This window comes from Eupeodes corollae, chromosome 3 (assembly GCF_945859685.1).
Source record: "Eupeodes corollae chromosome 3, idEupCoro1.1, whole genome shotgun sequence".
Lineage (NCBI taxonomy): Eukaryota > Metazoa > Arthropoda > Insecta > Diptera > Syrphidae > Eupeodes > Eupeodes corollae.
Genome location: NC_079149.1, coordinates 85,496,869 through 85,785,226, shown reverse-complemented (window position 1 = coordinate 85,785,226; position 288,358 = coordinate 85,496,869). Strand labels below are relative to the sequence as shown.

Sequence of the window (288,358 nt, the reverse complement as noted above, 5' to 3'; positions counted from 1 at the left end):
ATTTTATACTGAACTTGTGCATCGATATAAGGCCATGGAAGATATTGCATTAGTTTTCACAGCTCTTCAACCAAAAATATTTCTGTTTGAAACAGAAAAAGAATTGCGGGCTGTTTTTCCAATGCTTACCTCGACATTTATAGAACTTACAGACAACAGTATCATATTGGAAATCCAGCGAATTCGGCGTCACATGGTAGCTTCATAGATAAATTTAAAAGATGCAGAAATTTGGACAGCCTTTGAATTTTTAAGTTTCATTGTTAAGTGGGATTTTTCAGACTCTTCACAGAGTATTTAACAATTTGCGTCTCAGTGGCATCGTGTGGACGAAACCTTTCCAAATTAAAATTAATAAAGACTTCTCTAAGATCAACAATGAGCCAAAATAAGTTGACTAATTTGGCTATACTTTCAATCGAAACGGAGCACACAAAAAATAAAGATTTTAATGATATAATCGAAACATTCAGTGGAATAAAAGCTCGTAAGCACATTTAAATAAAATCTTTGTTCGTGTTTTTTTCTTAAATTTTTCAAGGGGTGTAAGCTTGCTCTACCGCCTCGGGTGTCACTGCCTCTTAGTCCGCCACTGTATACCAACCATCTATTTATCGGTTATAAAGCCGCGTTATAGAGCATCCATAGAGAAGAACTTTGCAGAGCAAAGTTCTGGCAACCCTGTCAAACTTTGTGCAGAATGACGATGAAGATGCAAGCTACTCTTTCAAGGTCGGAAAAGATCTCACTGAACGCTTTTGATGTCAAAAAAGGTTTTAGGCAAGGCGACTTCTTGAACATCGTTCTGGGAAGAATTGTGCAAAACTCAACCGTTGACACTAGAGACAAAATCTTGTAAAGGTCCATCCAATTATTTGGATACGCAGATGATATTGAGTAGTACCCGTGGCATGATGGTTAGTGCGTTGGACTGTCATGCAAGGGGTCTTGGGTTCAATCCCTGCCTGTGCCACCAAATTAATTTTCGCGGGTACTGCCTCTTGCGAGGAATTGACAAATCCTTCAAGAGTAATTCTTGTCATGAAAAAGTGCTTTCTCAAATCTAGCCGTTCGGAATCGGCCTAAAATTGTAGGTCCCTTCCATTCCTGACAACAGTACTCGCACACAGGAATGGTTGAGAGTTGTAAGTCACTAGGCCCTGGTTCACAACGGACTGTTGCGCCACCCCATTTAATTTTTTTAGGTGATATTGACGTAATTGGAAGATCTTATCGGGATATTATTAGCACGTTTTTGAGCGTTGCGACGGAAGGGAAGGGTATATTGGTCAATGAGGGCAAGACCAAGTCTATGCTGTCATCAAAGAAAGGCATTGAACAATGACTACTCGAACGAAAAATCAGCAATAACTTTAAGGTAGCTAAGGACTCTCTATATCTAGGCCCCGTTATAAATAAATAAATTCAAACGGCACTAGCGCTGAAGTTAGAAGGCAATTGATAAGTAAAGTCCTCTCTCGAGCATCTAAAGTCACTATTTAAAAGACACTCAGGGTCCCGGTTCTCATTTATGGCGCTAAGGCCTGGACGCTGTCAAAGAAAGATGAGGGCATGTTAGGATGCTTCGAGAGAAAAATTCTTCGGGTGATGTTTGGTCCCGTGAGAGTCTATGAGAAGTTACAACTACGAAGTGTACAAGCTGTACAATGACACTGATGGCTGAATCACAAACACGCTTCAGGTTCGGCTTCACCTGACGTTTACGAGTTCAGCCATAGGAATTCAATGCATGCTATCACAATGGAGCTTCGAATTCACGTTTCGTTTGACAATCGTAAGGAAAACAACGTAATGTAACGTAATATGACTCCAAACGGAAGCTCTAGTTCAATTTTCTGAACATTTGTTTGGCTGATAGCTCAACAGCTGTAAAAATGTCATCAAACAAAATATTTGCTCTTTGAAGGGATGAAATAATAGAAATGTCATTCAAAGCAACCTCGAAGCATGCCCACCGTTACGCAGCCGAAGCTAAAGCGTGTTTGTGATTCAGCCATGATATATTCAGAAGAATAAAAGTCCAACGACTTAGATGGCTTGGTCATGTAAAGCGAAAGAAATGGTCTTTGTATCCAATTTCGAGTGACGGTGCAGTAGAGAAAGACCGAATCTCAGTTGTCTTGCGAATACGGTGAGCAGGCTGGAGACGAATGTTGGTTGGAACCAGTTCCGTCCTGGTTTGTAGTAAGTAATTCCTCCTCTATTTCAACTCAACCATAATGAATAAAATAAATTGGGTGGCGCAACAGTCCGTTGGGAACCAGGGTCTAGTGACTTACAACTGTGTGCGAGTACTGTTGTCAGGAATGGAAGGGACCTACAATTTCACGCCGAATCCGAACGTCTTATTTTAGAAAGCACTTTTTCATGACAAGAATTACTCTTGAAGAACTTGTCAATTCCTCGCAAGAGGCAGTATCCGCGAAAATATTTTTTTTTTAAATTAAGGTGGCACAGGCAGGGATTGAACCCAAGTCCCCTTGCATGACCGCCAAACGCACTAACCATCATGCCACGGGTACTGTAATGAATATTTATAATTATTTTCTATCCCCGACCCGTACTTTTAAGTGCAGAAATTCGTTCTACTTCCGAACTCTCAAATGCAGAGATTCGTTCTGTTACCGTACTAAGTGAATGTGTAATGCCACACTTTATCTTTCGTTGTCAGTCCAAGAATATTACATTAAATTTTAAATTTAAATTTAAGAATCTAATATTTAAAACCTCAATAATTAGGTAAAATACCATAAAAGATTATATTATTGTTCAACCCGTTTAGGAAATAACCCACAATCATTAAAATATAGAATGGATCAGACCACACAATTGAATCTATCAGCAAACTCTCAAGTGTTTCCCTACCCGTGAAGGACGCAAACAATACAAATTATGTAAGTAGGTATAAGTACACATTTCAATTGGTGTTTTAAACTTATCGCACGTGCTGCTCGTTTCCGAAAACGCCGCCCAACTCTGAGTTGTTTAACTTGGAGCTCTTGACTTTTGAGTGTCATCCAAATTTAAGTCATTATAATAATTCTCTTTTCTATAAGACCGCAACCGCAACTTTATCTCCATGTGTGAAGATGAAGAGGTCGTCATCGTTCATTTCTAGAAATGAAAATCAAATCAAACATAAATAATCCGCTGCATTTTTTGAATACTCAAGTCATTGTTCGTATTCGTTCATCATCCTCATCATCATCTTCATGCTTCTTCATCATCATCGGCGGCGTCAACATCGTCATCGTCATCGACCGGCTAGATGAGGGTCAAAATTCTGCTCTGGGTTATGTGAAGAAACCACGGTGTGACGTGTGAGCTGTGTTTACAAAAAACCTAAAGTTGAATAGAAGTCTAAAGAGTTCATAGATCTATTAAAAACCCAAAGGTAGGTATCCAAATTTTAAGTCGTAGTCATTCAATCGCTAGAAAAACAAAAACCAGCTACAGCTCTACAATGACGACCGAACGCGAAGACGACGAGCGAACACTCGACTCAAGAGGTGGCAGCACACACATAATTAATCAATCAAAAATTTTTAACCGAAATGTTTGACAGTGGTTGACATGGTCATGTCAAATGTTGACATGATAACTAATCATAAGCAAGTGTCAGCCTTTTGTGTTTGACGTTTGTTGCATTTGAGATTTTGTTTGTGGCGGTCTCTGTTGTTTTTTTTTTTAGTTTATAAGAATGCGACTTCTGAGTAGATTCAATAGTGGCAGGGCAGGGTGCGCGCATCGCATAGCGTATCTGGTATGCCTGTTGCTTGTGCGTGCTTATGAATGGTCTGTGGATGGCGCCAGTGTCAGAGCAACCTACATATGCATAGCCAGGTTTGAAGGACAGTAATAATGGGATTATGTTATTAATTATAGGTAAGATGAACTTAATATTAACAATCAGCTTGAGACTGGATAACTGTGGGTTAAGAGATTATTTTCAACTTAATTGCAGTGATATAAGGTTGGATACTTCGGAAGCCTTGTAGAAAAACACATTCTTTGTTATCAGAGGTTAGACAATATCTTTTGTTTCAAATTTGTATTTGAAATATTACGATAAACTAAATTTGGTATTTTGTGGCTTTTTAACTTGTTCTTCTTCTTATTAGCGCTCTGCAAGTTCTTCAGACTTTTAATGAGAGGGGGGAGGTCAGACACTTAATATAAACACAAGTTTTTACACACCACTTAACAGTGTTGTGTTCTTTAATGCTCTGTTAAAAAGGCTGACAAAATTGAAATACCATAATTTTAATGCATCTTAACTTTATATTTATTATTTCAAGGGCTTAAGTCAAAATGTTAGTTATTAGATTTATTGAGAACACTGTTGGAAGAGGCCCCATTCTTGCACCTACCCCAAACCCTACAGTGTGCTCAAGCAGTGGGCAGAGTTACCCACCGTAATGCATAATCTTTGATAAATTAGTTTGTCACGTAACAAGCTTAGGTATACAATATTTTTTTTACCGATCTCTTATTGAAGATTTTTTCTCAAGAACCTTAATATTTGTTCTTTCTCTTGGAAGAGAATTAATGAAAATAATTTTAGGCATTACATAGGTTTTTCCAGATTTTAAATTTTGCAAAAAGCTTTAGATTATTTGAAAGACTTAATTTTTGACAGAAAACCGTTTTTTTTTGTTAATATCGTTGAATAACTAACAAATATGTAGATAAATCTTTGCTTTTAAATTAAACTAAATGAGATTTATGGCTCATATGACCCCCTAGATACCCCATTACTTAAAATTTGATGGATTTGTACTGACGCCATTGGAATAGGGCTCGATTTCGAATTCGTATTGTTTTTTTGGTCTAGTCGTCAGTTAAAAGTAGCACTTTTTGGAACAAAGTGGAAGGCACCTAAATACAAATTTTATTTTTATATACTTATACAAAATAAATAATTTTCTGTCTGACCTGTTAAGTCCGTTGGGAACCCCTTAAAGGGCATAGGGCCTCTTGCCTAGTGACACTGATTCAGCCCCGACTGTCCTGCGCCATGTGCTTCTCAGTCTTCCAGCTCTTCTTCCTTCTTGTGTGAGCGGATTCCACTGCATTGCTTGACCTGCAATGCAGTCGTTACGTTTTCGAAGCGTATGTCCAATCCATTGCCACTTACGTCTTCGTATTATAGATTCTATAGGTTCCTGACCTATCCTTCTATGAAGTACCTCATTTGATATCCGGTGCGACCAGAAAATCCTTAGCATGTTACGAACACATCTATTCACGAATGTTTGCAGCTTTCTTGTTATGGCTAAAGTAACCTTCAAAATGCTGCATACATAAAGAAGCACAGATTCGGCATTTGTGCGAAACAGTCGTAGCTTTGTTCTTAAGCTGATAGAGTTATTCATCCAAATTTTTTACAGCATACCGAACGCCGCTTTTGCTTTGCCGATGCTACAGATGACGTCTAGTTCGGTTTCGCTTTCGATGGAAACGATGCTTTCAAGGTATTAAAAGCTCTCCACTTTTTCCACCGGTTGCAAGAAAATATCTATTTGAGAGGATGGTCGGGTTCCGAGGCTGATAATTTTTGTTTTTTTGGAACTAATTTCAGCCCCACAACTTTTGCTTCCCTCTCCACACCTCTTGTCATTTGATGGAGATCCATGATCCTTTGAGAGAGTAAGTAAACATCGTCCGCGTATTCCAAGTGCTTTAAATGGGATGTCAAAATCCATTGGATCCCTCCGCTATCTGACAGAGCTGAGCGCAGTACATCGCTTATCACCAACAAAAAACTTATTGGCGACAGATCGTGCAGAAAGTGACACTTGGATTCATTATATGTTGCTTTAATAATAGCAATTAGTTTTTCTGGGGTGTCTCTCCTCCGCAAAGCTAACCAGATATACTCGCTGTTTACGCTATCAAAGGCCTTCTCCAATTCGATGAACAGCAGGTGTAGTAGTGATCGATATTCAACGCACTGTTCAATAATGATCCGCAGGGTGTTAATGTGATCAATACAGGAGGATCCAGTGCGGTATCCTGCTTGCACGGTACGAGTGTGGCCTCAAGGTGTTCTTTGGTGCGTTCCAGTATGGCTTTTGCTACTATTTTGGCAACGGCAGGTAGAACGCAAATTCCTCTCCAGTTTTCGCACTGTGTAAGATGTCCTTTTTTTTGGAGCTTGACGATAATTCCCTTCTTCAACTCATGGAGCAAGCTTTCGGTGGTCCAGGCTTCTTTTAGGAGTGGACGAAGCAGTTCGATTGATGACGTTGGCGCTGCTTGTAAAAGCTCTGCTGGAATTCCATCAAGTCCCACCGCTTTGTTGTTCTTAAGTGCTTTAGTTGAGGCAACGATCTCATCTTTACTGGGAGGTGCGGTGCAGTGCGGCTTCGGGGGTTAGTTTCTTCAGGAGCTTCAGAAGGTATCGGCTGCATGTTTTTTGCAAACACTCGGTTTTTAAACCGAGGAAAAGTGTGCTTTTCACCTTCTTACTTGCTCATCCAACGAACCTAACACAGGTTACTTCTTTTACCAGGTGTTTTTTGAGCTGTGTGCACCGGTCAAACCTTTAGTTATTCTATAAACGGTCCTGCTGTCGGACCTGTTTGCAGCATCTTTTGTTTCTGGCGCAAATGCGTTGATGTAGTTACGCTTGTCGCGTTCAGGAAATGGTTGGAGAAATCATTTTTGATCTGATAATTGTAACATATTTTTTTTTTGAATTTTCAGCTTCCAGACTTCTAACTTTGGGAGCGTTTTTTTTTCAACTTAATTTTTTAAACTTTAAAGCTTAAGCTTATTTGGTTATTTACAGCTACAGTACTAAATAGTAGTTCACAAATACTTTAGATTTTATTGGAAAAAGTCCTATACTTTGACAAATTGCCAAGAACCAACGCACGCCACGCGTCACCTTGAAGCATATCTCAATTTAGCCATTTAAAAAGATTGCCGAACCTCATCTACATACATATGAATTCGCACATACAACTTCTCACATATTTACGAAAAAATTAATAAATTTATAATATGGAAAAATAATTCAAAATCAAAAGCTTTTTGTTAATCACTCGGTTACACGTTACAGTTCCTTTAATTTCTCACATCTCAGTTAGAAGCAAGAATACACAAGATGGTTGTGAGGTCTTTAACCTTATTTACATTTTGGAAATCTTAACACATCGCAGTTGATGATTAATGGCAAAACGTAACGACTAATTTTGTTTGCAGTTTTGTGTTTTTTTTTTTTTGGAATGGACAATCAAACATAATAAAAAGTTATGACTTTTTTTCAATATCTTTACGATCTTTGGGTTGGGTACCTACTTCTTTTGTTTTGGACTTTAAAAAAGCTTAAGATCTTGTGAGGTCAATAGATGATCACGGATTAAAATTATAACACTCTTTATCTATGTATTTACACGAGCTTTGTTAAGTTATTGGTACAGAAGTCTAGCAGAAATGTGGAAAACAAAATATCTTTTAATTTTAATTTTTCACTTGTTTGTCACGACACTAAATAAAGTTTCTGTGTTTGTAATTCGTTGGTTAAATAATAATTTAAAAATATCCACTTATTGAAAACTGGTTCCCTGAAAGTTATTTAATTACTAATTACTGAATACATTAAATGTGAATATGAATATATCAGCGAAATATTTTTATTTTATTATTTTACCATACTATTAAAAACATTTAAAATGAAATAATAATATAATAAATGGCTATTAAAATTAAAGCTTTCATGTTGGATAAACACTCTTTGTTTAATTAAACATTGCAGTGTTGGAATAAGTTTATATACAAATAAAAGAATATCAACATTTTATTTTTGTCATATACTATAGGCTCATGTATGGAAAAAGCGGAAGGAACACATTTTATTCAGTCCATCATGGTTTTTGCTGTGCTTATTTTGTTTATAGTGACAGTTAAATAATAAATCAAGCTGGCAAAAATGTACATCCTTTTTATTGTTTGAGCTGTGGCACCCTTGATTACAGTAGCAGTAGAGTACTGTACTTGAATTTGGCTTATTGAAAAAAAAACTTTATTGAATAATATTTTAAGAGGCCTTATGTTGAATAGCACAGCTGACACTTCTGTCATCTTTTGAAATTTGCAAAAAACGGAAAAAAATAGCCGCTTGAACGACTCATTGAAAACGGTTGATAAAAAAATGTATTTATAACTGCGAAAGTACGAAAATCTCGTTGCACAAATTCAGAAACTGTTAAGTAGTGGAAAATACAATGAGGGCATATGAGCCACAAAGCTCGTACTGATTAGTTGCATAAGCAAAGATTCCATCTGCAGATTTTTTTTTGTAATTTAAAGGTATTCACCAAAAAAGCGCTTTGTCTACCAAAAACAACTTAAATATCACAAAATTTAAAAGTTACAATAACTCATCTTCAATTCCATCTTTTTTTGACGCACAAAAAGAGTGTAATAGGCTTTTCACACCAAATTATCGGGTTTCGCCGAAAACCTTCATCAAAACTCAAGTTTTCCCATACCTTTTTGGTAAACCACAAGTTTTATATAAAACCTGTCGAAAACTAGTAGAAATTCAAAGTTGAACTAAACAAACAAACCTTTCCCGAAAAAAACAAACAGCCCCGGTTACCATTTGTAGCACTGGCGGTTCTTTTATGATCCTCCAGAGTTTCAAACGCTCTTTTTTAACCGAGGAACCAGAATTCACTATAGATACTGGCGCGACGACCCCAAGGACGTGGAAGACTTGCTCATAGTTCGTAAAGACGTTTCCAAGGGATGCGTTTTTCTTCGTACTCGTCGCCACAAATGCGTTCGACGCTTTCGCTTACTACCTGGAGAAAGACGTTCCGGTAACTCCGTTCAATCACAAGGATTTGAGATATATGAGAAAAGCGAAAATTTCCTTTGTGAATAAGTATGAAAGAAAATCTCTGGTGGAGGCTATGTTGCAGCGGGCTATGAAAAAAATGGGTTATTGCAACTGGATGAACAGCCTGTCAACATCAAGAAAATCCTCAGTGCATTGGACAAACCAAGCCAAAGAGATAGTTATGGAAAATTACAGCCCATCACAACAGCTTCAGTGATCGCTTTGGATGAGTTCGATTTTGGTACGAATCTGAAACTAGGAATTGACCTTTTCTGCTCCGGCCATAAGGACCTACACGAAATCGTTCAGAATTCTCGAAACCCTGCTTATAAGTTGCTCGGACGGCCACAATGTATGTATGGCGATTCTGAAGGCACATTTGTCCAACAGAAGTAATAGTCATAAGCTCAGTATTTTGGATTGGATTTGTTGCGAAAGAAGAAAAAAATGTTTTAAATAAAAGAAATTTACTGTAACAGCTTTGATTGTTGTTGATTCTATGATATATTTTCTACAGAATTAACTTCTCCTTGGTGAATTGTTTGAACCGGTTGAAGTGAACTAAAAGAATAGCTGTAGCCAACCGAGTTTGTAGTTCTTGTTGGTTCATGTCGTGAGCCAGAACTTCAACTGAACGATTTTCGAGTTTTCAAAAACATTTTGCCGAAAAACCTGTTTTGAGTTTGGTGTGAAAAGGCTACAAGGCTTTCGTAAAGTGTCTCTTTAAAAATTAATTATCTATTAAATACAAAGGCGCAACATTTTAGACAATTTAGTTAAATGTTCAAGCCATTTTTAGCTATTTACTAAGTTTAAACGATGATTTACCTAATTTAAAACGATTTTAATAAGTTACTATCTCTTAGCAATTTGTTATTTTATTTATAACTCGATAAATACTAACGTTAACTATTCGTATTAATATATTTGGTAAATAAATACAATGGTTAAATTTATTATAGAGTTCAATCAATTTATTTAAGGGGCTATGTATACCATAGTTTGATCTTCTAAAATTAGTATTCAATGGTTTCTGGAGTCTTATACTTGAACGACTAAAACTAAAGTTTAAACTACCAAGAACTGACGGTGACAATCCGATTATTATTCCAACAATTAAACAAAACTGCAAGTACATCCTATGATTTGTGATAAGAGAGAGTCTTTGTAAATAAGGCAGTAATGTTGAATATCATGAAATCACGGAAGGCATCGTAGACAAAAACGCAAACATCTTTTCTGAATGGCTTCGAGTCTTGTGACGTGTAAGGCCTAGTAAGGTGACAATACTGTACAAGCATATTCTAGGCGCAACAGTCCGTTGTGAACCAGGGCCTCTAGTGACTTACAACTCTCAACCATTCCTGTGTGCGAGTACTGTTGTCAGGAATGGAAGGGACCTACAATAGTTAGGCTAGTTTTGAGAAAGCACTTTTTCATGACAAGAATTACTCTTGAAGGATTTGTCAATTCCTCGCAGGAGGCAGTACCCGCGAACCTCTTCAGCAATTTGCTTAATCCTTATGACACAACATCTGAGTTCGGAATTAAAATTAATTTTATTAATAGGGTATTTGCATCGTTTATTTTCACGAACTGTCACTTTTTAGACATGTTTGGATGGTTGCTTTTGAATAAAAGAGAATTATCAATTTATTAGTAAGAAACACGAAAATTAAGGTTTAAATTTTAGACGCTCTTAGTAAATTGCTAGGTATATTTTTTAACTTTCCATAGGAATTTATTGTAATGGGTCCGATGTGTCAAATTGAAAATTTTGACATTTCTCGACGTTTCATGGTCCCTAGAGTCGAAATAAAAGATTTTTAGAGAGATGTCTGTGCGTATGTTCGTACGTCCGTACGTTCGCGACGTTTTATTCGTTGTCCAAAGCTCAAGAATCAGAAAAGATATCGACTCCAAATTAATTTTGTTTTACAGATAAAAAGGAAGAAAGGGCTCTCAAGAAAATTGCGATAACAGTTAAAAAAAAAGTTGAAAAGTTTGGTTAAACCTAAAGTGATACCAAATAATTTTTTTTTTTGAAAAAAAAAATACAATATCATTTTTTTTATATTAAAAAAAAAAAAATTGAAACAAAAAATTTGTCACCTCGAAAAAACAATTTTGTGCAACGAAAAATAAACGCTTTAAGCATCTTTTAAAATTTTGAGAAAAATCGAATTGACAATTTTTCCATAAAAAATAGAAAAACCTAAAAAAAACATTACTCAAAGTTAATAAGAACTGAATTTCGACTCATATATCTTTTCAAAAATTTGAGATTATGACTTCCTACTAATTTTAACTTTTAAAAATATTATTGTAAACACTCGGTTAAATTTTGAGGAAAATCTATTTTTTTTACAATAAATAAGAACCTAACAAAAAACAGTACAAAAATTTGGTAAAAATTTACTTTACAAAAAGCTTTTCAAAATTAAAAATATTGTCTTCAAACTTTTTTATTTCACATAAAATATTGTTTTCGATATTCATTCGTTTTTTAATAAAAATCTAACAGTCCGTTTTTTTATACAAAAATAAAATCTACAAAAAAAAATTACGCAAATTCGGTAAAAATTGATGTTTGGTTCTTGATATCTCTCAAATTCATTTCATTCATTCAATTTGTAAAAATTAAAGAAATGCTACAAAAATTGGTAAACAAATTTATTCCACTAAAAATATATTTAACAAATTGGATTTTCTAACTAAACTATTTCGTTATATGAAAAATATTGTTGGTAATTTTAAAATTTGCAAGAATAATTCAAACTAACAACAACCCAACACGAAAACTTACAAACTTTTAAGCAAGACAAATAGACAGACGGAATGAGAAGTTATCAGTGTGGGTCGCATCCCAGCCTCTTTTTTAATTTTAAGCCAAAAACTTTTAAGGTCTTAATAATTTGAAGAAATCTCCTTTTAGAGGTGAATTTGTTTTGCATGCTCTAGAATTCGCATTTAAGCATTAATTTCAAAACTATAAATTTCACAAAAACATCAAAACAAATGGTTTAAATTCTGGATACACAAATTTGTCTCTCTCCTTTTTGATCAAAATATTCGCAAAAAGTTTATGCAATGCAATTTTTTTAAAAGTTTGTCTTCTAACACCAGCTCCAATCTTTTAATAAGCAGATTGAAAATGTTAGCAATAATAATGTGCCGGAAAATGCGTCAGAAGAAAATACGCCAAAAATAAATAAAAAAAATTGACAATATTAGATTCTAGGAAAAAAGATTACATTTTTCTGGGAAACTTTCTCATTTTCTATCTTTTGCATCTATATTTTTATTTATAGAAATGTTAATAAGAACAAAATTATATTTTTCTTGGAAAGATCATAAATAGGACACATTTAGAAAACCATTTGAATCTTTTAATGTAGAAAGTCGTCCAAATTAAATTGTTAGACCATATCGTTATGCTGGACAAAAGTGTTCCGCAAACAACTAATAACTAAATATAATATGTAAATGTAAGGTAAAGGAAACACATTATGTTATTTTAATTGTTTCAGTTTTCTTTAGAGAACATTAAAAAACAAAAGCTCGTCTTTATGTTAAGCGTGTGACACCCCTGATTAAAATTCTGGATTCGACCTTGCTTAAATTTTAACAAATCGCGTGGACTATGGACATTGAAAAGTTTAAAAATAAATGACCTAATGTCAACTGTTTGAAACCATGTTCAGTATAATTGGAATTTAAATTAATTACTTAACCCCTAAATATGTACAAGCCTTCAATCATCACTCCGAATAAATTATTCTCAGAAAACCTGACCTTGGATTGATGTGCCGATATCCATCGGTAAAAACTCAAACATCAAAGTGAATAATTAAAACAATATCAAACCATCATCGATAGGTTCATTTGCAAATCATGTTTCTGTCAGTTCTCTCTCAATATTACAAAATTAAAAAAGCCATAACCATCCGATTTTATATGGTGGTAATAGCCACATTTGCGGTGGCCAAGGCGACACGATACAATTTAATAAAAATAAATGCATTGTTCGGCTTTTAGGAATTATTTGTATATACATTCATAAATGTTGTAGATATGGTGTTATAGTGTGTTATAAATGCGGGCGGTACAAAAGCTCGAAATTAAATCGCTGATTCTAGGAATTTCGTCTGTGAAACATTTCAAGTTCTCATGGCGTTTTGCTACATTCACACTCAACGTCAAGGCGGGAGTGGAGTGGAGTTAAGTGAAGTATAGAGTAGCTTGCGGGATGCGAATTACTGTTCCCATACTGAAAGTCAAGCTTCAAAATACCATTAAACGCGAACCCGAAGTATATTAATACCACAAGTCCCTTACTCCACAACATGTTTCGTATAGTCAGGCAACAAAACACATTGTTCACTTTTGTTTTGCGTTCCGGTCGCGGTCCTCGTTTTAGCACTCCCGCACCCTGGAAGAAAGGAGGCACAAACGGATGCTGGATACCCAAGGTACTTTTTGATGTTTGTGGTGAAGTAATTTTTAAGCCAAAACGCTTTGTTCGTTGAAGAGAAAAAGAAACTTGTAACGTACTCGATTTTTAGAAGGGGTTGAGGGAAGGCAAGTTCACATTTTAAATACAACGAACAGTCATCGATTGCTCTTGGGAAATTGTGTTTATTTTGTAAAACAAAGAAAAAAAAGAGGCAAGTTCTCCAAACTTATTCTTCTACACCTTATACCTTGTACCTGTCCATTAGCAATGCATGGAAGGAAATATATGGTAAATCAACTGACCGACAACGCGACCGACCACCGACGGACGTAGGTACAAAAATGATCATTAAAATTGAAGTTTTTCAGTAATTCCACGGATTGAAATTCCGGGTGGAAGATACATTCACATATGTATATGCGCTGAGATGCCCGTCAAGTTAATGGTTTCCGGAAGAAATTCCATTTAGGTTATTCAATTAACTTTGTATGTGAAAGAACATTCAAGCCATCAGTGAGATTTCAAGGAATTGGATAGTTTTCTGAGAAAATATTGATCAAAGAATAAGAACTATTGATGATGGTATACTCGTACCGTCGCGTCGTACGTACATCTATTAATTATTACCCTGAAGATTGGTAAATTATTATTGTGTTAATGTGGGTGATAATAATATGTATTTCTTTGAAATGTTCTTTAAGAAACTGCAATTTAAGTATTGTGGCTCAAAAATAGAAAGAAAAGATAATATTTTCAAAATTATAAATTCGAATACTAATACTGTAATTTACTTTAGTGTCCATTGAAAGTTAAAGTTAATGATCCGATTAATCGAATTAATCAATCGGCATTTCAAGGTTCTTATAAAGTCTCCAAATCCATATCTCAAGAACCAGCAGATGTATCGACTTCAAATAAACTTTGTTTTGCATATTATGAAAGCTTACAAATTAGGTGATGCAACAGTTCGTTGAGAATCAGGGACTAGTGCCTTCCAACCGTTCCTATGTGCGATTATGCTGTCACGAATGCAGGGGACCTACAATCTTAAGCCGTTTACGAACGACTTATTTGAGAAAGCACTTTTCATGACAAGAATTACTGTTGGAGGATTTTTCAATTCCTCCAAAAAAACTTTAGATGGCTCATGGCAGTATTTGAACCCAAGACCTCTGGTCCCACGCACTAACCATCACGTCACAAGTACTACGATGTTTAAACATTACTTTTTAAAATGTTCAATTACATTTTTTTACTACAACTAACAATTTAAAAGTAAGTGGATAGTATACATTGAAATTTAAATTAATTTCAAAAATTCTGGCATTACTGGTGACTTTTTTAGACGTGAATTTTTCAATCTATCAAAACTTTTTTTGACAGTCGTCAATAGATCAGAAATTTGGCGAACCGCATTATATAATAAATAGACTTACTTGTGACAAACCCGTTTGCAATTTGTGCAAATTTAAAACCAAAAAAGTCCATAGAATTATTCAAATGATATTTTTTGTAACAAGTCAGATATGCAATCAAAATTTTAAGTTTGAGCTGTCCTCTGTGGAGATGTTTTTATTTTCGAGGAATTAAATCAATATATTTTTACAGGAAAACACTGTCTTTAAAAATTACAAATCATTAACAACAACAATATGATAGTCCGTATCTTCTTATATTCTCAAGATATTTAACTCAAAATTAAACTTTTTGTTGTTTTTTTAGTATTTTTTGTTTCAAGTTTTTATTTTTCTCTCAATTGGTAATAACTTTACTTCGTATAAGTTAAGGAAAATTTGAAGTCAATGGTCTCTTTCGTTCTCAAAATAGTTGGGTGAAAAATCAATTTCTACCTTACCTATTTCTTGTGACTTAAAGGAACTATATGGAAAATTTTGCATTCGCAAAAATTTCGAACCAGTGATTTTAATCAAACATGATATTACGATAGCGGAGAAGTCGAAAAAAGTGAGTGCCCTGTACCCTACAACCCAAGCAATGGTAACAATTGAGTTCGAACTTGGGAATTAAGGTTTTTAGCTGATTCACGTTAGGCGTTTTTTTTACTTAAAATTAAAAATAACAGTAGCCTTTTTTTAAATCAAAAGTTAGAATTTTCGCAAAAACAAACCAATAGATTTTTTTTAATTTGAAAATTTTGTTTTCATAATTTGTCTTCTTCTAATATAAAACAAATATTTTTGTATTGCTCCACAAGGGTACCACTCATATAAAACCCCATCCCGGCTGCCCACTATCAAGTGCGATCAAGTGCTCTCTGAAGCCACCAAAACTGGTTCTCCTGCTTCACCCTATCAGTTCGGTCCCGTTCAGACACGGCCCTACTGAACGGAAAGAGCTCTGCTGCGCCTTGTGCCATGACGTCCCGATTGTAAAGGAGTCGCCTATCTACGGTTCGTCGTCTGACGTAGTAGATTAGCGGAACTGCCAATCTATCCTGTATCAGACCGCGACTATCTAAAAAGAGCAATACCTCTGGTGGAATGAAGACGCTCGAGCGTGCACTCTCCAAATACTCGTTGTTCGGATAAATCGCCCCCAAAAGTAAATTTTTGGTCGAAGACATAGCTCTTGCAATGTAACCTCGAACGAGTTATATCACGAAATTTCCAATCCTGTGGATTCGAGTCCCGTTGTATAAGACCTCGTTGGAATAGTAATGCATGCAAGATGATTCAGCTGTTCTATATAAGCCGGTACAGCGTCTTAAACACTGCCGCTCGAACACAGGAGCGGAGCCACACAGGACAACCATAAACGATCCTCGGCCGTATGAGGGCCATAGAGCAAATGACCTTTACTATGGGTTTAAGTCGACTGCTGTAAAACAGCCGTTTGTCAGAGCGAGGCTCCTTTGGTCAGAGCAGCATTTATATGTCTTTCGAAATATTAATACTGATCTAACCAGATACAGAGGTACTGCACTACACTTTTGCTCGCTAATCGCTGGCCGTGAAGATTAACAATGACAATCTTGTGCCAATTCTTGCCAACGGAGTCCGGAACAGAATTGTCTCCGACTTCTGGACATTTATTTTCAGTTTCCATTCGTCGCAATATCGCTGAATTTTGTCGAAATCTTGATGCAAGAGAATTCTAATAACCTCGACCTTTCGGGCCGTTCTATACGCAGCGTACGCGATTGCCTTTGTAAGACTACCTATAAGATCGCTGGTGTAAATGCTGAAGAGAATCGGTGCATTCACCGCTCCCTGTTGAAAACCATTTTTAATTAAGAATGTTGTGGTAGAAGTTACATTGCCACTTTTAAAAACAAACTTTCTACCGTTAAGCATATCATAAAGAATATACAACAATGGCTTGCTTATGCCAAGCCTGCTCAGTTTTAGGTAAGGACCCATTAACCATACGGTGTCAAAGGCCTTTTCCAAATCAACCAGAACAGCACCTGTGCATTGTTGTTTTGATTTATTCCATTGGATATCAGAAACGATTTAAGACACAGCATGAATTGTGTCATGGTCCGCCTTGAATCCGAACTGTTTATTCGGAATTATTTTGTTTTCCGCAGCCCACTTAGTCAAAGCCCTATGGATGATCTTCTCGAAAACTTTGCTGATTTTTGACGGGTTGGAGTTCTCGTTTCCCTTTTTCGGGAGAGGATGCATCCTCATCTTTTGATGCTATTATATCTACAAAATACAATTTATTTGAAGTCAATATATTTTCTGGTTCTTGAGACATGGTATTCCGAACGTACGTAGAGACTAGACAAGCACACACAGACAGCTCTCTTAAAATGTTTGATTTAGATTTTAAAGGCTTTGAAACGTCGACAAGTCAGACAGATTACCATAATTTCCATACAGCGCACAATAAAGACGCTATTGTTGTTGTGGAGCAGAGTATCGAAGAAAATCCGCCCAACCACTGGAAAATTGGAAAATTTCGCTAAAGGATCTTTGGTTTGCGGACACGCCTTGAGAAAGTCAATGTTTTGTGTGCTTTTTGGTCAAAAGACGGCCATAATATTACAGTCAACGGGGAACGCTATAGAGTCATGATTAATAAATTTTTCGTGCCTGAATTAGAGGATGTTGATGTGGAAGTTTTTTGGTTCAAACAAGACGATATTCTGGATTGTTTTAAGTGGGGTATGTAAAGTCGATGTTCGATGCAAATGAGCTCGAGACGATTGAAGTCAAAAGAGAATATATGACGCGTCATTGTGGTCGAGTGGTTGGAAATTGGGCCTCAAAGTGCATTTCAGGAATTGCTATTGCAATAGAATCCAAATTTATTGAGAATAAAAATAGTGGCAAAAAACTTTTTAAGACAATATTGGTTGGTAAGAGAAATCCATACTTATCATCAAACTTACTTTTTTTTAATTAGAATTAAACACTTCTTTGATTAAAACAGTGAATGAATTATAATGAATCTATTTGCAATACCCTCCTAAGCCGCTTTCGACTATTTATTAAAGATGCGTCACATTTATTGTATGTTGATAAATTAAAGTCTTCCCTCGCAGCAAACAAGAAAACAAAAATCAAAATCTTCAAATGAACAAAAACATTTTCTCTTGTTTTTTGGTAATTGGTAATTTATTCAAACAAAAATGCAGGTCATAGTAATTTTTTAAGTTTAATTCTACTCTGCCTTTATAGGAATTTTGGTAATTTACATTATCTATTCAATTATCTTCTTTTCTTCGTTTATGTGAGCGTTCGAACATTTCTAACGTTTGTCACTTGTCCAAGTTGTATATTTGTCATACATGGTCCACTACATCACAGATAGGTGAAGTCAACCAACCGACGACGGACGAACGAACGGACGGACGGACGAAGACGATATACACAATAATGATGGTTGATATTGTCTAAAAAGACTTATAGGTAGGTTAGGTACTAGGTACCCATCTAAAAGCTCTATAGGTTGAAGTAAAGGCAATCTTTTTCTTGTTAATTTCATTCATTCAATCCGGTTATATATTTTATGGTATGTCTTGGTTTTTGGGACTTTTTTCTTAAACCTTTCTTTTAGTGTTTTTTATCTAAGAGATAGATTGTACAAAGAATATTTATTCAGTTAAGTATCTTTATACGAGGTACAGCAATTGGTTGTCTATAAAATACGCCTTCAGATTTTATTTAGGTTCTTTTTTTTATTTCTCTTAAGAAGAGTTGAATTTGAAAAAAAAAAAGGAAAGAAAATGGTTCCAAAGTGATGAGGATTTAACATTGTTATTTGGTTTCGAAAATGTTGGCTTGTTAATTTTATAGTTTGTATTTAGTATCGATTACCGGTTGTAGTTTAAGGTACATACAAATGTAAAATAATGATAGCATACGCATAAGATCTTCCTACCCTACCTGCACTGAAGGAAAAAGCATCATATTGAACCTTGGTTTGATGAGGACTGCAAAATGCAAGTAATAATTCTTTTAAGTGCTTAAAACCTTTCCGCACCTATAGGATGGGTACCTATAGAAAGACTCAGTAACTGACTATTGTAAGGGATTAATGCAAACAATTTTTGGAATTTGATAAAAACCTTGAACGGAAAAAAGTTTATGATAAACTAAGATTAAACGCCAGGAATACTATAAGCCTATTTCAAGGAACTTTTGAATCCTCCTTCTACTAGTGTAACCATGCCACACCATGCTTCTTAAATCAATTATTGGATTAGTGCAAAAATTAAACGTGTTTCAAAAAGCTTAGAAGATGGACATGCAGCTGGATCTGATGTAATTCCGGTGGATTTTTTAATATCTTGTTTAACCAAATTTTAGATACTGATACTGAAAATATTTTAAGTTCTTGTTATCAGTTTTCAACATTAATTCATGTGGGCCCTAAGGCCCACATAAAAGCTCTTTAATGTTCAAGAACTAACAATTTTAATTTTCGGACTCAAAAAGGGAAAAAGTAAAAGGTATCTTTCAGATGGGATTTGGAATTGTTAAAGTCGAAGACTAGCATAGCAGCGTTCCAGTGACGAAGAATTCTGGACATTGGTTCAAAGTGCCCGTAATTAGTGCGGTGATGAGGAATATTGAAAAGGGAGACAGGTCGCAGATTTCGAGGATTGGTGTTAAGATGAATATCACTCAGGAGTGCCGGGGAATCTATATTGCCCATTAACAATTGGTGAGCAAATAATATATCACCGTCGAATAACCTGCGTCTAATATATTCAAGCTGTAATGGAACTTAAAGATGGGAAAGCATGTGGACCGAATGGCATACCAGCAGAATTTTATAAGTATGGCACAGCAGAGCTAATCAATCGACTGACAACTATATATAACAATGTCATGGAAACAGAAATGATACCACTAGAATCCATCATTTTCCCGATTCATAAGAAAGGGAGCTTAGAGGAGGTGTCTAATTATAGAGGAATATCTTTTTAAAATGCTTTATATAAAATATTCACGCTGGTTTTGCAAAAGCTTTTTAATAGGTGGATAGAAGACAACAAGCTTTTAAAAGAGTTTCAAGCAGGCTTTAAGACAGGTTATTAGAAGGTTGACCACATTTTTACCCTTGAAAGGACAAGAAGCTATTTACGTTTTATTGACTTTAAATCTGCATTTGATATGGTCAACAGACATACGTTTTTCTACAAGCTTTATAGTAACGGAATGTCATGGAAGCTCGGGAGAGTTGTTCAGAGTCTATATGCCGATACAGTTGTTAAGGTATGGAATGGCGAAGAGTTGTCGAGAGGGTTTAAAACACAATTGGGAGTCAGACAAGGCTGTACATTGAGTCCGAGTCTGTTCACCTTGTTTATTGAAGATTTGACAGACCTCTTACCAGGTGGCATAGCATCACCTGAAACATTGCAGTTAATGATAAACCGTTTGCATCAATTTTGTCATCTTTGGAGTTTGATGGTAAGTCAAACAAAGATAATAGACAATAAGTCCAAAATTTTGATTTATAAACGAGGAGGCCGAAATTCAGCGAAAGAAAAATGGTTTAATAATGAAGAGGTCATTGAAGTTGTCACGGAATTCAAATACGTTGGAGTTCACTTAACGAAAAATTTGAGCATGGAAATTCATCTAAGAGAGAAACTAGTTAAGGCTAAAGGTGCAATTAGTGCAACTTGGAAAAGATGTTTTTCTAACAAAAATATAGCACATAGCAGCAAGTTCAGGATATTTGAAGCGGTATCTGATTCTGTCATGTTTTACGTGGCACAAACTTGGGGAACGAAACAATACAAAACAATTGAGAAACTTCTACGATATTATATTAAGCGAATTTTTAGACTGCCATCAAATATACCCAACTATGTTATTATGTTGGAATCAGGATTATCACCTATGTTCATACGAACCCTAAAAATGCAAGTCTTGAGAGTTATGAAGATGAGCAATAATAGGCGTCCAAAGATAGTAGCGCTTCAAGTAATACCAACCAAAACAAGTTGGTGTGCTGATTGGATAAATTTGTCAAGAGAACGTGGAATGGAACTTAACCTTTTGTGTAATAACCAGGATGATTTAAAAGCTTCTTTATACAAGCTTCTTTATACAAGCTCATTACATAAAGCAACGAGAGAAATACTTGAATGACGCCACAGGATCTATATACATGCAGCTCTACTTTCAACTAAATCACAACTTGGAAGATCGGAATTATTTTAGGGACGATAATAGCATTGCCGAAATTTCAATGATGGTTAAATTGAGAGGTGAAGTTAGCAGCTGATTTGTATACCTCATAGAGATTACTTACCAATTATATGCTCATTGTGCAATTTAAATAAAAAGGGAGGATGTTTTACACTTTATTGGAAGATGTCCAATTCTTAAAGAAATAAGAAGAAATGCTTTTGGTAGCGAAATATTGACGCAAAATCAAGTTATACTCTTGTTTAACAATATGGAAGTTAAAAAATTATATCAATTCTGCAGGCTATAGCTCTTCTTATAGTTTTTAAATAAATTATTGAGCTATGTTATCTTTTTTATGATTTGTCAACTAGGCAGACTGCAGTAAAGCCATGCTTTTTGTTTTTTGTTTGTAAACTTTATAAAAAAAAATTTAATTTACGTTATTTAAATAAAAACCAATCTAATCTAATCTATTCAAGATCTTTTTGACTGTTTGTCTCGAATATGCGTGAACCATAATCATGGCACTCAATGCAAAGTGGCATTTGCTCGTTGACCAGAATCGCTGTATCTGATGATTAACCAAATAAATAAGTATAACATTGCTTGAAGTCTCAAAGTGAATCGAAATAAGTCAAAAGACATGATTTTTTAAAATAGTGGTAAAAGGAATTGTGCAAATAAGAGGTGGACTGGAGAGTATAGAAGTAGTAAAGGAATATAGATAACTTTGAGCATTGAAAAACCACTTGAAGAAGAAAGTTGGGAGTACTAAAAATGCTATTATTTCGTCAAAAAAGATACATCGAGCATAGCACTAAGTTCCGTGTTTTTCAAGCAGTTTCTAAGTCATGCTTTACGCTCCCAAGTATGGGGCAAATAGCATTACAAAACGGTGAAAAAACTCTTGATGTTCTGTGTCAAAAGAATATTTCGTTTTCTTTCAAATTTCTTAACTGCAAAGTCCTGATGCTGAAAACAGGATTGTCCCCACTTTATAAACGTTTTCACTTAAGCTTCGCGTTGATTTATATGATAAAGGTTTTGCACATGTCCAATGAAAGACTTCCAAGGAAAGTGAAATAGCGGTTGGTATGCGGAATGGCTGGCTATCTGGTGTGTGATTCAGTTGAATCTAGATTTGGCGAATCTCAATGATTGGAAAGGTTCACTCCGCAAAGTAATTTAGTCTATAGACATAAAATATCGAGAAAAGCATAATTAAGAGAAAAGTTTTGCGGCTGAACTATGTCCCAAGTAGTCTATGTAACCAGAGAGTAAAGCAGATGTGCTGCATTTCTTAGGAAGCTGTCCGCTGCTGATGGAAACGAGAATATTCGTTTTTGGCTGCAATGGTTTAATCGATGGTTAGATGTTATAGCATTTAAATAATATGGAAGCTCCAATAAGCCAATACAACTATTGTAACTTTAACTTTTCATACACTTATGTACAAAGAACAGAAAAGTAAATTTATTCCTTTTGCTCGTATCAACTTATTGAATTAAATTTACGTAGATTCAACAAAAACATTTAGAAATCATAAAACAAAATGAGTAAGCAAACAAATGTACATTTCGTACAAGAATATTTATGGACACAACGAAATGTTTCAAATAGAACAAAAAATTTTGTAAACTTGTTAATGACATGCCCTAAGCTCGAAAACCATTGAAATTTTCTGTAACGTACAAATTCCGCTTATAATAGTATATAAGTCTAGTTATTTGATGAAACTGATGATAATATATAACTATGGCCATTTCGTTGATCCAATTTAATTTTTCACTGGTTGAAAATATAAAAACAATTTTAATTGGTTGAAAAAATACTTTTTTATATTTATGTAGGTATACATACGTAAAGATTTGGATAAGTGTTTATAAAACGTAGTTCTAGTTCCTTAAAAAAAAACTCTTAAAAATGAAGAAATATTTTCTAAATCAGTGTGATGACGCTATAACGAAATCATTTACGAATTATTATTTAACTATAATCAGGTTACCCACATTACATTCAGACCTTTCTTTAAATATACTCGTGTATACACACATTAACATGCAAACCTCTATTTCTTTCTCATGAAATCAAAATTAAAAACTAATTTTCTTCAAATACTTGGAAGGTACATAATAAAACAGCTTTATTATTTATTATACCATAGACATTTTTAGAGAGAGAAACCTATTTTAATTAAAACTAAAATACCTCGAATAATCAATAAAATTTTCATGACAATGAATCAATAACTATGTATCGGTAAATATCAATAAAAAAATACAAAAGATTTATAATTACTACACTGTGTCATTATAATAGAACACAACATAGCTCAACTCGATGATACCTTTTGTATAATGTAGTCTACCTACCACACCACAAGAGCTAATACTTAATGAATCTTAAAATTTACTTAACATTTTCTTATGGCTACATATGTAGCTCAAACCTATAAGATTGGTTTGCTTGCGGGCCAGGTTAAATACCCCTTAATCATAGAATTGAATAAATTTAACTGTAATATTAGAAAATCATAGATAGATATACATAAATCTGAAAGAGCGTTTAAAGATACATATTTTCGTCAAAAAATTATTCAAATACATTATTTCATAGGAAAGTTTTATAGTATTTAATTTTATTTCATGTAATAACATATATACATGATGAAGGTTATTTCTTAGTGGCTTTAAGTGACACTTAACTTACAAAAGCAGTTATATCTAATAAAACATATGATAATTTAGGTTTCATAACTAAAAAATTAAAAAATTTTCTTTTTCCGAAGTAAGAGTATTCGAATGGAATTAATGCAGTAAGCTTATTATATGTAAAATGTGTATTAAATATAGAAAATATGGTATTAAAGTAAATTAATTTTGTTCTATTATTTAAAATTCTACTTCCTTTGGATGTGTTTCGCATTTTTAAAAACAAAACTTTAAAATTATTAAAAAAATGTCTTAAATTATTGTTAATATATTACATTTTTTACTTTTTGCTCGTTTAATACTGGTCGTTTCGTTTGGAGCCAAAACTAAGAAAACCCCAAAACCATTGGTTAAAAATACAAGAATTCAATCATTTTACACCAATTATTTTCAATTTTCTATTTCAGATGCCTCTATACGTGAAAATATTTTAAAGCTAAATGAATATCAGTCCTGGTCCGCATGGAATACTATCACTTATGTTAAAAATGTGTGTCTCTTGGAAATGTCCTAAGTTCGAAAGTCTTTGGAAATATTGATACCTAACGCTAGTCCATAAAAATTTTCCTAAAAACTAAGTTACGAATTATATGCCAATCCTAAATTGTTTGAATCCCTTATCTGTGCCATAATGACTTCTGGTATATGCGAAATAATCAACACTGGTTTAAGAACAAAATTTACTATTGCTTTTTAATTGCGATTCCTTACTAATTGTCTGAATGCATTCGAAAAACCTCGTCAAGTCGAGTGCATCTTTACAAACTTTAGCAAGGAATTTGACAAGTTAAATCATAAAATTCTTCGCAACAAACATAGAAAAATTGGACTTCACGACTGATTTGTTATGAGGATTTAGTCATATCTTTAGCGTCATGTTTAGGATTAACCGTTCATGTCACTTTAAATTCAATTCTGGTATACCTCAAGGGAGTCACCTTGGTCCATTGTTGTTTATTTTATTCATTAATGATTTGCCTTCTGCTTTACATAATTCTATATCGCTAATCTTTGTAGATGAAGTTAAAATTGTTGGAATTATTAACTTAATGATTTTTAAGTAGCAACCGTAGCATTTTGGTCAGTGCAGTAGACTATCATGCCATGTGCAATCCCCGTCCTTTGTCATCCAAAGTTTTTTTCCTCCGATAAATTAACAAATTTTCCCAGTAATTCTTGTCATAAAAAGTGCTTTCTCAAATTAGCCATTAGGATTGTAAGTCCCCTTCATCACTGACAACATTACTCGCAAACAGGAATGGTTGAGAGTTGTAAGCCTAGACCCTTATTCTCAAAGGACTGTTGCACCACCTAATTTTATTTTTTAAGAATTTTAAAGAGCTTCAAAAAGATTGGTGTTATACAAGACTCAAAATTGAAGTTTAATTATCTAAATACGATTGCGTTGTATGGGCGCAATATTATTGCTTTCATATGGATAGAATTGAAAGTATTGAACGTAGAGTTTTAAGATTTTATTTTCACTTTTTCCCCTACCCTAATAGACTAGTACCATCTTCATACACTCAAAGGCTTCCATTGATATTCTGGTCTCATAGAGTATTTGCATATCTGAAAGCTGGCGTATTGAATCGAACAATGTCATGTCAATCTATTCCTTATCTATTGTATTTCAATCTGAGTCAGGCTAGCTTAAGAAAGAAAATAATCTCTAGAACTCCGTTTTTAGCAGATCAAACTATCGCGCTAACAGTTCTCTTATTCAATTAATCAATATATTTAACAAACTATCTGGGCTGATTGTCTCTAAAAATGACAATCTCATATCTTCAAACTTTTAATTTAATTTTGTTGCTTTAATTATTTGAAATTATGTTAGTTTTAAGTTAAGATTTAAGTTAATTCTGTAAACCTACACAGACAAAAAAAAAGTTGTCATATTAACAATCCCGATAGTCAACCTGAAATTTGGCCAAATTGTCGCATTGACTATACCAAAATAGTCAATATGACAACCATTTTTTTTTGTTTAAATTGACTACCGCAATTGTCCTTTTGACTACCGCAGTTGTCATATTGACTAGCGCAGTTGTGGTATCGACTACCGCATAAGTTAATATGACAACCGTAGTTTCAATTTCCTTCAACCAAAGTTGTCATATTGACTACTTAATTTGTCATTTGACACCAAACTGTAAAAAAAATTTAAGTTCCAAAATTGACAACCGAAAATTGTTCTATTGACTATCATGGTTATCGGCTGATAATTAACTACCAAATATTCATATTGACTGACAAAATAGTCAATAGGATGACATTTTTCGTTCTGTGTAACGTTAGCTGTTAAAGTATTTAAAAAAATATATGATTTTAAGGCTCATTGGGTCTTAAACCAATCTTAACAAATACTTGTTAAGTTTTATGTTAATGTAACTCTACTAAATTTTTTCAAGTAGTTTATGTAATATTTATTTCACAAGCAATAATTTACACGAAATATATATATTTCAGTCAGGAATATTGTATTGTACGAGTAAAGCCTGATTTTACTTACTGTACTTTCTTTTTGCTTCCCATGTTGTAATGGCTAGGGCGTAGACCTATCAATTGATTTATTTTAAAGATAATTGTTCATATTTTGTAGTTTTTCTACGACGGACGTCCAAAAATATAATTGGTACGAAACCTTTAATTCCTATAAACATTGCTGAATTGATAAATGTGGCTCATCAGCGAAACTCGTACTGGGAGTAGCAATATTTTTGAGTGTACGATGATTAACATCCCTTCCGACATTATGGTAACTCTCCTACCTTCCTTATAATTCCACAGATTGTGGGCATAGTCGGTCAAATATGACAACCATAATCATTGAGTAACTTGTTAAAATTGGTGACGCTTGAATCAACACTTTTGTTACTTAAGTTTTAAAAATCTTATCGCATTGTTAAGCTATTAATTTTTTGTTAATTACAAACATTCATCATAATAATAACATAATAATATGACAGCTGCGCTTGACAAGTGTCAAATGCCACAAACTTGATACCATAAAATGAATTATCATAACCCTTGAATGCATGTACATTCAAAAGCTGGGTTTGTTTTAGTCTACATCATGGGTAGATGTTGTTCTTAATTTCAAAAAAAAAAACTGAAAAAGCGGTTGTAAGAATTTTCTTCCATACTTTTTTGTTTCTTCATATGTGGTACTAGCGGCCCGTCCCGGCTTCACACGGGGAGACATACAATTACAATTGCTTGCGGGAAAATCACTCTTTCCTTAAGTCGATACCAACTATAAAAAAAGTTTGTCCCTGGGATTTATTTATTGTTAGGGCAAAGGATATTTTTAAAGGGAACTGTAACCTTTTAAAATATATGGGCACATTTGTTGGTATCATCGGATCCGCCGAACATGTGCGAGCTGACCGGCCGCGGGAACCGTAATGATAGTTGGTACAATCACATTAACTCTTAATTCTTCGATCAATAGTCTTGTACCATTACAAATATTGGGAGGGCGTAAATTTCTTAAAAGCATAACATGCGTACCTATTTTTAATTAAGTGTGATTCGTTATACTTAAACTAAGTAGCTCTGAAAAGAACTTCTTAAGTGAAGTACAAAAATGTGTTAAGAAAACTCTAAATATTCAATGTCGCTTGCGTCCACTGCGTAAGGAGCAGACCGCGCGAATGAGCCAAGCGGCTACCTATTAGTTCATAATGGAGCACCCTTCTTCCGCACTACCCCCTCTCGACGAGTAAGTTACTCAATGCCCTGGGTGGCGGCGGCGCGGCGGGTGCCGGCATGAATTTTTATTTTTATTTCATGATATCTTTTAAATCAAATGTCCAATTTCAATATTTCAAAAAGTAATCATCAAGTATTGAGACAGTCTTGAATATTAAATTATTTATTTGGATAAAAATGTATAAATAATATGGATAACACGGTCTGGTTTTGATTGGCATTTCTATCAATTAAAAATGTAAAAAAGTAGTTATAGTGACGTAACTACAATAGTTAGACATATGGTCTTGCGAAGTTTTTTGTAGATTTTTATATTTTCTATAAAATTGTTGAACATTTTTTTGTCCTATCATTAATATTCTTCGCAGAGTATGTGATGAAAGACATTTTATGGCTTCGGTTGGTTTTAATAGGAAGTCAGTGATAATGTAGCTTTCTCATGAAAAAGTATTGTTAAAATTGGTCCAGTACTTTTTGAGTTTATTCGTTACATACAAAAATACAAATCTTTAGTGTTAATGCATATTGGCAACTATTTGCAAAATACGATCCTTTTCTTCAACTTAGGGTCGCCAGTCCTAAAATTCAGCTAAACGGCTAAGCAAGTTAAATTTTCTTATTCCTTAAAATTAAAATGTTTCTTACTATTAAAAATATTAAATGTATCTGCACAATGTAAAATTCGCCAAGTTGAAGTCTGCGAAAGACCGAGTTCTTGAGAACGGCAAGGACTGCCTCGGGTTCAGCTGTACACTTTCACGGACCGCGGCCATGTTCTCACTCGATCTTGCGTTCTTTGAACGTACAGGTGTTGGATGTTTGTTTACTGAACCGGTCGTCTCAAATTTGGCTACCAAAATTTGAAGAATTAACTGTGGAGGGCCACCACGTCTACCGTAAAAGGGGCGTAATGCGGGCAACGTTTTCGTTAACGAACACTTATTTCGGTAATAAAGTTTTATCATTTGAATGTGCTCTTCAAAAAAGTAACTTGGCATGATGATTTGGTATAAACAAAAGATTTGACAGATGTCAACAAAACAAAATGGCCACCAAGGGGCGCCAAAATCTACCCGTACCAAAAAAACCTATATAAAAATAGAATCGAAAAATAAAGACCTTATTATAGAAAACAATTAATAATATGTACACAACACACGTATACATATTTACATTCCAAATAAACAATTAAGTCAAATTGTAATTTTTCAATAAATGTTGGAATTAAAAGAAATGATGTCACTAATTAAAGCACAATAAAATATAACCTATTTGGCTCAAAATTATATACAAAAACAGAAAAAAAAAACAAAACAACGTTAACTAGCAGCATCCGTATCTCATGTTGTAAATAATCTTATACAAAAATTGTTAAAATATGTACAGAAAAAAAAATAGAAAACAAATTTAAAAGTAACATCCAAACTATTCGCCATCTATAAATGCTTAGCTCTTTAAACTTCATAAGGTGTAGGTCGTCGTACACATATACCTAACCTATCGCCATGTCTATCGCACATCTGTGTATAGTGTGAAACAAAACTTGAATTAGAATAATTAATTTTGAATATATTATTGTTTATTTTTTACTATTTTGAATGTTTTGATTAACAAAAATAAAAGAATAACTAGTTTTACAAGCATAATTATCATAAAGTTCACTGCGACATTAATACCTCTATTTTTAAGTTGTACTTATTTTATGTGAACTAAAGGTGATGCTGATGGTAAACTAATTATGCAAAAACCTATGTATTTGGTCATTTTGAGCTTAATTAATTGATTGAAAGAGGACAACGTGAGTGTGTATTAATAGATTTATAAACATTTATTGGTGCAAAATTCGTCCATTTGATGATGTTAAATTATAATTTATTATAGACCATTTTTCAATTATTATAATAACTCAATAAGTTTTCAGAAGAAAATATGAAATAAGTCTTAAAAATCAATTATTCTCAGCTAATAAAATCTCGGTAATATCATAAAGAGGATATTTAACATTCATAAAAAAAAGTTTGAAATAACGTTTTTCAGTGGAAATAATATTTCAACGGTATTTCAAAGTTTTAAAAATAAAAAAAAATGGTTACAAGGTCCACATTAATAAAACTTTGGTAACATACATATGGAGTAATTACTTTAATCTGTTTCAATTAACCAGAGCTATCTAGTCACCACCATCAACAGGCGATTATCAAAACATGTCGCTCCAAAATGTACAATATTGATTATAATCAAATTAATGATTATTATCAAATTAATGACTCATAGTTCTGGGCTGTTGGTGTCATAACTCATGAATTTCTGAATGGACTGAACAACCATGTTACAAGTCAGAATCCTTTTTGCCAAAATCGAACAACGCTCAAACGACTTCAACCCAGCTCAATAAGATATTAATATATTATTAAAATGTAAATGGACTTCGAAACAATGACTAATAGGGTCTTTAAAAATGCAAACAATCTTCCTCACGCATCCTTATACTGAAAGAAACTTGGCTGTCTGCTTTTGAAACCTCCTTTCAAATCATAAGACTTGATCGTCACGACTTGATACCTCCAACACTGAAGGAGATGGAATTCGTTTCACGATTAAAAACACTTTGATGTGCTAAATCAGCGGTTCCCAATTTTTTAGTCACGGACTACTTTTTGCGTAAGAAATTTCAAGCGGAGCATTCCCATTTTTTGCAGTTACATGTATCACGCAGTCCCTGAAGTGATAACCTCAAATCATTTTTTCAATAACTAACGTTCATTACACACAATGCCCTCTAAAACAAAGTTGTCATCAATTACACAAATACTATTACAAGAAAATTAGCCAACCCTGCAACATCCGTTGATTCATCCATTTTCAACACAACTTTTTTGACTTCAGCAATGGTATAGGCTTCACCAGTTTGCACCATTTGGAAACTAACCAAGTAGGACGCCATCAACACATTTTCGTTCACTGCCTTTGAGTGATAAGTAATAATGGTTTGAGATTTAGTAAGTCGAAACATTGCACTGTTTGTCACTTGTCTCAGCAAATCCAAAATTCAAATATGATTTGTGGTACATCCTTTTAACTGACCTTTTTTCTGTAGCATTGATCACCGTGGCACTAGTACTAGGTAAACTATTAAACTCAAAACCTACAGAAATATCTAATTGCGTCATTTTTCGTTGCACTAAAATAAGTGTACCTATGGACAACCGAAATTGAACAAACAAAATAAAATCATTGAAATCAATTTGTTCGGTTAAAATGGATTACTATTTTACGTAAATTATAATTTCAGTTGGAGATTCTTCAGAAGCTTCGGGTGCATTCACTTGCTTTTTTCAAAGATCCAGACTCAAGCCTGCGATCCATTCGAAGATGTAATGTATAAAAATAAAAATATTAAAATTACCAACAATATTTGTAAAATAAAGAAATAGTTTAGTTCGAAAATCTAGTTTTGTTAAATAGATTCTTAGTCGAATACAAATTTTTACCAATTTTAATAGCATTTCTTAATTTTTTACAAATTGGATGAATGAAATTAATTTGAGAGATATCAAGAACCGAACTAAGAACGAAAAACCCGACAGTGGGATTTATATAAAAAAAACTACTGAACATCGAAAACAATATTTTCTGTGAAATAAAAAAAAGGTTGAAGACAATATTTTTAATTTTTGAAAAGCTATTTGAGTCGAAAGTAAATTTTTACCAAGTTTTGTTTTTTTTTAGAGTTTTATTTTTTGTACAAAAATTGTCAATTCGATTTTTTTCAAAATTTTATCGGATGTTGAAAACAATATTTCTTATGAGATAAAAATAGTTTGAAGCCAATATTTCAAATTTTTGAAAAGATATTTGAGTCAAAAATCAATTTTTACCTACTTTAAGTAATGTTTTTTATTTGGTTTTTATTTTTTATATTTATTTTTTATTTTTCTTATTTATAATTATTTGATTTTGCTCAAAATTTTACCAGATGTTAAAAACTTTATTTTTCGTTGAAAAAAATTGTTTTGGTGATGAAATCATTTCTTATTCGTAAAATTTCAAGTCTCTAATATCTTTGGTTCTGAGATATTTATTGTTAACAAAAATGTTCACCTTTTTAAAAACTGTTATGGGAAAAAGAACCACACACGCAATTTTCTTGATAGCACTTCCTGAATCTTTCTGCATTATTATCTGTATAGCAAATTTCATTTGAAGTCGATATCTCTTTTGGTTCTTGAGCTATGAATGACGGAAAAAACGTCGCGAACGTACGGACGTACAAACGTGCGTACACATGCTCGCACAGACATCTTTCTAAAAATCTTTTATTTCGACTCTAGGGACCTTGAAACGTCGAGAAATGTCAATATTTTCAATTTGAAACATCGGATCCATTACAGTAACTTTCTATAGAAGATTTCTGAAGAAGATTATGAAAGTTTTTTTCTAAAACGACTTTTAACAGATTATTCTAATTCTGTATACAAAAGTTATATCTTTACAAAACAAAGTATCCTTAACTGTTATATTAATCATGTAAGATAGTTTCCGGAAAATCGTAAATTGTAAAAACAAAACTAGTAACTACCCAAACTCTTTGTCAAATTCATCGTCAACTAATCAGTTTTGTGTGAATATTTATGAATAGCTTTGGTAAGTTGATTGTGTATTTTGTGATTTAAGTAAAGGCTTTGAGAAGTTGTGTTACAACACAATAAAAGCTTATCAATCAAAGCTTTTACAACTATTTCTTAAATAGAATTTATAGTATTGTATTTCGTAATGAGTATTCGGTTAAATTTGTTGAAAATTCTGACGTCCCTCAGGGAAGCCATTTAGGTCCAATTTTATTTATAAATGAATTGCTTCGATCAAACAAAATTCTTCCGTCCTTATTTTTTCTGGTAATATTAAGCTTTTCCAACATAGCTGTGTAGTGTGGTCAGTGGTCACCTTACTATTCCGTTCATATAGCAGACCTCGAAGCAATTCAATGAAGATTTATGCCTTCGTTTTCGTAGTCACGTGACCATACACTTCCCCCTTACTCTCAAAGGCAAGCTTTAATAAACCTTCCAACACTCAATTATAGTCATAGAAAGTCTTTGCAATTTTGTTTTATGGTTGGGATTATCAATGGGTCAGTATCATCTAAATTAGTTCTAAGTCAGTTAAATTTTAGGTTTGACCGAACAATTATGAGACTACAGCAACAATTGTGCCATTTTATTTAGTAGAACAAACTATGGTGCAAATAGCCCGATTTCCATAGTTATTAAATGTTTTTTTTTATTGGGTGGCGCAACAGTCCGTGGTGAACCAGGGCCTAGTGACTTACAACTCGCAACCATTCCTGTGTGCGAGTACTGTTGTCAGGAATGGAAGGGACCTACAATTTAAGGCCGAATCCGAACGGCTAATTTGAGAAAGCACTTTTTCATGACAAAAATTACTCTTGAAGGAATTGTCAATTCCTGGCAAGAGGCAGTACCCGTGAAAATTAATTTTTTAAATTAAGGTGGCACAGACAGGGATTGAACCCAAGACCCCTTGCATGACAATGTTACTTTGGTATATTCTATAAATAATAATCTAATATGCATTAAATTGAAAACTATGTTCTTTAACAGCTAACAATAAATAATTTAGATTATAAGTATTATTTATAAGTAATGTTGCAGCTAGTATTTAACAAATCGAAATAAATAAGGACGAAATTATTGGCACTGCTTTCTTTCGGTCAAAACAAATCAAATTAACTTGAACAATAATTCATAAAAAATGAATAAAGGAGCGATCTCTAACGCAATAATGGACATTTCATAAACGAAATTTTCTAATTTTCAACGAAACTTAAGTTTAACCTGTTGTTTTTTTCGGGCGTTTGATTTTCAATCTGGGCAATAATTTTTTCGGAGTTAGTCTTTTTACAGCTGTTGCTTGATTCATGCTCACTTTAATTTCCCAATTCATAACGAATAGACTTTATCCTGGACAACGTTTACAAATCATACAAAGATATTACCAAAATAGTAACGCTTCGAAACAATCAATTAAAAGAAGGAAATTTTCGGTGAGCGAATTATCTTGCGTCATAGGCTTGTGGCCTGACCTGCAGAACAAAATTGAAGGACTATTTTATTTGTGAAGTCATGTGAAGTCAATTGTCTATACGCAGATAAGCAGATACACATCGATTGCCGATTACCAATTGTTGTGGTCTAAGTTTGTACCTTTTACCGGGAGCCTTTTGCCCGAAATTATTTTTAAAACATAATTGCAAACTCTTTTCTTTAAAACAAAGCTAAATTCTTGGCCATTTCATTACATTAAATCAGTTTTATTTCTTTAAAAAAAAAAACCTTACTTCTACAAAAAAAGAAACCCCTTATAACCATGAAACTAACTTTATTCCGATCAACCTATTTTTCTATTTTGATTTCCTTCATTTTAATTGAATTTAATCGGATTTCCATATATGTATTGTTTATCCAAGATAAAAGGATTTGCAATCCTTATATATGTAGAAACAAAAACATACTCATATGATTCTATTTTTTCTTTCTTTCTAAGCAAAATGAAGATAGGTATTCGAACTACAATGAACTTTTGAATGTGACACGTGCTTTAATGCTATTGTTAAAAAAATATATAATTGAATATTGTGTAGCTGATATTAGAAAGAGCATAAGTTCAAGACAGATAATATAAATTATATAAACTCACCTGTAGTTGCAGGTTTTCTTCGAAACCGTTCGGCAAATCACGACAATTTGTATCCAATTGGGATAAAGATGACTCTAGATGTCTGGCATTCATCCCAGTTTCAGCACCCCCAAATGGTGCAATCGAAATAGACGACCACTACTTCTTCGTTCACTTTAACACTCGCCAAAGGATTTTTCTCCACACACAGACACATTCACATTCAGTTTTATAAGGATTCAATTTTTTTTTTCAATTTTATTTTTCTTTTTCTTTTATTTTTGTTGCACTCTTTATTACACCCACTAATTTATTCTTCTTCTTTTTTTATTTTTGCTCTGCTTTTCTTCTTCTTAATTGCAATGCGCTTTGCACTTATAAACACGAAATTGGGGCAGAAAACAATAGAAAATAAAACAAATACTTTCTAACAAAATAAAAGCAAGAACAACAACAAAAACACTTGTATTTTCTTCCTGGCTGGTGTGTGAAATATGTGTAATATATATAAGGGTGAGTATTAGTATGTGTATGTCTATGTGTGTGTTCGTATGGTTTATGTCTTATGTGTCCTCTTTCAAGACAATGATCTCTCGGTTGGTATTATACGTACTCTCGTCCTTCCTGAAATCTTGGAGAATTTCACTTCAGCATTATTAAAGTGCCTGCACTTCGCTTTAGACAAGCCCATAAGTGGAAATTCATATATGTTGGTAGTTTTTCTTTTTTCCAACACTCACACTAATTCATATGGGGTGGAGGGGGGTTGGTGCGGAGGAAGGGGGTGGGGGTAGTTGGTGTTAGCATGGAGCTTATTGTGCAGCAGGACGTTACACATTACTTCAGTGCTTTTTTGCACTGGAATTAATGTGCAGTGTTGTTATGTTCATTTTCCTTTGAGTTAGTTTTAAGGAAATAAGTTTTTGAAACTTGAAGCTTGTACAAAAATGTAATGAAAATGAATACTAGCCTAGTGACTCTACTCCAAAGTTTTCGGAACAAAATATATATTACTGTCACTTAGCAAACATAATTTTATTCAACGTTGATGTTGCAAATGGTGCTGGCTTAGAACTTTGAAGGGACTAAACCTATTTTTTTTTAAACCAGGGTTCATAGATGTTTCGCGAATGTTTGACTCCTGAATAACTATAAAAATTTAAACAAAAAATAGGTGGCGCAGCAGTCCGTAGAGAACTAGGACAACTTTCAGCCAATTCTGTGTGCAAGCCATGTCAAGGATAGGGGGGACCTACAGTTTTTATGCCGAATTCGAACGGTTAATCTGAGGAATCACTTAGGAAAATTTGTCGTTAACTCACAAGAGGCAGCACAATTGAAAACAAAACTGTAGATAACACAAACAAAAAAATTGCTGGCCCAACAGTCCATGAAGAACCAGTGCCTAGTGACTTACAGCTCTCAACCATTCCGGTGTGTGAGTAATTTTGTCGGACCTACAGTTTATTCGCCGAATCCGAACGGCTAATTTGAGAAAGCACTTTTCTTGACAAGAATTACTCTTGAAGGATTTGTCAATTCCTCGCAAGAGACAATAGCCGCGAAAACTTTTTTTTTTAAATTAATTAATGTGGCACAGGCAGGGACTTCTAGCATGGCAGTCCTTGACACTAACCATCACGATACACGCACTACCTTCTGAAAGACCAGCAGTAGAAAAATTCCAAAGCATCCAGACTACATTATCCCCCAACTGCAATTCGACACAAAATTCCATATTTCTATATCTCAGTTCTTTCGTGAAATAAAGGGCATTCCTGGAAGATAAGGCAATCCACTTTTACACAGATGGATCAGTCTTGTACTGGCTTAAAGAAGACGTGATATCAACAGCATATATCAATATTTTCTCAGACAGCCAGGCAACTATCAAATCTCTGGACTCTGTCTCTACAAACTCTTTAACAATCCATATCTGTTGAATGTCTCTTACAACAGTTTAATATTCATCTTTGCTGGGTGCCGGGTCATAGAGATATTCCAGGAACTTGTAAGAACAAAACAGTACAGTACAACTCATTCCACCACGATTGACTAATGTTGACAATTGACATACCAATCGCTACATGTAAATGATCTGTAATTCCAGACGCTATGTTAGGTCACGAAGAACTTCTTGCCTGCACCAGATTTAAAGAGCTCTAGGTGCTTGCTATCTCTAAGCAGATTGCATACAAGCTCGATAATCTGTGTCATAACCGGACACTATCTAATAGGAAAGCACGCTGCGGTGGCTAGGCGTATTCTTAAATGACTTTTGCAAAAGCTATATGGATGAAGAAGAGGAAGAAACAGTTCTTCAACTCCCCTGTAAATGCCTTGTTCTAGCTCAAAAACGCATGAATTACCTAGGATAATTCTTCTATAACGATTTTAACGATGTCAGTCATATGCACATAATCAGTCTTTAACGTTTAGTAATGGACTCAAACTGATTTTATTGAACTCAGAAGAAAGCCTCAAGACTCATGATGTATTACATTGGGCTATTAAGGAACTAAGTGTGGCAGCCACTTGAATCTTACCTTACCTTTCGCAATACTAAATTCAACTTAAAATGTAAGTTTTTGGTTTTAATTTGCTGTAAGGATCAAATGAAATATAAAATATTGCATTCATTTGCGCGTATAACATCCCCTTATGAGTGCATTTATGAGTTAAGATAGAAGGCTCGTTGTTCATAAGGCCCTTCTAGTTTTGCGTGTCCTTTTTCTTGTTTAACATTGGAGGAAGTTTTTTTTTATTTTGTGTATGGTACAACTATTAAGATATCACAATGAACACGAACTTCGTATAGTCCTTTTGTATAATAGGGAAGAGAAACCCGCGGTAGATGTGGTGTGGTGCCACTTTGGAGGAGCTTCAAAACGTCAACCCACACATTCATACATACATATGTTTCCAATGAGCCACCACGTTCTTAAAGGAGTGCTACTGCACTCCTTTTGTTCTTATTAGTTCCTCGAAGGCAGCAAGCAGAAGGCAGTAGGCAGCAAGCAGCAAGGCCTCCGATGGTGGTGTTTTTGTCTTTCACATGGAATTGGGTTAATAAAGTCATATAACATAGAACAAACGAACAACAGGGTCCTCTCATACAAAGTTTGTAGGATGTTACAAACAAAAATAAGTAGAATGAGCGTGAGGGTTCATATACTCGTATTCGAGTCTTTATGATGATGGTGGAGAAGCAGAGCTGTTCGGATAAATTAACAGGAGGTCACTATGCTGAATATTACAACATATGTACATGTGTACATATGTATGTGGAAATGTATGTACATAAAGTAGTACATATAATGTAATGTATGTACATATATTGTATATATATGAAAACTTACATTTAAATGAGATTGTATATAGAAATATGAATGACTAAATCATAGCAAAACACTGGATTATTTTTCTTATTTTAGACTGTTTTTCCCATTTGTACAGTGGATGGCACCGCACCTACAATTGAAGGGCCTTAAAACAATTTAACAAAAATGAGATAGGGAAATTGCTTTCATATAATGTTTGTTTTCTGAATAAGATCGTATACTATCTGAATAACTGAACAAAACGATAAAAATCTTTTTTCTTAGGCTGAGGATACGAAATGAACAGATATAAAGAGCGAGGCTGATATATTTATAGAATTTGGTAGAATATCTATTTTAATTTGTTCTTCATTTTTTAACTATGTTCCTTGAAAAAAATAAATTTGGGAATAAAAGCAATAATATTAACCCAAATTAATTTCATAATTTTCTATGCTTCAATCATATAGTGACCAGAAATAATAAAACTCTATGGTATCTTGACTTTTTTTAGGTTTTCAAAAGAGATGCCCTAAATGTTCTTTTATTTGCTAGTTGTTAATAAACGCATGAATTAAACTAAGATATTTTACATATCATTAGAAAATTGCAAATAAAAACCAAGGTAAGCCAAAAACCGATATTGAAAAGGCTCAGCAAAATAATAGAAAAAAAAAGACTTATTTAGAACCATCAGCAAGTTCAAATTACGGACGTGCTCTGATAAATATTCTTAGATGTTGCTTTAACCTCTGATAAGGTTTGACACTTGGTCCTGAGTACAAACTCCATAGGATCAAGGGAACTAAAATCTTATGTTACAAATCAATCCTTTACTCGGATCGGAACTAAAGAAAATTGAAGCCGGTGTACCGCAACGAAGTGTCCTAGGAACATACCTTGTACCATTTATGTGCAAGGGCTATAATTCCAATGGATATCAGTTTTATCTTGGCTACTTTTGCTAATGATACTGATGTCAGATAGATCTGTTTCAAAGCTTAAGTGGAAACATCACATTACATGGAAAGAAATCACATCATTGTACATCACATTACATGTACTTGAAGTGCTGAAGAATGTACAGGTTGAGGTTAATAAGAAAGAACTCCAATCTTTCTTTTGAGAACAAACTAATTCAATATATTAAGCAAGTATTAAAACCCGTTTGGACTTTTGCGACATCCGACTATGGGGCTGTAAAAAGGAAACAAATACTGAACTCATCCAAAAATTACAAAACAAAGAGCTATCATTGGTTTTCATCATTGAAAACAAACATTGGAATTTTGTTGACAGGTCGTTTATAGCTATCATTAAAAATTTCTGTCATTGAATATTTTTTCCTGATTGAAAGCCACCGAAAAATTTGAACTGACCGAAATCTATTATTGGAATTGCCTGAAATTGGAACACAAAACAGGGGAACGATTCGTTTCACTTTTGAACATAAAAGTATCTGTTCAGGAAAATGGAAATATAAAATTTTAGAGAAAATTAAATGCGCAATTGCAATTCGTTGTGTGATTTCCGATCGATCAGTATAAATTTTCCATTTCTTATTAAAGGGAAACACTGTCAAATATCGTTTCAAACATTTTTCCAGATCGATTTCAATGATAGCTATAACTGGCCCTAAAATTCTTTCGATTAGTAATAAATGCGATCTACTTCGTGGCCTTCAAGTTGAAATGATAACAGAAGTGGATAGATATCACATAATCAGTTACAACAAGGTTATACTACCTACGAAATGGAGACCGTCTTAAATGTAAAAGCCAAGGTTCGGAGATTAAGAAGAACCAGGTCTTAAAGCTAAGGGCAATTATTACAACTACAAAGGAACTTCCATAAGTTGAACTCTCAAAATGAAAGAAAAAAGTTCGAGTTATAAAAACTTCGATTTAAAGAAATTAGACAAGAGTTAGTGAATTACTGCATTTCCAGCTAAAAAAATAGACAAAACTAAAAACTTTTGCGCATTAAAACTAGTAACCCATTCAAAACCAAAGTTCAAATGAAAAACATACAAACTCTGAATCTGAATGGCCATCCATGTTCTTCAAACAAAACTACAGAAATTAATCACAGGAGACTCAAGTATTTTCAAAAAATTGAAACAAATGGGGGTTTCCCAAATAAGAGCAATTAGGAGAAAAAGTTCGAGTCAAAGAGACTATTTGGCATCAAACAGAATCTAAATAATTCGATTTATGAGAAATTCGACTTACAGAAGTTCAAATTAGGGCAAAGTTCATGAAAATAAGGTCAAAAATCAAAGTTCTCAATAATATTTTGAGTTATAGAGAAATTCGAGTTGTCGAAGTTCGACTGTATAAGTAAAGTGAATTTTGAAAAAAGAAAGAAAAATCATTTGACTATCTTTAAGTCGATTAAGATTTGCAAATTTTATTTAGAATTGTGTAATGCAAGAAGAAGTTTGTATTTGCAAATTAACATTTGTCTTGACAACCTGTCGAAAACTAATACACAAATATATAAACCCTTTTGAGAATAAAGAAGTAAATAATAGTTAAGGAGACAATCGTTTTTTTTCGGAACAAAATATATATCAACGTCACTTAGAAAACATAATCTTATTCAAAGTTGATGTTGCAAATGGTATTGGCTTAAAACTTTGAAGGGACTAAACCTAACTTTGAATTTTTTTTTTAAACTAGGATTTTTAATTTGACGAATTTACCACAAAGCATGAATTTTAGAGTTATAGCTTTGATTCATCTCAATATCAAAAATGTCTGATTTTGTAGAGATTTTTTAATCTATCAACATCGTAACCATCCTTCCATGGAGTTTGACAGTTCATCACAAAAAAGCAATTGTAAATAGAACGAAGAAGTTAAAAATATTGACCAAAGAATTAACTTTAATATCAAAAATGATTTTTCAACAAAAGGGAGTTTTCGATTAACGAAAATTATACCATCGAATTTGTGTTGTCCTTATTTATAAATAAATTACAATTCAAAAACGAAAGGAATATGTGTTTAGGTCCCTTGCAACAAATTTTTGTGTACAGAACATTGGGGCTGAGGAGGGAGCCCAATATCACAGTGTTACATCTTTGGACGGAACAAGCTAAGAAACCGTCTGTGGAGTAGTTCATCAGGTGTCGAATATTATCATTGATGAATTTCTCTTTAACACCATTTTCTGGGTACAAAAGTGTTCAGACATATCCTAGAACATTTTTTCTCAAGGAGGATTTCCACTAGTTTTTGTCAATGCAGTTTTTTTTTTAATGAAAGTAGGTATCACGGAGCAAGCTTTAGGCATAAATAAAGTCCGATAATGTAACTCAATAATTTTTTATCTATACAAATAAAATCCAAATATCACTGACTCACTGATTTCACATTTCGATAGAAAATATGAACACCAAATGCAATATCTGTCGTGCTGTTCAGGAAGTGAAGTTTTACTGGCACAAATTGCTGATCCACCGAAACCATTCAAAAGTCTTTTGAATCATTCTCATCGAGATTCTTAGCGATCCCTTGATATGATTCGTGTTTACAACAAATTTAGTAAAAGGACAGTAAATTTAGTAGAAGGAAACAAGGAAAACCAGTTGCTCAGTATCCTGGCAATAAAGGTGGGCCTGAAGCTCTGGATCGTACACTTCGAGATTTTAGAGCTGATGAACGTCCGATGGGAGGTGTTGAGATACTGCTCGCTGTTTATTTTCGGAAAATATTGCACGTTGTGCCAATAGGTACAAAAAGTGATGATTTTAATGCTTGCTAAAATGGTCGTTTCTGTGGCCTTCTGTCAAACTTTTAAGATTGACCACAAATATGCGCGTACATTTGGGTGGTGAATAATTAAATTCTTTCAATGTTTCAGGCCCATAAACAAACTTATCTTTCTATTGATAATCTGACTGATCAAGATAATGCTATTGATATTCCAATTGAATTTTTGAATTCTTTGAATACATCAGAACTTCCACCGTATAAACTGGATTTGAAAATTGGCGCTCCAATAATACTTATGAGCAATTAAAATGCACCGAAATCATGCAATGGTACTAGATTACGAATAGTAGCTATGCAGAGGAACGTGATTGAAGCTAAAATTTTTCCGGTTTCCAAGGTAAAGTCGTTTTAATTCCCAGGATAACAATGATCACTAACGAATATCAGTTCGAATTTAAACGAGTAAAATTTCCTATAAGGCTTTCTTTTGCCTATCAATAAGGGACAGACACTGAAGGTTGCATACTTTGATATCATAAATCCCTGTTTTACCCACGGTTAATTTTATGTTGCTTGCGCCTCACCAAAAAACACTAAATATTGTTTTCAAAGAAGTATTATAATCGTAAAAGAAATATGAACAGAGATAATATGTACATTAAAAAAGGTACAATATAAGAAAATAGTACTTTTTTCATCCTCATTTTTGTATATAAAATAGTTGAATACCTCCCGTGTGAAGCCAGACAAACCAGCTATTATATATAAACACTTACTTTACAATACTAAGACAGTATATATATGTACATGGGCCAGGCCCCTTGTCTATTAGATATGAAATTGAAACTCTGAATTTCATATGGGGCGAAAAGAAGAGGCCCTAAGCTCGACCCCTGAAGATCTCCCAAAGTGGTCAGCTAGAATTTGAAAATTTTATTTTTAACAAAAAAACTTTCAACTATGTCAGGTCTGCCACACAAGTTTATCCGATTAGAAACTGAAGAATATCTCCTATGATTAGACTAAAGAACGGGAACTACTAGGAGTACTAGGAAGAGCTGGAAACCTAAATGAAACAAATTCCTGATCAAACTAATCAACATTCGATATCACATCAAGTTCTATTCCAAGTTCTTTTATAGTTAAGGACCATTTTCGATTGTACAGTAGAGTACTCCGTACCCAGAGATTATGCTGGTCATTTGATTACATTAATGTTTTGCATCCCAAACCAATTTTTAAATTTCTAATTGTTCAAACAATTAGTTCCTAAAAACTCTTTACCATTACCAAATATATGAGAATTATGTCGAAATACTTGTAATTAAATTTTTATTTTGCCTATCCTTTAAGAAAAGCTTAAAAAAGACAACACGAATAAAAATAAAAAACAATATAATTGGATTAATTGGTCAGCGCCTATCCATTGGGACTGCATGTTTTCCCAATGGTGCCATGTGGAGAAACTTTCTTCAGTACATACCCATAATGGCATATATGTATTTTTATATAACCACTATTTGCTTAAAACAAAAAATTAAATTACTATCTTTTATAAAATGCCAAGAATTGTTACAAGTCAAAAATAATAATGATACCATCATTACATCCACACCTATTCCCAACTTCCCCGACGATATAAGCAAAAAGGATATGTAATGGATCTATTCCTTAAGTAATTAATCACAATTAAATTTTGTCGCTTTAAATAATAAAAATAAATGACAAATAGGTGTGTTGATTATATTTATCCATTATACTAAGTCTAACATATAAAAGCTTAAACTTTTAAAACATGAATATAAATTTAATTAGTTTTTTTATTACATCATATTTTTTTAAGTTATTTGACGATCTTTTATCAAAGGATCCTTACAAATTACTCGAGACATCATTGGAAGAAACATATGTTTAACTTAAAACAGAAAGGAATTTTTAATTCCAATATTCGTAATCTGATTCCTTTTTATCAATACGGAGATAAGGGAAAAGTTTAAAAATTCTGACAGAATTTGACGAATCAAACTCGTAACTTTGAGTAAAAAATTTACGAACAAATTAACACCTCCTAAAACTCAAAGATAATAAAAAAAATGGGTTTTTAGGTCTAAGTTGTGTGATGATTTTGCAAAGTTCAAATCTTTGTCTCCTAGATACCATTTTAATCATTTAAGTATCTTTTTTTTTAGTTTCTGTAAATTCTTACTATTTTTGAGTCTTTATGAAGTTTTGAAAAAAACTTAAATTTGATATTTTCATATTGCTGATTTCGAATCCAAACTCAAGTTTAAAAGTTTTTTACCATTTTTTTTGTATATTGTACGGGCACTCAAGGGGATGTGAATACCCTTACAATGATTGTACATAGTGCGAGTAATTAGGAAAGGAGGATAGGATTTGATATTGAGTCTGGTAAAGCAATCCACATTCGTGTAGTGCGACTAAAAAAAGAATACGGCCGAAATTAGGCTTAAGGGTAAACTGTTGGGTTTTCATAAAAGAACGAGTATTACGGTTGAATTAAGCACTAAACACTTAGCAGCATTTTTGGCGATTTCAAATATGTGATCACTCCACAACAAGTGGTTTGTAATGCACATACATAGAACAGAAAGCTGTTCAGTCTCCTCGATGCAAGTACCACTCATGGAAAGTGGCATTGGGGGAAGGTAACGCTTTTGTGACAGAAGGCAGCATTGAGTTTTCGAAGCATTAAATTCTATACGGTTTTTGATTTCCCATTAAACAATGCTCAAGGTCAGAATTTAATGAGCTGCCGTTGGAAGTCCACATCCGAAGAACAAGGATGTCATACTCTCATCCGCGAAACAATTTAGTGTTCCTTAAAAATAAGGAACAGCGTTGGAGACAAAACGGAGCCCTGGGGCACACCACCGTTTATTTTGTGAATATCAGATTTGAACCCGTCCAAAACTACTCGAATTGAACGGTCCGAAAGGTAATTTCTAACCTAACGAAGAAGGGATTCATCAATACCAAATGCAAGCATTTTCGATAAGAGAATAACAAGTGCAATAATCTCACTTTTTCCAAAACGATGTAAAGATTTGTTCGGTGAGATAAACCATGATATCACCAGTGGATCTATTGCAACAAAAGCCATACTGCCGGTCATTAAAAAGTTACCGTTTTTCAAGATAATTCTTAAGTTAAAAATTGATCAGCGTTTCCATGACCTTGGAAAGAAGGGATGTACGTGCAATTGGACGATAGTTAGACGGTAAGGAGGATTTGCCTTTTTTAGGTACAGGCTGGACAAATGCAGTTTTCCATCGACTTGGAAAGAGACCTGTAGAATAGGACAGTTGGAAAAGCTTACGCAGTGGTTTTTCCAGTGTTGAAGAACACCTTTTCAGAACAATAGCGGGGATACTATCCGGGCCAGCGGATTTATGAATGTCAAGATTTTTAAGTACTTTATTAACTGAACGAGTGCGAAAGAAGATTTTACCCATACAATCGTTTACGCGTCATGTCACTCACTGGCAGCTTCGAATTAACAGCAAAATGTGCTGAAAGCAAATTGGCTTTATCAATCGAGCTTACATAGGGAGAGTCATAGGAAACGAGCGTCGGAACCGACGAAGACGTAGCGTTACGCACATTTTTTACAAATGACCAGACATTTTTACTACCATTGGGACATTGTAGTATTTTTTGCCGTAATTTCTGATCATGCAAAAATTTAATGTCGTGTATGTCCGTTAGAAGTTTTTCTAATTTGTTTGAACTTATTCCGGTTTTCCTCAGTTGGGTTGGCTTTGTAATTCCGGAAACTTACTTTTTAATCCTAATAACCACTTTACAGCTCGAATCAAACCGTGAGTTTTCTTTGAGTTTGATAAATTTTACCTTGTTCGGTATAAAATGTCTCATTCCACAAATAATTAAGTTTGTAATCATATCTGCACTGGAATCCACGTCACTATCTAGGAAGCATAGTGACCAGTTAAAGTTCCTGAAGAATTCATTTAGACTGTCCCAGTGGCTTTCTCATATCGATAAACGGTTCTCGTAGTATTTTAAAGTTTTTATTTTTAAATTTTTTTGGGTTAACGTATGTATTTCAAATAATATATAACGGGTAATCCATTTTGCTAAACTAAGTTAGTAAAACAATTTTTTTTTCAGTTCAAAGTCAGACATTTACAAAATGGATCGCTCAACTATCACACAAAGCATACAAATTGTTAAAACCTACTTCAAAAATAGTAATTCTGCCATAGCCACATATCGTGCTTTAAGAGAAGATGATGGTTTACATAACCATGCAACTACGCAAGCAATTGGCAAAATTGTGAAGAGACTGGATTGGTTGCAGATATTGTAAGGCCTGTGATCCATCGCTTCGCTCATAAAACTGAAAATATGGCTGATGTAAGGAAAAGTGTTGATGAAGGCCCGAATGTTTCAATTCCTCGTCTTTCTCAGAATAAGGATTGTCTTTCGGCACACTATCACACAACAACTAAAGCCAGCTGACCGTTCATAACGACGAAGATACGTCGAATGGGTGCTTGAACAACAGGCGGTGGACAGTGATTTTTCTTCAGCGAAGAAGCACGTTTCTCACTCAGTGGATATGTTAAGAAACAAATCTGTCAAATTTGGTGTTTCGAGAATCCTTAAGTACTTGAAGAGAGGCCATTATGGCTGAATCACAAACACGCTTCAGTTTCGGCTTCACCTGACGTTTACGAATTTAGCCGTAGGAATTCAATGCATGCTATCAAAATCGAGCTTCGACTTCACGTATCGTTTGACAATCGTAAGGAAAAGAACGTATTGGAACTCCAAACGGAAGCTCTAGTTCAATTCTCTGAACATTTGCTTTGTCCGACAGCTCAACAGCTGTAAACAAATGTCAACAAACAAAATATTTGCTCTTTGGAGGGATGAAATAGTAGAAATGTCATTTAAAGCAACCTCGAAGTACGAAGTAGGCCCATCGTAACGAAGACGAAGCTGAAGCGTGTTTGTGTAGTTCGAAATGAAAATCATTGCTTTAGATTCCAGGGAACTTGAAACGTCAAAAATTGTCAAAATTTTCAATTTTATAAGTCAGATCAATTACAATAACTTTCAATAAGAAGTTCAAAAGATACTTCATGAATTTTGATTTTAAAAAACATAGGTTTATTTCGAATTTTAAAAGCAGTGCGATCTTTTGGAAACTATAAGGAATGATTAAACAGGAGATACCGGTGCACATTGGCCTCGAAGTTTTAAATATCAAAATGATAGAAAAAAAAACAGAGTTGGGTAAAGAATTCCACATTCTCGATGTGCGGTTAAAAAAAAGAATCTTTATACATAACAGTACGTTCGAAATTGACTTCAAGGTTAAACTGATGTGCATATTTCTAGAAGTACGACTATTACGGCTGAACTGTTTGAGGGGGGAATTGCAACTAGCTAATTCCACCGAACACTGCTTATAAAAATACTGGTAGAATAACGAAAGACATAAAACATTGCGGAGATGTTCAGAAATATATTTCGTTATATTCTAGTTTAAGACGAATGAAGGCTTTGTAAATTACAGCCAAATCAGAAGGGGTGGTGAATTTCTTGCACAGTGCGTCACAGAAAACTTTCGAACCTAGCAGCATTTTTGTTAATTTCGAATATCCGATCATTCCGTAAAAGGTGATCTATGATACACATACCGAGTACTAAAAGTTTATTACTTGCCTGGATGAAAGTGCCACTCGTGAAAAGTGGCATTGACGGTTGGTTACGCTTTTACAACAAGAGAGACCATTCAGTTCTTGAAGCATTAAATTTGGTAAGTTTAATAATTCCATATTGTACAATGCTGTCGGGATTGGCATCTAAGGAGCTTAACATACGCTGCCGTTGAAGTTCCACATCAGAAAGACAATTCTGTGAATCTAAAAACGAATATGAAAAGCTGACAGTACTGTCGCTAGCGAATCAGTTTAATTGATTAGAAGTGACAGAAAAAAGATCGTGTTTATGAATATAAGGAAGAGAGTCGCAGACAAAACAGAGCCCTGGGGAACACCAGCATTTATTTTATGAATTTCAGACTTGAAACCATCCAAAAGAACTTCTATTAAACGGTTGGAAAGGTAATTTCTAATCCAACAAAGAATAGATTCATCAATACCAAAAGCACTAATATTCGTAACATATCTAATATCAAACCAGCCAAAAATGTGACGACCAAGAAACCATCAATTCAAAAGTATTAAATATTTTTTTAAATATCTGTTTAATTCAGTTTGTTTCAAAATCAAATGGGGTGGCGCAACAGTCCGTTGTGAACCAGGGCCTAGTGACTTACAACTCTCAACCATTCTTGTGTACGAGTACTGTTGTCAGGAATGGAAGGGACCTACAATTTAAGGCCGAATCCGAACGGCTAGTTTGAGAAAGCACTTTTTCATGACAAGAATTACTCTTGAAGGATTTGTCAATTCCTCGCAAGAGGCAGTACCCGCGAAAATTATTTATTTTTTTAAATTAAGGTGGCACAGGCAGGGATTGAACCCAAGACCTCTTGCATGGCAGTCCAACGCACTAACCATCATGCTACGGGTACTAGCATGATGGTTTATGTATATTTTTTCCTTTTTCTTCTATTCAAGGACCCTGCAACTACTGTACCTATAATGACGATATCTATTAATTTGAACATTCTCCAAGTTAACAGTCTATATCAATGACCCAACCAATGTATACTTACTACAAAAAAAACACCCTCTTGTCATCATCATCTCTTCGCCATTTAAAAATCATTCGCTCGGAAAAATAGGCTAATGACATTTAACTATCGCTAAGGCAAGAAACTGCTCTCATCATATACTATGACGGTCATGAAACCATATAGAATCCAAGAGAATACAAAAACAACAACAACAACAACAACAAAACCTCCATCAATACCATCATGCGATATAAACCTAGAAAACGTGCCATTGAAAAAGAAAATATTCAATTCAGAAATAAACATAAAGTCAAAATGTAAAGAAATACAAAAAAACACCATTTAGCATAAACACAACATAATACACAACAATAACAACAAGAAAAATGTGCCTTACAACAATACGAGTACCTAAAATACATGTTTTCAAAATTCATGCCACCACCATCACCACCACAGGAGAAGGATAATTGCAATTGAAATGCTTGCTGAAGGAACAACGTGCGAAATATGTCCTTTTTTCAAATTATGCTATTTTACCCACATAAAAATGACAAGGACTTTTATTTAGTGTTGTGTGCATTTTCAATATTTGCTGGCTACAGACATTTTTCTTAAACCTTTTTTTCCATTCAGGATTTTTAGAAAATAAAAAACAAAATCGTGCTCGAAATTTACAATTCCATGACTCGATCTAATTTTATTTTTTACTATCCCCTCCCTCCCTCCTTTCATCCTTCACACTTTTAGCCCCAACAATTTTGATAGTTTGTTTGCAAATACAATATTACGAAACAGCAGCAACCAAGAGGACAGTTTTTCAAAAATATAGAATAAAATACAAGCAACAAAATAAAAATTGGTGGATGAAAAGCTACAAATTGCATTTCGGTCCAAGCCATATTCGGTGAGAAAAGCTCTTCTTTCAAAAAAAAAAAAAAACTAGGCCAACGAAACGAGTTGAGCGTAATAATTTTTGTATCCCACCAACAGAAAATATTGACATACATCCGAAACATATCGGTTACTTTCAATTCATACGTTTCAGAGGTGAATTTTGAAAATTTTGGAAAGTATGTCCTTTCTTTTTATGTTTTTGATTTTATATTTTGTCGAAATTATCGATGTGAATAAAACTTCAGAAATGCAGTTAAAGGCCTGTTGATTTTATGATATTTAGCCCATCAAAAATATGTTTCAAACAGCAAAAACGGTACTCATCCACAACGCCTTCAATCATCATTTCCAAAAGGGTGGAAAGCAAAAATAAAAACCGAACTCAAATCAAAAATTGAAATATCTATAACGATGTTATGAACTCCCACAAGCCACCACACAACAACCTCCGGCATGTGAGCGTGAGGGTTGGAGAAATCAGCCATTAAATATATATAAAAAAAAGGAAAAATAACCACGAGTGCGAGGCTTAAAAGTTGTTAGCTGCTTCTGGTGCTAATGCTGCTTCATATATACAAACGTCAAACACGAGCAACCGACTGCAATTAAGATGCAGGCTTCAATATACACGCGCTGGTTTTGGTACGAGTATATATTGATTATATTGATCTAGGTTATGTTTATAAGAATATTTGAATTTTTGAAGCACGATTTTCCACAAGGATTTCTTATTCGAAAAATTCAGCTCTTTTTCTTTTTAATATTTGTAACCATATAAAACCAAGCAACTTGATTTATGTAATTCCTCAAACAACAACAAAAAAAAAGAAGAAGAAACGAAATTCCCGGAAAATAAAAACTTCCCCACATTGTGTTGTGAGGCAGCAGCTTCAAAAATTCCCGGGTCACATCGTCGTTCGTCGTCGACTGTATATCGGGTGAGAAAATACCAATTTTCTTTTTGATTTTGCAACTCGTTTCCGACCCAAAATGCACCCGAAACCAAGAAATTTGGAAATTTCTTTTTCTTCTTTTTATTTTGGAAATGGAATTTTCTTATTACACACCCATTGTTATACTATACACATAATCACACCAATGCAGCCGTCATGAAAAATATATATATATTTTTTCTTTTTTTTTAATTTAATAATATTTAAATGGAGTACGTTTATTTTAGATATATTCACCTCCTTCGAACAACAACAAACAAATGCCAACTACTTTTATTTAATATTATTTCGATTTGTGATAATTTATTAATTTCCTGTGGCACTGTATTATATTTTATCCTTTTCTGTTATTCTATTTATTTATTTATTTATGATTTTTTTTATTTTCCAAAAAGGACAAAACAACCGAACACGACAACGACAATAACCAACAGCGAAAGGCAAACGACTCTCTTTAATGGGAGCTAAAAATTTTAAGGGCTAAGTTATTTCAGCCCAACTTATAACCGTATCAGAAACTAAGTTGAATTGGAACTAGGTATGCATATGTATAGCGTAATATTTCTAGGATATTAATGCGCGCTCTTTCTCTTCTTCTCAGATCTAAGCTTTCTTGTTACAAAAAGCTGACATTTTAAGGGTGAAAAAAGTCGAAAACAACTATTAAGGCGATTGCTGAATGGTGAATAAACGGGAGCGAGCAGAGAGATTATAAAAGTTTTCCAGTTCTTAGTACGAAGGGATGAATAAAATTAAACTTTTGTGAAAGCTTAGGGAAAATTATTTCGTTTTTAGTACTGGTCCTATGGGTTGAAGAAAAAACTAAGAAAAACCCAAAACCATTGATAAGAAAGTAAATGATTTAACGAAGACTGAATATTCGAATTCTGAAACAACAAATCAAGAGTTGTATCGATGGTATTCTTTCCCATAATAATCATTTTCACACTCGGACTCGGAGAGTCTTAAGTGATATTATTAACACACATAAATCCGTGAACGCCTAAAGCACATCGTCAACAACCTGATAAGACCTTATCAGTGTGGTTTTAGACTAGGAAAGTCCTCAATTGTTTAAATATTCACATTACGGCAGATCCTGGAAAAAACACAAGAACACCAAATCGACACCCACCATCTTTTCATCGATTTCAAAGCTGAATATGACAGCATCTACAGGGACGAGCTGTACAGAGCCATGTCTAGTTTTGGCATCACTGCCGAACTCGTCCGTTTGTGAAGGATGACCATGAAGAATTCACGCTGCTCCATTAAGGTTGGAAACAACTTAACAGAACCTTCTGACGTCAAAAAGGTTTTAGACAAGGTAAAGCGCTGTCAAGTGTTTTTTTAACATCGTGCTTAATAGAACTGTGCTGAGCTCACACGTCAACACCAGAGACACTATCTTTCAAAAGTCTGTCCAATTACTGGCATATGCTGATGACATTGACATCAATGGGGCTTTTGTGAGTATTGAGGCAGAGGTGGCAAAAATGGATTAAACTGTTAATGCTGTCGTCAAGAAAGGACATACAACACCGACGTCTTGGTCAAAACGTCACAATCGACAAACGTAACTTTGAGGTAGTCAAGGACTTCGTCTACCTAGGCTCCGCTGTAAACGCAGAAAACATCACCAGCACATCAAACGCAGAATAACTCTTGCTAACCACTGTTTCTTTGGACTAAGAAAGCAATTGAGTGGTAAAGTCCTCTCTCGAGGGACCAAAGTGTTGCTATATAAGACCCTTATCATCCCCGTCCTGCTATACGGTGCAGAAGCATGGACTATGACAAAAGCAGATGAAAGCACCTTTTGTCGGTACGAGAGAAGAGTTCTTCCTGTGATTTAAGGTCACGTATGCTTTGAAGGGGAGTGGAGGAGAAGATGGGACGACGAGCTGTACGGGTCGTACAGCGACGTAGGCTTAGCAATAAGGTAAAAGTCAAACGACTAAGATGGCTGGGTCACGTAGAGCGCATGGAAATCAATTCTCCGACCCGGAAAGTCTTTGAATCCACACCCACAGGACAGCGCAGTAGATGAAGACCGCGGTGAAGGCCGACAAGTGGAAAGTGACCTCGCCCACCTTGGAGCTCGAAACTGGAGACATCTAGATAGGGACCGAGCTAGATGAAGAAGTTTGGTGGGTGAGGCCCTAGTTCATTTTTTCCATGGTTGTGGAAAGGCTCAGGAAATATCTCGAAAATCGAAAGCTTCTTAATGAGAATCAGGTCTACTTATGGTTCATCTTACCGAACAATAAAGCAAAACCTTACATTGATTTTTCCTTGATTGGATTAGGAATTAACTTTCGGATCGTTCAATGTAAGTGGTTTTTCATAGGTTCAAGTCTGAAAATCTCAAAACAAATGCTGGTGTGCCCCAGGGCTATGTTATATCTCCAACGCTCCTTCTTATTTTTATTAATTTTCTCCTGTCTGCAACTTCTAATCCTGCTGATGATAGCACACTTCTTCGGAAGAAGGGGAATTGCAATGACAAAAAACATTGTACAATAGGGAATAAAAAACCGCATGGAATTTAATGCTTCGAAAACCCAATGCTGTCTTGTATCGTTAAAGCCCTCGCCGTACTACGGTAATGTAGAACGCCTTGCCACGCACTATGTCTTTCCCAGTTTATAAGTCTTAACATCAAATGATCAACAAACTATCTTCAACAACGACTTTATGACTTATTCAAACTTTTATACTCTCAATTCATTTCTAATACTCGGTGTGTTCCAAGAAGGAACTTCCATTTGTGTTGGAGATACGTTAATACTTTATAATAAAAGTAAATTTGACATATATCTAGTATGACCCTTCAAAATTCTTCGAGCCATCTACCAGAGTCAATTTCTAACATGTTTGCAAATTATTTTAAGACTGCCTTTGAATATTTTTTCTCTTCTTCGATTTCAGAGGGTTCTATACATGAAAATATTTTAAGGCTAAATGAATAATACAGTACTGGTCGGGTCAGGATGGAAATGTGTGTCTTATGTTTTCTATCCAATAAACGAGTCTTTAAAATGTGTTAAGTTCCCAGATCACCACACATGAGTTCAATAAAATAAGTAAAATTGGACTTAACGACTGATTTTCCTTCCGTTCTAAATAGTTTTTTAAGGCTAGTCTATGGAAGTGATGTTGATATTGTTGGAATTATTAATTTCATCAAGGATTGTAAGGAGCTAAAGGAAGGTCTACATCGATTTTGGTAAAGTTGCAGCAAAAATCGTTTGATTTTAAATACTGACAAATGTTAGACAATGTGATTTACACACAAACGTAATATAACAAATTATGACTCTATGTTGAATTCGTCACGTTACAATAGAGAATCCGTTCTCATACTGTACTTGACTCAAAATTATATTTACTGTTAACCTCAATTATATTATAAAAAAACTAACAAAACACTTGGATTGTTACAATTCTTCTGTTTACTTAGACTTTTAAAATTTTGTCTTGGTTTTATCCCTTGGCTTGATAGTCTTTAATTACCTCCATACACTCAAAAGCTTTCCTTGATAGATCTTTCCTTTCTGTGTCACAGTGATTATTTGCAGTTCTGTTTTATCGCTGGTGCTATTGTATGGAACGATTTCATGTCCATCTACATATTCTTTGTCGATTGCACTTCAATCTGAGACAGCCAAGATTATCAAGAAATTTAACAATTAGAACTATTTTTAGCAGATTTAACAAATTCTCCATACTCATTGACTCTAAAAACGAGAATCTCAAATCAATATAGTAAACTTAACATTAACATATTTAATAAGTAATAGACTGAACCAAGGGCGCATCCAGATTTTCAATAAGGGGGGGGTCAAGCATTTAACACGAGTTTTTACTAACCGCTTAAAAATGTTCTTTAAAAAAGGCTAACAAAATTTAAATAACATAATGTACATCCCAACCTTAAATGTACACATTTCAAGGGCTAAAGTGATAACTTAAGTTTTAAAATTATTTTAGTACGCTATTGTCCAGCAAGGTATAGTCTAACTATTTAATTACGTATAATTTCTTCATATAAAAGTTTTCTAAATATGCCATATTTAAAAGCAAAACACAATAATTTAGAAGGTTTTTATTGCTTTCATGGAGAAATTTGTATTTTATTTATTTTATTTATTTCAAAAATCGCTTACAAGGTAGGACATGAGTCTTATAAAGTGTTGCAAGCCTTTACATTAATTTCAGAATTTGTATACAAATTATATAACTAAGACTTCTATTTACATATTTATATAAAAAAAGAGGAAATTTAACATCAATTATTTGCCAAATAGTCGAAAAGTAAAAATTTAAATCTACTTATGCTTCTTATTCTTCTCATAGCGATGGGCAGAGAGTTCCAAAGGTGTACAATATGAATAAAAACTTGACGCTCAGTGTTTAGAAAATTGTATCGAACAAAGGGCCTTGCTGAATGAGGGAAATTCAGCTTACCGTATATATAATCAGGTTGTTGTGTTTGGATGATATCATGCAGGTAACTCAGAGAGCCAAAGTTTATTAAACTGTCTAGGCTACAACCAGAAATCCGTACGGCAAAAATGGATATGTGATCATAAAGACGTAGATTATAAATATAGCGGGCAATATTGTTGTAAGCCACATTCAATTTGCGGCTAGTCACACAGTCTAGTTAACAATTGGTAGTATAAGAGTATAAGGGCTTTAGCAAGTAGCAGTTTAGTTTTGATCGAGATGAAATTTCGAGTGACTTGAAGAAGGTGGAGACTTCCATAGACTTTACCAATGGCACTATTAAGGTGGTAATCCCAAGTGAGAGTGCGATTGAATACTACTCCCACTTAACTCCCAGGTTTCTAGCAGTGCTAACATATTCAATGGTTTCGTCGTCAAGTTTCAATAAGTTTAAACCCGATAGATCAAAGTTTTTGCGATAGATGGGGAGGGATGTAGATTTGACAGGGTTAAGGCGGAGATCGTTCTTTTTTGGCCACTGTAAAATGCGGAGCAGATCCTCATTCATCATGCATCATTGTAGCCCCAAAAGGTCGACTTATCAGGAGCTGCACATAATCAGCATAAAGATGAATTAAACAATGTTTAGCAACTTGAGGTAACTCATTTATGTACAGTGAAAATTGGATTGGTCCAAGGATAAATCCCTGTGGTATTCCACTCAAAACATTGAGAAATGTGGACGAGTATCCATTGGCCACCAAGCATTGTTGCCTTCCGCTGAGATACGAAAGAACAAGCTTACAGGACTCTAAAGAAAACCCAAAGTTAATTCGCAGCTTTCTACAAAGAATGGAGTGGTTAACAGTATCAAAAGCCTTTGAATAATCTAAAAGGTTAGGAATGTAACATGATCACTGTCCAAAGCCATTCTTATTTCATCAGTTACAAAAAGTAAGGCAGATTTGCAGCTGTGCTTAGGTCGAAAACCATACTGACAGGTACTTAACAGGTTGTTGATTGTAAGATATTTTTGGATCGGCAATCGGCCGAAGTTCTGTAACAGTACCTGTTTGCTTTTTGGGTATGGGAATAATCTTAGCCTTCTTCCATTCTAAAGGAAATGTACGAAATTTTTTTGAAACTTTGCTTTCTTCCAAAAAAAAATCTTTTTTGTTGCTATTTATATTAATGCGAAGAACGCTACAAAAATTCAAAAACCCAGAAAATGAGAAAGAATTTTCTGTTTTTTTTTTTGACGTAGTTTTTTTGGACTCAATTTTCGGTAGTCTATTATTGCTATAGCTATCAGTCTGCTTCCTCGTAGATCGGAGCTGATGTTTCATATAAGAAGAGTCAACGAAACTTTAAAATTGTAGAGAGAAAAATGTTTGGTTCTTGAATTAAAGGAAATAAATGCATTTAAGTACATAATTTCTCTGAATATAAAATAAAAACAAACTAGGCAGTCAGAAATTACACGTTTCAGAATCGCTTTTCACTTCAGTTCTCAAGAGATTCAAAGCTTTTGTGTAGATAGATATGAAACGTGCATTGTGTTTTGCAATTAGCCATTAGTTTAATAAAAGTGTCACTTTTGCTGTTTTTGGGACATTTATATTCTTGAAATTCGTGTTTAAATCTTAGTTCTAAAACATCCAAAACAAATTCCCTTCAAAATGATTTCTTTAATTTGTTACGACCTTAAAAGTTTTATTCAACTGACAAAATTTTCTCAAAAATTTAAATGCCATTAAAAAAAATAATGATGTTTTCCATCATCAAAAATCATCATCAATTTGAAAATTTGACCATCGATAAGAGCTTGCATTGAAAGACATGATTATTGAAATCTGATTAAGTTCTTTAGAAAATTTTAAAATAAAATAACGACTTTATAAGAGGTACCCTTCTGGAGCAATACCAAAATATGTTTATCTTGTAAAAACAAGCCGAATTAAGAAAAAATTAGAGAAAGTCCAAACAAATTCTGAATAAATTCGAATTTTCGAATTTACACCAAAAAAATTGTAAGGGGCCTGCTATTATTTTTAGTATTAAAACATTGAAACAAACGCTTTAAACTAATCGGCTTAGTTTCAATTGGCACCGTGGTTTATGCTTTACAGACAGACAGACGGATGGAACGGGGGAGCCACTTTTTCTTATTTTTCTAACATCTTAATGTCATGTATGATTCGAAATTTTTTACGAATGCAAAAATCACTTCAATTTTCACTATTTATGTGCATACAAAAGTAAGATGGAATTCAAGGCTAGTTTCAGGAATTTAAAGAGAACTTAACATAAAACAGAAGATCTCTTATGAAAGGTTTCTTCTTAAAAATCTGAATCTTTGCTCTTTTTCTTGGAAACCTTTTTTGGAATATTGTAGCGTAGGTTGGTCACCTTCATTTGAGAATAGCATCTTGAGAATTGTAAGGATACGAACAATATTTACACGTTTTGCTTAAAGCCTCTCTATGTTCTGATTCTTTTACAAGCTGATATTGATAGTGTTACAATTCGCTGTAAGAAAAAAGCCTTTCCATTTTAATCTTTCAAAATACCAAACTATAACTTTTACTAAATTAAAAACGAATCGTCATACTCGAACCTAACGCTTAGACACAAACCTCACATTAATTTTCAACGATGATTTATTTTCTCTCTTTTCAATTTGAAAACTTTTCATGTAAAGCTTACATTTTCTTATTTTCTCCACACACATCGAATAATATAAATTCAACACTCCTTTTCTTATACACAAGTATTCTAGAGAACTCGCCTTATATGATGCAGTCTTCTCTAAAGCGGTGAATATGCGCTGTAAGCATTTAATAAAAAAATTGTATTGAAAAAAATTTGACAGTTCCATTTCACTGTAGACCCATATAAAAGTCCTGACGTCGGCACACCAGCTGGACGTCACATCAGAGTTTCTAAAAATAATTACAAAATGTGGATGGAAGGACCGTTTGCGAGCACCAAATATAGTATCAGCAGGGTATTGGGAGGGGGCGCGGGTGGGTTTCCTGCAAATGTGCGTGTGTGTCGGTGTGTCTGCATTGCTACATAACACCCCCTCAGCACAAATAAGAGTCCTACCTCAACTGTTACGTAGACAACAACGACGAAGAAAGCTACATTGAATATATGTAGCATGTATATCTATAGATTTAACTATTGGGCTACTGGGGCGTATACGTACTTTTTTTTCTTCAGATTTTGCTTAATTTCACCTTTCGTAAACACAGAAAACACCGTTTATCAAAGTAAGCGAGAATGAAGGTTCAGTAAGGTGGAAGAGCGAACTTTGAAGCTTTCTCCGTCCCTTCACTCACCCCCTCTAAGCCATCAACTTAGGGTTGACTGATAGGTTTTTTGTTCTGCACATCATTTGCGGTTAGTTAGCGGCGTTTCAGCACAACAAACATAAAACATATAAAAACCAAAGGAGAAAACTCTTTTATATTTTTTTGTGTGACATATTTCATTTGTCATTCTTTTAATTTCTTGATGTCAGTTTGTTTATATTTTATTTTTATGCTAAAATCTTTGTCGGATTTGAAAAAAATTATCATTGTTATTTGCCTTTGCGTTTTTGTCAATGGTGATTGAGCAAACGAAGGACTCGAGAACCGAGAGAACTTGGACACAAGATCTCTTTTTGGCATGACAAACTGTCGGCAATTTAGGTTACTCCGGCAGATTGGTTACAAACAATTTCTGTCAGATGATGTACAAAGTATAATGCAACTTGGAATGGGATAGATTTTTTTTCTTTGAGCCATAAAGCTATATACCAAATGGGCATTGGGATATTGGATGGGGGTGTTGTCGTAATAGACAAAACATCCCACTTTCTATACCCTCATCATAATCGATGCAAAAAGATTATCGAGGGCAGATTTTCTGAGCATTGTTTTGCAAGCGAGATATTTTTGGTGAATGAATATTTGCGGATATGCAATGCGGTAGTATTTTTGGTCTCGAAAATTCTCCAACTCCAACAAAATATGAACAACACTCTTGTATACAGTTTTGAGGTTGTTTTATTGTTTCGATGCAGTTTAATGCAGTAGTTTCATTATTTTCAATTGTTGGCCTCATCTATACTATATTGTTGTTATTATTTTTGTTATATGTTTATGTATATTGTTTCATGGGGCTTAGATGCATGCTTTGCTTACATCGAAAGATACATTCGATAGATAAGCGTGTGGTTGACCTAGTATTGAACGAGTTCCTCGTTTTTGTTTACTGTGCGCAAAATTTTTAATTGGTCTTCATCCTTTTTGTATGTACGAACAAAAGTGTTGCAAGTAATCTTCTTTTATATGTAATCAATATTTTATAAGCCTATATATACATATATTTGAAGGAGCTCATAAATTACAAACTAGGCAAAAATGAAAACTATATTCTGTAGTGACATTGACAAATTGACGAAATAAATACGTTGTTGATTTAATAAATTAATACACAACATAATCAATTTCTTCTTTTCTTCTAAATAACTAAATTTTGTCAGTTTAAAAAAACTTATTTTTTGTCAATGTTTTTCTTGTAAAAATTTGAAATGCTACACTTTTATTTTATTTTCCTTTTTAACTAGAAACGTATTTTAAGGGATATTGTGTAACAGCATTTCTCTTAACACAAACTTCATCACAGTTCTTATCTTGTAAAAGAAGTGAAGAACTCTGACATATCTCCTTTCTTTCTGACATTGGTAAACTGAACGATTAAATATCTTCTGGGAAGACACGAATACCATTATAAATTTAAGAAATATCAAGAACCAAACATCAATTTTTACCAAATTTGCAAACTATATTTTGTACTTACTTACTTACTTAAGGTGGCGCTACAGTCCGGGGCGGACCTGGGCCTCAACCAACAAGCGTCTCCAGCAAGCTCGGTCCCTTGCTAGCTGTCTCCAGTTTTGCCCGCCAAGTTGGTTGAGGTCCTCTCCCACCTGAGTGCGCCACCTGAGTCGCGGTCTTCCTCTACTGCGCCGTCCCTCGGGATTGGATTCGAAGACCTTCTGGGCTGGAGCGTTGATGTCCATTCCCTCTACATAACCTAGCCATCTAAGCCGTTGGATTTTAATTCTTAATTCTAGTTCAGTGTCGCTATACAGCCCGTACAGTTGGTCGTTATATCTTCTCCTCCATTCTCCATCTATGCGTACGGGACCAAAAATCACCTGAAGAATTTTTCTCTCGAAGCATCCTAAGACGCTCTCATCTTTCTTTGACAGGGTCCAGGCCTCAGCCAAATAAATGAGAACCGGGATGATGAGTGTCTTATAGATGGTGATTTTACATGCTCGAGAGAGGACTTTACTTTTCAATTGCCTTCTAAGTCCAAAGAAGCAGCGATTTGCAAGAGTTATTCTTCGTTTGATTTCAGCGCTGGTGTCGTTGTCTGCATTAATAGCGGTGCATATGTAGACAAAGTCCTTAACTACCTCAAAGTTATAGCTGTCCATGGTGACGTTTTGTCCAAGACGTCGTCGTTCAGTGTCCTTTTTTGATGACAGCATACTTGGTCTTGCCCTCATTGACCACTAAACCCATCTTCTTCGCTTCCGTCGCAATGCTCAAAAACGCTCCACTGACATCACGCTTTGATCTTCCAATTATGTCAATATCATCTGCGTAACCAAGTAATTGGATGGATCTTTGTAAGATTGTGCCTCTAGTGTTGACGGTTGAGTTTTGCACAATTCTTTTCAGAACGATGTTGAAGAAGTCGCATGACAGTGCATCGCCTTGTCTAAAACCTTTTTTGACATCAAATGCATCGGCAAGATCTTTTCCGACCTTGATAGAGCAGCGTGCATTCTCCATCGTCATTCTGCACAAACGGATAAGGTTGACAGGGATGCCAAAACTAGACATTGCTCGGTAGTGCTCTTCCCTATAGATGCTGACATACGCGGCTTTAAAATCGATAAACAGATGGTGGGTATCGATTTGAAGCTCCTGGGTTTTTTATACAATCTGCCATAGTGTGAATATTTGGTCGATAGTGGACTTTCCTGGTCTGAAGCCACACTGATAAGGACCAATCAGGTTGTTGACGAATGACTTCAGACGTTCACATAATACGGCAGAGAGGATCTTATACGCAATGTTAAGGAGACCTCTGTGGTTGGCGCAGTTTAGAGGGTCTCCTTTCTTATGTATCATGCACACTATGCTGAGATTCCACTCATCGGGCATGCTTTCTTCCGACCATATTTTGCAGATGAGTTGGTGCATGCTCCGTACCAAGTCATCGCCTGCTGCTTTGAATAGTTCGGCAGCGATGCCGTCAGCTCCAGCAGCTTTGTTTGACTTAAGTTTAGATATAGCTATCTTCACTTCGTCAAGGTCGGGTAGGTGGAATTGTTGATCTGCGTCGCCGAGGTTGAGTGGTTCTATCTCCCTTACAGCGGAATTTGGTACATCATCGCCGTTATATAATTTGGAGAAGTGATCTTTCCATATTCTCAGCATCGACTGCGGTTCTACTACGATGTTCCCCTGATCGTCTTTACAGACTTCGGTTCGTGGCTGGTACCCTTGGGAGGTTTTTTTTACCTTTTGGTAAAATTTACGAACCTCATTCCTGTTGTGACATCCCTCTATCTCCTCGATCGCGCGCTTCTCATGCACTCTTTTTTTTCCGTCTAAGAAGCCGGTGTTCCTCTCTCCTCTTCTGCTCGTAGAGCTCGAGAGCAGCTCTCGTCCTTTTGTGCAGCGCCGTTTTGTATGCCTCTTGTTTCGCTGCGTGAGCTTGCCGGCATTCGTCGTCAAACCAGTGGTTTCGCTGTGGTGGCCGTGTGAAACCTAGTACTTCTGGTTTTCAATGCTTAATGCAGGCAGCATAGGATTCCTTAAGAGGTTATTAGAGAATCGATCGGAAAAAGAATCTTCTCACAGTACTTCCTTGTTTTGGCTTGGATCGGGATATCCGTAGTTGTACCTTGGCTACAATGAGGCAGTGGTCCGAGTCAATGTTGGTCTCTCGGAATGTTCGGATATCCTGTATACTGGAGAAGTGTCGTGCGCGGATCGCAATGTGGCCAATCTGGTTGACGGTTGATTGATCAAGAGATCCCCATGTCCCCTTATATATATTGAGATGTGTGAACTGCGTACTAGCTACCAGAACGTCGCGCCCCGCAGGGAAATCGAATAGCCTGAATCCGTTGTCGGAGGTGGTGTCGTGCAAGCTGTATCTCCCGATTATGCCACCAAAGATGTCTTGTCTTCCTAGCTTGGCATTCAAATCTTCTAGGACAATTTTAATGTCATCGCCAGGGCACTGCTCATATGTCTTGTGCAAGAGCTCGAAGAATATATCTTTGGTGTCTTCATCTTTCTCCGTTGGGGCATGCACGCATATTAGGCTTATGTTGCCGAATTTAGGCTTGATGCGGATTGTCGTGATGCGCTCGCTCACACTGTTGAAACTCAAGACTTTTTTCCTGAGTCTAGTTCCAACAACAAATCCACACCCAAATAGACGCTGTCTTTGTTCACGGTAACAGTCACCGTAGTATACATTGCAGTCTTTTAGTTTCCGTTTGCCCGGTCCATCCCATCGCACTTCTTGGATGGCTGTAATATCTGCCTTGCAGCAGTTTAGGGCTTCCGATAAATGTTCGGCTGCACGTGGTCTGTTAAGAGACCTAACGTTCCACGTACATATCCGAAGTTCGTTGTCCTTATTTCGTTTGCGTGGGTTGTCAACAGTGAATCCGTCCGTATCCGAGGCTTGTTGGTGCTTCGAAACTTAAGGTATTTTTTACGTGGCCAAGAAGTCACCCCGACGGCACAACCCCCAACCTGGAGGGCCAGATCCTTAGTATAACTCCAAGGATGGGGAGCCGGATAAACCGCTCCTTACAGGCCTGGGCACCGAATATGTCGAAGAAGCCCTATAAGGTGTTCACTAAGTAGTTCAACCTTACTGGAACTGTAGACGCCACCGTTGATTCCATACCGGGAATTCCTCCGCTGCCGCCTGGATAAGGAGAGGTGCCTTAGTGGAATTACCTCTCCCCCCCTCTCTCGTTTGCTGCCCCCAACAACTTTCCACTGGGGTTGGAACCCAATCTCCAGTTGAGGTACTAGGCACCCGATGTTCACCGCGGGGAGGTGAGAGTAGGAGTTGATAGACAGAGGTGGGTTTTGCGAAAAACCTGTGGACGCTTGTGTCCTCATGAATGCACATGTCTACCATTTGAACAAACTATATTTTGTAGATTTTATTTTTTTATGAAAAATACCGATTTAATAACGAAAACAATATTTTCTGTGAGATAAAATAAGTTTGAAGTCAATATTTTTAATTTTTGAGAAGATATTTAAATCGAAAATCAATTTTTACCAATTTTTTTAATTTTTTTTAAGGTTTTTATTTTTTGTAAAAAACTGATTTTTCTCAAATTTTACTGAATGTTGAAAACATTAATTTTTAAAAGATAAATTAGTTTTAAGCCAATATTTCAAAGTTTTGGAAAAATATTTGAGTCGATAATCAATTTTTAACTGCCTTTTAAGTTTTTTTCTAAGTTTTTATTTTTTATTAAAAAAATTGTCAATTTGATTTTTATTAAAATTCTTCCAAATGTTGAACACAATATTTATTATAAGTTAAAATTAGTTAGAAACCAAAATCTGAAATTTGTGAAAAGATATTTGAGTCGAAAATCAATTTTTACCAACTTTCGTTATTTTTTGTAAGAAAACTGTCAATTCGATTTTTCTCAACATTTTACCAGATGTTGAAAACGTTGTTCTTCGTTGAATTAAATTGTTTTGAAGATGCAATCATTTTTTGTTCGTAAAAGTTTTGAGGTAACAAATATATTTTTTCTTAAGTTTTTTTGATTTATAAAAAAACCGTTTATTGGAAATTTGCATTTTTCCAAAAACAATTATTTCTGTTCTTGTTGTTATTTCTATAAATGCGAAGAACGCTAAAAGATTATAGCTGCGAGGAGCCAGAAAACAAGGAAGCATTCCATAAAAATTTGATCTTTTATCTTGGGAAAATGAAACAGAATTTAATATGAAAAATGTTGTGGGTTTTTTCTGATGCAATTTCCAGAAGTCTATTATTACTTTCATTTTTAGTCCACTTACTCTAAGATAAGAGCTGATGATAGAAGACAAGTTCTAAAAAAATTACTGTTTAGTGTGAACCTTTGCAAAATATTTTAATGCAAACAATTTGAGTCAGTGCCACTCGTCAGGATATTTAACGTTTGTTTGTGGCCAAGGGATATCAGTGAAAGATTATGCTATGTTAGAAGAAGAGTGGGAACCGTTGAAGGATTTTGTATTTAGTGAAGTACCATATTCAGACCACTATCCTGTTTTTGTGACAATGCAAATTCACATCAAGCATGATGATAAAATAACCTTTATTCGGCTTCTGTCCAAACTCAAATGGAAAGAGGCTAGGGCTCAAGAGTATCGACAATATCTAGATTCGCAACTCCAATCACGGCAAATCGAGGACTTTCCGCAGTTAGAACGGATTGTGAAAGAAACAGAAGAAAAGAACATTTGTTTGACGAAGAATGTCAAACAGCTCCAAAAACTTATTTTGTGTGATTGAGAATTTTTCATAACTCTGCCCAGGATACCTATATAGAGCCTAGAAGTTCAACTAGCAATGCAAAAAAAAGTTATACGATTAAACACAAGCATTACGATTAGCATCTTGTAAAAACTGAGTTGGTTTTTGGAAACTGGCTATGGTGCTGAATGGGAAACTTTAGCTTTTTTTATAATTAGCGAACACTAAAAGGGTTTTGTATGTCTTTTATATGTCAAAGGCACAGTGTGAGCATTAGCAAAAGATGAAAGGGTTGGATAGGAGGTGTCGGTGTACATTGATTTTGAATTCCTGAACGTTGCAATAACAGAGAAAGATAGAGCGTGGCAAGGCATTCCACATTCGCCTAGTATGGTTTAAAAAATGAATCTTTGTACTTCATAGTACGGCCAAAGTTGGGCTCAAGGGTAAACTGAAGGGCATTCCTAGAAGCTCGGGTATCACGGTTAAATTGTTTGAGTTTTCACTAGAGCATAGTCCATTAAAATAACATTAAAAAAGGGTGGGACAAAAAACTTTTCGTCGATGTTGTAAGTGACGTGAACCAGTTGATGATGTTTATGTCACCAACCATTTTAAAAGCTCTTCTTTGAATACTGTCTAAGAGGCTTAAATAAGTTACTAGAGCACAAGTCCAGAGATAAGAGTTATGTTAAACTTTCGGACGTATAAGGTTTTGTAGATTGTAGCCATATCAGACGAGGAGACAAATTTCTTGCATCTTCTCAGAAAACCTAGACATCTTGCGGCATTTTTGGCGATGTAATCGCTCCACAAAAATTGGTTGCTGATGCACATTCCGAGGACGTCTAGATTTTCAGTTTCGTTGATGCAAGTGCCACTCATGAATAGTGGCAAAGAAGGTATATCTCGCTTTAGCGATAAAAGACAGCAGTGGGTTTTCGAAGCATTAAATTCCACGCGATTTTTTATTCCCCATTGTACAATGCTGTGTAGGTCGGAATTTATTTAAGCTTATAATATTTTTCCGCTGCAGTTCCACATCCGAAGAGGAGGGTTGTGATTCTGGACACGAATATGAAAAGCTGAGAGTGCTATCGTCAGCGAAACAATTGTATTGGGTTAGAAGTAGCAGACAGCAGATCATTTATAAAAATGAGGAATAGGGTCGCAGACAAAACGAAACTCTGTGGCACACCGGCATTTATGATATGGGTTACAGACTGAATCCGTGCAAAACAACTTGTATTGAATGGTTCCAAAGAAAATTTTTAATCCAACGAAGAAAACATTTGTCAATACCATTTTCGATAAACGAACAAGATGCCAGACTTTATCAAATGCCTTTGAAATATCAAGTGCAATAATCTTACTTGCTCCAAAACGATGTAAAGATTTTTCCCACTGTCCGGTGAGATGAACCATGAGATCACCAGTGGACCTGTTGCTATGAAAGTCGTATTGCTGGTCATTAAGAAGCTTCCGTTCCTCAAGATAATTCTTAAGCTGATAATTAATCAGCGTTTCCATGACCTTAGAAAGAAGGGACGTAAGTGCTACTGGTCGATAATTTGTGGGAGAAGATTCGCCTTTTTTGGGATTGGCTAAACAAATGCAGTTTTCCAACTACTCTGAGTCCAGAAGAATAGGATAGATGAAAAAGCATACGTAGTGATTTTATGATTTATGAATGTTGACATCCTTACGAACTCTTGCCACAGTTCGAGATTGGTTCAATAGAATCATTTCTCATGCTTTTTTAAGAATGACCAAAAATTCTTACTGCCTTTGGGACATTGCAGTTTTTTCCGCCGTAATTTTTGGTCATGTAAAAATGTTGTCTTTCTAATAAAGGCGTTGCATTCCTTCCTGGCATTCTTAAACCTTTTCCGGTTTTCCTCAGTTGGGTTGGCTTTAAAACATCGGAAGCTCCTTGATAACCTCTTTGCAGCTCGAATCAAACCATGATTTAACCTTGGGTTTAATACTTTCAACCCTTTTCGGGATAAAGGTTTCAGTTCCCAGATGAATCATACTAGAAATCATATCTGCACTGGAGTCTATGTTGCTACCGAGCGAGCATAGTTAAAGATGCTGAAGAAATTATTGAAACCGTCCCAGTTAGCTTTCTCGTAATGCGAAACGAAACTCTTTCTTTCACTGATTGTGTATTTTTCAGGATCTGAAGTGAGAAACAAGTCAAGTGTATTTTCTGCTCGGATGTTAACGTCTGATATTCGAGTAGGCTCATTGACAAGCTGAGTAAGATGGTTAAACTCAGCAAAAATCTCAGCACACATTCAATCGGGTGTTGTCTGGCCCGAATGGCGAAGCCACGAAAAATTGTGAACATTAAAATCGTCTGTAATAACGATATCAGTGTGAGGATACAGGGAGACAATTCTTTGTATGGAATCAGACAGGGTATCAAATTCCTGAGAATTCGAAACTCTGTCCAGGTTTGGGCCCCGATAAAGAAAACAATAGTGAATTATGTGCTTATTCACGGAAAGTTTTAACCACATGAAATCAATTTTAAATCTTAAAAGAACGCCGGCTAAAAATTTGCACCACCTGGCATTCATAGTCGACTGTCTGGACTGAGCATTTACAGTTAGCGATTTGTGAGAAATTCTTGAAACTGGAAAAGCCAGTTCGAATGGTATACCAGTGAAACTCTTTAAGTATGGGACTGTCATATTCAAAAAGCACATTTTAAAAGTTTTTAATACAGTGAAGGAGGTAGAACTGTCTCCAGATAAGATATATAAACAATCCAAGAAAGAAAGGATCGTTCTTTGATTTCTGAAGGATACGGATTAAGGCATTGCTGTTCGCCCTGGTATTATTCTTAGAAATAATATGCAAACTACGTCATTATGCTGGAAACGGCTCTCTTTCCTTTGTTTATAAAAACATTGAAGTTACAAGCGGATTTTTTGATTAGCGTTTTTAAAATTAATGATAGCAGTCATAAAAACGATACAAGATCAAAATAGTTCGTACCGAGAGTGACAAGATCTTGCCGAGGAACTTCAAATTAATTTCAATATAACCATCGAGGACTTATCAGCCGCTAAAAACATCTAGTATTAAGTCATTTTTAAGGTTTATGAAAAGTAAAGAACTGAATATAATGATTTCTCAGAGAAATCAGAAGGAATGTATTCAGAAATGACTTTTTATCAGAAGATCTAGATATGAGTTTATTGAATGAAATGAATGTTGTCAAACTTTACGAATTTTGCAAAATTGACTTAGATATAGAACTGCTATGATGATCGAATATTTCTGATTATAAATGGAGATTTTTTAAAAGCTTTAGGAAAGTTTAACAAAAAAAAAACACACATAAAATTCAGAAAAATGCATGAAAGCTTTATTTGAATCGATAGTACGGCCCATATAATTAAATGTTTAAAGATTATTCTTTGGACAACGGCCTAGTCACTGATAAAGCTTCGGTTCCAATCGATGACCGAAATTAAGCATCAGTGAGCGTGGTTAGTAGAAAGATGGGGGACCGTCTCGAAACCTACCGCGTACTCTTGTCATGTGTTCATTCTTTCTGTTGTTCTTTCTCTTCTGCCCTTCTGTCTTGTATTAATGTCTTGTGTTGATATCACCTTACACAGTCTAGTTACTCAAGGTGCTGTGTTCTCTAATCTGTACATTTATGTGCAGAGTAGTGTGAAATGTAATGTAGATTATTTCATGCAAATGTTGACTTTGACTGCGTCTTAAATGCTCCATCCGCTTAGTCAAATTTTATCACACTGTTTCCTACATTTCGGCCGGTATCTCACAAATAAATGCTTCAACATTGTCTTCCAATGTGTCAATTGAAGCGAACTTGTATGTATAGACATGAGCTTTAACATAGCCCAACAAAAAATACTCTAAAGACGTTAAATGGCACGATCTAGGCGGCCCCTTGATCGGTCCCGAACGTGACATAAAATGTTCATCCAACTCTCAATAAGTTCATTGTTGCACGTGCGGTGTGGCATGTGGCACCATCTTGTTGAAACCACATGTCATGCAAGTCAAGTTCATCTCACGGTAGCGCTCACCGTTCACAGTTACGTTACGATTCGCATTATCTTTGAAGAAGTACAATCCAATGATGCCGCCAGCCCATAAACCACACTAAACTGTGACTTTTTCTGGATGCATTGGTAGCTCTTGCTACCAGCTATCAGCCTTCTGGCTGATATTCACTCCAAAATTGACGATTCTACTTATTTACGAATCCATTGATCCAAATATGAGCTTGGTCGCTGAACACAATTTTTCGTTAAAAAAACTGATTTTAGGCCAACTTTCCCAGAGCCCATTCACCAAAAATTTTACGTTGCAGAAAGTCGATCGGCTTCAATTCTTGCACCAGTTGTATTTTAAAAGGCATCAAACCTAAATCCTTCCCCAAATATTTCACGTTGTTGAGTAACAGAGGCCCACTTCCTGCGAACGACGACGAATCGATAATTGATAGTCATCATCAGCACTGGCTGATACAGCTGAGATATTTGCTTCTGTTCTTTCTACGCTAGCGTGTTGGTAATGGTGGGTCGATTAAACTTACCATAAAATGGAAGAAGCGTGCGATGAACTTTCTTATAACAGAGCACTCATTGTTCATTTCATTTATGGTTAAATTATAGACCAAACTGAAGATGTTTGACAGTGAAACAAAACACGAAACGTGCGTCAGCTGTTTAAATCAGTATCGCCAAAAAGATAATAGCTTAAAAATCACTTTTTATTTCTATTCAATCCTTTTAAAATTATTTTGTATTGTTCATGAACTTCATGTTTTTAAATCAATTTTTTAATACTGAAAAGTAATTATATTGGGGGCTTGTTACATTCATTGTGTTGTATTGTCAGTCTTGCAGATGGCAATCACTATGCTCCCCTGGATCCATCATTGCCCGAAATTATTTTGGAAACATAATATCTTCATAATAGAGCTAACTTCTTGGCCATTACATTAAGTTGCATGCATTATTTCTTCTTTAAGGTCACAGGTCTAAAAAACAACGTTTTTATATGTGACCATGTTTAGGGAATTGTATTTCCAGAAATTTATAAAATAATTTTAAAGTTAGCGTACATGGACAAAAATTAATTAAAAAACAACATAAAATTTGTATAGGTATATGGATAATAAAAACTCAACACTTTTTCTTTGAAATGGTTATAATCGTAATGCAATACTTACCCCCACCGCATAGATCGAACTTATATATATAAAAAAAAAACAAGAAATGTAACCTTCTCCAATTCCAACATTAAAATCAGATAATATCAACAAAAAATATCTCAGCGATCATCATCCCATTTGACAGTTCACTGACCTTATCCAAATAAAAATGGTGTCAAATATTATCATCAAACAAAAGAATACTGTCTCGATGTTTTAAATTGACTTCAGCCGGCGCTCTTCACTATATTATGATTTACATTCGATCTAAAATCCGGCATTCAAAAATAAAAAGTAAATGTAATATTTAAAACATATAAATGTAACTAGTACATATTCTTCTTCGGAAAATTTGTTAGTTAAAAGCTTTAGTCGTTTTCAAAAATGAAAATCTCTTGACCAAACCTCACATCCAATTAAAAATCTAATCATAATATATCTGAAATATCTTGAATAGATTATAATTCCGTGCAAAATTATTGCAGATATCAAAACAAAATGTGATCAAATATCCAAAAAAAAAGAAACACAAAATTTCAACCCGGAAGTTTAAAAGCTGCTTCAAAGGTGAATCTGAATAGTCATAATCAGGAATGTACAGATGTATACAAGAACGTCAATAAAAATCCAGTACACAATTTTTACAATAAAACATTTTACCAAAAATGTCCGATTGTTCTCGCTTCGCTTTGAAGCCGGTTATGTAAATCAAAAGATTTACGGCATTAAATCTATATACATAAGTATAAAGTAGTCTTCACAACTAAAAACTCAGCCGGACTTCAGAATTGAACAAACAATTCCAAAATACCTCATACACATACCCCAAACCAAAATGACAATAACATCTATGAGTATATCTTTATAACCTATGCGAGTTAGATTTCTCTCAAGTCTTGAAATTCACTTGAAAGATACTATATTTCGTAGCTACATATCTTTTTATCTTTTATGTTCATTTCTAATTCACCCCAAAAGTATCGAAAAAATTGATCTGACCACTTTTTACGCTGATCGCACACACTAAGTGGGCATTATGGTGATGATGAGTCTTGCTTGCCTTTGTTGATACCAGTAGAGGGACAGTGTGGGCAGGTATGAGCTGCTAGTGCTACTAAAAAATAAGTTGAAAAGTATCTTAGCTAAAGCCATTGGACTTCTTTTTTTTAGTTTTTTTTTTCTTTTGGAACTACTTTTTCATCTTTTCTAAATCTTCAATCTTCATGCTTTGAATGTGTGTTCCGCAATGAGCAGAGCACGCTCGTCTATACGCGTGTTTTTTTGTTCGAAAACAAATTTCTCTTATTCACGTAAGTCCCTTGATTATTATTGGTGAGGCAGTAAATATTTCATGTATCTGCTTTTAGGTAAATAAAATAGACAAACAGGTAAAATAATTTCATTTCTGTATTTTGTGTATTGTGTTTCTCATTTCTATTTCGTTTTACGTTTCTTTAATTATTTTATTTCTTTTTCATTTGAAAATATGTTGTGCTTTGTCCAATCTGCGATAAACATTTTAGTTGGAGCACCTCCCATTTTTTAATTCGGTGTAGGTACTTTAAGTATTTTTATATTCATTTCCCCCCACTTTTAGTATTTTTTCTTCTTTTGTTGTTGTTTCTATTTGTGTGTCCAAGTTGAGAAATTGTGATAATAAAAATACGCAGTCGCCTTAAACTTAGATACATGAATGTATGTATATAAATATGTTTACTTATAGATAGATAGATAGATAGATAGATAAGTACAGATACATAATTCTTTGCGTCTCGTCTGTTAAATGTTAAATGAGGTAAAAATTAGCTGTTGACTTGTAGTTAGTTATTGTAGAGTAACAGAGATCACCTAACCTATACTACTAGAGTTTCTTTTTTTAATATTTTTTCTAATTATCATAAATTTGAATTTTGTGCAAACATTATTTTTGAAATTTTTGTTTTTGATGTTTAAGCTATTTAGTTGACTTGTTATAATGTTTTTAATGTATTTCGGTATTTTAGTTAGATAATTTGGAAAGTATCTGATTATGATACAAAGTTTTTGATATAGGAATTTTCCAAATTTCATTGTTCATTGTTTAGTTTAAAAAAAAACTTATAACATTTGTTGTAAAATGTATTTGTAAGATATTATACTCTAGCACACATGTAGGTGTGGACAATTTCAATGAACTTGCTTTGAAAGCAAACATATTGTTCGGGAATTATCCATTTTTGTATGATTTTTGACTTAAAGGTTGACAGTTTTTTTTAAGTCGAATACTTCTTATTTTAAGACTTCAAAAATTGTTACTAAAGTTATTTTTATTAAGAGATTCATTTTCGAAAAGTAATAATCTTTGACAATTTGTATTATCAAACAACACAAACACAATAGCTTTTAATCAAAAACTGAATCGATTGATATACTTTAGCAATTTGCAATGGAGTCGCTTTTATATTTGTAGATTGCAATATGTTATATAATAATTTAAGAAAGACCTGAATGTGTTAATTTCTCGTCGTTCTCTGGATTTAGGACTGTCTAACGGCGCATTATGGCATATTTTGCATTTGGATCTACACCATATAAAGTCTAGCTCACACAACAACAGAAGCTAGGTGACCATTTACAACATCGTCCTAAAAACTTCGAACGGTCATCTTGAAAAACATTCGGTGGACGCCGATTTATCGAACAAAATTGTCTACAGCGACAAAAAAACATTTATCACACGTTGAGTATGTCAAGTATGTCAAGTAATTGAAGAGAGGCCATTACATTCACAAAAAGTCACTGTTTAGTGTGCTCTTTGGTTGGGAGGTGTGATTGGAAGTTACTTCTTCGAAAACGACGATGGAACGACTGTCACCTTCAATTCGGAGTATTATGGTCACATGATAACCGATTTTTTTTCCCAGTTATAGAAGAATACGACTCGAGCGAAAATGGCTTCATTGCAAGAGATATTTCCTGGCCGCATTATTTCTCGTCGTGGCGATGTTTGACACCGCTGGATTTTTGTTTGCAGAGCTTCGTGAAAGACCGCTTTTAGGCAGATAAACATTGAGCACTTAAAAACCAACATTCGTTACAATGGCGGATCCAGGGGTGGCGTCGTCATGACCACCCCCCTCCCCTGGCGGATAATGTGTTTGTTTTTTTTTTTTTTTCGAAAGAATTCCTTTTATTTCAAAACTAATCGTATTACGTTAATGATGACCCCCCTTATATTTTGAATTATTATTTTTTTGTATATGAAAACAATATTTATATTTTACTTCCTTAAACTTTTTTGCCAAAAGTATACTACTTTTATCTGAAGACTGGATCAAAAACATAATATGAATCGGGCATGCAGCCCTATTACAAACTTTTGACCAGTGGACGAACCAGCGGGGTCATATGAGCCATAAAGCTTATACAATCAAGTTGTATAAGTAAAGATTTCATCCTAAGATTCGTTAGTAATTTAAAGACATTGACCAAAAGCGGTTTGCTAACAAAAACCACCCAACTTTTTGTTTTCAATCAATGTAGAATTTTAAAAAAAACTTTAGTCATGCTTTAAATTATTTTCATAAATTTTTTTTCTAAGAAAAAGAGCAAATATTCAGATTCTTAAGAATAAAACCTTGAAAAAGAAATCCTCAATTTAAAAATATGTGATTTTTTAAAAACTTTCTCTATACTTTGTATTCTTTCTTTCTACAAGAAGAACATATTTTGGAATTGCTCCAGAAGGGTACCCCTCATAAAACCTTAATTTGTTTAGGTTTCTCAAAAACTAAGGTGCAAGCTCTTTTCGATGATCAAATTGATGATGGTTTCCGATGATTAATAATGTCATATTTTTTTTTTTTTGATTTAAAAAAAAATATTAATTTTGTTTACAAAACTCGATACCGAAATTTAAATGTAAAATTTATATCTATAAGCACTTTTTTAGTGCTTACCAAAAATATTTTTAAGACAAAATTTAAAATTCAAAATGATTTTCGAAAAAAATAAGTTAAATTTTTAAATATTAATATAGGAAATATTTTTAAACAGACTTTTTGGAAGACATTAGCAGTCGTGCATTTCATTTCTTTCAAAATTGATTTTCTGTTATTGCAAAAGATCTTATGAAATGAAATAAATCTACTTTTGAAGGAAATTTTTTAAGCAAGCATTTTCCAGATCGTCTATCTTGAATTTGTGTAGCGTTCTTCGCATTAATAGAAATGGTAACAAGAAAAGTATATTTTATTTTTCGAAAAAAATCTACGTTTCAAAACAATTTCTTAGATTTCTGCTTGAAACTAACCAAAAAACCCTCTAAACTAATGTGTTTTAGTTCTTAAGTATATCATATTTAGAAAATTTAGAATACTTTCATATGTAGGGAGTCATTTAAATTAAATAGTAAGACGGTAGCTTGTGGGACAACAGTGTTCTAAAATACTTTGATAACTAAAGTTGCCCCTTTAGCAATTGAAATCTGTAAATGTACACATTACGATATTTAAATTTTGTTAGCCTCCTTTACAAAACAATAAAGAATATATTTAGCTTGCAACAATTCAACAACAATATTATATACAATTTCAATATTAGTTAATGCGTTCAGTTCAAAAGTTGAAAACCCTAAAGGAAAATTAAACCTCATTTTCAAAATTTTATTTTGCGATATTTGTAGTTTACGAATATGACTGATTGCACAATTACCCCAAGTTGTTGAACCATGTAATATTATTGCCCGAAAGATTGCTTTGTAAATTAGAAGTTTAATTTCATTACTCAAATTTGATTTGATAAATGTAATTTAGAGTATTTTAATTTTTGAGTTAATATTTGTTTGTTTTTGCTGAACATGTAATCTAAAGGTTTGTATTGTTTCTAATGTTACCAATAAGTATTAAGCAGAAGATTTCCAATCGATTTATATAACGCTTCCTAGTAAAAAGATGGCCTGAATCTTAAAAGCATTCATCTTTATTTTTCAATCAACAAAATAGGTTATGTTTAGTGCAGATTGAAAATTATTTCCTATTATTGAAGCAATTATCAAAAATATACAATTTCATACGTTTACTTTTTCGATTACAAACATTTTTCTTCATATGGTTTGTATTACGATGGACTGATGAACAGGTCTATGAGAATACCGAAAACCAAACTGTTCAAGAGGTAAAATATTATTTCTCTCAATAAGGGCCGCCGCAGACTGTAGACTTTTATTGGCCGATAGTTTAGTCGGTTTGGGTTCAAAGTGCGCACAGCACACCGAGCCAACTAAACAGTTCGGTTGGTAAACAGCTCGCTGAGTATCCAACAGGCGGCCGACTATTCTCGAACTAGTTTGTAACTGACTGTTGAAGCGGTCGCATAATGGAAATATTGTCCAGAAAAATTATTGCTCTCATCAAACTCCGGAGGAGGAAAATCAATTGGGTGCATCCTATTCTCAGTGATAGATAAGCTAGTGGAAAATTTTACACTTTGCATTCCAAATTACTTGATTACCCGAAAAAAATGTTCGCCTATTATCGAATAAGCATTAACAGCTTCAATGAACTTGTCAAGCTAATTGGACCAGCTGTACTTTGTTGTAGGTACATGTTGGCTTAGGAGTAGATTAAACGCACTTAGCTAATCTTATCTGTTTAAAAACTTTAAGAATACTTATTTTAGTATCAAGTTTTTCTTCTGCGGTAAAATTTTGGAGTAAAGGGACCAGTGACAAAGCAAGTTCTGCTTCGGTACATAAGGTCTCTTTTTTAGCTGACGAAAAGGGTTGGGAGTGGATAGACGAGCTTAATTATCATTTGATAGAGAAGCCATATTCAAAATTAATGCACACGACGCCAAATCATAGAGCAAACTGAACTATTGGCCGACTAAACAATCGTCATGTTTGCGCCAATACTGATTAAACAGTCTTCCGATAGTTGGCCGACAGATTAGTTTAAAAGTAATCTGGTAGCCCTTTAAACTTTTTTATCGGCCGATACTGAATCGATGTAGTGTGCGCATACGCATTCCTCTTCATACTGATTAAGAAGCAGACCAAACTATCGGCCGATAAAAAGTCTCTAGTCTGCGGGGCCCTAAAGATGATTTTTTAATTACTACCAAAGCACTTGCTTAAGGAGATAAGTAAGTTTATAGGTCTCTATTTAACTGGCATATTTGCAGTTTTTCAAGGTATTCAAATATGAATAACCTATTCTCAAGTTGAAGTCAATATTTAAAAACACCGGTTGTACATCTAAACCTTAATCATGGAAAAAAAATTTAAATGCACGTTTTTCAGTTTGTCAAAACCCACTGACTTTCGTGTTTTTAAACGTATCAAAACGTACTTCATGTCGATTTATATCATTATTAGCAGCACTATTGTTAATCAAATAAATTGAGTTTAAAACTAAAGATTCAACGAAAATGTTAACAATTGATTATTACTAAAAGTTTCAGCCAGTACATTTAACTTTTTAGTTTTGTTAATCATAATTAGGTTTCTTATCCTTAATGCGGGAATATGGGAATTACATTTTTAATTGCTTCTACTAAAGGTTTGCTTGACCTGTCCATTTCTAGTATTTATTGGTTCCAGGAATTATTTCTGAAAGTTAATATTCCTTCTTTAAGAATTTTTATTACAGCAAAATAAAAACAATTTCTTGTACTTATCAACCTAGTTATGTAGCTGTTTCGTATTTTAATCAGGTATGGATTTGGTACTTCCAAGATTGATCTTTTTTAGGCACAGAGCGGTTAACACTTTTAACAATAGTAGATGTGAATATTGCAATATGTTGATCAATTTGAGATTGATTGAAATTTTAATTTGAAATATCATGAAGGTTAAATAGACATGAGCTATAATATTATTATTTTATTATATTACAACTTAATCGCTGTTTCCGGCTCGGCTAGTGTACCTATGTACATTGGAAATTATTTTTAAAAATTTTTCAAAGCTCACTCTGGCTTATATCAATTTTTAAAAACAACAATATGCTGCTGTTGTGGGACCCAAAATCCTCTAACATAATTTTATTTACCATTAGAAAGCATTACTGACATATTTTTGCTGATCAAATTTCGCATAGACTTAAAAATTCTAGAGAGCCATAATTGTGCTATTTAAATAAAAATACATACAAACAAATATATGTGTATTTTTTTGTTCGTAAATAAATAGATAAACACATAAATAAGAAATCAAGTAAGGAAAAAACATGTTTCATCACATAAAATATACATAGGTTATCGATTGAATAAATAAATAAATTAAATAAATAAACAATAATAAATTAACATGTTAAACATAAATTAATTAAATGATAAATTAATTAATAAGAAAATTGTAATTAATACATAAATACTTTATATATGTACATATCTATAAATACACACAAATTAATTAAGTAACAATACATGCTAAAACAATAAATCCTTAAGTTATGTAAATAAGCTCAAGCAAGTCTTTAAATAGGGACGTTATTGAATGTTTAGCATATAAAGCATAATTCCAACAAAGTTTACATATACATTCCTTTGAATAACGATCATGCTCCGAAAATATTTGAGTTAATTTTGTGCTTAATTTGCAATAATAATTTTTGAGGGTAGTTTTTGGAAATATTCAAGGCGAAAATAAACCTACTATAAGAGATGTGTAAATATTTGCATCTAGCTAATAAAGTTAGGATAAAGTTCTTGTGTTTTGTGAATAAGAATAACCTCAGGATCTCGTGCTTTTCTTCTATGTTGGGGTCTGTAGTATACCCCGTATATTAAAGCTGCTAAAGAGGGATAGAAAAAGACCAACCAACTCTGACTAGCAAGCTTGCCAAAAACGAAACTTGTTTATACGTTTTTTTTTTAATTAGAGTTTTGTATATATCTTAGAAAATTAAAAATATTGGCTTCAATAAAATTTCATGTTATAGAAAATATTGTGTTCGATATTTAGTCAAATTGTTATAAAATTACAGCATTCAGTTTTTTCCTAAAAAGTAAAATCTATAAAAAAAAGAACGCAACATTTGTAAAAATGACAATTGACAATTTGTGCTAAATTTTGTTGTTAACGTACGAGTAAGATATTGTTTTTAGAAAAACCGAATCTATGTTTAAAACAAAAATAATCCAGAAATGCTACTTAATAGTAGAAGTAAAAATTGGTCTTCGACTTAAAATTTCGGAACAAAAATAGATTTTTAATATGCAAAATATTGTTTTTAATTTTTAGTTATAAACTTTAAACAGGAAGTTATTGTAAAAAGTCCGATTTGTTATTTATTTATTTCTCGACGTTTTAAGGTCCCTAGAGACGAAATAAAAGATTTTTAGAAAGATGTCTGTGCGTGCGTGTGTATGTACGTTCGCTACGTTTTGTTTGTCGTCAATAGCTCAAGAATCAGAAGACATATCGACTCCAAATAAATTGTGTCATACAGTAAATAATGCAGAAAGGGCTCTGAAGAAAATTGCGTAGGTAGTTTTTTAAAAGTGAACATTTTGTTAACCCTGAATATCTCACGACCCAATGATGCTAGAGACTTGAATTAAATTTTATATTATATTTGTAACGTGATACCAAAGCACTATATTAAAAAAAAATCCAATTACGTTTTTTTTATAAATCGAAAAACTGAAAAAAAATTGTCAACTCGAAAATTTTACGAATACAAAATGATTTTATCTCTAAAACAATTTTGTGCAACGAAAAATAACGTTTTTAACATCTGGTAAAATTTTGAGAAAAATCAAATTGACAGAAAAATAAAAACCTAAAAAAACATTACTCAAAGTTGGAAAAAATAAATTTCGACTCAAATATCTTTTCAAAACTTTGAGATATTGGCTTTAAACTACTTTTATTTTTAAAAAAATATTCTTGTCAACACTCAGTAACATTTTTATAAAATTCGAATGGACAGTTTTTTTACAAACTAAAAACATAAAAAAATTAACAAAAGTTGGTAAAAATTGTTTTTCGACTGAAATATATTTTCAAAAATTTGTTTTCACTAAAAATCTATTTAACAACTAGATTTTCAAAACTAAACTTTTTCTTTATATGAAAAATATTGTTGGAAATTATAAAATTCGTAAGAATAATTCAACTAACAACTGTTTAACCCAACACGAAAACCCACAAACTTTTAAGCAAGACAAATCTCAAATCCCAGGGGGACATAATGTCCCCCTTTTTTAAACATCCGCAAATTATTTTTATTTTCAAGCAATATTTTTCTATCTCAAAAACTTTTTCCATTTCTTTTATTTAAAAAAAAAAAGGGAATACTTCCATCATAGTTATTTAAATTTTCACAGCTGAAAACATCCATTCTTTTAACAAAACGCTACCAACTTCACTCGCAAAAAGTTGATTTCCATCTGTCACTTCGTTTTTCATTTCGAAACAGTTCTATTATTTGTGTCTAAATAAAATTAAATTTGTTAAAATGTCGGACTCAAATGTAATAAAGACTTACTAATGTATTATACTTATGTACCTTTAAAGTACTGAATGTTAATATGGAAACAACAATACCTGTACTTTATGTTCCTTTCTATTAATTATTTTATTTCGTTTTTATTTATTTTTTCTCATAATAAAATTAGAATTTGGAAACAATACAAAAATTGGTTTTTGGTCGTTGAATGGAAAAAACAATTTAATGTCTGATAACTTTGTGCCCCCCCTGGACTTAAAATGCCTCCCAAATTAATCAAAATGTCCCCATTTTCTCATTTTTGGAAATGGTAACCCCTTCTCTTCGTTCCCTATCGGAAACAGTCCTACTAAACAGAAGGCGCTCGGCACCGTCCAGTGCGAGGACGTCTCGACTGTAAGGGAGTCTCCTATCTACAGTTTTACGGCTGACGTGGTAGATAAGTGGAACCGGCTCCCTATCCTGTATTAGCTCTAGATTGTCTAAATAGAAAAAAGCTTCGGGCGGAATGTTGCCACATAAACATGCACTTTCGTAGAACTCATTGTTGGGGTAGTAAGCCCCAAAAATTAAGCTGTTAGTCGACCAGATCGCTCCCGCAATGTGACCCCTACCAAGCTTCATCAAGAAATTATCTTTTCTGTTTATAGAACCTGCTTGGAATTGTAATGTTTGTACTCCGACTCTGGAGTTCTGTGTAGTCCAAGGCAACGTCGCAGACATTGTCTCTCAAACACCCGAATCTTTTTCATTTTAGATAATGCAACGTTGAACCATACCCAGAGGCAATCATCGGCCGGGTAAGGGCCATGTAGCAAATCACCTTCACCCTGCTGTCAAGACGGCTGATAAAAAACAACCGTTTTGTCAGGGCAAAGGCTCCCCTAGCTCTGGCCAGAGCAGCACTCATATGTCTGTCGAAATACAAGCACTGATCCAACCAGATGCCAAAGTATTTTACTACACTTTTATTCGAAAGTGGCTGTCGACTTGGTCCAACGATCACTAGATTTTTCCAGTTCTTTCTCGTATCCCTTGAAGCTCCATGCAGCGGAGTCCTGAGCACAACAGTTTCGCATTTCTGAAAGCTGATTTTCACTTTCAGTCATCGCAAAATTGCAAAAGTGTCCTGATAACCTCAATTTGTGGGGCCGTTCTATACGCAATTAGGTCATCGGCGTACGCTATTGCCTGAGTCAGATTTGCTATCAGATTACTGGGGTTAATGCTGAACAAGATCGGTGAGTTAATAGCTCCCTGTTGAAGATCATTTTTAATATAAAAGATTTTGGTGGATGTCACATTGACAATTTTGACAATAAACCATTAAACATGTCATAAAGCTTATACAACAGTGGTTTACTTATGCCGAGTCTGTTTAACTTTAGATACAGAACCTCTAACCATACGGTGTCGAAAGCCTTCTCCAAGTCAACCAGGCAAGCACCCGTACATTGCCTTTTAGATTTGTTCCACTGGATATCAGAAACAAGTTTGGACGCAGCATGAATAGTGTCATGACTCGCCCTAAGGCCGAACATATTTTCGTACTGCAATCCAGTTGCCCTTCCTTCTTCGATTTTTTTGAAAAAGAGAGTAAGTGCTATAAAATATAGGGAAAGTTGTATTTAGACCGAGATTGGTAACTGAAGCAGATATCAATTAGAGTGGGAAGGGCGAGTATGATAATTGCATGTTTTTAAGCATGATCAACAAAGAGTGATGCTTCTAATTGTAATACTTGTGCCTTAGTTTCTTTTGTATTTTTTCAAGAAATAACACAGTCAGGAAGCGTGGCGAGACACTGTGATTTATACGTTGTCAGTATAGCGTCAAATTTTTAAAAACAACAACTTCAAAATAGCGAGATATTTAGACCCCTTATTGGAAAATCATAAAAAAGTTTTTCCATTTGTTTTTCTCTGTAGTACCCGTGGCGTGATGCTAATTGTGTAGGGTTGTCATGCCAGACGTCTTGGGTTCAATCCATGCATGTGTCATCTAAAGTTTTTTTAAGGGTACTGACTCTTGCGGCTCTTGACAAACCCTCCAAGACCAATTCTTGTCATGAAAAGCGCTTTCCCAAATTAGTCGTTCGGATTTGGCTTAAAGCTGTAGGTCCCTTCCATCAATGACAACATTACTCGCAAACAGGAATAATTTATTTTTATTTGTTTTCGCTTTAAATTTAAATTAGTTCGGTACTTAGCAACACTACACTTCTCTTTTTTCAAATCTTCCTTCTTCATTTTCAAATGATAAAAAACAAAATAAAAACAAGAAGGTTTGACGTCAAGTTTTCCTTAAACACATTCAATAATTATAAGTAAATTGTTTTTAAGTACCAACAAAAATAAAATTAAAAAAATAAATTAAATCTAAATCAAAATACAAAACAAACAAAAATAACCACTCGCACATCCCCACATATCTCTCCTGTCATGTACAATACAAATACTTTATTTTCATCCAAAATAAATTTATGAAAAAAAAATAGATATGTATACCTACTTAAATGTTATTGTAAGGCGTAAAGCGACACATCAGACGCTTTTACTCTCCGTCTCCGTCTCCATTCCATTCCAACCCAAAACGCTCGAGAAGCACCCCTCAAAAAAATCAAAAAAGATAAATTATATACATATATATATGTTAATTAGAAAAGCATGAATCCAAAAGTTTTGTCGCCTTTGTCGTCGAATCGAAAGCAAAGCCATTCGGCTTTAGTCTTAAATCTATCCATAGCCATACAGAGCTACATATTATGTTGATATATTTCAAACTAAAGGTATATCTACATACGTTAGATACGGCAAAGACAGAGTACACGTTTCAAATACACGCTGGATTTAAAATAATATCAAATGCCCCGAATATAAATAGTTTGATTACCTACACTGAAAATAATTAACCGCCTACACGTCGCGCTATACACATACCTATTTTATTATTTTCTATTTCAAAAACACAAGAAGATGCTTATTTTTTCTTTGTATCTATACTTTTGTTTTTGTATTTTAATTGAACATGCCTTCGGGTGGAGGGGTTAACCTATAATGCAACGAAGTATCATAAATGGAGCAGCGAGGGAAAATTGTCTCCAAAAATGTTTGTGCAGAAGCATCAACGCCAACGGATGTAAAAACTCCCATCGCCATCACCATCACGCTATGAGGTAAAAGATACCTTTATGGCGTATAGTTTGGATTATTTTTGAGTGCTGCTAACGGTTACTAGGCTCTAACGAATGCGGAATGAAAATACATCATTTTATAATGTCCGTTCGTTAGGGATAAAGTTTTTCCTATTTTTCTTTTCGAACCAACACCTGCTTAGGAAAAATTGATGTGTGATGCAACAAATGCAACTTAGACGCGCATCACGCATTCTAAAGGAAAAACACACACACACACGCCTGCTTTGCTATAAGGGCAATAAATCTTATAGTTTTGAAAAAAGAAAAACTAATTCAAACAATAAATTATAATTTTGCGTCGCGTCGCGTCGTACTGCTTCCACTTCCATCATGACAATGAGAAATGTATTCATCAATATGCCTTAAGTTTTCTTTTTATGTTTACAGCTTGTTTTTGAACTTAAAACGAACTGTATATTTCTGATACTTAGGCGGCTTAAGGATCCTAGTGCGGGTAGCTATACTTACACTGGTCCACAAGGTTTTCTTATTGGCAATACCATTGCACTTTTTCAATGCGTTTTGATGGCCTGAATTCAAATTCGACTTTAAAATAAACGTATAACCTCTGTTTTTTAGATACTTCTTTTTAAATTAGGCTTTTTGAGGCAATCTAAATTTATGAAGTAACTTTTTTCATGATGTATTAAAAATCTATAATTACTTTCTTCAATTTTTAGTTGAAATTTTCTATGTTATTTTATACAATGTTCGAAATAACTTCATAAGTTGTTAGATTTCAAATGTCTTACAAGAACTTGAATAGAAACGCTAAACCCTTTATGTTAAACGGTTTTCAACAGATAAATAAGCAACAGTTTGAAAGTAGGTTTTGTTCTTGCAACGAAACTGTTGTCTAAAAAATTCTCTTAAGTACACAAAGTTTTTGAAATATATTAGCAAAAATAAATGTAAATATAAATATAAATATAAATATAAATATAAATATAAATATAAATATAAATAAAATATAAATATAAATATAAATATAAATATAAATATAAATATAAATATAAATATAAATATAAATATAAATATAAATATAAATATAAATATAAATATATATATAAATATAAATATAAATATAAATATAAATATAAATATAAATATAAATATAAATATAAATATAAATATAAATATAAATATAAATATAAATATAAATATAAATATAAATATAAATATAAATATAAATATAAATATAAATACAGTATAGTAGAAATTTACGTAAATAACAAAAACAACATCCGCTGTAGAATCTCTGCAGATAAAACGTAAAGAGAAATCCTAGTGCGGATAGAGATTCTACTTTTATTCGAATTTTTCATATTAAGACTTCGATACTGTTGTATCCCCTTGACGCTAGGTGGATGTGTTCGTATAGTAGAGTGCAGCATATAAAACACAATGACGTCATTTTGAAACTGAAAAATAACTCTGATATATCGACAGAATGTCTTTTCAACTTATGTTAACTTTTTTTTTGTGTCTTTTTCAAACCAGCTGACACTTAACTTATATCTGGATCTGAACTATTCTTAAAAAATATTAAAATTTTCTCATTCTGGTTTTCAATGTTGCTTAGCTAATCGATCTTTGATTTCTCTGTGCGTTGTTTTAATCTTTTTTTTATAAATAATTGTTAAATAAAAAAAAAACATAGTTTTGTTTTTGTAAGGCGACTGGACTAAGACCGATCTTGTTCAGTCAAAGTTGAACAAACTTGAGGATTTTCATTACTACCTCGTTATTTTGTTTTTACATTACAAAAAATTAGGTAAATACTATACTCAGCGCATGTACAGAGTAGAGACACAGCACCTTGTTTTTAATCACTCGAAGTTGACGTTTTCAACTGTCGATTTCCAACTTTAGAGTTAACTCCCATAAAATTGGAGGAAAAGAAATATTGATTTTTTCGTTTATTTTGTTGTATAAATAAGACTGAAACTTAGTTTAAACATGTCTAAAGTGAAATTGGAATTTTCTTACGTTCATTAGTTAAAAAAAATAAAAAAGATCTATTCAATTTTTAAAATAAAATGATTGAAAGCGTATATAAAAGAGCTGACACAGCTAGTGACAATTAATATAAATAACGAATCAAACAATTTGGCGAACGTTTTAAAAACCCAATGTGCTGTAATACTTAGAAAAGTGAAATTTTCAGTCAAATAAGTTTTCCTTTGCGAAGTTTTTCCCTTTAAACCGAACATAATGATTCTGCTTCTCAAAATTCGTACATGGCTGCAATACTGTTGATACAAACAAACAAATTTCATTAACAAAATTTTAAGATGAAATACAAAATCATGAACATTTTGCAAAAACTAAAATAAATAACAAATTAGGTGGCGCAACAGACCGTTGAGAACTAGGGCCTAGTGACTTACACTCTCAACCATTCCTGTGTGATGGAGGGAACCCACAGTTTTAAGCCGAATACAGACGGCTACCTTGAGAAAGCATTTTTCATGACAAGAATTACTCTTGGAGGATTTGTTAATTTCTCACAAGAGGCAGCACCCGTGCAAAAAAAAAACTTTATATGGCTAGGCAGGGATCGAACCCAAGACTTCTCGCATGACAGTCCAACCCACTAACCATCATGCGACGGTTACTACAAAATACGATTTAACAGACCCAGTTAATTTTACCTTTTTTGTTGCAAATTAGTTGTGGAAAAAAAATGTTTAGCTCGACGGTTTTAAAAAAAAAAGTGGTATGTAGTGCTAGGTTGATGTCAAGTCAGCACTACACTTTTTGATCTTGTTGATGAAAACTAAGTACGCAATAAGTTGACAATTATTTGTTGTAAATTAGTTGTGGAAAGAAAAAAATTCCAAACATTTTTTTTTACTTTAATAATCAGATCAAATTGTTCCAAAGATTTATTCAAATATGTTCCAAAATAAAGATATTAAGTCCGTAAAACCTAACAGTGTACCAGTGTTCTATAACTTGTTCCCTATCCAAAATTACTTAAATCAAATTGGTACAAAGATTCAACAAAAAATGAAGATTTTAGACCGTAAAACAAAAATGGAGGCTAGAGTTTTTCGTTATCTTTTAAAACTTTGATTATAGAGGTCCAAAATTTGAAACAATTTTCAAAAAATCGATTTTCGAAAAAAGGGGGGCGGGGCTAGATCAAAACAGTTTTTTGGGTGTTTTTCGAAAAAAAAACTTTGGAATAATGCGGAAAAAACCGAAACGCTTTCCAAAATAGGAAAATCGAAAAAAGTTGGGCTAACTTCACGCACTCACTACATACCGCCTTTAAAAAAAAGAGGCTGGGATGCGACCCACACTGATAACTTCCCATCCCGTCTGTCGATTTGTCTTGCTTTAAAGTTTATCTGTATGTACTCGTATCAATTTTTACCAGATTTGCGTACAATTTTTTGTAGATTTTATTTTTTATGGAAAAACGGACTGTTGGATTTTTATATATTGAAAACAATATTTTCCGTGAAATAAAATAAGTTTGACACCAATATTTTTAATTTTTGAAAAGCTATTTGAGTCGAAAATAAATGTTTACCAAGTTTTAGTATTGTTTTTTTTTAGAGTTTTATTAATTTTGTAAAAAAACTGTCAATTTGATTTTTTTAAAAAATTTACCAAATGTTGAAAACAATATTTCTTATAAGATAAAACTAGTTTGAAGCCAATATTTAAAATTTTTGAATAGATATTTGAGTCGAAAATCAATTTTTACCAACTTTTATAATTTTTTTTTTTAGGTTTTTATTTTTTGTACAAAAACTGCCAATTACAACAAAAATTTTTTTGAAAGAGTTAAGTAAATCAAAGCCAATATCTCAAAGTTTTGAAGAGATATTTGAGTCGAAAATCATTTTTTACCAACTTTTGTTAATTTTTTTTCGGTTTTTAATTTTTTGTAAAAAAAACTGTCAATTAGTTTTTTTTTCAAACTTTAACTGAATGTTGACAACACGATTTTTTGAAAGAAAAAAGTAAATTAAAGCCAATATCTCAAAGTTTCGAAAAGATATTTGAGTCGAAAATCATTTTTTACCAACTTTTATACATTTTTTTTAGGTTTTTATTTTTTGTAAAAAAACTGTCAATTCGATTTTTCTCAACATTTTTCAAAATGTTGAAAACTATATTTCTTATAAGATCAAATAAGCTTGAAGCCTAAATTTCAAGTTTTTGAAAAGATATTTGAATCGATATTCAATTTTAACGAACTTTGAGTAATGTATTTTTTTAGATTTTTATTTTTTATAAAAAAAAAACTGTCAATTCGATTTTTCTCATTATTTTATCAAATGTCAAAAACGTTATTCTTCGTTGCAGTAAATTGTTTTAGGGATGTAATCATATTTCAGTCGTAAAATTTTGAAGGTGACACATTTTTTTTTTTCAGTTTTATTGATTTATAAAAAAAACCGTTATATTGATTTTTTTCAAAAAATATAACTGTTTGGTATCACTTTCCAATATATTATATAAAATTTAATTCAAGTCTCTAGCGTTTTTGGTTCGGAAGATATTTAGGGTTAACCAAAATTTTCAACTTTTTTTTTAAATTGGTATGGTAAAAAAACCACCCACGCAATTTTCTTGAGAGCCCTTTCTGCATCTTTCTGCCTTATTATCTGTATAACAAAATTTATTTGAAGTCGATATCTCTTCTGGTTCTTGAGCTATGGAGGACGAAAAAACGTACGGACGTACGGACGAAAAATCGAAAAATGTAGATTGGACTAAGAACATATTAATATGAATCGGATTTTCAGCCTTATTCCAAAAAAAAAAGCACAAATTCATCAACTTTTGACCAATTGACGATCCAGGGGGTGTTACATGCGCCAAAAAGCTTATAACAGTTAAGTTGTATAAGTAAAGATTGCATTTAAGGATTTATTAGTAGTTTAAAGACATTCACCAAAAAGTGTTTTGCTGTCAAAAACAACACAAACTTTGATTTTCGCTCAATTTAGAATTTGAAAAAAACTTAAGTCAGGCTTTAAATTATTTTTATAAAAATTGTTTCTAAGAAAAAGAGCAAATATTTAGGTTCTTAAGGAGAAACCTTGAATAAAAGATCATAAATTTTATAAACTCGCCTTCAATTTTATTATTACATTTTTTTGACACACATAAATAGTAATGATTGAAGTGTTTTTAACTGCGACATATAGGAACTATATAGCAAGTTTTGCATAAGTAAACAACTTCAAACTAGAGTTTTTAATCAAATATGACATTACGACGGTAGAGAATCGAAAACAGTGGGTACCCCGATTCCTGTCGTCTGTCTGTCTTTCCTGGCACCTACAGTCCAAACAATTGTGTTGATTGAAATTAAGGTTTTCCGCTGATTAGTGTAAGGCGTTTTTTTCATTTTATTAATACGAAAAATAAAAGCAGTCCTCACACCAAATTTTTGGTTCAAGATGTGATTTTTCTAAAACTTTCTCTAAATTGTGTGTTCTTAATTTGGCTTCTTTCTACAGTAAAAACATATTTTCGTATTGCTCCAGAAGGGTAGAATTCAAAAAACCTTAATTTTGTATTTTAAGTTTTCCCAAGAACTAATGGAACGATTTCAAAATTCTTTTCTTTCCGGGCAAGCTTTTGTCAATGATCAAATTGATGATGATTTTTTATGATCAAAAATTTATTTTTTTTATTTTTAATAAAATACTAATTTTGTTTACAAAACTCGATATTTCAGAAAGGTGACAACATTTTTTGAAGACAATTTTAATGTAAAATGTTCATATATTTATAAGCTCTTTACTTAGCACTTATACCGAAAATATTTTTAGGACAAAATTTAAAATGATAATCTAGATTTTTTGACAAATAAAATGGCATTTAAATTTTGGAGAAAAACTTATTTTGCAGGTATACATTTTTAAATCTAAAAATGTATGAAATATTTTTAAACAGACTTTTTGGAAAAAATTAACAAGTTCTAGCGAACCAGCCGTGCGTTTCGCTTCTTTCAAAATTGGTTTTCTGTTGAATAAAAAAAGATTTTAAAAAATTAAATAAATCTACTTTTGAAGTGAATTTGCTTTGGAAGCTCTAGAACTGAGATTCATACACGAATTTCAACAATACAAATGTCCAAAAAAAATCAAGTGACACTCTTGTTAAATGGATGGCTAAGTGAAAAATAAATAAACGTTTCATATCTATTGATAAAAACGGTTTGAAACGTGTAATTTGTTAGTACCTACTACAAAACTTTTCTTCCAAACTTATTTGCTTACTTATACCTTACTTTGTTTTAATCTAATTTTGTTTAGAGAAATTATGTACTTAAATGCAGCTATTCCTTGATTTCAAGAATCAAACCTTTTTCTCTAAAATTTTTAAGTTTTTTTGACGCCTTTATAAGATCAAAATAAAAGTAAGCAGACTGATAACGAGAGTAATAAGAGACTCCCGGAAATTGATTTCGAAAAAACTACATCAAAAAAAGCCCGACATTTTTACATATCAGATCCTCTCACATTTTCTGGATTTTTAAATGTTGGCAGCGTTCTTTGCACTAATAGAAATGAAAAGAAGAAAAATATGTTTTGTTTTTGGAAAAAAGCAACGATTTAAAACAATTTGCCTGATTTCTGCGCAAAATGCACCAAAAACCCTCTAAGCTATTGTATTTTAGCTCTTAAATATGGCATATTTAAACAACTGTTCGAATCTTGGAATGCTTTCATATGAGTCGTCCAAATTAAATAGTTAGACCATAACTTGCTGGACAACAGTGTTCTAAATAATTTGATAACTAAAGTTGTCATTTTAGCAATTATTAAATTTTGTTAGTATCCTTTACATTAGAGAACATTTATAAGCGGTGAGTAAAAAAAAAACCCATCTAGGTGTGCTAAATATTTGGGCCTCATTTTAGACAAAAAACTAAATTGGAAGGCAAATATGGATGAAAGAGTCAAAAAGGCTACTGTAGCGCTTTTTACTTGTAAAAAGGCCATAGGATCAAAATGGGGCTTCTCCCCAAATATAACCCACTGGCTATACACTTCGGTAATCAGACGTATACTCATTTATGGAGCTGTCGTATGGTGGACCGCACTGGACAATATGGTAAATCTAAATAAACTCATTAAAGTCCAGCGGTCAGCAGGTATGTGCATCACAGGAGCACTTCGCACAACACCAACCGCAGCACTGGAAGTGCTTTTAAACCTAACACCACTTGACATCTTCTCTAAAAAGGTGGCTGCCAACTCATGTGTAAGGCTTAGAGCCACCTCTCAATGAACCAGTAACAATACTGGACATACAACTATTCTAGACAATTTCAATTTCTTTTCGGAACAACTGAATCTCAGTCTATCCTATAGACTTCCCAATCAATGCAGTGTATTCCAGGCCGAAGTAATGGCGATTAAAGAAGCACTATCCTCGCTCAAAGAAAGCGTTATATCTTGTAAGGATATACGAATGTTCTCAGACAGCCAAGCCGCTCTTAAGTCTCCACAAACTCTCAAACACTCCACGATTGTCGATCATCTCTGAATGAGATGACGGAACAGTTTAACATTCACCTCATTTGGGTGCCGGGCCACAGAGACATTCCGGGAAATTGCAAAGCCGATGAGCTCGCCAAAAACGGAACACTTCTGCCTTATGTTAGACAAAAACATAACATAGGAACACCACTTGCTACATGCAAATATCTTCTCAAGCAATATGCTCTAAAAACAACAAATGCTAGATGGTCACAAAGTACCACCTGCCTGGCAACCAAGCAAATATGGCCAAGTATTGATTTAAAACGGTCAAAAAGCTTGATATCACTGAGCAGACAAAGTATAAGCTCTACAATTGGAGTTATAACGGGACACTGCCTCATAGAAAGACATGCTCTGAGGCTAGGGGTCTACACAAATGACTTCTGTAGAAGCTGCATGGACGAGCAGGAAGAGGAAACAGTCCAACACCTTCTATGTTCATGTCCATCACTCTCCATTAGAAGGAATTACTTTCTCGGTAATCCCTTCTTCGATAACACCAGTGAACTGGCAACGATTGACACAAACGTCTTCTCTAACTTTATTAAAAGTACGAAATGGTTTGTTTAAGCTCATTACTCTCCCATGAGTAACCTCATTAGTGGTATCACAATGGACCCTTGAGGTCTACGTGCGTCAATGACATCTGGACAGCCACTCCAACCTAACCTTTACCATAGGCATTTTGGCTAAGCCTAAATATCTCATGAACCAATAACGGTTTCTTCAGTTGAATTTTATTTTATATGTCGTAACGACCACACTGATATAATTCTAAAAAAAAATCAAATAATGTTTTTTTTTAATTTAAGAAACTGAAAACAAATAATTTTCGAATATTTTAGGAACAAGAAATGATTTTATCTCCAAATGCAACGAAAAATATAATTTTTAACATCTGGTAAAATTTTGAGAAAAATCGGATCGACAGTTTTTTTTAAAAGAAAAACCTAAAAAAAAACATTACCAAAAGTTGTTAAGAATTGATTTTTGACTTTTATATATTTTTAAAAATTAAAAATAGGAGGTATTGACTTCAAACTAGCTTCATATTATAGAAAATATTGTTGAAATTGAATAAAATTTGTATTGATAGAAATTGGTGTTCATTTTGTGCAAAATTTTGATGTTAACGTAAAATATTGATCTTAAAAAAATCCAATTTGTTTTTAAAATACAAATTTTCAAGAAAAGCTACCAAAATTGGTAAACATTGGTTTTCGACTAAAAATCTCGGGAACAAAAATATTGTTTTTAATTTTAAGTAAATTTTTTAGTAACTTAAAAAAAAGCACGAAAACCTGCTAAAAGAACAAAAAACTCACAAGAAACGATTTTCGACTTAAGTATTAGGAGACAAAAATATAGTTATAAATATTTTGTTAAGGTTTTTTGTTTCATTGCAAAAAAAAGTTGTTAATACTTTGTAACTTAGAAGTGTCAAAAAGGAAATAATAAGTATGTAATATAAACATAATTACTTTTGAATTAAACCATTGGAATTATTAGAAAATTAACTAAGCAGGTACCTATTGACTTACAATAATTGAACTTGTAAATTGAGTCAGCATTAAAGATTAAAACACTAATAGATTTCAAATAATTATGATGATAACAACTTTCTATTCATCAAACAAAACCTCCATCGACAAAAATTCATTCAACAAACGACTTTTTCTTATTAACCAATCTGATTCGTACATTTTACTTGCTTACGCCCAACAACCAATGAATAGCATTTACATTTGTTATTTCAACTCAAAAACCCAAGTACTCATATTTGTATGCTTCCATTTCCATCCCAACATTGAGTGAAATTTCATTCGTTTTCGTTTTCGTTTTGACTTTGTACTCTAACTAGCATTAAATTATTTTCATTATTCTGCTTTTCTTAGCTTTCGTGCAATACATTTATTTAAGTTTACTCAGCGGTCCCAACACAACGTCACAACATGTTTCAATGTTCGAAGCATGATGTGACTCAACCGTCAACAATTTAGGAATATTTCTATTCTTATATTAAGTTAAAAACTCCACTTAGAGAAAAGCTAGTCCCTAAAAATTTATTGTGCTTTGGAAAGATTAAAACACTATTAATTTGTTGATGGCCAAAAAATAAGTTTTCAATAATTTATTAACTGCAGGTTTGGTCTTCAGTACCGACTTATTTCCTTGTAACCAACTGATATGTAAGATTTTTTATAATATCAGATAGAGGCGCCACGGTTGGTTCGCGCATTTGGTGCTGAATGTACCCGATAAGTTCACGAATTCCATCTGTAAGGTCTTGAGTTTGAATGGATTGTAGACAATTTGCAGACATTATTTTTTTGTTTCTTATATTGTGCGCGTTATTTTAATGGTTTATGCTCTAGAGAAATAGCCAGCTGCATTCCTCCCCTTAGATAAACAGTTCAACCGTAATACTCGCGCTTCTAAAAATGCTCATCAATATAATCTCGAGCCCAGCTTCGGAAGTACTGTCAAGTACAGAGATTCGTTCTTTAGCCGTACTATGCGAATGTGGAATGCCTTGCCACACTCAGCAATTGCAATATTCAGGAATTCAAAACCAATGTGCACCGACATCTCCTTTCAAACCCTCTCTCCCTATCCTAGTGCTCACACTGTGTCTACATAATAAGGGTAATACATCCCTTTGAGTGTGCGCTTATTATAAAAAAAAAAAATAGGATTAGAAAGGAGAAACCGATGCACATTTGTGCTGTCAAATATGTGATCACTCCACAATAAGTGGTTTGTGATGCACCTACTTAGAAGTAGAACTGAAAGCTGTTCAGCTGTTTATGGGTGGTACTACACAAATACCACCCATGGATAGTGACATTGGAGGATGATAACGCTTTTGCGACAGTAGACAGCATTGATTGTTTGAAGCATTAAATTCTACACGGTTTTTAATTGCCCATTGGACATTGCTATTACGATCAGCACTGAACTTAAGGATGAGGATCTAATAACGAATATGAAAAACTGAGGGTACTGTCATCAACGAAACAATTTAGTGGGCTAGAAGTTTCAGGCAAAAGATCATTTTAAAACAAGGAAGAGTGTGGGAGACAGAACGGAGCCCTGGGGCACACCAGCGTTTATTTTGTGGATATCAGATTTGAACCCGTCCAATACTATATAAAAATGAATTGATGTTCGTTAGTCTCACTTAAACTCGAGAATGGCTGAACGGATTTATCTTATCTAAGTCTTGAAATGTTCGTGGAGGTTAGGGAAGGTTTAAAAATAAATAAATTGGGAAGCGCAACAGTCCGTTGTGAACCAGGGCCTAGTGACTTACAACTCACAACCATTCCTGTGTGCGAGTATTATTGTCAGGAATGGAAGGGACCTATAATTTTAGGCCGAATCCGAACGGCTAATTTGAGAAAGCACTTTTTCATGACAAGAATTACTCTTGAAGGATTTGTCAATTCCTCGCAAGAGGCAGTACCCGCGAAAATTAATTCATTTTTTTTTTTTTAATTAAGGTGGCAGAGGCAGGGATTGAACCCAAAACCCCTTGCATGACAGTCCAACGCACTAACCATCATGCCACGGGTACTACAGGGAGGGTTTAAAAGGCGAGCAAAAATCGAATAATAACCTGTAAAACTCTAAAAACAGCCCTTTTCTATATCCCCTACAAACGTTTTCTAGTGTCAATTTGAACTTTATTGCTAATAAAGTTCATATCAAATTATAATCACTCACTGTTGTCTAAGCAATTTAAGTGTGTTCCTTACGTCTAAGAGTCAATTTGCGCTGCATAAAGTTTAATTTCAATCATATCTATGATAATAGTCTTCTCGTGCGCTTTGGAGGATCTAATGTCGCGTTCCGAAACTAAACAAAAGTGGATCGCGAACGCATCGGCTTCGCGAAACTTAATTTTAGCTAACTTCAGTTGTAACTGTATCAGATTATTTTTTTAAGTTTGATAAATCTTAAGTTGTGTCACAAATTAAGTTTCTGAACACAACCATAATATTTGACAACCAACTAATATGTCAATCATTCTGTCGCACTTCAGAACACGGAGATTTATGGCTTAAAGGTTAACTCCAAAAAAATAAATACAAAAATCAGAACGCGGAAAAAAGTATTACGATTGAAGATATTGTGTTACGATCATGGTTACGATACTCTATTAGTGCATCCTTATATCTTTGTGAGTGACGATTACCGCTACGTGTGCGAAAAGTTTCTTTGCGTTTGTGATCTTTTGTGATAGTGACACTTTACTGTTAAGTTACTGTTAAGTGTAGTTGACAATGAAGTGGATAGGCTACGTAAAGACGCTCCAATTAACAACAAACATGCGAGTATTTTTGCAAGATGATAAAACTGCAAACGTATTTGCGAAGCAGTTGTTAGATATTAGATATTAGAAATAATAATAAAGTTGCAATGGACACCTCGACCGGATTCACCACATTACCCACAGATTTCTGTCACATCACAGATTCAAAAGAAGGTCTTATTCAGCGTGTTTAGCGCAAAAGTTCAATAACCATAATTGGTTGGGTGAACGAGCAATGTTTGCAGCGAAAAGTAAAGATGTCGGGGATCTCAATGCGACTATTCAGAATTTTATTCCAGGACAGTTGGTTTCCACTTAAAAGTGGGATCAGTTGTCATCATGCTCCGTAACATTAATGAACTTCGACTATGCAATGGAACAAGACTGTCTTTGAAAAAGTTAATGAATAACGTCATTGTTCTAACTTTGAATAATACTCAACCGTTTAGTTTTAATTCATTTATTATAAATTGACTAAAGTTAACAACTTGACTGTCGAACCACGAGTGACATGATTAAATATATTTTTATAACATATACATTGGTTTAAGTGTACATGTTGAGTATGTAGACTACTTATGCTAGTACGTAACTATATTATGTAAATGAAAAGAGAATTCAATATATACTTAGTGTTGTCACTATATAACATTTCCTTCCCCTAATTCGGATATCTCCTTGGCTTGTTTAATCGACTGCGACGCCTCAACTCATATTGTCGAAGTGTAGGTTTATATCTTGTTGCCTGTGATCTGACGACTACGTGATCCAAGTGTGTGTTTCTTTGCTCGGACTTAGCTTCTGTCTTGGAAATTGTCTTTTCGGAAAACTTCTTCATCTGGTTCAAATGTCTTTTCCAAACGTGATTATCATCAGTAGTTACCAAATAAGTCTGCTTTCCAATCTTCTTTTTCACGACTGCCACCGACCACCTCTTGCCGCTTCGAAAATCTTTTACCAATGCTGGCTCACCTTCCAAAAACATTTTTCGATCACGTTGTATTGGCTTGTCCTCGTAATTTGTCAGTGTTTTAACGCCGCCGTCAACTTCTGGCCTTAAAAGATCCAATCTCATACGTAACCTTCGCTTAAACATCTCTGAAGCTGGTGACAAGCCTGTCGTAGTGTGCTCTGCCAACCGATGGTGGAACAAATATCGCGCCAGAGCAATTGCTACCGACTTCTCTCCACCTGCTAAAATTTTCTTCACTGCCAACTTAAATGACTTCACTGCATTTTCGGCTAAACCGTTGCTTTGCGGATGGCCTGGTGGTGATGTTATGTGTTTAATACCATTTTTCTTGATGAAAGATTGAAATTCACTGCCTGTGAATGTAGTCCCATTATCTGTCACCAAAGTTCTTGGCAACCCAAATCGTGCAAACGTTTCATAAAACTTCTCAATTGTTGATTTGGCTACGATGCTGTTCATCGGATAGATCTCTACCCATTTTGTTTTGGCGTCTACGATGACCAAGAATTGCCGATTCAGAAAAGGTCCCGCAAAATCGGCATGTATCCTCTCCCATGGTTCTGTTGCTTCTGGCCATTGGTTGATCGCAGCTTTCGGAGGATTAGTATTGTGAATACCACATGCTAGACAACTTCGTACCATTTTTTCGATGCACATATCCAAGTGTGGCCACCACACATACGATCTCGCCAATGACTTTGTTTTGGACATTCCTAAATGCGCATCATGTAGTTCTTCGAGTACTTGCGATTGCAGTTGTTCTGGTACTAGAACACGGAAGCCCCACATAACAACACCGTTGATGATTTCAAGCTCGTTTCTTCTTAGCCAGTACGGTTTTAAGTAGTCACCCATGTTTTTAGTTTTCCATCCCGTTTTAATGTTCTTGAGCACTTCCGTAAGCACTCGATCTTTCTGGGTGAGCTCTTGAATGATACCAAAATCAATTAATTTTACTTCTGTAATTACCTTCTTAATATGTTCTTCCACCGCCTGCTCCCTCGTATCAACTTCGTCTTTGAATGAAAATCGGGATAACATATCAGCCACCTTATTGTCTTGACCCTTGATATATTCGAACTTGTAGTTGAATGCTGCCAGATAAGTCGCCCATCTATGCACCCTTTTAGCTGCCATCAACGGGATGCTGCGATCTTCACCATACTTTGCAAGCAATGGTTTATGGTCGCTTCTGATAATGAACTGCCTGCCGAATAAGTAATCTGAGAATTTTTGCACCCCATAGTACACTGCCAGGGCTTCTTTATCGAGAACGCTATAATTTCGCTCAGGTGATGACAGAATTCTGGACGCAAATGAAATTGGTCGCTCTTCTCCCGACGGCAGCTTATGCGACAGCGCTGCAGCAATGCCTTCATCAGATGCATCACACTCCAGTACAACTTCCCATTCTGGATGATAATGCACCAACACTTTATCTGACGCAATTATGCTTTTTATTTCATCGAACGCAGCTTGGCATTCCTTCGTCCAAACAAAAGATGCTCCAAGCTTCAACAAGTTGTAGATTGGTGCCATGACCATTGATACATTCGGAATGTATCTGCCGTAATAATTTACAAGACCAGAAAATGCTTGTACCTGTTTGACGTTTCTAGGTGGATCAGCTTTGAGAACTGCTTTGACACCTTCGGGATTCTTTCTTATGCCAGTTTTGTTGATAATTTGACCCAAATAGCAAATCTCTTCTTTGAAGAATTCACATTTGCTTAGCTTCACCGTCATACCAGCGTCTTGCAATCTTTGGAACACCCTTTCGAGATTTGTAATGTGTTCATCATCATTTTTTCCAGTCACCAAGATGTCATCAACGAAAACGGTGACATTTTCAATGTCGTGAAACATTTTGGCCATAATTCTCTGGAATTTTGATGTTGCAGGTGATATTCCATATGGCATACGATTAACTAGATATACCCCCTTCGACGTGGACCATGCACAAAGTTTTTTGCTTTCTTCGTCTAGCTCTATCTGTAAATAAGCTTCTTTTAGATCTATTTTTGAATATTTCTCACCTCCGGATAATTTATGCAGAAGGTCCTGAATTCTGGGTAGCGGATAGGTATCTACCTCAAGATATTTATTGATTGTCGACTTATAATCGCCGCATAGTCTAATGCGGCCATCAGACTTAATTACAGGAACTAGAGGAGTTCCCCATTTGTTGTACTCCACCGGTGTGAGGATGCCCTCAGCCGTCAGACGATCAATTTCTTTTTCCACGTTCTCTTTCAAAGCATATGGCAAATTTCTTGGTTTTATAAACACTGGACTCACTGTTTCGTTTTTCATTTTCAGATTAATTTTTTCATGTTTAAATTTACCCATTTTATTGTCAAATACATTCGCAAATTTTGTTTCTAATTCTCCAATTTTGGATTCAATACTTTTTGTTACTTTGTGTACTTCAATTGGATTTCTCAATGACAAGATTAGTCCAAACTCCGTTGCAAAGTCTCTTCCTAACAATGCGCTTCTACCCGGCTCCGTTATGTACACCTCGAGTTTTTTGTTTTTACCTTGATATTCACATTCACATTCTATTTTGCCATATACTTTGATTTCTTCCCCGCCGTACCCTTTTACTTTTAAGTTTGATGACATGAGTTTTTTAGTTGCAAATAGCTCACTCATTACACATTGCGGAATTATTGTGACTGCACTGCCCGTGTCCAGCTCCATATTAATTTGACAACCATCAATTTTTACTGGCAGCGTTATTGGTGGAATGCTTTTTGTGTTGGCGGTGATGTTTTTTAATTCAATGTACTCGTCATCGTCTTTCTCTTGTGCCCCTTCAACGACACTTATGTGCTTGATCTGTTCACATCGTGAATTTTTGTTTCTGCACATAATTTTAAGGTGTCCACGGATTTTGCAAATGTCACATACATAACTTTTGTAGTAGCACTGTTCACTATTGTGCCCCACTCTTCCACATCGATGACATCCATCATTCTTTCGAGTTCTTTCTACATTTCGCATTCCTTTATTATTTCCCGTTGCAGATGTACCAGCAGAGGTATGATCGTATGACTTTGTGGTTCGACTCTTCATACTTCTATCATTATGTGATGACCGTGTATGCGTGTTCATCTTATTTACCATTAATGTGTTTGTATTGCGACTATTTACCAATGTTTCTTTTTTTATTGCTAATTGCCATGCTTTGTCAAGAGTTATCGTTTCGTCCTCTTCTAATAATTTGTCTAGAATCGGACCATCTTTAAGACCTGTTATGAATATATCACGCAATGCTGCGTCTAGCTGATTGCCAAATTTGCAATTGACTGCTGATTTTTTTATTCTCGTGTACCACTCATTTATGCTTTCGCTTACCATCTGCTTTAGGTCATAGAAACTACGCCGTTCAACAAACACTGCCACCTTTTTCCCATAGAAATTTGTTAGATTGTTTGTAACTTCGGCGAAAGTCAATTTGTTGATGGTTTTTGGATAAACACTGTCTCTGAGAAGCTTGAAAGTTTCATGATGCAATTTAGTTAACAAAAATGCTGTTTTTCTTTGCTCATCTTCTTCTCCAACACTGAGAAAATATTGTTGAAGTTTCGCTTCGAAAACTTCCCAATCTACTGATTCTGGGTTGAATTCCTCAAAATTGTTTCCAACCGCAATGGTCTGCACAACTGACTTTTCTTCATTTGACATGCTGCTCGTAGAAAATTTATTTTCACTAGTCACAACATTTAAGAATAATTTCTCGATTTAATTTATCCTCGTCGCCAATGTTCTAACTTTGAATAATACTCAACCGTTTAGTTTTAATTCATTTATTATAAATTGACTAAAGTTAACAACTTGACTGTCGAACCACGAGTGACATGATTAAATATATTTTTATAACATATACATTGGTTTAAGTGTACATGTTGAGTATGTAGACTACTTATGCTAGTACGTAACTATATTATGTAAATGAAAAGAGAATTCAATATATACTTAGTGTTGTCACTATATAACAGTCATTGAGGCAACAATCATAAAAGGAAAATACAAAGGAGAGAATGTCTTGATTCCGCGAATACCGATGATTCCAACGGATTTACCATTCGATTTTAAACGCTTACAATTTTTAGTACGTCTGGCTTTTGAGATGACAGTAAATAAATCGCAAGGACAGTCTTTGCGAAATCAACTTGGAGTTTCCCTGTTTCGCGCATGGAAAATTATGCGTCGCGTGTTTGCGCGTCTTAAAACCGTCTTCTTTTTTATTTACGCACAACAAAACAAACAATATTGTTTATGAGAAAGCTTTAAACTAACTAACAAACTGTATCATAACAGCGTGTGTCTGTTAATAAAAGTTTAAAGCTTATAAATAGCCGGTATTTCAGGGAACCTCTGTTTTTTAAGTAAGCAACATGATGTGTCGAAACTAATAATAAAACTTCATGCTTCCTTCGAAAAATGATTTTTTATTCAATACGTATTGTTTGTTTTAAAATTAATTTATACAAAATTGTGGGTCTTTTATTTATCGATTGAGGCAGTACGAAGTCTGCCGGGTCAGCTAGTTTTAAAATAAAACCACTTATTGGAAAACCATTAAGGTACGTTCAATTTTTTAAAAAGATATAAAGCACATATTTAAATTTGTTAGGAGAAACCTTGAACAACCTTGATATTACTATCTTAACACATACATCAACTACCAAATACAAAATCACCAGGTTACGATCTAATTACTGCTCAGGTTATGAAAGAAATGATTGAAAGCCTTCATAAAACTCCAATATATAATAAATGCATGCCTTAAGCAACGGTATGTCCCGCACCATTGAAAAATTGCTGAAGTAATTGTCATACCAAAGCAAGGTAAACCACCTACAGAAGTGATGGCTTACAGACCAATATCGCATATACCAATTATGGCAAAAGTTTTTGAGAAACTGCTTCTGAAGAGACTTAGCAAAATCATAGAAGAAAGAAGGTTAATCCCAAACAATCAGTTTGGCTTTAGAAATAAACATTCCACGATAGACCAAGTTCGTGGAATATCGGTTGTAATAGAAAAAGCATTAGAAGAAAAACAAGTATGTTCAGCTATTTTCTTAGATGTTGCTCAAGCTTTTGACAAGGTTGGGCATGAGGGACTTGAGTACAAACTGCAAAGGGATCTTCCCAGGCAGTACTTTGAAATATTAAAATCGTACATCTCAGACCGATTGTTTAGAGTAAGGTACGATAAAGAATACTCGGAATTGAAGAAAATAGAAGCCGGTGTACCACAAAGAAGTGTCCTAGGTCCTACCCTGTATTTACTATACACAAGGGATAATCCAGTTGGTAATCACACCATAATGGCTACTTTGATACCACAATTTTGGTACCCGACAAATGTGTCTCTAAGGCAGCAGTAAAACTACAAAATGCCGTCGACACAGTGAGAGCTTGGACCGAAAAATGGCGTATCAAACTCAATGAAGCAAAATCTTCACATATAAACTTTACAAATAAAAAGATAAACAATATTCCAATATTCATGAATAATCAAGCCTTACGCCAATACGGCCAAAAGCTTGTAATGACTGGATGCAAAGCTTAAGTGGAAAGAGCACATCAAAAAAAAACATATAGAAAAATGTACTGGTTACTTGGGAACAACTCTGATTTGTCAATCCAAAACAAAATAATGCTGTATAATCAAGTACTTAAGCCTGTTTGGACCTATGGGATCCAATTATGGGGCTGTACAAAGAAAACAAATACCGAAATCTTCCAAAAATTCCAAAACAAAGTCCTTCGTGGAATAGTTAATCACCTTGGTGCAAAGAAATACCGATCTACATCGTGACTCACAAATAGAAATGGTTACAGAAGTTGTTAAAAAATACTCTGTATCGCACAACCAGAGACTGCAAAGTCATACTAATTCTGAAATGGAGTCCGTCTTGAATATAAGAAACCATGTTCGGAGATTAAGAAGAACCAAGCCTCATGAGCTTATGGTCTAAAAAAACATGGGAAAGTATTAAAAGTTTAAACTTCCACCAAAAGTGATTGTACAAAATTAAGAAAGAAAAATCAGAAGTCGATCCTTCAAGATTGGTCCTGATGAAGAGGTGTTTTAAGTGGTTAAGAGTCCCACACTACTTGGTGTCGAATACTGCCAAGTGTCTTTTGAAGATTTCCTCCTGTCAAAAAAAAAAAAACTATCTTAACACAAACTGAAGTTGACCTTAAATTCCTGAAACTCGTATTCAATTTCATCTTATTTTTTTGGTTCACATAAAGAATGTTGGGGTTCATAAAGTGTTTTTTCTTATTAAATGGATTTTCTTTTAAAATACTTTTAAGATCTTAATAACTTTTTGCATCACGAACGTTAAATACTTATTAATTTAACATAAAAGGTTTGAATGTCTAGAGAAGCTTCTGTCAGTTGTAATTTGTGAAATTGTGAGTGGCTTACTATATAGTTTATCTCCATACGCCAAAAAACAGAAAATTTTCCATATTGAATTCAGTTTTATTTTCATAGGAAAAAAGATTCAATTTTTATGACAAAATTTCCCATTTTCTGACTTTATACAATTATTAATTATAAGTATTTCCTTATTTGCTAAAAAAAGGCAGTAAACTTGCATGAAAATAAAATACTGTAACCTTGTTACTTGACAAATTTTAATCCAAAAACTATGGATTATGGCGGATATTCAATGAGGTAAAACTATACTAGGTGCAAGGTTAGGTTTGCTTTCTTTTAATTCCTGCCTGGCACAATTTCTAAAATTTCTACATGCAACGCACCCAAACCGGGTTTTTACTGTGGTATAGTTATTTTTTAAATAGGACATATTTTGAAAACTGTTGGAAACTTGGAATGTATTCATGTGGATTCGCCTTTCTGAGCAGCATTTTTATGTTAACCTAAATTTAAGATGTACACACATTATGTTGCTTTAATTCTTTGAACCTCCTTTACAAAATATTTAAGAAAATTATTCCAGTTCTGACTTTGAAAATAAAGCTCATTTTTGAAAATAAAAACTCTTTTCTGAAATTATTGTTTTCACCTAGAATAAGACTTAATTTTCGATAAACACTCTTTGAAATTCCAAATAAAACTTTTTTCATAGAATTCTGATAAGAGCTCTGGTCCATGCGAGCTATGCAATCGTTTTAAAACATTTTTCATTCTTCTATATTATCGAAACAAAAACAGCTGACTGGGCTGTACCAGTATTAAAACTTATCTTAAGAATTCGGTTCTGAAGGTCTGATCGGTTCAATTTCTGATAATGTAATCCGCTTTTGTCTTTAAGTATATTTTTAGAAAAATGTAGAGTAAGCCAGACTTCGTATACGAATGACATAAATAAAGGGTGTCCCAAAATTAACGCCAATTGTGCAGTGAAGTGTTGGCAACCCTGAAAAAAAAGCAATTTGACAGCTAACAGTATAGGGTTATTTAAAATGGAGCGTTACACGATAGAACAACGTGTTTTCATTACGAATTAAAGAATATTTCAAAAATAGTGAAAGCTTGGCGGCTGCAGTTCGAAAATTTCATACAAAATATGGTCGGAATAGTGTTTTAACTTCGTCAACTGCGAGGAGATTAATTGAAAAATTCATGGAGACTGGATCCGTTGGAGACGCCAAACACACTGATCGTCCAAAAACAAGCCGTTCAAATGGGAATGTCGAAGCAGTGCGTGAGAGTGTTTGCTGACAATCCAGGAACCTCAATTCGACGTCGTGGACAAGAATTGCAAATTTCAAGAACCTCTCTACAGCGTATACTCACCAAAGATCTGTGTCTTCATGCTTACTTAACACAACAATTGAAGCCTAATGACCATGGACAGAGAAGAGAGTTCGTTGAATGGATTATTGAACATCAACAAATGGACCCTGTTTTTTCGAGCAAAATCATCCTTAGCGATGAAGCACATTTTCATCTTGATGGCTTTGTCAATCGCCAAAATTGCCGCATTTGGGGTTCGGAGAACCCACATGTGATTGTCGAAAAACAAATGCATCCACAACGCGTGACTGTATGGTGTGGATTTTGGGCTGGAGGCATAATTGGGCCATATTTTTTTGAAAATGATGCTGGTCAAGCAGTGACTGTTACTGGTGCTCGATATCGCGACATGATTACACAGTCCTTTCTGTCAAAATTGGATGATATTGATGTGTCCAATATGTGGTTTCAACAAGACGGTGTCACATGTCATACAGCCCGTGAAACAATTCAATTACTGCATGAGACATTTCCAGGTCGTGTACTCTCTCGTTTCGGTGATCAAAATTGGCCTCCTAGATCGTGTGATTTAACACCATTAGATTTCTTTTTATGGGGTTATTTGAAATCACAAGTCTATGTCAACAAGCCCACAACCACGTGCATTAAAGGAGGAGATTCAACGCTGCATCAACGAAATTCAGCCACATTTATGCAGAATAGTCATGGAAAATTTCAATAAAAGAGTGCGCATGTGCATGCAAAGCCATGAAGGCCAATTGTCCGATGTGTTATTCCATACATAACCCTATCCTATGTACTTTACGAGTCAATAAAAATATAACTATCAAAAGACTAAAAACGTCGTTTTCTATTTAATTCAAATCTTGCGTTAATTTTGGGACACCCTTTAGGAGTGTTTTTAGCAAATTCGTTTAAATAAAATAAAATATCTGAAAATCGAAATCTTTAACTTCGAGGTATTTATTTTGAGGTGCCAACTATGTACATATATCACAGTACTTTAGTAGCTTATTGGTTTGAAGCTGTAGAGTAGACGTTTTATCTAACATGTTAACACCTATCGAAATACAAACTTGGATGTGAGTTTCAACATTATTAATAAATAAAGAAAAATAGAAAAGGATCCTTGAGGAACACCTGTTTGAGATTTGAAGTTTCTGAACTTGTTTGAGCAATCTTGGACAAATGCAATATTGTTCCCAAGCATCTTTTCATAGAATTTTATAAATTCAGTTGATAAACCTGTTACTGAAAGCTTGTAGATTAGGATTATATATGAACTGTGTCAAATGCAGCTTTCAGATCGATAAAAAAAGTATATAGACATTTATTTGTATCAATAATTATAATTATTCAGTGTTTCAGTTCAGTGAATTTTATTTCTCATCTTTATCACCTAACTCAGCTGGTCAACGTGCAGAAAACACTCTTCACTTGTTTCTTACCTCCGACCCTGATAAGTACACTGTTAATGTTCTATCTCCTCTGGGCACATCTGACAATTGTGTTATATCAGCAAATTTCTCGTGTCAAAACTGTTCAGTTAAAGAAAGAGTTCCTAAGAGAACCGTTAGGCAATACGAGAAAGCCAACTGGGACGGTCTGAATAATTACTTCAGAATCTTAAACTGGTCACTATGCTTCCTCAATAGTGACGTTGACGCCAGCGCTGATATGATTACAAGTTTGATTCTCATGGGAATGAGAACTTTTATCCCGAATAGAGTTAAAAGCATCAGACCTAATTAAAACGATGCGAGCTGTAAAGAGGTTATTAGGGCCAAACAGGTAAGTTTCAGTTGCTATAAAGCTAACTGTACTGCGAAAGCCGGAAAAAGTTCAAAGGACCAAATTTTTGCATAACCAAAAATTACGGCAAAAAATACTGCAATATCCCAAAGGCAGTAAAAATGTTTGGTCATTTATAAAAATCATGAGGAGTTCTTCCTCTTCATCGGTTCCTACGCTCGTTGTCAATGACACTCCTTTTGTTAGCTCTTAAGAGAAAGCCAATTTCTTTGCTAGGTTGTTCGATACCAATTTTACGCTGCCAGTGAGTGTTATGATTCCGCCTGTATTTGGGCGAGTTAGTGATTCTATCCAATCCAACCAATCTTTTTTCGCACTCGCACTGTGGCAAAAGTCCTTAGAGATCTAAACACACATAAATCCTATAATCCGGATGGTATCCCTGCAATTATTCTGAAGATGTGTTCTTCAACGCTGGGAAAACCACTGTGTAAGCTTTTTCATCTGTTCTACTCTTCAGGTCTCGTTCCGAGGGCTGGGTAACTGCATTTGTCCAGCCTATTCCAAAAAAAAGGCAAAACTTCCTCACGCTCTAATTACCGACCGATGAAACGCTGATTAATTATCAGCTCAAGAAATATCTCGAAGATCGAAAGCTTCTTAATGACCAACAATACGGCTTTCGTAGCAATAGGTCCACTGGTGATCTCATGGTTCTTCTCACCGAACAGTGGAGCAAATCTTCACATAGCTTTGAAGAAAGTAGGATTATTGCACTTGATATTTCAAAGGCATCAGGCTCTCTTATCGAAAGTGCGTGCTTTCGGTTTTCACGAATTCCTGCTTCATTGGATTAGAAAATACCTTTCGGATCGTTCAATAAAAGTTGTTTTGGACGCATTCAAGTCTGAAAACCACAAAATAAATGCTGGTGTTCCCCAGGGCTCTGTTTTATCTCCAACACTCTTTCTCATTTTTATTAATGATCTCCTGTCTGCAACAACTAATCCAATACATTGTTTCGCTGACGATAGTACTCTCGGCTTTTCATATTCGTTTTCAGATTCACATCCCTCTTCTTCGAATGTGGAACTGGAACGACAAAATATGATAAGCTCAATAAATTCCGACCCACACACTACACAGCATTGTACAATGGGGAATAAAAAATCGCTTGGAATTTAATGCTTCGAAAACGCAATACTGTCTTGGTATCGTTAAAGCGAGATATACCCCCATTGCCATCAATGCACATGTCTCAATGAGACTGAACACCTCGATATTTTCGGTATGTGTGTCACCAACCACCTCTTGTGGAATGATCACATACGCGATGTCGCCAAAAATGCCGCAAGGTGTTTGGGTTTCCTTAGGCGATGCAAGCAATATTTCACCTCTTCTGATCCGGCTGTTATCTACAAAACTTATATACGTCCAAAGCTTGAGTATAACTCCCATCTCTGGGCTGCTACTCCTGCAACTTACTTAAGCCTCTTGGATAGTATTGAAAATGATAATATCATAAGTTCATTTATTTCACTTGAACATATTCGTAAGGTCTCTTGTCTGAACCTTTTTTACCGTTATTTTAACGGCTTATGCTCTAGTGAAATAGCCAGTTGCATTCGTCCCCTTAAACAGTTCAACCGTAATACTCGCGCTTCTAGGAATTCTCATCAATATACCCTCGAACCCAACTTCGGTCGTCCTGTCAATTACAGAGATTCGTTCTTTAGCCGTACTACGCGAATGTGGAATGCCTTGCCACAGTCTGTCTTTCCAAGCCAGTGCAATATTCAGGAATTCAAAACCAATATGCACCGACATCTCCTTTTAAACCCTCTCTGCTCTTTGCATAATAAGGGTAGTAATATCCCCTTGAGTATGTGCTTATTATAAAAAAAATTACTTTGCCGCAGTCCTTAACATAATCATTCGTAAGCTTAACGTAGGGTAATTGTAAGATCAATTCTCTCTATGGTTTTAACACAGTTATACTCTTCAATTTTTTGGCTGTTCCGGTCGCCTTTCTTAGAAACAAGTGAAATTTTGAGCGTCCAGGAACTATCCCTTCACTATATACATATTATATAAAAGAAACTTAAGAGGTATTCCAAAAAGGGGCAAAGTATTATGACAAGAAATATAATATTTTGTTCCTTCACACATTTGGATAAACAATATTCCTATTTTATAAAACAGAATTTTGATCACAGAGTTCGAAACTTAGACCTACTGGCTAATAAATTAAGACATTTGAATACAACTTTAGTTGTTAGGAAGTTTTTATAGTTTTAACGAGTTTTTTGATTTTTAGGCGAACCATTATCGTCAATGACTTTATTTTATGACACTTCAAATGACAACTGAGTTTTACAGGTGCCAAATACCATCTCTACCAGGTTCAAACTATGAAATGAATAACCCTTTATTAAATAAGCATGTCAAAGAAACAAGCTCACTATCTTGTAATAACACTATGGCAGTCCTATCCTTAAAAAACTCGCAACTATTATGTTCGGAAGTTAGTTTGAGACCAAATTTTGGTTTTAGAGTGGGTTTATGAAGAACCAATCTCTTTATTCTATTAATCCGCTAGTGAAAGAGTTCCTTGTCTCCACCATTAAGTCTCCACCACAACCAACTCGTTACGTTACCATCCCCATCAACTTCACTCCAATCTCTGAAATTATGTATCTCCTCTCCTGTGCAGCATGTTGTTTTGATGTCCGTTCCGTAAACACCACTATCCCCAACACCAACACCGATCCAACTCCAACAAACTAAAGGAAAACCCGAATATTTATCTCTTTCGTGTTTAGTTCTTTTTTAAGAACTTCAACTTCAAGAATTTCCACGTCCAAGGAAAATGAACAAAGTCTGCACAAACAGACAGAGAAGTTCCAGGAGCACCCAAAACTCAATTACCGACCCAACAGACTCAGCTGTCAGCTCTCAGCGGGTCTCAGGTCTCAGCTCAGCAGAAGCAGCACAACTCAGCAGCATCAAACAAATCCAAAAACTAGCAACAACACCAACAACAATAAGAAAATAGAATAAACTGACGGACGGACGACAACCGACACCGAACCGACAACCGTCAACCGACACGAGTGACGGAGAAGCAGAAGACCCAACAACGACAACGAGACGAGACAACGATAACGAAGACGAACAAACATTAGAATCGAATCGAATCGAATCGGTCGGGTGTTGTGTTTGGTCCGGATCGAGGAGGGCACACGGGAAAAAGCAAAGGCAAAGGAAAAAGGCAAAAGCAAACGGAACGGAGACGTTGGGTCTTTGGTTTTGGTGTTGGTGTTGTTGTTGTTGGTTTGTTACGTACGTTTTGTTTTTCATTGTGTATTAATTTAAATGTGCGCAGGTTGTACACTTACTCAGGTTTTTTAACGAAGTAATAATGTCAGTACATTTTTAGCAATCAGGCAGATAGCAAGTATTCGTCGTGTCCGTTGTCATATCCGTTATTATTATTATTCTTATTCTTATTAAATTGTTTGTGTTCTTGTTTCTGTTCTAATTAAATTTTGTTTTTCTTCAATATGCACTTTTTGTACTTTCATTAAAAAAAAAACAAAATCATAATAAAATCAATTTACTTGAAATTAAAAAAAAATCAATCAAATTATTTAAACATTATTTTTGTAATTTAATTAAGAGGAATTATTTTTTTTGCATTCTTGTGTGATTTTATTTTGTATTTATTGAAAAAAAAAGAAAACAAAAAACCGGTAAAAGAATTCCGGAAGTTTTATTTTGATTTTGATTTTGGTTCTCTGTGACTGTCACCCGGTTGTGTGAAACGGATGTTACCTCATAACTGTTTTATTTGTTTAAATTAATATAACTACCTAATAATGTGAATGTTTCTTGTTTTGTTGTTGTTTTTAACCTACACTCTTCTCCTTTATCTGAAAATCGCACACAGAATTTCTGAATTTCCGCAAGCAGTGCATAAAACAGATTGCAGTTATAATTCTATTATTTCGTTTTTCTTTTTTTTTGTTTGCATTATTTTTATCGGAAATGAAGAGAAAATGTGGCGGCCGCACTCGCACATGACATCTATGCGACAGAACGAGAGCGAATGAGAAATTGTGGAAATTGTGACAGTCAAAACGACGACGGTGTGAAGAGTGTGTGTGTGGCATTCGCATTGCATTGTGGAAAAATTGCATTACTCAACTTTTAACGACTTTTCTCTGTTTTATTTGCATTGCGGTTTATTTTTTTTTTATTTTTTTTATCCAAAAAGGAAAAATCAAAACTATTAATTTTCTTTTTTTTTTTTCTTATCGTGTAGTGCTGCGTTAGTAAGAATTATTATATTTTTCTTACATTCTTCTTACGTTTTTCTTTAATTTGCTTCTCTTTAAATTTTATTTTTGCGAATGCAGAATAAAGCAAAACGGAAATGAATGCATATGTTTTTGATTAATTAATTTGAATTGATTTACCTTTTTTATAGAAGAAGTGAGTGAAAAGATAAAGAATGATTTTATAGTGGCAAAACTTCAATTACCCATGTCTATGTGAAAACCAAAATAAAAAATAAAATAGTTTGTGAAGAAGAATAAACAAAATAAAATAACGAATGTTATCTCATAATACACCAATTCAGTGATTGTGACTTGAAAAAGGATATTTTTTTAATTGCGAAATAAAAGGAACTGCAAAACATTCCTAAATAATAATTTTACTCAATCAACTGAACTTCTACAAAAATATTTTTGTGTCGACTTTCGATGAGATTTATTAAAAAGGATATTCTATTGCAGACGTTTTCTATTTGTATAGCGGTGTTGTTGTTAAGGTAAGTTTTATGTCATTTGCATTTTTTTTATATAAGAACAGGCAAGTTTTGATTCAAATTGAGAGAAATATGAAATATAAAAATTATGGCATAATCTAAAGCGGTCCCTAGACGCTGAATTTTAGTGTGCAAAATATTGCACTGTTATATTGGCGCTAGGCGCCTCAGACGAATCAATATTTTATACAATAATTTAGTTGAAAGCTTGTGTCGTGTAGACAACATGCTGAGTGATGCCTACCTTATGGTTGCTGCATTGCAACGTGAATTGAATGGTTCCTTGAAGTTTCTAAGAAACTGCATCGTGTCATTCTGTCAACATAACAATATGTTAATTGCACCACTTTTTTTTCAGAATCCGAATTCTGTTTAAATTCTTTTCTATAATTGGTGCGCGAGGAATTAAATTTCGGGATTACTTGCTCTTTATCAGTCTTAGAATCTCTTATCCTTTATTTTGAAAGTGTTTACTTTTTACTTGCGACATATAGGAACTATGTACAGTCAGTCACAAAAGTCTACGTATAGTGCCAAAAAGTGTTATTATTTAAAAACAATTATTTAACAAAATTTATCTCATTCATTCAATTAGACAAAATTAAAGAAAAAAACGAGAAAAACAAAAAAAAATATGCACGAAAGTCTACATAGGATCAAAATAAAATTAATTAAAAATTAAATAAATTCAATTTAATATTTTATTGGACCACCTTGTGAGTCCTGGACAGTTTTGAGTCTTCGAGGCATAGAATGAACTAAATTTTCGGTGACGTCAGGGGTTATTGAAGACCAAGCATTCGCAAGAGTCGTTCTCAGTGAATTTTGATCTGTTATCCTAAATTTGCGAACCCTCAATTCCAGTTTTTTTTTTTTAAATTTATTTACCTATAAACAATAAAAAGGGAATAAATATTATCAAATGACGTAGTTTAACAAAGATTCAATGTCATAAGTATCGAAATTAAGAAGCCATAATTTAACTGATTTTAAGAACTGTGGACGGTTTCTAATGCTTCATAATTCAGCTGGAAGACTGTTGTATAATTTGCGAGACACGATAGTGTAAGAATTCCTAAAGAATTCTACTAGAACGGAGACTGCGGTGGTGGATGAAGCTGTTTTTGGACCCTAAACACCAGCCACTTCTTTGTAATCTTCGCCGTATGTTTGGGGTCGTTGTTTTGGTGGAGAATCTAGGTTTGGGTAGTTCGTGAACGAACTAGATCAGTTTACTGAACTAGTGAACTTGGTTCAATGTTTCTAGTTCAGTAGTTCACTTATATTTGACAAAAAATGTCAAGAAACTCGTATTTTTACATTCAAATATGTAAAATGTTATTTTTGACTATTGCAATTTAACGCAAAAGTTTTTAATGTATTCATGTTTCTAAACCTTTCAATTAAAAATTTTTTAAATTTTAACGAGAGGCTGCTACAGCCCCCCAAACCATCGCAAGATTTTCATATCCATGGCTTGGTTTACCTTCCCCCATATTTTTCCCCTGCCATCGGAGCCAAAAATGTTGAATTTACTTTCATCAGTAAAAAGTTCCCTATTCCAAAAATGTTGAATTTACTTTCATCAGTAAAAAGTTCCCTATTCCAAAAACCGTGGTCCTCCGAAATGTACCGGTTTGCGAACTCTAGGCGTTTTTCTCGATTAGTGTTGCTGATCAATGGTTTTTTTCTTGGCACTCTCCCATTAAACCCTTCACATCTTAAAACTCTTCGCACGGCCTCTGGGTGGACTTCTTTTCTCGACGTATTTGCAATGTCTTCCGCCAATTTAGGTGCACTTATTCTAGGATTGTGGTTAACTTTCCGAAAAGGCTTCGGATATCGCGAGTACTTAATTTTTTCGGACGACCAGAACGGGGCTTATGTGCTACATGTCCCCTTTCATTATAATGTTTTATTTTTCTAATAGCACCATAACTTTTCCCTTCGTTTCTATGCTTTATAATTAAATTTTTTATTTCAATTGAGGTTTTACTCCTTTTTTCAACAATATTTTTCAAATATCACACACGAAATAAACAAGATTATGAAAGATAACTGATCATGATCACCAATGGTCATAAACTCAAATTTTATAATTGAAAAAAGATTAAATGTACAGTTCATCAGAACAAAGTTTCATTACGTACACTTTCGTGACTTACATTTTTAACAATTTTCTGATCTATTTGGAATATTATGAAAAAAATACCGTTAATGTCTCAATTCATATCTTTTAAATAATATTCCATTATTTAGTCAAACAAATATACATATTTGAATTTTGGCTAAAACAATTGATATGCCATTTTTCATAGCTATGTGGTGACTTTTGTGACTGACTGTATGTATGTATATTGCAAGTATTACATTCGTAAGAAAATTCGAGATTTTAATGAAACATGACATATGTACATACATAACGATGGTAGATAAGTCGAAAAAAGTGGGTCCCCGATTTCATCCGTCTTTCTTTCTGTCCTCGCCCCTACAGCCCAAACTATTCGGTCGATTGACTTCAAATTTGGAAATTAAGGTTTTAGGCAAATCGCGTTTGACGATTTTGTTCAGTTAATAGTATTTCCCATAAGAATGGTTTGGTCAAAAAAGAATATTCCAATCTTCTCAAAAACCAACACTTTCATTAGCATTTTTATTCTTACTTTTGGCTTCTTTAAATATAATGGAAATATTTGTGTATTGCTACAGAAGGACACCCCTTAAGAACCGTTATTTACGCCCATGTTTCAAATTTCGATCGAAAGTGAATTGAAATCACTTTTCCATTTCACGTGAAATAAAATTGCATGTTCTTCAATTCGATCGAATTCGAAAACTTCGAAATTGCTTCGAACTGTCAGAACTGAAGAATCATACATTTTTATTTTGTTTCTGAAGTAAAATATTTGCTGTTTTGAAGATGGATGCAATATTATTATCAATTTTAAATGGAAAAAGGAAGAAGAAATCAAGAGATAAAATTAGAAAGAAAAAAATAAATTGGATTTGCTGACACATTTTACGTGCGTGAAAATTATGTAGAATTGTTCTGATAAATTAAGTTATTTTAGATTAAGCAAAGACGCTTTTTTATATGTTCTAAGGAAAATAGAACCTTTTATAATACCTTCTTCAATTCAAAACTTGCTGCAACCCTCCGATTCCTATGCAGAAGAAAGCTTTCAAAGATAAATTCACAAAATTAAAAAATGTGATTTGAATGCGTTCGAAAAATGGAACAAACCGAAATACAGAACATCCATTTGCATGTTCGAAAATCCAATTCACGATAACGAATTGTGGAACACCCAAATTCACTTTCGCAAAGTGTATTCACAATTAGTGAAATGCAGAACATAGGCATTAACTTCCGTTTTAAGTTTTCTGAAAAACAGATAAACCGATTTTAAAAATGGTTTTTTCTCCTCAAGTTTTTATACTGCTCAATAATATTTGATGATGAAAAATACTATTGTTTTGGTTTTAAATGTGTTTTTTAACATTTAAAAAAATCCTATATCTCAAAAAGATCGAGTATTACAGTTTGAGTAATATAAATCAATTCAGATTTCAGTTAGAAATTTAAAAATAGGAAGACAAATTTAAAAAGTTGCGTTTTTAGAAACAAATTTAAAAGTTGATTTGATTACTTGCTTACTTAAGGTGGCGCTACAGTCTGGGCGGACCTGGGCCTCAACCAATGTGCGTCTGTAGCCAGCTCGATTAGTTAAGAATATTTCTCTTAGCTTCTTCATTTCGGTTTTCACATCAAATTTTAAGTCTTTAATTTTTCTCTAAGCAGTGAAAAGAAATGAAGAAAAAACTAGTGTTTTTGGGATTGAATTTGGAGTTTCTTGATTGTCTGTTTAGAAAAACAAAGACAAATTTGTTCAAATAAGATGGAAAAAATCTTGTCAGAAGATCAAAGAGCTTTTAGTTCGATCCCAAATACACCGATATGATAGTTGGGGATTTTGGTGGAAGCAGTTTAAGTTTTTGCTAGTTTTTTTTTTGTACCTTCTGAAGCTATTCCAATTTTTTGAATTAAATGAAAAACATGTGCTGTGGACTGAATTCGGACTCAAGCATGTCCTTTTTGAGGAAAAGATAATGAACCGAAGCACTATAATCTCCATAAGACAATATACGTAATGGAAGAACCATCAAAACTATTTGATTTTAAAATAATGGAATTTGTCTGGGGTGAACTTAAAAAAAACTGCAGTTCCAAAGACAAGGATATCTTAAGATTAAAAATGAAACAAATTGATGATATGCCGCACTTTTCAAGGCATGTGTCAAAGTGGTTAGTTCTATATTGAAAGATGCCATTTTGCTTTTAAAACTTTCTAAAATAGTTTGTATACAAAAAATACAACTTATTATGTTTTCGAGGGCAAATTAGTGGAAAATACTCCAAAGATTTTACATAATTATTTTGTTTAAGTTTAAGCATTATGTATGATATTTTTTTCTTAAAGTTCCCAAAAGAATTTGCAAGCTTAGATTGTTTATATTATTTTGTCATCACTGTATAAGTTCATACATATTCCAACTTTATCCCTTGTATTTTAGGATTCAAGTCATGGGTTAAAATGTGTTTATATTAAAAACAAATTGTTCGTATGGGCTTAGATTGAATTACTTAAAGTATTGATGTTTGTTCAGTAATTGACACAAAACATTTTAAATAGTCATAGGTCCATATTAACCAGAAGAATCCTCACTTTTTGAATTGCATGTTTTTTTAACAAATTTGTCACTTTGTTAGTTCTTTTGGGGGTTTAACTTAATAAGCGTTTTAACTTGAAATCGGTCCGATTTGTCGATTTGATTTTGAGGTATTTGGACATTCAAGATTCTTTGAAAATAAAACAAGAATTTTAAGAAAGATGATGCCTTTCTCCTTGGTCATATCTTAGTAACTGGTGGAGACATCAATTTGAAATAAATGTTGTTTTACAGATAAATAACGTCAAAAAATGCAGAAAGGGACTTTGAGTCTTTGAATTATTATAGCAATGAAAAACAAAGTGAAATATTTGGTTGACTCGAAATACAGTCTCTGGCCATATTATTAGACGCACTTTAGATTTTAAGGAAATCTCAATTTTCAACTATTTTTATCACGTTTTCGAATATTGTAAGCTTTTAAATTATTTTGTATGCAGAATATAAACTATTTCCTACGTTTTTATAGAAATAAAGCAACAGATTTATAGATTTTGTTTTGAATTAATATTTTTAGTTTTTTTTTTGCTATTTTTGTAATTTTTTTTTCAATATTTTGTTGAACCTCGTTTGGCTTTAATAAGAGCCTTAATTCTGCGCGTGCATACTGTTAGTGCATGATTTGACTGTTTCCTGCACTTATGGGTGGTGATTGCACACGTGAATTACTCTTTCAATAAGTGACCGCATCTTTAGCTCCTTCCCTCTTCATCAGCTCCCACAAGTTTTCATTTGGGTTCACAGCAGGGCTGTTTCCCGACCAGTCCAATAGAGGGATGTTTTCTTCTCTCAGACAAGTTTTTATGAACCGGGCTGTGTGGAGCTCCATCTGGCATAAAAATGTATGGTAACGTTAAACATATTGCGTATAATTTAATAATTATAAAAATTCTGCAGTACGTCTTATAATATGCCCAGGGACTGTATATCTCGAAAAAATGCGCTAGCGCCTTTAATTAGATTTTATACAACACATTGGGACACAATAAGAATTTGATTTACATAAATTTGAACAAAGTTCAACTGTAACTTTTTTTGGATCAATAAAAAAAAATAAAAAAATATTTGTAATCTTGATTAATGAAAATGATTTTACTTCCAACATAATTGTTTGCATCGAAGAATAAAGCTTTTGACATCATGGTAACATTTTTAGAAAAATCATAGTAGCAGTTTTTTGGTAAAAATCGATTTCCAATTTAAATATTTTGGCAATAATCAAAGATATTGGCTTCAAATTAATTTTATCTTATAAAACAAAAATATTGTTCTTATCAGTTGTTAACACTTTTAGAAAAATCCAGTTGACAGTTTTTCTTCATAAAAAATAAAAATCTAGACAAGATTGGTTGAAAAAATATTGTAATTTTTTGTTAGAAAAATGGAATCAGCAGTTTTTCATTCATCAGTCAAAAACTGCTAATAAAATTGTTGAACATAGTTTTTCGTCTAAAAAAAAGTCATATCAAAATCAATTGTATTTAAATATTAAATATTGCTTTTTACTATTTTTTTAGAAACATACAATTATTGGCATTAAAAAAAAGGAAATTCAAAAAGAACTAAAAATCAATTTAAAAAAATGTTTTTGGACTTAATTTTCTTGAGGACAAAATAAAACTGCAAATTTTATGCAGGCACACATCTTACACAGAATTGTGCGATTGATATTCTTTAAAAAACCTCAAGATATATTGACAGATGGGTACAATGGAAAGTTATCAGTAACTATTATTTTTCTTAAACTTACTAAGCCATGTTTTATAGTATGAATTCCTTGATATTGATAGTTTTATCAAATAATTTGTTACCACTTCACTTACCAATTCTTATAACTTCCTATTTTTCTTATTTTTATCATAAATGTGTACCAAATTTAATGTCAATGCTTGTAGTTATTCGTTTTTAAGAAGATAATGATGTTGGCTCTGATGGAATTCCCCCTATTCTTTTAAAAAGGTGTGCTTCCGCTTGTTGCAAAATATTATTTATCTTTTTTCATAACTCACTTCATCATGGGTTGTTCCTTCCTGAATGGAAAACTTCCTACATAATACCAATCCATTAATATTGTTCTAAACAAGACGTTTGTAAAACTATGTGTGATACCGAAGTTACATATTTGAAAAGATAATTTTCGGAAAACTAAAAATTTTACTCAAAGAAATAATATCTCTTTTTCAACACGGTTTCGTTTCTGGTAGATCCACTTCTACGAACTTAGCTATTTTTTGCTAATTATGTAGTGAATAAAATGGAGAAGGGTCACCAAGTGGATGTTATTTACACTGATTTCGCTAAGGCATTTGACAGGGTGCATCAGCATATTCTTTTGAAAAACTTAAAAAAAGTGGCTAAAAACATATTTAACTATCTATCAAATCCTATAATTGTTTCATCAGGAGTTCCCCAGGGAAGCCATTTAAGTCCGATCTTATTCCTTGTTTTCATTAATGACTTACCTAATGTACTTCAGTAGTGCCCGTGGCATGATGGTTAGTGCGTTGGACTATCATGCAAGGGGCTTGGGTTCAATCCCTGCCTGTGCCACCTTAATTTAAAAAATTAATTTTCGCGGGTACTGCCTCTTGCGAGGAATTGACAATTTCTTCAAGAGTAATTCTTGTCATGAAAAAGTGCTTTCTCAAATTAGCCGTTCGGATTCGGCCTTAAATTGTAGGTCCCTTCCATTCCTGACAACAGTACTCGCACACAGGAATGGTTGAGAGTTGTAAGTCACTAGGCCCTGGTTCACAACGGACTGTTGCGCCACCCCATTTGATTTTGAATGTACTTCAAAACTCAATGTGTATCCTGTTTGCAGATGATCTGAAATTTTTTAGACGTATACAAAGTACAAAGAATTGCGATCTTTTGCAAAACGAAATCAAAAGACTTTCTGACTGGTTAAGATCAATCAATTAAATCTGAATATTCCTAAATGTCAATCAATCTCTTTTACTCGCCGCCAATTTTCGATTGACTACAATTATAACATTGGAAATCATACACTTGAAAAAGTTTTTTTCAAAAAATGATCTTGGTTTTATTTTTGACCATAAATTTAAGTTTTGCAAGAATATCGAAGTTTTAGTTAACAAAGCGAATTCCATGCTTGGTTTTATTTGTCGTAACTCTGTTGACTTAGTCTCTTTATAAGTTATGTACGTTCAGTTCTAGAATATTGCTGCATCATTTGGAATCCTTTTTATAACATCCATAACCGTAGAAACAATTCAAAAAATATTCGCACGATATATGTTTAAAAAATTAAGGTGGAACATTGAAATGCCCTCTAACATTGTAAGATGTCAACTTATTGGTATTCAGTCACTAGAGAACCGAAGGAAGATGTATGCGATAACTGTTATTCATGACATCCTTTTAGACTGTCCTTTTTTATTAGCTCTCATAGATCTATACGCTCCTTCACGTGATCTGATAAATCGTTTCTTATTTCGCGAAATCGCTCATAGAGTGAACTATGTCTTCAACGAACCATTAACTCGAAGTGTTAGAAAAAAAAATAGCTTATCAAATTATATTGGCTTTAATTTTTATATTAATAGAAAAACGTTTAAATATATTCTTAGTTTTTTTTAACTTTACATTCTTAGTTTATAATATAATATTTTAAATAAAACTTGAGTTATTCATTAGTCTATTTGAGTATACTGTTAACTTTAATTGATGTAATAAATAACTAAATAAATGAAATAAGATTTAGCTCAATTTATGTAGGTACACCTGAGCAAAAAATTAACACACATCCCGACGGAAAAACGATTTTATACACGATCACTAATTCTTATAACAATAAAAAATATAGTTTTTTTTAAATTAAGAAATTACATACTCATGGACTTTATAAAATGAATTCATATAATTGAGTGATCGATGAAATACTTATTAAGAAGTTTTGTATAAAAATGTAAGATTTGAGAATGGCAAAAAATTCAATTCAAAAATTCATATTCACTTATTAGAGTTTTCCAATAAGAAAGGAGTATTTTGTAAGAGAATTCAACTGATGTTTATTCCCAATTTCCAATTCGTACTAATGCGGCTATACTATGTGCTCGACAGCTGTTCGAATACCATCTTTTGAGGTCTTAATTCGATTGTTGACCATGAGCAGAGATCTTATTATTCATGTGATTCGAAAGAACAAACACCGTGAGAAACTTTTTCTTACAGAAAACTAAGAACTGTGACTACCATTTTTGTAGTATTTTAGAAGTGGATTTTAAAGATTTTAATGAGTTGACAACTGATATAAATATAAGTACAAGGTGTCTTAAGGAATTTATTTCCAGACAAAAATTGGCCCAGAATGTTTCTGTCATTTCATAGTTGTTATTTCATTATATATTTATTTTTACAGGATTTTTTTTAATTACTTTAGTTGAGATGCTCTGTTTATTCAAAGTTTATTTTTCTTTGGAAAACATTTGTTTCCCATAGGAAGTTATTGAAATAGGTTCGATTTGTCAAATGGAAAATGTTGCCAAATCTCGACGTTTCAAGGTCCCTAGAGTCGAAATAAAAGATTTTTAGAAAGATGTCTGTGCGTGCGTGAGTACGTACGTTTTTTTTCTTTGTCCATAGCTCAAGAACCAGAAGAGATATCGACTTCAAATACATTTTGTTACACAGACAATAAGGCAGAAATATGCAGAAAGGGCTCTCAAGAAAATTGCGTGGGTAATTTTTTACCATAGCAGTTTAAAAAGAAGGTGAACTACTTGGTTAATCCTAAATATCTCACAAGACTTCAATTACATTTTATATTGTAACGAGATACCAAACAAGTATATTTTTGGAAATAAATCCAACTAACGGTTTTTTTTATGAATCAAAAAACTGAAAAAGAATATGTCACATCGAAAATTTTACGACTAAAATATGATTTCATCTCTAAAACAATTTCGTTCAGCGAAGAATAATGTTTTTGACATCGGATAAAATATTAAAAAAAAATCTAAATGACAATTTTTTTTTTATAAAACATAAAAACCTAAAAGAACGTTACTCAAAGTTGGTAAATGAATTTCGACTCAAATCTATTTTCAAAACTTTGAGATAATGGCTTCTAACTAATTTTAACTTATAAGAAATATTGTTTTCAACATTCGGAAAAATTTTGAGAAAAATCGCATTGACAGTTTTTCTTATAAAAAATAAAAACCTAAACAAAAAAATTAATAAAAGTTGGTAAAAATTGATTTTCGGCTCAAATATCTTTTCAAAGAATTGAGATATTGGCTTTAAACTACTTTTATCTTTTAAAAAATATTGTTGTCAACATTCAGTAAAATTTTGAGAAAAATCGAATTGACAGTTTTTTTTGCAAAAAAATAAAAACCTAACTAAAACTTGGTAACAATTCACTTTCGACTCAAATACCTTTCCAAAAACTAAAAATATTGTTTTCAATATTCGTAATTTTTATAAAATTCCAACAGTCCGTTTTTTCATAAACAATAAAATCTACAAGAAATAGTTCCTACGCAAATTTGGTAAAAATTGATATTCGGTTCTTGATATCTTTTAAATTAATTTCATTCATCCAATTTGTAAAAATTTAAAAAAATACTACTAAAATTGGTAAAAATTTGTTTTCTACTAAAAATCTATTTAATAAAACTAGATTTTCAAACTAAACTTTTTCTTGATATGAAAAATATTGTTGGTAATTTTAAGAAAACCTACAAACTTTTAAGAAAGACAAATCGACAGACGGGATTGGAAGTTATCAGTGTGGGTCCCATCCCAGCCTCTTTTTTTTATTTTTTTTAACATTATTCTTAAGACGATGATAAGAAAGTTTTTTACTTACTTGAACATTAATAGGACAATTTTCTTGTTGGATTTATCTGGTTTTGGAAGCGAGTATAAGTCCGAAAGTCGTTTAATTGATATATTTTTAGAATATGAGAAATATTATGTACTTAATTGCTTTACTTTTTACTATGAAAATATTAGACATAGAAGATTATGTTGTATCTATTGTGAAATAATAATTTCACTGGTACTTGTCATTCAAAGTTCTTGAGAAGAATAATTCAAAAAGCTTGTTCAACTATTAAATGTTTAGATTCTCATCCTTGTCTTTCGGAAGTGGGCTGCTGATCTTGACAATTAAAAACCGTGTAGAATTTAATTCTTCGAAAAATCAAGGCCATCTACTGTCGCAAAAGCGTAACCCTCCCCCAATCCCAGGGGTGGTACTTTCATCAAGGAGACTGAACAGCTTTCCGTTCTAGACATAAGCATTACAAACCACTTGTTGTGGAGTGATCACATATCGCCAAAAATGGTGCGATGCAAGAAGTTTGTTATCCCTTCTGATCCGGATATAATTTACAAAGCCTTTATTCGTTCAAAACCCGATAATAATTCTCGTAATTGGACTGGTGCCCCAATAACGTACCTTCGTCCTTTGGATAGAAGGTCTGTTTTATCGTTATTTTTATAAGCAATACTCCAATGAAAAAGCCAGGTGCAATCCCCTCCTTGAACAATTCAACCGTAATACCCGCACTTCTAGGAATGATTATCAGTTTACAGTTGAGCACAATTTCGGACGAACTGTTAAGAACAGGGATTCTTTCTTTATCCGCACAACACGAATGTGGAATGCTTTTCAAAACTATTGTGAATGGATTCTCTTTTTTAATCTTCACTAAAGGGGTATTCATAACCCCCTTTATTTAATTTTGTATTATTATTTTTATTTATTTAACAATTAGTCAAATAGTTTTTTTTTTAATTTTGTTTTAAAAATTAATTGAAAATATCTGCCGTAACTAAAAACTTGCCCAAGATTCGAACATTCCAATTTATCAAAATTAATAACTTATGAGAAGTTAAGATATAAGAAATAATATTATAATACAATAAAACTTTCCAATTGTAATTATATTTAAATTTAAAAAAAAGCACATTGCTAATTTCAACCCATTTTCGGGTCATTGGCTTAGATCATAGGAAAGCGTGTCTAAGCCATGTTCTAAAGTTCTAATAACGGAATTAAGATATTTTTTTCTAAAATTACTTTAGAATTAAATTAACATTTTAGCTCATACAAGTGATTGTTTTTGTTCTACTCAAAATTATGTATTTTAGGTTCTAAAAATCTTCAGGGTGTATAGATACATATATAATATTCCTACCCGTCAGCACGAAAATGAAACAAATCGTGCGAATGGACAATGGCCAAGAAAGATGTAATTAGTGCTACTGTCTACTCAAATACAAAATGTTGCATGCAATCCAATCTTAATATAGAAATGGGAAATTCCAGCAGTTGTACCTTAAAAAAACAAAACAATCAACATCAAAGCATAACTATTTATGACTTAGAAGTTGGAATAAAAATCTGCCGAAGGGCACCAGAGATCTATCCATCAGAGTCTATCTTTTGATTAATTACATTTGTATAGCAATACACTTTAAAATTTTAGAAGAAATCATAACAAAACTATGAAAGAAGAGAAAATCAAGTGCATAACTATTTTTTCGATTCATGTATCTGCATTACATAATCCATCTTTTCTATAAAAGATACGTAGGTATCTAAAGATGGACGTGACTGCAGGCGTTAAATCAATAAAACAATACAAAAACTTAATATGGTTTATTTTATGTACAAGAATTGAAAGAAAATATCCAAAATTATTTTAATTGAATTTTAATTGCTAAATGCAGACATTTTGGTTCCGAATTTTATTCTTATCCTCACAAAACATTATTTGTTGGTATAGTGTAGGAAAATCAGTTAAAGTAAAAGATGTATCTAAATATATTTTTCTGCAGCTAATTGCCTTAAAGATTGTACATATATATGTATTATCTGTTTTTGAATAAAATATATATTTATTTATGTATAATGTAGAAGATGGTAGTAGAAAAATTTTGGAAGATAAAATATGAGATACGCCTTCTCGTACCGTACTGAAGGCTGAAGTTTAATTTGTCACAAAAATTTTTAGCTCTTTGCCGATTCGGGACAACCGCGCGCTGCGCCTCGACGGAATGGGACACAGTACGCAATTATATTTCCATGGATTTAATGTGTTCTTTTTTGGTGTTGTTGTTGTTCTTTTGTGTTGTATATTTCATTTGTTTTGCGCTATTGTGGTTTGTTTCATTTATTCTTAAGAATAAATGAAGTAATTATCCTTTCTTTTTTCTTTAGTTGGTTTGGAAGATGCCAAAAAACAAAAAGTCAGTGGTGATTCAGGTCTTTTTTTTATTTTTGTTTAAGATACAAATGAAATGAACAACCCTTAAGTTGATTTATTTTGACTGGAGTTTCATGAAGAAAGGATAACTGATGTGGTATAATCAATATGAGTTTTGAACGAGGTGAGATTCTATTTCATTTTTTTGAAATTTTGTTTCTATGATGCAGGGGTCAGTATTATCGTCAAGAATCGACTAGACTAGACTAGAATTTTAAGTTCAATTTTCTACTTACTTACTTGGTTATCCGACTCTCGATCCATTGGTAAGACCAAGTGCTTTTGTGTCAGTTACTTTGGTCTTTGTAGGGGAGGTTCGGTGTTCCTGGTCGTCGCTGACCAGGGATTCGAAGATATTCTCTATTGGATGCGTCGTCGAGAGCTCCTTGGACTTCATCCACATCTTGAAAGAGCTCTGATAGATCACGATTGAATTTCCTCTTCTATTCTCCATCTTCGCACATAGGACCAAATATTCATAAACGGATTTATTTTCTCGAAAGTTCTCATGATCAATTGACTTTTTTACTTATCGTTAGGCACTTAGAGTTTTGTAAAGTATGCATTTTGTCTTTTAAGAAAGGAGTTATAAACCATTGCCATTGCTTGCCCAATACTTACTTACTTACTTAAGGCAGCACTACAGACCTGGACCTAACCCCCATGTGTCTCCAGAAAGCTCGGTCTCTAACTAGCTGTCTCCAGTTTCGCTAGCCAAGCTGGTTGAGGTCTTCTCCCATCAGCGTGCGTCACATGAATCGAGGTCTTTCCTCGGGATCGGATTTGAAGACTTCCGGGCTGGAGTGTTGATGTCCATTCACATCTACAGCCATCTAAGTCGTTTGAATTTTATTCCTCAGTAGTTTAGTGTCGCTGTACAGCCCGTACAGCACGTCGTTGTATCTTCTCCTCCACTCTTCATTTATGCAGATGGGACCAAAAATCACCGAAAGAATTTTACTCTCGAAGCATTCTCAAAATGCCATACCTCAGCGCCATAAATGAGAACCGGGATGATTGTCTTATAGATGGTGACTTTAGATGCTCGAGAAAGTATTTTACTTCTCAATTGCCTTCTAAGTCCAAAGAAGCACCGATTTGCAAGAGTTATTCTTCGTTTGATTTCAGCGCTGGTGTCGTTGTCTGTGTTTTAGCGGTGCCTCGGTAGACAAAGTCCTTAACTACCTCGAAGTTATAGCTTTCTATGGTGACGATTTGTCCAAGACGTCGTTGAACATCCTTTTTTGATGACAGTTTATACTCGGTCTTGCCCTCATTTACCACTAAACCCATCTACTTCGCTTTTGTCGCCAAGCTCAAAAACGCTCCACTGACATTAAGCTTTGATCTTCCAATAACATATGTGAATACCATCGGCGTATCCAAGTATCATTGTATGGACCTTTATAAGATTGTGCTTCTAGTGTTGACGGTTGAGTTTTAAACAATTCTTCTCAAAACGATGTTGATCACATGACATCGCCTTGTCTAAAACCTTTTTTTTTCAACAAATGCATCGGTGAGATCTTTTCCGACCTTGGAGCAGCGTGCATTCTCTATCGTCATTCTGCACTAACAAACAAATTTGACAGGGATGCCAAAACTAGAAATTGCTCTGTAGGGCTCTTCCCTATAGATGCTGGCATTCGCTGCTTAAAAATCGATAAAGTGCTGGTGAGTATCGATTTGAAGATCCTGGGTTTCCAAGATCTGCCGTAATGTGAATATTTGGCCAATGGTGGACACTCCTGGTTTGAAGTCACTCTGATTCCAAATTTAGACATCGCCAATACCACCTCTTATGGCGACTTACACCATCATATACGACTTTGAAGTCGATTAAAAGATGCTAAGTCTCGACTTGAAATGTTTGGTCTATTCCAGGACTGTTCAAATTTGGTCTATCGTTGATCTGCCTGCTTGGTGTTGCAGAAAGTTTTCAGATGTTCTCATAGTATACGTTGAATAGAATCTTAATTAAGCAAGGATATGACTCTGTAATTTTTGCAGGACATAGGATCGAATTTCTTGTAGATTGAGCATATTGACCTATTTGTTCAATATCATATACTTGTGAGTACGTTCCTAGTGTTGATCTTCTTCTTTTGTTGTTTGCAATTTATCCACATCTCTTTCGTTGCAATTAAAGTAATATATAACAACCTTTTTTAACAAATACAAATAAACGAATATATATTTACCTTCAAAGGTATTCCAAATTTCTTTTGTAAATTAGCCGCACCATTCATTTCCTTTTCCTTTGCACATTAAATTATAAATTCAAAAAGTCAAAAACCATTTGCAAAGTTAAATCTGGTAAAAAGTTGGAAATAATATTTAAAAAAAAAAGTATAAAGAAAAAGAAAGAAAGTTTTCTGTGCAACTTATCTCAGTCCATCAATACTTTTGATTTTTTAACCGAGCAATTGTTTTTCTTTATTTTTTAGGTTTTGTTTTATTTTTAAAAGGTTCTTATTTTCACCCTGTCCCTCTATCATGCCCTCTCTGTCACTCTCTTTTTGTTTCCTATCTAGAACTCAATTTCGCGTAAAATAAATTCATGGCAAAATCAAAATCATCCTTTTTCCTAAAAATACCGCACATCGCAGAACCATCACTGCCACCATAGTCTTCGTAGTCATAGTCGTCGTACCTACCACCACCACTACCACCGATGTTGCCTCGCACCGCGCCGCGCGTCAACCGCTTATATTGTGGTCACCCTTAAAATAAACCCTGCATAGTGAGAGCCATATCGCCCATAACCACCCACCATTTGTCATTATCGCGTAAGGACTAAAAACACTGAAACAAGGCAAAGAAGGAACGGGTACATAAAATATAAAAAAAAAAAAATAACAAAACGACAACGGATAAAAATTCCAAAATAAAAACAGAAAAGAAGAACCGCGCACTGTTCCACTGAAGCCTGATTTGATGGTGACACTATGGGTAGGGCAGAGAGAGTGGTGGAATGAATGGTTGGCCTATTATGGGTGGATGATTTGGTGGCTGTTTTCAGAGGTGATGTGCAATGGGAAAGGACTAAATAATCACCTCACTCCAATATAAATGAAACCCTTTTCCAACACCATGAGGAAAGGAAGTGAAGGGGGGGAGGGGGTTGGAAGGGTTATAGTTAGAGATACTGGATACCTTACCTATTATACTCGTACCTAAAACAGAAATGGATATAGAAATAAACATCACGCTACTCAAACGGGTTGGAGAACGTAAAATAATGGTGGCTGGTTATACATTAGGAGGTTATATCCTGGCATCAGGATAGAGGATCAACCGATTTAACTATAGTTCGTCAAGGCGGGCGGCTGATATGGCTAAATTCGTTCGAACAACACTCATACATAAATATACACATACCAATCATCTGCTCTAAAAATATCCCAAAACAGAGTGGGCTTTGGCGAGAATTTTCACTTGGGCGGTGTATATTTTGTATTAACCGTTACCTTCCTACATAATTTTCTAGTAGCAGTGCCTTCACTTAATTTACTGAGGGCTATACCCGTACCGCCGCCGCCGTAGTACTTTAACCTACATTTTAATCTTGCTCAAGGCATAGGCTAACCTATGCTATAGGCCAAAAATGACTAAAGATACAAATATACTCATATAAAAATGTGAGAATTTTGAATTTCAAAAAAAAGGTAATGTAAAATCTTTCGAAACGAAGTAAGACAGTAAGTAAAGCGTTCGACTTTGCAGGGAGTAATTGCACTGTAAGAGTAAAAAGAAGTGTTATTTATGCAGATAATATTCCTTGTTTCCTTAATAACCTTCTGCTAGTTTATATTTTTAGAACAAACCATAAGCCTGTTTCTTTTTGTTTCTTTATAACGTGTATTCCACAATAGAATACCGTAGATTTGTTAGTGGAGTAAAAAGTTACGGAAAGTAAGAATTCAAAATATTTAAAGTTTTTCACTGAAACATCAACAACAACTCAAAAATTCCTTCAATGGTGTTTAAACATCTTATTTGTATAAAAATTTATTTTTTGGCAATTCCATAGGTAACCTTTACGATGTTGAAGGTAGGTTTTATCCGCGCACGTGATAAATAAAGAAAAAGGTGAAAAGTATCCCAAAACATTGAATAACACACGTTAGAGGAGCGGGTGGGAGCTTTAAGTTGTATTTATGTGGGTATGCCTATATAAGAAAAGGTGTAAAATCTTAGACAAAAGATTCGGCAAGTTGAGGAATCTAAAGGACCAACAGTTTAGTGACAAACGTTTTTTGGCATTATTTAATATTGCAACACAATAAGGGCTAGGATATCCTTTCAAGAAAAATAAAAGACAAAATTTAATACAAATTTGTTATTTTAATTATTACAAAATATATATGCGTTTTTAGCCTAAAATGTTTATTACGGATATTAATGAAAATCCGTATCATTTTGACCCATTTCATGGACTCAATCAGCGAAGATTCGACGTTGCTGGTGATCGTTGCTACGCGTTCGGTCTTGCCGACTTTAACATATTGAAACGAAACAATGGAATCTTATGAGGCAAACCTAAAATTTTACATCAGTCTTTGTGCTCGCTTTAGATCGTTAATATCAAAAATTTGAGCTAAACACCCGAATAGATCAATTTTAACGCGTTTTGACATCTGTCATTGTATATTTTTTGATTTTATGATGAATCCAGGCATAATTTTTTAAAATGAAAAAAAAAAATGTGCAATAAATTGTGTGTGTCTTTCGAGCATGCCTTCCCTTGTCCAAATCCACCAAACTCAAAAGCAATTTTGGAATATGTTACGTTGTAGCCTTGCGTTTGCGGATGCTTCTTTTAATAATAAATAAAATAAATGAGGTGGTGCACCAGTCCATTGAAAACAAGGGTCTTGTGACTTATAACTCTCAACCATTCCTGTGTGTGAGTAAAGTTGTCAGGGATGGAGGGGACCTACAGTTTTATGCCGAATCCGAACGGCTTATTTGAGAAAGCACTTTTCGTGACAAGAATTACTCTTGGCAGAGGCACTGCCCGTACTTTTTTTTTAATTGAGGTGCCACAGGCGTGACAGCCCTACGCACTTTTTTTTATTCATTTTTATTAATTCCATCTTAAAGCTAGTAAAAACTCATAAAACTAGCCTATCCATAACTTACAACTTACTTACTGGTTCCATACGGATACTCTAAGTTTAGCCCTACGCCACTAACCACCACGCCACGGGTACTCATATAAGGGCTTCTTAAATTAACCATAACCGAAGCTGTAAGTTGTCAAAATAAAAATCGTCTTCTAGTCATTTTTCTATTTCTGTTAAATTTGCAACTTCTCAATGCCGGAAGCCTTATGCAACATTTCAATTTAACAATTTTAAAGAAAGCCCTTCATGACAGATGAAGTTGTAAAGTCGATCCAAAGCCTATCAAAGCTCAATCGATCGAACGCGTGATTTGGATTTGTACACAATTCCAAAGATCATTGAGAAATCGACAAACTTAGGTTTTCGTCAACATTCCGTGGGTCCTACAGAAGCAATATTCACAGTTGTTCTTAAGACGCATATTTTTTCACTTTCTGAAGAAGTCATATTTTTCAGACAGATTCACCATTGGCCTCCTAAAATGTGTTTCATAAACAATTCCAAAGTTCTCTAATGTTGGGAATTGTAAAACAGAGCAGTATTTTTGCCATGAAATAAAGCAAAGTAAAATTTTACAAATTGGGCTTATTGCACTCTACAAAAGCGAAATAAGACCCATTTTTTAAAATTTGATCAAATTGCACTCTGACAAAATAAAATAAGACCAAATTATGTTGAGAAATAATACTAAGAGGGTCAAGCTGCCCCCTGAAACCCACTGCACTAGGATTTGAAGTAAGTGGCTTTAATTCACCTTGTTTAAGTGCAATAAAACCAACTGCTATTGCACTTTATTCTTGAAAGATGTCTCTATTTCACTTGGTTTTATTTCAAGGCACCAAGTATTTTAATTCGTTGTTGAAACGTGTATTATTCAAAAGTCAAAGCAGCTAAAACAACGAAAATTCATAAAGAATGGGGGGGCTGTGAAATAATGCCAAGTGAAATTGGTCTTATTTCACATCTTTAACTTCCCATGGGAAGTTATTGTAATTTGTCCGATTTGTCAAATTGAAAAATTTGACATTTGAAAAATGGTTTCATCTCCAAAATAATTTTGTGCAACGAAAAATAATGTTTTTAACATCTGGTAAAATTTTAAGAAAAATGGAATGGACAGTTTTTTTTTATAAAAAATAAAAACATAAAAAAACATCACTCACAAAGTTGGTAAAAATTGAATTTCGACTCAAATATCTTTTCAAAACCTTGAGATATGGGCTTTAACTGCTTTTATATCTTAAAAAATATTGTTATCAACATTCAGTAAAATTTTGAGAAAAATCGAATTGACAGTATTTTTTATACAAAATAAAAACCTAAACAAAAAAATTAACAAAAGTTGGTAAAAATTTATTTTCGACTGAATTAACTTTTCAAAACTTTGAGATATTATTGTCAACATTCAGTGAAATTTTGAGAAAAATCGAATGGACAGATTTTTTTACAAATAATAAAAACTTAAAAGAAAATTTAATAAAAGCTGGTAAAAATTCATTTTCGACTCAAATATTTTTTCAAAAATTTGAGATTATGGCTTCCACCTAATTTCATCTTATAACAAATATTGTTTTCAACATTCAGACAATGTTTGAGAAAAATCGAATTGACAGTTTTACAAAAAATACAAAAAACTAAAAAACATTTCTCAAAATTGGTAAAAATCCAATTTCGACTCAAATATCTTTTCAAAACATTTGCTTTAAACTACTTTTATGTTTTAAAATATATTGTTGTCATCATTCGGTAAAATTTTGAGAAAAATCTAACTGACAGTTTTCTGACAAAAAATCCAAAAACCTTACAAAAAAACAATACTAAAACTTGGTAAAAATTTAGTTTCGACTCAAATAGCTTTTCAAAAATTAAAAATATTGTCTTCAAACTTTTTTATTTCAAAGAAAATATTGTTTTCGATATTCAGCAGTTTTTTTTTCATAAAAATCTAACAGTGCGTTTTTTCATAAACAATAAAATCTACAAGAAATAGTTCCTACGCACATTTGGTTTCTTGATATCTCTCAAATTAATTTTATTCATCCAATTTATAAAAATTTAAGAAATGCTACTTAAATTGGTAAAAATTTGTTAACAAAACTAGATTTTCAAACTAAGCTATTTCCTTATATGAAAAATATTTTTGGTAATTTTAAATTTTTTAAGAATTATTCAACTGACAACTTTTTTAACCCAACACGAAAACCTTCAAACTTTTAAGCAAGAAAAATCGACAGACGGGATGTGAAGCTATCAGTTCTTCCAGCCCCAACAATTGGTCTAATAACACCTAACAAAGTGAAATAAAGCCGTAAAACTAAGTTGGTCTTATTTCTCGAAATAATTTGGCCTTATTTCACTTCTTCAAAGTGCAATATGACCAACTGCTGAAAATTGGTTCTATTTCACTTTTGTAAAGTGCAATAAGGTCATTGGTTTCCTGTCTGTTTAGAGTCCAAGTCTAACTTGCCTTACACCTGTTCTTATATTTCTACCTATAGTTATATTTTATTGTCAAATTTGTGTTACACCTGTGCAAAGTAGGTAAACAAATCGAAATTCTACACCTCGTGCTCATGTCTACATTTTTTACATTTTTCACTAAGTAAAATTGTCAAGTAGTTATCTATACCTTTCTTTACTTACTTATAACTACACCTGCATAGGAAAGGAACCTACCTACGAAAGACACATTCAACCGAAAAAACCTATACTTCAGTTCTAAGGAATTGGTTATCCCTTCCCACAAGCTTCGAGAGCTTCTCTCGAATCGAAAAGTCGGTTCTAATTCTCATTCCAATAGTCCAAATGTCAAAATCACCATGAAAATGCTGCCTCTCTTCAAAATATGTAAACACAACCGAGTTTCAGTAACAGTTAGTAAATTGCAAGTTGTCCTAGGGACACAATATTTGTAGGTACTTCGACGATGTGTTCGTCGTGGTCGTCACCGTCTTTGCCTTCGTCATCATCATGTTGTTGTGTGTCGACTTCATGCTTTGAAGTAGAATAAAAGCAAAGCGGTCATGCTACCCAAAACCAATTCCCTGCGACCGACTTGCAAACCAAGTTTATGCGATTTTCGACATTTCTAACGCAGTCGCAGCATAATTTCTAATTTTCCACTTGCCACTTGTCGTTGTCGTTGTCTCCATATCCTATTTCTCTTTAAAGTGGTGTCGTGTCTGCAAAAATGCAGGGATTTTCTTTTGGCGTCAACGAATGTTTATTTATGTAGGTACGTAGGTCCGTATACCTAACCTCTTCAATAACTAAACTTTTACTGCCCACAAATACTACGCCATCCATACCTTACCTACATATGTATGTTTGTATGTATCGTTCATAGAAACAAATTCAAAGTGTTGCAATTTTCTGCGTTTCTGCTGCTTCTGCCGCTGCTGCATTCAACTTCCACAAACGATGAGCGAAACGAACGCAAGGCAGGCAGAGAAGAGATATTAGCGACGACGAGACGCGACGACGAAAATCAAACAAAAAAGACGACAACGACAACGACAAAATCACTGTTATTGCTGTGTTCTGCTTCTGATGTTCTCTTTTGCCCTCTTACCCTATTTTTTGTATTTGTTTTTCTTCTCTATGAACGATTTTTCTTTGTTTTGTTTTTCTTTCCGTTCTCTTTTTTTTCCGTTGGTTGTCCATATCCATACTTCTTTCCCCATTTCCGCTTTTACATTCCGTTTCGCTGTTTTCTGTTTTGGTGCTGCCGTTGCCCCTTCCGCCGCTGCTGCTGCTGTTGGTTGTCTCGTTGGAAAAACAGCTGAAAAAGCACGTGTCGCGGATTTTTTTCCCTTAATTTTGTTTTTCTTTTTTATTTTCTTTCTGTAGACACAGGATTAAAGTGGTGCGGTTAGGTAAGTGAGTGAGTAGGTGGGTGGGTGGTTGGTGGGTAGATAGATGGAAAATGATTTGTACGTTACGTTTGTGATTCATTCAAGCGCAGGAGCTAAATGGAGAATACCCAAATATTTGTTTCGCTTTCCAGCTACCTGCAACTTACCTACCTACGAGTATCTATGTGTAGGTATATGCATAATTATTCTTTTGCACGTGGATGTTAAATTATTTCATAAGTCTCGAGAAAATCGCACAATGAACATTATTTCAGTGAATTGGGTCCGTAGGGTGTGAGAATAATTTGCAAATTGTACCTACCTACCTTCCAATAAAAATAAAAGTAAAATGATTTTAGAGAATTTGTAGAACAATCATTGTTGGTTCCTTTCTCAATTGATAAGTGGAAAGTCGATTTTGTTGCCTTCCTACCAACTTGTACCTAGTCAAGACCTAGAGTTCAATTCTAAATTTGCATCAACTTCAAATATTTGAGCTGATGTAAGTTTAGGTTTTTCGTCAAGTACATGTACAAGGTCACTAGTTTTTCAGTTTTTACAAAATTTTATCATATCACAAAGCTTGAACTTTGTTATCAAGTGTGAAAAACAGTACCTTTCAAATGTCCGACTTGGAAAGATTTGAAGAAGCGATACTTTCGAAGCATAATATATTTCGGGTGGTAGCTCGGCCATAACCCGTGGTAGTACCCGTGGCATGATGGTTAGTGCGTTGGACTGTCATGCGAGAGGTCTTGGGTCCGATACCTGCCTGTGTCACCTAAAGTTTTATTCACGAGTACTGGCTCTTGCGAGGAATAGACAAATTCTCCAACAGTAATTTTTGTTGTGAAAAAGTGCTTTCGCCATATAAACTATAGGTCCCCTTCATTCCTGCCATTATTCGCACACAGGAATGGTTGACAGTTGTAAGTCACTAGACCCTGGTTCTGTTGCGCCACCTAATTTATTTAATTATAAATCTCGGCCCTAACTCCAGTTTTGTAAATAGGGCCAAAGACAAAAACTAAAGTTGTGAAGTTTCGGTTCCAAAAGGTGAATTTTGCGACCAGGAAACTTCTTGGGTAATCTTGCCCCATCTTTTTGAGACAACTTTTTTATGAATATCTTACAATCATCAAACACAGTGCGAGCAATTAGAAAAGAGAAACGGATGCACAATGATTTGGAATGTCAACACATTGTGATCAGTGCGGGAAAAATTGAGGTTAGTAAAAGCATTCCACATTCGTGAAGTGTGGTTAAAAAAAAATCCCTGTACTTATCAGTGCGTCCGAAATCGGGCTCAAGGGTAAAGTGATGAGTCTTCCTAGAAGTTAGGGTATTTCGGTTGAATTGGTCAAGGGGGGGGGGGTGTCACAATTGGCTGTTTCACTAGAGCATTGTTTATAAACGTATACAAACACCACCCAGGGATAGTTGCATTGGGGGATGGTTACGCTTTTGCGACAGTAGACAGCAATAAGTTTTCGAAGCAAGGTTTATGATTCCCATTGCTGTAAACATCACAATTTAATGACCTTATCATACGCTGCCAAAAGACAAGGATGAGAACTTTGACACCTAGCTGAGGGGATTTTCATCAGCGAAACAATTTAGTGGGTTAGAGTTTCAGATGAAAGATCATTTAATTAAAATTAGATGGATATCAGATTTGATCCCGTTCAATACTACTTGAATTGAACAGTCCGAAATCCGAAGAGTAATTTCTAACCACACAAAGAAGAGACTCATCAATATCAAAAATTGATACCAAACTCGTATCAAATGACTTAGAAATATCAAAAGCAATAATTTTACTTTCTTCAAAACGTCCAAAATTGTTGCGAACGCAATATTTTGGACGAAGCGTGTCTTACGATGATTTATTTATTGAATTCATTAAACAAACTAACGTTAGAACTTAAGACTAATATTTCATGATGCACAACTCGTAAAAAATCAGTACTGGCCAATTAACAATCACGCGTTTGGTCACTCAAGCTTTGATGGACTTAAGGCCTACTTTACGATATCTTTCGTCATAAAGCGTGACCTTTTAAATTGTAAAACGAAACGTGGCCTTAAACCTCGGGTGTTGAGAAGTTGCAAATTGTTGCAGAAGTAAAAATTAGTTTTATTTTCATAACTTACAGATTCGGTAATTATGAATTTAAGAAGCCCTTACTAAACTTTATTGAAGAACGGCCGATATAATAACCTTTTCCAAAACTGCAATTGAGTTTGGTGGATTTGGACAATTACAATTTTATGTTTATTTTAAAATATAATTCTTTGGCATTAATTCTTTAAAAAATTAAAGAAAAATATATAATTACAGTAGTTTCCAACTGTCAAAGCACGTCAAAACAGAAAAAAAGATCTGTAGATCTAAAGCTTTTAACCCTATTCGGGGTAAAAGTTCTTATTCCCAGGAGAATTAAACTTGTGATCATATCAACGCTGGCGTCAACGTCACTTAGCATAGTAACCAGTTAAAGATCATAAAATAATTATTGAGAACGTCCCGATTGGCTTTCTCGTTTTGGCAAACGGTTCTCCTAGAAGCTCTTTCTTCAACTGAAAAGATTTGACACGAGAAATTTGCTGATATAACACAATGTTTAGATGAGGAGAGAGATATAACATCCTTAACAGTGTACTTATCAGCGTCGGAGGTAAGAAGCAAATTAAGAGTGTTTTCTGCTCGACCTTCAACGTCCAATATTCCAGTGGGCTCGTTGACCAGCTGAGTTAGTTGGTTCAACTCAGCGAATATCTCAGCACACACTCCTTCAGATGTTGTCTGGCCCGAATGTTGAAGCCATGAAGAATTGTGTACATTGAAATTGCCCGTAATAACTATTTCAGTCCGAGGATAGGACGAAACAGTTCTTTGGATGGAATCAGATTTGACGAACTCTTGTATTACATTTATAAACAAAAAGATGAATTTTTAAATAAATGTTGGGTATTTTTTGGTGAAAACTTTAACTTTAAAAGTCTTTTCTTTTAAATTTAGAGCCAAATTTGTACCATGTAAGAAATAACACATGACGTCAGTCTGAGTAGATTTCGGATCTCCCGTTTTAATACCGACAAACTAAACTTGACTTTAGCGATCGATAAAAACTATTGCTGTATCAATAACTAGTCTTTTGCCTACAAAATAAATAAAAGGATAAAATAATGATTTCATTTTAACCCTCTCCCTTTAAAAATCTGATTGAACATTAGATAACTAACCTATCATTAAATTGCTCTCGAATACGTTGATTTTCTCCGGCTGATACGGATTCATTCGATTCGAAATCAGATATCTTAAGATCGAGCATTGAGCTCAAGCTTAAGATATTTACGATCTAAAGCGGGTACAAAGCTTTAGATAAATTTCCAAATTGCCTTAAATTGTTTCTATTCAATATATCAAAGTTGACTCTTCTGAATACGGGATTGTGGTTCAAATGTATTCAAAAGTTTTAGCGATTACCTGAGGAACGCCTTTTTCAATTGTTTCTTCCATTATCGTAAATAGGAAACATTCAACTTATATCATGACAATTCGAATGACAGGTAAATCTTCTGACAGGTGTCAAATGCCTGGCAACCAACTTGAAACCACAAAAGAGTGATACCTGCAAAGTTATCACTTTATCTATCAAATTTTAAGAATTTGTATAATTTCTAAAAGTGAAAAAATTTCCACAATTAATTCCTTAATTCTATAGAGTTACAAAATCAAGCGAATCAAAATTGTGTCTAGGTTTTAAAATACATGGATTCGTACTATTTTTATACCTACAACACAGAAGTGAATGCACAATCGAAGCAAAATATAATTCTGGACATCACTTAAAATTTGTCAAAATTGTCCCTCAGTAGTCAATTGCTTTAAGAGTCCCTTACAGGTAATATGTTAACCTACCCAAGTATGTGCGCACCAAGGTTAAGAAAAAACCTCCTAGAAGCATAAACTGAAAATAGCTAACTATAAAAATTCCTCTCATAAAAAATGCCCTGCGATTGAATTTGAATCTTTCATCATTTCTGCAACCCCAGCACAAAAATCATTCAAATTAATGTACCTAATTATTATCACAGTATAATCCACCACCCCCACAATAGGTAGCAACAAATACATCTAAGATACTAACGGCATCTCTTAAATAGTGCAGACAAAACTGTAAAAATCATAAATGCCGCCATTACTTTTCTCTGTAATGGAATTTCATTGGTTAAGCACTGAGACTGAATTGAAATAAATTCAAAAATCTCTTTTTTTCGTTCTCTTAAAAAGTTTGTGGAGAAAAAAAAAGCACTCAAAATATTTATTTTCGCATTCTCTTGGCTTTAGTATAATTTTTGGTCGTGTGTAGTGGTGGTTGTGGTGCAACTACAACATGTTTGATGTTTGCTCTTCGCGGATGACTTTAGGGTTAAAATCTCCACATCGAACTTTTATTTTTATTTAGAAAATATAAACGAACAACGAAAACGATTAGAAAACGATTTGGGGGTTGGAAATTTACATTCATCATCAATTCCATTTTCTTAAAGTCAAAATGTGTGTAGGTATAAATATAAGACTTCCTTATCGTCATTAATGATGCATAATCTATTTAAGCAACTAAGTAAGGTATTTATATAAAATAAGTTTTTCTTAAATAAATAAGACTTAACACGTTTCAACTTATAAGAAGGTATAAATGGACACTGTTCATTTCTTCCTACCTACCTGTTTAATTTGTTTTACTTTATTTTCCAATGGAATGTGCGGCATATGTTAGGTCCAGAAAATACCTAAGTCCTTAAATCAGTTTCCACGCACATACCTACATGCATATGTGTGTAGGTACCTTCAAACAAATAATTTATACAACAATACCAATTGTAAGATTTATTGTTTATGTAACGTCGTCGCTCGTCCTTAAAGTGAATAACCACTTGAAGTAAGTTGCCGCTGAAAGGACCTTTTTAACACCATCCAGGCATCAAACGCCGCAAGGCGTTAATTCTTTTTTTTGTTTGTTTCTTGTGTTTAAAGAAAGAAACACTACGTACATAGGTAGGTCCAAGGTACCTACAATCCACATTTTGTTCAATTGCATTTTTGAAACATGAACCTTTTGTAAATGCGATAATAAGAAAGAAACCAAGAAATTGTAGAGACAAAAATACATTATCACAATTTATTTACGTTGTCCTTTTTCGTCCTTATCTCCCTTAATAAATAATTCATTTATTATTATATATTTTTTTTTACTTTACTTTAAGTGATCGTCAGTGTACCCGTTCCTGTCAATGTATGTATATGTATTTAGTAGTGCGCCAGGGTTTATTTTAATTTTCCTATGTCCTTTCTAGACTTGGGATACAAAAACGAAAGTCCTTTTTTTTGCGTATTTTTTAGTTCTCGTTTATTTCTTGTGAGTTAATCGCTCGTTGTTGGTGTTTATTTTTGTATCTATCTCTTATTGCTCTAAGATATGTACCTGTGCCTGTGCCGGCTTACATTAAACACCGTAACGAGCGCAATTGAAAAAAGAACCATTACGAGGGGTTGTAGATACAAGATTCAAGTAAGAAAGTAAAAAAAAATGATACAACCCCTAAAATAAATTAATACGAGAATATAATAGAATGCCAATGCGTGCTAAATTGTGCATTTCAATTTTTATATATGAAGGAATATTGTAGGACTTGTACTTATATTTTCCAGTGGGTGTATCCACTCATCATCATCATCTATTTTTAGTTAAGTCGTCTCGGAATTAGTTTGAAGATGATGAAAATTTGGGATATATTATAAACTCGTTCTTTTTTAATTCAAAAAAAGAGTTTATTAGCAAAAGAATTGTGAAAAGTAAAAAAGGTTCATGGATTTTTCTTAAAAACTACATAAAAGCTGTTTTCCAATAAGAGGTTTCATCATTTTAAATAAACACCGATTGATGTTTAGATTTTTATTTGATCATATTTCAAAAGTTTAACAATATTAGTTGTGTTACCCACGAAGCTTTTGCTTTTGAATTGATTTGATTTTAATATTAAAAATATTTATATTAATTAAAGAAAAAAGAAGAAGAAAGAAACAAGATAATTTACTTTTATCAGTGCAAGGTTTTTAAACTTAATTTAAATAGAAAAATTTAATTTTTTTGTACTTTTTTTAAAGTCACAAATATTTTTAAGATTTGTAGGAAGTTGGTTCATTAAGTTGTCGTTTTCCGTAGTTGTTGTATATCATCGGTATTTCAAGTAGACCTTGCGCTCGTCTTCTCGTGTTAACACCACGTGAAATAGGTCGCTGGAATCTTAAATCATCGTAGTATTCAAGAACTGCTGTCATCCTAAATATATTTTCGACATTCAGGCACTTCAAATGTAGATGGTTTTTATTAATCATGTTTACAATTCTCCTCTGTAGATTAACAAGTTTATCGGTATGAGTTTTTGCGGCATTTCCCCAAGCTAATACTCCATATCTTAATCGAGATTCAACAAGTGAATAGTAAACCATGTTTTTTAACATCTTTTGTTGAATATCTTTCCAGATGAAATAACGCAAACATAGCAGTCCTCATACTTTTCCTTACGATTGTAATATGCTCGTGCCACAGAAAGTGTTCATCTATTGTAACTCCAAGATATTTGATTGATTGAACTAATTGAATGGCATCATTTTTTCTTGAAGTCGGACATTCAGGGTTTTGAAAGAGTGACTTCATCAAACTTCTGTTGCATCGTAGAAATCTCGGTTTCAAGACATATGTGTCTTATAACAACGTCTGCATAAGCAAAAGCTGTGGTTTTCTTAAAAATCCGTAGGAGTGCATCCATAAAAAGTATAAAAAGGACCGGACCCAGTTTTGACCCTTGAGGCACACCATGTGTGCAACTTCTTTCTTTGCTCCATGAACTTCCAACCTTTACTCTAAATGTTCTTCCTATGAGATAGCTCTCCATCTATTTCCATAGCCAATTCAGTAAAGGACATCCAAAAGTTTAGTGTGACTCAACGTGTTAAATGCCTTGCTGCTTAATTGTTCACGAACATAACCAATACGTGATGGTTTTTATTGAGACTCGTGTTAATACTATTACAGAATTCGCCAAGAAGTCTTTCCGTATTTTTTCCTTTTTGAAAACCATATTGATTGGATTGCAGCAGTGTTTTTCAATAAACTTGTTTAGTCGTCTTAAAACAACTTCTTCAAGACATTTTTCAACAGCTGACAAGATCGAAATTGGCCTATAGTTGAGAATTTCCCCTTATATGGGAGCATACCACTTTAGAAATTGTCATTCGTTTGACAAGTCAAATCTGTGGCATTACTATAAAATGTAAGAACTATTCATTTCAACAATTTTTTTTTTATGAAATCTGATTTTTTGATCGAGGAAACACTTCTTGATTCTTAAATGATTCTCAAAAATGTTGTATTCAAGGATTTTACACATTTTGACCATCTTTAAGGCAAATCATTTGGATACCATTCTTTAAAAGTTATGTCCTCTTTCGAGGCAAACCATTCTACGAGCCATTAAATGACTTCTTCAATAATGGTGGCAAACCTCTGGTCTCCGAGTGAGTGCCAGACGGAGCGATGTGTGGAGAGTGATGCGGACGAATTCGATGATTTGTATATGTTCTTGACAGCTTCAGTGGTATCAGACGCTGCGTTGTCACGGTGAGGGATTATTAACTTCCCATAGGAAGATATTGTAATAGGCCCGATTTGTCAAATTGACAATTTTGACATTTCTCGACGTTTCAAGGTCCCTAGAGTCGAAATAAAAGATTTCTAGAAAGATATCTGTGGGTGCGTGTGTACGTATGTACGCTCGCGACGTTTTTTCGTCGTCCAAAGCTCAAGAACCAGCAAAGATATCGATTTCAAATAAATTTTGTTATATAGATAATAAGGCAGAAAGATGCAGAAAGGGCTCTCAAGAAAACTGCATGAGTGGTTTTTTTACCATAGTAGTTTGAAAAAAGGTGAAAATTTGGTTAACCCTAAATATCTCATGACCCAAAGACGAGACTTGAATTAAATTTTATATAATATATTGTAACGTGAAACCAAACAAGTATATTTTTTGAAAAAATACACTTAACTTTTTTTTATAAATCAAAATAACTGAAAAAAAAATTGTCACCTCGAAAATTTTACGGATACAAAATGATTTTATCTCGAAAACAATTTTAAACAATGAAAACTTTTCCAACATCTGGTAAGATTTTGAGAAAAATCGAATTGACAGTTATTTTCTTATAAAAAATAAAAACCTTAAAAAAAAACATTACTCAAAGTTTGTAACAATTGAATTTCGACTCAAATATCTTTTCAAAACTTTGAGATTTTGGCTTTAACCTACTTTTATCTTTTAAAAAATATTGTTTTCAATGTTAAGTAAAATTTTGAGAAAAATCGAATTCACAGTTTTTTTTTACAAAAAAATAGAAACTTAAAAGAATATTTAACAAAAGTTGCTAAAAATTAATTTTCGACTCAAATGTCTTTTCAAAAACTTGAGACTATATCTTTCAGCCAATTTTAACTTATAAGAAATATTGTTTGCATCATTTGGAAAAAATTTAAGAAAAATGAAATGGACAGTTTTTTTAGAAAAAATAAAAACTTCAAAGAAAATTTTACAAAAGTTGGTAAAAATTAATTTTCGACTCAAATTTCTTTTCAAAAACTTGAAATTATGGCTTCCAGCTAATTTTAAATTATAAGAAATATTGTTTTCAACATTTAAGAAAATTTTGAGAAAAGTTGAATTGACAGTTTTTTTTACAAAAAATAAAAACCTAAACAAAAAAATTATTAAAAGTTGGTAAAAATTGATTTACGTCTCAAATATCTTTTCAAAACTTTGAGATATTGGCTTTAAACTACTTTTATCTTTTAAAAAATATTGTTGTCATCATTCAGTAAAATTTTGAGCAAAATCTAATTGACAATTTTCTGACAGAAAATCAAAACTTTACAAAAAAACAGTACCAAACTTGGTAAAATTTTACTTACGACTCAAAAACCTTTTAAAAATTACAAATATTGTCTTTAAACTTTTTTTATTTCATATAAAATATAATAAAATATTGTACAAAAAATAGTAAGCAAATTTGGTAAAAATTGATATTCGGTTCTTGATATCTCTCGAATTAATTTCATTCATCCAATTTGTAAAATTTTAATTTAATTGGTAAAAATTTGTTTTCGACTAAAAATATTTTTTACAGATTTTCAAACTAAACTATTTCTCTATATGATGAATATTGTTGGTAATTTAAAAATTTTAAAGAATAATTCAACTAACAACTTTTTAACCCAACACAAAAACCTACAAACTTTTAAGCAAGACAAATCAATAGACGGGATGGGAAGTTATCAGTGTGGGTCGCATCCCAATCACAGCCTCTTTTTTTTTGTATGTCTTCTGGCCTATTCTGGACAAAACCCTGTCTCCCATGTTCTAATCACTTGAGAATGTTAACCGCATAAGTTTAACCCAATAGAAGACCTTCAGCCTTTCTTTCGATGGAATACAAACTTCACACATTCATTGAGGTGAAAACCTGTGACAGTATTATTTTGAAAAAATGACTTGCGAGTTTTTGAAGGCTAACGTTAATAGACAAATATGACACAGAAGCTGAACCCTTCAAATGTATACACATGGCTAGAGACATCTATTGATAAAACTATAAAACTTCAACTAACTAACTGAAGTACTTTTCGGTAGTCGTCGAACACCTTTTCGGCCGACAATACAGAAATTAGTGGACAAATTTAAATTGTTGAGACAATGAGTCGAAATCGACACTGAACAATTGAGAATATTAATGTTGTAGCCCGTAGTGTTGACGAAAACCCAGATTTGTCACCCACTTCCTAGTCGATCTCTCGAATAAGGTATTTCACAATTGTTTTCGGCTTTTCCAGCTCCATTAACGTAAGAACTAGGTAGGGACGATTACCAGCAACATCGTATCTTCACTGATTTGGAACTTGTGCATTTTAAAATGATGTTCATTTTCATCTAAAAAGTCCCTCTTAAGTGATAAGCCTGATTTTTACCTCAAAAGCTACGTTAAACAGAATTGTCACCTTAAGGGGTTGTAAGTACCTTTTAAGATGATTAAACACAGTGTGAGTAATTAAGAAAGAGGATAGGATTATTAGTTGCACATTGGTTTTGAATTGAATGTTTGTTAATTATAATAAGTGGGAAATTTTGAGTCTAGTAAAGAATTACACATTCGTGTAGTGCGGCTTAATAAAACAATCCCTGTACTTAGCAGTCCGTCCGAAATTTGGCTCAAGGGAAATGTGATGAGCATTCCTATAAGTTTAGGTATTATGGTTAAACTGTTTTTTTTTGGGGGGGGGGGGGGGGGGGTGAGAGCATTGTTTCCAAAAATTTGATAAAACAATGATGGGCATAATAACTTGCAGTGGTGTGCAGGAATAAAACGATCGCCTCTTATTTTTAGAGTTCTTTTTTCAACTCTGTCCAAAAGACTTAAGTACGTTATTCAGGCACTTGCCAAAACATGAGAATTGTGCTCGAGTTTCGGAAGAATAAATGCCTTGCAAATAATATCCTGATCGGAATGGGTAAAAGACTTCCTGAATCGTAGGAGGAAAGCAGCATTTTTAGCAATTTCAAATGTGTTTACGCTATTGTGAAAGTAAACAGCATTGAGTTTTCAAAGCAATTCTACATGGTTTTCGATTTCTCATTTTACGGACAACGCTGTCAAGATCAAAATTTAATGAGCCTATCATACGCTGTGTCAGTAGTACCCGTGTCACGATGGTTATTGCATTGGACGGTCATGCCAGAGGTCTTGGGTTCGATCCCTGCCTATGCCATCACGGGTACTGCTTCTTACGAGGAATTGACAAATTCTCCAAGAGTAATTCTTGTCATGTAAAGTGCTTTCTCAAATTTGCCGTTCGGATTCGGCTTAAAGCTGTAGGTCTCCTCCATCCCTGAAAACAGTACTCGCAGACAGCAATGGTTGAGAGTTGTAAGTCACTAGGCCCTAGTTCTCAACGGACTGTTGCGCCACCCAATTTATTTTATTTTATCATACGCTATCGTTGGTAATCCACATCCGAAGGACAAGGATGAGAATCTAAAAACGAATATGAAAAGCTGACGGTCATGAGCGAAACAATTAAGTGGGTTAGAAGTTTCAGACAGACCATTTATTTAAAAAAAAAAGAGTATCGGAGACAAAACGGAGCCCTAGGGCACACCACTATTTATTTTGTGCATAATAGAATTGAAAGATCCAAAAGGTAATGTCGATAAGAGAGCTTGATGCAAAGTCTACTAAATACCTTTGAATATTTCAAGTGCAATAATCTTACTTTCTGAAAAGCTGAAATATGAGAAAAATGATTATCAGTGCATTTAAAAACATACGATATGTTTCTATTCGGCTTAATATTATTTCTTCTGATCTAAGACAAAGCTTGAATTCAACCGACCCACTATAGATAGACTACCGTCAACAGAAGGTGGGTCAAATATATAAACAATAAATGACCAAACGAAAAAAAAAATCAGGTAGTGGAACAGAACATGAAAAATTTGTTTCGGAGACTGTCATGGTCAGTCTTTTCGTTCGGCTTCAGGTAGCACACGTATGAAAAATTCAACCCATCACAATGTAAAGAAATATCCAACAACAACAAAAAAATACACACTCAAATAATAAAAGAGCAATAAATCTTTTTAATTTCTTTTTGTATTTATATTGTTTTCAAGCATAATACAGAAAAATGTTAAATGTTTCTTACATTATAGACCCGCGCTCTCATTAAAAAAAACTCTGTGTGTACTTTCTTGGGGATTTCTCACGTCCTTTCAATTTAACCGAAATAAATGCAAACACTCCGAAATAAAACCAAAAGAAAAAATAAATAAATACAAAAGAAACAGAGAAACAATTTAAACCTGCAACACTTTGGATTTAGATGTGCTCGCTATAAGATACATTTTGAACGCAACATTAGAGCAAAAGTATCTTTTTCGTTTGTTAATGTTTTATTGCATTTTTTTTCTTTGTACCTTGTTAAAATATATTTACGCAGGCGGGTGTAACATGTTTGAAATTATAATTCCCTTTATTTTTCGTTGAATAACTCCGCCTTGGCTCTTTAACAATTAAAACCAGATACTCCATTTATGTGCAATAAATTTGTGAAAAAAAGTAATAAAACACAGAACAGTGGAAGATTAAAATTATTTTTAATATTTCTGAACAAGTATAAGCAACTGATAAAGATACAATAGATAATTATCAAAACCAAAAAAAAAAAACAACAAACAATAATAAATGCAATTAGAAAGGCAAAATAGTCATCTCATAATCATGCGGCCTAATTCTCTTCTTTATTTTTGCATAAGAATGTTGCTTTACACCCGTCACGGGTTTTTGCTTTAGGTTGATAGCTTATGCTATTGATATAAATTATAATTCATAATAAATTGACCGATTAGGCTAAGATGGATATTCCTTAAAAAAGTAGTCTACTATTATTCCAGTTTATACAATTCTAAATGATATAAAAGTGCAGTAGTACATTGCAATTAATTTCAACCAATTACGATAAATGAAAATGATTAGAGAATGATATTATAACGTTGCCTGTACTATATAAAAGCATTGTAAATAATTTGAAGCTTGTACTTTACTTAGTAACATTTAATTATATATGATTAGAAAATATAAGGATAATTATCAGGGAAAGATGTCAATCAATTGGATTGGCTTGTGCCTGCATTTAGCCATATTATGGATTGGATGTGTTAAACGATTTAAAGAAGACTGATCTTAACATGGTTTTAATTAGAATTACAGTAGAGGGTTTATTAATTTTTTCGGTTTCAAAAATAAAGCACAGGTTTGGTGTTTTTAAGTTTGAAAAATAATATCATTCGAATGACTCTTTCGGCTTTTTGAAGTGCGTTCTAATCACTATCTCCAACACTTTGGGAGCTCTGTTATCGACATTACCTTTTGGATCTTTCAATTCTTTTATGGAGAAAATAAATGTTGGTGTGCCCTAGGGCTCTGTTTTGTCTCCGATACTCTTTTTTTATTTAAATGAATGATCTATCTGAAACTTCTAACCCACTTAATTGTTTCACTGATGACCCTCAGATTTTTATATTCGTTTTTAGATTTTAGAAATCTGGTCAATACCTTACACGTGTAAGGTATTTTTGCGGAACTATAGGTCAACGTCTTAAGCCGTTCGTCAACAATCTGATGGGTCCATAAAAGTGAGGCTTCAAACCAGGAAAGTACACAATTGGCCAAATATTCACAATACGACAGATCTTGGAAAAAAAAATCCAAGAACTTCAAATCGATCAAGGCCGCGTAAGACAGCATCTATAGGAAAGACCTTTAGAAAGTCATGTATAGTTTTTGGTATGGTCAAATTTGTCCCTTTGAGCAGTATAAAGATGGAGAATGCACTCTGCTCCATCAAGTTTGGAAAAGGTCTCCCAAAGCGCTTTTGATATCAAACTTAATTTTAGGCAAGGAAATGCACTGTCATGCTACTTCTTCAACATTGTTCTGGAAAGAATCGTTCAAAACTCAATCATAAACACAGAGGCACAATCTTCCAAAGGTCCCTCCAATAACTCGAATACGACCATGATATTGACATAATTTGAAGATTAAAGCGTGATTTCAGTGGCGCATTTATGGCTATGGAGGCAGAGAAAATGGGTTTATTGGGCAAGATCAAGCATATGCTGTCATAAAGTAAAGACATTGAACAACAAAGTCTTCGACATCACCATGGACAGTTACAACTTTAAGGTACTTAAGGATTTTGTCTACCTAGGCACCGCTACAAATTCAGACAACGACATACACCAGCGCTGAAATCAAACGGCGGCGTATAAATGTAAATCGTTGCTCCTTTAGATTTAGAAGGCAATTGACAATAGTTAATTCCTCTTACGAACATCTAAAAGCACTATTTTTTTTTTGACAGAAGAAAATCTTCAAATGACACTTGGCATTATTCGACACCAAGTAGTTTGGGACTCTTAACCACTAAAACCACCTCTTCATAAGGACCAAGTTTAAACTTTTAATATTTTCCCACGTTTTTTTAGACCATAAGCTCATGAGGCTTGGTTCTTCTTATGCTCCGAACATGGTTTCTTATATTCAAGACGGACTCCATTTCAGAATTAGTATGACTTTGCAGTCTCTGGTTGTGCGATACAGAGTATTTTTTAACAACTTCTGTAACCATTTCTATTTGTAAGTCACGATGTAGATCGGTATTTCTTATGTACCAAGGTGCATTAACTATTCCACGAAGGACTTTGTTTTGGAATTTTTGGAATATTTCGGTATTTGTTTTCTTTGTACAGCCCCATAATAGGATTCCATAGGTCCAAACAGGCTTTAGTACTTGATTATACAGCATTGTTTTGTTTTGGATTGATAAACCAGAGTTGTTACCAAGCAACCAGTACATTTTTCTATACTTCAAGTTTAGTTCTTCTCTTTTCTTTTTGATGTGCTCTTTCCACTTAAGCTTTGCATCCAAAGTCATTCCAAGGTATTTGGCCTTATTGGCGTAAGGTACAGCTTGATTATTATGATCATGAATATTGGAATATTGTTTATCTTTTTATTTGTAAAGTTTATATGTGAAGATTTTGTTTCATTGAGTTTGATACGCTATTTTTCTGTCCAAGCTCTCAATATTTCGACGGCATTTGGTAGTTTTACTGCTGCCTTAGAGACACATTTGTCGGTTACCAAAATTGCGGTATCATCTGCAAAAGTAGCCATTATGGTGTGATTACCAACTGGAATATCCCTTGTGTATAGTAAATACAGGGTAGGACCTAGGACACTTCCTTGTTGTACACCGGCTACTATTTTCTTCAATTCCGAGTATTCTTGATCGTAACTTACTCTAAACAATCGGTCTGAGATGTGTGGTTTTAATATTTCAGAGTACTGTGGGGGAAGATCCCTTTGCAGTTTGTACTCAAGTCCCTCATGCCCAACCTTGTCAAAAACTTGAGCAACATCTAAGAAAATAGCTGAACATACTTGTTTTTCTTCTTATGCTTCTTCTATTACATCCGATATTCCATGAACTTGGTCTATCGTGGAATGTTTATTTCTAAAGCCAAACTGATGGTTTGGGATTAACCTTCTTTCTTCTATGATTTTGCTAAGTCTCTTCAGAAGCAGTTTTTCAAAGACTTTTGCCATAATTGGTATAAGCGATATTGGTCTGTAAGCCGTCACTTCTGTTAGTGGTTAAGCTTTCTTTGGTATGACAATTACTTCAGCAATTTTCCAATATTGTGGGACATACCGGTGCTTAAGGCATGCATTTATTATATATTGGAGTTTCATGAAGGCTTTCAATGGCATTTCTTTCATAACCTGAGCAGTAATTAGATCGTAACCTGGTGATTTTTTATTTGATACTTGATGTAAACACATACTTTTTATTTCTTTAAGTCTTACAATTGGTATTTCACTTTCATCTATCTTATCAACAAACTGTAAGCTATTTTCTGCCGCGTTTGATGAGTATGGCTTAAAAACATTCGCAAGGTTAGCTTTTTCTTTCGGGTTACCGATCAATTTCCCATCTTGAGATTTCAAGGGCGAGTTTTGTAACTGCGGTCTTTTCAGGCGCTTGACTGCTTTCCATAGCGAAAAATCGGTTGAAGCATAAGTCGTTAAATTCCTAAGGAATGTACTGAGTGAATCATTTTTGAATTTGTAAATTTGTTTTTTAAGATTGTTGCTTATACGGTTAAACGTTGTTTTATCATCAGGAAATCTAATATTTTGCCATTTTTTCGAGCTGTTCTTTTCTCTATTATCAACTCTCTTATCTCTAAAGGATATTTTATTTCATTTTGTGTTCTATTAGAAATTGTTGGAATACTTTCTTCAGCGGACTGTTGCACATCAGCAATAAATTATTGTTCCACTTCATGGTCAATTTGCTCGATTGTATCCATGGTAGATCTTAAATTTATAAAACTTAAAAGCCTTTCTCTAAAACCATTCCAGTTTGTTTTCTTATTTACAAACTTTGGATTACTTTTTTCTAGTACTTCCGATTCACTTAGTGATAGAATCACTGGAGTATGATCTAAAAGCACTATGACACTTCAAATGGCAACTGAGTTTGACAGGTTTCAAATGACAGTGCTACCAACTTTATACTACAAAGTGAATGACCTTACATAATCGTGTTCCTTTTTCCTTACTCACGACAATCCCCTAAATAATTCGGATTTATTTAAGACTTGGTGAGTAACATAAAATGTAACCTTTGTTTAACACTTCATTTTTACGAAATTAAAAATAAACATTTAAAAATTTTAAACTTAAATTGAAAAAAAATGTATCGTCAACCATAGTTGAGGTCAATGATTTTCTAAACTTCAATATCTTTTTCGTTGACTTAACTTAAATGTATATCAGCTAATAATATAAATAGAATCACATTTTCCAATAATTTATACAAAAACGTGTAAAAATAGAAGATAAAACAAATTAATATACATTCAGATAACATCTTATTATTAATTTGAGAAAAAAATGTTTTTTTAACAAATAGTAATCAATTTAACAAATCAAAAAAAAAACAACTTTAAAAGAAAGCTTAAATCTACATTTAAGGTTATTTGTAATTAGTTTTAAATAAGAAAATTAACATAAACATATGTATGTATGTTATTACCTATATAACTACACACATACGTACATACATATGTATATGACAATCTTTCTTTTAGTTAAATTATAAACAACAAAAAAAAAGTAAAGAGAAACATTAAACATTAGTCAAAGATTTAGCTATCAATACAATTTACTATATTTGTCTTTTATTTATATGCCCAATAATAGGTGAAAGCAAAGTTGTATATATGCTGAGATAATTGGTGCTATTGAAGATGGGGCTTCCCACGTTTGAATTAACATATTTAATAGATGTGATGAGGTAATGGAACTTTTAAATTTCTTTAAATCGAACAGAAACATGGATAGCTTTTTGGAATGCAAACACAGATAGTTGTACCAAATACAAAATTAGAATATTGGAATTGTAAATTTTATGTATCAAACTAAGAATGTAAAAGAAGGCGATTTAAAAAATTTCACAAGTTTAAAAAAAAAGTAGTGTTGAACCTAACAAAGTGCAAAATAATTATGACCTTTGTTAACTTACATCTTTTTAATACAAACTTTGACGCCTATGGTATTCATCCACACTTTTATCAGTGGTAGAGATGTTTCCAAAATTCGAAAGTGATAATTACTTTTCAAGCCTGAATGGGAAAGTTCTATGTTCCAGATAGATGTCCCACTAATATACTGAGCACTTCTACTTCAAATACAGTCGACTCTCTCTAAGTCGAACTTTTACGGGATGTTATAATAAGTTTGAGTTTGAGGGAGTTGTGGAAAACAACAATCAATAAAAAATAAATTGAAATTATTTTTTTAAAAAATAGCGATTTTTGATTGATATATGTACCTATTATTCATTCGTTCCTTTAAGAAAGTACTCTATTTTTCCAAAGGCTGTTTTGAAACTTATCTGGTACATCTTCTGTCAATTTCAATTGCATTTTCGATTACATTCTTTTTTGAAACTTCGATGTTTATTATTTAGGCTTCTTCATCAGCTTCACTATCGTCATCGTTAGCATCATCAGCATGAACTATTTTGTCCAAAATTGTTTTGATCTCCAGTACTTCTGTAGCCCTAATATCGTTATCGACTTTAATATAATCCCTCCAATTAACACCCGCAATATTTTAATCAGTTTCAGTTAGTTGGTTCTAAATCCTCTTGATTTTATTGTGGTCGTTGGCGTCGGTTTCACATATCAGTTGCTTAGGTGGAATATCATCTTAATCGTCCCAAGTTTTGGGCTTTTAAAATAATTTTGAACTGTCAAAGAAGTTATATCCTGTAAGCAAGCCTTTTTGGTTTCCCAAACACTTAACATCTTGAACTTTTCATTTTTGTATAATGCCCAAGTCTATCGGTAGAACTTTTGAGATCAAGTTGTGGGGAAGGGGGGAATACTTAAGTTTTATGAACTTTAATTCATCGTTAACTTGTTTTGGGTAGTCAGGACAGTAATCGATAACGAGCTTTAATCATTCAAACTTTACATCGAGCTTTAAAATCCAACTTGTAAAAATATTGATCTTACCCAAGAGACTCGGTTGGGTACATAATCAACTGGCAAACATTGTATTTTATTAAAACAGCGAAGATTTTTAGTCTAGTTGAATAAGAGCTTAAGCTTTTTTGAACTTGTCATATGGGATCCCATAAGACATGTTACTCTTTCTTTGCTGTGCTTTTCTCCAAACAGTTGTTCCCTTTTCAAAGCCATACGATACGTGTCGGAAAAAATTTAAAAAAAATCTAGTTTCATCGTTAATTCTTTAAAAATATCCTCCGGTTTAAATTCTCGGGCAGCTTCAGGAATCTGTTGCCATTCATTGGCTACATTATTATCAACAGAAGCTCTCTCACTAGACCTCACTTTGTTAAGGATGGTTAGCCATCAATTCCATGCCTTAAAATTATGAATTCCCAAACTTTCTGCAAATTCCGGGTTGTTCTTTTTTAAGATTGGATTTAAGGTAAACTTTTGCCACACTTACTTTAAAACCATTTGAAAAGAGCTTCGTCAACAGTTAAAGGCAAACTTTTGACACACTTACTTTAAAACCATTTGAAAACAGCTTCGTCAACAGTTTGATACTCACAAATTTTGTTCAGCTTAAGTTGACTTCTAATATAAGCACAATCTTGTCGAGGTAGAATACTCTTCGGAACGCTAAAACCTTCAGCAGTTTTCTTTTTGTTTTCAACTTCCAAGTTCTAATGTATTCAATAATCTTTTGGCCATAATTTATTTCAAAGCTAGCATTGAATTGTTAAAAAATAAGAATTTCCCTTACATTACCTACTAAACTATAATGGTGAAGTTCTTTTAAAGTTAAGTTTTGTAAGATTTAATTTATAAAATTTTCTGTTAACATTTGAATATAAAAAAAATCGACTAAGAGGCATTTAAAATAACCCAAAATTCTACAGAATTTGTTCGAGAGAATTTCGACGAAAAGTGAGTCGACTTCGAGGGAGTCGACTGTATTTCAATTAAAACCGTTTTTTTATCATCATATTTATTAAAACCTTCAATGCTTAATTAAAGTTTACAATATTTACCTTAATCTAACTTAAAACTAACATAAAATACATCAGCTATAAATAAAATAAACAGCAATGGACCAAGCTGACTCCCTTGAGGTACACCGGAATTGACTTTAAAATGACATGAAGGGTTCCTCCTGACAATGACGCTGTAATATCTACCTTGAAGATTAAACGAAATCCACATAACAAAACAGTCGTTAAGTCCAATTTAACCTAATTTATTAAGAAGAATTTCATGACTTAATTTGTTAAATGTCCTGCTAAAGTCTGGTAAAAATGCAATCGACTTGAGGAAACATGAGTTTTAAAAAGTGCTTCCAAGTTTTCGTTTTATTCACTGCTTGTTAATTTGTTTTAATAGAGTACCTTCTACGTGCCAAACCATCCGAATTTCCAAGACTATAGGAAACAAACAACGTTATATAAATGTTCCTGTCCGTTCTTATCACAAAAGCCATAAAGCAATTCATAGTAATCATTTTACCTTTCGTTTATAAATGCATATATACAACGTAACGCTGAGGGTGTTCTTTTCAGGCTATTCTTATTTCATGGGGAGTTTGCGTAAGCAGCCTTCTACGAAAATACCCTTTTAAAACATGTCTAACCTTTTGTACATGAACTAAATACTATCAGATTTAACATAACTCAATTCGATTCGTTGAGGCCATGCCCCAATCAAATCAGACACAAAATAAAAAAAAATAAACTTCATGTCAACCTAATTACTCCAATTAAAGACATCGCCCTGTTACAGCTAAAAGTTACAGCAAGAAGGAAATCGAGTTGTTCTGAAATTAAAATTAACCAAGGCACACAGGAAATAAATTCTTTGCCTTGGCATGTGACCACCAAAACGATATCCAGTTACACACTTTGTCACCCACCAACCGAGATGACCTTAAGGTAAATCACCATCAAAAACCCAACAGCACACTCCTTTTAACCAACACCACAATATTGTACCCACTATACTTAGCCCATACAATAACATGAAGACGACGACGACGACGAATGGGTCAGCGGAGGAGTCAATAGCGGGCTTTGCACAAACCTCAAAAAGAAAAATCGGCTCTTAAAGGCATTTTAACCTGTGATTTTGAGTTTGTTATGGGAACCAACCCCTACCTAAGGCTTTGGTTTTGACGACGGCGACGTCACACTCCGAAAATAGAGGGGGCGGGCGAGTATACGACGAAAACGACAAAACGAAGGTAGATGGGGTTTTCTGGCGAAGAAATTAATTTACGCCATCTTCCCGGTAATAAATACTGCCATCGTTAAATGCCAATGTCGACTTGACCATCCGACTGACGACGACTACGACGAGACGCACGGTCGGCCGGGTAGCGCGATGGCGGCTGCGGTGGCGGTGGAGGTTTCGGTACAACAATGTCGATGTCGACGCCAAGACCGCGCCGCACCGCAGCAACGACAGTTTCATGATGCGGTATTAACAACACACCGACGACGACGGACCGATGCGAAGGTGGTATTGAAGTTACTAAAGTTCCTTGCCCCCTTCTACTCATTCGATTCGTTTTATTTAATTTTGCTTCACCGATGTTTGGGGGGTTGGAAAAAAGAAATAAGTAAAAATGGTAATTGGTAACCATTAATTACAAGCAATGACACACCTTTGAGTGAATAACAACTGTAAATGAGAGGTAATAAAAAATATTCTTATAGCATAGACCGTTTGGTGTGTTATTTTTATTTTTATATTTATTTTTTTGGTTTCTTATTCAGGGCCAGGGGTCCTTTATCCTTATTGAAACAAACAAAAAAAAGCTGCTAAAAACAAAACGGATCCGTTTTTTCTTGTTTTTTTTTTGATTGCCTTATTTCAATGAGAAAACCTATGGAGTAATTTTTAGTTGGGACTCACATAAGAAAACTAAAAATTTACTTTTATTATAAGAGGTTTGGAGTAATTAAATATAGACGATAGGCCGATAGGCGTTACATAAGTCGTTTTTAGTTTGAAGGATTAAATATGAAGATCGTAAAATGTGTGTACAGGGTGCTTAACACTTCCATACAATTTGTTGTTGAGTTTGTATATTAAATGTCAACTTGAGTTTCTACAAGACATAATCACATTGAAAGAATACCTTTAAACATTTTCAAAAAAGCATTTGAAACCTTGAGTAATGCGGTACAATATTTTTTCAGATATCTTAATTTGTTCACACAACCAATTTCAACCAAATTAAGCTTTTGAAAACAACCGCGAATAATAAGTTTAATCTCTTATTTCTGTGTTGTTACATGTACCCTTCCATAGAAATAGTTTTAGTATATTTCAAAATGTATAAATAAAAACCATGTAGAATAATGTCTTTATTTCTACATTTAAAAAATTAATAAATTCTGAGTCTTATAGAAGAAAATGGAAACTTTTGGCTCACATAATTCATATAAGATCTTTAAAATAATGGTCGGAGCTGTAAAAGAATGAATTTTAAGTATTGCAGTCAATTGAATGGAAAGACATTTTTTAAGTCTTTTGATATGACCCAAGTACTGTGGCTAAACTCCATGTGAATTTTGCAGTCTTTCACTTAAAAAACATCTGAAGCAGTCAAATGAATTCAAATGCATTCTTTTTAAACCGCTTGCAGTCTTTAAAGTCTTTTAAATTCTTTGAATTTTCAAAGTATTTTCAATTTATTCAAATGTATTGAAGTCTTTTTTACTGCTTTAAAGTCTTATGACTTATCTCACAGCTCTTAATAATTGTTGAAATCTAGAACTTTCAACCGCGGCTTTACAGTAATCGAAAAGCTTTCATAAGCGGTAAAAAGTCTTTATTTAGTTCTGAGACTTCAAAGCAGTAAAAAAAAAACTTCAACACATTGAATGCATTGAAAAAACTTTAAAAATGGTAAAGACATTTCAAAGACTTTAAAAAATGCATTCTTTTTATTTAAATTATTTTGACGCTTGCATTATTTAAGACTTCAACAAAGAATTTGAATTTGTATCTGGAGTTAAAAGAATGTGATGATACATTCTATTGCATTCCCGAAGAATCAGTTCCGAAGAATCAGTTCCATAAGTGCTTCTTTTACAAGACCGATAGTGGTACCAATTTTTCAATCACCACACATTTCACTTTAAAAGATTGCAATGAATTAAATGGAATCCAACAAGCTTTGTAAAGAATGCAATCTCTTAGGAATGCAATCTTTGCGGAGCGGAATGCAATCATTCTATAAATCATTTATTGAATTAAAGTTCATTGATTTCACCAATTAATTGGGATTACAAATTTTGCCATCACCAACCATTTGACCTTTAATACACTGCAATTATTTGTTCTCCATTCGTTTGCCTGCATTCAAATGTTTGCAATCATTTGAGAGTAAATCCATTCATTGCATTCACTTTAGGTCTTTGTATTCTTTTGAAGTTTTTGCATGCACTTGAAGTCCTTGGAAGCCCTTGAAGTCTTTGCATTTTATGAAATCCTTGCATTCTTTGCATTCACCTGAAGACCTTGCATTCACTTTAAGTCTTTGCATTCACTTAGTTCTTGCGTTCCCGAGTGAAATTTCCAAAGTGACCCAGATTAAAGTCAAAACTGTGCAGTGAAATTTAAGATTGCAAAAAATTTAAAAATTTCAATTGTATGCAAAGAATGTATGGTGTCTTAAATGGTAACAATTCATTGATTGCAGTCAAATGATTCGAGACAAAAATGTTTGTAGTCTTTTTAGGGTCAACTGATGGGTGATTGTAGAATTTGAAGTCCCAATCTTTAGATGAATTTAAGAAATGCAATCTTTTTATTGAAATCATAACAGATTATTTATTCCCAAAAGATTGCATTCTCTTACAAGCCTGCAATCCAATGATTCGAAGCTTCATGCATTAAAGTCTTTGCATTCATTTGCAGTCCTTCCATTAATTTAAAATCTTAGCAATCATTAAATACAAAGGATGCAAACAAAATGCAAAGATTCATGATGTCACAAATGATTCCAATCAGTTGAATGCATTCAAATGAATGGTTCTTTTCTTTTTCTTTTTTTTAAGGTCAAATAACTTGGTGATTGATTTTATTCACAATCTTTGAGTGAAATCAATCTAAAAGCCAGAACTTTAAATTCCATTTATTCTTCTTACTGAGAAAAAACACCCTGTCGATATAATGTAGATGATTTCGTCCTTATTTAATACCTACATAATAAAAACTGTTAATTTTATTTATAAATTCATGATTTTAATATTTTTTATTTTCACATTCGTGTGTAATTGCTAACGCCTTATTATTAGACTTATTATTATCTTTTCCAAGGATTAAAAAGGACTCTACGTAAATATAAAAAAAAAACAAAGGTAATACATAACGAAAACAAAATAAAAATACACCTGTCCGTTTTGTGTGCCAAGTCAACGCTTGTTTTATGAAACGCCTTGTTCGTGTAATTGTAATTATTGATATGCCCGTTGAACATGCCATCGAAAACAGTGACATGACATAGAGTGAGGCATAGAGTTTGATATTTACCCTATAATGTTAAATATTTGTAAATTGTGTATACATTTTGTTAAGAAGTGGCGACGACCGACGCACGACGTGTGTCGAAAATTGGGGGTTAAAGAGGTTATTTAGTTGAGTCATTATTATCTGATAGGTAGTTGTTGACATCGCAATTTCTTTTTTTGTTTTTTTAATTTGTTGTTAAATATTGGTTAGAAGGGTCAATTCAATAATTTATAATTTAATGTATTTAAAATTTATGTTTTTAATAATATAATTATTTTTCCTCTTTTACTTTCAGATTATTCTACAAAATTTGATTCAAACTAAATTTGAATACGTTTAAAAAAGTAAGTTAATTTATATTTATATAATGAAAGTAAGACAAACTACTATAATATATGTTTTGTTTTATTGATAATTTAAATAATTGTATCTGTATTGAATGCTGTTATCTTTTATAATTTAACAAGGTGATAACTGATCATATTTAGCCTCCGAGATCTTATGATTTAATACCTTAAGACTATTTTCTTTGAGTCCACGGGAAAGTTAAGAAGCTAGTTTCATAAAATCGTTAAATGAAATCGAAGCTAAATTTAGAATCAAGTAAAATTGTGAATTGTTTAGTAAGATTTCACTTAAAAATGCAAAGACTTCAATTGAATTCAAAGACTGCATGAAGTCTCTAATGATTGCAAATAATTGATTGCAGTCAAAGGATTGGAGAAAAATTGATTGTAATTTTTTTAAGGTCAAATGGTTGGTGATGGCAAAATTTGAATCCCAATCTTCAGGTGAATTCAAAGAATGCAATCTTTAAGTTGAATTCGATAAATGTTTAATATTGAGTTCCCAAAAGATTGTATTCTTTTGCATGCCTGTTGGATTGCAATGAATTCATTGCATTCATTCAATCATATACTATAGGTACACATAGTCTTTAAAATAGTGACTTTATGTCTTTTATTCAAAAGATTTGGGAAAAAACGCTTGTAGTCTTTTTAATGTCGACTGATTGGTCGAAGTCTTTTTGAAGTTCCAACCTTAAGGTAAATTCAATGAATGGAATCATTGTATCGAGTGAAATTTTTTTCAGGGTTCTTTGCGATGAACAGTTTCCAAAAATCGGTTTAGAAATACTCTGGTGTGTTGAAAGGTTTTAAAAGAACAATATGGTACTTGAAGTGGTATGGAGAAGAAATTTGGTTTGTTAAAAAATCATTTAAAATTATTTGTCCGTCAAAAAAAAATGAAATAAAAGTGAGTTTCAGAAATCATAACTTATATACTTTATCGAGTTTAATTTAATTTCGAATGATAAAGTGAAATGTAGAACGTAGATAAAGGTCTTTTTCAAAGCTCTACTGAATCGATTCAAGACCTTTAGGATGAAATTCGTGAAGTTTTCTACTGATGAGCATTCCTAAAAGCGCGTATTAGGGTTGAACTGTTTAAAGGGGGGGGGGGGGGGTGTAATGGAACTGGCTATTTCTCTTGAGCATAAACCGCTAAAATAACGGTAAAAATGACGGCACACCAGCATATATTTTGTGGGTTTCAGACTTAAACCCATCCAATACTAGGTACTTGTATTGAACGCTCCAAAACGTAATTACTAATTCAATGAAAACCGAAAGCAAGCATTTTCGATAAGAAGGCCTGATGCCAAACCCTATCAAATGATTTTAAAACATCAAGTACAATAATCTTAGTTTCTCCAAAACGAAGTAAAGATTTGCTTCACTAATCGGTGAGATGAACCATGAGACCACCAGTGGACCTATTGCTGCGAAAGGTCATTAAGAAGCTTTCGGTCTTCGAGATGTTTTTTTACAAATTACCACAAATTTTTACTATGCCTTTGGGACATTGCAGTGTTTTTTGGCGTAATTTTTGTTCATGTAAAAATGTTATCCGCCGAATATGGGCGTTGCAGGCTTTCCTGGCTTGCTTGAACTTATTCCATTTTTCCTCAGTTGGATTGGCATTAAAACAACGGAAACTTACGTTCCTGATCCTAATAACCTCTTTACAGCTCGCATCGAACCATGCGTCTCCCTTAGGCCTGATATTTTTAACCCTATTCGGGATAAAAGTTCTCATTCCTAGGAGCATCAAACTTGTAGTCATATCAGCGATGGCATCGACGTCACTATCGAGGAAGCATAGTGACCAGTTAAATTTTAATTTTAGTTAATTGTTGAGACTGTCCCAGTTAGCTTTCTCGTATTGCCAAACGGTTCTCCTAGAAGCTCTTTCTTTAACTGAGGAGTTTTGACAAGAAAAATTTGCTGATATAACTCAATGATTAGATGTGCCTAGAGAAGATAGAACACTAATAGTGTACTTATCAGGGTCAGAGGAAAGAAACCAGTCAAGAGTTTTTTCTGCTCGACCTACCACGTCCGATGTTCGAGTGGGCTCGTTGACCAGCTGAGTTAGGTGGTTTAACTCAGCGAAGATCTCAGCATACAACCCTTCGGATGTTGTCTGGCCAGAATATTTTTTGCTCTCGAAACCTTTCTAAATTGTTTATAAAATGTTGTTCTGAATGGGAAACGTTTCTTAAACAATGTTTTCTGAAATGTGTGTTTGAAATACTCGTTTTTTCAACATCAAAATGAAAACCCTATGCTAGCTAAGGAAACTTATAATGAAAGTGCCTCTAAGTTATGGCTATTGAAACTATATATTTTAGTATAACTTTTAAAGTTTCTCTTACAAAATCATTCAGTCAATTTCTAGAAAACGTGCAACTCTAAACACTCATAAACTACTCGTACACATTTTTTTTAGATATCTATCAGTTATTATGTATATAAAGTATAGAGAAGCGCTCATAATAATGTTTTCGATCTCAAGGTCTTTTCAAGAAAAAAAAAAAAAAAACAAAAATGAATAACAAATCACATTTCTGCACTGAACAAATTAACATTGCCCCACTTGTACAGTATGTCGCGTATCATTCAATTAATATTTGCTCCCAAAGAGTAATTATTTTAATAAAAATGTTTCGTTTAATCAAAGCAACATGACATTATTGTCTCGTTAAACATCATCATCATCGTAGTTGAGTTTTGTTTGGGGATGTATTCTCGTCATCGTCCGTCGTCGCCGGCCGCACCACCGCCGCGCCGAACCGTTTGTCCATTGGTCGTCAATGAGAATAAATCTGTATAAAAACGGAACAGTCACACAGACCAGAATTCATATTAGTAAAAGAATATGTTCGCAATAAAAGAAAAGAGACGCCTTCGCCGGCCGCAGCGCCGACTTTACCGCTGATGGAAAATATTTAATTTCGTTTGAGTTCTTATAAACCTAACTTAACATACACGAAAAAGATTGGGGGGAGAGGGTTTTGAAGAAATAAAATGCAGATATTCATACTTCTTTTCTGGTCATGGTATTTTTTTTTAAACCACCTCTCTACTCTACTGAATTTAAAAAGATACAATTGTTTCGATTAATTATTATTTTACCTTTTTGAAAATGGTTCACCTGATTTAGATTACATTATTTAATATTCTCGTGTTTATATAGGTGCATTCATTTTTCAAGTTCGAAAGTAAAGCTAAATGAAACACACATTTTATTTCATTATAAGACTTCGCAATTCAGTGTTCAAAAAACAATATTATTCAAATGAGCGCCTCAGGAAGATTTCCAGCATGCGAATGTTTTGAGGTAGTTTTTCGCACATTTCGAGCATATTTAATGCGGTCTTTTGGGTAGCCCCACAGACAAAAATTCAAACTTTCTTATATCGCATGACAGACGTGCAATAATCTAAAATAATGATACCATGGAACTCCTCACCACGCAATAAAATCACTATCGAATGTTTTACTATCCTATCTTGTTTGAAACACATATTGTCCAAGCTATGATCTTTAATCGTCAGCTAAGGAGGTGCGCAGATGATGAACAGGTTTAATGACACTAGTATCGCCTTCGCTATCTTAAAATTTGCTCACATTTTCACCGATTGTTTTAACAGTCGGTCGATTATCACGACAAGAACATAATCATCGTATATTGCGCTAACTACTATGTTTCAATTACGACTTTTTTGGTAAGAAAAGAGCTCGATCTTTAAGCGAAACATTAATGTAACTGGAAAAATTCAACATACATATATATAAATAAAGGGTTTTCCAATAAATAACTTGACAACTTTTTTTCCAAAAAAAATGCAAACCACTTCATCTATTTTAAAAACTTTAACGACTTAAAGAACAATCAAAACATTAATGAATGGAGAATGGAACTCAACTTTGTCCACCACGAGAAGGTTTATAGCGGTCTATTCGTTTAGAGCCAATTTTTGAAATAAGTTGGCCATAATTCCCGTTCAATTTTTGATCTGAGTTCTTTCAACGTCGCGTCGCACAGTGTGCAATGTTGCTAATCTAGCGGAAGTTTAATGAAAAATAAAAGTCTTGTGATTGCAACAAAATTGGTATCATATGAAAGCTAAAATCTCCAGCTTTAACTTGGCAAACAAAAATATAAAAACTACTGTATTTACTGTTTTATAGCATCACAAACATTAGGTTGGCCCAAGCGAAAAAAAATTAAAGCTCATTGTTTTTTCTTTTAAATAATTTTATTTATTTTTTTTGATATTGTTAGACATTTTCTGGGTAAGAAATTTGTTTGTACACTGCCAAATAAAAAAATACAAAATCGTGTAAAAAAATAGCCTTTAAAGTCATTTTTTTTTGTGTTCCTTAACTTTGGGAAAGGTTTTAAAATTGTATCCTCATGTATCCTTCGAGTTAGTGTGCTTAAAATGTCCTTTGGTATATTCTGTGTTAGAAATCGTTTACTTTTCTTGCTTCTTATTGCTGACCCCATACAATTTTTACTTGCGACATATAGGAACTATATGGCAAGTTTTGCATTCGTGCAAAATTTCGAACTCGAGATTTTAATCAAACATGATATTACGATGGTATAGAAGTCGAAAAAAGTGGGTCCCGCGATTCCGTCCGGTCGGTTTTGTCTGTCTGTCCACGCTCCTACAGCCTAAACTATTGGGTCGATTGAGTTCAAACTTGGAAGTTAAGGTTTTGAGCAGATTCGCGTTAGGCGTTTTTTTCATTTTTTTTTTAAGATCAAAATTAACAGTGGCCCCCATACAATTTTTTTGGTCGAAAACCGAAAATTCGAATTTTCTCAAAAACAAACCGATAGATTTTTTTTAAATTTTTTCTAAAATTTTATTTTTTAACTTTGCTTCTTTCTATAAGAAAACCATATTTTTGTATTGCTCAGGAAAGGTACCGCTCATAGAACCGTTATTTTGTTTTTTAATTTTCTCAGCAACTTATGAACTGATTTTAATAATTTTTTTTCTGAATACGCTCCTATATTGCCTTAACAATATTTGATTAACAAAAATGCATTTTTTAATTGTTTGGATTTTTTAAAAAATATTGAATTTTTATTTTTCAAAACTCTATATCTCAAAAACGGGTCAACAATTTTTTACGAAATTCAAACATAAGACGTATATTTACAATCACTAAACAACTGCATTCCAAAAATATTTTTAAAACAAAATTGGAAAATTTTATATATAAAAAATTAATTTAAAAAAAAACCGCTCTAACGATTTTCAAAATAAAAATTTGAAAAATCAAAGGTTTTTTTATTTATAAAATGGCATTTAAATTTTTGAAGACAAACTTATTTTTCAGGTAAAATTTTGAATCTTAAAATATTATTTTTAACTTCCCATAGGAAGTTATTGTAATGGGTCCGATTTGTCAAATTGAAAATTTTGACATTTCTCGACGTTTCAAGGTCCCTAGAGTCGAAATAAAAGATTTTTAGAAAGATGTCTGTGCGTGCGTGTGTACGTACGTTTGTACGTCCGTACGTCCGTACGTCCGTATGTCCGTACGTCCGTACGTCCGTACGTCCGTACGTTCGCGACGTTTTTTTCGTTGTCCATAGCTCAAGAACCAGAAGAGATATCGACTTCAAATAAATTTTGTTATACAGATAATAAGGCAGAAAGATGCAGAAAGGGCTCTCAAGAAAATTGCGTGGGTGGTTTTTTTACTATAGCAGTTTGAAAAAATTTTGAAAATTTTGGTTAACCCTAAATATCTTACGAACCAAAAACGCTAAAGACTTGAATTAAATTTTATATAATAGATTGTAACGTGATACCAAACAGGTATATTTTTTGAAAAAAATCAATATAACGGTTTTTTTTTTAAATCAATAAAACTGAAAAAAAAAATTTGTCACCTCCAAAATTTTACGACTGAAATATGATTTTATCTCTAAAACAATTTTGTGCAACGAAGAATAATGTTTTTGACATCTGATAAGATTTTGAGAAAAATCTAATTGACAGTTTTTTTATAAAAAATAAAAATCTAAAAAAAAAACATTATTCAAAGTTCGTAAAAATTGAATATCGATTCAAATATCTTTTCAAAAACTTGAAATTAAGGCTTCAATTTTATTTTATCTTATAAGAAATATTTTGTTTTCAACATTCTGAAAAATTTTGAGAAAAATCGAATTGACAGTTTTTTTTACAAAAAATAAAAACCTAAAAAAAAAATTTATAAAAGTTGGTAAAAATTGATTTTCGACTCGAATATCTTTTCAAAACTTTGAGATATTGGCTTTAATTTACTTTTATCTTTCAAAAAATTTTGTTGTCAACATACAATTAAAGTTTGAAAAAAATCGAATTGACAGTTTTTTTTACAAAAAATAAAAACCTAAACAAAAAATTTATAAAAGTTGGTAAAAATTGATTTTCGACTCTAATATCTTTTCAAAACTTTGAGATATTGGCTTTTATTTACTTTTATCTTTCAAAAAATCTTGTTGTCAACATTCAGTTAAAGTTCGAAAAAAATCGAATTGACAGTTTTTTTACATAAAATTAAAACCGAAAAAAAAAAATTATAAAAGTTGGTAAAAATTAATTTTCGACTCAAATATCTTTTCAAAACTTTGAGATATTGGCTTTTATTTACTTTTATCTTTTAAAAAATCTTGTTGTCAACATTCAGTTAAAGTTTGAAAAAAATCGAATTGACAGTTTTTTTACAAAAAATAAAAACCTAAAAAAAAAATTATAAAAGTTGGTAAAAATTGATTTTCGACTCAAATATCTTTTCAAAACTTTGAGATATTGGCTTTAATTATCTTTTATCTTTCAAAAAATCTTGTTGTCAACATACAATTAAAGTTTGAAAAAAATCGGATTGATAGTTTTCTTTACAAAAACTAAAAACCTAAAAAAAATAATTTATAAAAGTTGGTAAAAATTGATTTTTGACTCAAATATCTTTTCAAAACTTTGAGATATTGGCTTTAATTATCTTTTAACTTTCAAAGAATCTTGTTGTCAACATACAATTAAAGTTTGAAAAAAATCGAATTGACAGTTTTTTTACAAAAAATAAAAACCTAAAAAAAATAATTTATAAAAGTTGGTAAAAATTGATTTTCGACTCAAATATCTTTTCAAAACTTTGAGATATTGGCTTTAATTTACTTTTATCTTTCAAAAAATCTTGCTGTCAACATTCAATTAAAGTTTGAAAAAAATCGAATTGACAGTTTTTTTACAAAAAATAAAAACCTAAAAAAAATGTATAAAAGTTGGTAAAAATTGATTTTCGATTCAAATATCTCTTTAAAAATTTTAAGTATTGGCTTTAAAGTAATTTTATCTCATAAGAAATATTGTTGGTAAAATTTTTAAAAAATCGAATTGACAGTTTTTTTTTACAAAAAATAAAACTCTAAAATAAAACAATACCAAGTTTTACTTGGTAAAAATTGATTTTCGGCTCAAACAGCTTTTCAAAACTTAAAAATATTGGCTTGAAACTTATTTTATTTCACAAAAAATATTGTTTTCGATATTCAGTAATTTTAATATAAAAATCCAACAGTCCGTTTTTTCATATAAAAAATAAAATCTACAAAAAGAGTACCCAAATTTGGTAAAAATTGATACGAGTAAATAAAGACAAACTTTTAAGCAAGACAAATCGACAGACGGGATGGGAAGTTATCAGTGTGGGTCGCATCCCAGCCTCTTTTTTAAATTATTTTTTGGGTGCATGAGCCCGAAAGAGCGCATTATTTTGACAAAATTGTAATTACATTCCTATCTTTCATCCAAATTAATGCATTTGGTACACATTTATATGATATATTTAATCAACAATCTATTTTAAAGAGTCTATCAAGAAGTATTATCTTATGGTAACTTTGTATATATGATTTTAAAATATTATTCTTTACGAATAAGGTTGTTTCACACATGATTTACTGGCTTACTTAGTACCGACAAGTTAAAGAAACTGGCCAGAGAGAGTATATGTCTTTTCTATTAGAATCACTTTTTCAACGCATACACATTGTACCTATTTATAAAGGTATCACGTACAACTTCTACAACTACTGCTTACGTGTCACTTCTTAGCTAAAATCCAAAACGCACAAGAGCCTGACTGTAAACAACATATGAACAGCAATTTCTTGTACTTGTTCGTATGCTTGTTTTTTAAAACTTTAGTGAAAAAAATAGACTGAACGTAATTACTCCATGGTTGCGCTGAAAACTTAAGAAGGAATGTAGTATGTACCTTCTAGCCACCAATAACATCCCTTCATTATCATCATAAACATGTCCTTATCTATCTGTCTGCATAAAGCTAAGCACGCCAAGTGAACTATTCTATGGTCGTTTTAGACATCTACCTGCTACCTAACTACACAACCAATAGGCGATCGCCTTACAATTTAAACATTCATGGTCTGCCTCTTTCTTATCTTATTTATTCTCCATCATGGTTCTTCTAATATGAAATTACAATAAAGCTATCTAAAGGAAAAGAGCTTTTAAGGAACAAGTTGAATCTATATGAATCGTATTGTAGCTTTATAGTTAATAGAAACCATTTTTTATATACAAAGATCGTACACAAGTAAAAGCAGACTTATGAATGGAAATAAAAACAAATATCGGTAAAAGATCCTAAACAGCTGACTTAAGCATGCAAAAGTTTGTTTCATCCCCTTATTATATATAAGCCATTTTGTTTGTTATATAAAGTGCATTGATATAAATAAAACAAAAACAAATTTATCAACCTTCATATGGTAGCTCTTTATGTGAAAACATATACGAGGATAGACTCAAATAAAATGAAGGAAATTGTGTTGAGTTTTTGGGTCGAAAATTAATTATCTCCCTTATTCTGCTGGCTGCTTATGGGAATGGGAATAATATTTTTCTCTCGCTCCCGCTGAATTTCTCCACTTTCGATACTAACGCCACGCCAACGACTCGGCATCTGGTCGCCCTAAAAGTTTCTGCTTATCAGAGTACTATGGTTTTGATATACAAAGATCGTGCGTATACGTACTTTTTTAAACAGACTCTTTGCATACCGGAGCAAGTTCGTGCGACCCAGTCGTGCATTTTATTTTTCAATGATCTATGCAGCAAAATGAAGAATTCGGCAATATTTGATATATGGACAGCTTCAAAAAAGAGGATCGCAATCTAAAAATTTGTGTATACATTATGCGAGAATTCGTGTGGCGGACACAGACAATGTCCCTAGAGCGCTACATACGTATGTAAGCTCATTAAGTAGTAAAATACTACAAAGGTGGGATCGAAGTGGGCGTAATATTGAAAAATTTACAAGTGCAAATGAGGTATGGTTAAATAAGAAAGCAAAGCTACCAGAAAGATTCATTGAAAATGTTCCTTCAACCAGCTCAATTGGAAAAAGGAAGACCTGAAAAATCATTCGAAGAATGCACTTTAAAAGGGCAAAAACGTAAGGTCCAAGGTTGGTTAGCTCAAAAAACTCTAAGTGAAATCGTACTTGCGGCCGAAATCAGTATAAGGTCAGTTGGTAAAACGGATCCGGCTAACTTATTAAAAGAACTTTTAAATGGTTCTCCTCAAAGAGCGACGAACATCAAAAAGGCTATATTTGGTCGAGAAAATAAGAACAAACTAATTACAGCTGAAGAAGCCCTTATGCTTATTGTGAACACAAAAATGAGCATGAGAAGAATCATTCACTGTCACTGATGTTTCTGTGCAAATACAATTACAAGCATTACTGGATTTAACAGTGAAGCGGATCATTAAAGCTAAAGATGATCTTGCTGAGCATTTAAAATCCTTTAATGCGCATATCAAAGTGGGGCTGTGATGGGAGCTCTGCTCAAGGCAGATATAAAATGGATATGAACGATGCAGAATATAGTGACAAAACTCTTTCCGGTAATTTTTGTTCCACTTCGGTTGGTTGACGATTTCTCCAAACAAAAATTTGTGGCAAAACCCAAAGCCAAATTAAACAAGGTATTGCCGATTAATAAAATTTGTTTTTTAAAAAAGAAAACACTATTTTAATAAACACTGAGGAGCAGGAAATGAAAGAAAACATTACTAACCTTCGGCCAACAAGCCTACTGATAAATGGTACCGTAGTCCATTCTAAACATGACCTTCTTTTGACAATGGCAGATGAAAAAGTTTGCAGTGCTTTGTCCCAGTATAGTTCTTCTCAAAAATGCTATATTTGTTGAGCCTCACCAAAAGAAATGAACAGTGCATTAAGGCAATCAATCATCAAATGATCAACTTTGGCATTTCACCATTACATACGTGTATTCGGGTTTTTACGTGTCTTTTGCATATATCTTTTAAGTTAGAAATAAGAAAGTGGCTTGCAAGAACAGAAATGGAAAAACATTCGGTGGCAACAAGGAAAAAAATCCTACAAACCCAATTTCGGGAATGAATGGGGCTTTTAATTTATATGCCAAAGCAAATTGCTGGAAACACCAATGATTGCAACACTGTCAGATTTTTTTTTTTAAATCCTGAACTAACAGCAGAAAAAACAGGTCGGAATCTTGATTTAATTAATCACTTCCGTGTTTTGCTTGAAGTGATATCGTGCGAATGTGAAATTGATGCTGAGAAGTTTGGATTATACGCTAACGAAACAAAGGACATCTATTTTCAAAACTATTCCTGGTATTACATGCCACCTTCTATACATAAAATCCTTATGCACTTGAAATATATTATTGAGGCTTGTATTTTACAGTTGTTCTTTAGAAGCCCAAAAAGCAAGTAATAAAGAATATAGGTGTTTCGAGAGCATTTTAGCCGAAAATCCTCACGGCAAAACTTGTATCGAGATATAATAAACAGATTTTTACTTTCCTCTGATCCTTACCTATCAAGCCGAAGTATAAAGCTTAGTAAAAAAAGAAGTCCACTAGCTCCAGAATGTATTGCATTGCTGAAAACAGAAGTTTCGAAAACATCAAGCTCAGATGGAGAAGAAGAATAGCCTTATTAATGTATTTAAAATTAAAAAAAAATATTAAATTTCGAAACTTTCATACATTTCATGTTTTGAGAGTTTTTTTTTAAAGTTCTTTTTGTTCATTAGATGATGTCCTTAAAAGAAAAAAGAAGAAGGATTAAATAAACTGTACATTCATATTACTAAGTGTGTTCGTTTGCATCATGGGCAGCCACTTTAACCTAACCGAACCTAACATACACTCATTAAACTTAGATAGTAAGGTGTGCTGTGTGGCACTATCTTTTTGAAGTCACATGTAGTCTAAGTCAATATCTTCCAATTATGGCCAAAAATAAAAAGAAGTTCAATAACGCTGGCCATTTATAGTAACGTGAGGATCGTTATCCTTATCGTGGAAGACTAAATATGGCTTAATAACGCCAAAACGGGCCAAACAGTCATTATTTGTGGATGAAGTGGTGATTCATGAACCAAATTTAAATTTTCACCTGACCAATAACTTATATTTTGCTTATTAACGAACGTATTAAGCCCAAAATGATTTTCGTCACTTAAAAAAATCACTCTTAAATTTGTGGTCAACGACTCGGAGTTTCGGTAGTAATTTTTTATAACTTTCAGATGTTGCTTGTTTGTGTACCTTACCATGATGAAAATGTTAAGATCACTGAAGAAATTGACAATGACAGTTCGTTGATTATGGGTGGAAGGGTCCCTATTGGAAAAACGAATAGAATACTACCCTGAGTTTGACATCTCAGAGCTACCAACTTGAAATTACAAAATGAATAATCCTTATTATATACATAGTTATTTAAGACTTGCATACCTTTTTTTTAACGATCAGTTTTCAAAATATAATATAGACTATAGAATAGGCCGGATTTGTCTCTTATTATTTATTTTCAATTTGTTCCGCTTGGCGGTTTCAATTTCCCATACAGTCGATTTTCATTTTTTATAGATCATAAGAAAATGATAAAATGAAATTAGAAAATATAAATACGTACTTTATTCATCTATCAATTAATTTATGTACATATTCGAGAGAGTAAACATTATTTATTTTTGTGCTTATTGCTGTAAACAATTGAAAATTGATTAATTTATCCGGTGTATAAATAAAAAAACGTCGATCTCGCATAAATGACAAACAACAGAGGCACATTAAAATAAAATTCATACGAGTAGTACAGTACAAGCCCAAAGTAATCTTGTATCCCAAAGGCCAGAAAAGATAATTTACTCCTATATAAAGATACATAAATATATGTAGATGTACATATTTTCATGTCGATCGTCTTTCAAAACAAATAATAATAAGCACCATATAGAAATAGCAATAGTAAGAGTAATATAGTAATAGGAACCTAAATATTCAAAATCAATTAGCAATTTTGAGGAAATAAACAATAATAAGAATAATAATGCTTTTAATTGAAACATTACGAAGCAGTAGCTGTAGCGGCAACGGTAGAGGCGGTCGGTGGCGGTGGCGATCAATATGATGGTTTTGTGCGCTCCTTAGTTTTTCTTACCCCATTTGTGTATCATGATGATGATGATGATGGCACACAACAGTACATACACACAAATTTTGTAGGTATATCTTTAAGAATTTAAATGGCACAAAAACTATAGATGGAGATACATTATATATCCGTTTGCTGGTTTTGTCTTATTTGAAAAATACCTAAGTGCAAGTCCATTAAAAGTCCAAACGCGCTCCAAATAATGAGAAATAAAGGCAAATAATGTTGCTCTTATTGCTTCTTTAGTTTTTAAATCGTCTTCAATCGATCGGAATTCATCGCAACGCGCCATCATCATCATCATCGTAATGAAGTCATATTCTAATGAGGCATATAATAATAATAATTTCTCCTTGTTTTGTTTTGTCGAAGAAGAAGATTTCATTGTAGAGGAAGCAAAAGCTACATTGCTTCAGGTTTCAGGTACATACATTATATGAAACATGATGGAAGACAGTATTATCATTTCGGAAGATTGTGTAGATTATTATAGGAATAGAAAATTGAATCTATACTATATGGAGGGGACCCCCACCATGTCTGCAAATTGTTTTATTTTTTGATTAAATGATTAAAAAACAGGATCTATGGCTTTTGTTGAAATGAAATATTTACTCATGATAACCAACCACATCCAACAAAAATTTTGAATTTGACTTTGAAACAGACCATTATTTATTAAATATGTTTAATGCTCACGTTAATTTAACCAAGTTCCCAATATTGACTTAAATCTAAACTTTAAACAAACATGATTCCAACTACTTATAGCAAATTTTGTTAGGGATACAAAATTCCATTTTATTCCAATATTTAATAAATATATTTTTTGGAATAGATACATTGATTTTCAAGACCTAAAATTATAAAATAGGAAAATTGCTCAATTTTTAACTTAATTATTCAAATAAAATGAAAATTTTAACAACATTTATTATCAACGAATTGATGTGATTTAAAATCAGCTTAGGACACATAAGTTGTGGTCAAAATAGATTTAAAGAAAGAAAATTTGAAATACTCCAAACGTGAGATCCATACTAACAAATATGCAAATTCATGTAAAATGTAACTTGACTTTATAGGCGCAGTTAAGCTAATAAATGGAAATTGGCACCTCATTACTTTTATGAGACGATAAATCTAGGCTGCAACAATAATATATTTAAAAAGTTAACAAAATAAAATAACTACAAGTTGCAATTGTGGTCATGACAACTTAAGTTAAGTAAAACAGTAAAACAATCAAATTTTAACTCGAAAACAACAAGGATTGTTAAATAATCAAAGTCTACACTAGGACGTATACTCACTTTTTAAAATAATAAAACTTCATAATATTACAAATTGCTTATTTCAAATACAAACAAAAATGTAGGTACTCTTCAAGTTTTTCTTAATGATTTTTTTTAGATTAGATTAGATTGTTTTTTTTATTTTGATAACGGCATTTGTGCCGTCTGCCTAGTTGACAAATCATAAAAAAGATAACATAGCTCAATAATATATTTAAAAACTTTCATTCATAATTCTACTTCTATAGAGAAGAGCAAGCCTGCAGAATTGATATAATTTTTTAACTTCCATATTGTTAAGCAAGAGTATAACTTGATTTTTCGTCAGTATTTCGCTGCGGAAATGAGCTGGTATAAAGAAGCTTTTAAATCATCCTGGTTATTACACAAAAGGTTAAGTTCCATTCCACATTCTCTTGCCAAATTTATCCAATCATTGTTTTGGTTCGTATTACTTGAAGCGCTACTATCTTTGGAAGCCTATTATTGCTCATCTTCACAACCCTGAAGATGTAATCGACTTGCATTTTTAGGGTTCGTATGAACATAGGTAATAATCCTGATTCCAACATAATAACAAAGTTGGGTGGCAGTCTAAAAACTCCCGTAATATAGTATCGTAGAAGTTTCTCAACTGTTTCGTTCCCCAAGTTTGTGCCGCGTAAAACATGACAGACTCAGATACCGCTTCAAATATTTTGAACTTGCTGCTATATGCTATACTTTTTTTTAGAAAAATATCTTTTCCAAGTTGCACTAATTGCACCTTTAGCCTTAAATAGTTTCTCTCTTAGACGAATTTCCATGCTCAAATCGTTAAGTGAATTTCAATGACCTCTCCATTATAAAACCATTTTTCTATCGCTGAATTTCGGCCTTCTCCTCGTTTAAAACTCAAAATTTTGGACTTATTAAGATTCACCATCAAATTCCAAAGCTGACAATATTGATACAGGTGGTTTATCATTTACTGCAATGATTCAGGTGATGCTGCCAAAAGAACGATGTCATCCGCAGACAGCAATGCTTTAATTATTTGTCCGGTGAAGTCTATGTCAACTGGTAAGAGGTCTGTGAAATCTTCAATAAACAAGGCGAACAGACTCGGACTCAATGTACAGCCTTGTCTGACTCCCGATTGTGTTTTAAACCCTCTCGTCAACTCTTCTCTATTCCATACCTTAGCAATTGTATCTGCATATAGATTCTGAATAACTCTCCCGAACTTCCGTCACATTCCGTTACTATACAGCTTGTAGATGAGGGCATGTCTATCGATCATATCAAATGCAGATTTAAAGTCAACTAAAAACGTTTATATTTTAGCTTCTTGTCCTTATTTAGGAATGTTTCTGAGATACTTTCAAGGTTAAAAATGTGGTCAACCGTCGAAAAACCTGTCCTAAAGCCTGCTTGAAACTCCTTGAAAGGGAGCTTGGCCGAGGTGTCTAATTATAGAGGAATTTCCTTTCTAAATGCTTCAAATAAAATATTCACGCTGGTCTTGCAAAAACGTTTTAATAAATGGATAGAAGACAACAATATGCATTTTTGTACAAAATAAGCCAGTGGCCTAAATGCAACTACCAACATCAAGCTATGTATTTATATAAAGGTATTAAAAATATTTAAATAAAATACGTTATACTTTTTAAAATTGTTTCCTTTTTGTTTTGAGAAGATTCAAGTCTGCATTAAAATTGTATCATTTAGTAGTTACCTTTAACAAAAACAAAATGTTATTATGTGACTTCGATGCAATATAAATTCCAAACTGTTCAAGACAAAATTATCTTCCTTAGACTTTTCTAGTGAAACCAACTTAAGAAGTTTGAATTTGATTTTTTTTTACGTCTAGCATTTATGAAATTATCCACTGTACATTGTTTTAAAAACGTTTATGAAATGTTTCCTTTTTATTAAAAAAAAAAAACATTTGAGAATCATTTCAGAAATGTTTCTCAGTTTCTGAAACGTTTTTTAAAAGTTTATTAATGTTTCTTTGGTCTGGACGCATTTTACAATTTAGTTAAAAAAATAAAGAAATGTTTTCTATTATAAATCAATTAAGGGAAAGATCTAAATATTATATTACTGGGCAACTACCTTTCTTCGCATTTCTAAGCCCAGATAAATTCCGAACCATATAAAAGAAGGCATTTTATTACAGCAGTGTTTACAAAGGGGAACAAGTCTTAGTAATTGCAGACCGATGTCTAAGCAGTCTTGCATTCCCAAACTTTTTAAACAAGTTGTTTGCGATAGTTTAAATTTTAACTGCAAGAATATTATAGATTATTACTAATCTACTTGTATTTTTGCATAATTGCACAAATACCCTAGAACTCGTCAAGAGTTCGACTGTATTCACATTGATTATTCTAAAGCTTTTGATTAATTTTCTCATGATATCATCACATTTAAGCTTAAGGCAATAGGGTCTCCTGCCAAAGTTTATCACATAGATTTTATCTTATTTTCAACATAAGTCTTACCAAATTAAATTGATAAGTTCTTTCTCTTACTATTTCATTGGCAAATCAAGGTAGTCATTTAGGACCTCTATTCTTTATCTTTGCTATAAATGATGTACCATTTTGTGAACGATACAGTAATATTTTAGTCTATGCGGTTGATAAAAAAATCTTCAAAAGCATAAAATCTATAAACGATTAATTACAGCTCCAAAAGGATATTGTCAGATTTGTTATTTGGTGTAGAAGGAATTAGCTAAACCTTAACCCAATTAAATGTCAGGCGATGAATTTTGCACCCCTTCTGATCTGGCTGTAATTTACAAAGAATTCATTTTTCCAAAACTTGAATATATAACTCTCATATTTGGGCAGGTGAACCTAAAACAAGTTTAAGTATTTTGGGCAGGATCCAAAACAGAGTTTTGAAAATGATAAGCGATAGAACTATAACCGAAACAATTACGTCACTTGACCACCGCCGCAATGTTTCATGCCTTTCGTTGTTCTACCGATATTTTTATAATCAGTGTTCTGTCAAATTAGCCAGTTGCATTCCCCCCCTCCCCCTCAAACAATGCAGCCGTAATACTCGTAGTTCTAGGAATTCACATCAGATTAACCTTCAGCTCAATTTCGGGCGTACTGTCAAGTATAGAGATTCTTTTTTTAACCGCACATTGAGAATATTGAATGCTTTAACCAGCTCAATTTGATATTCAAAACTTTAAGACCAATTTGCATCGGTATCTCCTCTTTTATCCTTCCCTATTTTCCTAAAGCTCGCAACTTTAAACATGTTAAGGTTATTTATAACCCCTTGAGTGCCCGTTTATTATTTAACAAAAAAAAACGTACTTCTAGTTTGATTGATTATAAAATGAGCAGCACTTTATTCATCGCGTTCATAATTTAAAGATATGGGAGTTTTTTGTAAATTCTAGTCCCGATTTCACTACTAACATTGCATAAGTGATGAGCCAAATGAGGACATATTTTTTGTAGCTTGTTTTAAGTTTTTCTACGCCAATATCTGATAGAGACAAAAAAGTATATGATTAATATTTTTATTTGTATCTCTCGAAACTAAGATTTGTGAACCCGTGCGAAGTCAGGCGGGTCAGCTAATCTCATATAACACTAAACAGGAGTATCTCTGATGAAGAAAAATCAGTCCCCTCTTCTTTGATATATTTTAACCAAACTACATAACAACAAGAATTCTTTTTTGTTTTTAAATGTTCACTGTACAGTCCATGTATCTAATATCTACATACATTCAATTGGCATCATCTTATAATTTTGTATTTCCATTGAATTTTTGTTTATGTCATTTATCCAATAGAAGAATACCGCTCGTAAATTTAATGCCTAATAATGCTTCACTAAACTTAGAAGGCATATGTACGAGTACCTACTCCGCATATACTTTAAGCACAAACATACTTACATACATACAAATATTGGCTATAGTTCTTCTTTTCATTTTTATTTATCGCTATCATGTTGAAGCAATGTTTTCTTTAGATTGGCTTATATCTTTTGCTTGGCTTCACTAAATATACAGAGAAGCGATATAAAATAAAAAGTGGTCACCGCGAGATATTATGACACTAAGCCTCGACATCGGCGACGGTTCCTGCAAGTCGCATAGATACTTTATGCATCTACATCAGATACATATACAATGTTGCCGCAAAAGAATATTATCCGAACTCAATTTTGAATATAATACGATACGAGTTATGTTTGAAAGTATGTGGCTAAGGTATTTATGTTGTTTTATTGGTTCTTAATGTAAAAATTATGTTTTGAAAATAAAGTAAGTTGTCCGTCTCCCAAATTTGGTGGACTGATGTAGTAAAAGACTTCATGCGGTTATAAAAGTCTTTAGTCAAAAAATCTTTTACATCTTTACATAAATTCTATCGGCTTAAAATTTTGATTTAACAAAAGCTGTAATAAATTTTACAATGGACCCCACAATTACAAGACTTCGAATTTTGATGTCTAAGAGATTATTTTTAGAAACTTATTTATAACACAATACAGATTTTGATTTGATGTGGAATATAGGTAAAATAAAATAATAAAAATCGAAAATTTATTCAAATACATAGGTACAAGTCGAAATTTATTACTCTAAGATTGTTTTATTGTTAACGTGTTTTTAAGGAAAAAGAAATGATAATAATTATTATTACTTTTTATTATATTGACAAAAATTCTCTGGAAACGAAAGGGAACCAAAATAAACCTGAACCAAGAACGCAAACATTAAATTATGTATGGAAGAAAATCTGTATGACTATTCTGTGCTTAGATATACTCGTAATATTTTATAAGGTTTTGGGGTAACTTTTTCTATATTCAACTTTACAAAAAGCATTAAGACGGAAGTTCTAATGTAATTATTCGTATTTGTATCCATATTTACGCATAAATCATTTTATAAGTTTTGAATAGATTTTAAAAAGTTTTAGGAAGTTATGAGTAGGTTCCGTTCACTGTAAAGTTTTCTTATTTATATTATTTACAATTTTAAAGAATTCAAACAAATTTGGTTGAACTACTTACTACTTAGGTCCTCACACCTGTTAAGTTAGAAACCCCTCTACTACGCCAACACGCCATTGTGTACGGTTTCAGGAGATGTGTTTCAGCTCCCTCCAACTCTTGCTTAGTGAAGATGATTCCGCCTCGACTGTCCTGCGCCATATGCTTCTCGGCCGTCCAGCTTATTTTCCTTTTTGTGTGAGGGGATTCCACTGCATTGCTTGGCCTGCATTGCAGTCGTTACCTTTTCGAAGCGTCCTTCTGACCTGACCTGTCCTTCTATGAAGGACCTCATTTGATATGCGGTTTGGCCAGAAAATCGTTAGGATGTTACGAAGACATCTATTCACAAAGGTTTGCCGCTTTCTTGTTATCGTTAAGGTAACCTTCTAAGCGCTACGCCCATAGCGAAGCACAGATTCGACATTTGTGCGAAACAGTCGTAGCTTTGTTCTTAAGCTGGTAGAGTTATTCCTTCAAATTTTTGACAGCATATCTAACGCCGCTTTTGCTTTGGGGATGCGTCAGATGACGTCTTGTTCGGTTCCGCCTTCGAAGCAACCGATACTTCCAAGGTATTGAAAACTTTCCACTTTTTCCACCGGTTGCGAGAAAATATTAATTTGAGAGAGATTCGGTTGAAAGTATCTATAAAATCGTAATAAATTAAAAAAGATATGAACTAAAGAATGTGATCCTCAAAAAATAAAATAAACATGCTTCTACAATACAAGATTTTATGTTGATGTTGAAAAAAACGATTATTTTTTAAGAAAATCCTTTCTTTGAAATTCTTCGTGACCAATCCAAATCTAAAGTATTCCATTTTCGATGTCTTGATTTGATTGGCAAAGAATTTATCTTTAACGTGGCTTCAAAGCAAAAAATCTAAAAGTGCAAAATAAGAAGACCTCAAAAATCACCTCTTCAAGAAATGACATGACAAGGAAATGTTTCTTTCAAAATTAGGATTGTTTTGTAACTTGTGCGCTATTTTTGTTTTAATTTTGACAATTTCCGTATAGAAGTGTTTCTTTGCAAAAGCCATTCGCACTAACATCATTGAAAAAGTTCCCATTTATTTTTCAACATAGTTGCCTTTAAACTGCTCAAAGTATTGCATTTTCGATCTCTTGATTTGATTGGCAAAGAATTTATTTTTAACGTGGCTTCAAAGCAAAAAATCTAAAAGTGCAAAATAAGAAGACCTCAAAAATCACCTCTTCAAGAAATGACATGACAAGGAAACGTTTCTTGCAAAATTTGGATTGTTTTGTTACTTGTGCACCATTTTTGTTTTGAATTTTAACAATTTCAGTATAGAAGTGTTTCTTTGGAAAAGCCATTCGAAGTAGCATCATTAAAAAAGTTGCCTTTAATCTGCTGTCCACTTGACCCAACGATGGTCCGATTTCCTTAACCAGTTTAAGAAGTAGGTTTTCTCGTGGTCTTCAAAGTAGGCATTCGTTGCAAGTGATTTTTTAATGTCTTGAAATAAATAGAAGTCGCATGAGGCCAAATATGGAGAATAAGGTATTGATAAGGCAGCAGTTCGTAGCCCAGAAAGGGCTGGGATTTTTCTGCAATTCGGGCCGGTTTAGGCCAATTATTCGACATAGTACTGCCCCATGGTCTTTTGGCCTTTTTTCAGGTAGTCGATTTAAATCACACCTTCTAAATCCCAGAAAACAGTAGACATTACCTTTCTGGTTCATATGGCCTTCTTCGGAGAACCTTCGCCGGGTGAGATGTACTATTTCGACAGTTCCTTAGTCTATGGAGTGTACCAGTGGATCCATGTTACGTCGACGGTCACTAAACGACGCAGAAACTGCTTCGGATTGCGCTTTAACAGTTTCAAACACTGCTTTGAAGTAGTCTCACTTGCTACCTGGAGTGAGCAAACGCGGCACACATCTCGCCGAAAACTTTTTCATACACAAAATTTCATGTAGGATATAACCCACGTGGTCTTTTGTGGTGCCTACTGTCTCAGCTATCTCGCGTACGTTGATAGTTTTGATACCTCTCTAGGGCTATGTGTTCGTAGAGTATTTTTTAACATATAAATCAATATGACATATCATTTTAAACCTTAAGTTGAACTTTAATATTTTGATAGAATTTCTTTTTAATTAATTTTAATTAAAATAAATAATTAATAATTGTTGCAGTCCGTAGAGAACCAGGGCCTTGACTTACAACTCTCAACCATTCCTGTGTGCGAGTATTTGCAGGAATGGAGGGGACCTACAGTTTATATGCCGAATCCGAACTGCTAATTTGAGAAAGCACTTTTTCATGTCAAGAATTGCTCTTGGAGAATTTGTCAATTAATCGCAAGAGGCAGTACCCGTTAATAAAACTTTAATTGGCACAGGCAGGGATCGAACCCAAGACCTCTGGCATATCAGTCTAACGCACTAACCATCTTGCCACGGGTATACATAGAATTCCACAAAACACGTCTAGTGTGTTATTAAAGCCTATATCATTTCATTTCTAGTATAATGACGTTGTATTAACCTCAAACAATGACAGCTTCAATAGTGAAATCATCTTATTTTTAAACCCTTTACATCGAGAACTTGTCGTATTATTCTATCTTAACTTTTTATATATATTTTCTTCTTGTATTTCTATTACAATTTAATTTCTTCTAAACAATCGTGTAGGTAGGTTAAATAATGTAAGATCGTAGTTGGAAATCTTATAACTTCCATTAAAGTTTTATTACCCCCCAAAAAATACAAATAAAACTTCTTTACAATGTCTTTATCGTGAGGTGAAAGCAAGCAATAAATAACTAAATTAAAGGCAAAGAGTGGACATACTAAATTGTAGGCGTAGCTCTAAAAATATTATCTTTACAACTTTTTGTAAACTTTAAGGGCATAATAATAAAAGACTTTTTCTTATACAAGTTTAGGTTTTAATTAGTTTTTTTTTTGTTGGAGTTCATAGCAAGATTTGTAATTAAGATATATTGTGAACAAACAACAAATAAATCAAATTGTCAAAATTGAATTTACAAGATCGAAGATTGAAAGAAGACAAAAAAGTTCAATGATCTTATTTTCAAAATATTTTAGGTATACAAACAGGTCAAGACAGATTTTGCGAATGATTGTGCTTGAGATCTAGAAAGTTTTTATTTTGTTTACGTATTTTATTACTTAATTAAAATTGCATAGTCCCGAAAACCTACAGGTAACCCTTTTATTTTTTCAGTGAAGACCTATTGAAAGTATATGTATGAATCTGTTCACCGATGGGCTTGTTAAGTCCATCTCCAAAACAATTTTTTTTTTAAATGTTTAAAGTCAGTTACTTAAGTTTAGATTAAAAATTTAGGTTGAATATGTACAGGGTTATCCATGTTAAGGTTTCAAAAATCAAATAAAACACATTTAAAATATTTGTTTTCATGAAATTACTTTTTTATTATAAAGTTTGAACGTTGACTTTATGTGTGAAACACTACATCATTTAAATGACCACCAAGCGAATTGTTGCAAGCATCGATTCTTCTGAGGTAATTTTAGACCAATTTTTGACACACATTGTTCGGAATGTCAGCCATAACTTGGCGAGTGTGGGTTTTTAGGTGCTCAAGAATTAAAGGTGTATCTGCATAAGCATAATAATAAAAGACTTTTTCTTATAGGTACAAGTTTAGGTTTTAATTAGGTTTGTTTTCTTTGGAGTTCATAGCAAGATTTGTAATTAAGATATTTTATGAACAAACATCAAATAAATCAAATTGTCAAAATTGAATTTACAAGATCGAAGATTGAAAGAAGACAAAAAAGTTCAATGATCTTATTTTCAAAATATTTTAGGTATACAAACAGGTCAAGACAGATTTTGCGAATGATTGTGCTTGAGATCTAGAAAGTTTTTATTTTGTTTACGTATTTTATTACTTAATTAAAATTGCATAGTCCCAAAAACCCTTAGGTAACCCTTTTATTTTTTCATTGAAGTTCTATTGAAAGTATATGTATGAATCTGTTCACCGATGGGCTTGTTAAGTCCATCTCCAGGGTTATCCATGTTGCGGTTTCAAAAATCAACGTAAATAAAACACATATACAATATTTGTTTTTATGATATTTCTTCACGCTGCCAGGAAATGTCTCTTGTGTTGTGTAGCATGTGGCATCGTCATGTTGAAATCACATATTCTCCAAGTCGAGTGTCCTATGACCATAACACACCGAATTGAGGGTGACAGTCGTTCCATCGTCGTTTTCGAAGAAGTAAGGTCCAATCACACCTCCGGACCAAAAAACTCACAAAATACTTGAGGATGCTCAGAACCCTAAGTTCAATGACAATTTTTGTTCATTAACTTACTCACAGAGTGGAAAATGTGCATCATGGTAGGTAGAAATGGCGATCTGAAGGCAACCTAGCCTGAGATCCAATTAGCGCTGTAGTGCGCCGTGTTGATACCAAAAACTCGTTTGACCTTTGATTGAAAGAGATAGATTTATAGAGAAGCTTCATAGCGATTATGTTAGAGCCATTTTGTCGCATTGCGAAAAAAGATTAGGTCTCTAATCTTTGTCTCAGATAGCTCATCAAGTTCGTGAAAGAATCCTTTTCAAAATATTTCATTCTAGTGTTTGCCAAAGCAGGACATTTGGAGAGGAAATGGATTATCGTTTCACTTTCTCTTTGGTCACTACAACTACGGCAAAAGGTGTTAGAGATACCCAACTTCTCTGAATGAACTCCTATGGACCAATGTCCAGTACAAACCGCAACAATCCTGGCTTTGTCTTGCCTTGGCCTGAATATAAATCGTTTGTACGGGTTTTATTATAGGTGGGCCATATCTTCCTAGATATAATGCAGTTGGGTAAATTGCTCCACCTTCGGTTTGATTCAGTTTGGTAGATAGAAAAGATTTTACCCTTCATAGCACCAAGAGGAATGTTAACCATTTCCGCAAGTGAGCTTGCCTGGCTAGCTTGTCAGCCCGTTCATTTCCCACGATACCACTATGGCCCTGAACCCCGATCAGGGTGACACCGAGGTTAATATTCAGGCCCGCAAGCTCATCGTGACATTGCTGGACCAATTTAGATGAGGATATGGCCGAGTTAATGGCTTTGACAGCGGCCTGACTGTCTGTAAAGATAGCCGCATTTCTGTTTTGGTTTGGGTTTTGTTTAAGTATCTTACATGCCTCCCTTATTGCCAGCAGTTCAGCCTGAAAAACGCTAGCAAAGTCAGGAAGCCTAAAGGATTTGGCTACATTTAGGGACTCAGAAAAGATCCCAGAACCAACTCCGCACTTCATCTTTGAGCCGTCAGTAAAGATGGTTGTGTCGAAACCTATCGACACGATATCATCCAATCTTCTTGGATGAGAGAATAACCTTAAAACCCTTACTAAGGTTTAAAGTAGAAGTGCAGTAGTCAGTGTCTACCGAGATAAATGTGCATCATAGCTGAAGAAATTTTTGCTCGAAATATCGCTGTCCACCGCCTGTTGTTCAAGCATCAATTCAACGTATCTACGAGGTTGTCAATGGTCAGCTGGTTTCAGTTTTTGTGTGAGCTGGGCTTTATAAGTAAGGCATTCCTAATTCCTGAGAACGACGAGGAATCGACACATTCGGGTCTTCGGCAACACTTTCATTTACAGCAGCGATATTTTCAGTGGTATCAGGCCTCAGAATATCTGTAACCTATCCAGTCTCTTCACACTTTTGCCAACTGCTTGCGCAGTTGGACGATTATGTAAACCACAATCTCTTCTAAAAGCACGAGATGTGGCTGTTACAGAATCACCATTTAGTAGTAGATTTTAAAATTTTGTATGCGTTGTGCGATAGTTAAGCAATCCATTTTCGTAAATGTCAGACTTTCAACTGACAAAACAGAAATTGGTTTAACAACTTAGTTTGACAGATGTCGAGACCGCAAAATGGATAAACCATTATTATCACATTAACTTCTAAAATGCCCTTAAATCGCATACCGAAAATTTAGATCTATTTTTTGGATCTTTTAATATTATTGAGAAAACCTTTCATCATTGATTATTGAAAATGTTTCGTAATAAAATCACCCATGACTTATTCTTCAACTTTCCTTCGGCTTACCTTCTTCTGTATATTCAAATGTTAAATAACATAAACATTAATTTTATAAATAAACAAATAAAAAGAAATATGAACATTGAAAGCATTCATGTACATATATATCTATGAATATAGAGACAAAGAAATAAAACAATTTAGAATAATTTTTATAAGAAAATTGATAAACATCAACTGTACCTACTGTTTCAAGACAAGACCTCTCAGATTCTCCCTGACTTAAGAGTAGACAAACACAACAAAAACATGAAAATTAATTGAACACGACTTTTTCAAATGAAATTACTCAATTAGTTCAATTATCATGAATTTTGTTCATAAAAGCGATGTGTACCTACTCTTCGTATACATACATATATAAAGTTTACTCTTTCTATATTCTCCTTGTGATAATAAAAATAATAGTAATTCATCTCACAGAAAGACAACTGAAATTACAATCAAATAAGAAATCAAAAACCTACTGAAAATGATACATGAAAATACATATAAATGTAAACATAAATATACAAATTAATTTATATGATTTATCTTAATTCTAAGATGTGTGTTTTTCATGTTTTTTGAATGAACGGTTGAAAATAATTCTCCATTGATTTTATATGAATTAAGACGGCGGAACTTCAAAGATGATAAAGTTATGACCAAACAACGACGATGGAGGATAAAAGAACCAATCATTTTCCAAGTGCAATTTCGATCCATACCCAAGTTCTCACTTTTCAACCAATATTCAAGACAGACATTATATTCAATCTATATCGTAGATATTTGTATTCTCCCGGTATACAATATATCCAGTTTAAGGAGCACCCCTATTTTATTCAAACGAGCAACCGTCGCGTCCGTCATTCCAACTGAAGCGACGGCAAACGCACCGCCTCGCCGGACGACTTCTGTCATTATATTATATCTACAACTGAACCTAAGAAGAAAATATAACGACAGAACGTTGAATCTCATTATTTGCGTAAATGATTAACACAATTAGTTCGCGAGCAATTATTTTGAATTATTCAATTTAATATTTACTTTTAATTTTTATATCATTTTTGTCTCCTATAAGACAATCGACAATCTCGCAAGGCTTCCTCTCGCTCCCGTCCAATTCACCACCACCATTATCGTCATGGGTGGTGTCGGTAGGGTGGCGTGGTGGTAGTTCCATTTAGCCATGGCTTTAAAGCTCCAAATGGAACTATTTCAAAAATATTTTAACCCAATTCAGATGCTGCCTATACAAAACATACCTAAAGATAAATACAATGGTTTGAGTGATTTATAGTTAAATTAAAATTAAAATTAAGTTGAATTTTAGAAACTAAGCTTCAAATAGAATTCCATGTATAAATATGTATAGGTGTGCATTTTTCGATGATTGGATATGTGGAAAATGATTTATTTTATTATTTTAAATTAATGTGTTAAAATTTTCTATTTTATTGACATTTTGCAAATTCAAATCTAATGAATGCATGTGACAATGCAATAATAATTGCTTTGAATAGAACACAAATAAACAAAACATACATATATTTGAATTATCATATATTTATGCATCCAAATAAAAAACAAAAAAAAAATCGAACCAGGAATGCAAACAATTATCATTACTCTGATACAAATGAATCTAATTCCGAATCTAACGATCTAATCATCGATGAAATGCAATTTAAATACATACATACATACATACATACATACATACATATGCATATATACATATATATAGAATATAATTAGATAGATGGTCATGAACAATATGCATATACTATATTTTATTTATATTTATTTTAGAAATATTTTTCTAACTAAGCTTAAATCTAATTTTCATCTAATTGGAAAGCTAACGATGATGGGATGAGAAAATGGTAGTGTAGGTTTAGAAAAAACAAAAATTGAATATATTTTCAATAAAAGAGAAAAAATACATGAAATCATATATAAAATTCCCTAATTGCATGAATGTTAATCATTTATTTCAAATGACGACAACGACAACAACGACGACGACGATGAAAATATGTGTTTGACATTTTGTGTAAATTTGTGGGCTTAACGAGGTTTGTGATAAATTTTGCATTGAATTAGAAATATAATATAAATGTAGTGCGTATTTATATTATATTTATTGTATATATATTTTATTTATAATTACATACCTACAATCATATATATTTCTATGTAAAAGGGTGGTTCTTCTTTGAGTGCTTCATGATTATGACAGACAATTTTTTTTTTCTTAAAAATTGAAAAGAAAATAGATACGCAAATAAAAATTACGTTTTCTGTCCCACAAACAAAGCAATACACTTTTTAAAAGGACCTCAAATCTCATCTTTAAATTTGTCAATCACATCAGGTTCTTAGAATATGCTCCTTTAAAACTTGTATAGAAACAACCATACACCGGGTTTTCAAGGCGAATAGCCTTTTCACACAAACCGAAAATCGTTCACACCGAACATTTACACCTTTTCATTTGACATTTAAATTTGTTTAACATGATGACAAAATTTGTGAGTAAAAAGTTTTGTTCTTTTATTTGTGAAAATAAAATAAATTCTAACAAATTCAAAGTGATTTTAACGTAACACTAGCTCGGCTAGAAAAAGTGTTTCAACTGAAGTTCTGGGGACGGGTGGAATGGGTTCACAACATGAACCAATAAGAACTACAAGCTCGCTTGGCTGAAGCTATCCTCGTAGTTCACTTCTTCCGGTCCAAACAATTCACTAAGGAGAAGCTAATTGTGTTGAAAATATATCTTAGAATCAACAACAAACAAAACTGTTACAATAAAAATTAATTTTATTTAAAACATTTTCTTCATCTTTCACAAACAAATTCAATCCAAGATTGGCTTCAGAAACGCCATATATTATGAGAGTCCGAGCAACTTATAGGCGGAGTTGAGAAGATTCTGAAAGATTTCGTGTAGGTTCTTATGGCCGGAGCAAAATAGGTCAATTCCTAGTTCCAGCTTCGTACCGAAACCACACTCACCCAAAGCGATCACTGAAGCTGTTATGATGGGCTGCAATTTCTCCATGACTATCTCTTTGGCTTCTTCCTTTAAGGACTCGCCTGGTTTGTCCAATGCACTGAGGATCTTCTTGATGTTGGCAGGCTGTTCATCAAGTTGCTGAACCACTGTTGTGGTTTGTTCACTGGATTCCCACATTGTGGAATGTTTTGGCGCAAATTTTCCTAGTCCGCTGCGACTGAGCCTTATTCTCCTCCACAAATAAACTTATGGCCTTTCTCATATCTCAGGAATCCTTGTGATTGAACGGAGTTACTGGAAAGTCTTTCTCCAGGTAGTAAGCGAAAGCGTCGAACATATTTGTGGCAACGAGTTCGTAAACGCATCTTTTGGAAACGTCATTACAAACTATGAGCAAGTCTTCATCGTCCTTGGAGTCGTGGCGCCAGTAGCCATAGTGAATTCCGGTTCCTCGATTAACATAGAGCGTTTAAATCTCTGGAGGATCAAATAATCACCGGAGCTTTTATTTTTGACGTTGCCAAATTTTTCCGCAATTTTTTCTGTTGCCAGGCAGCTCTCCCAAAGTTTCCTTTTTTTGTTTTTTTTTCTCTTCCATATTCTGTAAATAAAAAACAAAAAGAAATAATTCTTATTTTGAAAGAAATTGTGTAAAAAATATTACTTACCAAGTGAAATATTTGTTGTGACAGCAGCCATCAACTGTTTTCTTTACATTAATTTGAGCGCTGAATGTTTCGAAAAGTTTGTTTGTTTAGTTTAATTCTGAATTTTTACTTGTTTTCGAGAGGTTTTATATAAAACTTGTGGTTTACGAAAACTTGTGGTTTACGAAAACTTTTGGTTTACGAAAACTTGTGGTTTATGAAAACTTGTGGTTTACGAAACCTTGTGGTTTACGAAAATTTGTGGTTTACGAAAACTTGTGGTTTACGAAAACTTGTGGTTTATGAAAACTTGTGGCTTACGAAAACTTGTGGTTTATGAAAACTTGTGGTTTACCAAAACTTGTGGTTTAACAAAAATGTATGGGAAAACTTGAGTTTTTGATGTAGGTTTTCGGCGAAAACCGATAATTTCGCGAAAACCAGGTTTTGGACAAGGTGTGAAAAGCCTATAAGCTAAAACTCAAAATATCTCTGCACAATAAATTGTATGAATATTTTGCAAAGTACATTACACGTCTTTCTTTTCTTGATAAAATTTAATTTATTTTAGTATCTTACTTAGTTTCAACAGGTAAATGATCTTAAGTCTATTTTTATAGTCTTTCAGAAAGTGGATTTTTGCAATACCTAACGAATTAAACTAAGATTATTTTCCAAAAGGTCATAACTTTGTTGCTTTAAAAGATTTATCAAGGATGGTAAAAAAGAAAACTATGTAGTTTTGAGGGATCCTCTTCTTTCATAGTTTGGAAAAATACTTAATTTTTAATGCTGATTTTGAATCCAAACTTTAATCTTAACTGTTTACTCCAGTTCTAAAAATAAACGTTTTCAACATTATTTTTATATTATTGAATATATTCCAAAAAATTAATGTGATAGGATTGTATAGACAATAGATACGTTACAGGACCAAAACTTACTTTCAAACCGTTTTGACTTGTTCGGTTGGAAACCGTTAAGCATTTCTTTTGTAGCTTTGTGAGACATGTGAAATTTAACAACTTATAAATATTTCAACTAAATATTGAAGAAAGATATTACAGATTTGAAAACAAAATCCCGGATTTAATTGAAGAAAAGCTACTTGATAAATTTAGATAGCCTCAAAAAGCCTTATGTGTTTTCCGAATTCGATTACAATTAAGGCCGCCAAAACGTGCAATTTAATTGCCAGTAAGAAAACCTTGTCCAAAAGTGCTACTGAACAATTAAAAGTTCTTATATTTACAAAACAATTTTATTGCTATCCAAAAATGATTCTATTTTTCAAAATTAATTTGAATTCAATATTATAAAATAATTGTAGATGCTTTTGAAAGTTGGCTTCCTTTCATTTGACACCTGTCAAACTCGAGCTGTCATTGCAGTTTCATAATATTCGTTGAATCTTTTCCATTCAAGATAATTACTCGCTTTACAATCAAATGCAGAACGAAACCTATTGTGTGAAAGCCTGGGGTTGAATCGGCTAAGGTGATAATTGACCATCATTTTTTTGACAGTCAAATTTGACTATCATTTTCATTCCGTCTGTGTAAGATGATTTAACTCAATTCAATTCGATTGAACAGTTTCAGATTTTAATTGTTAAAATTCCTATAAAATTAGTTGTGTTTAAAAAACATTCTTACTTTTCCTGTGTTTTTTCGAATGTCGGTAGCTTTTTTGGTCACCTTAAAAAACGTAACTAAACAAAAATTCCATTCATTTTTTTTTTGGTAGGTAACTCTAATCAGAAACGATATATTGTATTAAAACGACTAACAGAATTTTGTTGTGACAGCTTTTTAGATATCAATTCGACTATCACCTTACATAGATCGAATTTGGTTATTTTGACTGTCATTTATCAACAATCACCTTAGCCGATTCCATTCCCGATTAAAAAGAAAATCTACCCAAAACGGCTATTTAAATGATATTGGCGCAAGATTTTAAACAACCCATTGTTAAATATTTTCTAGTTAGCAATTTGGGGAATGATAAGAATGAAATTTTAAAGCATTCACTTCGTTTAGCTAACTAGTAAATTACTTTAATTGCCTTTTATTAAAAAACGAGCATCCAAACTTTTCTAAAATGTAACAATTCGTAAAAATTAACAAAGCAAATGCGCTTAAACGGACCTTTCAATTGAAATTAATAAAGAATAAAACATTTAAAAATCGTTTAAAGTATTAAAAAAAATTGTTTGAAGCTTAGATAATATTTCGATTTCCTCAATCTAATAAGAATCTAAAGCTCCAAATCTTGAAAGAAGTCCTGTAATTGCGAAGTATTCTAAACTTCTAACTAACGAGTGTGTTTTTTATGAGGTAAGTTGGCAACACCATTTGGATTGGTTGCCATTTTGTCAGCTGCCAAGTGATTTATTTTAAGTACATTTTGTCAGCTGTCAAGTGATTTGTCTTAAGTTTGGTTGAGCATTTCAACGCCGCCGGAACAACAGTTCCAAACTGTGTTAATTTATTTAGAAAACAATAATTTTGTTCAAAAGAACGTATTGCGTCAATTATTGATTTATGGGTTGGTGAAATAATTGGTAAGTACATCTTGGCCTCTACGATCTTGCAATTTAACTCTTCTCTGGACTATTTTCTTTGGTGATAAGTGAAGTCGCTAATCTACTCCGATAAGGCCGAAGCTTGACAACTTGGAGAGCTACATGAGGCCCTATATTCGCGATATACAGCCACAAATGTTGGAAAAAGTCATCGAGAATTCGACCACCAGACTCTAAACTATAGATAGGACAGGCAGGGATAGAACCCAAGACCTCTGGCATGAAAGTCCTACGCACTAAGCATTACGCCACGAATACTACCTTTAGTATTGAAGATAAAATTGATTCATTTTTTTTCAGAATTTAGCCTTACGAATTGATTACAGGATGATAATTTTAATTAATATAAAATTAGGTGTTTGAAACATCATTTAAATGGTTAAAATTTTCATTTAAAATTTCTAACATTAAATAAATATATCCTGATTTGAGGTTATAGTTGATCAATATTGAAAGTAAAGTTGAAAAATATTAAATCATTGTCAACTTAAAAATGAACTAAAAGAAGGTTAAAAAATGTATTTTTTGTAATAGAAAAATTCTACAACTCATCAGCACCAAACGTACAAATTTTTACTTGCTTTTTAATTTCAAAACAATATTTTCAATGATGAAAACCAATGATAGCTATCACTGGCCTTTTAGAGTTAAAATATTTCTAGGATTGAAGTTTTACTTACATATTACTAAATGTCAAGGAAAAAAGCATATTTTAGATAAATAAAACGTTTTTTTTTAAAGTAAACATTTCTCATTTAAATATGACCACCCTGTGTTTTATATGTACGAATATAAAATTGTATGTGTACAAATTATTATTTGTGCCTGCTTAATTTGGTTTTTGTTATAATAATTTTATTTTTTTTGTATTTATAAATTTAATACAAATATTACAACCTACCTGAATTTGAATTTGTGGTATTGGTACAGCATTTGTATAGAGAGTTAATATAATATAGTATAGGTGATAGATTGTTTATATATTTTTATTCAATTTCAATAAATGAAGGGAATGAAATGAGAATTAATTAAATTAGAAGTCAACGCTGCTGATGTTTGCTGCATATGTATACAATTATTTACAATACAAATGTATGCATATTGTCCATGTATGTATGATTTTGATTTGTTGTTTTAATTATTATTGCAATGCAATGATATTCTTAAAGGGAATATTTGTTTTTTTTTTTACTTTATTGTTTTTTAATTAATTTTTCTTTTTTTTTTTCATTGAGAAAAGAGCAACAAGTTCGTGGGAAAATAAGTCTAATGCTAAGCGATGATGGGTAAAGATTGAGAAAGAGAAATTATCGTTAGTAAATTAAAAATTATTATCAAGTTGGAAAATTAGTTGTACTTTCTGGACACTTGTTCATGTTTTCCTGAAGCTTGTCTTTAAATGTCGAATTTTCAATTAATGTTATCACAAACCTGTAAGGTTTATAACAAAAATCGTTTTATGATAAGGATGGTAATTGATAGAAACTCTATGAAATAAATTTAGTTTTGTGATATCGTAGCGGAGAGATTAGAATTTAAGAATAAGAGATTTGATTTTGATATTCAAAGAGAAAAGTATGATATTAACAATGGAAAATAATATCATCTAAAAATCGCTGCTAGGGTTTGGTTAACGTATTCTAGAATATTTGACACATACATAATTTTTCACGTAGCATTAAAGAAAAAAGTCTAAAGATATTATAACACAATGGCGAGAAATTTAAATGTTAAACCCACTTTTAGCAATTTACTAAGCTCAAAAGATAATTGACCTAATTATAAAGTATTCTAACATCTTATCATTCCGAACTAGTCAATTGTTTAACCTTTTACAATAGGTTCTTTAAATTTTTTTGTCAATACTTTTAATCACGTCTTTGGGATATAATCATTGAACTTTTGTTGAATCTTTTGGATTGGTACAATTTTTGCATAAATTTTACAATTTCCATGCGTTTTTGAAGAGTGTATCGTTCCATTTTTGTTAATGGTGAAGTTATTACTTTTGAAATGTTAAAATAAACTTATTTACTTACTTAGATACACAGCCCTGTTAAGTCCGTTGGGAACCCCTTAAGGAGCGTAGGGCCTCTACTATAGATTTTATAGGTTCCTGACCTGTCCTTCTATAAAGAACCTCATTTGATATGCGGTTTGGCCAGAATATCCTTAGGATGTTACGAAGACATCTATTCACGAGGTTTGTAGCTTTCTTGTTATGTCTGAAATAACCTTCCAAGTGCTGCACCCATAAGAAAGCACAGATTCGATATTTTTGCGAAACAGTCGTAGCTTTTTTCTTAAGCTGATAGAGATGTTCCTCCAAATTTTCGAAAACATACCGAAATCCACTTTGCTTTGCCGATGCGGCAGATGACGTCTTGTTCGGTTCCACCTTCGATGGAAGCAATTCTTCCAAGGTATTCAAAGCTCTCCACTTTTGCCACCGTTTGCGAGAAAATATTTATTTGAGAGGATGGTCGGGTTCCGAGGCTGGTCATTTTTGTTTTGTAGGAATTAATTTCCAGCCCCACAAATTCTGCTTCTCTCTCCACACTTCTTTTCATTTGATGGAGATCCATGATCATATGAGAGAGTAAGCAAACATCGTCCGCGTAATCCAAGTGCTTTAAATAGGATATCAAAGTCCATTGGATCCCTCCGCTACCTGACAGAGTTGAGCGCAGTACATCGCTTAACACCAACAAAAACAATATTGGCGACAGAATACAGCCCTGTCTGACTTCGCTTCGGATTTCAAAATCATATGACAACCTACCATTGTGTTTTTCTGGGATGCCTCTCCTCCGAAAATCTAACCAGATATACTCCCTGTTAACGCTTTCAAAAGCCTTCTCGAAGTCGATGAAGAAAAGGTGTAGTGGTGATCGATATTCAACGCACTGTTCAATAATAATCCACAGGGTGTTGATATGATCAATACAGGAGGATCCAGCGCGGAATCCTGCTTGCTCGGTGCGAGTGGGCCTCAAGGTGTTCTTTGATGCGTTCCAGTATAACCTTTTCTGCTATTTTGGCAACGTTAGGTAGAACGAAAATTTCTCTCCAGTTTTCGCACTTTGTAAGATCTCCTTTTTTTGGGAGCTTGACGATAATTCCCTTCTTCCACTCATGCGGGTAGTTTTCGGTGGTCCAGGCTTCTTTTATGAGTGGATGAAGCTGTTCGCTTGATGACGTTAGCGCTGCTTGTAAAAGCTCTGTGGGAATTCTATCAAGTCCTACCGCTTTGTTATTCTTAAGTGCTTTATTTGCGGCAACGATCTCATCTTTACTGGGAGGTGCGGTGCGGATTCGGGGATAAGTTTCTTCAGGCGTTTCAGAAGGCATCGGCTGCACGTTGTTTGCAAACACTCGGTTTAAAAAGACTCGAGGAAAAGTGTTCTTTCTACCTTCTGACTTGTATATTTACCGCACTTATAACAGTACCGTCTACTTCTTTCACCAGTTGTTGCTTTGAGGTGTGTGCACCGGTCAAAAGTCTCACCTTTTTGCAGCATCTTCTGCTTCTTGCACCAATGCGTTGATGTAGTTACGCTTGTCGCGGCGCACGCTGAGGTGAACCTCTCTCTTTTTCATTCGATATGAGGACTCCAGTTAGAATATGACATTTTTAAAAGTGACAACTGCTGATAAATTATCATGGTATTCAAAATGATATTTCTTATTTGAAAATCCTTTACAGTGATGTTTTTTAATAGGCTTCATCAAAACAAAGAATAAGTGAAACGCTTTTAATAGAAGATATTAATTAAATACGTTAAATTCTACCGTAAGGTTTACAATATTTACTAAAAATAACAATTTAATAAATACTTCAAAAAAATTAAATTTAAAACTTGCAGATATGAAATTGCCATTAGAAGATTTAATGAGTATATAGATTTTGTTAAATTTATAGATAAATTGATTAAGGGGACTACATGGTTCGATCTCGATCTGCTAAAAATAGTTGTAAGGACTTAATTTCTTCTTAAACTTAGACTAAAATACAATCGACAAAGAATAGATGAACATGAAATCGTTCCATTCAATTGACCAGATATAAAGCAGAACTGCAAATACCCTCTATGACCTGTTTCCATTTTCCTCTCTTTATGGAAGATTTATCAAGGGAAGCCTTTGAGTGTTCGGAGTTAATAAAAGTCTATCAGTCCAGAGAAAAATAATAAAGTAAAATTTTACTTTGAATACTTTTAATTCTGTCAATATGAATAAAATAGAAAAATTTTAACATCAAATGCATATATTAGCGATATAGAATTATTTAAAACATAATACAAATCATTGATAAATAAAATAAACAGCAATGGACCAAGGTGACTCCCTTGAGGTACACCAGGAGTGACTTTAAATTGACATTGTATTAATTTCAGTTTTTTTTCACAAACCGACAAAGAGCATTGTTTATTTAGTAAAGATATCTTAGAAAAATGGTAGAGTAAAAGTAGTTTTTAAATTAAAACCAATAAAAGGAAAACATACGAAATATTCATCAAAACGAAAAACCTCCTCAAACCTATTATCCCACACGCCACTGGGCTTAGCTACCGTAACCCGGATCTATGGATAAGGTTCAAATCGTTCAGAATTGAAAAGAAAACTTTGTACACACCCAACAAAAATTCTATTCATGCACAGCACAGCATGTCTTTTACTGTATATACATATGTACACAATACACTTCTTGCTCATTTACTTACCATACTTTCGCCTCCCAGCAAAAGAAAAGATATATTTTTTTACCTGATGCGCCAAGATCCAAGTTTCAAGATCCCAACTATGAACCAATCACTCAAACTATATTGTTTTTTAAATGCTCCAATCTTGTTTAATTGATGAGTGAATAAATATTTTCATGTAATAGCAGGTTCTTCGGTCAGTAATAAAACAAAAAGCAAAACATCCAAAATAGCCACCACACACATATATTATAATTATTATGAAAAATGACTGAACATCAATTACTGATGTTCTTTAGGGTCTTACATAGCATCAGACAGTGGCTCTTTCGGTTGTTCGTGTTTGTATGGATCCGTTTCAAGAAATAATATGGAGGTCTTCTTAACAAATAAGCCTAGTACATACTTCCTCGTGAAGTGAACGTTCGCCAGTGGAGAAAGTGAACTTTTGACATTGCTCACTGGTACACACTTGTGAGTACACGTTGTGAACATGAACAAACCAAATGTCAAAGCTTCACCAACAGTTCCCGTACATTTTGCACGTGAATTGCCCGTGAACGAAAACTCTCCACTTTGTTCTCCACTCAGCTTCACGAGCAAGTTCACGGGTGAACCAAAAACTGAAATTTGTATGGGTTCACGAGATGGTTCACAAGTATGTACTAGGCTATAAGCCAAAGAAAATCTTATTGTTGTTGTTAGTGTTTTGTACGTTTAGATACAACCTGTGATCTATTTTATGATCGCCCATGATGGACACTGTTGGGTTTTCCCATCATAACAAAAGATCAAATCTTTGGTGTGGAGCGTAACGTATCTATAAACACTACTTGTTCAATTTAATGACCTTACAATTATTATTAGTTGTAATGTTTTATTTTTGTTGTTCTTCATTTCATTTCATGTTTTGTATGCCTGCTGACTTTTCCTGAGTTGAGTGAATGTAATTGATTTTTATTCTGTGTTCGTCTGTGACCCTTGTGGCAGGGTAATTAATGATATATCCTATACATCATGCCATACTATAAGAAATCATGGATACCTATGCGAAGATGACGACGATACGGCGAAGCATGCACGGTCTTAGAATCTATAATCTAAGAAAAGAGTATGAGTCAGATTCTTGGAGGTATGATTGAGCTTCGATTTGTGTACAGATACCTTAATTTTGGAAAGTACATTTCTAATGAAGGAAAAGGTTTTTAAGGTCTGCTTCCATGATATAATGATACCATATTCATGAGTCGCCATGTCGCCAAAAATGCTTCAAGGTTTTTGGGTTTACTGAAGCGATAAAAGAAGTTGCATAATCTTGCTGTATTTAGTACTTTCTCGAATCGGTTGTATTATCATCTACAGAGATACGTTATTTAACCGTACTACGTGAACGTTTATCAAGCTCTTTCCTTGTCTTTGCAATATTCAGGAATTCAAGCGTTTGATTTGCCCATGAAAAGACTCTTTTCTTAAAAAATTACTTAATTACTTAAGGTAGCGCTACAGTCCTGTGTGAACTAGGGCCTCACCCAACAAACTCCTCCATCTAGCTCGGTCCCTAGCTAGATGTCTCCAGTTACGCGCTCCAAGTTGGGTGAGGTCACTTTCCACTTGTGAGCGCCACCTGATCTTCTTTCTCTACTGCGCTGTCCTGTGGGCGTGGATTCGAAGATTTTCCGATGGGCTTTAGATGTTCACCTATAACGGCAGAGAATATTTTATGGGCGATGTTAAGTGCAGTTTAGAGGGTTTCCTTTTTTCAGGATCGGGCAAACAATACTGAGGTTCCATTCATCGGGCATGCTTTCTTCGGACCATATCTTACAGATAAGTTGGTGCATGCTCCTAACCAACTTATCTCCAGCTGCTTTAAAGAGCTCGGCATTCAAGCCATCCGTTCCAGCGGCTTTATTAGACTTCAACTTAGATATGGAAATCTTTACTTCGTCTAATTCGGGAGGACTTTCGTCGTCTATATTAAATGGATCATCCGCCTGACAGAGGAATTCAATTCGTCGTCGCCGTTATACAGTCTGCAGAAGTGGTCCTTCCATATCCTCAGCATTGACTGCGGTTCCACTATGATGTTTCCAATTTCGTATTTGCAGCCTTCGGTTCTAGGTTTTTGTACCTGTAAATTTTGTTTCACCTGTTCATAAAACTTTTGAACTTAATTCCTGCTTTTAAACCTCTCAACATCTTCAAACGCTCGCTTCTCATGCCCTCTCTTTTTCCTTTTTGAGAAGTCGGTGCTCCTCTCACCTCTTCTGCTCATAGAGCTTGTGAAGTCGTGAGCAGCTCTCTTTGCATGTGCCGCTTTGCGTGCCTGTTGTTTGGCTGCATTTGCCTGCCGACATTCCTCATTAAACCAGGGGTTTCTTGTTGGTGGTTTCTTGAAATCCAGAACATCTTCTTCTCTGATTGCATCTTGGCAATGTTGCCACTGGTTTTCGATATATTGTGTTTGCAGCAGAGAACTTCGAGAGAGGTTACTTGTAACTCGGTCGGATAAGGATTTGGCGATATTTTGCGATTGTAGCCGTTCTGGAAGCGTGTCTGTCGTCGATCGCAATATTGTCAATCTGGTTGACGGTAGATTGATCTGGAGAACTCCAAGTTGAGCTTGAATCCGTTGTCGGAAGTGTTGTCGTGCAGGCTGTTTTTTCCGATTATTCCACCAAAGACGTCTTCCCTTCCTAGCTAGGCATTAAAATTGCCCAGGACAATTTTAATATCGTAGCAAGGACACTGCTCAAAAAACTAAATTTTTGATTTTATTATTTTAAGTTTGTGTGCAAGCAATCTGGGGCTTGTATACGTTTTCAACAAAACCAAAAATTAACACATTGGAATCTTCTTGTACTTCAATAAGTGTTTCAAAGTTTTCCCTATCGTCCAAATATACAATCAATTGACAAAATTGTGGAGAAATTTGAAGGGACTGGATTGGTTACAGATATTGGAAGGCCTGTACATCATCGTTTCGCTCGTACCAATGTAAATATGGCCGAAGACTCGAATTTGTCGATTCCTCGTCGTTCTCAGAAATAAGGCAAGGACTGTCTTACGGTACATTATGAGGTAGTTTGCATTTATTTTGATTTGACAACAACTGAAGCCAGCCAACAATTCACAACGGAGGTGTAGATACGTCGAATGGGTGCTTAAACAACAGGCTTCAACGACGAAGCACATTTCTCACTCGGTGGGTATGTTAATAATCAAAATTGGCGTACTTGGGGTTCTGAGAATCCTCAAGTATTTGAAGAAAGGCCATAACATCCACAAAAAGTCACTGTTTAGTGCGCTCTTTGGTCCGGAGGTGTGATTGGACCTTACTTCGTCGAAAACGACGATTGAACGACTGTCACCATCAATTCGTGTGTTATGGTACTATGATAATTGTCTTTTTTTTGACTGCTATTTGAGAATCGGACTTGGAGAATATGTGTTTTCAACAAGACGGTGGCTTTATTGGAAGACGCTTCCTGGCCGCGTAATTTCGTACGTTCAAACTTTATAAAAAAAAGAAATATCTTGAACAGAAATATTGTACATGTGTTTTATTTACGTTTACTTTTGAAACCGCAAAATGGATAGCCCTGTATCTAAGTTTTCCCTAAAGATTAAATGTACAACTCTCATATATTTACATGACTATTATAATTTGTATTTCTTAATATTCCATAGAGATTTAAAAGTTAAGTAAACCTACAGAACCATACTAGTACCTGAACATTTAATGGACACAAATCAACAGGTATAGTTAAGTTACATATAGGAACAATTTAACATCGACATCGAAACCAATAACTTTAGAATATGTATGTATATTAATTTATATTTGATTGCTACATACATACCATATATGGTTTCATTTAGTCTTTTGTGTTTTCTGCAATCATCATGGTAGGTATATAATGGACAAAAACTTAGTTTTATATACCCTGAAGCTTTTTAAGATCAATTATGATGGCAAAAGTTTGATTGATTGTAATAATTTTATATTTGAATTTAGTGTAAACTCTTGGAGAGGGGAAAGAATTACATATACCATTCTATGAGTGCAAAAACCTTTTCGCAAACCCAGAAGCATAGGGAGTATGAATCACAAGTTTTATTGAACTTATGAACATATATGGTTGATTCATCGAAATCAATCAATTGTGAATCATTTGTATTTTTCTTAAATTATTTCAATTATCCGGAAAAAAAAGTAAAATAAAAGATTCTGTTTAACAAATTTTCTCATCAAACTTCAGACAAATAAAATGTTTTGAAGTTTTCCAAAGTCTGTTATATTCGTTTTTTGAGAAAACAGTGATGGTTTTAATGTATTCTCATTATTCTCCTAAATTAATCATCATCGAAAACATCAAACTTTATAATCTCTATAAATCTAACTACACAAATTCTAATTAAAACTTAAAAAACTAAAGGCTTTTAATAATAATTCTTTTTTTTTTCTTCTGTTTTTTATAGATTCCGTCCAGTCTGGCAAAATCGCTAACACAATTTTATTTCGGCCAGTAAAACAACAAATTAAAAAAAAAAACAAAAACTGTATAAATAAATAAGAATTAAAAAAGAAAATACTATCCAGTTGCGAAGAGATGACGCAAACGGCAAGAAAATGGACAACAATAAAATGTCATCATTAAAATCTAAACAAATCCCACTCTGGATATAGTGTCGCCATACCCCGCATATAATTTCCCAAACGCCATAACCAGCAACATCCTCTTTATTTTTTGCTCCCCCCGATTCCCTTTCCCCTTTGCACCATAAAGAAAGCAAACATAATGATGAATTCATAAAAAGAAAAGGAATAACAAGACAAAGAAGACAAGCTAGACAAGAATAAGAAACCAAGGATATACATTTTCCATCAATTTAAGTTGTGAATTTTCTTTTGTTTCGGAAGCGGAAGGACGAGCTAAAAAGAAAAACGCGGTTTGATTATTTCAAAATCTTTAATAGAAAACAAAAATACATTTTCCAATCTATCTAAAATAAAAAGGAATAATATACAAAACTAATTCACACTTTTCTTCTTAAAAAAAAAAAAGAATTAACAAAAAGACAGCAACTGAAATTAAGAAGAAAAGCTATTTTATATGCGCGAGAAAGACACAAATCAAAAAGAAACTTAAAATCCTATCTCGTCAAAGAAGCATCATCAGAATAAGGGCAAAAAGCAATCGTGTGGACGGACGGAACGAAAATAAGAAAAAGGAAATAAAATACAAAATAAAACAATTCAACCTAAATGACTGAATCAACACAACTGCAAACGACAGAAAACAATAACACAGGGGTGGCAAAAATGGAACCACCACCACCCATTTCCACATCGCCATCACCATCAAGTCATAACAATAATAACAATGACCAGCAACAACAGCAAATTCAGCAGCAGCAGCAGAACAACAACAATCAGCATCCTTTCCACAGCCAACAACAACAACAACAGCATTATGCCCTTAAATGGAACGATTTCCAGTCATCAATGTTATCATCATTTCGTCACCTGAGAGATGAAGAGGATTTTGTGGATGTGACATTGGCATGTGATCAGAGATCATTTACCGCGCATAAAGTTGTCTTGAGTGCGTGTAGTCCATATTTTAGGAAATTGTTAAAAGCCAATCCATGTGAGCATCCTATTGTTATATTGCGTGATATCCGTTGTGAGGATGTTGAAAACTTGTTAAGGTAAGTGTTTTTATGTTTTTCTACTTTATATGTATGTTTTATAAGTTATTTTATATATTTTTTTTCGTAACGTCAATGCTTTTGAGAAATAGAGAAAAATATTTGATGAATATTTAGATTAAGGATATTGAATAGTTTATGCCTTATCAAACAACGGAGAGTTTCATATTTTCAAGTTAATAAAATTAATTCTAAGCAATACTGAACATAATTATAAAACAAACAGTAGCTCGTAGAAACTCAGGGTCTAGATCTTACAGCTTTCAACTATTCAACATGACATTCATAGGCTCATCATAAGTGCATGTGTTAGTTTTTAGTAAGAAAATAATACAATTATATCCTGACTCAACCTTCATCACTAAAACTCGACAAGAAGTCCTAGACATAACTCTTGTCTCAGATACTATGCACCATATGATTTTGGACTGGAAGGTATCCAAGGAACACTCGTTCTCTGATCATACATATATCTCGTTGAATGTCAATATGGATGAAACCCCGAGTCCATTGACTTTTTCGAAATTATCGAAAAACTGATCGGGCTTCATACAGGAACTCATTACAAAGTTTACTAAAACCTTGTCCTTCCTCTAATGCTAAAAAACTTGACAACAAAGTCAATGACCTCACCTCAGCTATGAACAGATTGCTTGTCCACTTATACACATAAGAGGAAAGAGGAAACCACAATGGTGAGCCTCAGAGCTTAACTCGCTCAGGAAAGAATGCCGGAAACTTTTCATACGAGCCAAACCTCAAGACTAGCCTCTCACTGGGACTCTTATAAAGAATCCCTAAGAATTTCCAAGAAGGCACTAAGGAAATCTAAGCGATCTTCTTGGCGATGCTTCGGTGGCCCAATAGAAGAAATTTCTGAAGCTTCTAGGTTAAGGGGAAATTTTTTCAACTAATCCAGCGATGCCAAACTGCTTGAAAAATGCAGACGACTACTGGACAAATTCAAGTAATGAATCGCTGAACTTACTATTGGATACGTATATTTTCCTGGTAGTTCTCTTACCGAAACTTGCAAGAGTTCTATACGTTCAAGTCCCAATACAACATATCCAAAAGGTCTGATCTCAAGGGACAAGCTACAATGGGCTCTCAACAGCTTCAAACCTTTTTAAACCTGCAGGACCATATGGAATAATACCAGCCGAGCTACAAAAGGCTTCTGACATAATTGCACCAATCCTTGAGCAATTTTTACCAACTGTCTTTACCTGGTCCATGTTCCCTCGGCATGGAGAGAAGTTACAGTTGTTTTTATACCTAAAGCAGGTAAATGCTCCCAAGTCAATCCTAACGATCTACGACCTATAAGTCTATCATCATTCCTTCTTAAGACCTTGGAAAGATTGATTGATATCCATTTAAGGGCAAGTATTGATACAAGACTTCTGCCTTCGTCTCAATATGCCTACCGTAAAGGTAAATCGGTGGAAACAGCGTTACACACTTTAGTACCCACCGTCGAATATTCCCTCGATCATAAAGAGTTCACTATGGTTGCTTTCTTGATATCGAAGGTGCCTTTAACAACGTGGACACATCTGCACTAACATCTCTAAATGTAGATAGTTCGCTTCGGGAGTTAATTAATTTAAAGCTTACTAGCAGCATAATTAACTCAAAACTGGGCAAGTCTTTTGGCAGACGATGGTGTTCTATTCCCTCTCCTCTGGAACCTAGTGGTGAATTAAATCCTCAATAGTCTGGAGGCGGAGGGCTTCAGAATGATAGCCTATGCGGACGACGTTACTATAGCAGTGTCAGAAAAGCATCTAAACACCTTCAAAGAACTTTTACATAATGCCTTGGGCAGACTAATACTTTGGGCTGATCGGTGTGGACTGGGTGTTAACCCACACAAAAGCGATTTAGTTTTATTTTCGAGGAGATACAAAATTCCGATATTAAAGGATTCCAATTAAAATTCTCAGACGAGGCTAAATACCTGGGTCCACTGACGTCATAGGTCGATATGTGTTGTTTGTCTGCTTTAAAATATTTTATATGAATCAATTTTCCAAAAATAAGCACCTCCAGTTTTTAAAAGCGAACTTGGACAAAGATACACAAGCTTTCTTATACGAGTACGAATCCCTTTCATTATATGCATCAGAAGCAGCTTCTTCTTCACTTTTATCATTCGTAATGATAACATCTTCGGTCAAATTCTCGTTCCATCCCTCATTCGTCTGAACATTATTGTCGCATGCAGCATACTCCAAGTAGTCCACTTGATTGCAGCCGGTTTTTGAGAGGATCCATTTTTTTAAATAAATCAATGGAATGTCATCTTCTGAGGTAAATTCTTCAACTTAGGTGGTTGAAATACATAAAGACTCAGATTTTCGGAAACAGTTTTTAACAGTTCCTTGAGAAAACACATTCCAGGCAGCAGAAGCCCAATTAATGACACCTAGCACATTAATTCTACTCGTAGATACAAATTCTCCAACATTACCAACGTGGTCCATTTTAGCAATCAGTTGGTTTAAGTTCTGTTCCCAATTATAAACAAAACTTTAAAATTTTGTATGAAGCCTTAGTCTAAGGTTTGACAAATGGACTTCGTGTTTGCTGGGAAAAATATCAACGTGCTGTTACTCAAAGAAAGATGAGGATGTGAAATTGCATTGTTTAAAAACACCAAAACTTTACTCTGTTCTTTTCTCATTTTTGAGTTGAAGCTGTTCAACCATTATGTCATTATAGAAGTTGTCATTTAAGCTCGTTTATTAGAAAACCATTTTACCTGTAGATTCGACTTCGGTATGTTTTTAAAGTAGCGTGGGTTTGCGGATTGCCCAATCACAACCAATGGTTCCACTTCAACGAGCATGTACACCCTATGTAGCATCGTTAAACTTTCTTCTGAAAATTTTGCCCTTGAAAAGGACTCGATTCTTATGTGAAATGTCTTCACAGGGAGAGTTTTAAAAAACTAGGCCGTCTCATCAACATTGAAAATGTAATTTGATCCAATTCGGCTAGTCCACTCTGCGACGGTCTGAGGATTCACATCGGCAGATTTTCCGGATATGGCTTTATACGAAATGAATTGCCTCTTTAAAAAGCGTCGTTAGTAGCCAGATGCTGCCTTAAAAGTTAAGAAATTGATCTTCATTCGGCCCAAAAATAAGAAAATGTTTTTCACGAGCTTCGACAAGCGATTTATATGTCAATGTTTCGACCTTCTTATCCTGGAGAAAAAAAAACTCAAAAAAATCCTAGAAGCTAACCATCACACTGAATATTTTCGGCTTAAAGAAAAATTAAAAAAGTATTCCTAACTTAAGGTTCTATACCTCAACAAAAAGCACTCGTAATTATATTTTTTTAATCGAATTAATTTATCATAGTTTCTTCAAATCGTCCAAAATTACATTTACTATCTCTAACGTGATATACAAAAAATATTCAAGTTTGCATCTCAACTCTTTCGTTTTAAAAATAAAAAAATGCAGATAACTTATAAAATTATTTAAAATTTGTTTTAATTTTTTATTTTAGTTTTATGTATAATGGCGAAGTGAATGTCAGTCATGAACAACTAACTGACTTCCTTAAGACAGCACATTTACTACAAGTTCGTGGACTTGCCGACGTCAATGGATCATCTTCAAAATTATCCGCTATAACAAGTACGAAAGTAAGCCTTGGCAATAATAATAATATCAACAATGTAAACAGCACCAACAACAACAACAGTACAGCAACACCATCATCAACAGTTGTTGCAGCCCTTACATCAAGTTTAAGTTCAAGTTCAACACCCGCAGTACAAGAACTAAAAGCCTCGCCGTCACCTGTAAGACAAATCAAAGTAAAGTAGACAGTGCCAATTGATAGCAAAATTGAATTGTCAGCTTTTTTGTATTGAATAATTTTATTAATTCGTTGAAATATTTTTCAATTTGTTCTTTTCTTTTAATAATGTTAAATAAAATAGTCAACCCATCACTGGGATCTATCAGATGATAATCGAACGAGTCATTTAACACCACCACCACAAAAACGTATTAAGAGTGCAGATCTTTTCCGAGCCCAACATGGAATCAGTCCTGAGCGTCTTCTGATTGAGAGAGAATTTCCAGTAAGCAGCAGCGGTGGCATTGGCAGCAACAGTAACAGTGGTCAACATCCTCTTACACGTGAACGTAACCGTGATCGTGATCATAGTCGTGAAACATCACATGATCGCGATCGCGACCGTGATCGTAGCTTAGAATTAAGAGATTCCTTGTTAAGTCAGGCATTGGAGAGTGGTCAACAAATAAACAGTGGAAATCAGGTTCGAAACACGAAAAAATAACGCTTAAACATTGAACGAATATTTAAATAAAACAAATTTATACAATATTTATTTTAGAAACATCCTGATTTAGTATCACTACATGCGCAAAGTGCCGGTGAAGAATCCAATAGCAGCGACACAGAACCATCAGATCGTGGTGATGGCCAAATGGATGGAACAATGGACAGTATGAATGGTTCGTTGGACAATCAGAGATCTCATTCGTTCCCAAGTGCATTCTTAGGACTTCAAGGTATTCCAGGGCTCTTACCTGGTCCATCAGGAATACATGGTGGTAATGATTTTGGTGAGTACTTACCTAAACATAAAATTACATTAAATACATTTTTTTTATTTTCAACACAAATGCATAAAAGAGTGAATAATGAATAATAAATACATTATTTATTTAATATATTATATATTTGCCTCTTGTTAATTATCAAAAACAATTTTAATTTAATTTTTTTATTTGTTTTTAAGTGAAAATTTTATGGCATCCTTTTTCTTACTTATACTCTATAGAACTCTTAAGTAAAATTAGTTTTATTGAAAATGGAGGGTAAAGAATTCAAGAATTATAAACTTTAAATTCTACCTTCACTAAGGCAAATAGAAACTTAAGAGTTATTGTTCCCTGAAAGACTTATATAAATGTATTTATATTAAAACTCTCATGATCATGAAATAATAACTTAATTTATTATTATTCTTTAGTTAATGGGTTTTTGTAAGTTTTAACATGCAGATAATCCAAAAATACCCTGAATACGAATATTGAAATGAATTCATTACAATTTTGTGTATTCCTATTTTATAACACAAAAGTATACGAAAAACATTAATTCCCATGCCCACCATTTAGAATACTACACTTAATTGAGACCTTTCTTATTCTCTCAATCATAATAGTTAAACAAAACTCTCTTCCGTTAAACTCGCATCTAGGGTGCTATAAAAATGTTCCATATAGATTTCGATGGTCTTCAAAAATATATCGAAAAACACATTTACCAACAATAATGAATAATAACCGAATATGATTTCCAACTATAATTCCACCCCATGTATAGAGGTATAGAGCATAATACTCCCACCGACGACGAGGACGACGACGTCCTCCGTTCCTTTTGCGCTGCCCACCGACCTCTCCGCTCAGCCATCCAAAAGTGAAAGTGAAATAACCATAAAATCTTATAGTCACAAGGATATTGCAAACACTTCGATCCCCATTTACAGAGTACTTTTGGCCCCTCCTTGCTGCTACATGAGAGTATATCCATATATAGGAACATAGGAACAACACATTCAGTTCACATATCCTTGTAGATTTTTTCGGAATATTTTTATTTCTGTTGAAAGTACTACGTGCTCTAAATAGTATCATATCGATGAAAACGAAAAAAATAATATCTAATAAAAAAATGGAATAATATCCTTATCCATGATGGTCATTGCTGAAAGGATATTATACTACATACCTACATATTATGTAGAATATGCTATACATAGTATATACATCGCTTTCCTATCAAACCACTTATGTATTAGTAATATCAACGATATATTGCATTAAAATGATAATATCACATCGTTTAAGTGCGATCAACTTTTTGACCATCATAACAATCCTCCCTCCATCTAAACCCATATCCTGGCATATCCTTTTTGTATATGCGAATGGGCGAACGGTCTTTACATTTCGTTTTGTTTTATTTTTTGTAAGACGTTATCCTTTTTTTCAATATTGTGTAATAATAGCATTTTATATGTTTTAATATTCTATACACATACGTCATTTTGAATTAAATGTGATATTCTTATACAAACACACAAACTTTGTATAGATAGATATAGAAATGTATATTAAAGCATGCGTGGTGTTTAATAGTAGAAACTACAGCAAAAACCAGCTTAACTAAAAAGAAGAAATAAGCGTATTGGATAGAAATGGCTAAAGCAGCAATATGAGATGGAAACGAAAAACACACATTGGGGGTGGATTTCTTCGGTTAGGAGGACACAAATCGAATTTAATATCATAAACATTCAATAAGGAAACGACATAAAAGTTATAAGTCGAAAGAAGGAATATGAAATCCTAGTACCACCGATATCCTTATACCCCTAGATGGTACATATATTTAGCAGTGTGTAGTACAGTCCTTATGCTATACCCCAAATAATTGGAAACTCTGCAAGGCACATATTCGAGAGTAAAGGTTTTTATATGGGAGTTAAGTTAAGATTGAAATGAACAACAACAAAACCAGCAAAAGCAGTGACAGCAGCAACCAGCCAACAAAAAATTAAACGTCTTGAAGAATAAGAATAAAATAGGCATCAAATTTTAGATATGGTCATCAAAAAATATGGAATGGTATGAAATGATTCGGCAATGTGTTTGGGAAAATTGACAAAACAACACGTTAGGATTTCATTTTGTAAGTACGTATTTTTTGTTTTCAGATTTCCAACAAAAAATAGGTTAGTTAGAATTTTGATTTACTAACTTTTGCTTATTATTTAAAATATTGATATACGAGTATGATGGAGTCAAGCTCTATGCATTCATAATTTAAGACTAAGAAGAGAATGGCACAATTAATCAAGATAACAATAATGATTCCGACACTTTTTTTTTAAGGACATGATAGAAAGTGGCAGTCTGCTATAAGAAAGTTCAGCCATTTTTATAGCACATTTCGCTCGTGGACCATAAACGACCGACTAAATACTCTAACAATCGGTAAAATAGTGAAAAATAGAGTGTAAGCGTTACTGATCTCTTAAGGCCTGTACATCAGCGTAATTCACGATCAATCTACAATATTACTGCTGCTCCGAAGTACAAGTATCGCTGATGATCGGAATTTATTCATTTCCATTCTTAGCAATCAAACGTTTCGTTAACTTTTATTTATTCCGGATATTGGAGATCATGAACAATTATGGCTGCTTTTTTGCTTTTAAAGTTTCCTAGTTGCTTGTGATTTTGGTAACGACGTCAATTGTCCCAGATCATGAAATCGTAGTGCTACGCTTAAGATCGCGTTCATTTGAAAAATTCTCAAATTTTGAACACATTAAAAACAAAACGTACCAAAAAGTTACTTAAAGAGAACTCAAAAGAATAGCAGGTTGCGAAGCTTCCTGAGGCGAAACTTTAATTAACTTCCCATAGAAAGTTATTGTAAACGGTCTGATTTGTGGAATTGAAAATTTTGAAATTTCTCGACGTTTTAAGCTTTCTAGAATATAAATCTAAATTTTTTAGAGAGATGTCCGTGTGCGTGTTGATGCCTTCGTAGTACCATTTTTAATCGTCCATATTTCAAGAACCAGTAGAGAAATCGACTTCTATATTTTTATTTTTATTCTATATTTAGTTTTATGCAGATTATAACACAGAAAGATGCAGAAAGTGCTTTTAAAGAATTGATCTCTTTCACTTAAAAAAACGTGAACATTTTGGTTGACCCAAAATATCTTACGAACAAATAACGTAAGCGACTTAAATTCAATTTCATATTTCGTAAACTAATTTCTAGAAGTTGGTAAAATTGATTTTCGACTCAAATTTCTTTTCAAAAATTAACAATTGGCTTTAAAATAATATTATTTTATGATTTTTTTTAAACTTTAATTGAATTTCTATAAAAATCCAACAGTCAGTATTTTATAAATATTAAAACTACATATGATTGATATGATTGACTGATTCTCGATATCACGTAAATAAATTATGGTATTATCCATGTTTTTTTTGGCATTCTATAAATAGTATAGTAGAAAATTCCCAAGAAAACGCATCGGTAGTAGCCAGATTTTTGTATTTAAAAATTGTTACAACTGAAAGAAGATCTGTCAGAATAATAATTAAAAACAAAAATTGAAAAAGTTTTGTGAAAATCAAAAGTTTTAATAAATTTAGCAAAAAAAACTAATAAAATGGACAATTTTCAAGAAGAAATAGTAAGAAAACCTCTGGAAATTGAGATTTTATAAAAATAGTTCATTTAACAGTTGAAGCTTTGACATAAAATAAAAACTTCAAGAAGGGGGTCTGTTCGTAGACTACTGCATTAACAAGTGGTATTGAAGCGAGCTTGATACTTGTCTGTCTTTATATAACTGAATCGAGTTGAAATGAGCTTGATTTAAATCGATTCTGGTCGGGGATCGAAGTCGATTCAAAAATTGTGAAGAAAAACGTGTGTGGAGGAGTTGGTTTTACGGATAATGCATTATAGTCTGTTTATTTGCAGGTGTGTGTACAAAAAAAATAGTTTTTTTTTTTAAATCAAACCATTGGTGACGCAAATTTGATCAATGGTGACGCCGGTCTCAACCGGGTTTTTCAAATGAAGATTTTTCGAAAAGTGTTACTAATATTTCGCGTTTTTTTTTTAAATATATGTTCCTTGACAATAAAACAGAAGCTCATTTATTACAATACATAAATTCAAATTGAACAAAAAACAATAACGGAGAAGAAAGTGTATTCTTATAAGTTGCTAAACTATTCAGTTCTTTATCGTTCAACACGAATCAAACTATCTCACTTGCACTTCATAAGAAACATCGAAACACCATTTGCATTTTAGAAAGTTCTGTCAAACTTAATCATTTTTAAATCTTCTTGTGCGGTGGAAACTCCTAAAAGCTTTATTTAATCTAAACTGAGATAAACCTTTAGTAAAAACATAGCAAAACTTAATTATCTTTTCTATTATTGCAAAATAAGTTAGTCCATTTTCATTAACAAAACTAAATAATATCAACAGTAACAGATTGTTTTTTTTCGCGAATGGAAAACACATGATTTCAAATGCACAACTACTCAACGAACACAGCCATCGAGATACAAATGCAATATCAATATCGTACCAACATTTAAGAACGAAATCACATAAGATCCATTCGGGACTCGTATAAATGTCAAAAACCCATCCCTAGTAAGATTTTGCTCTAACTTGTATCGCTAGTATTCATACTAAGGATATTGTTTTTGTTATTCGTGTGAAATCCTACTATACTATTGATAGATTTTCCAACAAAACACGGGTATTGACTTCAAAATGATTTATTCTGTGCCAAATTTTGTTGCTATCGTACGAGTAAGATAATGGTTTTCGAAAAATCAAATCTGTGTTTTTTGCTATAAGAAATAAATACTTTCAAAAAATGCCCCTAAAATTGATAAAAATGGATTTACGACTAAAAAATCCCAGGAAAAAAAAACAGATATTGAAATCAAACTTATTTAATCATATGAAAAATATTGTTGCTAACTTTAAGTAATTTTAATTAGAAAAATTCAAATGATAAAAGATAAAGATATTGACTTTAAACGTTATTAGTAATATTTTGTTTTATAAAAATGGACCTACAGGAACTAACAGATTCGGGTTAATACTCGTCTTCAATTTGTGTGTACTACTATTTGCTGGCACACCCCTCTTTCATTTAGTCCTGTACAATATTTTGGCTAAAATATAAATAACTTTATTTCAAGTATGTCTAAAAAAGTTGGCGAAAACGAAGTTCCTAATGCCGTACCTAAGTTTAGAAGAAAGATTATGGCTTTTGGCACTTTAAAACTGTCTTTTAATAATATACACCTTGCCAATCAAATTATTGACTTATTATTTGATATACGCATAAATGTGTCATGTAAGGTTATACAGAAGAAAAAAAGCCAAGAACACGCTAAGAAAACAGACAAATAAATAAATATAGGAAGAAGTCCTTGTATTTATCGTTTATGCCATCAAAATGAACAACCATTTCATTGCGAGTACAAAAATTGGAAAATATTCTTCCCCTAAAGGCCTAACAAAAAGAATATGTTCTCATGATAATCTGACCGATAGCAAACATAAACATGTTAAAAAAAAAGTCCGCATGTCCTTTTCGGCCGTTTTCCAAAAAAATAAAGAAAGTAAAAATAGCAATGGCATTTGATTTTTAAACAAACATTAAGATTTTTTTTTTGTTTTGCATTTTCGTTAGTTGAATACAAACAAAATTTAATGACAAAATATACCTTTTCTTTCAATTTTGACAATTTCAATATTTATTTTACATTTTCAGTTTTCTATAATATGAAGTGGATGTACATATGAAGGTATACATCGTGTATACATCCATTTTATTTTATTATAAGTCACCCGAAGATATTTTTCTAGGTCAAGACGGACATTGTAGAGAAAATGAAATATAGATAGATGGAAAAGAAGGATACAGGCCACGAGGCCGGTTGTTTTCTATGTACATAGTCACATGTGTGCCAAAAATTCAAATTTTATTTGCTAAGCAGAGTGGACCGGACAGGACACACAAGTGTAACCTACTTTACAATAGTATACCAATAAGGGTGGTTTTTCTTTTTTTTGTATCTGGGCAAATAGCTTTATTTTCTTTTGAAAGAGTAAATGTTTTCTTATATTGAATGTTGTTGTTGTTGATTTAAATTTCAATATGACATTTCGCCTTTAAGGGTGCGTATGAAGATAATGGTATAGAGATGGTGTGTTTATTAAAATTTGAATCATAAACATTTTTGATTTAATGAAAAAGATGTTGGTTGATCAACTTATGTATTTCTTTTTCTGTGCAGCTTAAACTTTTGCAACGTTGACTTACATCCTTTGCATCAAACAAGCTCAAAAAGTTAATTGCTGTCTTCAGTGTCTCTCCTTTTTATTTTATTTTTAATTTAATATCAGTGTTTTCGGTGAAACGATGCTCTTGGAATGCAGAATGCATCGGCTTTTAATCCTAGGACTTATTCCTGGGACTAACTACAAAATGTTACAAAACAATACTAGTCAAATTTTATTCTTTCGTTAACTAAGTAAACGTCTAACAGACATTTTTTTTAATAACATTTTTCAGTTAGCCCTAAAATAGAATAGTAAAACCTTAGCAAGGATTGTAAGCCATGAATGACTTTTTTCTTGCTATTTTTGGATGAAAAAAAATCCAGTAACGGTTTTCGACTAAAAGTCACGTTAACAAAAATAGATCTTAAAAGCAAGCTTATTTTACCATATGGAAAATATTGTTGGTAATTTTAAGTTATTTTTTTTAGAAAAATTCAACTTTTAATGCTCAGAAGTTAATTCTTTTCTTTATTTTACATACAATAGCGAAGAATACCTCAAAAGAATGAAAATTGACTGTCCTTTTCGACTAGTTAAAAGTTTGAGCAACATCCAAGAATTTAGAAGAGTAAATTTGCTTTTTCCACAACATTCTTAATTTGTTGTGGTTGGCTATTGTGGAATTTTTATTTCTTAATCTAAAATGATGTTAATAATAATTATATTATAAATAAATAGATGATAAATGTACTTACTTACTTACTTAAGGTGGCGCTACAGTCCTGTGTGAACTATAGGGCCTCACCCAACAAACTTCTCCATCTAGCTCGGTCCCTAGCTAGATGTCTCCAGTTTCGCGCTCCAAGTTGGGTGAGGTCACCTTCCACTTGTGCGCGCCACCTGATCCCTTCCTCTACTGCGCTGTCCTGTGGGTGCGGATTCGAAGACTTTCCGGGCCGGAGCATTGGTTTCCATGCGCTCTACGTGACCCAGCTATCAAAAGTCGTTGGACTTTTACTCTTCTTGCTAAGTCTACGTCGCTGTACAGCCCGTACAGTTCATCGTTTTATCTTCTCCTCCACTCCCCTTCGATGCATACGGGACCGTAGATCAAACGAAGAACTTTTCTCTCGAAGCGACCCAAGGTGCTTTCATCCGCTTTTGTCATGGTCCATGCTTCTGCACCGTATAGCAGGACGGGGATGATAAGGGTCTTATATAGCAACACTTTGGTCCCTCGAGAGAGGACTTTACCACTCAATTGCTTTCTTAGTCCAAAGAAACAGCGGTTAGTAAGAATTATTCTGCGTTTGATCTCAGCGCTGGTGTTGTTTTCTGCGTTTACAGCGGAGCCTAGGTAGACGAAGTCCTTGACTACCTCAAAGTTACGTCTGTCGATGGTGACGTTTTGACCAAGACGTCGGTGTTGTATGTCCTTTGCTGACTACAGCATGTACTTTGTTTTGACCTCATTAACCGTTTCACCCATTTTTGCCGCCTTTGCCTCAATACTCACAAAAGCCCCATTGACATCACGCTGAGTTCTTCCGATTATGTCAATGTCATCAGCATATGCCAGTAATTGGACAGACTTTTGAAAGACTATTCTTTCAAGCACGATGTTAAAAAAATCCCATGACAGCGCATCACCTTGTCTAAAACCTTTTTTGACATCAAAAGGTACTGTTAAGTTGTTTCCAACCTTTATGGAGCAGCGTGAATTCTCCATGGTCATCCTGCACAAACGGACGAGTTTGGCAGGGATGCCAAAACTAGACATGGCTCTATACAGCTCGTCCCTGTAGATGCTGTCATATGCGGCCTTGAAATCGATGAAAAGATGGTGGGTGTCGATTTGGTGCTCTTGAGTTTTTTCCAGGATCTGCCGTAATGTGAATATTTGATCAACTGTGGACTTTCCTGGTCTAAAACCACACTGATAAGGACCTATCAGGTTGTTGACGATGGGCTTTACGCGATGTTAGGTAGACTGATTCCTCTATAGTTGGTGCAGTTAAGAGGGTCTCCTTTTTCAGGATCGGGCAAACAATACTAAGGTTCCATTAATCGGGCATGTTTTCTTCCGACCATATCTTACAGATAAGTTGGTGCATGCTCCTTTAAAGAGCTCGGCATTCAAGCCATCTGCTCCAGCGGCTTTATTAGACTTCGACTTAGATATGGCAATCTTTACTTCGTCTAAGTCGGGAGGACGGGATTGTTGGCTTTCGTCGTCTATATTGAATGGATCATCCTGCCTGACAGCGGAATTCAGTTCTTCGTCGCCGTTATACAGTCTGCAGAAGTGGTCCTTCCATATCCTCAGCATTGACTGCGGTTCCACTATAATGTTTCCACTTTCGTCTTTGCAGCCTTCGGTTCTAGGTTAATGTACCTGTGAATTTCGTTTCACCCGTTCATAAAACTTTCGAACCTCATTCCTGCTTTTATACCTCTCAACATCTTCGACCGCACGCTTCTCATGCCCCCTCTTTTTCCTTCTGAGAAGTCGGCGTTCCTCTCGCCTCTTCTGCTCATAGAGCTCACGAGCAGCTCTTGTCCTTTTATGCAGCGCCGCTTTGCGTGCCTCTTGTTTGGGTGCATTTGCCTGCCGACATTCCTCATCAAACCAGGGGTTCCTTGTTGGTGGCTGTTTGAAACCCAGCACTTCAGAGGCGGCTTCTCTGATTGCATCTTGGCAATGTTGCCACTGGTTTTCGCAACAGATGATAGATGTATTGAATTTAAAAGTCGTTTGAAATAATTATTAGACATTCAGCAAAAAAAAAATTAAGACGAAACTTCAACTCTAGTTTTTAATAATAGAACATTTTAATCCATGGCCTAAATCTTATTCCATAAGTAAGTAACAGTGAATTTAACTTGGGCTTTAAAAGTTTAAACAAATGAGTTTAGATTTCTTGAGTTTAAGGTTAAGAACGGTTTATCCATCGATTAAGAAGTAAGACTTATGCCTGCATTCAATTTTTGGTCTCTGCAGGAGATTTTCTATACGTCATCTTGGTATGTACATATATATACAAAATACATGCATATATGTACATAATATATGTATAGGCGTATATTACTGTTTGAAGTCCATGAGTGAAAGTATTATACAAACATTTATTTATTTTTTTTTTTTGATAAAAGGGACAATATACAATTTATTCACACCATCACCCCCTCCTCCTAACCCTCCTCTATACGTATATCTGTCCCACTTTTCTGACATTTTCAAATTCGAAATACCAATTTCAAACTAAAAAACAAGACAAAAAAAACAACCTTACAGTCCCCATCTTATACTCACACCACGCACTTTTTATTGGATGCCGGAAAAAGTATGTGATCTAAAGTCCTTTTTTCCGGCACTTAGATATGTGGAAAAGTTACCTATACCACTCAGATATATCGTCATTGATGGGTACATCGACCGAACCTCCTCCTACCCCCCCCCCCCCTTCCCGAATATCTCGACACACACGCACAATTCGCAACAAAAATATAAAAAATATAAACCAAAAGAAGAGATCCAACGCAAAATAAGAAAACAAATTCAAATGTATAAAGAAAAAAAAAAGAAGAAATGTTATAAAGGACATTCTCTTCGCATTAGAAACAGCTTGGCAATGGGAAAAAAAAGTTTTATCCCTTTTTCTTGCAGTAGTTGTTGTAGTTGTTGTTTTTGTTTTTTTCGTTTATATTGTTAGTGGAGAACTCTTGTCTGCGTTTATTACATGTTGGAATGAAATGTGATGGCTAGCTCCTAGTCCTATAGTCCTCGCCCTCAATCCTTATCCTCTACTGTGCTGCCGATGCCAATGCCAATGCCCATGCTGAAGAAGTGAGTAGGGATCCTATCAGAACCTGATGGGTCTAGTATATATGGTAGGTGGAATAAAAATAAGGAACCACGCAATCTATTTGTTATCTATCACATCCGTCTTACTCAGGACGATAGTCAAACTGGTATTTCGTTTGGAAGTCATAGTATAGTTGGTATAGTTGGTTTGGTTGTTGGAGTTGGGTGGGTGGGATATGTGGGTGGTGTTTGGATTATATTCTCGTGTATTACTCTGTGTGTATTTAGGACGAGTTGTAAAAACGTGCGTGCAGACCGGAAAATAGATGGATCTACAGATATAGATTAATAGCATTTTAGGTAAGTTTGGAGAAAACGTTTCTTTCTTCTTTTTTTTTTCTTTTCTTAGCTTTTTGCAAGGACACGATAACATATAGTGGATATATATACATACATATAAGTTGATGGGCAGCAGGTGTATAGATATAGGAGATAGAAAGAGGAGCGGTGCTAGATGATGGTTGCGAGAAACATCACCGGACGTCACTCTACACTTGCTTAAAGAGCAAGGTGTTTTTCTTGTGATGTGTATGATGGTGGATAATGTTAAATGTACGCCATTTACTCACTCAGTAAAGAAATTGTATATTGTTGTATCTTTATATATGTACGGGTATAGACTTCCTTTTACACACCCCTATATTGGTTCCATAAAAGTTAATATTCTATTTCGAATTTGATATCCTTTTTCCATTCGATTTCATATGAGGTTTTTTTTTTGAGAGCTCCCACATATGTGTGTAGGTATGTATGTCTTGCAACTAAACTTCTCTTGTAGGTTAAGGTACACGTGAACTTTCCAACGCGAGTACTTTTGTCTTTAAAGAAGCAGCACAGGGATATTGATGATGGACTGTTTTGGAAGGGTTTATTTAAAATTATGCTTCTTAATTTTCTTTTTTTTCATAGAAAAACATGGAAACCTCTTTAAGGGGTTGGCTTTTTATTACTTCTAGTAAACATAGATACTTACTTATGTCCATATCATGAAACTAGATGTAATATTTGTTTATATGTTTCAAACTAAGTGTAAGGATATTAAATCTAAATAAAAATGGAACACATTAATTTACTTTACGTTCTTTCTATAATTTTATATGGTCGAATAGTTATATATTATATTATTATATACTAGCCGTCCCAGTTGGACATATCTATGACAGAATGATTTATGAAGAATTTAAGAGACAGAATTTAACGCAAATTGACATACTTTAAAAGTCGTTGGACTTTTATTCTTTCAATCAGGTTGGTGTCGCTCTATCTTCTCCTCCACTCTCTATGGTTTTGGTATCAAAAAGCACCTGAAGTATTTTGCTCTCGAAAAATGCTATGGATCTTTCTTTGACAGGATCCAGGCCTCTACGCCATAAATGAGAACCGGGAAGATGAGTGTCTTATAGATGGTGATTTTAGATGCTTGAGAAAGGACCGTACTACTCGATTGATTTTTAAGTCCAAAGAAGCAGCGGTTTACAGAATTATTCTTCGTTTGATTACAGCTCTGGTGTCGTTTTATAAATAATAGCTCTGCCTGTAGAAGAAGTCCCTAACTAACTCAAAGTTATAGCAGTCTATCACCCCGATTCTGCTATTCACGTGAATCGTATATTCGATTCCCTTTCACACTGCCTTTGCAATCTGCTATCCATCGGGTGAACTACATTATCCTAAACCAATTTGACATTCACGTAAACAGCTTTTCAGGTTACAATCTTGAGAATGTTGGATACATTGTTTTGATTTATAAAAAAATTAAGTTTAATAAATCCAATTGTTTAATCCGTGTAATTTGTATTCCAATTGTAAACAAAGGAAAAAGAAAATCCTCAAACAGAAAACTTTGGAGAAATGTTAGAAAGTAAAAACAACTCAGCCACGTCTTTCATTGGTGGTCCTAGGAGGTGGAGTCTGTCTCTTAGGCTATTGCAAAATTCTCGGATGTCTTCGGGTTGTCGTTTTGCATTATTTTTTGCAATATCTGTATTTTATCTCATTACAGAAATAATTGTTCCAAATTGTTCCTTGTGTGTCGTTCTTCCCCTAAAAATGTTAATAATCTTTTATTTACACACAAAATATGCTAAATTAAACAATAAATTATTTTTTACTTACATTTTCCTAAAAACAATTAACAAACCAGACATCTAATGAAAAATCCGCTACATTTCTTATGCGGATCTGAATTGTTTAGAATGAAAGCTTTCACGTAAATAGAAGAATACAGCTCAGTATTACCGACATTACCGACATACACAGATTCACTTCGAATGAATAGCAGAATAGTGATTAGTGAATTCAAGAAAAATTCCCCCCAGAATAGGGCTGCATGATATCGTTTTGTCCAAGACGTTGTCGTTCAATGTCCTTCGAATCCTGTATTTCTTTTCAAACTTGAAATTTTATCAAATATTTTGATAAATTAATAGTGTAACGAAATTACTTTGAATGAAAGTAATCAGTAATTGCTACACGACCGAACCAAATGGCAATTTAAATTCTATGGATTTTCCCATTTTAGACGTAACCTTTAGTACCCGTGGCGTGATGGTTAGTGCGTTGGACTGTCATGCAATAGGTCTTGGGTACAATCCCTGCCTGTGCCACCTTACTTTAAAAAAAAAAAACAAGTTTTCGCGGGTACTGCCTCTTGCTAGGAATTGACAAATCCTTCAAGAGTAATTCTTGTCATGAAAAGTGCTTTCTCAAATTAACCGTTCGGATTCGGCATATAAACTGTAGGTCCCTTCTATCTCTGACAACATTACTCGCACACAGGAATGGTTGAGAGTTGTAAGTCACTAGGACCTGGTTCTTCATGGACTGTTGCGCCACCTAATTTATTTATTTATTGTGGTTTTATAGAATTTCACTTTTATAATTTTGTAATTGGAATTTCGGAGCTAAAGATAGTCCTTTATAAAATTCCATCAGTAGACCGTTAAGCTGAATATCTCCAACCACATTATAAGATTTAAAAACAAAATAATTGTTTATATAATTTTGTGAAACAATATCGAAGGAAATTGTGTTGGGAATAAGCTTCCACAGGCATTTTTGAAGCTACATCGAAGTGTTACCCGGATTTAGTTAGTCCTTTCTTATTATTTCTAAAAGGACATGACATTCTTGCTAAAATGAAAATAAACACATATTTTTTGCTCTATCAAAATCAATGAAATATAATTTTTATATTGTAAATTTTGACTGCAATAAACATTGTTATACAAAAAGGATACCAAGAAAACAAAATCCAATACACATGCATACAAACTACTCGTATAGGTAAACTTGCTCCATTTCAGTGCATTGTTTCTTGTTTTTTTTTTTTCTTTTTCCTCATCATCCCTTCTTCTCTCTAGAAAGCATCTCTCTTACTTACAATATCACATAAAACTACACCAAAAGGCTTAAGTAAAGCCCTCATCTAACCAAAAAAGCCTGACGACACCTTTTCTCTGTCACTTGCGGTCATGTGTAAAACGAACATTTTAGGTTATAAATCTATTCCTTGTATCTATGAATATATACATATAAAAATGTATATATATGTATGTGTGTAGTACATCCTTTTGTCATAGACTTTATAGGTCGTTTACAAAATAAAGGTAGATATAAAAGAATGCTATATTCATGTATATCTTTTTTGATTGTTTTCCCATTACTCCTTAAATTTACATGTAAAACATTTTATATACAATTATACATACAACCACAACTAAAACATTTTATGCAATAGATGGCGTTAGGTAAGTACACGTCGTCGTCGTACAACTAACAGCAGCAACAACAAAAAATTACTAAAAGGATAACTTTTACCGCATTTCTCATTATTTGCTTCTTTCTGTAGGTACACATACATACATACTCCTGTATGATGTCCTGTTTTTGGGTAGTGAACCTTCTAGAGAAATTATACTCTTCTCTTGAGCTTTCTATTCCTTTCCATTAAGCGTCTTTTGTATCACATATTGCTTAATACTGTACCTTCACGTACATTTTTTGGGAATCTCCCAAACCCAATCCTTGGGATTATTTTCAATATATCGCTCTATACTATATCCAGATGTATAAAAGAAAAAGCATCTCTTTGCCTGATCCTATACTATAATTTGAATTTCCATTTATACTATTTGTGTACTAACTCTTAAAACTTTCCCTATCCATACGACAACCATTATTTGTATACAAATATACAAATCACACACATAAACACAAATAATTCGTATTGAATATCAAAAAGTTTTTGGAAACTATCATGGCCTCTCCAGTTCTTGTATATACTCGTACATACTTATCCATCTCTAGCTCCTGCATTCCAAAACCTTGCGAAAAATGGTTTACTTAGAAGGATGTGTGTGATGATAGAGAAGAAGTCCTTTTGGTCCAATTTCTATAGAAAAGACAAAAAATATATATATAGTATAAATATATATATGTATGAAGGTACATAAAACAAAAGCAAAACTAATAATTTGAATTGTGCGTTCTGTTATTCCATCAGAATGACATCGTGAAAGGGATTTCAAGGATATACGTATCAGTAGATATATCCCTGCATACATAATAAATTGTATAACTTGCAGATATATAGAAAGACAACTATACCTTTATTCAAAAAGGCACAGGCACAAACTCAAACGAGAATAAGGACGAGGAAGAAGAAGTAGAGTTTGAGATATCCTGATGCCCAACCTTATAACTAACCCCCTTCTTGCCGCACATAAAAAGGACTTATTCTTCAATGCTATCCGCATAGTTATCCCTTTTAATGGATGAGTTATTGCCGTACATACGTAAGTAGGTGTAATGTATAAATTTATTTCGATTCCTCGCCCTTCTATTGCTATTCACACAAACCACCTACCATCTACCATCCACCCCCCCCCCATACTACCATTTCATAATATACACTCACCCAAATCAGAATTGAGTATCTTATTGCTGCTTCTATATCCCCCCTTCCCTCCCCTAAAACTTGTTGTGAGTTATATTAAAAGGGGTCATCTAAATGACACTCGTGGGTGGCAGCAGATATTTCGAATTCAGCACAAAAGGACTTCGAATTGCTGGTGTAGCAGCCCACATGGACAGGACAGCGCCAATATTTAAAGTTTGTACTTTAACTCGTGCATTGGAAATTCTGTGTCCTCCCTTTTTATTTTTTTTTAAGCAATCTCTTTCTCCTTTTGTCCTGTCCGATATATACCTAGATCAAGTCCTTACACATAAAGTATAATATTATAAAAGGACATGCGATGTTTCGGACGACGACGCCGCCGATGTGTGTATAGAGTTAAGGTGTGTTCTCACCCTCATGCTCCATTCACAACAAAATATTGATGCTAAATGCCAAATAGCCCACACTACTCTTGATTCCTTAGTATGGAATATATCAAATCCGCGGGGGCTTTTGGCGACGACCGACGCGGGGACGATGACAAACGGACTTTGGAGAAATGGCCGTAGCGGCGGCGGCGATGGGTGGTATTCGCATAATACGAACCATCAAACCAAAGAGTCATCACGCCACGCCGCGTCGCGCCGCTCTACACCAAAACAATAACCGAAGGAAATTATATTGTTTGGTAAAGTGTCGGCTCGGCCTATTTGCTATACTATTGCTGTCAATAGCCTTAATTCTATGCCCTTCTTTGTGTTGTTGTTGTTGATGTTGGTCTTTACAATTTATGGCATAAATATTTCTGTATTTCGGTCTCTTCGCTTGTTAACGAACCCGAAAACGAAACGACCCGTCTGTCTACTGTTGGTTGGTGGATTTATTCGATATACCATTGGAACATCGAGGTCCTACTCTCGGTCATAATCGTCGCAGGACATATCATCACATCGAATAAAAGAGCGGGACAGAAAGAGAGACATAGCACTAGAATATATATTCTCAAAGCAAAAACGATTTGCCATAATGTATTTTACTGGGTGCTTCGTATAATGACCAAGGATAATATTTCAATATTTTTTGGTCATTCTCCGGTGTGTATAGTCATAAATTACGAAATGAAATTTTATTCCTATTTTACTTATTTCTAGTCCCAAGTATCAATATCCTCCCGACCTCTTTCACCCAATTTTTATCTACCTACATGCAAAACTATACTCGTTTATTTCTTTAGTTTCGTGGAGGGTGTGGAATGGGGTACTTACATAAGTTGTTATATTATATATCCTGTATTTTGCCACCAAATTTTCGATTTATTACGTATTGGCGTATATTGGCGTGGTGGTGTTTGATTGAGAGTTTTTGTGAAGCCCATCTTGTAGTGTTTCCTTTTTTCTTAGGTTGATTGGAGGAATGAAGGGGCAGTGAGAAGGGAAGTTCTTTTGGGTGAAAGTGTATGGAATATTTATATTGAAGGTTATGGGTCAAATGTTGCATAAAAAAGAGGTGTGATAGGGAAATTACATCATTACAAAGACGAATTGCGTTTTACCGGAAAATGGACTCACAATACTTACATATATAAACACATATATCTATGTACGTGTAGACCAACTATAAAATTAAGGATTTATAAGTATTCAAAACTTCTTTCATGTCCAAACTATAAACCATAAAATAAGTTTTCACAACGAACAGAATCAATTGAAAATCATTTAGTTACCTAATTCTTTACAAACAAATAAACTTTATTTTTCAATTTTTAATAAATTGTTTTAGTTTTAATCTCTAAAAATAAAATACGCACACTTTTTTAATTTGCATATGTATTTTAGGTAGTCAACTTAGTTTACTTCATATACTTTTCAAAGCAAAGTCCAATTATTCTAGATTTTTTTAACCTCCGCAACATAAGGCCTTACATAATCCAATTTAATTTATCCAATTTTCATAGATACATACATAAATATATATCTATATAAAAGATACTTGTATGCATTCATCAAATGTTAAAAGCAACTAATTTAAAACTTCCAATTTCAAATACCTAATATTAGTTAGGTACCTCTACCTACTTATATGTTTACATATTCTAAAGAACGTATCTTTCAATCCTTATATTCATGACAGCACACAGTATACACAAACCTTTCAGTTCCCAAAACCATCCTAATCGACCATTGCTATTGTCGTCATCAAAAACGAACCTCCCGAACGACCCCAAACTCTTTAAGCACATACGATACCATACCCCCAAAACACTCGAAACTTATTATAATACAAAACTCGTTTGATGGTCTCGTATTGCGATTCTCAATTGCACACATATACATTAGAAAATATACACGATACCACCCCCTCTGATGTACCAACCAACCTACCTATACAACATACAGGACATTAGTTTTGAAAATAGTACTACTGTGCAAAAGATATCCTTCTAAATAACCTTCACATAAATCCATTACGTATACGGACCATCCGTATTGATTTATTGCTTTTCACTGTTTTATCCCAGCCACCTTCGTTGTTCGCTTTGCTCCTCTCCGCTCCCATCCGCTCGTCCTTTCCCTTCTCTCTTCTCGGACGACCCAAAAACTGACAGCCTCCACTCAACTAATGCTTACTTATACCCTTACCGGCCGGCCCAATGCCACCCCACTTAAGGACCGTACTCCTTCCATCATCGTCGTACTTAAACGTGTATTGAGAGTATAGTTTTGTTCTTTGTTTTGTTTCGTTACGAGTAAGTTGTGTGTGTAGAAACTCTATCTAAGCCTTTTCCTATATTCACCACCATAAAGTCCAATACACAAAACCAAAACAACAACAACACCAAAGGGGAAAAAAATCTAATAAAACAAAACGAAAACTTTTATAACCCAAACCCCAACATACCTATTGTGCCCCCAACTCTTGGAACACTTTCAATTCAAAGTTTTGGCAAGTAACCAACTTCAACCACAGTACACACATTTTCTCTGCCTACCTTAAATTTTTCCCTCTACCCTTGAATCCTACTATTTCTACTTTCTACTTCCTACTTCTACATCAGTACACACACACAAACATAATAAATGATTCTTATACAAATGCAGAAATATCTAACAAAAAAAAAAAGAAGAAGAATTGGGTAGATGGTCACCCCATGAGGCGCTTGAACCCCCATCCTAGCCCCCCCCACCCCACACACACAACACCACACCATCCATCTTTAGAACGAAACTTTTAAACAGAGAAATAGATCTTCTATTTATTTTTGCACCCTCTCATTCAGAGCAAGTACTTGCCTCATGCTTCATTCCTTATGCCTCATGGCTCATGTCCTTCTGCACAACACACATACACAGTTATAAACATGGGCCGAAAAATCCACCTTTTTATATTCAAACTATAACGAAACATCTACGCACACACATGCTATCCTTTTTTGGTGTTTTGATATACGATGAGAATTTCACTCTTACCCCGACCTTCCGGCGGCATGGTATGGTGAGAGGACGGGTGGTCGGCCGCCATCGCACATGTCCTTCAAAGTTCCTACATCCCGTTTTAGGTTTTCGCAAACCAAACTTCAGCTTCCCGCCTTTACACTCGCCTCTCGGACCTCACCAAACCCAACAACTAAATTCTCGAACCCTCTTCAAAGGATAGTATAGTGAAAATGTTTAGTGTACTGATGGTTAAATCGGAAAATGCCTACGACTAGCCATAGGGCCAATAACTCTCTCTAGCATTACACAACTTACGGAATAGAATGTGTTCTGCGTGCGAAAGGAGACAAAAAAAAAGGACGAAAGGATGTGTGTATTATGTGGGTGCTTGTACGGCAAGTGAAAATTGATGGATGAGTTATGGCCTGGTCCCGCATAAGAAGGGGGTTATAAGAATACACAAAAACTTTCTTCGTACTCCTCTCACCCTCTCTGCTACTCTCGTGTCTTATGCGAACAACATGACGAAGTAAAATAAGTATCCTTGCAAGGATTCGTATTCGTATTCGTACATATCTCAAAAGAAAATCCCAAAACTTTTTTTGAAGAATAATAATATGTCCAAGTCCATATGTAATTGTGCTCAACGGACATTACAATCATGAAGAAGAACAAGCTAAAGAAGAAGAAAAGAAAGTTGTGGCGTTTTGGGGGTATAGAAAGGGTAGGAAATGGGGTATACTACGAGTATATGTATGTAGGAGTGAACAGTGCCGGCACATTAAATCAACTTATAGTGTCCTAACCCAACACTAATGGACCATCCACCCGGTACCAGAGTTAGGATATGGTTCGAGATGACATGATGCTTTGAAAGTGTGCGTTTATATGGGTTTTGCTCCTTGTATGCGGATGGGATAAGAAACCTGGTAGACGCCTGACCGGTTTGGGGATGTGCTATCTGTCTTTCTATTGAATCATTTGAAATTTATTCTCTATCTGAAATGTTGTACGAGTGTATGTAAAGTTGAAGATAGTGCATGTTTCAATTACAGTCGCGGACGCTTTTATGAAGCAGGTGTTTGATTTAATTTATATAATTTTCTAATTCGTTTGACGAAAATACAGTCCTTAACACTTAAGTTCAATTTGGTAGAAACACAGGTCACAGTGAGTGCCGAAATTCTAGCTAAACAGATCTTTTTGAAGCTTATAATGTTTAACTGAAAACAAAACTAATACCTCGATGACTTTGTGATATTTAAAAAAGAATAAAAGAATCACAATATCATGCTGGCCAATTGGTATCACCTCCTTTCTCCACCGTCCTTGTCCTTAAGTGATAAAACTTCCAATGATAATATAACGATAGCTTATTACTTTGCATTATATTTTGAAAATATCTTAAGTTTGTCATTAATTCTTAGCTCAAGGAACATTCCCTTAAATAGGAAAAGCATCTTTTATAACTCGAGAAGGGACTGAAACAGACTTTCTCATATCCCAGAAATGTTTTAAAGCATTCTATATGAACTCCTCAACTTCTCTTGCACTACAGAATTTGAATATAGCTATCACCACAAGCCTTCTAGAGTTCGTTTCATTCACTATAAGAAAACAGGAAACGAAAGTCCATATGGCCTCCACTGATTTCGGCAAAGCTTTTGACAAAATTTCTTCTCCTGAAAAATATTGCTTTTTACCTTGAGAACCGTAAATTTAGATCTGCACGTTCCAATTCTATTCTAGCTCCTTTTGGTGTCCCCCAAGGTTGTCATTTAGGTCCTCTCGTATTTATCAAAGAGTTATTAATAACCTTAACATGTTTACGGTTAAACGCAGTATTAGTGAATGAAAAATAGGGAAGGATTTAAAAGGAGATATCGTCGCATATTGGTCTTAAAATTTTGAATATTACAATGGGAGGGAAAACAAGTTTCGGTAAAGCATTCCACATTCTCAATGAGTTATAAAAAAAGATCTCTATACTTACCAGTTTGTCCGGAATTGATCTTAAGGTTAAAAAGATGAGCATTCCTGGAAGTGTGAATATTGCGGTTGTATTGTTTATGGGGTGGATAGCAACTGGCTAAGTCGACAGAACAATGTTTGTAAAATGATTCCATCGCCTATCATTTTCAAAGCTCTTTTATAGATGCTATCTAAAAGACTTAAATTTGTTTAAGGGGTACCTGACCAAATTTGTTAGTTTTACTCAATTTTTGGACGAATGAAGGCTTTGTAAATTACAGCCAGATAAGAATCCTTACAATTGACCATTGTACATTTAACATTGTCAGGTACTGATGATACGAAATTTTCAAAATCATAGCAGCTCAAGAAGACGTATTTCACCTCCAAACAGATCTCGACAATTTCTCAACCTGGTGTACTAAAACCTCCTTAGTGGTCAATATAAGCGATTCGTTTGATTTTTGCGCTAGTGTCGCTGTCTGCATTTATAGTGGTAAACAAAGTAGTCCTTAACTATCTCAAAGTTAAAGCTGTCCATGGTAATATTTTGTGCAAGAAGTCTTTGTTCAATTTTCTTTTTTGACGACATCTCTTACGCTTTCGTCGCAATGCTTTGGTTTCTTTCAATTCTTTCCATAGTGATGTTAAAGAAATCGCCTTGCTAAACCCAAAGGATATTCCCTACAAACTTCTATGTTTCCATTTCTTTTCCACCACAATGGCTTGAAACTCGAAATGAAATAAAATGTCTACAACATATTGAAGGTACATCTTTAAAAATGTCGCTTACTGTATAACTTGTTCATGATAAATCCGAATCTGTCCAAAAAAAGATGCCTTCCAACCGACCGACATTTCCATTATTCTTTTCATCGTTGTCCTTCTATTTGTTCTCTTCTCAAAGACTTGAAGTTATAGATATAAATATACAAGAAATACCATACCCGTATGTAGATATATCTGTACCTACATATAAACAGTGTTTTTCTTATGCTTTTCGTTTTGAAGACCCTTAGCAAGCAGACCAATAAAAGCGTCAGCAAACACATCATTGAAGTGTTGTAAAAAACATTTATTTTTTTCGTCCTGTTCATAAACAGTTATGTACGGCATTTCCTTTTTTTGGGACACGGTTTTTTTCTTTTTTTTGTACTTTCTTTTTTAAGGTGGACTTTGCACACTTCGATTTTTCAACTTCAAAATAATAACAGTAAAAAAATAAAAGAAAGGATTCAAGAAAAACACAAAATTGAGAATAAGGAACGAAGCAAAAAAATAAAAACTTTGAAAGAAAAGAAAACCAGGACATAAACTTTTCTCATTTCATATATTAGAAAGGCATATATATAAAAATAGGACTAAAGCTATATCTATAGCTTTGAGTTGAAGAGATAAGAAGAACGATGTCCTCCTGCCGTCAATTTTAAGTCCTCCCACCTATCAAAAAGTATGGACCAAAGCCGGATATAACATCATCCCGTATGCTAGAGTGTCCTTATGTTTGTTTCAATCTTTTTTTTTGTTTTTATTTCGTTTTGCTCACCATGTGTCCTTTCTTTTTATACTTTAGAAAATGTGCTTGATATATAACATTTTCTTGTCTTGGTTTCTCTGTGAGCTTTAAAGAAGAACCTACTCTACACACACAAAACAGCCAAAAGTAATGTTTGCAAAGTTTTTGGCCACTTGGGAAGTAGAAAGGACATTTATAAAATAAAAGAAAAGTCTAAAAGAGAAGTAAACACGCGCCTACAGGATTAACAAAAAAAAAACTAAAATTTGAACTTTCTTCCGATCAGCTTTTCATTTTATACGTAATATATGTATTTCTTTGTGTGATAACATCCTTTTTTCTTTAATTCACATTCTGCAAAGTGAATCCTTGGTCAATATTAAGGAAAAGAGTAGAGTTGTTGAGGAAGAACAAACCCACATTTCACATACATATGTATGTATGTAGGTACATTAATATCGGACGATGACATATGCGTAATGGATTAATAATACTGGGACATGTGCCCAGCATAAACATTCACTAAGGCACGTGTAGGTCTGTAGGAAGTATGAACTATGAACAATACAAAAAAAAATGTTTGCAGTTTTGAGAGAAGTAAAATGGAATTTCCATGCAATCAATCTAAAGATTAAAATTTGAAAAATTAAAACCTTAATACATATAAACCAGTGACCAGATATTTGTTTTCAGGTTGAACTTTTAACCAATTTAAGAGATATGACTGTTTATATTTCGATAATGGTCGCAATATTTATTAATTAACAATAATTAATAAATAGGTAATAAAATTACCTATGTCGATTGTTGTTATATTAATTGTAAAAACTATATGGCGCCACGTTTTAATTCAATTTTGGATCAATAAACTACTAACCTCGCTTTTTTGTATTATTTTTGAGTTCATTTTCATGGGTTGTAGGCGTTTATTGATTTATGTTTCGCTATCAATCTGCAAACCTAATAATAGAGTAAATCAAATTAATTAATTTTATTTTCACTTTTTCAAAAGCCTGTTATGCTACCTCTAATTTGAACCCTCCTAAAAAAGGCAACCGTAATCACGTTTCGTAATTAAAAAAATCACTAGAAACGTTTTTGAAGCAAATATTTTGACAAAAGAAATCGTTTTGTGACCATTGCCACGTATTCCTATGATACCAGAATTCAGATTCGTTTTGCTTTTGCTTTGGCTATAAAACAAAATTCAAGGCCAAACAATGTGTATTTGCGGCTTAGACTTAGAAAATCTGTGTTTCTCCCTTGGGCAATTTTATGCTGTTCACGAGCAGGAAGAAACGATTGACCAAAAACCATTCACACCGTTTGTCGTTTCATCAAACAGGAACAGTGAGCTTTTACAATTACAGATAATTAGAGTATTTTTTTTGTTAAATGTTAAAGCAACGCGTAGCCGGGTCTGCTAGTATTTTAAATTTAACATTATTAAAATGTTATTAGAAAAAAGCTGTTTTTAATTTTTCTATTAAGTATTTTTAAATTTGTCAACTTTTCATTTTCCAAAACTAAACTAATACATCAAAATATCATTCTTTGCCTTTCTCGAAAATGTTTGTTTGGTTATTTTTTTGCACTCAAGGAGCTATATGAATACTCTTACGATGACCAAACTCAGTATGACGAATTAGGATAGGGGAATAGGATTGAAAAGAAGATATCGACTCACATTTGTTTTGAGTTTCTGGAAACCATTCCATATTCGTGTAGTGCGGTTAAAAAACTAATCTCTTTTCCTGCAATACGTCGGAAATTGAGCTCGAAACTAAACTGATGTGCATTCCAAAAAGTATATGTGTATTTTGGTTAAATTAGTAAAGGGTAAAAATGCAACTGGATATTTCACTTATGAAAATAACGGTACAAGAATGACAGGTGGGAAACTTTTCAGCGATGTTCCAGAGTTGTGTATAGATTTCAGTTAGAAAATGGTCCCCAATCGTTTTTAGAATCCTCTTTCGAATTCGTGCAAGAGACTCAAGTGGAATTCTTACTGGAATACTTTCATTGTTTTAAAAAATACGTTTTGGAGTTAATTTTAAGTACTGATTGCGAAACCAAACTTTTGTCTAACTTACGTTTCAAGTTTTACAAACACCCGTGTTCAATGTTATTTTTAACTTCCTATTCGTATAGGAAGTTTCGAGTTGGCACTCGAATTGAAAATTTTGAAATTTCTTGACGTTTCAAGGTCCCTAGAATCTAAGTATTTTTTAATTTTATAAATAACACAACTGAACAAATTTGATACAAATAGAACTGACAGTTTTTGACAAAAAAAACCTAACACAAATAAATCATTTCTAAAAGTTGCTTAAGATTATTTTCGGCTCAAATATCTTTTCAAAAATTAAAGATACTGCTTTTAAACAAATTCCAACGTATAGAAGATAATATTTTCGACGTTCAATAAATTGTTGAAAAAATTGTATCAGTTTTTCCGTACAAATCAAAATCGGCAAAAAATATTTTGGATATTTGGTAAACATTGTTGTTCGATTCTAGATAACACGTGAATTGACTTCAAAAAATTCCGTTCTGTGCTAAATTTTGTTCATATAAGAAATAAAAACTTTTAAGAAATGCTACTGCAATTTTTAAAAATTGGGTTTCGACTTAAAACCTCATTAACAAAAATAGAAATAAAATCTTGATAACTTAAAAAATAAGGTTTACAAGCAAATTCGCAAGTCTAATAATGATTGTAAATTGTAAAAAAAATTCGATACTTTAAATACATTTCTATACAACCAATATTTGCTTTGTGTTAAGTGTGATTTAAAAACAAATAGCAAAAGTTTTTGAAGGTTTATAAATACTCGTAATAAAAAACAATCAAATGGCATTCCCAACCGTATGCGCCATGACGGCATTACATCATCTGACATCTCTGTTGTATGTAACTTGTTTGCTAAACATTTTTAGTCGGTTTATTAAGACAGTTGTCCTAATATACCTAATGCTACAAACATAAACTCTTCAAATACTCCTATTAACATAGGCAGTTTTAGTTTTTCCACTTCTGAGATTGAGTTACCGTTGTCTAAGCTTAAGGTTGATGTTATGGGACGTGATATTGCAAATGGCGAGTTTCTAAATACTTGGAAACGTTCAACAATCACACCTATTTACAAATCAGGTGGTAGACAAGATGTTTCGAACTATCGTCCAATTTGTAGAATTGCTAAGATTCCCAAATTTTTTGAAAAATTTAGTCTATGACAAATTAACTCCTTTCCTCAAAACAGTGATTTCAAAATGGATTTGCAGCTGGTCCAAGATCCAATGCAACTAACCTCAATATTTTTAGTAATTTATTCTTGAATGCGGGTTATCAGTATAATGTTGTCTATACTGACTTTTCTAAAGCTTTTGACAGATGCTTTACTTATGAAGATAAATAAAGTAGTAAAGGCACCGGTATATGTTACGTCGGGTGTCCCGCAGAGAGTTTGGTCCTCTTCTTTTTTTGTTGTTTATAAACGACATTCCTGATATGTTTTTAAATTCAAAGTGCTTGATGTACGCACAGGATCTTAAGGAATTTCGTTGTATAAAATCTGAACATGATTACCATCTTTTGCAACAAGATCTTGATCTTTTATAGGACTGGTGTTTAGCTAACTGTTTACATTTGAACATTTCCAAATACCAAAGCCTAACGTTTTCTCGAAACCGTTGTCCAATTAATTTTATCTATAAAATGCCATAGTCCGTTATAACCTTTATATGGGTGTGATTTTTGACAAAAAACTTGACTTTGTAAAGCATATAGATTTTTTAGTTGCTAAAGGCAGTTCAATGCTAGGTTTTATATTTATTTTAGTTAATTTTTTAGAATAATTTAAGTGACAACTTTTTTAATGAAACACACAAACCTACAGAAACAATTAAAATTATTTATCTCACACAAAATATTGTTATGAATATTTTGTAAAAGTTTTAAGCAAGACAGATCGACAGAGGGGATAGGAAGTTCAATGTAGGTTGCATCCCAGCCTCTTTTTACATTTTTTGTATGAGTATGTTTTTTTAAAAACTCGATATGAAAGAATTGTTTAGACGAGTTCTTAGTTTAACAACAAAAGTTCTCCGTTTTTATGTTAAAAATAGTTTTAGCACATTTGCTATGCATTTCATGAGTTAAGATAGCTTAAAAAATCCTTGTAATTGATTTTTATTTAATTTTAATTTAAGTAATATTTTTAAAACCTTGCAATAAAGGTTGGTTCGAAAGTTGGATTAAAATTACTAGAAAATAGATTTTACTTATTTAGATTCAAAATAAACAATATTGAATACCTTTCGTTTTTTTCTAAGCTTCAAATACGTGCATTGTCTTAAGCCCATATTTCCACTGTCAAATTCAATGGTTTTCCTTACTTTTGAAGCATTTTGAATCACTTTATTTACACTCATTGCTGCTGAACGTTAGTAAGGGTTGGAATTTTGTTTTTTCACTAACCAAACCTCGCCTAAAAATGAAATCCGTAAACAAAGAAACGCAAAAAAGAAACACTCATAAAATTGACGTTTCACTTTGCAATATAACATCTATTGTAATTATAATGTAAAACAATAAAATGTACTCTCGGCAATAATTTATGTTCCACTGGTTTCAAATGTAACCTGCATATACAAAAAAATCTGTAGTTTTAGTAAAAGTGTGTTTTTCAAAAAAAAAAAAAAAATAGCTATAAAACACCGGCGCAAACTAACAAACAAACGACGAAGGACGAAGGACGAAAAAAAAAGAAAAACAGAACAAAATAAAAATAAAACAAGTGAAGTAATATAAAATCCTAATTCGCTGGTCCCTGCATGTACATTGTACATTTATATATGTATTTACTAATATGCTATAGTATAGTGTGTACATGAAACATAATAAAGATCCTCCGAAATCGTTAAAACTTTTGCCGTAAATCTTTTTTCTATACATGCCAAAATAATACAAAATAAAAGCAGTACTTGGAGGAGAGCCCCATAGAGACTGATGCATGGAACTGAACTGAGGGGATGCGGATGTAGGGTATAGTAAAGAGTGGGCTGGGCAAGGCAGGCAGGTCCTGACGTTAAAACGCAAAACACAATATCAGAGGAAACTATTAAATTTTCGATGAATTTAATGGCAAAGTATTGTGGCGTTAACGGAGGGTTTTTGGGCGAATCGCAGATATAAAATCCAGAGAGAGTGGGCAAAGTTCTGGCAAAGATTCCTTTCATTGATCCCACATAAAGTATACAGAGGGAAACAAAAAAAGAAGAGGGTTAAAAGGGAGGAATTAAAACAAACCAGTATGAATTATCTAGACGAACGACGTACAGTGAGGTATTTGCGTCGAGAAAACGGACAAATTTTGTCTGATATACCAGTGATAAAAATACAATAGTAATGAAGATGCATTGGTCGTTGAAGGTACACTGATGCCTTTAGTTCGATCCTACTTCAAAATCAATACATCACGTCAGGACAAATTTACGTTTTTTTTCGGTTGCACATACACAAGAATACTTAAAGGATTAAGATGTCCTCAATTAGAATCTCGTCTTTAAATTTTTCTATCACATCAGTTCTTTTTTTAATATGTCCCTTTAAAAGTGTTAAAACTCAAAATATTTCTTAACAATAAATTGTATGATGATTTTGAAAAGTAAAAATCTTTCTCTTTTATATAAAATTTAAAGCATTTTAATTTCTGGAAATTAAGTGCTAATTTCGAATCCAAACTCTAATTTTAACTATTTACTCAGGTTTTAAAAATACTCGATTTCAACATTATTTTTTTATTTTTTAATATATTCCAAAAACTTAATGTAATATAATTGTTAAGACAACAGATTCGTCACAAGACGCTATCTTACTTTTACACTGTTTTGCCTTTTTCTGATGAAAACCATTTTGCCAAAAAATGATTTAGCGTTTCTTTTATAATATTGCAAGACAGGTCAAATCTGACAGGTTTTGAACTTTCTTTTGGAATATTATATGAAATAATAAATATTTGAACTGAATATTAAAAAAGAATTAGTGTAGGTTTGGAAAACCATCACGGATTTTATTGAAAAAAGTAATTTCATTAATTTAGATAGCCTTAAAAAGCTTTATATAAGTGTTTTTCAAATTTTTAAAAGCTACATCTCAAAAACTTGACTTTGAAAAATTAATAATGAAGTCAAAAAATGCTATGTAAATGCCAGTTAGGAAACCTTGTCCACCGGTGATTTGTATAACCATTCAAAATTTGAAAAAATGTATATTAGGCCGCTTGAGGTTACATAAATTCAAACTCCCTTACTTCAATTAGTTGTAAATCTATACTTATTATACATTGATCCAAAAAGAACGCTGAAGCATTTGTCTTTAAAAGATGCTTAACAGAAAAACGTAAAATGATGTAAAAGCAATTTTGAATCTTATTACGAATTCGTATTCTTAAGACTATAACACCAAGCTTTTGAAATATATTTTTAAAAAATCATAAGGTTGAAAATGGATATTTCTGAATTTGAGCAAATAATGCATGTCTAAATTCGGAGTTTAAATTCGGAATCGGTACTCACAATTTAAACTCTTAAACGAATTATTCAATACCTTAAAGGAGTTCCATTCAAGGTTTTTCAAAATTTAAGATAGAGTCAAAAAATAAAGACTGGTTAAAAAAAATCATCATACAAGATCATACAAAGAAATTGGAATTTAGAACATCTCAATCCTTTGCATTCTGTGCATCATTAAAACAAACGCTTTTTTTCTATACCGGTGTTTGTTTATATTTTTACTTAATATACATTCATAATATTCAAAGATAATCATTAAACAAATGATGCTTACTTTATATTACTTTTCAAAAAACGAGTATTGAAATCGATGGATGTTTATTGGAAAGAATAAAGTAAGACATTAAAAACAGAAAACTTATCCCGCCAAGGCTACGCGTGCACCACCAATCACCATACATCCGTTTCATTAAATTTTATTTGATAAATTTGCCGGCAAAAAACCTCCCGTATTTTGAAACGTTTATATTTAAAGCTACGAGTAGTAAAGAAAGAAAGAGCTCTACGTGCCGTTTGTAGTAATCATAATGGCGTGGCGCGGTGAGCATCGCGCATTTCTCGTAGAGGAATATATCCGTATTTCCGTATTTTTTCGAAGAAAATGGGCAAAAAGTTAAGGTTAATTCGGATCGCTTTTGTCACATGATTGAGACCTTCCTCCAACCAAACTTAAATCAGTTTACTAGGAACCACAAAGAAGTCTGGTTCCAACAAGATGGAGCCACAGCACACACTTCACGGCGTTCACTTTTAAAATATGGGAGATCTTTTTGCCGGACCCTAAATCTTTAAAATTTTAATAATGGAATTAAGTTGGTACTTAAAAGAATGACCGCTTCTCAAATAGCTTTCTACTCAAAATGAAATCTATTATAAGAAAATCCTATATTCAAAATACGTATCAGCAACGTTTTTGGCGGTTTCAACTTTTCTGACGTTGGGAAAAACTTTCGTGCAACATTTCGTAACTTACCATTGTTCAATAGTTTTACTGTAGTTTTTTTTTTATTTTAAAAAGATGCAAAACAAACTAAAATCTAGTTTTTGGAATAGTTTCCAACGTAAGTATTCCAATGTAGACACTTTTCGAATGTATATATGATGTGAAACTTTATCAGCAAAAGCAATAAAATGTACTTATTCAAATGTATACCCGACCCTTGATATATTACATCTCGGCCTCTACATTTAAACACAAGATGTATTCATATAATACATATATACGTTATGTATGTACATATTTGGAGATTTCGATATCTTGATGTGACATACATAATATAAACAATCTTAGAAAATGATAAATGCTAACTTAGAGAAAATATGGTCAAACGGCCAGTCAATTTCCTTTTTGCGTTTCAAATCAATTTATATGATGTTTCAAGATGCGAAAAACTGTCGTAAAATATGAAAAATTAGAACAAGAAAAATAACACGTTTGTTACTTATGTATGTATGAATTTTTATATCTTGTACATCACGGTTTGAAGAATCAGCGGAAAATGTCAACAAATTAAATCAAAGAACTATAATAAAACATTTTATTTGATAGTTGTACATATAAATTGTGGACGAAAAGGGCAATTTTCGGGCAATAAAAAAAATAAACTTTTCAAGATTAAGTTATGGTGGTGGTGTCCAAAGGGTAGAAGGAAAAAGATAATAAACATTTCCAATTTAAGAGATTAAATTGGATATGAAATTTATTTTTTCTATTTCTTATAGGTTTTGGGTTTCATTAAAAACGTACATAAATTCAAATTTTTGGAAAATTTCAACTCAAGATAAATTATTTTAAATTAAAATATCGTGTATAAAATGTTGCTGGTTCAATTTGAAGATGTATATCTAGTTGCGAAATATTTGTTTGTTTTTTAGTGTTAGAGCCCTATTCGTTCTCCCGTTCGATTCCCTTTCACTTTGCCTTTGCATTCTGCTATCCATCGGGTGAACTACATTATCCTTAACCGATGTGACATTCACATCGCTTTTCAGGTTACAATCTTGAGAATGTTGGATACATTGTTTTGATTCATAAAAAAATTAAGTTTAATAAATCCAATTGTTTAATTCGTGTAATTTGTATTCCAATTGTAAAAAGAAATAAGAAAATCCTCAAACAGAGAGCTTTGGAGCAATGTTAGAAAGTCAAAAAAACTCAGCCACGTCTTTCATTTGTGATCTCAGGAGGTGGAGTCTGTCTCTCTGGCTATTCCAAAATTCTCGGATGTCTTCGGGTTGTCGTTTCGCATTATTTTTTGCAATATCTGTATTTTATTTCATTACAGAAATAATTGTTGCAATTGTTCCTTGCGTGTCGTTCTTCCTCTAAAAATGTTAATATTCTTTTATTTATTATGAAAACATTCTAAATTAAACAATACATTAATTTTAACTTGCATTTTGCTAACAACAATTAACCAACCAGACATCAAATGAAAAATCCGCTGCATTTCTTATGCGGATCTGAAGAATACCGCGCAGTATTACCGACGTTACCGACATACATAGTTTCACTTCGAATGAATAGCAGAATAGTGATTATTGAAAATTCAAGAAAAATTCCCCCCGATGAATGTATTCTGCATTGTTGTTAAAAATTAAAGAAGTTTTGCAATCAGTCGAAGTTATCGCATTTAAAATTTTGACATTTCTTAATGTTTCAATGTTTAAGTTATGGGTGGTTTGTTTACTATTGCATTTTAAAAATAAGCCACATCAAGGACATTCTCGTAGAAGAATCTCAGGACACATATCTCAAAGGCAAGTCTAGGAGACGGTCCTGCATGAGGTTGTGCAGACGTAGATAGACGTGATAAAAGTGAAGAAGTTAGGTAACACAATCTCTTCCAAACATGAATACAGGAACACTCCAGGTCGGTCTTTTCTCAACGCTCTTTAGTCATTAATAAAATCCTCATAAAGTTAAAAAAGTGTGGAATAAAGACGGTAGCTTATGCTGATTAATTGGTTTTACTGGTGTGGTCACCGTGATTGGCGAAGTTAAGGAGATAGCTCTGAAGAAAGTTAGCAGCTGGGCCACATGCAGTGGACTAAGAGTTAATCAGAGGAAAACTGAACGGATGCTCTTTACGACCAACACTAAAATACCTGCCTTTACCCTATACCTCGTCTGAACGGTCAGATCCTGTCTTTATCCTCAAGCGCGAAATATCTAGGAAACATTGAAGAACGAGTTAAGAAGACATGCTTTTCCTTTTAGTAAAAAGCGGGGGCTTGATGATTTTGTGGACGCACACAGCCGATTGTGTGGTGTCCTGCGCTTAACAGAAATACAATATCGAGGAACTAAAGGTGGTTCAAAGAATAGCTAGTGCCGGCATTAAAGGGGCAATTGAATCGTTCCCAACAAAAGCCCTAAATGTTATTCTGCACCTCCTACCAGTAGACCTACAAATTAAATATTTAGTAACGTGTAGAATAGTATCCGTGGTTAGTGCGTTGGACTGCCATGGCAGAGGTCTTAGATTCGATTATTGCCTGTGCCACCTAAAGTTGTATTGACGGATACTGCCTCTTGAGAGGAATTGACAAATTCTCCAAGAGTATTTCTTTTCATGAAAAAGTGCTTTTTCAAATTAGCCGTTCGGATTCGGCATACAAGCTGTAGGTCCCTTCCATCCCTGCAATTAATCGCACACAGGAATGGTTGAGAGTTGTAAGTCACTAGGCCCTAATTCTCTACTGATTGTTTATCGTGTAGAGTAAGGTAAGGCTTGAATAAATCAAACTGTTGGTTTTCCAGATCCTGTGGACATGGCAACATTAAGGAAGTGATTCCAGCTGAATGATTCCGACTACTGCACCCCTGCCTTGAACCTCAACAAAGAATTTAAAGTCATCTTTCCTACCAGAAAGAATTGGAGCGATGGCATGGTTACGAAAGACTTCGATACCACTATGTCAAAGATGAAGTGTGGAATTTTGTCGGGACTCTTCTCTGAGTCTTTAAATGTACCTTAGTCATTTCGGTTACCTGATTGTGCCAGTGTATTTCAAGCGCAATTACTAGCAATCAGAGAAGCATGCAAAACACTCAAATCAAACGTTACTGACGGAAAGTTTGGAGTTGGGTCCGAGATCTTCTCTGAGTCCTTAAATGTCTAAGTGTTTCCGGCTCCCTGATTGCGCCAGTGTATTTCTTAATACTCACTGCTGTAGCTGCGGGGACCAAAATGAAAGGGAAACTGTGATTTACTTTCTCTATAAATGTCCTGTCCTTGCCAGTTTTAGAATGTAGAGCTTCGAAAGAGCATTCCTTAAAGGTCATATTGAGCTTTCCAGGAAGAAAATGAAAGACCTTGTTTCCTTTCTGAATACGGCGAAATGGCTCTAAAATCGCTAATTTTGTCAATTTTAACTCCAAAACGGCGTTTTTCAGCTCTAATAGTGTCACGCAGCTTGTGACATACCTACCTTCTAAAACTTTAAAAAAAACATCAGTGTGGGTCGCATCTTAGGCTCTCTTTGAACTTTTGATTTGGAATCAATTTCCAAAAAAGAAAAAAAAAATTTATTAACAAACAAAACCCCCTTTTTGGAAAAAAAAATATTTCTAAAAATAACTAATGTGGATTGTGGACAAAATGTTAGTATTTAGAGCCTATTCTTCTCTCCATGCATAATAGGGTTATCCTTTTTCCATATTATTCCTCCCCACCCCATGAATGTTAACTATTTACACACGCAATATTTTGTCATAATTAAATTATACTATCTTAATCAAATTGATTTTTATTCAATAATTTCTATTTTTCTGGGTGTGCAAATCGACACAAAAACAAAATAACAACTAAAAATAGTCCAACACTGGTATTTGGCACTTTCTCCACTCACTGCACTCCTCCTTCCTTATTATATAATAAGATTTTATCGAACATAATGATATTCGATTTAGACTATTGTTTTTTTTTTTCGTTTTTCAAAAATTAAAGGTGTGTTTGTTTTGTTTCTATTATCCTGCTAAGAAAACTCGGCACGTAATGGCAATACAAATGCGAATCCCTATCAGAAATTAGGTCCTTAAAGGGCTAGTCTCTTCTTGGTTGTATTTTTTGTTTCTATTTTATCCTTTTGACGTACGTAAAGGTATACGAGAGAATTATTGATAAACGTATTGAAATCGCATGCAGAAAAGCTTCCCGGCTTTTTTATGATACATGTACGAGAAAGGATACAAAATAAAAACAAATTAATGCGGGTCGAGAACGCAAATCGACATGTTATATTCGTAAGTATTATTTCCCGCCTCATCGCCAATAACCAAAAATAAATATTATTCAAAGTATTATGTAGATTTTAAGGGTGTGCTTAATGCCTTCGATAGTTGCTCGTAATCGTTAACTACTTTTTTCTTTTCTTTATTTTGTAAGGGAGGATGCGACGCGACGTGGGGAGAACAATGGGTGGAAATGGAAAAATATTTTATTATTCCAATATTGAAATTGGAATGTCCATTTTAAGGATGGTATGAGCTATTTTTCCCATCAGACATGCACACATTTCGTATGCAATAAGAAATTCGTTTTATTTTAGTTGTTTTTTGTTTGGCTTTTCTTCTTTCAAGCTTTCGTGAGGAAACGTGAGAAATACATTAACTTTTTAAGATTTTGAATTGGTGGGGAGAAGTTGTCTTTCTTTATGTAGGTACTTCAATTTCTTAACTTTTAATGGGGCCCATATAACAAATTGAATGTGTTAGAAATGGTTTATAATGTTGATGTTTTCATGTATGGGTTTATTTAAAAAAAAAAAAGCTATAGCATTTAGTCGGCTTGGATCAAAAACTTTCTACCTCCAGTTAACAAGAGCGGGAACAGATTTTTAATCACGGAGAGTGTCAAATACTTTACGTAAAGATGAGTTTTTGAGCATCGCTTAAAAATTATCTTTAATGTTCTTTAAAGTAGGCCGACAAAATTTAAATAACATAATTTGTATCCTAATCTTACTTTTTATTCTATTATTACATTATTTAAGAACACTTGTCCAGCAAGATATGGGCTTACTATTTAATTTAGACGACATATTCTAAGATTCCAACAGGTTCCAACTATGCCATAGTTGAAAAACAATAGTTTAAAGGGTTCTTCGTGCATTTCACCCAAAAATGTTAGAAATCGTGTTGAAAAGTAGCTTTTTTCCAAAATAATATATTCTCTTCTTGTTGGCATTTCTATAAATGCAAAAAACACTTAAAAATTAAGATCCAAAACTTAGAAAATGAAAAAGTTTGCCAGAAGAATGTGATCTTTTTCGATTCTATGGCTTTTTACGTATTATTTCGGACTCAATTTTCAGGAGTCTTATTACTATAGTTTTCAGTCTGCCTAGTCGTAGGGTTGGCAAGATTCAAAGCATTTATATTAAACTAAGAGATTTGGAACTCTAATAATGTTCTTTCAATTAGCCATAAGTCTAACAAAATTGCCACTTTGCTTTTTTTTTGGACATTTATATTCTTGAAATTCGTGTTAAAACCTCAGTTCTAGAGCACCCAAAGCAAAATCACTTCAAAAAGTAGATTTCGTTAATTTTTAAAAAATCTTAAATGTTTTTGTATTTAATAGAAAAGAAATACTTGAATACAATGAGTGTTAAAATTTCACATAATCTGTCACTAAAATACCTAAAATTTAAAAAACTCCGAATACGAGTCCATTTGTTCTTTTTCAAAAAAAAATAAATGTCGACCCATAGAAAAAAAAAGAAAGCTGTAGCTTCATCTTCTTGTGATATGATTTAGTATGGACAAATTTCTACCTCTATAACAACTGTCAAAAAAACAAGATTGTGAACCAAAATTTTGGCTTTTGCAAGAAATCACTATTAATTACTTTTGATCTTTAGGAATTAAAGATCGCGATCCTCCTTTGGTGTGGATCGGATTTTCCTACTAGGACCCAGAATACTTATAGTAAAGTTCACTAACATCTATAGTGAGTTCCTTCAGACGTTCTAAACCTTCAGACTTCAGTGTACCACCTTTGATTGTTTGTTTGTTGTTGGTTGTAGTTGGTTGTAGTTGGTTGTTTACCTAACCATTCTTTCTTGCAGCTTAAGTGCCGTACGAACAACTTTTGATCTCTTGAAAGAGTTGTATAATTTATCCTGAGGAAATATAAAACTTATAAAGGTGAAACGGTCTGAATTCGAAAACTTCTTTACATTGTCATTCAAGAGATCTTGGGTTCAATAATCCAAGAGAAATTCTTGTGATGAAAAGTACTTGCTCAAATTCGAAGTTTGGATTTGGGATATAAACTGTAACTCCCCTAATTCTTTTGTGCCACGTAATTTTTAGTTAATAAAACTGCCGTTCAATGAGTTAATCAATCACACAAAAAGTTGTTTACCTGCCTTAAAGTTTTCAGCTAAATAGTCTAATTTCTATACACCATCCTCGTAAGATTACAAGCTTTCACTTAAGAATGAAATAATATGCACTCTGTATTTTCCCACTGTTCAAGATCGAACTTCAGAGTTTTCAAATAAGATGTTTAGTATCAAAAAGATTAGTACTTTAATTGATGTTTTTACAAGTCTTCGGTTGTAGAGCATTTTATAGAAAAGTCGCATGAATTCGGTGTATAATTCGAAAACTTTTTTGCAAAATTGCGATTTTTCGTAGCTTGTATGGTACGTCGTAATCTTGGTAGCAAAAAATATAAAATATAACTTGATGATATACTCTTACCGTCTTACGAACAATTATGAAAATGATAAAAAAAAAATATGTATTTATAAATTCTATTGTTGTGATGATGAAAACCAAAAGCAAAAGGGAAAAACCCATTTACGCTTGAATGCAAACTTACTTAACTTCAAAACCAAATTGATTTTGAGAACTAATAAAATTTGTTGATGCAATTTCATACATCAATTGATATGCACTTCTCCAATCGCAGCAGCATCATCGTTCAATCATTTATTCATCATCATCTACATCGTAGTCGTCGTCATCGTCGTAGTCTAAAAACTGGACAAACGATTTCCTTAGTCTTTCAATATTTTCGACTAACTCTACCTCCTACAAAATACAAAACTCTATCCCTTGATTCGAAAATAGATTTTTGCGTCACTATACTTTCATTGTAGATTAAATTGTGTGCACTTTCGGGTTGCGAACCCAAAGAAGAGTAAAATAATAAAGAACAACAAGAATCCTTTGTATTTAATTTCATTAATTATGCACATATAAGTCTCCTCATCATTCTGATACTATAGCTCGACTATAAGACGAGGACTATACCAAGCATAGAACATAGAAGACCAAGAATATCGCAGATTTATCCAAGAAGAAATATGCGAACTGAACATATGTAAGAGAGTAGATATAAATTTATAAAATAAAAGCCTTTTCTACACTAAAACTTACACATACATAGTTATACTCGTATGTATGTATTCATTATGTGCACTAATGAAATATTTTAATACTAAAAGCCATTTACGGTCCTTGCACTATCTGCATCTTTCTGTGTATAAAGTTTTCCGAAAATGGTCCGTTTTCGAACAACAATCCTTCAGAGATTTCCATGCCATGTCGTATACTCTCTTTGTCGGTCGTCATTTTGAACTATAGTCGAAGTTATCGTTCGTCCTTCGTCCTTTGCCGTCGCCGTAGCCGTCACCATCACCGTTACTGTCGTCGGTCGCTCGTCCTTCGCATGTTCATATAGTCCGCTGCTGCAAAATATATACATATAATCAGGGGTAAAATTACGACTTCTAAAGATAGTCGCCCGCCCATCATCATCGGCTCCACACTCCGTCTCACACTATTTCCCCTTGTTTTTTGTATGAAATGCATTCAAATTTCAAAATGGTTCCTGTGTGCATATTTTCAAGATGAGAAAACGCCTGGCATAGAGTGAGTTCGGATCTGGATCTATACTTGTCTTCTTGTCACAGAGATAATAATCTATATGTTCGTTCATCCTTATTTTTGGATTATTTATATAAGCCAAATGAAGTGGTTGGACATCATCGTTTTAGAACTTTGTAAAGAATTGAAAAATGTCTTGTCTCTTATAGTCTTTTTCATTTATGCATCCCTGATGCAGAGTGTCATGTCGGTCGGTGGGTATATTTAATCTAATATAGACTAAGAATAAGGAGATCAATATTATAACCTGATGTATACCGTCATCATCTTCGGGGTCTGATATATTATTGAAATTTGTTTGCTCGTTTGGTTAGAACAATGATTCGCTGAGGTATCCTCAAATTTAGCGCTCAAAGGAATGTGTAGGAGTTACGAGTATATTGAAATATTTTGTAGAATTTGTTTCGAGATATATTTTGGAATTCATATTCAATACCGTTTGTTAATGATTAACCTTTATAAAAATTAATTAAAGGTAGATTTATGCATTCCTAAAGTATCCTTTTTGTAAATGGAAAGTAATAAACAATGCGTAGTAGCTTAAAGATTGTTAAACATTGAGTGAACAAAAGTTGAAATCAAATAAAATAAAGTATCATTTAGCTGTGGTTTTTAAGCAAAATAAAAATAGAGCCCTTAGTGATCTTGAACTTATGATAAAGCTAATTTTTTATTTGTCATTTGGTTAGTAAAAGTAATAATCCAGTTAATATAGGTTTTCACCTCAAAAAATCCAACAGTTTTGAAACTTGGCACACTTACTAAGAAATTTCTGGTGATGACCCAAAAAAAAGTCCCCAAGAATCCGACGTGAGCTCTAGTGGCAGTTAAGGGGGTATTCTGGTCTAGAAATTAAAAAAATCGATTTTTTTTTCTTTTCATATTTTCATAGTATAACTATTTTAGAATATGTCTACGAGAGGATTTTCCCAAATTCAAATTATTTTCGGAGAAATAAGTATTTTGCTGAGCAGCCATCCAAATCGGTTGGGCTGCAACTAATAGAACAAAAGACATAATGGGGTACTTTAAACGCGTTTTTCTCAGAACTGTCTTTTTGAATCTGATACCCACGATTTCTCAGGTTCTGCCGAACCGATTTACTTGAAATTTTAAGAGATTCTTCTTTAGGGACTTGTCTACGTCCGGAACTACGGCCATCCCCAAATTTTCATTTTTAATATTTTTAACAAATCGAAGAATGTTCAAAAAAATGGTAAATTTTTTATATTTTTCTTTAGACAGCCGCCATTTTGTAAAAAGAAATGTTTGTAACTTTTCCGTAGTTCCAGACATTGCGACATTATTGTAGATTAATAATCTTTTTTAGTTTTTGATTTCAGATTTCTAGGAGAGTTAAAATCGTGGGTATGGTCACGCACCAAATTTTTGAGACGCACCACTCCATGAACTGATAACTAACGGAATTTTGATTTTTTTTTTACTTTTTTATTTTTTTTGTATGCTTCTAACGTGAATAAATAATGTATAAAAAAATGTATGGTAAAATTGTTGCTTGCTTTTTTCTACAGCACTTCAAAAATTACCTAAAATTCATGTCTCTAGACCAGAATACCCCCTTAAGAGAAACACGGAGTTTGTTTCAGTTTTTCACGTTTATCTCGAAAACTAATTGTCGTATCAAAAAATGTTGTTCCACAATATTAAAGCTCATTAAATTTTATAAAAAAAAGCTCTCGTTAATTTCTTCCAATCTCTTATAGTTTATAAAATAACTCTAGCAGCAGTGAAGAGAAACTGTTTTTTTCGGTTTTTTGGGTTTATTTTTAAAACTATTTTGTGTATCAAAAAATAATCTTCTACAAAATAAAAAAAAATCCCCATACTGGAATAAAAGAAGTTATTAAATCTATTCATTGCACTCATTGGTATTGTGTGTAACCATATTGCCTATTTCTATTCCTTAAAGATGCTTTACACAAAGCAACTTATGTGTAAAACATGGTTCCCTTAAATTTGTATTCCAAAATCTAACTACAAACAAAATTCTAACTCTGACATAGTCCCTCAAAAAGAAATTTTCAGGAATATTTCTGCAACAAACAAAGCTAAAATTTGGTCTTTCAATTATCGAACTGCATAAATGATGAAAATACTAATCTAATTGAGGAATCAGAACTAGCTAAAGTGGGCAATGGAACTTCACAAGTATGCTTTTCGAAGCATTGTCCGTGCAAAAAAATACGGAGACACCCGCCTATTGCTTCCACCAGAACTTCTAACGTCGCCAAAAAAGTGCTCTAAGCAAACTACAGCTGAAAAAATTGTCTGGTTTGTTGTCTAACAAAGTATTAAGTTAGACTTTTGTCCATTTCCAATCATACTTAACCTAACCAGTTGCAGTGTATATTGCGTTTGCAAATAATTTTAGTAAACAAAATACAGCACTAATAAATCATTAAATATGTATTTGGTCAATTTTATTTTATTTAAAATACATTTAAAACATTTATTTGGACCATGTTAGCGCTTCAGATTCTGTTGGTTAGGATTGTTTCGTTTTTGAACGAAGGCCATGAAACATTAAAAATGAAGCATTTAGATGGGCCTGAAGACTAAATGTGAGAATGTGTTTGGTTTTTGCATCATTTTACACACTTTCTCACATTTAGTCCTCAGTAGCTTTTAGGCAAACCGAAAGTCAGTCTGAGATTCCCATCTTGTTAAATGGAGTATTTTTTTTGCTAAGTGTTTAAGTTTTTAGGTTTTCTCCGAGGATGCAGACATTTTGTACCCCTTCTGATCTGGCTACAATTTATAAAGGTTTTATTCGTCCAAAACTAGAGTTGAATTCTCATATTTGGGCTAGTGCTCAAATAACTTACCAAAGTCTTTTCGTCAGAATTGAAAAAAAGAGCTCTAAAGGTATACGCGATCGTTTTCTTACTGAGACATTTGGCTACTCTTGAGCACCGCCGAAAGGTCTCATACCTATCATTGTTGTATCGTTATTTTTATAAATAATCTAGTAAAATAGCCGAATGCAACCCCCCCCCCTGAACATTTCAACCGTATTACCCTAACTTCTAAAATTGCTCATCACTTAACCCTTAAGTCGAATTTCGGGTGAACTGTTAAGTACAGAGATTATTTCTTTAGCCGCACTACACGAATGTAGAATCCCTTACCATGCTCAATATTTTCCACTTATTACGATGTGCAGGCATTCAAAACTAATTGCTCTCACTGTGTTTAATCATTATAAGGCTGGTAAAAACCATCAGTTATGTCATCTTTGACACCTAAACTTTTTATTAACAAGTTTTCTGCACATTAAGGAATTGAGGAACCCCCAAGAGTAATTCATTTCATAAAAAAGTGTTTTTTCAAACTACCCGTGTTTTTCGGCATTTAAATTAAAAGAACCTTCCATTATTTACATTACTTGCACACAGGGATTATTGATACTTCAAAGTCACTAGGCTTAACCGAATTACTGTTTTATCGAAGACCAAATTCAAATACTCAAAGAACTTCTTGGTTGAAGAAATACATGCACATAATTTTAATAGCCGAATTATTTCAGCAAAGGTACCGTGAAAAAAACCAAGTGAAATAAGGACAAGTAGTACCAGTGACATGATGGTTAATGCGTTGGACTGTTATGCAAGGGGTCTTGGGTTCAATGCCTGCCTGTGCCACCTTAATTTAAAAAAAAAAAAAAATTCGCGGGTACTGCCTCTTGCGAGAAATTGACAAATCCTTCAAGAGTAATTCTTGTCATGAAAAAGTGCTTTCTCAAAATTAGCCGTTCGAATTCGGTCTAAAATTGTAGGTCCCTTCCATTCCTGACAACAGTACTCGCACACAGGAATGGTTGAGAGTTGTAAGTCACTAGGCCCTGGTTCACAACGGACTGTTACGCCACCCCATTTGATTTGAAATAAGGCCAAATTTCAAGAAAATGCCTTATTTTACTCTTGCAAAGTGTAATAAAACCGATTTCCAACACTTGGTCTTATTACACTTAAACATAGTGAAATAAAGCCAAATTGGTTATATTGAACTTTTAACAGTATGGATTGTAAATTTTTGAAAGTTGGCCTTATTTCACGGAAACTTCAGCAAATGAGCATTGATTTTACCAGCAACAATTGACACAATTCCGTCTTTTTTTGCCATTGTTGTTGCCTTCTTATAACAACGACAAAATAATGGCACGATACCTAACAAAAATCTTTCTCTTACGTACATATAGTTTATCCAACCAAGGGTTACAAATCCGTGATGTCAATGTGTTTTTCAAGGGTTACTTTTATTTATACCTACAATAAAATATTAGTTACTTACTTGCAGTAGTAGAAAACTGCATTTACTTGACGGTTTGAATGACAAAAGAAATTCTAATTATTCATTGAATGGAATTTTATTCACCTTTGTAATGTTAAGTACAAAAAAAGAAAATGAAGGGTTAACCCTAACTCAAATATCTCTAGCCCAAAAAATATATAGAGTATGTACAACAAACAATAAACGAAAAGAGATTATCATAAAAACAACGCGGAGCGGTTAAAGCATGACATGAAATTTTGTATAAAATATTGCGATATGAATATATACGAGGTCGAAAAACATATTACTATTAACCATTATTATCATTATTGTGGCAAAAGAAAAAGAAATAAAATAGTTGTTACCAATCTCAATCACCCCCAACTATCATTATGTTTAGCAAATGACAAGGTAATGCCAATAATAAAAAGGGTTGGCTTTTGCCTTATACTTTAGAGGGGTATAAAGTATAACAAATTCTTTCTGCTCTGTTATATAGGTATAAGCTATAAGCTGTAGGTACTCCCTTAACGCAATCTGAATCTGCATGCACACATAACAATAGTAAGACATTCCTGAATTACTATTGAATGTTATTATCGCGTGCTGTATGACTGTTAACAGCACCTACTACATATCTTGTAGGAAAAAAAGGTATGCTTCTTTTTCTTACCCTTGCTCTAATACTCCTCCTTGTGGCTATAGAATCTATAGATTGTACATTGTACAAGGACCATCTTCTTTGCGTCGCGTCGTCGCTCGTCGAAAAGGTGGTATAAAACTATCAAAAGAAAACTATATAATGACATGTAGATTTGCTATAAATCACTTTAAGACAAATATACCCTAAATGCATATATGCTTTAGGATTGTGTACCTATCTACATATATTGTTATTGCTATTGGTTATCGAATTCTAGAAATATTTTGGGTGTGCTTCCAAAAGGCTTCCTTCCATATTCAAACAAGCTAAATGAATTGAAAAAAAAAAGAAATGATAATAAATCTATTGAATGGGGTGTGTTTTGTATTGAAATACGCTAATATTGATGTTCGTAGATGTTAAAAACTAAAATTTAGGCTGATGAATATTTCTTGAATTACATACATTCTATTCTTCCCTTGCTCACACCTTTCCTTAGACCACAAAAAATAAAACCTAGAAGTTTCGTAAATTGATTAATAATCATAAGTTTTACCGACTAATGGTGTACAAGGTGTACGACTATAAAAAGAAGTTACATTATAGTTACGATTGAAAAAATTGAATTATTATAGTATTGAATTTTTATGGTAATGGGTTGAAAGGAATTCGAAAATGAACAGGGTCATTTAATTTGTGTTTTCGAAAGAAAAGCTTATGACGAAACCACCCAAAGCGATACATTTTGATTCGCATTTTATTTCATTCTAAAGTTTGTATAAGAAGACAATATCATTCAAAGTACATTTTTTAAAGCATTTCCTACTAATTTGCCCTTGACAAAATAATAGAAACGATATAATGGTTAAAATTGTAGAAACGAGTTAATGGTTAAAATTTTTACTAATCCTTAAAAACACGGTCGTTGCTCATTTATTTTAAATAGCATAATCGCATCCTTTAATATAGTATTAACCACCTTGATAAATGTCCTTGTCTTTGGCTCTGCAGATTAGTTCATCATCAGCTAAGTTCATCCCAGACATATTCCGATTTGTCAAATTGAAAATTTTGACTTTTCTCGACGTTTCAAGGTCCCTAGAGTCGAAATAAAAGGTTTTTAGAAAGATGTCTATGCGTGCGTGTGTTTTTTTCGTCGTCCATAGCTCAAGAACCAGAAGAAACGTCGACTTGAAATAAATTTTTTATACAGATAATAATGCAAAAAGAGCTCTAAAGAAAATTGCGTGGGTGGCTTTTTTTTACCAAAGCAGTTTAAAAAAAGATACAACCTTAAATATCTATGAATCAAAACGCTAGAAACTTGAATTAAATTTTATATCATGTTATTACTTTTTATAAATCAACCTCGTCACCTCGAAAATTTTACAAATACAAAATGATTTTATCTCCAAAACAATTTTGTGCAACGAAAAATAATGTTTTTAACATCTGGTAAGATTTTGAGAAAAATCGAATTGACAGTTTTTTGTATAAAAAATAAAAACCTAAGAAAAACATTATTAAAAGTTGGTAAAAATTGAATTTGGACTCAAATATCTTTTCAAAATTTTGAGGTTGTGGCTTTAACCTGATTTTTACTTATAAGAAGTATTGTTTTCAACATTCTGAAAAATTTTGAGGAAAATCGAATTGTCAATTTTTTTTGTACAAAAAATAAAAACTTAAACAAAAAAATTAATAAAAGTTTGTAAAAATTGATTTCGACTGAAATATCTTTTCAAAACTTTGAGATATTGGCTTTAAACTCCTTTTTTTATTTCAAAAAATATTGTTGTCAACATTCAGCACAATTTTGAGAAAAATCTAATTGACAGTTTTTTTTACAAAAAATAAAAACTTAAAAGAAAATTTAACAAAAGTGGGTAAAAATTGATTTTCGACTCAAATACCTTTTTAAAACTTTGAGATATTGGCTTTAAACTACTTTTTTCTTTTAAAAAATAATGTCAACATTCAGTAAAATTTTGGGAAAAATCGAATCGACAGCTTTTCTTATAAAAAATAAAAACTTAAAAGAAAATTGAGCAAAAGTTGGTAAAAATTGATTTTCTACTCAAATATCTTTTCAAAACTTTGAGATTATGGCTTCCAACAAATTTTAACGTATAAGAAATATTGTTTTCACTATTCGGAATAATTTTGAGAAAAATCTAATTGATAGTTTTTTTTAAGAAATGCTTTCGACTGAAAATCAATTTAAAAAAAAAAACTAAATTTTCAAACTAAACTAGTTGTTGATATGAAAAAAAAATGTTGGTAATATTAAAATTTTGAAGAATAATACTAAAAACTTTTTTGAACCCAACACGAAATCCTACAAACTCTTAAGCAAGAGAAATCGACAGACGGGATGGGAAGTTATCAGTGTGGGTCGCATCCCATCCTCTTTTTTTTAAAATCAAATAATGTAAAAGTGTTCTGAAAATTATACTCTTTCTAGAACTTTTATGAGTGCTTCGGTTTATTATCTTGCGTGAATCCTTATTAATTGGTCCACAGTACATGTTTTTTATTCCTTTCAAAAATTGGCCTCGATCTCAGATGGTGAAAAAAACAAGCCAACACTCAAAATGCTTCCACCAAAATCTTTAACTACCATCTCTAAGGATTTTTTCCATCTTATCTAAACAGACCATCAAAAAAACTCTTAATTCGATCCCAAATACTCGGAGATGATATTGAAGTATTTTGGCAACATTTTTGAAATCGTTCCTATTATTTTGTCCATCATTGTATTTTAATTGAAACTTAAAACTAAGATAATTTCAACTACTTAAAAGCAAACAAAATTAAAATCTTTAGTCAAATATTAGCATCATCTGCCTAGATTACCGATATAGAATTATTTAAAACAGAAGACAAATCATTTATAAATAAATAAACAGAAACGGACCAAGGTTACTCCCTTGAGGTACACCACAATTGAAACTTAAGAAAACTTTCTCAACATACGATAATTGATGGTATTCCATTAGAAATTCCGACGAATTTCTTGATGTAAGATGACTATACACTTGGGTGTTTAAAAACATATGGCGATTCATTTTTAGATCACACTCAGTATAGAAAAGTATTGAGAATACAAAAAGTTTGAAAAGTCACAAAATCTTATTGCAGTTTTTGGTTAACTTTAAGCGTCTCATCACTCTTCGATAAATTAAACTTCAACCGGGCTTTATTCTATGTTCTATTATTTAGATAAAAAGAACTTCTTGTGTTTTGCAATCTACACTTGAAAACGTTTACCAGAAAATTGAAGATTAGTGAAATGTGTAAAACAATTAAAAACAAAAGTCTATCAAAACGCAAGTGTTTTTTCTTTTAAGTACCACGAACATTTTTCTAAAATCCAATGTGTTAGGTTCCGTCGTCGTCGTTTTCTGAAGCTTCGAAAAAAATTCTCTCATAAGCATTACCCTAAATGATTTCAAAAGATTTGTTTTCTTTCTGTTGAAAATGGTATTGTTATTAACCTTATTTAGATCAACAAAAGGATGCCATAATATTTTTATATTAAAATTGTATTTATAATTTGCACTATTTATATAGAAATTGGTAAAATGCATTTTATTCAATTAAAGTTTAATTTGCACTATTATAACAATACATTTAAAAAAGAAACATTCAATTAAATTACTCATTAATTAAATAACGGCCGTGATCTCTTAAAACAAAAAAAAAAACACTATGTTTTTGTTTTCCAAATTTTTGTATAAAATTAAAATCAAAAAAATCCTATAAATCTCATTGTACAATTGGCGAAAAATTAATACTTTTTTATTAAAACGATAAGAACTGAATAATAATATTAATAAGAAACAAAAATTGGCTTATTTAAAAATTAATATTACATAATAAGAAACAAAAAATTGGCAATGGATACTGAAACAAAAAAAATAAAAATTTTAACAAATTGTAAGTCTTAATAATACAAAAAAAAAACACTAAATGTGAGTGAAAAAATACACGTACAAAAATTACAAAATATAAATTAAAAATTCAGTTCTGTTGTTGTTGGTTGTTGAGATTTTGTTGATGATTGCAGCAAATTTGTGTCATCTTCAACATTAAAACCAGAAAAATTAAATTAGATCAGGGTCGGAAAGTGCTCGAATGCGTGACTGCTGAATGAACTTTTTAGATTAAAACAAAAAAATAAAAAACATACCTAGAATACATAATACATAATCTACTTATCTATATATATATTACCTATATATCTCACATTACATATCAACCTACATATAATAAAATCAGCTCATTCTCTAAACAAATCAAAAACAAAATTAATAAAATGTTCACTTAAAAATGAATGTGTTTCTAACACTGCGATCCCTTGCTGTCTAACGGTTTGCAGATATTCAAAACAAATACGGATTAATGGCCAATGTCAAGGAGGAGCTCGTTGACAATTACCCAACATCAGATGAGCAAAATCTTAAAAATTTTTCATCATCTTCACCATCAGCAGCGGATGTACATTCCAATGATATTCCCAAATCCGAATGCAATGGTGTCGAAAATAACATCGATAAGGAAGCACATTTAAATCGTCCGAAATCACTTCCACAAGCTCTCAGATCTTCGTCGCCGGAAAACTCCTCGAATGAGTATTCTAATGATTCATCATCGTCAGCAATGTCCTTGACTGTTAAACACAATAACAATAATAATAACAATAATACTCAGAGTACTGATCCAACATTGTTCCATTCGTTGGTGCAACACCATCATCATCAGCAGCATCAACAACAAAATAATCAACGCCAACAACAACAGCATCATCAACAACAATTTATGCAACGGCATCATCATCATCAACAAGACAATAAACGCAACCTAAGCCAGCTACAAATCGACGAGATACAATCTCATCAGCAGCAACTTACAGCGAATCTTTTTATGGCCAGAACCATAGCTCTAAGTCGATCGAGAGATTTTCCTGAAATTCTGCAAAATACAACAGCAGCAGCTGCAGCTGCTGCAGCCGCAGCTGCCGCATCAACAACAGCAACAGCCGCTGCCGCCAGTAGTAATTATCTGCTTCCTTGTCCATTGTGTGAGACTCCATTGGAGCAGAGGGTATTTAGACAGCATTTAGATCGGCACTATCCACGCGACAGTCCTGTTTGTCCTGTTATTGAATGTGGGCGTAGGTTTGCCCATCCCAATTCGGTGCGCAATCATATGAGAATAAAGCACACGTTGCAGTGGGCCAAAATGAAAGCTATGCGCTCGTCCGGTGGTCCGTTTTCTGGAATACCGGACTTTAAATGAAATTGTGAGTGCGGCTAGTTGACGACCATTGTAGGTTAAAGTAGAAGAGATGTTTGGGCAATGTCATGACTGTCATAACTTTTTTTTTTCTGTGCCTAATCAAAATTGTGACGGGAATCAAAATTGAATTTATTTATATTGAATAAAATTTTCTTTTAAATTTGAAGAAGGGACAAAGAAAGGGTCCAAAAACCGCAACTATTGATCATAAGCATAATCTGACATATTTTTGTATGATAATTTGCCATTTAAATCCTTATCTCGGGTGATATTCAAAGGCTTCTTTCTTGCGCACTTAAATTCTATAGGAAATCATACAAATTAAGCAGTCGTATCATTAAAAAATCACTTTACTTTAACATATTCGTTTAATGTTTAGCTTTTACATATTAAATTTAGTCACTTTTGAAACTTGTCACTACGCCATTGCTAAAAATTGAACGATATATGCTTTAACAGCCCATTCAAATTGTTACAATTCACTACAAAAATGCACCACAAAAATGTACTACCTGGTATGTAAGCAGAAGCCACTTTTGGCATTTATCATCTTTTGACACTTAAGGTAAAAACTACTCGTGTTAAATTTCATCACAAAAATGCACTATCTGCTATTTGAGCAGATGTCACTTTTGACGCTTGTAATCTTGTTATCTTTTGACACTTGACAAGTGAAAACTACGTCATTGTTGCAAATGGAACGATACATAATTCAACAGCCCATTGAAATTGTTAAAATTCACTACGAAAATGTACCCTCTATTTTAACAGAGGCCACTTTTGACACTTATTTGACGCTATGTCATTACATGCTTCAACAACCCATTGAAATTAATAAAATTCCTGGTATTTGAGCAGAGGCCAATTTTGGCATTTATCATCTTCTGACACTTGACAAGTAAAAACTAAGTTATTGCTATAAATGGAACGATACATATTGTACTTTTGTTAAATTTCACTACAATAATGCACTATCTGCTATTTGAGTAGATGTCATTTTTGACGCTTGTAAGCTTGCAATCTGTTGATACTTGACAAGTGAAACTTACGTCATTTCTAAAAATGGAAACATGACACTTTTAATCTTTTGACACTTGACAAGTGAAACCTACGTCATTGTAAAAATGGAACGATACCTGCTTCAACAGCCCATAGAAATTGTTAAAATTCCCTACAAAAATGCACTAATCTCTATCTGAGAAGATTTCATTTTTGACGCTTGTCATCTTTTGACACATGAAATTGTTAAAATGTACTATATGCCATATAAGCAACGAAACAATCACAATCTTGCAAGAAAAGTTTTCAGACCGTATTATTTCTTAGAAATGTAATCAAATTTCAAAACCAACGTTGACAAAAAATTTAAATTAAAAAATTCAATTACAATTCAAAATTATAGTAAATTGAAATTAAATTGAAGAATTCAAATTACTAATTACATGTAATTGAAAAACGTCAATTACTAACCATTTGAATCTGTGCATAAATATAATTGAAAATAAAATTATTGATCAAAATAGCAATAATAATTATTTCCTCCAGTAATCATTACACAAAAATTTAATTTAACATTACTTTCGTCAATTATATTTTACGCGACATCACAAAATAATTTCCTGAAATTTAAGGTAATTTTAATGCGTAAATACGGAAATTAATAACCTTGACTTGAATCTGAATAAACCAATTACAATTTTTAATTATACATGTAATTAGTAAGGGCCTTTTTCAATTACATGTTTTTACAATTTCAATTAGTTGTAATTAAAATTAAAGAAAGGTCAACTATTTATAACTTGTTATTGAAATGTAGTTGTGAAAAGTAATCATTATTTGCCAACATTGTGGGAGACCAAGATCTTCTGATTTAACAGCTTAAGACTTTCTTACTACATTTTGAAGTTGTCTAAGATATAAAGACGCTAAATTGGCCTTGTGAAATTTCATAAAAAGATGGCATTCCTTTTTCTATATTAAAATAAACATCCATTGATTTTTTTCAAAAAATGTTTTTTTTAATATCAAAGTAAAAGTTTTATAGTTACATTATTTTATTAAAAAAAAATGTAAAAGGGGTAAAATTATTATTTATCAAATGACATTGTCCTCTCATTTCTATTATCCCGTTTTTACTAATGTATTTTTTTAGAATTTCATACGAAATAATATTTATTTTATTTTTGCAACTAGCTTTGATTAAATCAAAAAAAAAATATTAAAGTCCTATAAAAATGAATTGTTATGTTCCTATTAAATAAAACAGAAATAAAACTATCTAGTGTATTGTATTGTAGATACAAAAAAAACATAAAACTATTGTAACATTCTTAAAATATATATATATACATATATATATATATATATATGAACAAAAGAAAGAAAACTATCCTATTAGTTTGTAAGATTATCCTAAAATACATGTTTAAATGTATATTTAAATTATTGAACTTTTAAAAATAAATTAAAATAGAAATTATAATAATAACAAATATGAAATCAAAACTACAAAACAAAGATGAAACTATGTATATTATAAGAAATAAACAGTATTAAAATAATTGTAGATAAAACAAACTGTAGAATATAGAAATTACAAAAAACAAAAAATGAAATATAGTAATTTAATTTATATAATAAACAAAAAAATAAAAAACAAAAAACAGAAACAAAATAGAATGTGCCTGCATACTAGTAATTTTAGAGAAAAAGAAAATAATGACAAAATTGTAAACATGAATATATTATAAACAAAAATATTAAGTAGAACTTTTTAAGGAGCTCAATTTTTTGATATGTAAGATTTAAATGAAATTTTCATTTTTTTAATGAATCTTTGAAAGAAATACTATTTTGTTTTACGACTGAAAGAAAATTAATTCTTAAACGCGATGTCTTATAGGGATAGCTTTGCCAATTTTTTTTTTAAATATCGGACCATTAAAAAAAATAACTATAATTTATGCCTGGAAAATGATTAGTTTTTGTCCTTAAGGTCCTTTTTTAATTCGTAAATTTACAGAAAAGCTCATATTGTTACCCCAACCGTATTAATAACATGAAAACATCAATTTTTAAGGCTTCCGTCTTTACGTGAATCACAAATTAATTAATCGAATTCAAAACTTTTTCAAAAGCAGCCTTCAATGTTTTTTATTCAATCTATTAAAATTTAAGTTAGATTTAAAGATTGTTCCAAAAAGTTTATATTTTTACAAAAAATATCAAAAGTGTTAAAATTTCTAGAATCGCCCAAAAAACAATGGAAAAGGAAAACAAGTTTTTAGGGAATAACTTAAAAAATCGATGTGTATGCAAGTTTCCAAATACCATCTATACACAATCATAACTGAAACATCGAACGAATTTATTTTTAAGACGTGTGGTTTTCAATCTGGTAATACTTGTTTGAGTGTTGCTCTTTTTGACAGCTTTCACTTGATATAAGCTCAGTTTGGTTTGCCCATTTTATAAAGATTATTATTATTTTATATGGTATGCGCTTTATAGCCAACTTTAGCGAATTATCTCGCGTCGTCATGGGCCTGTGGTGTGGCCTTCAGGTTCGTGTGATTTGACATCACTGGGCACGTAGGCCCGAAGCCTACCTTACAGGTGGTCGTAAAAGGTCATGTTTTAATTTTCGTAGGAATTCCCTTCAATTCAAAACATATCGTTTTGCGTTAGAGGATATGACTCCCCTTATATTTTGAATTATTTATTTTTGTAACTGTGTTGCTAAAAATACTACTCTTAACTGAAGACTGGTCCAAAAATCCATGAAATCCTGCCGTATGCCAATCGCTTAGCACAAAATCATTATTTTTTGACCAATTAACGATCCAAGGGAGGTCATATGAGCCATAAAGCTTATACAATTAAGCTGTATAAGTAAAGATTTCCTGTAAAGATTTGTAAGTAATTTAACAATATTCACCAAAAAGCGGCTTAAATAAAAAAAAAACAACTAAAATCTTTGTTTTCACACAAATTCAAATTGGAAAAATCGTTATTAATGCTTTAAATTATCTTTATAAGGTCTTTTCTAAGTAAAAGAGAAAATATTCAAATTCTTAAGAAGTACCCATGAATAAAAGATCGCCAATTTGATACTAAGCAGCCTTCAAATTTCTGAAACTCGTCTGTAATTCCTTCTTATTTTATTTTGACGCACATAAATAGTGTAAGGCTCGTTTCACACTACACGGTTTTGACCGTACGGCAAAAAAACCGACGACGATATTTTGTAAGAGGCCGCGAATAAGAGCATATACGCTTCCATATTATACGGTCATGGCAAATGTCGGGCCGCCGTGTATTAATCGTCTACTGCCACTACAGTATACGGCAGCCGGACGGTGCGATAAACTTAGTGCCGTACGTGACGAAACGCATGTTTTCACATCATACGATTTTATTCGTGCGGCAGAGTTCGATCATATAAAACTAAACCTATAAAAAAGTATACTAAGCACAAGAACCCTTCATATATCGTGGTTTACCGTACTGTTAAAACCGTATAATGTGTAATTAGGCAATGATCCACTTTATGCCCTCCGGTTTTTTGCCGTACGGGCAAAACCGTGTAGTGTGAAACGAGCCTAAGGCTTTCTTAAAGTGTTTTTTTTTTCAAAGAAGGAAAGATAGAGCGGCCCATGTGATTGACAATATTCGTCGCGTTATTGCCTCGGTAGCAACTTGCCGAAATCATGCTTAATACATAATGGCAAATCCTTATCTTTGCAATTAAGCTCAGGTATTGGCCATAACATTGTATTGTATTCGTTTTATTTCTTCATAATAACCGCACGTCTAAGTTAAATAAATCTTTTACTAGGTCCCTTCAAAGATTAAACAACAGTTTGGGTTATAAGAAACAATCAACAAAATTAAGGCTTTTAAGGACTTTTTTTCTGAACTGAAATTACAGGAACAAATATTAACTTATTCATATCCAGGCAAAACTTATTTATACCTGCTCTTTTCACGAATTCACATGACAATTTAAAATGAATTAAGTTTAGTCATAATAAATAATAAAACTTTAATTTTAACATTTTATTTTTCATAGGTTAATTTTCAAAAATAGCTTTATGTTGAAACAACAAAACAGTATCCTTTAAAATTAAAAAAAAAATTACACATACGTAATCAAGGTTCCTATTAATAAAACTCTAATAAAAGAACAAACTACCAAATGTTTATAATTAAATAAAAACTTTTTTTAGTATCAAAAGTCTCGAAAACAACAAACAAACAAAAAATAATACAAATAGTATTTACATAAATAAAACTCAGTGATATAATTTTAATTGAATCTTTTTAATTTACATAAATTAAATTTTAAGTTAAAATTTTTATTAGTCAAGAACAAAAATACATAAATGTAATTCTTCTGGAAAACTGAGACAAAAAAGAGCATGTACCAAAGAAACCATACAACAAAAAGATGGCAAATATATTTTTAAAAAAATAACTTCTTCGTAAAATTGTTTTCTTTTATTGATCTAGACAAATTAAAAAGAGGTTTTTATTTGAAATTGATGATTCGTTGTCGATATTCATTATTTTACAACTTTACACTATTTTTTAACTTAAAAAAATCATAATTTGTTTAAAAACTTATTCAACAACATTTGAAGATCGAAACTAATTGTCAATTTCGAATATCATACCCTTAAATGTTTTAACTTTATAAATACAATTTAATAGAATCGAAAGAGTACTAATTAAAATTTTTGTTTGTCTTCTCTTTTACAGTCTCTCGTCGATCACTTGAAATGCGCGTCCGAGCAACCGACCCCCGTCCATGCCCGAAATGTGGCAAAATCTACCGATCCGCCCATACCCTACGCACCCATTTGGAAGATAAGCACACTGTTTGCCCTGGCTATCGCTGTGTCCTATGCGGAACAGTTGCTAAATCAAGAAACTCACTCCATTCGCATATGTCACGTCAGCATCGGGGTATCTCTACAAAAGACCTTCCAGTTCTGCCAATGCCAAGTGCATTTGATCCAGAACTAGCATCGAGACTATTGGCCAAAGCAGGTGTGAAAATTTCGGCGGCTGAGCTACGTGCTCGAGCCTCACCAACAAGCGGTGCACAGAGAGGTGGTTCGAAATTAGATTTACGAAATGCGGGTGACGACGAAGATGATGATCCAGAAGATTTAACAACTAGCAGTGGCTATGGCAATAATAATAACGATATCAATCGTTATCATGAAAGTTTGCTAAGCAATTTCGGACACACGAACACAACTATAACCCGCATAAGAAATGAATCGTTAAATCAGAAGAATTCGAATGACTCAAAGGACTTGATGGGAAATCCACTTACTCCAACAAGTACGGCTGCCGGACAGTCGTTGTTGGATACGTATTTACAATTTATAACTGAAAATACATTTGGTAAGTCATGGTTCAAATAATAAAATAACAAACATTTATAATAATTTATTTTACTTATTTTATAGGCATGGGAATGACACAAGAGCATGCAGCAGCAGCTCTACACGCCGCCAAAATGGCACAGTTCAACGCTCTAGGACATGGACTGGACAAACTACCATCGGGAATATTACCACCGCATTTTGATCTCGCCAAAATTGCCCAAAACAGTGAAGTATCACGGCTGGTCCAAAATAATTTGCATAACTCAGGTGGCTGTAATTCGCTTGGAGGAACCAATGACCTAACTATTGAACCTGCAATGCGTCATCATTCTCCAAGTAATTCAGGCAATCACTTAAGTATACCCACCTCCAATGGGCCAATGGGCACCGACATTCGTCGTGACTCATCCGAACCAATGGATCTAGGATTAGATAATAATCAATCTGGGAGCAATAATGATGGCGGTGTCTCAGATGCCGATGATAATTACTCAGAAGATGAAGGTGTTCACAACACATAGACATAGTATATACCATCAGCGTATATATTTAGATAGTTTAAGAATGATTTTTTATATACGACTTACATATATATATATAAACCATATATGTAACAAGATTACATATATTATTTGAGAAAAACTAATTTTAGAAAATTTTTGATGCGTTATTTTAGATTTTAAATTTTTGTTTGAGAATAAAAAAAAAAATATTTATTTATAGCAAAAATATGCATGCATACATTACATATTATACCAACATGAAAACGAGAAGCCTTACCGATGTATACCACAAACAAAAATATATTTTTTGGAAAAAATAAATTAATTAATCAGAGTATACGCATCACTAAATACGATTTACTAAAAAACAAACAAAAAACTTAATGGAAAACAAACAAAAAGAAATGGAATTAAATTTCTTTAACTAAATTTTAAGAACATTTTTTTTAGAATAAAATAACTCACCTTTGTATATATTATACTTAGATTTAAATTTACAATCGTAAAGAAAATATTACTTAATTCATCGTAGATGGCAAAACAAAAAAAAAGCAAGAAAATAAATATAAACGCAATTTATTTATAAAAAATTAAAAAAAAAGAAAATATTAAAATTCAGTGGTATTCTGAAAAAAATGTAGATATTGCTTTAAACATATATTATTTTTTTAGTTTTAATATTGACATTATTTACAGTGTACAAACATATTAATTATAAATATAAAAACAAAAACAAATCTAAATCTAAATGGTTAACGTGAATGTAAACAATTTTTTATAATATTCAAATGTGCCATTCATAATAAATATAATTAAAAATTTTGTTTTTGTTTTGTTATTAAAACAGAGAGCATATTAAGAGCTATTAGTAAAACAAATAGTTAATACAAATTAAGCAATAGAAAAGTATAATATTTTGTGTCCATACAAATTAATTTCGTTTATTTTTGTATAGAAAGTCAGTACCTTCAATAAAATTATATAAATATATCTAACATACATAGATACATTACATAAATATATCGCAATAGCAAAAATGTTAGGCTTAATAAATATTTACTAATGATCAATTTTATAAAACAAAGTAATGCATTTTCTTGCAATTGATCAGCATGTATTTGAGTACCTAACATTTTTATTTAAAACAAAACAAAAATCAAGAAAATGAGAGAAAATAGTGCCATTTAAAATTTTAATATACTAGTTATTGTTTAACTACAAATTAATCAGAAAAACATGCTTGAATAATTGTATTTATTTATTTTGTACTTTAATTCACCAGGATTCATTTAAAAAAAAAAACTAAACAGTAAGACGTAACATAAAAATAAATAAAGTACCATTCAAAAAACAATTCTCAGGTTATCTGACATTCCATATCAAACATATAAGAAATGTGCTTTTATTATTAAAATAGCCGCAATATTTAAATAAAATAAAAACTCACCAAAACTCTACCTCAACAAATAGCAAAGAAAACACTTAACAAACACACAAATTTAAGAACTGCCTCATACTGAAACTATGCATTTCTATTTTAAAGTGTATTCATTTTGAAATAAAAATCAATCTCACAAGTGATATAATAATTATATGCGTTAAAAAAAATAAAATTATAAGAATACAATCTACAACCTCCTGTCCTGTTTACAAGCAATACAAAATAACAAATAAAATCTTGCCAATAAATAGAAATATTATATTTATAATGTATATTTTTCTTTTGTATAAAATAAAGTTCATGTATTGTTCATGAATAAAATATTTAAATTTAAGCTATAATAAAATATGTACTATGTAATATCACTCATCTCAAAAAAAAAAAACAAAAATAATCATAAACTTAGTTTTGCATGACTTTGTTTGCGTAAAAAAATATATAAAATTAATTACTAAATGACAAATGAATACCTCATTATCCTCAGATATGCAAGTTTAGGAATGCAATTTTACTTTATTTAATTTTTAATTTTTTTAAGATTTAAGGTTTAAGAAAGAAAATGTGTTTTTTAATTATTATTTAACGCTTTACATATTATTTGAGATTTAATTTAATTTTTTGAGTTTTGTTTTAATTACATAATATAATTTTGTAACTACATACATGAAATAATATGTTTAACTTTATTATTTTAATAAGTCTACCTCAAATTAAGTTTATTGAAATATTAAAAAAAAAACAGAATAGATTTAAGTTAAAATAGAGTCGGTATGATTTTTTATTCATGGAGTCGAAATAATTTTTGTTTTTTTGAGCAAAAATCAAAAGAAAAAATAATAAACTTAATTTTATAATCATTTAAATTTTTATTTGTTTTGTTTTATTTTGATTTTTAGTATTGATGTTTTTGTTATATTTTGTTTTCTTAGTATTGATATGAACCACTCTTCATTACATTCAAAAATTTAAAAAGTTTTCGATTATAAAAATTGTTCCATTCAAATGGTTAGGGTTAGGTTAGGTTAGGTTATAGTGGCTGCCAAGATGGAAACGGACACACTTAGGCCAGTTTAATGGCCCATTGTAATACCACATGAATCTTAAGGCTTCCTCCTAAACTCAATGGAACCAGCTTGAGTCCCTTACGAAACGTGAGAGGCTGATTATACCGATATGATTTAGATCGTTTAGACCGCTAAAGAAGAATTCTCCTAGGTAATTCTTGCTTTTTCGAGCTAGAGCAGGGCATGTGCAGAGAAGATGAAGAACCGTTTCTTCCTCTTCCTCGTCCATACAGCTTCTGCAAAAGTCATTTGAGAATACGCCTAGTCTCGTGGCGTGCTTTCCTATTAGACAGTGTCCGGTTATGACACCTATTATTGAGCTTATATGCGATCTGCTTAGAAAGAGCAAGCACCTTCAACGTTTTAAATCCAGTGTTGGCCAGATGTTTTTTGTAACTTGACGCGTGGTGATGTTGTTCCACCTGGTGCCTGCCCTCCTCACAGCGTCTTGCATTAGCAGCAGTTTACAAGTAGCGATTGGTATGCCACTACTTGCCAAACGTGGTAACATGGGCTGTACTGTACCGTTCCTGGCGAGTTCATCTGCCTTACAGTTACCGGGAATGTCTCTATGGCCCGGCACCCAGCATAGGTGAATATTAAACTGTTGCGCCATCTAAATTAGAGATGATCGACAGTTATGGACTGTTATAGAGTTTGTAGAGACAGAGTCCAGAGATTTGATAGCGGCCTGGCTGTCAGAGAAAATACGGATATTAGATGTTGATATCACGTTTTCTTTAAGCCAAGACAAGATTTCTTTAATCGCCAAAAGTTCCGCCTGGAACACGCTACAATGATTGGGAAGGCGGAATGAGAGACTTAATTTCAGTCGTTCAGAGTACACACCTCCACCAACCCCTTCTTTGGTTTTTGACCCATCTGTGAAAAAATGGATTGACTCATCCTTCAAGAATGTCCTATCCTCCCAAAAAGATCTGATAGGTATAGAAAACTGGAAGTTTCTGTCGAATTGTAGTTGGGGGATGGTGTAGTCTTTGTTGTTTGGAATTGATCCTAAGTACCTTAGAATTACGGAGTGGCCAATGTTGTTGTTAGTCCACTGCGACGAAGCATTGAGGCAAATAGCAGAGCTTGCAGCTATTCTTTGTAGCAGTCCCAATGAGAGGCTAGTCTTGCAGCTTTGGCCCGGTTGAAAAGTTTCCTGCATTCCTTCCTGAGCGAGTGAAGCTCTGAGGCCCACCATTGTGGTTTCCTCTTATGTGTATAAGTGCACAAGCAATTTCTAGCGATCTGTTCATAGCTGAGGTAAGGTCATTGACTTTGTTGTCAAGTTCATTAGCGTTAGAGGAAGGACTAGATAGTCCAGGTTGTAGTAAACTCTGTAATGAGTTTCTGTATGAAGCCCAGTCAGTTTTCCGATAGTTTCGAAAAGTCAATGGACTCGGGTTATCATCCACATTTATATTGAACTGGATATATCTATGATCAGAGAACGAGTGTTCTTTGGATACTTTCCAGTCCAAGACCATATGGTGTATACTCTCTAAGACAAGAGTTATGTCTAAGACTTCTTGTCGAGTTTTAGTTATGAAGTTTGGTTCATTTCCAACATTACTTACTAAAAGGTTAGTACCAAGAATATAATCAAAAAGAGACTCTCCTCTGTCGTTGATATTCGTACTGCCCCATACAGTATAATGAGCGTTAGCATCGCTCCCAATAATTCATTTTGATAAACAGCTAGGTTCTCACTTTCACTCGAAATGAAATTGAAATCGATTCAAATTATACAGCCTTATTATAAATTTCTAGCAATTATCTGATAAGTTGGTATCATGGTAACGGTAATTTTAGACCAATTGTGATTTTTATTTATTTTGTTTAACGTTTCACAAGTTTGACGTTTTGTTGTTTTTTTGGCCACTTAAGGAAAAATTCTTTGTGCTAAAATGTAGTTGCTCCTTTAAAAAATTACTTTGTTTCTTTAAGCGGTATTTTTGTATTTAAGAGCAGAATAGTAACCAATTGTCAACTCCTTGGGCAAAGAATTTTAAAACCGCTGCTGGTTTTAGTAGATTCGGAATGGATTGCTGACTTTTGACCGGTTCGTTCAACACCTCCGGGAATTCTTGTTTGGAAAGCCTGAAGTTTTGAATGAATCTGCAATGAAGTTTTATCAGCCAATGCAAGAATTAAAGTATTTTACTACATGTGTTCGTCCAAATCCATTGGGTCATCACAACTCAATTCAAAAAACAATTCCGTCGAAGTCATAATTCCTTAAATTTGTTGCCTTTGAAAAAACTGAAATATAAGGTTTTTTGGTTTGCATGCGAAAATGTACCTATATCAACAATCGTCAATAAAAAGTAATTTTTAAAATAAAATGCATACAAATCGCTGTTTCTTTTTACAATACATTTTTTGATTTTACTCGTAGATAAATTTAAAGAGAAATCCCAAATTTTAAAGTGATGTATACACGTTCATAGTTCACACTATTTTCAAATCAAATAAACTCTGTAAAGATTTGTTTTCTATAGCTTTTAGCCACGTAAATATAACTCGAGTGTCTGTTCCAATCAGCCCTGCAATTTCCGTTAAGGATAGCAATAATTTTAGCTTCATTTAGAGTTGCCTTTTCAAAATGTTTTATCCTGAATTCTCTTAGTACGGGACACCTGCCTAGGAAATGTTGTATATCTTCTTCTTCTCTCATGTTGCAAAGGCTACATAATGTTGATGCGTTGCCCTATTTCCGTTGAGTGAGATAAGATCGCATCTAGCTTTGAAAATCTATGATATTTTGTAAGGCTCCAAGTAATCTGTTATTCTATGGGGCGGATCTTCTTTCGCACTCGTTCAGTTACTAGAGTACTTAAAAATCTTGACATTCACAAATCCGCTGGCCCGGATAGTATCCCCGCTATTGTTCTGAAGAGGTGTTCTTCAACGCTGGCAAAACCACTGCGTAAGCTTTTTCATCTGTCCTATGCTACAGGTCTATTTCCGAGTGGATGGAAAACTGTCCTTAAAAAAGGCGAATCCTCCTCACCATCTAACTATCGTCCAATTGCACTTACGTCCCTTCTTTCCAAGGTCATGGAAACACTGATACATTTTCAGCTTAAGAAATATCTTGAAGAACGGAAGATTCTTAATGACCGGCAGTATGGCTTTCGTTGCAATAGGTCCACTGGTGATCTCATGGTTTATCTCACCGAACAGTGGAACAAATCTTTACATAGTTTTTGTGAAAGTATGATTATTGTACTTAATATTTCAAAGCCATTTGATAGAGTTTGGCACCAAGCTCTCTTTTTGATATTGATGAATCCCTTCTTCGTTGGGTTAGAAATTACCTTTCAGACCGTTCAATTCAAGTAGTCTTGGACGGGTTCAAATCTGATATCCACAAAATAAACGCTGGTGTGCCCCAGTGCTTCGTTTTGTCTCCGACACTTTTCCTTATTTTTATAAATGATCTTTTGTCTGAAACTTCTAACCCACTTAATTGTTTCGCTGATGACAGTACCCTCAGCTTTTCATATTCGTTTCTAGATTCTTATCCTTGTTCTTCGGATGTGGATTACCAACGGCAGCGTATGATGAGCTCATTAAATTCTTATCTTGACAGCATTGTCCATTGGGGAATCAAAAACCGTGTAGAATTTAATGCTTCAAAAACTCAATGCTGTCTACTTTCACAAAAGCGTAACCTTTCCCCTATGCCACTATTCATGAGTGGTATTTGCATCGAGGAGACCGAATAGCTTTCAGTCTTAGGTATGTACATTACAAACCACTTGTTGTGGAGTGATCACATATTTGACATCGCCAAAAATGCTGCTAAGTGTTTAGGTTTTCTTCGAAGGTGCAAGAAGTTTTTTACTCCTACTGATCTGGCTATAATCTATAAAGCCTATATTCGTCCGAAACTCGAGTACAATTCCCATATCTGAGCAGGTGCTCCTATAACCTACTTGAGTCTCCTAGACAGAATTTAAAAGAGAGCTCTAAAGATGATAGGTTACCGTTGTCTAATTGAAACTTTTGTATCTCTCGAGCACCGTCGTAAGGTTTCATGCCTGTCATTAATTTATCGCTACTTTCATAAACAATGCTCTAATGAAATAGCCAGTTTCATTTCTCCCCTCAAACAATTCAACCGTTATACCCGTTCCTCTAGGAATGCTCATCAGTTTGCCCTTGAGCCCAATTTCGGACGTATTGTAAAGTACAGAGATTCTTTCTTCAGTCGCACCACACGAATGTGGAATGCTTTACCAGACTCAATGTTTCCCACTCATTACAATGTGCAGACATTCAAAACCAATGTGCATCGGTCTCTCCTATCTAATCCTTTCCTCCCTTCCTAAATGCTCGCACTGTGATTAATCATGATAAGGGTATTCATATCCCCTTGAGTGCGCGTATAATATAAAAAAAATCTGTTATGTACTGCGGTCCTATTGAATAGTCCAACATCTTAAATATTCGTGTGATACTTCCCTTCGCTCTCTGCTCTGCTTCTTGATTTGCATGCGATTTCAATTGATCAAAAATTTGTGATGTTATCATCCCAGTGAATGCCGAACCTGTTTCCGATCATATTAATCTCCTTAACCTAAACAGTTGTTTTGCTAAGAGGATTTTGGTAAGCTGCTAAGGTAGTCCCGTGATACTTTATTCAAATATAGTCTTTCGTACATATCTAAAGTGTAAGTCCAGTTGCAGTTCATGATGGTACTTTAAATCTCTTTTTAGAAAGTATCGTTGTAGCTTATCCACTTCATCAAAAGTTCCAAAAACCCCAGACTTATGCACTATAAGTTTGAATAGCTCTGCATACTGCCAAAAAATGTTTCCATTTTGAACAGAAGTTGATATTCTCCTTACTCAAAAAACAATGCCATGTCGCGTTAGTATTGTTCTTTGCTGCTGCATTTCTCTTCTCTACATGCTTCAAAAGTTCATTTTTGGAGTGAGCAGAACACCAAGATATGTGTACTGAGGTACTATCCGAATTTCTTCTCCGTTGAAAATCTACTTTTCCCTATTTGATAGCCTGCCACCATTTCGGAAAACCATAATTCCCGATTTTGAAAGATACACTTCAAAATTCCAATTGGCGCAGTACTCTTCAAAATGTTGTATCATGCGTTGCAAAACCTTTACATCCTCTGCTAAGATCACCATGTCGTCAGCATACAGCAACAACCTTATATTTAAACTGTCGAAGTACTCCGATAACTCCTTTCCTGTCCACACTGCTGATTGAGTATCAGAGTATATGCATTTTAGTAGGTTTACAAATTTATTTGAGACTCCCATTTCACGTAACTTGAGCATTAATAGTTGTCTGGAGATTTTATCAAAAGCCGCCTTTAAGTCCACGAAAAAAGCATAGACTTTCTTTTTTTCAGCCAGTTTAATGTGTAAAATAGACGACAAGTTATAGATATTATCCACTGTAGAATATTTCTTTCTAAGGCTAGCCTGATATTCTGTTAAAATGTTATTTTGTTCCACCCAATTATATACAGTTCATGAACGAAATTCCCCTGTAATTGCTAGGATCATATGGTTCGCCCTTTTTGAAAATTAGAAAAATCACATATTTAGTGAAAGTTTCTTCGACCCTGCATTCTTCTAATATTTTGCTGTAATTCGTTGCGAGTTGTTCCAAAAAAGTATCTTTAGCATTTATTATGAACTCATATGGAATCGTATCTTCTCCTGGCGCCTTATTGAGTTTAACGTTTCTCAGCGTACTCCTTAATTCACCAACACAAAATGGTATATCTTTATCTAATGTTGAGTCCTCGACGTAGTTCGCTGCATAAAGTGTGCTGCTCATTTCTTGCCTTGGATTTAGAAGATCTCTGCAATATGCTTGAAATTTCAAAGCAGTTATGCCAGCCCTGGTCTTGGTTTTTTATCTCCTTGGCAAGGCGGCATCAGTCTCTGCTGTCTCAAACCGTATTAATTTTTAATTCTATTTGTTGTTGATATAATTTTCTGCTTTTTTTACAAACATTTTTATAGTCTTGTTGAGATTTCAAATAGCATAGTTTAGTCTCTTGACTTTTTGGTTTGCGAAATGTATTGAAGGATTTAAAAGTTTTTCTTCGTGCGATTTCACATTCGGAATTGTACCACTGGTTTTTCGGGTTCAACGTTTTTGAATTGTTGTTTTGAAGAAGTATTTAAGACGTATTACACAAGAATTTGTGGTTGATATGAAAATTGATGTGTATCTATTTTGTTGATTCCGTAATACCAAGTATGTATGTCAAAAAAATCACAGTTCACCAACAAAGTTGATAGTTGATAGCCATAATACCAATGCATCAAAAATATTGTTATGTATCAAAGTATCTAGTTGAGAGTTGACAGCTATAATAGAGCTATAAATTGGAGTGTTAAAATTCACTTTTATCAATTTCGATTTCATTATTTTCGAACTCAAAACAAAGTGAAATTAAGTGTTCTACGTTTCGATATTTGCAATTTTCAAGTGATTTGAATTCGACCAGATTAAGTTGGTATGATTTGAACATTTTTCAATTATTATTTTCGTTTAAGGGAAATAAACATTAACTTCTTTATGTAATGAACTTAGTTCGTGAGAAAAAAACAACATTTATAATAATTTTTCAACACATCAAATATATCAACTATACCTTTATCCCAGAATCTTTCCCTACCGATATTTCGACTTATTGAAAATCAAATATACATTAACGCAATACAAATGCAAAATTTCAATATTCTATGTTTATTTTTATTAAAAAGCGCAGAATAAATATACACAAACAAATTAAATTATGACAGTGAACTAAATTGTTTATTGACTGATGGGATTCGATCAAATTGTTCTCAAAGCGGTAAAAAATACATATTTTCATTTTAAACGTTTATATTCCTCCAAAAAGTTTAGAATCTGTTTATAGAGAACTCTCCTTAGCATTAGACTTTGTTATCAGTTTGTCCTGCGCTGACACCAATATTTTACTTCTAGGTAATTTTAATTTACCACACATTGATTGGATTCCATCGGAAGAGGAATCTTGCGTTGAAGCCTCTCTCTATTCTTCACAATTTGAAGTATCTTTTCTCGATAAAATCCTTCCTACTGACTTTAACATTTTCTAATATTGACGAAGAAGTTTCAATTTTGTATAAGATCCTTAATTGTTTAGAAAAAAATCTACCTTTTAAGAAATCAAGAAATGCTAACTTAAACCACCCTTGGTACACAAAAGAATTGCGTTTACTTCGAAACAAAAGAAATAAGGCATGGAAAACTTATCTCAAAACTCTGTCTCCAATCAACTTCTCTGTTTATGTTGAATTCTTTAATGAATTTAAGTCTCTTTCTAATTTTGTATACGATTGTTATGTTACTGATATGGGCACCTCTTTGAAAGAGAATCCTAAAAAATTTTGGAAACTTGTAAATTTAAAGAAAAAATCAGATGGGTTTCCAGTTAACTTCACTTACAAGAACCTTTCTTTAGATAGAACTGTTGATATCTGTAACGTTTTCGCAACAAATTTCCGTGAGTCATATTATGTTAATAGCCCTCAAGAAGTTGATGAAGTATATTTTCATAATCTTCACTCCTTTTCGCATAATTGCTGTCTCATCACTGTGCTACAGAGTACGGTACTTGATCTTTTATCTGCGTTGAATGATGACTGCTCAGCCGGTCCCGATGGTATTCCCCCGATAGTACTAAAAAAGTGTAGTAATGCTTTAGTTGAACCCCTTACGTTCTTATTTTAACTTTTTCAGTATAGGGAAGAAGTCATTTCTAACACCAATTTTCAAGAAAGGTAACAAGGCGGATATAACAAACTATACAGGTCCATTTCAAAGCTTTCTTGCATTCCTAAATTGTTTGAACAAGTTGTTTGTGAAAGTATAGCTTTTGTTTGTAAAATTCTCATTTGCGAACAGCAACATGGTTTTGTGAAAAAAGATCAACCGTTTCTAATCTCCTCATATTCTCAAACATATGTTCAAACGCTTTAGAACAAGGTTATGAAGTTGAGTGACTTTTCTAAAGCTTTTGACCATCTTAGCCACGGAATTATTTTATTTAAGACTCTTGGTTTTCCACCATTTTTCTTATCTTGGATAAAGTCATACCTTGAAAACAGATCCCATAAGGTAAAATTTATAAATTGTCATTCTGAACCTTTTGTTGCTAAATCTGGTGTTCCCCAGGGCAGCCATCTTGGCCCATTTCTGTTCATCCTGTCTATTAACGATGTAACATCATGTCTACGTTCAAGTGAACTTCTCATTTTTGAGGGCTATATGAAGATTTTCAAAATAATAAAGTCCACCCATGATCGTATTCTTTTACAAGCCGACATTGGTAGTTTCACATTTTGGTGTGGGAAAAGTAGTCTTGCCCTCAACCCTTTAAAAAGCCAGACGATAACTTTTACTAAAAAACGAATCGTTAATGCATTTGATTATTGTATATCACAGCAAAAACTCTTTCGCGTCTCCACATTTAAAGATTTAGGTGTTCATTTCTGTTCCAACTTAGACTTTACACATCACATTAATTTTATTATCAATAAGGCAAGTTCTATGCTTGATCCCTATGTTACTCTTTCTTTGTACAATTGCCATGTTCGTCCTCATCTTGAATATGCAACGCTAGTATGAACTCCTTATTACGAAATTTATAGAAAACGTATTGAATCAATTCAACATAATTTCATTCGCTTTGCCCTAAAGGGTATTCCTTGGGAAGATCCTTATGATCTGCCTCCCTATGAAAATTGTATTCAGCTTCTTCAATTGCAATCTCTCCATCAAAGGCGTGTTAATAATGATTTAATATTTCTTCATCAACTCATTATTAACAAATTGATGCACCTTATTTGCTATCTTCTGTACATTTGAATAACCTAGGCGGAACTCATCACCTACGTTCTTTTGATTTTATACATATTGACTTGCATAGAACTAACTTTGGGAAAAATGAAGCTTTAAGTCGAATGATCATTTTTTATAATTTAAACTGTTCATCGATAGATTTAAATTTAAATAGGGTGGGATTAAATTCGTTGTTTAAGTGCTCCACTATAGTGAACGTCTTTATTTTATCTTTTGTTGGTCTGTATTAATTCATGTTAAATGTTAATTATGTTTTGTATGTTGTGCGTGTGTTAGGCTTTAATTGTATTATTATCTTACTAACAACTAACACACGCACTTATTATGGGCCTCTGATCGTTGTTTGAAGATTGCTATAAGTTAACTACTTTTTAAAATTCTGAAATTAAAAAAAAAAAAATCCTAGAACCATGAGAACGATTTCACTCGATTTTTAATTTAGATTTTGATTTCATTTCACTCGATTTTGGGAAGCTAGCTGATAACGTTAAACACGATTGAATTTTAATACAAATTTACCATAGTTCCGCATTCATCGGTTCAGAAAACTACACAAATAAGTTTTAACGGTACCTTGAAAATTGAACGCACTTTAACATTTAATTTAGCAATTCCAAAACTCGTAAAACATTCAGAAAAGTACAAATTTTGTCTTCAAAAGATTAAATATTACCATCTAATGTTGCATGTGCAAATTTATTTAAAAAAAATATATATTTAGAAACCGTAAATAGTATTTCAAACTTAAAATATCACTTGATGGATCAATTCCGATGTTTAATGAATGAGTTTGTATTAAATTTGTTAGTATCTTTATATTTTTTTGAAATATGATATAAATTATGACTTGATTCATGTAAATAATCAAATAGATAAAACTTGTTCATTGTTACCTTATCGTTTTTAAGGATATTTTATTTCGAACGCCTGCTTTGACATCCAGTGGATTTTTTTAATTTGCTTTTATAATTTTTATTATTTTAATTTGGAATCGAAATGATAATAAATTGCTCCATTTTCTTTCTTGTCATTAATAAAACGAATTTAAAACAACAAATTCAACAAAATTATAAAAAATTTCAGTGCAAATAAAAACGTATTTTGGATTTGTAAATGGCGCCCAATTCTAAATTTCAATCTTTAATTTAATTTTTACAAAATTATAAGAAATTTCAGTGAAAATAAAAAACATATTTTGAATTTGTAAATGGCGCCCAATTTTTAATTTAATTTAAAAAAAAATATAAGAAATTTCAGTGGAAACAAAAAGCATATTTTGAATTTGTAAATGGCGCCCAATTTTTAATTTAATTTAAAAAAAAATATAAGAAATTTCAGTGGAAACAAACAGCATAATATTTTGAATTTGTAAATGGCGCCCAATTTTCAATTTAATTTTCAACAAAATTATAAGGAAATTCAGTGCAAAGAAGAATCATATTTTTGAATTTGTAAATAGCACCCAATTTATAATCAAGCCTAACGGGTTGTTTATGTTATTGCAGTCGTAATGCTACTGATATATCTCTTTGACCTCAAGGAAACAAATTCAACTCACCGTTAAAGTACAAACCAATCAACCTTGAAATTATGACTCATGAAAATTCGATGTTTTATCATACATACGTTGTACTTACAATAAAATAATATTTCCTACCTGTACATATTTTTAACTAAACAAATTATTGACATTTTTTATCTGAAAATAAGATAACTGTCCACAGAAATTCTAATGAACGTCTATGTATTAAAAACAAAAAAAAGGACTTAAATATTTATTTTTTTTTTAAATAAGAAAAACAATATTTATTTGAAAATAATTGCAATATTTTGAAATACAAACAAACGTTATACGACAAACTAAATAAGCTAAATTTTGTGCCTTTTATTTTAATCAGTTTATGAATATTATAATATTTAGATTCAATCATAATACTTTGTAAAACCTTAGAAACAGTATGAATTTTCTTTGGGTTTTATCATAAGCAATTTATTAGTTTTTAATCAAGAAAAATAGAAATAAATTAATTATGTTGGAAAAATTATTATAGTTAAAAATTTGACTAGATAAATGCAAAGTGATTGAAAAATTAAATGTGTAGTAAATAAACACTTGCAACGCAATATTATTTTTAAGAAATAATCTACATACTAAAAATAAAAATAAACGATGATGGTTGGAAATAGTTTTAAATAAAAATTTAAAATCGGTGTTAAAGATAAATTTAAATAAAAATAAGAATTAAAAAAAAAAAGGAATAGACAAAATTTTAAATTATAGTTATTGTATGTAGACATTTATGTAGCGCTTTTACAAAATAAAAATAAAAAATCATTGCAAAAAGCTTGTTTAAATTTATGGATTCTAAATTACGAGTATATTTCAATAGATTGGTCAAGCGTCTTAATAAACTGGAGTTTTATTATTGACATAATAATATGTTGTTTTTCAAAACGACAATACCTTTTTTGGAGTTGATCTTTTTGACAGCTGTTGTCACTTAATTCATAGTCAGTTTTGTTTTTGATATGTAATTGTAAATGAAGCTTGCTATACGTCAATATTTATTCTCCGAATTGGTTAAATATATTAATTACAAGTTATAACTATCATTGGTTTTCATCATCGAATGCTATGATTTAAATTTTAGCCATAATTGTCATTTTCTATCATTGAACTCAAGCATATTGGAGGTTAGAGTAATTCATTGAAAACAATACTCAGAGATGGAAGCACAATAGAATAACAGATTTGTTCCAAATTTTTAAATAAAAAGCAGATGTTCCTCGAAAATGTTTTCATCATAACCAAAAGTGAATTGGAATGAAATTTGCAGGTTCAGACAAGATAAGGGACTTCGTTTGCTGTTAACTGCATTCTTTGAACGCACAGTTTTCAAGTGTCATAAACTTCAAATATGAAACGTTACTTCACTACCCTGTGCCTTCAGTTACTTACTTAAGGTGGCGCTACAATCCTGTGTGAACTAGGGCCTCAAAAAAGACGACTTTACCACTCAATTGCTTTCTTAGTCCAAAGAAACAGCAGTTTGCAACAGTTATTCTGCGTTTGATCTCGGCGCTGGTGTTGTTTTCTGCATTTACAGCGGAGCAAACAATATTGAGGTTCCTTTCTTACAGATAAGTTGGTGCATGCTCCTAACCAACTTATCTCCAGCTGCTTTAAAGAGCTCGGCATTCAAGCCATCCGCTCCAGCGGCTTTATTAGACATCAACTTAGATATGGCAATCTTTACTTCGTCTAAGTCGGGAGGACGGGATTGTTGGCTTTCGTATTCTATGTTGAATGGATCATCCTGCCTGACAGCGGAACTCAGTTCGTCGTCGCCGTTATACAGTCTGCAGGTAATTCTATATTCTCAGCATTGACTGCTGTTCCATTACGATATTTGCACTTTCGTCTTTGCAGCCTTCGGTTCTAGGTTTATGTACCTGTGAATTTCGTTTCACCTGTTCGTAAAACTTTCGAACTTCATTCCTGCTTTTAAACCTCTCAACATCTTTGACCGCACGCTTCTCATGCCCTCTCTTTTTCCTTCTGAGAAGTCGGCGTTCCTCTCACCTCTTCTGCTCAGAGAGCTCATGGGTAGCTCTCGTTCTCTTATGCAGCGCCGCTTTGCGTGCCTGTTTTTGGGTGCATTTGCCTGCCGACTTTCCTCATCAAACCAGGGGTTCCGTGTTGGTTTGAAACCCAGCACATCAGATGCAGCTTCTCTGATTGCATCTTAGCAATTTTGCCACTATTTTTCGATACATTGTGTTGGCGGCAGAGAACTTCGAGATAGGTTACTTGTAACTCGGTCGGAAAAGGATTTGGCGATCTCTGGCGATTGTAGTCGTGCGACGTTGTACCTTCTCCCAGCAACTCCCTATTTTGCCTTGGGTCTGGAAATCCGAAGTGCTACCTTGGCTTCATCGAGGTAGTGGTCCGAGTCGATGTTAGCTCCTCGGAAAGTTCGGACTTACATGATGTTGGAAGCGTGTCTGGCATCGATCGCAATATGATCAATCTGGTTGGCGGTAGATTGATCTGGAGAACTCCAAGTTCCTTTGTGGATGTTGAGGTGTGGAAAACGCGTTCTGGCTACCATGACGTTTCACCCCGTAGCAAAATCGATGAGCCTGAATCTGCTGTCGGAAGTGTTGTCATGCAGGCTGTTCTTCCCGATTATTCCACCAAATATGTCTTCCCTTCCTAGCTTGGCATTAAAACCGCCCAGGACTATTTTAATGATGTAGCTAGGACACTGCTCATATGTTTTGTATAAGAACTCGAAGAGCATATCTTTGGGGTTGTTGTCTTTCTCTTCTGTGGAGGGGTGCGCACTTATCAGGCTAATGTTGCCGAGTTTAGCCTTGGTGCAAATGGCCATGAGACGCTCATTGATGCACCTATAGCTCAAGACTTCTTGCCTTAGTCTGGATCCAATGACGCATCCAAATAAGCGCTGTTGGTTTTCGTGGAAGCAGTCACGATGGTAAATATAGCAGTTTTTCATCCTCTTTTTGCCCGGCCCATCCCATCGTATTTCCTGGATGGCAGTGATGTCTGCTTTGTAGCAGTCTAAGGCCTCCGCCAATTCTTCGGCCGCACGTGGTCTGTTAAGGGACCTAACATTCCACGTGCATATCCGAAGTTTGTTGTCCTTAATTCATTTGAGTAGGTTGTCAACAGTAAAGCCGTCCGTATCCGAGGCTTGTTGGTGCTTCGCAACTATGAGGCTTTTACGTGGCCAGGCACAACCCTAAACCAGGAGGGCCAGATCCTTAGTATAACTCCAAGGATGGGGAGCTGGATAAGACCGCTCCTTATAGGCCTGGAATCGAATAAGTCCAAGAAGCCCTATAAGGTGTTCACTAAGTAGTTCAACCTTACTGGAACTGTAGACGCCACCGCTGATTCCTCCACTTCCGTCTGGATAAGGGAGGTGCCTTAGTGGAAACACCTCTCCCCCCTCTCTCGTTTGCTGCCCCCAAAAACTTTTTATTGGGGTTGGAACCCAATCTCCAGTTGAGGTACTAGGCATCATGGGGAGGTGAGAGTAAGAGTTCATTGACAGACGTGGGTTTTGAGAAAACCTGTGGACGCTTGTGTCCTCTTGAATGCACATGTCTACCATTTGAACATCCTTCAGTTCATTGTGCAAAATCTACCCAAAAAACATTATTATCTACTAAACAATCCATAGGCAAACAACAAGTTCATCAAGACTTGTATTTTGTATTGTAAAGTAAATATTATTTATTCCTTTTTCAAATTGACAATTATGCAGAAAATAAATAAATGACACAGTTATAAAGTTCAGCTTTCAGTTGAATATAAAATATGATCAGATGTCTTTTGTGGTATTAACTTAATAGTTAGGGAGATTTTTCTTGACTACCTCTCAATTAAACTTTCCAATAAAGTTGCATAATTGGACGGCAGTGTTTTGGCAGTCGTCTGAAAGTGCCCAATGTTTTTGCTGTATAACAAATTGAAAACTTGACAAAGAAGTATAACAAAATAAAATTTAATAACCCTTATGTGCCTGTTATTTAAAACTAATTTTTTATCACAGATACCTACGAGTATACAAATTAACAATCATCAACTTTTTTTCAAATCCTCTAAAGATTTTCCCCTAATTTGAATCAGTATAATCACTGGATTTTTGGATATCTAGAAATCCAAATGGCTCCACCGAGAGAGAAACTTTATTTATGACTATAATTAGCAATTGGTTTCCATCATAATCATTTTATCTCCTTATTCTGGTAGAACTGATAATGGGGAAAACATCACAACAGAAACGAGCACACCCTTTAATCTACTACCTTTACCTTTAAGTACAAAATATTTCTGGAACTGGATGAAGTGTCATTCTATTCCAAGAATTCCAAAACTTTATCTAAACTATTTATATGCACTATTTTTACTGCCTTATTTATCCGCACTCTCTATTTGTTGATTTTGCTGCGCTGCGTATAAATTTACCAATAAAAAACGCCTAATGTTATAACCCACGACAGTTTTATACATAAAATCTATAGTATTCTCATGGAGCTGTGTTTTGTTATGTTCGCCATTGCCTCAAGGTGTCACTGGAAGCTTTATTAAGTAATACAAATCTGCAATAGCTAATGTTTCTAAAAATAGATTTCTTTTTTTTCCTGATCGTATTTAATTTTCTAGAACAGCTGATTTGTTGTCAATAAATTTTAACGAATAATTGACTTTTGTTTTACTCTTTTATGCAACTCAAATGGCAGATTCCTGTCACAAAAAATGCCCAGTTTATTTCAAACAAGTCATTTTTCAATGATGGAAACCAATGATATCTGTAACTGGCTCCTAGAAGTATTAAATCAGAACATCTTGTATCCAATTGAGATCAGGAAGCTTTTCGTGCAGAACTGTGAACTTTGACTGGAAATTTCTAATCGTTTTGGGAGTGAATTATAATGTGTTCGCGAAAGCGTACTGTTCTATTTTTTAGTTTACTTGTCAAATGTCAAAAATAAAATAAATCACATTCTAAATAACACCTCTTATTGTAGGACCCTATACAATGTAAATGTTATAAGGCACTTCAACTCAATTACTCTGTTTTGATTAGGGGTAATTGACTGGCTTTGGTTATTATATTTGGAATGTGTTTGATTCACTATTAATTCCTGCATAGTAATCAAATTAGTTAAACATTATTGCTTCATCTTTTAATTGTGCGACAGTGAAATACCTGACAAATCAAAATCATGTAAAATCTGTTCTCAGAGTTTTGACACCAAAAACAATTATAATACAGAAATGTCTGAGGTCTTTCAAATATATGAAATATAAACTGACCAATTCAGCAGGTTGTTTTCTGTCAAAGTATCGACGTTTCAAATTACCTGTCATTGACTTTCATTCCCTCTTGTGTATAAATAATAATTTGCATAATAAAATAATGAATTTCACAATTCTTTCACGAATTCCTCGATTTTTCACTAATTCTTTAAAGAATTCAGCAGCTAAACAAAATCAAAATATAAGAAATACATCAACAAGATGTCTTCAAAAAGTTGTCATCAACCACAAACAACATTCGCAATCTGCAACAAATTACATCCCTCCGATTGGTTTCCTCATTGGATTTAGTTTCTTTGAGAAAAAAGATGAAGAAACTCCTGAGGAAAAACTCATCATGACTATCAAACGTTCAATACTTGCAATACAACGTAAAGAATATGATAAAGCCGAACAAATGCTTCATTTAGCTCTTCGAATGGCCCAAGATCTTCAGCATAAGGATGGAGTCACTTATGTTTATGATATTCTAGCCAATTTGGCAATGGAACGAGGACACTTTAAAAACGCCGAAAAGCTATTTTCCGATGTCATGAAGAGGCTTTTCGCCAATGGAGAAACAGAAGACAGTTTGAAAGTGAGCATGGCATTCGTACACAGACCCACCCGTCTATTATTGAGCTCTTTCTTGTAGATCATTCACATGAGTTCTAAAATTGCTCATATGGCACATTTGCAGGAGAACTTTGAAAAAGCCGCTCAAGGTTTCAAATGGGCTTTGGATAAACTGAAAAAACTTCCTGATTCTGAAGATGTGAAAGAAATAAAAGCTATAACCTCTGACTGGTAAATTATTCTTCTAGTTCTAGTAAACACCTTTAATTTCTAACTGCAAAACATGCAAACTTCTAGGTATGGACAAATGCTTGTCGAACAACAGAATTACAAAGAAGCAATGAAGTGTTTTCACGAAGCTTATGATATATTTATCGAGCGCTATGGTGAAGCATACTCTGAGCTTGTTCCGATACTCAACAATTTAAGTGTTGCAGCTTTAGGAGTAATAAATACTTATTTTATTCATAAATAATCTTCTATCTAGATCTTAATTTCTAGCTAGCAGACACAAAATCAGCGAAAGAATATTTGAAACAAGCATTGGAGCTTATCAAGAAAATCCCCGAAGCTACAAACGAAGGTGTTTTGCAAGCAAACTTGGGCTTAGTTTACCTTCACGATGGACTTGTCGAACAAGCTAAAACCACATGTGTTTATGCCTATAGGTTGGGAAAGCAAATGAAGGATGATGAATCTGTAGAACAAGCAAACTATTGTTTAGATGAAATCAAAAAAGTTATGAAAGAATAAGTCTCAATTTTTGTTAATGCTGAAGTGAAGTTAAATTTATTAATTAGTTAAAGATTAAATGTTGTGATTTGAAGCTAGATCAATTTAGTTAAAATTAAACTTGGTTAACTGACCAATGGTTGATCCTCTAATTCTTTCACATTGATACCTTACTAAAAATAGTCCCTTGAAATGGCTGGGAAAGACAGAGTGTGGCAAGGCATTCCACATTCGCGTAGTACGGCTAAAGAACGCATCTCTGTACTTGACAGTACGACCGAAGGGTATATTGATGAGCATTCCTAGAAGCGCGGGAATTACGGTTAAACTGTTTAAGGTGAGGAATGCAACTGACTTTATGTCTAAAGCATAAGCCATCTATAGCAATAGCAAGGGGGGTATATCACGCTTTAACGATACAAAACAGCATTGGGTTTTCGAAGCATTAAATTATACTCGATTTTTTATTCCCCATTGTACAATCCTGTTTAGGTCGGAATTTAATGAGCTTAATATATCGTTCCAGTTCCACATCCGAAAAAGAGGGATGTGAATCTGAAACCGAATGCGAAAAGCGAAGAGTACTATGGCCAGCGAAACAATGTATTGGATTAGAAGTTGCAGACAGATCATTGATAGAAATGAGAAAGAGTGTTGGAGATAGAACTGAGCCTTGGGGCACACCAGCATTTTTTGCCAATGAAATAAATTTTAATTATTTTCAGTTTTTTAAGGGGTTTGTAATTCGTATTTTACAAACAAGTTCTAATATATTTTTCCTAGGAAACTGGTCCAACAGTTTTCAAAGGCAACAAAATAATAATTTCCCTTGATTCTTCGTTTAAAAGGGCACTAAATAAATTATATGAAATCACCCCCGTATAAATAAAAAAACATGTATAGTCAAACTTCCCTTTAATAGTTGGTCCGATGAAGATTCGTTTTCAGGGTCAACGATAAAATCATACAAATTCGAGAACAACTGCAGCTTTAACAGAGTTTTGAGAAGTGATGGTTATCTTATTACATTTAAAGGTTATGTTGTGGATGCAAATGTTGCTAGCATGACCCTCTTACAGACAAAAGAATTTTGAATGTTATTACATTTGAGGAATTAGACTGATTAGAGAGCTGCATTTGATAATGTTTGAAGTTTCACAAGAACTAACCTGATTTCTGAGAAAACTTATGAATGTCTCTAAGTATTTTTCTAATATTGTCATTCGTCTTTTGGCTAGGCTTGGGCATTCGAATAGAAAGTGGAAGGTATTTTGCTCCGTCTCGTCTTCATAACATCGGATGAGCCAATGCCGATATTCTGTTCATGTGGGAGTTGTGATCGATTAGGATACCTTTTAGTAAGGAAAGCTGAGGGCTACCTGGTTGCAAAAGGAATTTTTTTAACTTTGTAAATTTTGGCCAAATATTCCTAAAAACTTTGCAAGTTTCAAGAGCTACCCACAGATGTTAACGATTTCAATGAAACTTTGGTGGATTTGTTAATTTACCTGCTTTCTTGGGCGGTATATCATTGTTACCACAGGCTTAGACTGAGCATTGATCCGCTTTTGGCCAATTTGTCTGCCTTTTCATTACCGTCAATGTCACAGTGTCCTTAGAACCAACAGAGGGTAGCTGTGTTGGTTTCGCTGTGTTAACGAAGCTACGACTTTGTTGTACTAGTCTGGACTTGGTGACAGTAGACAGTGGCAGATTGCTGCTTGACTGTCGGTAAATTGTGGTAATAAAGATCTTTAGCGGTTTCAGAAACCGCCAGTATTTTTTTTATAATAAACGGGACCAACCAAAAGGGGTAATTCATACCCTTAACATGTTTAAAGTTTAAACACAGTGTGAGCTTTAGGAAAATAGGGAAGGATTAAAGAGGAGATACCGATGCACATTGGTCTGTTTTGAATATTAAAATGATAGGGAAAAACAGAGCTGGGTAAAGCATTCCACATTGTCAATGTGCGGTTAAAAAAATAATCTCTATACTTGACAGTACGTCCGAAATTGAACTCAAGGTTAAACTGATGTACATTCCTAGAAGTATGAGTTTTACGGCTGAATAGTTTGAGTGGGGGGGTTGAATGCAACTGGCTAATTCGACAGAACACTGTTTATAAAAATATCGGTAGAACAACGAAAGGCATGAAACATTGCGGCGGTGTTCAAGTGACGTAATTGTTTCGGTTATAGTTCTATCGCCTATCATTTTCAAAGCTCTTTTTTGGATCCTGTTCTAAATAATTAAACTTGTTTTAGGGGCAATTGCCCAAATATGAGAGTTATATTCAAGTTATGGACGAATAAGGGATTTGTAAATTACAGCCAGATCAGAAGGGGTGGAAAATTTCTTTCCTAAGCACCTAGTAATATTTTTGGCAATATCGAATATGTGATCTGTGATATACATACCGAGTACTGAAAGTTGATTAGTTTCCTGGATGCAAGTGCAGCTCATGGATAGCGGCATCGGGGGTGGGTTGCGCTTTAACGACAGGAGACAGCATTGAGTTTTCGAAGCATTAAATTCTACAGTCTTTAATTCCCCATTGTACAATGCTGTCGAGATGAGATCAGAATTTAATGAGCTTATCGTATTTTGTCGTTGCAGTTCTACCGTTCCAACGTTCAGCCTGCCTATTTATAAGCGGATCGCTTCGCACGACCCCGTCTGCGGCACTGGACACCTTGCTCTACCTTACACCTCTTGACATATTTTGCAAACAAATAGCTGAGCTCTGCTATTCGCCTCAAAGCTTCGTCGCAGTGGACTAACAACAACCTTGGCCACTCCGTAATTCTAAGGTACTTAGAATCAATTCCAAAGCACACAGACTACACCATCCCCCAACTACAATTCGACAGAAACTTCCAGATTTATATACCTACCAGATCTTTTTGGGAGGATAGGACATTCTTGGAGGATGAGTCAATCCATTTTTACACAGATGACGACTGAAATTAAGTCTCTCATTCCGCCTTCATAATCATTGTCTTGGCTCAAAGAAAACCTGATATCAACATCTGATATCCGTATTTTCTCTGACAGCCAGGCCGCTATCAAATCTCTGGACTCTGTCTCTACAAACTCTATAACAGTCCATAACTGTCGATCATCTCTAATGGAGATGGCGCAACAGTTTAATATTCACCTTTGTTGGGTGCCGGGCCATAGAGACATTCCAGGTAACTGTGAGGCAGATGAACTCGCCAGGAACGGTACAGTACAGTCCATCCTACCACGTTTGGCAAGTACTAGCATACCAATCGCTACTTGTAAACTGCTGCTAATGCAAGACGCTGTGAGGAGGGCAGGCACCAGGTGGAACAACATCACCACGCGTCAAGTCACAAAAAACATCTGGCCAACACTGGATTTAAAACGTTCAAGGTGCTTGCTGTCTCTAAGCAGATCGCATATAAGCTCGATAATAGGTGTCATAACCGGACACGGTCTAATAGGAAAGCACGCCACGAGACTAGGCGTATTCTCAAATGACTTTTGCAGAAGCTGTATGGACGGGGAAGAGGAAGAAACGGTTCTTCATCTTCTCTGCACATGCCCTGCTCTGGCTCGAAAACGCAAGAATTACCTAGGAGAATTCTTCTTTAACGATCTAAACGATCTAAATCATATCGGTATAATCAGAATCTCATGTTTCGTATAAGGTTTAAAAGCATAAACTTTTGGCTTGGAAACAGTAGAAAAGGTAAACAAAGAAAATGTTCAAATGTTGAAGGATACCTCCAGGAATTAGTAATTGAAGGCCTGTAAGACGAATCAGAATCAACACCAGTAAATAATACAATGCAAAGGGGTTACTCTCGCCCGAGTACAAGTAGTACAAAGAAAAAGACTGCCTCAAAAGCTTTTGATGAGGAACTAAAGACTCAAAGGGAGTTATGTGAGGCTGTCAAGGGTATAGTTGAAGAAACTAAAGAAATTAGAAGAAACACCACAAAAGTTTACCGAGCTCTTTACAAAATTTATGAATTTAAAAAAAAATATATGAAGATTTTTTGCCATAAAAAAAAAAAACTTAAGGTAGTTAAACGACACAACCAACGTATGGAGCAATTAAGAGTTCAAGAAATCGAAGATAAAATTGAAAGTAACCGTCGGCTTCTTGAAATAAAAGAACTAAAAGCTCAAGTTTTCATGTTTCGTATAGAACGCCAACACTATATTTCTTTTTCCGCAACGGTTTTAGGTAGTTTTATCCACTGACATAATTGTTCTTCTTAAATTTCAAGTAATTCAGCTAGCACCTTGCTGAAACTAGGTTGAGCCATACCAACACTTTCTTCATTTCCGACCCCAGTTTGATACCCTCTCTTAGCAAAAAAACGTAAACATGCGCCCAATTTAATGATTGGTGAGATTCCAAAACGCTTTCTTGTGGTTCACTGGACATGATGAGGACATCCAAAAAGTATTTAATGGAAACTTTGTTTACTCTATAATACTTTTGAAACTATAATGAGGTGGGTAGGAAGAAAGAGGAAAAGGAAAAAAGAATAGGTATCGGGAGCCATTGGTATAGGAGTAGTGAACCATTTGCATGGAAGTAAGACACCCTCTAATGAATGGGAGTTATCTCATAACGAGGTTGGGTGCCAGTTGTCCCTAGGCAAATAGGGGAGGTATGGGTAGGATAGGTTCGGTCGAAGAAGGTAACTCTGGAATGGGGACAAGGATGGGGATTGGGTGGAGGAAGGAATGTCCGTTACGTTAGCTGCGGCATGCTTGCGGTGCACAGTTGAGCTCATCGGATGTTGGGGGGTCTTGCTACCGTAACCGGAACTCACCTCTTTACAAAAACATACATCATGCCGGATATTTTAGAATTACTTGTGCACTACCACCACTTCGTTCACTTTTCTCGGCGGCCGCTGATAACGTCACGGCCTGGCCTTTACCCACCCTTCCTGGAATCCACTCGGCCTGGTTTTCTGATTCCCCAAAAGCGGAATCAGGAAAGTTCACAGCCGTGGAAATACATTCCCGCCATACCTAAAATTAAGTCACCCTTACCGCACCCCCTGGAAATAACTTCCTATTCCATTTTTAAATTGGAATCACTACCAAAAAAAAACACACTTGATTCATGGCATCGTTAATACAAAAAATCTTAACTATTTTATTAACTGCAATTCCTTATTACAGCAATAATATGTAAAACACAGACAAAAGAGGTAAAGAACAAAACACTTAGGAACAAAACAAAACAACAACAACGGGAGCTTTGACCGCCGGAGCCACGCGGCGAATCTTTGCTTCTCCAGCGTCCCGTATATGAAGCGTTTCCTATTAGTTTTTTTTATTGTTATTCCTAATGGGACCCTTATTCCCTACATACAAAGAGCTCGTTGCGGGTGGACAAAAAAAGGGGGATGCAAAATATTGCGTCGCGAGGGACGTAAGAGGAACCCCTCTTCGCACTGGCGACGTCGGCGACTTCTTCCCTAATCGAAATAAACAAAACCAAATTCGCTGAAATTTCACAATGAAACTTAGAAATTACAAAAAAAAAACTAACGCAAATTTCCATAAATTTGAAAAAAAAAAAAATAACGAGAAAAAAATATTTAAATAAATGAATGTAACAAGAAAAAAACAAAAAGGTAAGAAAAAAATTAATAAACAAATATATAAATGAATAAATAAAGAAAAAGAAAAAAAAAACTGAAATAAATATGTAGGAATATAATAAATAAATAATATAAGAACAAAAAAATAGAAATATTAATTTTTTTACAAAAAAGGCCAAAAAAAAGGTTTAAAGTGGTTAATCCTGGAAACGTGTAAGTTTGTATATATGTATACATAGGCCAATCAGTGAAGTCCTGCGCGCTGTCAACCTCAGGGTCCAGACAGGATCCTCTGGCTCTTGAGAACTCTTTTTTTTTGGTTGTTCGTTTATTTTATTTTTTTCTGACTGCACGGGTGGACGTTCCACGGAAAAAGTAATAAAGTAAAAAGCTCAAGTAATTGAGCGTCCCCCAGGTACTTCACAGGCCTTTTTTACCGGATAAGGAACTCCTCCAATCTTCTTGCCGGGTATTCCCGCGGTCGCAATCGCTGAATTCGCTTTTCCACCTTTTTTTGTATAAAAACAAACACTTAACACTTAACTGCTTTTAATAGCAAGCAAACTCACCCGCGCAGCTTACACTTCACAATCAACAACTAATAAATTCGAATTAAACTTACCCTTTTTTTATTTCTTAACTAATTTAGGTTAATAAACCGACTTCACTTTTCCTTTTTTTTATTTTTGCTCGGTCGTCTTTTCTCTGCGATGCCTCCGAACTGATTGCCACCTACTATTTCTATTTCAGTTGGTTGCAGTCACCTGAGGCACTACTGTACGGACCGAGTGTACATACATATATACATAAGATTCCTCTTACCGACGTCGGTTGTGTATTGCGATAGAGCCAGTTGGGTTTGGACCCTTGCTAACTTAACTTGTCAACTGGCTATGCCAGACGTCAGATGGTCTTTGTTTGTTTTATTTCGATTTTTGTTCTGTGCGCAAGTGCCTCTGGGTAATTATTTTAATTTACTTTAAAAAAAAGAAGTATAAAAACAAGCACGAGTGCGGACCAAAACATCAAACAAATACAAGGAATCTACAGAAGGAAGGAAGGAAATCTAATACTCATAACTCTAACCCGGGGAGTGGTAGGAATCCCCGAGGCCAAAACTAAGTAGCTTTTTTTTCTTCTTCTTTATCTTCTATAGTCTTAAGTTTTTTTTTTCCACAGGTATGGATCTATGAACACTGGGACGAGCTAACGATGAACGAAACGACGGCATAACCCCACACAAAACAATGTATCAAATGAAGGACGAGGAATGGAATATCTGCTTTATAAATAGTTTTTCTAACCACATTTTTTTCTTTCAGTGGCAGCCACAACAAAACCCATGAAAAAAATGATTTTTTTTTAAATATTATAGACAACATTTGAATAAACTAATGAATGGTTATAGCCACTGAGGCAACTTCAAGGGATTCGCACTACTTCTTAAAGATCTTGTAATAGTCGTTGGTCTTACATGTTCACTTTCTTCGTAGTCTTCACGTAAGATCCTTGCAGCCATTGAGAACATTTTAAATCTTTTATAATTTGAATGATGAACATTTTTTTCTCGAGTTATTTTTCCTGTCAAACAATACGAACAGCTGATTCGAAAATCAAAATTCTCCATTCCCGATTTCAAAGGATAGTCTTCCCGGGAATAAGAAATAGGAGAGTTTTACCCTCGGGAGAACTAGTTCCCCGAGGAGTTCTTTTCCCCAGGGGTATTTAGAATTGGCCTGGCTAATCCAATGACGGAAGGATTCATGAACACCGAAAGCACGCATTTTCGATAAGAGCGCCTGATGCCAAACCCTATCAAATGTTTTTGAAATATCAAGTGCAATAATCATACTTTCTCCAAAACGATGTAAAGATTTGATCCACTGTTCGGTGAGATGAACCATGAGATCACCAGTGGACTTATTGCCACGAAAGACGTATTGTCGGGCATTAAGTTTCCGTTTTTCAAGATATTTCTTGAGCTGATAATTAATTAGCGTTTCCATGACCTTGGAAAGAAGGGACGTTAGTGCTATTGGTCGATAATTTGTGGGAGGAGAAGATTCGCCTTTTTTTGGGATTGGCTGAACAAATGCAGTTTTCCAACTACCAGAAACGAGCCCAGAAGAATAAGATAGATGGAAAAGCTTACGTAGTGGTTTTGCCAGCTTTAAAGAACACCTCTTCAAAATAATAGCCGAGATACCGTCTGGGCCAGTGGATTTATGAATGTTGAGATCTTTAAGAATTCGTGATTGGTCCCATAGGATCACTAACTCCCTTAAGTACAGGCGGAGTCATAACACGCACTGGCAGCGTTGAATTGGCGTCGAACTGCCTAGCAAAAAGATTAGCTTTCTCTTAAGAGCTAAATGAATAAATGATGAAAAAAAGACATAAGCTTTTATAAAAATTATTAAAAAAAAAAACGATGAAACATTGCGAGGTTTGTTTTTGTTCCTTAAAATGCTAGGAGTAAACTTTTATTTGTATACAAAAATAATTACAATTAAATTTTAACTTTTAACCATTCTATACAACAATTTCATACCTATCAAACACTTAAGTCTTATCTACAATGACAATCCCCACTGTGGTTGCACTTGTGTCGTCGTCAGTTAACTTCCTTGTAATCAGCCACTTTGCTTCTTTTTTTTGTTTATACTTAAAACTTTCACGGTCTCAATAAGTTCACTCCTTCGCTATTTATAACTTAACTTACATATCCATTAAGGAGAAAATAAAGGAAAGGAAACTTATTCAAAGTTAGCTATGAACACCATGAGACCGACCCCAGCGAGTAGCGCAGAGATTTCTTTGATTGACTGACCAAGCTTAGTGGATTCTTCTAGGAGCTCTGGCAATACACTCACAGTTGCGATGTAAATGAAACCTCCAGCTGTGAAGGGAAGAACCCAAGTTGCTGCAGCATCACCTCCGGCTCCCATTAGAGCCAATGCGGTTCCAGCAAGAGCACCAAGTGCTGTAACAAGTTGTAACATCATAGCCTTCCGCTTCGAACAGCCGGATTTGATGAGAATCGCGAAGTCGCCAATCTCGTGGGGCACTTCGTGGAGAAGGATTGTGATTGTAGTGATGATGCCAATGCTGTTTCCAGCCAAGTAGGAAGCGCCTATGGCAAGGCCATCTGTGAAGTTGTGGGCAAAATCGGCAGCCAAGTTAAGATAGCCGGCGATTTCGACTTCGTCGTGTTTCTCTTCGACTTTCTTCACAGACTTCTTCTGCGTGCCATCTTTAGCTTTCTTCGATTTGTCATCGGTTTTTGGCTTGTCTTGGGCGACCTTTGCTGGACCATGACTGTGACCATGTCCTCCTTTAATCAATCTGACAAGTTTCTCAACTGCGAGGAAAGCAATGATTCCGCCAAGAACCCAAAGGCCAATGGTCATGTCGTGCGAGTGGCCGTGACCGTGGGCGTCTTCACCTTCATGAGAGTGGCTGTGATCGTGGCTATGAGAATGGTGATCATGGTCACCATGAGTGTGTGGATGTGCCGCATGAGGAATTAGGTGGAGGAATGCGTCTCCTAAAAGACCACCGGAAGCGAAAGCCAGAAGTATCTTAAGTCTCGGCCGCATTGCCTCACTGTTATCCAGAGGGATGATGTAAAGCAAGACAAAGGGTGCAGCACTGATGAGAAGAGTGGATCCGATTGAATGCAACCAAATTGTGGACATGTCTAGAGTCAAGAAATAGAAATAAAAATTGTTGTTCTTTTCCTCATAGTATCTTACTCACCCATTGGTTCCCGTGTTGTTTTGGTTGATTCTTCATGTAGATGAGCATGATGTCCATGGTCATGATCGTGGTGGTGTCCATGATCATGGTCGTGGTCATGATGATGATGGTGTTCATGATCATGATCATGGTCGTGATGATGATGGTGTCCATGGTCATGAATATGTGGCTTGGCTGCATTCTTATCGAAGTTCTCATTGGCCTCCTTCGAGTACTTAAAACTAGCAGGTTGTTGAGCGCCGTGTGACTTGCAGACAGCCGGCAACGAGAGGAAAACAACAAGAAGCATAGCGGCTATGGCCAGATTTCTCTTCCATTTGTTGTTCTCCACTTCGATGGCTCGCGCTTTCAATTTCTGCATGGAACTTTCCATGATGGCAACAGGAAAATTTCTGTGATGATGATGCTAGAGAGTGGCTCTAATTCAATTTTATTCAAATATCCAGGCTTTTATTCTATTTTTAACACGTCACACACAATACTGGATTACAAAACAAAGTCCAGCTGAAATCCGAAATGCCAAATTTTGGTCCAGCACGATGAATTCGGGGACAAGGATAGCTAGATTATGGCTGTCGAAAGTGCGTGTGAGTAAAAAGGAATGTATGATTATTCATTTTACCAGGGATGGTTGTTAGGAATGAGGTGTTGGGTGCGTTCTTTTATCTGACTTCTTTGAAACGCAGATTTGAATAATATGAGTTGAAACGTGGTTCGGTTGACTTTAGGGCCAGTTATAAGTATTATTAATTTTATTTATTGGAAACAATTATTGAAATTTTGAAGTAGTTTGTTGAGAGCCATAACTTTATATATTAATTGTTGAAAAGCAATAGTTCCGATTTCAAACCGGTATTTTTTCTGACAGAGATCTGTGAATATAGTTTTAGATTTTTTGTTATCACTAATGATTTACTTGAAATATTAAAAGCTAGCATTTAATATTCCATCTCTATAACTTAGAGCTGTTTTACAAAAAAGTAATAGCTTTTCTGACAATTCGTTCAATATATTCCGAACTTGTTTCGTTGATATTTTTACCGAATAAATGTCGCCTTGTGTTACATATATTGAACAATATTGGAAGGTCATCTCGGTGTGGCCTATAATTAAGCGGAAGAAATTTTAGCATCATTGAGATGGATGTTACGCCTAGTTCGTCTCTGAAGTAGTTTGCATGTTGAAGGTTATAGTTGAGTGTACTGTACACCGATCTGTAAAGGGATCCTGTTGCTTTACTTTCATATTAATTCCTGCAGTTTATATCTGTGTTGAAAATAATCTCGTAGAGTCTTTGTTTCCACTTATTGGGAGGCTCTTGGTCTAGGCTTGGATCGAAATTACACAAACGTGAATGATCCAGCAACTCATTATACCATCCATTTTTAAATTGCAGGTGAAGATCACTTCAATGTACTTGTATTCGCTGAAAAATTCAAGTCTTTCGTTATTGCAGTGCCACTTCTCATTGGTTCGTAGTCTGCCTCTCCCTCTATTGAAGATCATGATCTTCGACTTCTCTTGGTTGACCACTAGGTTGCATTTTGCACAGTATTCGCATAATTGGTTGATCATTAGTTGTAGCGTTTCCGGTGAATAAGCTAGAATCACTATATCATCTGCAAACAGAAGTGCTTTGATAGTAGTACTGCTAACTTCAATTCTACCAGGCAGGATGACCATTACATCGTTGATAAATAGCGCAAACAGCAAAGGACTTAGAGTACAACTTTGCCTCACTGCAATATTCGTTTCAAACCATTCTCATACTTCTTCACCATTCCAGACAGCAGCCCATGTGTCTTCCAGCACATTTTCTATGACTCTTCCAAATTTGTGAGACATTCCCTTGCAGTACAGTTTGTATATCAACGGTTGAAATCCACAAAGAACGCGTATAATTCCCTTTCCTGTGCTGGAAAAGATTCAGCTACATTGCGAAGTACAAAAATGTGGTCGACAGTTGAGTATCCCGCTCTAAATCCCGCTTGGTACTCTTGGACTATATTGTTGTGGTTGATCCAAGATGTGAGGCGCCGCCGTTCTAAAATATTCATATAAATCATACGATACGTTTAAAAAGGTTATTCTCCTATAGTTGTTTGGATCGGATTTGGAGCCCTTTTTATAGATTGGAAATATCAAAGCTTTCTTTAAATCTCGAGGCATATTACCCTTCTCAAGGATGTCATTGCTTAAGTTTGTTACTGTTTGTATGAGCTCTAAAGATCCGAACTTATAGAATTCCCCCGGAATGCGATCCAACTCTGGTGTTTTGACATTTTGCAGATCTTTGATCACCGCATTCGTTTCCGTCGCTGTTATTTGTACATCCAGTATGTCGTCTTCAACACAGGGAGAAGCAAATTGAATGGAGTCTATAGAGCTTTGTGGATTTAACAGCGTTTTGAAGTGATAGCACAATGAAGATGCATTTAAGATTGTGCTTAATATGGTGAGTCTCGTTCCATTAATGTTACGCACTACATTCCAAAAGTCTGTTGAATTTGTGCTAGGTTTCTAGGTTTCTTCAGGATAGGATATTGCTTTATAAAGTTTATTTACCTCGATATATTGGGCTCTGAAACATGGTTGCACAAAGGTCGTCCGGTTGTTTTCGTTCTCTTGCTTGCTCCCTTCATACGCTTCCCTTACAGCTTGTTCTAATTGACTAAAATGAGTGATTTCTTGTGATAAAAGAGCTATACCTTACTTTTCTTTGCAAGCAGCACATTGTGCGTTTTTCCCTTTAAGCTTTGGTAAAAGCTTCAGCTCTACCGTTTTCTCTCGTTCTATAGTTTTAACTCCAAATTCTAAAATTAAAGGCTGATGATCTGAATAAAGTGCTTCTCCTACCTCGAAAATCGTAATGTACGAGTTCCATCCACAATTAGTGAGACAAAGATCAATTACAGATGAGCCTCCTATTCCAATGTAGGTGCAGTTGCCCTCTTTGTCTCCGAAACTTGAACCATTTAAAATTTGAAAACCGAATGCGTCATAAAGCTCGATGAGTTTGTTGTTTCTGCATTGCTGATTTTATCTTTCGATGATTCCCCAGCTGTGCGGGCATTTAAATTACCTATGATTATTGAGTTTTGGATGACATCACTCATCACCAATTGCTGTGGCAGTTCAGATAAACAGGAATAAGCCGGAACACTAAGTTGTCGAACATCAGATTACTTCAAACTCACAGGCGATTCCTAATAAGTTATTTTTATACCCAAGAAGCAGCCTCCACTTGCTCTTCCTCTTATATTGTTTCTGATTGCTGGTATCTTTGGAAATCATAGTCAACGAATTTCCTCTCGATATAATAATAAGAATTAGGAAAAAACTATGTGTTCAGTTAGTCAAACCATTTAGAGACTTTGACGAAGTTCAGAATGTTCGTACCTGGCGTACTAGAGAGTTCTTCTAAATCCCCGAAGAAATAGTTGCCAAATAGTTTCTTCCTTTGATGGGAGAGTGCGGGACAGTGACACAGAAGGTGCGGAGTGTCTTCATGCACCTCCTTGTCACCGGATATTCTGCATAGATCATCTGAACTGATTCTCAGCTTTTTCATATGATAACCTAACAGATTATGTCCGGTGATTATGTTCACAAGAGATCGAAGTGATCCCTTGTGTAGCTGCATAATTTTTTCCGTTCTTTGTTTGTTAAAACAGGGCCAGATCTTTCTTGTAGTGCCGCAGGTGTCAAGAAGGTTCCATCTTCCATCGGCCTTGATAGTTATTCTTTTTGAGATTTCTTGTTTTAAATAACAGGTAGTGTTAACTAGCTAAGCTTGGCTTACGTCAAGCATTGACCCTAATCTTGCTAATTCATCGGCTTTCT

At 33.6% G+C, this 288,358-nt stretch overlaps 4 protein-coding genes and 1 long non-coding RNA gene across 6 annotated transcripts; 2 read left to right on the top strand and 3 right to left on the bottom strand.

Annotated features, from left to right (window-relative positions):
* Positions 1 to 94,023: 94,023 nt before the first annotated feature.
* LOC129950662 (uncharacterized protein K02A2.6-like) lies at positions 94,024 to 98,025 on the bottom strand. The gene has a single exon (XM_056062588.1). It carries the CDS (start codon positions 98,023 to 98,025, stop codon positions 94,024 to 94,026), a length of 4,002 nt encoding a protein of 1,333 aa, XP_055918563.1.
* Positions 98,026 to 107,417: 9,392 nt separating this feature from the next.
* On the top strand, positions 107,418 to 257,609 carry LOC129948776 (protein abrupt). The gene is given in 10 exon segments (XM_056059789.1): positions 107,418 to 108,174; positions 108,330 to 108,674; positions 154,705 to 154,753; positions 195,166 to 196,398; positions 199,924 to 200,236; positions 200,363 to 200,704; positions 200,783 to 201,014; positions 247,803 to 248,726; positions 254,483 to 255,136; positions 255,202 to 257,609. Coding segments are annotated over 7 exon segments (3,351 nt in total). The 5' UTR covers positions 107,418 to 108,174; positions 108,330 to 108,674; positions 154,705 to 154,753; positions 195,166 to 195,952; the 3' UTR covers positions 255,642 to 257,609.
* LOC129948777 (uncharacterized) lies at positions 213,524 to 220,627 on the bottom strand. Its single transcript, XR_008781959.1, has 3 exons — positions 219,548 to 220,627; positions 215,475 to 215,573; positions 213,524 to 214,312 (listed from the first exon to the last, which is right to left on the bottom strand). It is a non-coding gene; the product is annotated as an uncharacterized LOC129948777 (long non-coding RNA).
* Positions 257,610 to 273,911: 16,302 nt separating the features above from the next.
* On the top strand, positions 273,912 to 275,307 carry LOC129949951 (tetratricopeptide repeat protein 19 homolog, mitochondrial). 2 transcript variants are annotated; one of them, XM_056061700.1, is made up of 4 exons: positions 273,912 to 274,445; positions 274,548 to 274,654; positions 274,721 to 274,868; positions 274,925 to 275,307. In XM_056061700.1, the coding sequence occupies exons 1-4, from the start codon at positions 273,969 to 273,971 to the stop codon at positions 275,174 to 275,176; spliced, it is 984 nt and encodes a 327-aa protein (XP_055917675.1). In that variant the 5' UTR covers positions 273,912 to 273,968; the 3' UTR covers positions 275,177 to 275,307. The 2 variants fall into 2 exon arrangements, with proteins under 2 accessions (XP_055917675.1, XP_055917674.1); XM_056061699.1 differs by having other exon boundaries at positions 273,914 to 274,445; positions 274,503 to 274,654.
* Positions 275,308 to 283,203: 7,896 nt separating this feature from the next.
* Positions 283,204 to 285,045, bottom strand: LOC129951273 (protein catecholamines up). The gene is made up of 2 exons (XM_056063355.1): positions 284,516 to 285,045; positions 283,204 to 284,456 (listed from the first exon to the last, which is right to left on the bottom strand). Exons 1-2 carry the CDS (start codon positions 284,886 to 284,888, stop codon positions 283,513 to 283,515), a joined length of 1,317 nt encoding a protein of 438 aa, XP_055919330.1. The 5' UTR covers positions 284,889 to 285,045; the 3' UTR covers positions 283,204 to 283,512.
* Between the last annotated feature and the right edge of the window lie 3,313 nt (positions 285,046 to 288,358).

Excerpts from the sequence above, each read along its gene's own strand:
- LOC129950662 (XM_056062588.1), bottom strand. The coding sequence starts at position 98,025 with ATGTCAAATGAAGAAAAGTCAGTTGTGCAGACCATTGCGGTTGGAAAC.
- LOC129949951 (XM_056061699.1), top strand. The coding sequence starts at position 273,969 with ATGAATTTCACAATTCTTTCACGAATTCCTCGATTTTTCACTAATTCT. Across the intron at positions 274,446-274,502 it reads AAACAGAAGACAGTTTGAAA|ATCATTCACATGAGTTCTAA; the intron begins GTGAGCATGGCA and ends TCTTTCTTGTAG. Across the intron at positions 274,869-274,924 it reads TAAGTGTTGCAGCTTTAGGA|CTAGCAGACACAAAATCAGC; the intron begins GTAATAAATACT and ends CTTAATTTCTAG.
- LOC129951273 (XM_056063355.1), bottom strand. The coding sequence starts at position 284,888 with ATGGAAAGTTCCATGCAGAAATTGAAAGCGCGAGCCATCGAAGTGGAG. Across the intron at positions 284,457-284,515 it reads AACAACACGGGAACCAATGG|ACATGTCCACAATTTGGTTG; the intron begins GTGAGTAAGATA and ends TCTTGACTCTAG.